At 53.7% G+C, this 243793-nt stretch overlaps 8 protein-coding genes and 1 long non-coding RNA gene across 15 annotated transcripts in view; 4 read left to right on the plus strand and 5 right to left on the minus strand.

Moving 5' to 3' along the window:
* Fgd2 (FYVE, RhoGEF and PH domain containing 2) overlaps positions 1 to 17932 on the minus strand; it is a 21246-nt gene extending 3314 nt beyond the window's left edge. Inside the window, exons 1-13 of one of the 2 annotated variants that reach the window (XM_070023863.1) lie at positions 17768 to 17932; positions 13601 to 13820; positions 12923 to 13003; positions 11992 to 12140; positions 8419 to 8575; positions 8141 to 8279; positions 7350 to 7408; positions 7111 to 7257; positions 6444 to 6536; positions 3155 to 3234; positions 2412 to 2442; positions 1962 to 2054; positions 1051 to 1176 (exon numbers count right to left, since the gene is read on the minus strand). In XM_070023863.1, the coding sequence (XP_069879964.1) occupies positions 1051 to 1176; positions 1962 to 2054; positions 2412 to 2442; positions 3155 to 3234; positions 6444 to 6536; positions 7111 to 7257; positions 7350 to 7408; positions 8141 to 8279; positions 8419 to 8575; positions 11992 to 12140; positions 12923 to 13003; positions 13601 to 13820; positions 17768 to 17838 (1446 nt within the window). In that variant the 5' untranslated portion in view covers positions 17839 to 17932. Of the gene's footprint in view, positions 1 to 1050; positions 1183 to 1961; positions 2055 to 2411; positions 2443 to 3154; positions 3235 to 6443; positions 6537 to 7110; positions 7258 to 7349; positions 7409 to 8140; positions 8280 to 8418; positions 8576 to 11991; positions 12141 to 12922; positions 13004 to 13600; positions 13821 to 17767 lie in introns of both variants that reach the window. The other variant, XM_070023861.1, reaches the window with a different exon arrangement.
* A 7159-nt stretch (positions 17933 to 25091) lies between these two features.
* On the plus strand, positions 25092 to 41574 carry Mtch1 (mitochondrial carrier 1). Of its 2 annotated transcripts, none has more exons than XM_070023864.1 (12): positions 25092 to 25463; positions 29255 to 29339; positions 31759 to 31865; positions 32069 to 32146; positions 32443 to 32500; positions 32784 to 32835; positions 34011 to 34070; positions 36528 to 36672; positions 38308 to 38355; positions 38474 to 38541; positions 38728 to 38803; positions 40704 to 41574. In XM_070023864.1, exons 1-12 carry the CDS (start codon positions 25143 to 25145, stop codon positions 40773 to 40775), a joined length of 1170 nt encoding a protein of 389 aa, XP_069879965.1. In that variant the 5' UTR covers positions 25092 to 25142; the 3' UTR covers positions 40776 to 41574. The 2 variants fall into 2 exon arrangements, with proteins under 2 accessions (XP_069879965.1, XP_069879966.1); XM_070023865.1 differs by having other exon boundaries at positions 36528 to 36621.
* Positions 41575 to 42234: 660 nt separating this feature from the next.
* Pi16 (peptidase inhibitor 16) lies at positions 42235 to 52701 on the minus strand. The gene is made up of 6 exons (XM_070023866.1): positions 52363 to 52701; positions 48916 to 49137; positions 45387 to 45496; positions 44991 to 45091; positions 43365 to 44009; positions 42235 to 43157 (listed from the first exon to the last, which is right to left on the minus strand). Exons 1-6 carry the CDS (start codon positions 52525 to 52527, stop codon positions 43045 to 43047), a joined length of 1356 nt encoding a protein of 451 aa, XP_069879967.1. The 5' UTR covers positions 52528 to 52701; the 3' UTR covers positions 42235 to 43044.
* A 9208-nt stretch (positions 52702 to 61909) lies between these two features.
* Positions 61910 to 92445, minus strand: CUNH6orf89 (chromosome unknown C6orf89 homolog). 3 transcript variants are annotated; one of them, XM_070023868.1, is made up of 8 exons: positions 92340 to 92445; positions 84652 to 84739; positions 78586 to 78799; positions 73619 to 73779; positions 73369 to 73508; positions 72000 to 72129; positions 67713 to 67836; positions 61910 to 63005 (listed from the first exon to the last, which is right to left on the minus strand). In XM_070023868.1, coding segments are annotated over exons 1-8 (954 nt in total). In that variant the 5' UTR covers positions 92342 to 92445; the 3' UTR covers positions 61910 to 62910. The 3 variants fall into 3 exon arrangements, with proteins under 3 accessions (XP_069879969.1, XP_069879968.1, XP_069879970.1); XM_070023867.1 differs by lacking the exon at positions 92340 to 92445 and adding an exon at positions 79985 to 80192; XM_070023869.1 differs by lacking the exons at positions 67713 to 67836; positions 92340 to 92445 and adding an exon at positions 79985 to 80192.
* Positions 92446 to 95602: 3157 nt separating this feature from the next.
* Ppil1 (peptidylprolyl isomerase like 1) lies at positions 95603 to 106439 on the plus strand. The gene is made up of 4 exons (XM_070023870.1): positions 95603 to 95711; positions 98182 to 98336; positions 104850 to 104918; positions 105405 to 106439. The coding sequence occupies exons 1-4, from the start codon at positions 95656 to 95658 to the stop codon at positions 105623 to 105625; spliced, it is 501 nt and encodes a 166-aa protein (XP_069879971.1). The 5' UTR covers positions 95603 to 95655; the 3' UTR covers positions 105626 to 106439.
* Positions 106440 to 116841: 10402 nt separating this feature from the next.
* On the plus strand, positions 116842 to 191418 carry Cpne5 (copine 5). Of its 3 annotated transcripts, XM_070023871.1 has the most exons (22): positions 116842 to 117398; positions 130023 to 130063; positions 131239 to 131285; positions 145560 to 145663; positions 147871 to 147910; positions 148100 to 148176; positions 154913 to 154972; positions 156803 to 156853; positions 157112 to 157175; positions 164430 to 164533; positions 169995 to 170099; positions 174157 to 174198; positions 177071 to 177146; positions 180353 to 180406; positions 181816 to 181877; positions 185247 to 185293; positions 186354 to 186535; positions 187191 to 187318; positions 187462 to 187564; positions 188100 to 188157; positions 188797 to 188870; positions 189937 to 191418. In XM_070023871.1, exons 1-22 carry the CDS (start codon positions 117304 to 117306, stop codon positions 190150 to 190152), a joined length of 1830 nt encoding a protein of 609 aa, XP_069879972.1. In that variant the 5' UTR covers positions 116842 to 117303; the 3' UTR covers positions 190153 to 191418. The 3 variants fall into 3 exon arrangements, with proteins under 3 accessions (XP_069879972.1, XP_069879973.1, XP_069879974.1); XM_070023872.1 differs by lacking the exon at positions 156803 to 156853; XM_070023873.1 differs by lacking the exons at positions 116842 to 117398; positions 130023 to 130063; positions 131239 to 131285 and adding an exon at positions 138561 to 138688.
* A 4404-nt stretch (positions 191419 to 195822) lies between these two features.
* On the minus strand, positions 195823 to 213981 carry Rab44 (RAB44, member RAS oncogene family). Its single transcript, XM_070023503.1, has 14 exons — positions 213932 to 213981; positions 212688 to 212900; positions 208791 to 208899; positions 207034 to 207205; positions 205432 to 205578; positions 205083 to 205173; positions 204681 to 204776; positions 203285 to 203472; positions 201072 to 202318; positions 198826 to 198907; positions 198589 to 198703; positions 197641 to 197742; positions 196531 to 196607; positions 195823 to 196211 (listed from the first exon to the last, which is right to left on the minus strand). The coding sequence occupies exons 2-14, from the start codon at positions 212886 to 212888 to the stop codon at positions 196121 to 196123; spliced, it is 2718 nt and encodes a 905-aa protein (XP_069879604.1). The 5' UTR covers positions 212889 to 212900; positions 213932 to 213981; the 3' UTR covers positions 195823 to 196120.
* A 9019-nt stretch (positions 213982 to 223000) lies between these two features.
* On the minus strand, positions 223001 to 229707 carry Cdkn1a (cyclin dependent kinase inhibitor 1A). The gene is made up of 3 exons (XM_070023874.1): positions 229628 to 229707; positions 224681 to 225121; positions 223001 to 224318 (listed from the first exon to the last, which is right to left on the minus strand). Exons 2-3 carry the CDS (start codon positions 225114 to 225116, stop codon positions 224269 to 224271), a joined length of 486 nt encoding a protein of 161 aa, XP_069879975.1. The 5' UTR covers positions 225117 to 225121; positions 229628 to 229707; the 3' UTR covers positions 223001 to 224268.
* Positions 229708 to 232406: 2699 nt separating this feature from the next.
* Positions 232407 to 243587, plus strand: LOC138827757 (uncharacterized). The gene is made up of 4 exons (XR_011372177.1): positions 232407 to 232591; positions 236595 to 236803; positions 241575 to 241765; positions 243009 to 243587. It is a non-coding gene; the product is annotated as an uncharacterized lncRNA (long non-coding RNA).
* Positions 243588 to 243793: the final 206 nt, after the last annotated feature.

Genomic DNA, 243793 nt, shown 5'->3' on the forward strand with positions numbered 1-243793 from the left:
CACACAGATGTCAGGGCGAGGCCCAACGGCCTTCCACTGCCTTCAGAGTGTTTTATTTTATATTTATATGTATACATATATATATATTTATATGTATGTGTGTGTGTGTGTGTCTCCTAGGGCTTGAACACAGAACCTGTATGCCACCCCTGAACTTTTATGCTCAAGGCTAGCCATAGCTCTACCTTGGCTTTTTTTTTTTTATTGTTGTTGTTAGTCGTGGGGCTTGAACTCTGGGCCTGGTCGCTGTCTCTGTGCTCTTCAGCACAGGGCCACTAGCATTCTACCACTTGAGCCACAGCGCCACTTCCGGTTTTTTCTGCTTATGTGGTGCTGAGGAATTGAACCCAGGGCCTCCTGCATGCAAGGCAAGCGCTCTACCACTGAGCCACCTTCCCAACCTGCTGCTGCTGCTGCTGCTTTTTTTTTTTTTTTTTTTTTTTTGTGGTTAATTGGGGATAAGAGTCTCACAGACTTTCCTGCCCTGGAAGGCTTTGAACTATCATCCTCAGATCTCAGCCTCCTAAGTAGCTAAGATTACAAGCATGAAGCTCCAGTACCTGGCTTTTTTATTTACTGTAACGTGTGTGTGTGTGTGTGTGTGTGTGTGTGTGTTTGGGGGTGGAGGGGCGCGTGTGGTGTGTACTAGTCCTGGGGCTTGAACTCAGGGACTTTCACTCTCACTTGGCTCTTTCTCTGAGGGCTGCAGGGGGCAGGGAATGTAAGGGGGAAGGGGGACACCCCCATATCTGGGGTGGTGGATTGGGGCTGCTGGGGAGTAGTTTGCCTGTACTCTGGGACCCAGCCTGTCTCCTGACCTTAGTCCTGGGGCCTAGGGCAGGCAGGGTCAGACAGCAGGGGGGGGAAGATTGATACTGGGGTGTCTAGAGAGAGTCTGTTGACCCCTCTGAGCCTCACCCCCTCCATTTGTAAATGGAACACGGCGGGGGGGGGGGGGGGGGGGGGGCGCCTGGGCCAGGAGCAGGATCTGCACAGGGAAGGTGGAGGCCTGGATGGGACCAGGGAGGCCAGGCTCCCCGGGGTACTCACATAGCCGCAGGCCCGGCAGTGGTGGCGCCGGCGGGTCAGCGCGTTGAAGGACTCCTGGCAGCGCATGCACATGGTGACCATCTTGTCCCGGATCCACTGCGGGGCGCGCAGGCCCAGCTGCTCGCTCTGCAGCTGGAGAAGGGGCGGGGTGGGCACAAGGCCTGGCCCCCAGGGCAGCCGAGGCGCTAATACTTTTTACTCCTTATCATAAAGGTGGTTTACACAATTCTTTTCTTTCTTTTCTTTTTGGTGGGTCATGGGGCTTGAACTCTGGGCCTGGGCGCTGTCCCTCAGCTCTTCAGCTCAAGGTGAGCGCTCTACCACTTGAGCTACAGCGCCACTTCCGGTTTTCTGGTGATTTATTGGAGATAAGAGTTTCACGGGCTGGGAAGTTGGCTCAGTGGTAGAAGCGCTTGCCTTGCAAGCCTGAGGCCCTGGGTTCGATTCCTCAGCACCACATAAGCAAAAGGAAAAAAGCCGGAAGTGGTGCTGTGGCTCAAGTGGTAGAGCACTAGCCTCGAGCTGAAGAGCTGAGGGACAGCGCCCAGGCCCAGAGTTCAGGCCCCACGACTGGACCCAAAAAAAAAAAAAAAAAAAAAAAAAAAGAGTTTCACGGACTTTTCTGCCCAGGCTTGCTTTGAACCTCGATCCTCAGAGCTCAGCCTCCTGAGAAGCTGGAATAGACTACAGGCGAGCCACACGCCCCCGGCTCATCTTGTTTTATGGATATGGAAGCAAGTTCAGGCCCAGAGAGGTCAAGAAACAGCTAGGTCACCCAGCACGCCAGGCTGCAGCTGACACCTGACCACCAGCCCCAGCTGTTCTGGGCCCCCTGTGCCCCCTGTGCCCCCTGTGCCCCCCTCCCCCCGCCGCCCCCCTCCGCCGCCCCCCTCCGCCCGTGGGGCTCTCACCTCCAGCTCCTGCGCCTCTCCCTCCGACCCCTGGGCCACTGCTTTGAAGGTTTCATTCCGCTTCTCGATCTGGTCAATGGCGACCTGGCAGGCCTGGGTCAGAGGTCAGGAAAGGTGCGTGTTGGGGAGGAGGGGGCTTCTTAGTGATGCTCTACGCATGTGCCACGCATGCGCACATGCGCACCACACACAGACGCACAGGCCCCCCCCAGGCTAAATGCGCACGCACACGCGCACGCGCACGCACGTGTCTCCCTCAGCCCCAGATCCCAGACGCCGGCCAAGAGGAGGCTCAGAGAGGCTGATGGCCGGCCGCAGGCCGCACAGGGACGGAGACTGATGTGAACCCAGGACGGATCCCGCGCCACCCGCGAGCAGGAGCAGCGGGGCACGGCCAGGCGCGGGGTGCCCACCCGGAACCCCCCCCCGCCCGGGTCCTGGCGCCCCTACCTCAATCCAGGAAACCATCTCCTCCTGGGACCTGCAGGAAGGAACGCGCACACGCGTGGGGCTGGGGGCTGCCTGTCCCAACGCCTGCCCACTTGGCCGGGGCCCTGGGCCTGCCCGCCCCGGCCCCCCCTCCCTCCCTCCCCGCCTGCCCCCCTCCCTCCCCGCCTGCCCCCCTCCCTCCCCGCCTGCCCCCCTCCCTCCCCGCCTGCCCCCCTCCCTCCCCGCCTGCCCCCCACCCTCCCTCCCCGCCTGCCCCCCACCCTCCCTCCCCGCCTGCCCCCCACCCTCCCTCCCCGCCTGCCCCCCACCCTCCCTCCCCGCCTGCCCCCCACCCTCCCTCCCCGCCTGCCCCCCACCCTCCCTCCCCGCCTGCCCCCCCTCCCTCCCCGCCTGCCCCCCACCCTCCCTCCCCGCCTGCCCCCCCTCCCTCCCCGCCTGCCCCCCACCCTCCCCGCCTGCCCCCCTCCCTCCCCGCCTGCCCCCCACCCTCCCTCCCCGCCTGCCCCCCACCCTCCCCGCCTGCCCCCCCACCCTCCCTCCCCGCCTGCCCCCCCTCCCTCCCCGCCTGCCCCCCACCCTCCCTCCCCGCCCGCCCCCCCTCCCTCCCCGCCTGCCCCCCACCCTCCCCGCCTGCCCCCCTACCCTCCCTCCCTCCCTGCCCACCCACCCTCCCTACCTGCCCCCCCCACCCTGCCTCCCAGGCTCCCCCCTCCACCCACCCCCACCCCAGGCCTTGGGCCCACCTGGCCTGCAGCTCCAGCGTGCGCTGCTTCCCGGACACCAGAAAGGAGTGAGGGAACTCCGTATCGCTCAGCTCCCGCACCTGACACAGGAGGAGAGAGGTCCTGGCTGAGCCCGCCCTGCCCTGCCCTGCCCCACCGTGGGGCCGGGCACATGGCGCCTACAGGGGCGACCCTCACTCCAGGGGCAGCGCGAAGCTTGCCCTCCACTTCCCAGTCCTGTAGCTGGGCCAGCCCAGGGTGAGTGGACAGCCGGCCCCTGGCAAAAGGGGTCACTGGAAAGCCCAGCGCCTCACGCCTGTAATCTTAGCCTCTTGGGAGATGGAGATCCTAGGATCGAGGTTCGAAGCCAGCCTAGGCTGGAAATTCCGTGAGACTCTCACCTCCAGTTAACCACCAAAACGCCAAAAATGGAGCTGTGGCTCAAGTGGTAGAACACTAGCCTTGAGCACAAAAGCTCAAGGAGACCACCCAGGCTCTAAGTTCAAGCCCTGGGACCGGTGCACAGAAAAAGCAAACGGGAAATTGGAAAACGTTGGAAGTAGATCTGTAAATTAGACTAAATTAGTGTATTCAGTTTGTTGTATTTTTTGGGGGGTGTCCGGTCGTGGGGCCTGAACTCTGGGCCTGGGCGTTGTCCCTCAGCTCTTCAGCTCAAGGCTAGCGCTCTACCACTTGAGCCAACGTGCCACTTCCGGCTTTTTTCTTTTTTGCTTATGTGGTGCTGAGGAATTGAACCCAGGGCCTCAGGCATGCAAGACAAGCGCTCTACCACTGAGCCACCTTCCCAGCCCCTGTTGTATTATTTTCTTGAGTTAAAAATGTCCATAAGAAGCCAGATACCGGTGGCTTATGCCTGTAGTCCTAGCTACTCAGGAGGCTGAGATATGAGGATCGCAGTTCAAACCAGCCTGGGCAGGAAAGTCCGTGAGACTCTTATTTCCAATAAACCACTAGAAAACTGGAAGTAGCACTATGGCTCAGTGGTAGAGCGCTAGCCTTGAGCTGAAGAGCTGAGGCACAGCACCCAGGCCCAGAGTTCAAGCTCCATGATCAACAACAACAACAACAACAACAAAAATGTCCATGAGGGGCTGGGAAGGTGGCTCATGCCTGTAATCCTAGCTACTCAGGAGCTGAGATCTGAGGATTAAAAGCCAGCTCAGGCAGGAAAGGCTGTGATACTCTTATCTCCAATAAACCACTAGAAAACTGGAGTGGTGCAGTGACTCAAGCAGTAGAGTGCTCGCCTTGAGCTGCAGAGCTGAGGGACAGCGCCCAAGCCCACAGTTCAAGCCCCACAACTGACCAAAATTTTTTGAGAAATGGGGCTGGGAAGGTGGCTCAGTGGTAGAGTGCTTGCCTTGCATGCATGAGGCCCTGGGTTCGATTCCTCAGCATCACATAAGCAAAAAGAAAAAGGCCGGAAGTGGCGCTGTGGCTCAAGTGGTAGAGCGCTAGCCTTGAGCTGAAGAGCCCAGGCCCAGAGTTCAGGCCCCACGACCGGATCCAAAAAAAAAATTTTTTTTTAATGTCCATAAGGGGCTGGGAAGGTGGCTCAGTGGTAGAGCGCTTGCCTTGCATGCCTGAGGCCTTGGGTTCGATTCCACATAAGCAGGAAAAAGTCTGTAACCCAGCACTGAGGAGGCTGAGCAGGAGAATCCCACATCTGAGACCAGCCTGTGCTATATAGCAAAAAACAAAACAAAAAAAAAAAAAACTGTCTCTAAAACAAACAACAACATAAAAGAAAAAGGCAGATGGGAACATCTTTAGGGGAAGGAGGCCGGGGAGCCTCACGGAAGGCTAGAGAGCGGTTGGAGGTCAGTCAGCACTTAAAAGGCAACAGAAAGATTCCCACAACAGGTTGTAGTCCCTTAGGCTAAGGCATTAGAACGCTCAGCGTGCAGTCCCCAGACTTGCCCAGCAGGAATGGCTGCACAGACACCAGCTGTGTCATGTCTGCGCTGTCCAGAAGAGGGCGCTGGGTGCCCGCTGGCTGAGGGGAGACCGCTCTGGGGCTGGGGGCAGTGCCCGCCTATGTGCTCAGGCGGCTGGGAGCCCTGTGTTGGGTGCCGAGGGTGGAGCCCATGCTCTAGCCCTGAGCGACAGCCAGCCTCTACTTTCTTCCTTTCTCTACATCTGTCCCTCTCTGCCTGATCTAGGCCTCCATCTCCGCCCTGCCTTGGTCTGACGATACCGGGATAGATGAGATGTATAGATGACAGACAGGCAAGACAGAGCGATGGCAGATGGGTGGGCTCACACCCAGACACCCCGAGCGCAGCCTGTGCGTGTCCCCCAGCGTCGCAGCCCCCCCACAGTGTGCTAGGCTGTGCTGTACCGAGCGGGACAAGCTCCAGGATGGGTGTTAAAAAGCAAAGCACACCTTCATTCACACCACGAATCATCCGAGTGTGTGAAGACCCACGGCCGGGTGCCTCACATGGAGAATGAGGTAACCAGCGTGGCTGGGCATGCCTGTAATCCCAGATCTCAGGAGGCTTCCGCAAGAGAATCTCAAAACCAGGTACTGGCGGCTCATGCCTGTCATCCTAGCAACTCAGGAGGCTGAGAGCTGAGGATCACAGCTCAGAGCCAGGCTGGGCAAGAAAGTCTGTGGGACTCTTTATTCTCAATCAACCACCGAAAAAGCCAGCAGTAGAGCTGTGTCTCAAGCGGTGGAGTGCTAGCCTTGAGCAGAAGGCTCAAGTGCCTAGAACTCAGTGCCTAGGCCCTGAGTTCAAGCCCCAAGACTGGCCAAAAAAAAAAAAAAAAACCAAAGAGGATCTTGAGTTCCAGGCCAGCCTGGGCCAAACAATCTCATTCTGTGGGATGAGAGCGGGCAGGCACTGGTGGTTCACACCTGTAGTCTTAGCTACTCAGGAGGCTGAGATCTAAGAATCAAGGTACAGTATCAGCCAGGGCAGATGAATCTGTAAGGTTCTCATTTTCCAATGAATGCAGCCAAAAGCCAGAGCTGGGGAGCGTGGCTCAGGTGGTGGAGCACTGGCCTGGTACACGTGAGGCCCTAACACAGCAAAAGAAACTCAAAGGCAGCTCTTGGCTCCATGGAGACCGGCAGGTCAAACCTGCCTCTGACCAGATCCCGGGCTGGAGCACAGCACGGACTATGGAGCACCGTGCAGGGCCCTCTGTCTCCCACAGAGCACGGAAGAGTGGCCCAGGGCCTTTCCATCACCACTGCCCGGCTCTCCCACAAAGAACCCATTTCCACCTCCTCTCCCCCGGGGTGGGCGTGGGGAGCCTTGCCGGGACTTGGAGCCCTTACCTTCATGCCAGCCACGTCGATGCGGGTCCGCACCTGGAAGTGTGCGCCCACTTGGATGACCCTGGGCACACAGTAGAGCAGCATGTTGTTGAACTGCAGGGGACACAGGCGTGAGCGCGGAGCAGTGGCAGCCGGGATGGTGGTTGGAGGCTCCAGGTCTGGGCTGGGGCTGGTCACCACCATCACCTTCTTCTCTACCCATATTCTGAACTTTTCTTTCAGAGCTTCCCAGGTGGTGGGAAAGAGATGGGAAGAGGCTGCCTAGCCCTCACCCCTGATAAGAGGGGCGCTGAAGGGTCCCCCCGCCTACGGGCATCCAAGGACCAAAGTGGACTTCAGAAAAGCACACAGCCACGTCAGAGGTGTAGACCTCCAGGCAGGACGGCCTTGCCAATCTCAGGAAGACCCCGGCTTCTTCAGGATCAACCTGGGCAGTTCTTCCTGATAGCTGACCTGATTCCCTCCTGCTGTGCGTGCTCTGAAGCACAGATTTAACCCCACACAGACTTTGGAGCTGAAGGGAACCAGGGTCAATCTCCCTGGGAAGCCCAGGGAGGGGGCATGGGCCAGTCCCCGATGCCTGAGGCCGCTCCCAAAGTGGTCCAAGCAAAGGAGCAAGAGGTCAAGAGCCCCCCCCCCCCCCCGCAGAGGCCCGGCCGGCCCCTACCAGGAAGAGGTAGCGCTCCATGGGGTCGCTGCGGCGGGAGGAGATCTTGAGCACGGGGCCCTCTCGGAGCAGCGTGTTGGAGGGGTCCACGAGGTTGGCCTCGAGGCCCAGGCGCTGGTACACGTCCCACAGGTCCTGCAGCCGCTCCTGGGGAGGGGACAGCTTCAGCACGGCCCAGCCCGGGCAGGTTGACAGAGGGCGGCCGTGTGGCCCCCCGGGGCCAGGAGGGCACCGCTCACCATCTCCGTGATGGCCGCGTTCGAGTGCTGGGCGGCCGAGAAGATCAGGTCCAGGGCTTCTGGCAAGCGGGCAGGGCCAGGGTTAGGCGAGGGGACTCGGGGACATGGCAGACGCTCGCTGCTGCCCCCGGGGGTGTCTGCATCCGACAGGCGTGGGTTCAAATCCCAGGTCTGCTGCTCCCGGGCTGGGTGACAGAGCCGCTGCCTGAGCTCTTGGGCACACTAGCCAGGGGCAGGAATGGCCGCCGGCCGCCACAGCCATTTGGGGAGGTGGTAAATTATTTTTTTAATTTTGTATTGGTCCTGGGGCCGGGGCGCTGTCCCTCAGCTCTTCAGCTCAAGGCGAGCGCTCTACCACTTGAGCCACAGCACCACTTCTGGTTTTCTGGTGGTTAGTTGGAGATAAAAGTCTCATCGACTTTCCTTCCTGGGCTGGCTTTGAACCTCAATCCTCAGATCTCAGCCTCCTGAGTAGCTAGGATTACAGGTATGAGCCACTGGTGCCTGGCTTTTAATTTTTGTCAGTCCCAGGGCTTGAACTTAGGGCCTGGGCACTGTCCCTGGGCTTCTTTTGCTCAAGGCTAGCACTCTACCACTTGAGCCACAGCACCACTTCTGGCTTGTTCTGTGTATGTGGTACAGAGGGAATTGAACCCAGAGCCCCATGCATGCGAGGCAAGCACTCTACCACTGAGCCACCTTCCCAGCCCCTAGGGGTGGTAAATTAAATCATGGTGTGGCTCAGCTTCCTAAGCAACTCCCCTCCCCTCCCCCACCAAGGGCATTCTCACTCTGGGCATCGGCCCGGTCTGGGGCCTGGGCTGGAAGCTTCTGGACGTATTCCTTGAGCAGCAGCTCGTAGCGGGGAATCCTCTGCACAGGCTCCAGCATGTGGTGCTGCAGCGTCAGACTGCCCGAGGCCTCGCTGCTCTGGGGGGCCGGGGGAGGGGGGACAAGGGGGAGGGGCAGGGGGCAGGGTGAAGGGTGGGCACTCGGAAGATGCCCCAGCTGGCTTGGGGAAACTGAGGCAGCATACACTGGGGCTCTACCCCCCCCCCCGGGGCCTCACCTGGATGCGGGCAATCACCTCCTGGAAGGGTGGACATTTGTCTGTCCAGGCGGCCAGCAGCTCTGCGGCCCGCCCGAAGTTCTTCACGTACTCGCTGTACATCTTCAGGAACGGGGCCAGTTTCTGGATCACGTCCCCGATGCGGGGCATGGCCGACCTGCACGGGACAGCCAGGGTGAGCTCCTCTGGGACCCCAGGCGAGACCAGCCCCCCCCCCCTTGCCTTTCCAGTGCACCATGGGAGCAGGCGCGGGGGATGTCCACCCTCAGACCACCAGCCCTGGGTGCTGCTCCGCTGCTCCGTCCACTGCCTGTCTCCCCCACAGGGAACCGCCCGGCTGGGGCCGGTGACAACCTGATGTGGGATTTTGTGGCAGTCAACAGAGCCACCTGCCCAGCACAAGGGTGTTAGGCCCAGGGCCGGAGCTGACCTGCTCGAGCCTTATTCTCAGCCAAACCAGGTACCTGAGCTGTGTGTCCTCCGCCAAGCCACTCAGCCTCTCTGGACTCATTCATTTGTTTGTTTATTCATTCATTTACTCATTTATTTACTCATTCTTTGTTTGTTGTTGTTGTTGGTTGTGGGGCTTGAACTTCGGGCCTGGGTACTACCCCTGAGTTCTTCAGATCAAGGCTAGTGCTCTACCACTTGAGCCAGAGCACCATTTCTGGTTTTCTAGTGGTTAATTGGAGATAAGAATCTCAAGGACTTAGCTGGGCACTGGTGGCTCACGCCTGTAATCCTAGCTACTCAGGAGGCTGAGATCTGAGGATCGCGGTTCAAAGCCAGCCCAGGCAGGAAAGACCGTGAGACTCCTATCTCCAATAAACCACCAGAAAACCGGAAGTGGCGCTGTAGCTCAAGTGGTAGAGCGCTTGCCTTGAGCTGAAGAGCTGAGGGACAGCGCCCAGGCCCAGAGTTCAAGCCCCAAGACCGACAAAAAAAAAAAAAAAAAGAATCTCAAGGACTCTCCTTGCCCAGGCTGGTTTTGAACCATGATCCTCCAATCTCAGCCTGCTGAGTAGCTGGGATTATAGGTGTGTGCCACCAGCACCTGGCTTCATTTTTTTTTTTTTTGCCAGTCCTGGGACTTGAACTCAGAGCCTGGGCTCTGTCCCTGAGCCTCTTTGTGCTCAAGGCCAGTGCTTTACCACTTGAGCCACAGCACCACTTCCTGCTTTTTCTGTTTATGTGGTACTGAGGAATCGAACCCAGCTTCATGCATGTTAGGCAAGCACTCTACCACTGAGCCACCTTCCCAGCTCATTCATTCATTCTTTTACAGAGTCACACGCTGTAGCTGGCCTTTAACTGGTGATCTTTCTGCTTCAGTACCATAAATGCTGGGATTGCAAGCATGTATGTACACCAGTTTTCTACTTTGAAAAAATGGGGATGACCGTAAAAGGTTCTTTCCTTTTTAAAAGTAATTATGAAAAGTTTTCAAGCCTTGTGCCAGTAGCTCACACCTGTCAGCCTAGCTACTCAGGAGGCTGAGATCTGAGGATCGCTGTTCAAAGCCAGCCGGGGCAGGAAAGTCCATGAGACTCTTTTTTTTTTTTTGTCAGTCGTGGGGCTTGAACTCTGGGCCTGGGTGCTGTCCCTCAGCTCTTCAGCTCAAGGCGAGTGCTCTACCACTTGAGCTACAGCGCCACTTCCGGTTTTCTGGTGGTTTATTGGAGATAGGAGTCTCACGGTCTCTCCTGCCGGGGCTGGCTTTGAACCACGATCCTCAGATCTCAGCCTCCTGAGTAGCTAGGATTACAGGCGTAAGCCACCAGCGCCCGGCATCCATGAGACTCTTATCTCCAATAAACCACCAGAAAACTGGAAGTGGTGCTGTGGCTCAGGTGGTAGAGCGCTCACCTTGAGCTGAAGAGCTGAGGGACAGCGCCCAGGCCCAGAGTTCAAGCCCCATGACCAAAAAGAAAAAAGAAAAAAAAATCGGTGGACCACTCTGTATCCATCACTAGTGTGTGTGTGTGTGTGTGTGTGTGTGTGTGTGTGTGTGTGTGTGTGTGTGTGTGTGTGTGTGTGTGTGTGTGTGTGTGTGTGTGTGTGTGTGTGTGTGTGTGTATACCAAGATATACACAGGGCCTTGCACTCTGACTGTGGTTGTACCTCAGCTTTACTTGCTCAAGGCTGGTGCTCTACCACTTGGACCATGCCTACAGTCCAACATTTTGCTGGCTAATTCGCGATCAGATCAGATTTGTCTGCCTGGTCTGGCTTCAACCCACAATCCTCAGATCCCAGCCTCCTGAGTAGCTAGGATGACATGCAGGAGCCATCGGAGCCCAGGTCCACCACCAGCTCTAACAAGGACTAACATTCTTCTTTGCCACAGATGGTCGAGAACGCCCTTGCCCAGCACGGAGACTCATGGCCAGATATATAAAGCAAATAATGTCATGGCTAACTGCTACAGTGGTCTCCCTCTGCAAACCTAGAGGGTGGCCTGTGGGACCATGGGTATAACTGTCACATGGCTGGCTGAGCTAAAGCTGCCTGCGTGGTAGGGGCAAAGGTCACGGTCCTGGAAGGTCAGCACTGGCAATTTCTGCTGCCTCTCAGATCACTTGGTCTAGTAAAGAACCTGGCTGGGTCTGAGAAGTTGGCTTAGTGGTAGAGTACTCGCCTTGCATGCCTGAGGCCCTGGGTTCGATTCCTCAGCACCACATAAGCCAAAAAAAAAATTGCACAAGAACCTGGCTGCCTCGTCTCCTGAGCAGCTTCTGGCTCTCTGCCTGTGTCTCTGTGTCTCTGTGTCTCTGTCTGTGGTCTCCTGTCCTCGCAAACCCCTAGAGAATCCATCTCAGAGGAGGAGCTTGTCCTAGCTGCAGGTTCCATCCAGCAGATACCAGAAGAAATGGCCAAGCCAGATGCCGGTGGCTCACGCCTGTCATCCTCGCTACTCAGGAGGCTGAGATCTGAGCATCACAGTTCTTAAGATAGCCCAGGCAGGAAAGTCCATGAGACTCTTATCTTCAATGAACCACCAGAAAACCAGAAGTGGCGCTGTGTCTCAAAGTGGTAGAGCACTGACCTTTGTAAAAGAGCTCAGGGACAGTGCCCAGGCTCTGAGTTCAAGCCCCATGACTGACACATGCTCTGAGTTCAAACTCCATGCCTCCCCCTTCCCCCGAAATAATATTCTGATACCACCATGGAATGAGGAATGAGTTTAACAGGATTAAAACGAAGATGCTTTTCCCCCCTCCACACTTTCATAGGGTCTGAATGTCCCGGGGTAGGGGGGGCAGGAGGGGCAGAGGGGAGGGTTAGCATAAGAAAATTCTGGGAACCAATCCAAAGGATGCTTCTAAGAGGCAGATAACAAGCTAGGGGGTAAGATAGGTACACAGGGCGCCCCAGGATTACTGCAAGCTTCGTATCACACAACCTCCCCAGGGTCTTCCTTTGGGATCAAGCATTCTCCAGGCGCTCAGTCATAGTTCCCATGGGGCCTAGGGTCCCCATGATGGTCACGCACCTAGCCAAGGTCTGGGCCATCAGGTGACCCCCAGCCCCCCGGGATGCCCCTCCCCCACCCTCAGCCAGGACAGGACTCACCAGTTGTCCAGGCGCCGCTGCAGCTCTGGGAGGAAGAACTGGGCGTGGAACTGGTGGATGGAGGAGATGTTGGAGAAGACCAGCCTGACCACGTCCTCCGGGAAGGCCTTGCTGCTGCGCGCCTCCCTCAGGAGCTCCTGGAAGAATACCTGTGGCCACCACCCCGGGTCACACGCTGGCGGGACACAGCCCCAGGGGCGGTGGGGCCTCTCCCCATCCCCCGCATCCTTGCAACCCCAGGGAGAGATGGGGCCAGGAAGATGGGGCTCAGGTAACAAGCCAGGCCCCGAGATACAGGGACTTGGCCAAAGGCTGGCAGCTGAGCAGGGTCAGATGTGGCCCATCTGGGTCTGTTGAGTTTGTGGTTGTTGTGGTCTATCATGGGGCTTGAACTCAGGGCCTGGCCTCTTTTTGCTCAAGGCTAGCTCTCTACCACTTTGCACCACAGCTCCACTTCTGGTTTGGGAATGGTTAATTAGAGATCGGAGTCTCATGGGCCTTCTTGCCTAGGCTGGCTTTGAACTGCGATCTTCAAATCTCAGCCCCCTGAGTAGCTAGGATTATAGTTGTGAGCCACCAGCGCCCAGCTCTACTGAGCTTTTAAACTTCCCCAAGCTGAAGGGCCCACAGCTGAAGGTTAATGCTGTAGCCCCTCCTCAGATGAGGGGTCTGGGTCAGGGAGGTGAGGCTATACAAAGCCCAAAGGCCTGTTCTTCTTGTGCCATAGCTGAGGCTAGATAGGCTCAAGAGAGCCAAGGGGCTAAAGCCTCATTCCACCCCAACTCCAGCCTTCAGGATGATGGACTGAGGCTCTAGAGTCCAACCCAGGGGTCCTGGGCACGGTAGCAGGAGGGCGGTAGAGCACGTGGTGGCAGGAGACTGGGGGCTGGGCTGGGAGGTGGTGGGGGGAGGGCAGGTCCTGGCCACTGGCCTGGTCCAGCAGGTGCAGACGTGCCACGTAGGCCTGCTCTGTTTCCAGCAGTTCCTGGACGATCCTCTTCTCCTCGGGCTCCTGCAGGGGTGGCAAGGGGAAGTGCTCTGGACACCCCTGAACCACACCCTCTGGGATTCCCATCCCTCCCCCAGGTTTCGTACCCAGGCTGGTTTTGAACCCCAATCCTCAGATTTCAGCCTCCTGAGTAGCTAGGATTACAGATGTGAGCCACTAGTGCCTGGCTCCACCTATGTAGCTTTGAATAAGTTCTGGAGGCTTCTGAAAGATTCCCATGGTGAGGGAAATGATAGGGCTGATGAGGGCAACAGAAAGTTCAGGAAAAAAACAAATCTCAAGTGAGCCAGTCACTGGTGGCTCACATCTGTAATCCTAGCTACTCAGGAGGCTGAACTCTGAGGATTGGGGTTCAAAGCCAGCCCGGCCAGGAAAATCCGTGAGACCTTATCTCCAATGAACCACCAGAAACCGGAAGTGGCACTGTGGCTCAAGCGGTAGAGCGCTCGCCTTGAGCTGAAGAGCTGACATTTTCCAAGGGAAAGACCTGCTTAGCTTCTGGCAGCTGTGTGGCCACACAGGATGCTGCGAGGGGCCCTGGGGGCGCTGGCTTGGGGAGAAGGCTGGGGAAGAGATGGATGGAGAGGGCCCAGTTCCCACCTGTGTCCCGGGCCCAGGACACACAGCAGGCTGGCAGGACTTCCTCCAGGTCCTGCTGGACAGCTTGTTCTTCAGCGAGCTCAGGTACTGCCTGCTGACCGTCCTGGGCCCAGGGCCCAAGGCCTCCCCCAGGTCGGGAGTCGCCCATGGCCCTGGGGCCAGCTCAGGGCTGTGATGTGTGTCCTCCAGTGCGTGAGCTCTGGCTGCAGCTCCTGGGGTCCTGAGAACAGAGTGGACCTGAAGCTCTCCCGCGGGCAGGAGGGAGGAGTGGTTGGGGGAAGAGACTCCCCAGCTGGGCCTGGCACCCCTCGATTTCCATCTCTCTCCTCCACACCTTCCTCAAAGGAGTGCCAGGTTTCAAAATGAGGCAGCGTGGACGGTGTTTCATCCACACTGAGGAACTACAGACTTCCCTGTTGAAAGTGTTTCTTCTTTTAATATTTCAAATGTCAAAATAGGAAAATGATCTATGGAACTTGTGGGCAGGGTTGGAAGGGGAAACTGGGGGAAAGCGAAGGAAGGGGTGACATTGTCCAAAAAAGAAATGTCCTCATTACCTGACTTATGCAGTGGCAAGTTCCCTGTACAACACCTTAGTAACAATCAAATTATACTTTTATTTTATTTATTTATTTTGCCAGTCCTGGGGCTTGACCTCAGAGCCTGAGCACTGTCTCTGAGCTTCTTTTGCTAAAGGCTAGCACTCTACCACTTGTGCCACAGCACCATTTCTGACATTTTCTGTTTATGTGGTGCTGAGGAATTGAACCCAGGGCTTCATACATGCTAGGCAAGCACTCTACCACTAAGCCACCTTCCCAGACTCTAAAATTATATTTTTAAAAAACAGAAAATGTTAAAATATCAAAAATTAAATGGAAGCCGGGTGTCAGTGGCTCATACCCGCAATCCTAGCTACTCATGAGGCTGAAATCTGAGATTCACAGTTCAAAGCCAACCCTGGCAGGAAAGTCCTGGAGACTTTTATCTCAATTGACTATCAAAAAGCCATAAGCGGAGCCATAGCTCTAGTGATAAAGGCCCAGCCTGAGGGAAAAAGCTCAGAGACAGCACCCAGGGCCTGAATCCAAGCCCCAGCACCAGCACACACAAACACACACACACACACAAACACACACACACACACATACCCTTAAAATGAAAGATATGCTGGCACCAGTGACTCATAACTAGATATCCAGGAGCCTGGAATCTAGAGAATCAGGAGTCAAAGCCAGACTGGGTAGTAAAGACTGCCAGATTCCATTTCCAAAATAACCAGCAAAAAGCTGGACTAGAGGTATGATTCAACTGGTAGAGCACCCACTGAGCAAACAAACCAAGCAAGAATGTGACACACTGCATTCAAACCATGGGACTATATTTTTTTCTGCCAGTCCTGGGGCTTGAACTCCAGGCCTGGGCACTGTCCTTGAGCCTCTTTGTGCTCAAGGCTAGCACAGTACCACTTGAGCCACAGCACCACTTCTGGTTTTTTTTCTGACTAGTTTATTAGAGACAAGAGTCTTACCGACTTCTCTGCCTGGACTGATTTCAAACCATAATCCTCTGATCTCAGCGAGGATTCGATCTCTAGCTAGGATAACGGGTGTGAGCCACTGGCGTCCAGATAGGACCCATCTTTTAAAAACTATGATTAAAAAAGAGGGCTGGACATGTGACTCAAGTGGTAAAACACCAGCTGGCAAGCAAGCCAGTCAAGCATGAGACCCTGACTTCAAACCCTCGCACCGGAAGAAAAAAAAAAAGATACAATGCAGTCAACACAGGGAACTCCTCATTCTGAAGACAGAGGTAAAGCCACTGCCCCAAGCCACACAGCTGGTCTGTGATGCACGCAGCACTGGGGTCCACTCAGGGCTTCTATCCTAGGACTGTCCCCACCCATGCCCGGTACCCAAACATGGTTCCTCAGACCATGCACCTGCACCTCCCGGAGGAGCTGAGTCTCCACTTTCTGTTCTACATTTGGCTTCAACTTCTGCAATTTCTCTCCCAGCTTCTGTTTCCAGCTTCAGTTTCGCATCAGCTGAGGTGCCCAAGCCTCCCAGAGCCCCAGCCCTACTCCATGCTGGGTGTGCTCAGTAACTAGGAAGGCCCCTCACCCACTAGGTGGGCCAGGCCGGGGGGGGGGGGGGGGGGGGGGGCTGAAGGAGCTGTCCGTGGTGCTGAATGGCATGAGGTTGGCCAAGGCCCTGGGAGAGGCAGGGTAACCACCTTCAGTTACCCTACTGGCTTAGCACACATGCTCATGCCTGTAATCCTAGCTACTCAGGAGGCTGAGATCTGAAGATGGTGGTTAGAAGCCAGCCGGGACAGGAAAATACATGAGACTCATGTCCAATGAACCGGCACAAAGCCGGAAGAGGAGTGGTGGTCTGCAGCCTGTATCCTGGAAGGGGCTGTGCTGCGCTCAGGCCCAGGGACTGTGTCTGTCCTTCCCCAGGTGCTGTCAGGCTACTGGCAGAGTCCCCCTCTGGGAACTGCTCTCTCTGGGAGAGCTGCCTTACCTAAATTTAATGATGGGTCCCTGGGGTGCAAAAACCAGCCCTGGGCGCCACCGGAAATAGTTAAACTGAACCCAGCCCAGCACCGCCAGGACACAAAGAGGCTCAGCTCCTCTGTCCCATCCGGCTTCCCTCTCCCACAGGTATTCCCCATAAACCACCCAGGGCGCAGGTCCACTTCAAAGGTGATTTTCAGAGCCTCCTCCCACCCCACCATAGCAGCCTTTAACATCCATCATACACCTGGTCTAGCCTTTTCCCTTCTTTGGAGGCCCCACCCCTTTCCATCCTCTACAGGAAAGGAGTAGGAGCCAAGAGCAATGGCTCACACCTGAAATCCTACCACTCGGGAGGCAGCTACGGGAGTATTGTGGTGTGAAGTCAGCCCAAACAAAAAGTTTGTGATGCCCTCATCTCAAACTAAACAAGCTGGGCTTGATGGTGCAAACTTGTCATCCTAGCTATGTGGGAAGCATAGGCAGGAAGTTCATGATCCAAGCCAGCCTGAAAAAACTTGAGATCCTTCTTGAAAAAAAAAATAGCTGAAGGCAAAAAGGGCTGAGCACCTGGAGAGAACTAAAACTAGCAGAACACCAGCCTAGCAAAGTACAAGATCCTGAGTTCAAACCTCAATACCACATGGAAGGGAGGGAGGGAGGGAGGGAGGGAAGAGAATCCAGGTCTTGGCCCCTCCATCGGTGACTACAATCCTGCTTTGCCCAACACAGACCCAGCTTTACCTATGCATCCCCATTTTATTTTCATTTATCCATTTATTTAGGTCCTGGGGCTTGAACTCAGGGCCTGGGCACTGTCCCTGAGTTTCTTTTGCTCAAGGCTTAGCACTCTATCATTTTGAGCCACAGTGTCATTTCCAGATTTCTGGTGGTTTATTGGAGATGAGGGTCTCCCTTTCCTGCCCCAGCTCTTCTGCGCTGTGATCCTCAGATCTCAGCCTCCTGAGTAAGATTACAGGCGTGAGCCACTGGCACCCCACTCCCATTTTATTTTCATGGCATCTGCTTTAGGATCTCACCCTGTCCCAGTTTGAGGGATAAAATAACACATTTCTCCTACTTAAGGTTTAGATGCTTACTGGGTGACATCTCGACTCCGTGTAGGGGAATTCCTGCACTGCACTCTGTTCTTCACTTCACCCCTGCCCAGCTGTCCCCAGCACCCCCTCCTCTCTCGCCCTGCCCAAGTCTGCACCTTAACACCCTGTGCTCCATAGAACCCACGGAGCAGGGACCTGCCCAGCAGAAGGTACCCATTAGGTCCACTGGGGGAAAATGGCCCCTTCCCAGCCATTCTTCCTCAGTAGACACATGGTTCCTTCCCTAGAAGCCTCCGCCCAGCGTCCATAACCCAGGCAACTGGTGCTCAGAAGGCAGTGGCAGATCCTCCAGGCTCTGAGATCTTCACCGCAGCCACACCTACCCCCCCATATCAGTCTCCACCATTAATTCCGCCCTTGTTTTGCCCCGCCCCCTACCCCCCAATAAAGTCTTTTCTGCCTGAACCTTACAGTACCCACTTCAGGACCTGGAGAAAGCAGTGCTCCAGGTGCAACCCTAGGTGTTCTGGGGAACAAGCGGCAGAGCGGCTGGGTGATCATTCCCGCCCAGATGCCCCATACCTCCTGCTGTTCTCAAACGCAGCCACCTGGTTGCCCACAGAGGGCGAGTGCTCCTCCCCGGTGGGCTCCATCCTGCAGGCCTGCCGCCTGGCTCTCAGCTACCCTGCAGCCGGCAGCCAGCCACCTGGGCTCTGCAGCCCACTCTCTGCTGCAGAGAGAGAAGAAAGAGGAAGCAGTTCCAAGGGCCAGGGAGGGAAAGGCCAGTTTCTCCCCCTGCCTTCCCCACTGTGGTGGGTGGAGCCCACGTGGCCACGCCTACCTGCCTGTGGCTGACCCTAGGTTCCTGGAGACCCCCAGTTCCGGAAGGACCTGCCAGGGCAGAAGGTTCTGGAGTTGGAACCTGGACTAGCAGAAAGCTAGAGATCTTCTCAGGGCCCAGGGAGCTTTTGAGGTCGGTCCTTTTTCTGGCATCTTCTTTTCTGGGTGTGGTCCTGCTCACTGCTGTAAGGAAATAACTTTTTTTATTATTATTAAAAATAGATCATGTGGGGCTGGGAAGTTGGCTCAGTGGTAGAGCGCTTGCCTTGCATGCATGAGGCCCTGGGTTCAATTCCTCAGCACCACATAAGCAAAAAGAAAAAAGCCGGAAGTGGCGCTGTGGCTCAAGTGGTAGAGCGCCTTGAGCTGAAGAGCTAAGGGACAGCTCCCAGGCCCAGAGTTCAGGCCCCACGACCGGACCCAAAAATAAAAAAAAAATAGATCATGTAAGCCAGGTGCTGGTGGCTCACACTTGCAATCTTAGCTACTCAGAAGGTTGAGATTGGAGGATTGTGGTTCAAAGGCAGCCAAGACAGGAACATCTGTGAGACTCTTATCTCCAGTTAACCACCAGAAAAATGCAAGTAGAGCTGTGGTTTAAAGTGGTAGAGTAGGGCTGGGAAGCTGGCTCAGTGGTAGAGTGCTTGCCTTGCATGCATGAGGCCCTGGGTTCAATTCCTCAGCACCACATAAACAGAAAAAGCCGGAAGTGGTGCTGTGACTCAAGTGGTAGAGCGCTAGCCTTCAGCTGAAGAGCTGAGGGACAGTGCCCAGGCCCTGAGTTCCAGCCCTACCACTGACAAATCAACCAATCAATCTTTGACCTGTGATTGGCCAGCAGGGGGAGGCACCACCTCATTGAGTGTCCTTATCTTAGCGGTTGATGCCTTTTCCCCACACCCCCACAGAGAGCCACTTCCTCCAGGAAGTGGAAGCAGTAACAGCCAAAGTATATACTCTGTCCTGCATCTAGGAGTTCCTTCTTGTTTCATGCCCATGTACCACAAGAGAAAACAGGATCAGAGAGGTTAAGTAACTTGTGCTGATACCCAGGCTTGAACTTAGGGCCTTGCACTCCTGCTGTGATTTACTGTTCACAGCTAGTGCTCTACCACCTGAGCCATGCCTTCAGCTCAATCCTTTCTGGTTTCTTTGTTTTGTTTTGTTTTTGTCCATCATGGGGCTTGAACTCTGGGCCAGGGTGCTATCCTTCAGCTCTACAGCTCAAGGCGAGCACTCTACCACTTGAGCCACAGTGCCACTTCTGGTTTTCTGGTGGTTAACTGGAGATAAGAGTCTCACAGACTTTCCTGCCCAGGTTGGCTTTGAACCGCAATCCTCATATCTCAGCCTCCTGAGTAGCTAGGATTACAGGCGTGAGCCGCCAGTGCCTGGCTACTCCAGACTTTCTGAGATGGTCTCACCTGTCCCCTCCCCCAAGCAGCTAGAGTTTTTCTCCTCTGTTCCTTGTCCAGAAACACCATCATTTTGGGGGGCTTTCCTCTGGGAGGGATTTGAGCTACTGGCCTGCCCCACTGCTGTGAGACCTTGCCTCGCCTCGTGTATGTGTGTGTGTGTGTGTGTGTGTGTGTGTGTGTGCGTGCGCGCGCGCACACACACACACACACACACGTGCGCACACGCGCATGCGTGCTAGTCCTAGGGCCTGGGCACTGTCTCTTAGCTTTTCATTCTCTTTTCATTTATGCGGTACCATTTGAGCCACAGCTTCATTTGGCTTGGTTAATAGGTGATTAAAAGTCGCATGGGGGGGCTGGGAAGTTGGCTCAGTGGTAGAGCTCTTGCCTTGCATGCATGAGGCCCTGGGTTTGATTCCTCAGCACCACATAAGCAAAAAGAAAAAAGCCGGAAGTGGCGCTGTGGCTCAAGTGGTAGGTCACTAGCCTTGAGCTGAAGAGCTGAGGGACAGCGCCCAGGCCCAGAGTTCAGCCCCTACAACTGGCAAAAAAAGAAAAAAAAGTCACATGGACTTTCCTGCTTGGGCTGGCTTTGAACTTCAAGCCTTAGCTCTCAGCCTCTGAGTAGCTAGGGTTACAGGTGTGAGCCACAGGCACTGGCTAAACCTGGTTCTTTGTGTCCTGCACTGTCCTATATTTTCTTTCTTTCTTTTTTTTTTTTTTTGCCGCTCATGGGGTCTGAACTCTGGGTCTGGGTGCTGTCCCTCAGCTCTTCAGCTCAAGGCTAGCGCTCTACCACTTGAGCCACAGTGCCACTTCCGGCTTTTTCTGTTTATGTGGTGCTGAGGAATCGAACCCAGGGCCTCATGTTTGCAAGGCATGCACTCTACCCCTGAGCCACCTTCCCAGCCTCAGTCCTATATTTTCTTATCAGTCAAAGAACGTCTTTATCCAGAGCCGCTTAGCGCTGTGAGGAATCCAGGGTACCCGTCCCCACTCAGGGCAGCCATTCTGCTGCCCAGGTGTGCTTGCTCTGAGGCCACAAAGATGGCACAAAGCCAGAAGGCATGCGTGTGGCTGGCCTGACGTGGGCGGCTAGATGATACCAGTGACAAACAGCTTTTCTCTGCAGCCTGTGAACTCTCTGGTTCCCCAGCTGGCACTTGTAGGGACTGGACCAGGCTGTGCCAGGCCCAGCAGCCCTCCCCTGGGTCAGGAAAGGCTCAAGGTCACCAGAGGCAGCAATTGGGAAGGGCACTGGGGAAGAAACAGCCCCAGGGCCAGGACTGGCACAATGCACAGCCCCATGAGCACTGCCCCCTCTTGGGCCTGAGACAGGCAAGGCCACGGGGGGGGGGGGGGAGAGGGGGGGAGAAGAGGGGTAGCAGGGCTAGGGCAGGATCTGGGCAGGAGGCACAAGAAGAGAGACCAGGAGGCCATGCCAAAGGCCAGGGAGGTGACAGGCTGTGCCTGGGAAGGCTCCAGAGCCAGTGTTCAGCTTCCAGGCTGGGCCAGGATCCTCTCATTTCCCAATGCCCACACCACAGCCCCAGCAGAAACTTGAGCAGCTCAAAGAGAAGCACCAGGCTTTTAAGTGGATGAAGGGAACAAACTGTTCCTGTTGCCTGAGCTGCCACCTGTCTTCCCACACAATGGCTCTGTCTCCACAGTTAGGCCAGTGCCGTACACCATAAGCATCCCCTTTTTATGGGGAAGGTGTTATTGGGATTTAAACTCAGGGCCTTTCATTTTCTACTTTTTTTTTGGGGGGGGGGTCCGGTCATGGGGCCTGAACTCTGGGCCTGGGCACTGTCCCTCAGCTCTTCAGCTCAAGGCTAGCGCTCTACTGCTTGAGCCACAGCGCCACTTCTGGCTTTTTTCTTCTTGCTTATGTGGTGCTGAGGAATCGAACCCAGGGCCTCATGCATGCAAGGCAAGGACTCTACCACTGAGCCACCTTCCCAGCCCTCTTTTTCTACTTTCTTATTCCTAGCACTCACTCTACCACTTGAATCTTGCCTCCAACCCTGCTTTCTTGCTGGTTTATTTGGAGATGAACTCTCATGGACTTCTCTGCCCAGGCTGGCCTCAAACCATCATCCTTTGGATCTCAGCCTCTTGAGTGGCTAGGATCACAGGTGTCAACGACTGGCACTGGGCTAAGGCCCCCTTTTTGTTCCCATGTTCCTCCTTCCTGGTCTTCAGGGACAGCTGTTTCATAAACAGGGCCATAGATCCTGCCAGGTGACCTGGCTGAAGAGGACAGGAAGTGGGTGAGGAAGGGGTGGGGTTCTCTTTTCCTCACTTCCTGCTCCAACCTTGTCCTTCATCTTCGAGGTCTCAGCCAGCCTCTTTCTTCTCCCCAGCCAGGTGGACCCTCCCTCAGGGCTTGCAAACAGTGGTTGGTGCTCCCCTGCCAGACTCACAGTCCCCTGTAGGACACCTGGGGACCAGAACTGCCTATCTATCCTCTATCTTGCCTCAGTTTCCCTTTCAAGAGTCTCAGCTCCAGATACATCAAGGCCATGCCATCGCCAATGGCCTACAGGGCTCAAATCCTTGACCTCGCTTGCCTACTTTCTCAGCGCTCTCTTCTTCTTTGCCCTCTTCCCTACCCAACTCCTATTTCAGGGCCTTTGCACTTATTACTCCAAGTCAGAACTTTCCTCCTCCAAATATCTGCGCGGCTTACCCTCATCCTATCCCTCCTTCATCACCGATGAAACCTCACCTTGTCACCAAAGCCTTTCTTTATGTCCCAGGCCTCCCAGTGGCCACAGCACCACCCACACGCAGGGCTCCCAGCACTGAAACAGAGCCCCGTGAGGGCTGCGCTTCTGCTTGCTTACCGCTATGTCCCCGGCACTGATGGGGGCGCCTGGTGCCCAAAGGTGCTTGGGAAACACTTATGAAAGACGTGGAGTTTTTTTGCTTCCCATCCCACCTGAGCTCCCCCTCGCCACCCCCAAGTTCCAAAAATTCAGCTTTATTGGAAGCTGAGACTTGCTCTGCTTCCAGCCCCTGCTGGGATCCCAGACCTGAGTCTCCTGGACAAGGTGTAGCTTCCAGTCACCTAGCACCAAGAAGGTTTGAGTTGCAGCTTGGCCTGAGGGAAGGAAGACAAATTTCAAACTGGCTCTTAGCTGGAGATGGTAGCTCATGCCTGTAATCTCAGCACTCAGGAAACAAAGGCAGGAAGTCTTGAGTTTCAGGCCAGCCGCGGGGAAGTTAGCGAGACCCTCTCTGAGAAATAAAATATAAATAAAGGGGCTAGAAGTATAGCTCAAATGGCACAGCATTTGTCTATATAAGCACAAGGTCCTGGGTTCAAGCCCCAGGACTGCTGGTCTCCCTTTGAAAGCAGTAAAATTCAGGCCAGTCTCTAGCTGTCTTCCTCTGAGCCCTACCTCTCCTGCTGGGCCAGGGTTCCCTAGCCATCACCTGCAGGGCTTCTCTAGAACATTCTGTCTCTAGGCTTCATCCTAGAGGTTCCCAGTCAACTCACTAGATAAAGGGTAGAGCTTTAAGTGTTTGTTTTTCTGTGTGTGTTGATCCTGGGGCTTGAACTCAGGGCCTTGAGCTGTTGATTACAACTGGTGCTCTACCATTTGAGCCATGTCTCCACTTCTGGCTTTTTGCCTGTTAACTGGATATCATGGTTTCCTGGATTTGTCTGTCTAGATTGTCTCCCAGCCATAATCCTCAGACCTCAGCCTTCTGAGTAGCTAGGATTGTACCTGCTACAGCTTTTTGTCCTGATTGACTGCCAGGCCTGATGTTCCCTAGAGGACACTGATTCTCTGCTGCCAGATGTTTCACTCTGTTTCCTTCCCCCCAAGAGAAGTTCATAAAACAACCATTTCCAGTGTTATGTACCATGCTGTCCATGGCTTGCTGAACCCAGTTACACAGCTAAGGACATCAAGGCTAAGTCTTCTCGCAGTGGGTCCAGTTCCCCAGCATCTCTGTAGGGTGGGGAGGGGGTGTCAGTTCATAGCCATATACTACCTAATAGCTGCTCCCCCAAAACCTCTGAAACCCAGTCCTTCCCACCCCAGGCTAGCAGGTGGGCAGCAAGCAGCAGAGAAAAAGATTTTCCCAGAGCTATGAACAGTAGCATGTGTGAGACCTCACAGATTCCCTTCTGATCTCTTAGTCCAATGGCAACTTAGTTACAATGGTGACCACTTATTATTTCTCTTCTTTTCTCCCTGCAACATTGCTCCCCAACAGGATCCCAGGGACCCAAGGTGCTCTAAACAGATGTGCAGTTCCCAAGGCCTTGCCAATTTTCCTGCTAATATTCTGCTCTTTGTTTTGTTTTGTTTTTAAACTGCTTCAAGCCTATGGGGAATTCCTAACATTTTAATTTAAGTGATGATACATAAGTAACTATATAAATTATATTATTATTATTTTGCTGGTACTAGGCTTTGAAGTCAGGGTTTCCTGCTTTGTAGACAGGTGCTCTATTGCTTGAGCTACACTGGTATAATTTTTCATGTGTATGTGCTGGTACTGGGGCTTGAACTTGGGCCTGGACATTGCCCCTGGGCTTTTTTTTCTTCAAGGCTAGCACTCTACCACTTGAGCTATAGCTCTATTTTTAGCTTTTTGATGGTTAATTGGAGGTATGAGTCTCACGGACTTTTTTTTTTTTGCCCCAGATGGCTTTGAATTGCAATCCTCAGATCTCAGGCTCCTGAGGAGCCAGAATAACAGGCATGAGCCACCGGCACCTGGCTTGAGACTGGCACGTTTTAAACATGGAAATGCATCGCGTCTGTTGTCAGGTGTGACTAGGAGAGACTAGCTTTTACCCTGGGCTAAGGAAGATGGGAGTCTCATGGCGCTGGATCCCCCAGTGCTGTCTTTGCAGACCCCACCCAGCGTCCATGTAACAGCAGTGCTTATTGTGTGCCTCCGTCTAGCCCGGCAGCTGTTGCCCGTGTTGGAGGGGTGCGCAGCACAGGATGAGGCGCCCGCAAACAGGCGCAGGACACCAGCTGGAACAAGCATTTCCAGGGTTCTTGTGAGGCTTCTCTCTTTCTGGCGTTAAGGAGGGCCTCTGGCAGGGCCTGCAGTTCTTCCGTGGAAGGATGATGAAAGCCTTCCCGTTCTAGAGGCAGATACACGACTTCACCTCAGATGCAGGGCTTGGGTGCCAAGGCTCCCCCCGGGGAGCGCGGGCTTTAGGGGCGCTGTCCGGCACGGAGGGAGCTCGAGGCAGGTACTTGGAAGGGAGGCCCGGGCTTTGCAGGCCCAGGATCCCGCGAAGGCCGGGGTGACCCGGATCTGGGCCGCAAAGGGGCGGTCCCAGGGCTGCGGAGAAAGCCGAAGCGCCGAGGGGCCCGAGAGCGCCCCGGACCATACGGGGAGCGTCGGGCTGCCCGGGCGGCCGAGCTCCGCCCCCGCCGCGCTCTCGGACTCCCGCGAGGGGGAGTCCGCGGGCCGGTGACGGCCCCCACGCTCGGGATCCGGCGACCCCGGCCGTCCACGACTACTGGCTGGTCCTGTCTGGGGTCCCGCATCCCGCCACGCTCCGTCTTCGCCCACAAGCCACATCGTGCGTACGAGCCTCCGCGCCGCGCTCCAGGGCTCCCCCGCGACGGTGAATGGTACAGTCCGACCACGCCCCCGGCGCGCATGGGGGCGTGGCCACGGGCATGTGACGGGGAGTGACCCCGCCGCCCGGCGCCATGGGGGCTTCGGACCCGGAAGTGGTGCCTTGGGCTCGCGGCGGTGCCGCGGGGATGGCGGGAGCCGGAGCAGGAGCCGGAGCTCGCGGCGGCGCGGCGGCGGGGGTCGAGGCCCGGGCTCGCGATCCGCCGCCCGCGCATCGCGCACACCCGCGCCACCCTCGGCCTGCGGCGCAGCCCTCGGCCCGCAGGATGGACGGCGGGTCCGGGGGCCTGGGCTCGGGGGACAACGCCCCGACCACCGAGGCGCTCTTCGTGGCGCTGGGCGCGGGCGTGACGGCGCTCAGCCACCCGCTGCTCTACGTGAAGCTGCTCATCCAGGTGCGGGCCCGGGGGCGCCGCGGGCGGACGCCAGGCGAAGGGGGGGGACGCCGGGGAGGGGACGGGCCCAGGCCGGGGCCTGCAGGAGGACTGGGGCGGCGGAGCCGGCGGGACGGATTCGGGGCGAGGGCAGGGAGGAAGGGGAAGGCGGTGAGCGGCGTGGCAGCGTCGGGGTCGGGTTTGGGGGTGCAGGAGAGCGCGCGAAGGGGCCTGAGTGACGGGTTGGCGAAAGGAGCTAGGGAATCTGGGGGGAGTGTATGCCGGGAATGGGGGTGGCAGGCTTGGGAGGGAAGGACATGGAGGCGGTGGGCTTGGGAAGTTTGGATGGAGTGGAGGGTGGGGGTCAGGGCAGAAGGCGGGGAGCACAGTTAGGGCGGAGGGCAGCGGGGCTTTGCATTTCCAGGGATGGACCTACAAGCAGCTTGTGGGGGACAAAGGAGTGGGCGCCGGAGACAAAAATTGGGGGGAGAAAGAAAGGGCATCCGAAGGGGGAGGGCAGAAGTTGGTATTGGGTTCAGCGCGAAGGCAGAGCGTTCATCCTGGGAGAGCTATCGGTTTACCGGAGATGGGGGTTCTGGAGTTCACGGTGACGGCAGACTTGGTGGGAAGAGGGGAGACGCGTCGGGGTGGGAGGGAACGGAGGGAGGGAAGCCTGGAGGCTTTAGGAGGAAGGCGGTGACGCACTTGGAGGAGAAAATGGAGTTGCAGCTCTTGTGTCTGGGGGTCTTGGAATCGGGCAGAAGGGGCACGCCGGGAGCCACGCAGGGTCGCCTGGATTCCAGGGGCGCTCGCTGGCTTGGGCAGCTCACCTATTTGAGGATGGCGGGTGGTGGAGTAAAGAGGAGATGCGGGGCTCGGGGAAGAGGCTCGTGTCGAGGTGAGCTGTTGGCGAACTAGGTGGGCGTGGCTGGGATGCGACCGGTTTTGATAGACACCTGAAGTGGAAGGCTAGAATTTTCCAGATCAGCAGAGTGGAGAGGGGGGTGTGCTCATTTGTGAGGGACCACCCAGTGGGTTTGAGGTTTGATCGGAGTGAAGGGAAGTGGGTGTTAGGTTTTTACTGTCTTTGTAAAAATGCCACATAGGTTTGGAACCAGGACTTTAACAACAGAAGTCATTCACACTGGGGGGATCTGAGGAATGGGGGTAATCTGACAGGGGATGAGAAGATGCCATGAGTTGTCTGGCTACAGTCTTACTTGTGGCTGAAATTTGGGAATGGTTGACCAGGGAAGACTAACACTTGGTTGGGATTTAGAGGTTTTGGGGGTGCTTGAGAAATAAGGGTGCTGGGAGCTGGTGGGGTGTGGCGGGATGAGGCTGGACTTGCAGAGTGACAGGTGGAGGGTTGAGCGTCTGCTAGGATGCCGGGTGGGCTCCACAGGAAGATGGGTGCATAAGTGGCCTCATCACTGTGTTTACAGGTCTGGGAAAAAAGAAAAGGAAGAAAAATGTTTTGGGAGCCAGATGCCGGTGGCTCCAGGGCTGAGATCTGAGGATGGCAGGTTGAAGTCAGCCCAGGCAGAAAAGGCCTCGTGAGACTTTTTTTTTTTGGCCAGTTCTGGAGCTTGAACACAGGGCCTGAGCGCTGTCCCTGAGCCTCTTTTGCTCAAGGCTAACACACTACCACTTGAATCACAGCGCTACTTCCGGCTTTTTCTGTTTATGTGGTACTGAGGAATCTAACCTAGGGCTTCATGCATGCTAGGCAAGCACTCTACCACTGAAGTCACTTCCCAGCCCCCAACCCTCCCCCACCTCATGTGAGACTCTTATCTCCAATAAACTACTCAAAAAAAGCCAGAAGTGGCACTGTAGTTTAATTATAGAGCACTAGTCTTGAGCACAGAGAGGCTTAGAGACAGCATCCTTTGTCCAAGTCTCAGGTCAGACAAAAAAGAAAAAAAGTTTTAGAAAAGGAACCTGGCAATGAGGGAGCCCCAAGATTTAGAGTCCCTGGATGTTGGGCAGGTAAGGATGAGCGCTCCAGGGTTGGGGCTGGGGGTCTGAGTACAGCCTTCTGCAGGGTGAAGTCTTAATGGGTACAGCTTGGGAGTCACAGTAACCCCTTTCAAGAAGGCAGATTACCATTTGGGAGAGCAGGAGTGGGTGCCAGGCAGAGGGTGCTCGACACTGAGTAAGTCCTAGAGCCTTAGAGCTGGGCCCAAAGGTGTTGGAATTGGGGAGTAAGTAGAGCTTCGAAGATGGTAGGTTGGCTTTGCCAGTATCTGGTTACCAGGCCACAGCAATGGCTGTGTCAGGATTGGGTTAACAGATTTAAGGATGCAATTAGTGAGCATGACTTGGAGACAAATAGTTAACACTGGGAGGTGAGAAAAATGGAGATCTGTGTTCCTCTGATGTTGATGGACCTCACAGATTTGGAAGCCCTGGGGATATGGGGTGGAGGGACTCCCAAACTGTAGTGGTTGGAGTGGTAAGGCCAGGGAAGAGCAAGAACCAAAGCCTAGAGGTGGGGCTTAGGAAGAATGCTACTTTTATCTAAGAGGAGACAAGTTCAGCTATAAACCCCAAAGGGGAAAGGCCTAGAAAGGGACTTGTCCCTGCTCAGCTGTCCTGGCTGGGAAGTGTTTTGTTTTTGCTTTTTTTAAAGACAGTACTAGTACTTCAGGGGGTAGGTAGTTAAATTTACAGTCAATAATTCATCGTGTATGAGAATCACATCCACAAAGGACAACTTGGTTTTCGAAAGGTAGCCACCTATACTAGGGTACAGAAAAAAAAAAATGAACTTGAGCCAGAAAAATGCTCAGAGACTACCTGATGCACTTTGTAAGGTGGGACTTCCTGACCTGTGGTTTGCAGGGTTTGTCCTCTGCCACCTCCAGGGGCTCCCCATTTGATCAGGGGCTGGCCTGCTGTGAGGGCACAGAGTTGGTACCTAGGCCCCCTGCCAAGGGAGGTGGGTCTTCTCACACCCCACCTGGGCACTGGTCTCCTACCTGGCATCAGAAAATCTCCCCATACAGGGCTGGGAAGGTGGCTCAGTGGTAGAGCGCTTGCCTTGCATGAGGCCCTGGGTTCGATTCCTCAGCACCACATAAGCAAAAAGAAAAAAGCCAGAAGTGGTGCTGTGGCTCAAGTGATAGAGTGCTAGCCTTGAGCTGAAGAGCTGAGGGATAGCGCCCAGGCCCAGAGTTCAGGCCCCACAACCGGACCCAAAAGAAAAAGAAAAAAAAAAAAGAAAATCTCCCCATACATTGGGACCCCTGGGTATGGCTGGCTTCGTCCTTCACCCACCTGTGGTTCTGATACGTTCTGTACACCCTATTGTGGGGTGATAAAGATTAGAGCACAGTTGGGGGTGTGTTTGAGGAGCAAGTAGACTTGTGGGAACAGTCAATAAGCCTGGGACTGGGAGGGCTGAGTGGCAGGTGTCTGCCGTAGGCTCAGCAAGACGTTACAGAGGACTGAGACCTGGCTGGTGTGCGTTGGCCTTGCTGCACTTGGAATTAGGTTGCAGTGAAATCTGTGCTGGGGATGAGAACACACAGATTTGGAGTCTGAAGAACTTCAGAGTGGGAATGCTGTCTAGGCCTCGGGGTGAGGATGCCGGAGAGGATGTGGCCAGGAGCTAGAGCTGGGCCTTGCTGTTCCTGGGCAAGCGGGCTGTGCTGGTGGCTGCCAACCCTGGGGATGATTCTGGGTGCTGGAAGCGAGAGATGAGCAGCATGCAGATCGGAGGGAGACGAATTGGAAGCCTGGGCGAGAGGGGAGTCAGTGACTGAATCACCCGTGGACCCTTCCTTTTGTCTCTGTTCATTCTGAAGGTGGGTCATGAGCCGATGCCCCCCACCCTTGGGACCAATGTACTGGGGAGGAAGGTCCTCTATCTGCCAAGCTTCTTCACCTACGGTGAGTGCGCTCCCCGCTGGAAAGCCCGCCCCCACCCAGCACAGGCCGGAAGCTGGAGCAGGCCAGCTGGCCCCTTCGAACCTGCTGTGAGCCTTGGCCCCCATCGTTGGAGCCAAGGAGGGGAAACAGATTGGCCAGAGGTGGCAGGTGAGAGTAGGTGAACATGATGGCTTTGGTCCGGTGTCTCTGCCTGCAAGCTGCCCGCCACCAACCCCGCCAGCAGGGGGCAGACAGGTATCAGAGAAGTCAGTCCAGGACAATGGTCCCCTTCAGCCCTGCCCACCCCCCCCCTTCTCCCTTCTCATCAGCTGGAGGCCTAGCAGGTCCCATGGGCAAGGATCTTCCTTTCATGCCCCTGGGCCATCCTGTTCCCCTGAGCTCCCCAGGCAGGCCGCCTTCAATACCCATCATGGCGTTGTGCAGAGTCCTAGCCTGGCCCCCTGCCTTGTCTGGAGGTGTGAGCTTGGGCGGCCACCCACCTGCTCTGAGCCTGCAGAGTAATGTCACCTGCCCTCTGCGTCCCCAGGCTTTCCCCAGGGGATGTCTTCCCTGTGCCTGCGGCCAGCTGGCCCATGCAGCTGCCCCTTTTCCTGTCTCCATACTCGTCAGGTGACCAAGATGGCGCCTTCTTTGAAAGTACTGTTTCTCTCCTTGTTCAAAGCTAGAGCTCCCTTGTGGATTGTTTTCCCACTCCAGCTCTTACTACCCATTTGGCCAGTCCCGAAGGTTCTCTGGAAGGCTTTTCTTCTGAGTGACATAGGGCCTGCCCTGCTTGTCACCTTTTCGCTGTCTGTTGGCAGAATCAGTCATTTATCCCTCTTTTGATTCCCCCCAATAGTTGAGGGCAAAGTTGGGCAGGCAAAAAGTGCCATTTTCTGGAGAAATCTGCCTTTGCTGGTTGTTATTTTAAGATTGTCAGTGTAGGGAGGGGGCTGCAGATGTAGGAGCCCCCGGCCTTGTAGAGTGAAGCTGTTATACAAAGATAAACACTAGGCGTGGCGCAGCGGGCCGGATGCCCCCTTGCATGGACTGTGTGTCGATGGAGACTTGGGGTTGGGCCCCTGACCACTGGTATTCGGGTCACAGCCCTTCAAAGGCCTCTGAATGGGGCTGTGGGGCTCTCTACCACAATGAGCCGGGTTTAAGTGCCGCCCCATAGGTTTATGTTAACGTCATTTCAGTCTGGATGTGGTGGGCAGATGTCCACGGGGCACTTCCGGACACCACACCTGCCCAGGGAGGAGGAAGGGCCGGGTGTCTGGCCAACTAGACAGTCTGGCTGTCTGGACTGTCTGCTCCTCCCCCGCATCCTGCTGACGCTCCACAGCTGTCGTGTCATTCTGTGGTGCGAACAAAACTTCCTTAGTGGGTGTCCAGGCTCTGCAGCACTGGGGAGCGATGGGGCCCTGCACCCTTCCCCGCTCCGCTGTCCGTAAACTATGAAACCGGAGAAGTAGGGGGTCCTTGCTCCGTTTTTATTGGTAGTTTATCCAAGAGCACAAAAACTTCTCCCGTGGCTTAGTGGTCATGTGGCCCAGGGTCCCCTCCCCTCTCACCCCTGCCTTTCCAACCCATCCGTTCTCAGAAAGCCACGCGTACAGGTAGCAGGTGCGCTTGGGCTGCCCCGGGGAAGCCCTGGCTGGCTGTGACATGGCCTTGCTGGGCTGGCCGACTTGTTGCCAAGGAGAAAGGGGTGCATATGCATGTGGCTGCCTCTGTGGGGTGCTAGAGAGCTAATGTCACCTGAAAAAAGGGGGTGGGGGCGGGGAGCGCAGGATAAAAGAATGTTCCGTTAGCTTCCAGATACGCATTTATAAATATCCATCGCCTTTTCCAGTGTGATGCAGTGTGCAGTAAAAGGTTATGAAGCTGGATGAAACATGGACCATGTTGCCTAGAGGGAGAGACCTAAGAGACCCTGGCTCACACAGGCCAGGCCGCTCTGGGCCTGCACACCCACCTGCCCTGGGCTTCCAGAAACTTCACTGCTGCGTCTCATTTCTCACAACCCCCTTTTTCTTTACTGGGGTCCTGGGTGTGGCTGCTCCAGCTGTGAACCCCATCCTTTATTCCCTCCCTAGATTGCCAAGGTCTTCATGCCTGGGACAGTCTCCCTTTTTCCTTTCCTGGGGGGAAAAACACTTCATAAGCAATGGAAACCGGTGTTTGGGTTCCAGCCCTTGAGTTTTTGGGTTGAGAAAGCACAGTTCAATTTGCTGGAAAAAGGGAAGGGAAAGATAGGACTGCATGTGTCGGGGAAATGTTTTGAAGCTTTTATGAAAGGCAGCCGGCTAGGTGACATTTGGGGCTGGAGATCGTTTCCAGGTGGCAGCAGATGTTTTCCTCTGAACTGCGGTCGGCAGCAGCAGGAGGGAAGAGCTGTGTCTGGGCTGACACGGTCCTGTCTGCTCTCTTACAGCCAAGTACATTGTGCAGGTGGATGGGAAGATAGGGCTCTTCCGGGGCCTGAGCCCCCGCCTGATGTCCAATGCCCTCTCCACTGTCACCCGGGGCAGCATGAAGAAGGTGAGCGCCCAGCCACTGCCCGGGGTGCCCTGGCCTCCCCTCCCCTTCCCCTGGTCTTGTGCCTGGGAGGAGCTCCGGGCTCTCACCGCGGGCTCCAGGCTGCAAGTCACATGAGGTTGCCGAGGTAACGGCCATTGCAGACTCTGGAGGTCTTCCCCGAAGCAGCGTCCTGACAGCTCCGTCCGTGCATGCTTGGTCCGCAGGTGTTCCCTCCCGATGAGATTGAGCAGGTGTCCAACAAGGATGACATGAAGACTTCGCTGAAGAAAGTTGTGAAGGAGGTGGGTGTGTCGTTCGCCAGGCCGCAGCCCTTGGGCAGGGGTCTGTTCAGTTCTCAGTAGGGTGGGCCCTGTGCTGGCCCATGCGGACCATGTGTGGAAGGAGCCCCAGAGGGCACTGGCGGATCAGCCTGGTGCCCTGGACCTGGGCCTGGCTGGGGGAAGGAGAGGGGGTGAGGGGCGGACTGCATCCTGGGCAGACTGGTTCCCCAGGTTTCTTCCATGGGGCTTGCTCTTCCCATGAGTGCCAGCTCCAAGTCAGGCCTGATGGCATGCCCCTCCCCTGTGCTCTCTTGCAGACGTCCTACGAGATGATGATGCAGTGTGTGTCCCGCATGCTGGCGCACCCACTGCATGGTGAGCCCCCCCCCCCAGTACACCACACCCAGTGTGGGCCGGGGGGAGGACCTTGGGACAACCCTCACAGACTGTAGAGAGACTGTGGTTGAACCACTGGTTGGTGGCTGGGGAGAAGTAGTAGAAGTAGTCTTTCTAAAAGCAGCTGGTGTTCTTCCCAGGAGAGGTGGGAGGCCGAGTCCCACCTCTGTCACACGGTAATACAGGCCACTCTGCATAGGACACCCACGGCCAGGGCCACGACTTGGTGTCCCCAAGTCACCTCTGTGTTTTTCTTCCGCAGTCATCTCAATGCGCTGCATGGTCCAGTTTGTGGGACGGGAGGCCAAGTACAGGTGGGTAATTCTTGGGACTGGCCAAGGACATGCTGCGATCTAACTTCTGTGACAGCTCATTCCGCACTTCAGAGGACCACATCCTCTTGCTGTTTCTTTTCGGGGCTGCCCTAGGTGGGCCCGATGTTTACAGAGGGATGCGTGGAGTCTCGATGCCAAGCACCAATTGGAGTGGAGTCTGTTGGATTAGATGTTCACGTTCTAGAGCTGACTCAGCCGTTTATGCCTAAGCTGGGGTCTAATGTCTTGATCGTTCTAAGCTCTCAGAACTTGGCTCTCAGTTCTTTTCCTATTCTTCTAACGAGTTATCCACCTCATGGGCTCTGCTGTGTGGCGTCTTCCTAGAGCTGCTCTGCCAGGCTCTGGGCAGGACAAGAGGCAGGTCCAGAGATCACGTGACACATCTAGGCCCACCCTCCTCTCTTTCATTTCCTGGGGTCAGTGTTTGGCACCTGTTTGGGGCTCATCACTCCGGGAAGCCTAGCAGCTACGGCTCCCTCATGATGGGAATTGGCCTAGTCTCTGAGCCTGAAGTTTGCGGCTGGTAAATGGCACCGGAGGGAATAATTTGGCTTGAGCCACTGTTGTGGTAGGAGCAGTGGCTCAGCCCCAGGACCTCACTCCCAGACTCCAGCAGCCTTCCCCCTGCCGCCTCACCAGTGTCCTTCCCAGCTGCAGGCCATGTTACTGAGTCTCCTTCTCCTTTTTGTGTCACTACCTCCTGTCCCCTCATGTCTCCTGGGCTGCAGTGGCAGGGTGGTACTTCCCAAACTCGAAGCTGGGGAGGCCCAGATGGCGTTTTCCAGCCCATCCAGGGCCTCCGCTGCAGGGCCCCTTCCCTGCCCCACGGGTACTCCTCACCCCTTCTCTGGTTGCCCAATCATAGATAAGCCCTAAGTCCTTAGGCAGCTGCATAGGTGTCCACACGGATGGACGTTGTTAACTTCCACGCCCTGCGGTCCACAGCAGCAGGAGACGGATGCCAGATTGTTGGGTTTCCAGTCTCTATGAACGATGTAAACTTCTCCCCAAATAAGAGCTCTTTTTTCCTCCCTTTGGGGTCTTCCTGACCATAGGATTACCCCCACACACAATGCAACTCCTGGCGGGGACTGTCTGGGTCTGGGGGCTGTAGTGACCGGGTGACCTGTATCTCTGCCTTGCCTTCCTCACAGCGGCGTGCTCAGCTCCATCGGGAAGATTTTCAAGGAGGAAGGGCTGTTGGGATTCTTCGTGTACGTGAGTTTATCCACCACCCCATAACCAGCCACAGCCGGCTCTCCTAACACACAAGGGGTTCCCAGATCCCAGGCCATAGCTGTTGCCCTCAGACAGGGCCTGAAGAGCTGTGCGGAGCCAGCCCCGTATTGCTTCATAGTATGTCTGCTTGTCAGGACCAAAGCTTCGGGCTCCACGCAAGCCGTGGCTCCTATAAAAATGGAAGTGAGCCGGGCGCTGGTGGCTCACGCCTGTAATCCTAGCTACTCAGGAGGCTGAGATCTGAGGATCGCGGTTCAAAGCCAGCCCGGGCAGGAGAGACGACCGTGAGACTCCTATCTCCAATAAACCACCAGAAAACCAGAAGTGGCGCTGTAGCTCAAGTGGTAGAGTGCTCGCCTTGAGCTGAAGAGCTGAGGGACAGCGCCCAGGCCCAGAGTTCAAGCCCCACGGCCGACCAAAAAAAAAAAAAAAAAATGGAAGTGAGCCAGGCATCGGTGGCTCACACTTATAATCCTAGGGAGGCTGAGATCTGAGGATCACGATTCAAAGCCAGCCTGCGCAGGAAAGTCCATGGACTCTTAGCTCCAATAAACCACCAGAAAACTGGAAGTGGCTCTGTGGCTCAAGTGGTAGAGCGCTCACCTTGAGCAGAAGAGCTCAGGGACAGCGCTCAGGCCCAGAGTTCAAGCCCCAGGACCGACCAAAAAAATAAAATGGAAGTGATCAGAGGGTGTAGCTCAGGAGAGAAGCACACTCAGCATGCCCAAGACCCTGGGTTCCACCCTCACACCAGCCGCCCATCCATGAACTGTCCTTCTCACTGAGGACACCCACCCAGCCCCCATCCATTGCTTCAGGGCTACAGGTGGGTGCGGGATCTGATCTTCAGGAATGGGTCACTGCCCCAAATCATAGCGTCTGGCTGGGTGCTAGTGGCTCACCCCGGTAACCCTAGCTACTCAAGAGGCTGGGATTTGCAGATTGCAATTTGAGCCAGGCAGGAAAGTTTGTGAGACTCTTACCTACCATTATTTACAATCAACTGAAAAAAAAACAACCATTATTTACCATCAAAAAAAAAAAAAAAAAAAGCCAAGCAAGAGCATGAGGCCCTGAGCTCAAGCTCCAGTCTTGGCATAAGCAAAAGCGCAGACATCTGTGACTGGCAACCTTGGCTGACTCCCTGTGGTTTCTGTTGTAACAAATCAGTTACCATTTAATTAACACTCATACAAAGATCCCTGTTTCTTGCTTCTTGTAAAATTTGGGCTTGCAGGGCAGCTGGCAGCTGAGTGCAGGGCGTGGTTGAGGCGGGGCCCTGGGGGTCCTGTGTCCCGATGGCCAAGGTCCCTGCCCTCTGCGTTCTGAGCTCTGTGTCCCTCAGCTATCAGGAGAGCTCATGCTGAAGACCACCCACAAAGAAGCAGCCACAAGCAGAATCTGGAATCCAGGCTTGACGATGCATTTTTTATTTTGCCTTTTAAAGATCTCTAGTTCAGTGTGGCTGGATGTGGTCTCTGTTGAAACATCTGTGTTGTGCCTTGCCAGTATGCCCAGTGGTGGGACTTACTATCCTGGTTTAACCAAAAGATGACCACGCAGGGGCTGGGAATGTGGTCAGTGGTGGAGTGCTTGCCTCACATGCACAAAGCCCTGGGTTCAATTTCTTAGCACCATATAAACAGAAAAGGCTGGACGTGGCACTATGGCTCAAGTAATAGAGTGCTAGCCATGAGCAAAAAAGCTCAGAGGGCTGGGAAGGTGGCTCAGTGGTAGAGTGCTTGCCTTGCATGCATGAGGCTCTGGGTTCAATTTCTCAGCACCATATAAGCAGAAAAAGCCAGAAGTGGCGCTGTGGCTCAAGCAGTAGAGCACTAGCATTGAGGTGAAGAGCTGAGGGACAGCGCCCAGGCCCTGAGTTCAAGCCCCAGCACTGAAGACCACGAGTGTGTGGTGGCATCTGGGTACTCCTCACTGCCGCATGCGCTGTGGCCCCAGCGCTGTTTCAGGGAACCTTCCCATCAGCCACAGCCGTCCATGCAAGGTGGCCCTCATTGCAGATACCATTCAAAGGCCAAAGAGAAGAGGTGTGCTGAGCAGTGCTTGGAGGCTTGGTTAGGCCAGAGGCAAAGCTGCTGACTCATAAACACTTTCTTAGGGTCTGCAGTTGAAAGTCCTAGCTAGGCAGTGTGTTGTGCACGGCCTGTAATCCTAGCCCCTGGGAAGCTGAGGCAGGACTGTGAATTTGGGGCCAACCTGGGCTACATAGTAAGTTCAAGACCCTGTCTCAAAGAAGAAAGTAAAAAGGCGAATACAGAAATTCCAGACGTGGCAGCATTCACGTTGTAATGTGGGACTTTGCTGTTCAAGGCTTCGACATCACTGACTAATCAGACATCCTCCCAAGGCTACGAGCGAGGAGCCGCCCTCCCGCTTCCCCTCCCCTCACCTCTGCTCACCTTGTTTTTTAGTGGCTTAATCCCTCACCTGCTGGGCGATGTGGTTTTCTTGTGGGGCTGTAACCTGCTGGCCCACTTCATCAATGCCTACCTGGTGGATGACAGCGTGAGTGACACCCCAGGGGGGCTGGGGAACGACCAGAATCCAGGTTCCCAGGTTGGTTGGAACAAGGACTTGTCCTTCTTTCCGTGTTCTCCCGATGCCCAGGGGATGGGACAGGCTCAGGGGTCTTCATTCCCCCCCCTCCCACCTTGTCCTACAAACGCCCCAGTTTACCTGGGCTGTCTTGAGGCAGAAGCCCAACTAAGACTCAAGAAATCACAAGATAGACAGGGAATAGCCATAATCCTTTAACTTGTACTTCTTATTTTATGCTTTCCACACCTTTATGTGGCCAGGTGTGGTGTTTCAGCACTTGGGGTGCCGAGGTACTGAGAACTCAAGGCAAGCCTGGGATACATAGCAAGACCCAGACTTGAAGAACTAAATGAAGCAGCGAGGCAGCTGAGCGCTGGGGATTCATGCCGTAATCCTAGCTACTCAGGAAGCTGAGATCTGAGGATCGTGGTTCAAAGCCAGCCCCGGTAGATAAGTCCATAAGACTCATATCTCCAATTAACCACTAGAAAACTGGAAGTGCTGCTGTGGCTCAAGGGGTGGAACGCTTGTCTTGAGCTAAAGATCTCAGGGACAGCGCCCAGACCCAGAGCTCAGAACGGCACATCCCTTGATCCTACCAGCACTGATGGTCAGGGGAACAGGACAGACAGAGCGTTCTGTTTGAGGATCATGGAAATCAGGGCCCAGAAGTTGAATGGGCCTTCATAGTCACTGCTGCCACCAGCAGGGCGGGGCCGAGGTTTTCCCTGTGTTGGGCTGAGGGCTCCCCCTTGTCTTTTTTCAGTGGGCTAGAGAGAGCACTGACCAGGCTCAGTGCATTTCAGCCACAGAGGTCTGCGCAGGGTGCAGTGCGCAGACCACGGCGTCTGTGCCCCTGAGGTGTTGATGGACTGTGCTGGGCCAAGCTAAAGGGGGTGGGGAGAGGGCCCTGGGGACCTGTGTGTCAGAATCACCTGGAGGCGGGGGCGGCCCCACGTGAGGCTCTGCATTGGAGATGGCTGCCCCTGGATTGGGTGGGCGTGTCTTGGTTGGACCTTCAGTGTCCGCAGATTAAGATGGCTTCCTAGCAGATCCCCTCCCACCTGCAGTTACGATGACCCGAGGCTGCAGCCTGCCCCTTGCCCCGGGCCCTTGTGAGTGAGCTTGTCACCATGGTGCATTGGCATGAGGGCGCACTGCAGGCCGATTGCTCGAGTCTGAGTGGGCAGCTCGGCAGAGGCTGTGCGGACAGTGCGTGTGTGCTGCAGCAGGGCAGGCTGCCCAGCTCTCTCGCCATCCCATGGGCGGAGCTGATCTCACCCCAGGGCTCGGTGCCATCCTGTTGCCAGCATGGCTGCTGCCCAGAACAGTGCTGTCACCTTGCCTTGTTAGGGGCCACTTACTGGCCACGGTGGGGGTTTGGTTTTGCCCGGAGCATTCCTCACTAAGGCACGGCGGCACTGAGCCTGGGTGGTCAGGTGGCCGCAGGCCACACCTTGGGCTTCCAGCCCTGCTACGAGGGGTCCTGCTTTCCTGGCTTCAGTCACGGCCAGCCTCCCGCCAGCTCTCTGGCTGTGACTGTGAGGCCAGGGGAGCAGGTGCTGGAGAAGGGAGGGGGAAGGGTGGAGGCGAGGCGGGGGCTGCGGAGCTGTGCTCCTGGGGTGCCCAGTCATGTTGCCTTTGTCTCCACAGTTCAGCCAGGCCCTGGCCATCCGGAGCTACACCAAGTTCGTGATGGGGGTGAGTCAGACCAGCTGCCCTGCCCTGCGGGCTGGGGTGGGCTAGGAGGCCGCCCCTCTTGGGGCTCGTTATTGGTGGGCCTGCACGGGGGCCCTGGCGCTCAGGCTGTGTCTTTTAGATCGCAGTGAGCATGCTGACCTACCCCTTCCTGCTCGTTGGAGACCTCATGGCTGTGAACAACTGCGGGTACGTGTGCGCCCCTCTATTTGGTTCTGCTCAGGCTGCTGGGGACGCCCGCTCTGCTGGGTACAGCTGGGAGTGATCTTAGCCTCCAGCCCCCAAGGGGGGTCTGGTTCGAGGATGTGGGCAGGCGGCAGCCGGGAGCCAGCACATGAGCCCCTGCCTGTTGGTCACACACACTTTCCCCCGCAGGCTGCAGGCTGGCCTTCCCCCATACTCTCCGGTGTTCAAATCCTGGATTCACTGCTGGAAGTACCTGAGCACACAGGTGAGCGAGCGCCAGCAGAAGAGGCTCTGGCTGTTCTTGGTCACATGAGTCGAATGACGATTGGGAGGGGGGAATGAGGGGAATGACATTGGGGTGGGTAAGGGATGCAGGGCCCTGAGAAACGAATGCTGCAAATCAGGCGGATAAAGAGAGTGCACGTACTTGGTTTAAAGCATTTTAAGTTTCCACTTGCCACATTTCTTTTTTTCTTTTTGTCAGTCATGGGACTTGAACTCAGGGCTTGGGTCCTGACCCTGAGCTGTTCTGGGCTACAGCACAACTTCCAGTTTTCTAGTTGTTAATTGCAAATAAGTCTCACGAACTTTCCTGCCCAGGCTGGTTTTGAACTGCAATCCTCTGATCTCAGCCTCCTGAGTAGCTAGAATGACAGTCACCAGTGCCCAGCTACTTGCCATATTTCCGAAGAATTTGAGGTGGCCCAGTCTGGACTTCCTTAAAAATTACCCATCAGACCCAATTCCTGGCACTGAAAAATATACATGTCAGAGGTGCAGTGGTACACACCTGTAGTCCCAGCAACTCCAGGGGCTAAGGCAGGAGGATCCCATGAGCCCGGTGCAGGGCCAGCCTGTGCAATGCAGTGAGATCCACGCATTTAATATTAATAAAGTGAGTAGGTAAAATTATTCACAAGACTAAGGCTCAGCTGGGCGTTGGTGGCTCACACCTGTAATCCTAGCTTCTCAGGAGGCTGAGATCTGAGGATCTCAGTTCAAAGCCAGCCTGGGCAGGAAAGTCTGTGAGACTCTTATCTCCAATAAACCACTAGAAAACCAGAAGTAGCGCTGTGGCTGCGTAGTAGAGTGCTCCGGAGGAGCTGAGAGACAGTGCCCAGGCCCAGAGTTCAAGCCCTATGACCGACAAAAGAAAAACTAAGGCTCCGTTTCCTAAGGTGGGCTTTGACGCCGTCCCACTGAGGTCCTGACTTGTCAGGAAGACCATCGGGCCATTCTGTAGGGTCCCCTGAGCTCAGCAGACCTGGTTCTGCCAGGCCAGGTGGGGTGTCTGGAATGGAGCAGCCTCAAGTTCTAGGGTCTGCTGGCTCTGCTCTCTTTTTTTTGTTGTTGTTGGTCTTGGAGCTTGAACTCGGCCTGGGAGCTGTTGCTGAGCTCCTCAGCTCAAGGCGAGTGCTCTACCACTTGAGCCACAGCGCCACTTCCAGTTTTCTGGTGGTTTATTGGAGATAATCTCACGGATATTCCTGTCTGGGCTGTCTTTGAACCACAATCTTCAGACAGATCTCAGCCTCCTGAGTAGCTAGGATTACAGGTGTGTGGCTCTGCTGTTTTTGGTGTCACTACTTGGGCTTGAACTCAGGGCCAAAGCCTTCTCCCTTATCTTTTTCCACTCAAAGGTGGTGCTTTATCACTGGAGTCACAGCTCCACTTCAAGCTTTTTGCTGATTAATTGGAGATAAGTGTCTCACAGACTTTTCTCCCCTGGCTGGCTTTGAACCTCCATCCTCAGATCTTGGCTTCTGAATAGCTAGGATTACAGGTCTGAGCCACCAGTGCCTAGTTTGGCCTGAAGCTGTGGGGCCCGTTGGTCAGGGACCAGGCTTCTGGTCCTTCATCTGTTCCTTGCTTTGCTTTATGCTGAGTGGCCTCTGGGTTAGGAGGAGGCCAGATGGACGAAGGGACTAAGGAAGACACAGACAAAGCTCTTCCCAGCATCTGGTCGGGTGACTTGCATCTTGTCTTCTCCCAGGACCCCGAAGCCAGCAAGCCTCCTGGGTAGCCCACACATGTGTGCTCACTTTGCTTCACCTTGCCCTTCCTTGTTCCTCTCCTGATCCTGGTCTCTGAGCGCCTGCCACTTGTCCTGTGGGAGGGACGAGGAAGCATGGTTTCCTCACCGACATCTGTCCCTTCCTATCCAGGGTCAGCTCTTCCGGGGCTCCAGCCTGCTTTTCCGCCGGGTGTCATCAGGATCGTGCTTCGCCCTGGAGTAACCTGAATCAAATCGCTTGCCCCAGTCTTAGCGGGCTCTGGGGAAGTCCACTCATCTCGGGCACCTGCAGGGACACTCCAGCCCAGCAACACCTTCATGTGCTCCAGCCCGGCTGGGCTTCAGTTTCCATATTGCCATGTGTCTGTCCAGGTGTGGGGCTGGGGGGGGCGGGGGGGGAGTTGCGTGCAGTGGAGGGGTCACCAGTTAGCCCTGAGAAGGTAGAGAGGGACTGGTTTATATTTGCAGCGCTGGGATAGACTGATAGCAGAACCCAGGGCCTTGCACGTGCCAGGAAAGTGCTCTGCCATTGACTCCTCTAGCCCTAGGGGTGAAGAATTGGGGTGCACTCCTCTTCCCAGGTTTGCTGAGTCTCATATAAGGGCTCAGGGGTGAGGAATAGCAGTTGGGGTCAGGTCTCACCCCACCCCCCAGGCTGCCCAGCCCTCACCTGTGGCTTGGCTGGGAGCCCCTCCTCCTGCTTTGTAAATAGGGCTCGCTCCCCCGTCAGAGGCCGCCATCCCGTCTAGAAAGCCCACTCCGGGTTCTGCCTGGTTTTCGCAACACTACTTCCTGACACGGGGGCACTACCTCCCAATGGAAATCATGTGACTCCTCTGAATGTGACCCCCTTCCGCCCGTCTGTTTAATGGTGACGCCGCACATGCAGGATCTGGTTTCCTGAGCACTTGTGAATCGCAGAAGTTAGGCAGATCGGTGTCTCTAACTCCTGCCCCTTCTAAAGCCCATGGTAAGATCTGACCCCCATCTCCCTCGAATAAATGTACTGGTGGTGATTTGGAGTCTTGTGGGGACTCTCATCCTTGTAGGCGGGGTCTTAGTCACACACACACCCCTCACGTGGGTGTGGCACTGGGTTGGAAGGCCGCTGGGCTTTGAGCTGAGAGGTGGGGGTGGGGGAGGACCCGTGGGGCCAAAGCCCCCTCTCACGGAGCCATGCCAGTGCTTGGGGTCACGGACCCTTCAGAATATCCAGGCAGACCAGCGTCCGGCCTGGCCTGACCCCGCTGTCCCTCCCCCAACACACTGGGCCTTTCCTGGCGCACAGCTCTGCTCTGCAATCCCGCTCTGTACCTGGGGCCCAAGGCCTTCCTTGGGACTCCTCGGGGCACAGGCGCCGGCATGGCCTCGCAAGGCACATTCCTCATCTGTGTCCTAGATGGCCCTGGGCAGCGGCACCCCCGGCGCCCCTGCGCAAGGCCCGGAGTCCTGCCTTGATCTTGAACCCGGAGCCCACCTAGGCCGCGCTGCCGGCTCCTGAGCCTGAGCAGGGCAGCGGCGCCTGGGCCTTGCTGTGTCTCCCCTGCTCACACAGCCCCGCGCGGCCCGGGTGGAGGGGACAGCCCAGGAAGACATGGAGTGCTTGGGGAGAGGGATGTGGGGAGGGGTGGAGTTGGGCCTCCTTGGCCTCTACAAGCATGGAGACCCGGCTCTCACACAGACTTTATTCAGGAGTTTATTCAGGGAACCCTACCCCCCATCTCTGCCCTCCACTTTCATAGAACCCCATTGGGTGAGGCTGGTTCCTCATCCGATCCTTGTGCCTCCGCACTGGCCCCCACCCCCCGGCTGTGTGGGCGCGTGGAGAGCTCAGGCTCTGGACACTGCCCAAGCAGAGCGCCCAGAACGGGCCTTGTGCAGGACTGGGCTGGGAGGGGTGGGAGGGGCAGGGAGGCGCGGCCATGGCTGGCAGCCAGCGGGTGTCACGAAGGAGACCCAGCCTGGAAGTCTTGCCCTTCAGGAGGCTGTTGGCCAGGAAATGTCTTGTTTGGGGGCCAGAAGCAAGGTGGGGGACAGGGCAGTTGGGCAGCTGCTCTCTTCTCTTCACCGTGGGAAGGCAGGAGGCCCTCTGGGGACAGCCCTTCTGGGCTCAGGTAGCTCACAGAAGAGGCCGGGACACTGGAAGGGGACCCGGAGCTCTTGGAGAGACCAAGATTGCCTGGCCCCGGGAGAGCAGGCTGGGACCACAGGCCGCTGGAGGTGACAACGGGTGACCACTGGAACACCCCTCAGAACCATCTGTGGCCCCTGAGGAAGAGGAACCCCTGGAGCCGTACTTGAGGGGCCCCGGTGGAAGCTCCCAGGGGGACAGGAGTCCTGGCCTGGAATCTGTCCAGAAGATGGGGTGATGGGGGCTGTTGGGCCACAGAGCAGGACCTGCCTAGAAAGCTGTGGCCTGTCATTCGGAGGAACACGATCCAGAGTGGGGAGAGGCCCTGCTCCTGGGCCGGGCTTTGCCTTTGGTGTCCCGTTCAGAATATGGAAGCCAACAGCAGGGGAAGCAGCAGCAGTGCCAGGAGAGGGGCACAGGTGTGACTGGAGTTCAGCCTTAGGTCCTTCCCGGGCTCTTCAGCCCCCTCTGTCCCTGTGGGAAGAAAGGAGTCAGGCCTTAGCCTGGAGACAGCTGTGCCCGATCTCCTCCACCTCACCATGCAGGGGGGTGGGCAGCAGCCAGGGAGGAAGCGTCTTCTCAGGGAGCATGCGCCGCCATGCCCCTACCGCCCATGCTGGGGCAGGATGCTGCCACGGTGGAGCCAAGAGGGAACATGGGGGGGGAGGGCACAGGCCTTACCTGGCAAGGATGACTGCAGGGCCAGGGTCAGCCCGCCCATGGCATTAGCCGAGGCTGAGGCGATGGGGGAATTGGGCAGGGACTTGGAGGAAGTGTGGCCTGTGTGGTCCGCTGTGACCTGCAGTTCACCTGGATTATCCTCCGCTGGAAAAACTGCGGTCAAGACCTCACTGGGAGAAGGCGGCTCGGCCTCGGCCTCCTCGGGGGAATGGGGTAGGGGCTCTCCTGCCCCTTTAGGGACCATCTTGGGGTACAGAGATATCTCTGGGCCGATGGAGGGTATGCTTGTCTTGCTGGCTCCTTTGTCCACAGGCTTGGGGACAGAATCACGGGTTGACTGGGGGAAGATAACTAGTCCTTCCTCTGAGGAATGTGGTCTCTGAGTTGCAAGAGCAGAAGGGACCTCAGAGGCTAGGGAGGGCTGAGCCTCTGTTGCCATGGAGAAGGGCTTCTTTGTTGCTAAGGAAGTTGGGACCTTGGTTGCTGGGGAGCCAGAGGCCTCTGTTATAGAGAAGGATGGCATCTCTGTGGCTACTGTTGGACTATCGGTTTCCTTAGAGCCTGAGACTTCAGTTGCCAGAGTGGTCCGGGCCTCAGTTTCCAGATGAGGCAAATCCTGCGTTTCTTCTGGGCCCCTCCTGGGTTCTGATAGGCAAAGACTGGCATTTGTGGTGCAAACGGAACCCCCGCATTCTTCATTCCACCCAACTACACAAGGCAACCTAACGTTTTCATGTGGCTCTCCAGCATGCAAGTCTCTGGATGGCAACTGTTACTTTTTTTTTGTCAGTCCTGGGTCTTGAACTCAGGGCCTGGGAACTGTCCCTGAGCTTCTTTTGCTCAAGGCTAGCGCTCTACCACTTGAGCCACAGCTCCACTTCTGGCCTTTTCTGTGTATATAGTACTGAGGAATTGAACCTTTTTCTGTTTATGTGGTAGTGAGAAATAAGAGAAATAGTGAGAAATACTGAGGCTTCATGAATGCTAGGTAAGCCCTCCACCGCTAAGCTACATTCCCAGCAACTGTTACTTTTTTTTTTTTTTTTTGTCGATCGTGGGTCCTGAACTTGGCCTGGACACTGCCCCTCAGCTCTTCAGCTCAAGGCTAGTGCTCTGCCACAGCACCACTTCCGGTTTTCTAGTGGTTTTATTGGAGATAAGAGTCTCAAGGACTTTCCTGTCTCGGCTGGCTTTGAACTGCGATCCTCAGATCTCAGCCTCCTGAGTAGCTAGGATTATAGGTGCAACACCTTGCAGCAACTGTTACTTCTTAAAGGATACAATTACTCCTCAATCCAACTTCTCAGGAGCTTCTCTGCGCTAGCTCCTCTAGACCTTTTCTGTTTCAACGCATGCACGACACGCCCACTGAACACAGACACTGCACACTCGAAGCACAGACCATGCCCTTTCATGTGGCCCCCTTGGTGCTCCTGAGCCTGGCAACTGCTCCAACTGCTCCATATTGGCAAAAGGTCAAAATCTGGGAGCTTGCGATGATAGGACGCCAAAGTGGCCACGTAGGGAGGGCGGAGCGAGCCTCTGCGGGCTCCCTTCTACATGCACAGTCAACAGAACCCCAGACCACCCAGTTGCACCCCCAACCCCAGCGCCCCGTGATCTCACCGGCCAAGTTCACGCAGAGCGAGTTCTTGCAGTCATAGCCAGCGGGGCATTGGGAGCACGGAGTCCCCTCCTGGTAGGGCCTCTGCCCCTTCACGTTCCCCCTGCATGGATGAGGCCGATGCTGGAGGGGGGACTGCCAGTCCCTTTCCACCAGGTCCCCATTCCCATGCACCTGCCGGCATGCCCCTGAGTCTGCTCCCTCCCACTGGCAACTTGTTAGGCAGCCCGTGCCTCCCCTGGCCCCCTGGTTAGCGAACTCAGACACCCCACCCCCAGTCAGTGTCCTCACAGCTCATTGGAGGGTACAGGCCCCAGAGCCCCAGTCACACAGACACACGATTCCTTCAACTGTCCAGTCCTGCCTCCCCCTCCCTCCCCCGGCCCCCCAGCACTTACGGGGGCTCATAGTTGCACACCAGTAAATGGATGTTAGTCTCCTCAACTCCCTGGAGCGTCTCACAGAAGTGGGAACCACAGCCGATCCTCTCTGTCTTACTCCAGACTACCTGAGGGAGGGCACACCCCACCGGTGAGGCCAGAGCTGGGGGTTCCACCCTTTCCCCATTCCCCTGATGCCAGCTATCTGTGAGGTGGAGTGAGCCAGCTATCTCTGGGGTGGAGTGAGGAGGATCGGACCGCCTGTGAGACCCAAGTTCCTGAAGACAAGGTGCAGCTTCAGGACAAAACTGAGCAGGGCGGTGGGGAGTCTGGCCCTGAACTCACTTCCCGTTTCACTGGGCCTTCCCTCCCAGGCCTGAGACAAACCTCCGGGAGTTTTCCTTTGGGCTCTTCCTCTAGGCCCTTGCATTTTCAACAGGGGCAGATGCAAAGCAATGAATCTTACAGCATGGAATCTGAGACACAGGCTGGGAAGGTGGCTCAGTGGTAGAGTGCTTGCCTTGCAAGCATGAGGCCTGGGTTCGATTCCTCAGCACCACATAAGCAGAAAAAGCCAGAAGTGGCGCTGTGGTTCAAGTGGTAGAGCACTAGCCTTGAGCTGAAGAGCTGAGGGACAGCACCCAGACCCAGAGTTCAGCCCCACGACTGACAAAAATAAATAAGAATCTGAGACATAAACCAGAAGAAAAGTCCAAGAAGAAAGCAAAGGAAGGGGCTGGGAAGGTGGCTCAGTGGTAGAGCGCTTGCCTTGCATGCCTGAGGCCCTGGATTCGATTCCTCAGCACCACATAAGCAAAAAGAAACAAGCCGGAAGTGGCGCTGTGGCTCAAGTGGTAGAGCACTAGCCTTGAGCTGAAGAGCTGAGGGACAGCGCCCAGGCCCAGAGTTCAGGCCCCACGACCGGACCTCCCCCCCCCCCTGCAAAAAAAAGAAGAAAGCAAAGGAAGTTATTTTAAAAACAAAATCTGCTCTATAGCACAAGTCTGCCTGTTTCTAGGTGCAAGCTGCTGGAATGAACTCGTGTCTTAAGAATCAAACTCAACCTTTGTGTACTGCCATCCTCTCTCAATGTTTCCAGGCAGAGTGTGCCCAGGAGTCGGGCTATTTAAATCAGCTGACTATATCTGACCTTACAGAACACAATGGACTAACCCTCTGTCCAGAGAAATGAGTGGATGGGGACAAGCCCTTCTGATGGGGGGGGGGAGTCCCCAGAGGGAAGTGGGTAGGGATGGTGCTGTAAATAGCACTAAAAATACCAACCAGAGAGGCTCTGAGAAGTGGAATAGGAGTGTGGGTGGCAAAGTGATTGCTTTCTGTCATATTAATCTTTGTGCAACAATTACTTGGGAAGAGAAAAAATTCAATTAGCACATGAATCTACACACACCCATACAATTTCAAAATACAGCAAGAACCCAGCCAGCGACAAGCAAAAAGGGACTGAGACAGGAAATGCTGTCAGAAGACCCCCAAGCATTAATTCAGTGACAAATTATTACTCACTTATACATAACTCCCCCCCACACATCCCCCATCCCTGCTTTGGTCAGCCAGGAGGCATGAATTCTGGGCCTGTGCACTGTCCCTGAGCTCTTCAGCTCAAGGCTAGCGCTTTACCACTTTGAGCCACAGCTCCACTTCTAGTTTTCTGGTGGTTAATTGGAGGTAAGAGTCTCACAGACTTCCCTGCCCTGGCTGGCTTTGAACCTTTTTTTTGGGGGGGGGGGGTTCAGTCCTGGGCCTGAACTTAGCCTGGACGCTGTCCCTCAGGTCTTCAGCTCAAGGCTAGCTCTCTACCACTTGAGCCACAGCGCTACTTCCTGCTTTTTTTCCCTGCTTATGTGGTGCTGAGGAATCGAACCCAGGGCCTCATGCATGCAAGGCAAGCGCTCTACCACTGAGCCACCTTCCCAGTCCTGGCTTTGAACCTTGATCCTCAGATCTCAGCCTCCTGAGTAGCTAGGATTACAGCCACCAACAACTGGACCATAACTTTTATTAAGCCACTAAATGAGTATGGGTAGCTTGTGCCTGTGATCTTAGCTACTCAGGAGGCTGAGATCTGAGGGTTGAAGTTTAAAGCCAGTGCAGGCAGGAAAGTCTGTAAGATTCTTTTTTTTTTTTTTTTTTTTTGTCGTTCGTGGGGCTTGAACTCTGGGCCTGGGCGCTGTCCCTCAGCTCTTCAGCTCAAGGCGAGCACTCTACCACTTGAGCTACAGCGCCACTTCCAGTTTTCTGGTGGTTTATTGGAGATAGGAGTCTCATGGTCTCTCCTGCCCGGGCTGGCTTTGAACCGCTATCCTCAGATCTCAGCCTCCTGAGTAGCTAGGATTACAGGCCTGAGCCACCAGTGCCCAGCAGTCTGTAAGATTCTTATCTCTAATGAACCTATCAAAAAGCCAGAATTAGAGCTGTGACTCAAGTGGTAGATTACCAGCCTTAAGTGAAAAAGCTGAGCTCAAGCCCCAGTACAAACACAAAATAAAACAAAAACTCTATCACAAGATTGACTTGCTTTATCAGTCCCAGATGAGAAGCAATAAATTAGGCTGGGCATGGTGGTTCACACCTGTAGTCCCAGCAATGTGGGAAGCTGAGGTACTAGGATCTGGTTTGAGACCAGCCAGGCAAAAATGCAAGACTCTACCTAAAAAACGGCTGGGGACGTGGCTCGAGTGACAGAATACCTGCCTAGCATGACAAGAATTGCTTTAGAATTGGAGTGAACCTCCCCCAAACCCCAAAGCAGCAAATTAGACATCATGATAAACATTGAAAGAGCAACAGTACGTGAACAGACAAATCACAGGCACCTGCTGGTGGGCCATTAGCCCTGGAAAATAGATGTGGGACGGGGTGGGGGGCAGGATTGCATAGCACCTCCTATAGTGTGGCTAGGACAGTGACTATGAAACTACAGGCTCTCAGAATCCTGCTTTCTCCTCAACAGCAGAAGGCCGGGAGGGTGGGTTAGGTTTTCAAAAGCTTTGGTTGGTTGTTTTGTTTCTTGCTAAGCCTAGCTAGTTTCATGCTGGCACTGGTGTGTACGCCTGTAACCCTAGCTGGTCCAGAGGCTGAGATCTGAGGTTCAAAGGCAGCCTGGGCAGCAAAGTCCATGAAACGCATCTCCATTTAACCACCAAAAAGCCAGACGTGGAGCTGGGGCTCAAGTGGCAGAGCACTAGAGCCTTGAGCAGTTCAAGGACAGCATCCAGGCCCTAGGACTGAAGCATGTGTGCATGCATGTGTGTGTGCAAACACACACACAGAGTTTCATAAAGGATATAAGCAGGCTGAAGATGCAGACCCAGAAGGTCTTGAGGACCTCACTCAGAAGCTCGTTCTCTTCCCGGCCCCGCCCCGCCGAGGCCCCGCCCCGCCGAGGCCCCGCCCCGCCGAGGCCCCGCCCCGCCGAGGCCCCGCCCCGCCGAGGCCCCGCCCCGCCGAGGCCCCGCCCCGCCGAGGCCCCGCCCCGCCGAGGCCCCGCCCCGCCGAGGCCCCGCCCCCGCGCCCCTCTCCGCACCTGCGTGTAGTGGCCGCACACCTGGCCCGGGTCGCAGGCAGCTGCGCTGAGGTTGTAGTGCTGGCGCTCCTGGTGCCACTCCTCCACGGCCAGCGGCACGTCCATGCCCTCGTCCGTGATGGCGAACAGGTTCTCCCCGCGCCGCCCGCGCTCCGTGTTGTGGCCCCAGACGCACTTCTGCGCGTAGGCCTTGGCGAAGGCCGCCAGCTCCTCGTCCCATTTCTGCGGGGGGGGGGGAGGGGGGGAAAGAGGGGGTGGGCTGAGTGAAGGGGGAGGCCTCGGGCTGAGTGATGGGGCCCACCGTCTCTGGGGGTCAGAGAGGAAGGACCTGCCTACCAGCAGTCCTGAAGGAGGGGACTCCTGACCACACCTGTCTCTGTGCCCCGAGGGCTTCAGTGGGGAAGGAGGGCACAGCCCAGGCCAAGGCGTCTGTCACCCTGGGTGTGGTATTATTGCCTACCCTTTGTGAAGCTGGCAGGGCATTGGGAAGGCTGAGTGACTCGCTGTTTGTCTGCGTTATTAACACTCTATGGAAACCGGGGTGATAATGCACTTCAGACTCTCCAGTGAGATGTTGAAGGCCAGGTGGTTTATTCAGTCCACTTCCCTCCTTCCATCAGTCTAACTTGGGAGCTTGTACCCCCCCCCCCCCCACCGCGCTTCCTAAGTGCTCTGAGGCTCTCTGTCCCACAACCCCTTTCCAAAAAAACTGATTGGCCAAGTGCTGGTGGGCTGGTGACTCCTGCCAGTAATCCTAGCTACTTAAGACTGAGATCTGGCCAGGTGCCGGTGGCTCACACCTATAATCCTAGCTACTCAGGAGGCTGAGATCTGAGGATCACGGTTCAAAACCAGCCCAGGCAGGAAAGTCTGTGAGACTCTTATCCACAATGAATCACCAGAAAACCAGAAGTGGCACAGCGGCTCAAATGGTAGAGCACTTGCCTTGAGCTGAAGAGCTCAGGGACAGTACCCAGGCCCAGAGTTCAAGCCCCACCACCAACAAAAACAACAACAACAAAAAAGACTGAGATCTGAATATCTATGAGCCTGGGCAGAAAAGTTTCTAAGACTCTTACCACACAGCCAGAAGTGGAGGTGTGGCTCAATTGGTAGAGGGGCAACCTTGAGAGAAAATACCAAGTGAGAGTATGGGAGACCCTGAGTTCAAGTCCCAGTACCAGCACCAAAAAGAAAACAAGAAAGCATTTGGTAAGAATAGAAATGACAGCAGAGGAAACCCAGGAAAGGAAGGATCTGAGTGTGACTTTTAACTTGCTGCCTGTTATTGAGAGTCTTGGTAACCCAAGGCTGTCAAGGTGCCAATAGTGATTTCCTTCCGGGGGGCCTCAGATGGGACCCTGGGAGGGAGCATTTTGGGGTTAGAGGGTCTCTGAGGCTTTGTGTCCCCGTTGGGGCAGGCAGACAGACCACGTGTGGGTGGGAAGACAATTAATGAGGCATCTGACCCAAAGGATTGAGGAGAGAGGCCTGGATCCCATTAAACCTAGTCTTTGGCCTCTCCTGGAATGGCTGGCCTGCAGCAACCATGGCCCCACCCTGCGGCTTCGACAGCCAGACAGGCCATAAAGCAGGGTTTTGATGACCCTGGGGGAGAGGCGGGGCATGCAGCCGCACCCTCGTACTCGCCACCCCCTCACAGCTTTCAGGGAGCACTTGCAAGGAGGCAGGATGGGAGCACTGGGCTCCATGGCCTCACGTGAGTCCCTTTCCCTCTGGGCATTCACGTCCCAAATCCCCGGGTGATGGGGAGGTCCAAGCTAGACTGAATTCCTTGGAGAAGGGCAATAATGCACCCTAGTATCTGCCATGGGTGCCTAACATATTTGCCTCATCACCAGTGACTATGATGAGTCCCTGCTTAAAGCCGTCTTCCTGCTGCAATTCTTCTCCCCAGATGCTTGGAGTCTGCCATTACTCATGGCTTGTTAAGGCTTCTCAGTGAGTGGTCCAGGGCCCGCTGTGAGGTGGTAAGAGTCACAACACAAGCCTACATTGGCCCCACAGTTACCATCAGAAAGGAAGTCCATCCATCCTTTCATTCGTTCAGGCTGGGATGGTAGCAAGAACTGCATGGTCATAGTTACCAGCCCACCTGGGCTCCATGGCATATGCTGTACTGAGGGGCACAGGGGCGGGGGGGGGGGGGAGAGAGGACAGAGGAGCCCTTAAGTAATGTTAGAGGCAAGGCATTAGCCAGGCAGAGGTAGGATCAGCATCCTGAGCAGAAGTCACCATGGCCAAAGGCATGGGCTGGAGGGCATCAGGGACTAGCAGATAGGGAAACTGAGGCCCCACCATCTGTCCCAGGCCTCCATGATAGAGATGTTGGCAGAGCTCATGATAGCATTTGGGTCTCCTGATTTGTCATCGGCAGTTTCTGGTTGCCAGGACCCATGGGGCTGTGAATGCTGCGTGCGTATGTGTCCCACACGTCATTCTGTTTGACCCACGGGGCAGGAGTGGTTGGACTCAACTTTCAGTCTAGAAACAGAAGTCTTTGGAGGGCAAGCGGCCTAATCAGAGTCACAAAACCACAGAGCTGAGCTTAGAACTGGGGGCTTGGGTCCAGGGTTCATGCTGTGTCTCCCAAGTGGGACTCTATCGTCAGGCACACATGACAGGTTCCTGGCTCTGGCCCACCAGCCTGCCAGGCCACAGGAGCAGTGGCTGGGGCCATGGGCCATTCAAACCAGTGGGAGGACAGGCAGGGCAGGAATTCTCACTTTATCTCCTTTACTTCTGAGCTCAGACATCCTGCCCCAACCCTGTCCTCAAATAGCACTCCCTTCCTGACAGTTGTCCCCTCCCTCCAGCATCTGTCTGCATGAACATGGATGCCTGCCACCTCTGGATGCTTCTCTCTCGCTTAGAATTAGTTAGCACTTTGGTATTTTTTGAGATCTTAGCGGCCCTGCACAATATTACACTCGATGTACGTGAAGCCCTCCTTATGATCCCATTTTACAGATGAGCAACTGAGTCTACGAAGTAACAGGACATGCCCCCGGAGCGCAGGCCTCACGGGTAATGCAGACAGAAGTTGAACTGTGGGAGTGCACAGCCCTCTCTGCTTCTGCTTCATGCCCTCAGCCACCCATCCAGCTCCCTTCTTCCTCTCCTCATCTCCTTGAGGAAGCCCCTGAAAGACCTTCCCAGGGCCACCTGTGTTTCAGGAAGAGCTGGGCCGGTGTCATTAGAATGAGAATCCCGTGCTAGCTCTTGAAGTTGAGTGAGTCCACCTGGGCCTCAGTTTCCTCATCTGGATTATGGGGCTGCTTATGGGTCCCTGTGAATGATCGAATGTCACTGGCCAGAGAGAGGAAGCTGAAGTAGCTTTGGCGTGGGGGAGTGGGGAGAAGGGCTGGGGGCCGGCCCTGCCCAGCAGCCCCAGCGACCCCAGCAGACGAGCGCCAGCCCACTCACCATCAGCAGCATGTTGGAGGCGGGAGGGGACACCTGGGCGCGGTAGAGATTGTGCAGCTTCACCATGGCCAGCTTCTCCTCCTCCTTGAGGGCTGCAGTGGCCCCCAGCAGCAGCAGCAGCAGCAGGGGCGGCAGCAGGGCCTGGAGGCTGCAGGAGGTGTGCATGGCGGTCAGCCCTCTCTGCCTCTCCTGTCCGGGGGTCTGGCAGCAGGATTTAAGCTCCTTCCCACACAAGCACCACCCTGGCTGGGGAGGGGCGCAGGGGCTGTGTCTGGAGGCCCTGCCCGGTTCATACAATGTCTCAGGGCGGGCTGGGTGCCTTGGGTCCTGACCAAAGCTGAATCCACTTGCCTAGAGCCCTTGGCAACAGCCTCCTTTCTCTCAGTAAGGCGGGGTGGGGGGTGGGGTGGGGGGCTGCAGGCCAAGAGCTGTGCACGCTCCCCAGTCCCTCTGGGCTGTGCACAGAGACTTAGGGAGCAAAATGACAGGAGCATCTGGAAAGCCGTGGCCGTGACACCCAGGAGCTGCTGAGCAATGAGGACAGGAAAGGGGAAGTGGCAAAGCCCGAAGCTCACAAGGCTCTTGGTAGTTTTGAAATGACAGGAAGACCAGATACATTTGGTTAAAAGTGGAACCAGGTCTGAAGCCTGGTCCTGCCCACAGCTTTCTGGGTTGCGGAAGGAACTGAGTCAGTGATGGTGACAGACCACGCCTACTCATGGGGAAGCAGAGAGGTCATACGAATGTGTGCGCTTGTGGGACCCAGCACACCCCAGGTCTCCAGTGGACAGCACCCCTCCACCTTGTGGACGCACTTGCTCTAAGTGTGCATGGGAAATGGGTGCTCTGAATATGCTATCCTTTCTCCCCCCCCCCCCCCGGCCTCTCCTCTTATCCCAATCAGGTCTCCCTACCTAGACCAGGTCAGCTTGGAACTTGGAATCCTCCTGCCTCCAGCTTCCCCAGGGCCAGGATTACAAGTATGTACCAAAATACCACCCCCAGGGGTTTTGAAAACTTTGTCTTGATGTGTGGATTTGAAGGCCCTGACTGTCCCACAGATATGTGTTTTTCTTTTTTTTTTTTTTCTTTTTTTTGGGGGGGTCCAGTTGTGGGGCCTGAATTCTGGGCCTGGGCGCTGTCCCTCAGCTCTTCAGCTCAAGGCTAGCGCTCCACCACTTGAGCCACAGCGCCACTTCCGGCTTTTTTCTTTTTGCTTATGTGGTGCTGAGGAATAGAACCCAGGGCCTCGAGCATGCAAGGCAAGCACTCTACCACTGAGCCACCTTCCCAGCCCACAGATCTGTGCTTTTCTTGAAGGCCATAAGCTTAGGGACAAATCTAAGTTTAGGACTCACCTGTGTTTAGGAGGGTATCGAATTGAGAGCCAGGCAGATCCCTGAAAGCAAATTAATATTTGAAGAACTGGGTGTCCCACAGTGCTTGGCTGGGACGCATTACTCCGGTTCATGGAGTTGCTTCCTGCCTTCTGCCTTTGGCTTCTGTGCCCTTGAGCTACAACCCCTCACCTGCTCCAGCGCTTCCAGTCAGGCGCATGTCAGCCTGCCGCACACTGAAGGAGACAGGTGTTCTGGGAAACCTTTTCTGGCTTCAGCACTGATCTCCCTCCAGTCTCCCCTGCGATGGCGCTGAGATGGCACTGTGGGGGAGGGGGGCATTTCTGGCAGGGTTGCCATGGTGATGGACTGCAAAAGACTAAAACAGGGTGGGAAGGTGGCTCAGTGGTAAAGTGCTGGCCTCGCATGCATGAGGCCCTGGGCTCAATTCCTCAGCACCACATCCACAAAAAAATGAAAGAAATAATTCCTCAGCACCACATAAGCAAAATGAAAAAAGCCGGAAATGGCGCTGTGGCTCAAGTGGTAGAGCGCTAGCCTTGAGCTGAAGAGCTGAGGGACAGCGCCCAGGCCCAGAGTTCAGGCCCCACGACCGGAACCCCCCCCAAAATGAAAGAAATAAAACACAAAAACACCAAAAATGACAAAAAAATACTAAAAAATTATACTTCCTGGCTGGGCAGGTCATTTGCCCCGTGTAAAATCTGCGAGTTATTGGGGTGGGCCAGTACGGCAGTGTCACAGTGGCTGTTTTGAACAGGCAGGGGTGCCTGGCACATCAGAGAAGGTAGAATGGAGTCTGCTGCCTTCAGGTTTGGGGTCCATGGCTCCTGAAGAAGATGACTGATGGGATGGGCTCTGGGGACAGAGCCTCAGGCATGCCTGATGCCCCCAGGAACCATCCCTCCTCCCCTCCCCCAGGAGAGCTGGCTGCCTTGCCAGCCTGAGTCCTAAGGAGACCCTGGCTCTTCACAGCTAGGGTGTGCCTACGGGCAGAGGGTCCTCCCTCCCAGAGGCCAAATCCAGCCAACATCCGCAGCGTGGCTGGCAGGAGGCCACCCTGGGCAGGTGTTTGTGACTGACCTGGCGTCACAGTCGCCAGGTAACCATGCCGTGGGGCTCAGTGTCTACCAGGGAACAGCCAAGTGGCAGGAAGGATGCAGAGGGTCACATGTTCCCAGCGAGTTCTCTTCTTGTCTCCCAGACAAGAGGGATGCAGGCCTTCTGTGTTGCTTCTCCTGGTTGTGGTTGGGAGCATGAGTATTATCTGTCCTAATTTTGTGGGTGTGTTTTTATTTTTTTTTAATTTTAATTTTTTTTGCCAGTCCTGGGGCTTGAAATCAGGGCCTGGGCACTATCCCTGAGCTTCTTTTGCTCAAGACTAGCACTCTACCACTTGAGCCACAGTGCCACTTCCAGCCTTTTCTGTGTATGTGGTGTTGAAGAATCGAACCCAGGGCTTCATGCATGCTAGGCAAGAACTCTATCACTAAGCCACATTCCCAGCCCATCTGTACTGTTTTTATTTTATTTTTATTTTTTGTCAGTCATGGGGCTTGAACTCAGGGCCTGGGCACTCACTATCCCTGAGCTCTTCAACTCAAAACTAGTGTTCCACCACTTTGAGCCACAGTGCCACTTCCGGTTTTCTGGTGATTAATTGAAAAGTCTCACAGCTTTCCTGCTTGGGCTGGCTTTGAACTGCAATCCTCGGATCTCAGCCTCCTGAGAAGCTAGAATTACAGGTGTGAGCCACCAGCACCTAGCTAGTATTTTTTTTAAGAAGATAAAATAAAATAAAAGAAGATAAGATTAAAAAAAATAGGAGGCAGTTAGGAAAACACTGGTTCCTGAGTAGGACAGAGTGAAGGGCATGAGAACTCAAGGTCAGATGGAGGAGGGACTTTGTTGTTGACCAGATAGTGGACTCCATGGCAGTATAAGAAAAATGATGTGATGGGCTGGGAAGGTGGCTCAGTGGTAGATCGCTTGCCTTGCGTGCATGAGGCCCTGGGTTCGATTCCTCAGCACCACATAAGCAAAAAAGAAAAAAAAAACAGAAGTAGCGCTGTGGCTCAAGTGGTAGAGTGCTAGCCTTGACCTGAAGAGCAGAGGGACAGTGTCCAGGCCCACAGCCGACCAAAAGAGAGAGAGAGAGAGAGAGAGAGAGAGAGAGAGAAGAAAAACGATATGAGAGAGCAGAACACCAGTGGCTCACATCTGTAATCCTAGCTACTCAGGAGGCTGAGATCTGAGGATCGAGGTTCAAAGCCAGCCTGGGCAGGAAAGTCTGTGAGACTCTTATCTCCAATTAACTACCAGAAAATCGGAAGTGGTGCTGTGGTTCAAGGGCTAGAGCACTAGCCTTGAGCTGAAGAGCTGAGGGACAGCGCCCAGGCCCAGAGTTCAGACCACGACTGGCCAAAAAGAGAGAGAGGAAGGAAGGAAGGAAGGAAGGAAGGAAGGAAGGAAGGAAGGAAGGAAGGAAGGAAGGAAGGAAGGAAGGAAGGAAGGAAAGATGATAGATGATATGAGCCGAGCACTGGTGACTCAGGTCTGTAGTCCTAGCTACTCCGGATGCTGAGATCTGAAGGTCATGGTTCAAAGCCAGCCCAGGCAGGAAAGTCTGTGAGTCTCACAGACTCAGCTCCAGCACTGGAAGTGGTGCTGTGGCTCAAAGTGGTAGAGCTTAATAGAGCTCAGGACAGCACCCAGGCCTTGAGTTCAAGCTCTAGGATGGTAAAAAAGAAAGCCAATAGGAAGTAATCCCACTGATGTATTTGTATAAAACTATGTCAAAGAAACTGTCAAAATAACTATGAACATACAAAAAATAACCCAGCTCAAGCCCACATTGGTAACTGGCCTGTGATCTGGTGGCAGCTGGAGGGGAGCCCACAGGGGCCTGCAATCCTCCACTGAGCCTGGGGGGGCGGGGCGCCACTATGAGGCTATCTGGACACAGGCCTGTGTGGCCAGCTGGTAAGAAGGACAAAGGAATCTAGGGTCTCATTTGATTTCTGGGCACAGTGTATGGATGGGGTGGGTGTTAGCAAAAAGACTGAGATTTGAGAGCTGGTAGGAAGAGGAGGTCAGAAGCTACCATGGATGAAGGCAGAGTGAGGGTGGAGGCTGAGAATGCACCAGGGCAGAACATTAGAAAATGCAGTGCCTGTCGGAGGCAGGTTATCTCTGGTGAGAGGCACATCGGGAGCCTGGGCTCTTCAGGAGCCTGGGCTCGTGAGCAGCATGTGTTAGAAGAGGAAAAGAGAGGGTGCTGGGGCTGGGAAGGTGGCTCAGTGGTAGAGTGCTTGCCTCGCATGCACAAAGCCCTCGGTTCAACTCCTCAGTACCATGTACACAGAAAAAGCCAAAGTGGCACTGTAGTTCAAGTGGTAGAGTGCTAGTCTTGAGCAAAAGAAGCTCAAAGACAGTGCCCAGGCCCTGAGTTCAAGCCCCAGGACTGGGGAAAAAAAGGCAGGGGGGGGGGAAAGGGGGGTGAGAGGGAGGGGGAGGCTGCTGGCTGCTGGTGGCTCACACCTGTAATCCTAGCTACTCAAGAGTCTGAGATCTGAGGATCACAGTTCAAAGTCAGCCCAGGCAGGAAAGTCCATGAGACTCTTACTCCAATTAAACACCAGAAAACCAGAAGTGGTGCTGTGGCTCAGAGTGGTAGACTTAGCCTCGAGTGCAAAAGCTCAGACTGAGTTCAAACCCTATATACCCCCCCCCCACACACACACACATACGGAAAGGAGAAAATGGAAGATCAAATGACACCCAGAACACGGAAGCTCTTACCAACCAACATGAGTACTTCTAATTGCAACAAGTAAAAACTTTCAGCTGACATTGTCCAAAATAGAAATGAACTCTTTTCTTGCCTGTGTGACTATAATCCTTCTGTACATCACCTTTATAATACATTTTTTTGGGGGGGTCCGGTCGTGGGGCCTGAATTCTGGGCCTGGGTGCTGTCCCTCAGCTCTTCAGCTCAAGGCTAGCGCTCTACCACTTGAGCCACAGCGCCACTTCCGGCTTTTTTCTTTTTGCTTATGTGGTGCTGAGGAATTGAACCCAGGGCCTCAGGCATGCAAGGCAAGCGCTCTACCACTGAGCCACCTTCCCAGCCCTGTAATACATTTTTTTAAAAAGTAAAAACTCACGTGGTGTAAACCATGAACACACATTCTCTGCCTGGCAAACGCCTTGCACGTTTGCAGCACACCGAGTTACTGTGGTCATTCTGTACAGCTGGGCAAGAGGCTGCTTCCCCTGCTCACCCAGACCTTGTGGTCCTTCCACTCAGGACATGACCCAGCCTGCTTCCTCTGCCCTGGCCCAGGCTCCGGCTCATTAATGGCAGGGAGGAGCTGAGCCCCTGCCTTGCCCGTATCTCTCTCTCTAGTCTTTCCTTCCCCTACTGTGGGCTTCTGTGGCTGTTCCACAGGAGAGAAGGAGGGAGGGAGGACCACAGGCAGAACTATGGAAAGAAGTGGGGAGGAGAGCTGCCCGTGATGAGACGGGTCGTCTGGAGCTCAGCGATCCGTGGGTCCTGCCACCAATCCTCATGGAGATCCAGCGTTTGTCTCTAGTGTTCACAGCGCTGTAGCTGGCTGCACTGTGAGTAAACACGCCCGCCTAGTCCGGCACATGTGCAGCTCCCCAAGTTCTGCTTGAAACTCAAGCGCATCTTAGCGGGCTTCCATCCTCTATCTGGTGCTGGCAGCTGTGGACGCACTGACAGGCACTGCTGAAGGTAGGAGGGTCTCCGCCCAGCCCCACCGCAGACCCAGGCCTCTGCTGGTTATGTAACAGTCCTTTGTCTGGAAAAAAAAAAAAAAAGGCTGGACATTTCCCAGTCTCCAGAGAGGGGGAAATGACAGATGGAGTTCGTTCTAATGCTTAAATTATGCAGGGCAGGGAATCCAGACACAGAGGGGCCTGGACAGCACACAAGCTGGCCAGAGGGTTTTCCCCCGCAGGCCAGCACCTACGCCACACAGCGCCCGGGAGAGCGTCTGTCCATCATGCTAATGTGCTTTGGTGGAAGAAGCTGCGGCGGGCTGGAGACTGGAGTGAGGAGGACAGGAATGCAAGGCTGCTGGGAACTAGACACGTTCTGGTTCCCAGAGTTCGCCTTTGTTGTTGGCTTCAGGGTTGTGTCCAAGGGCGCCCTCCCCTTCCTCATCTCCCCACCTGACCCACACTGGCTGAAGTCCCAAACCCAGGCACCATCTTGGCCTGAAGGACATTGTGGAAACACATCTCAGCCTGTCTCTTCCCTCTCCCAGTTTTTGTGCAACGTGTGCTCCACCACCACCACAGGAGCTTACATCTAAAACACAGCCAGGTGCCCGTGGCTTCCGCCTGTCATCCTAGCTACTCAGGAGGCTGAGATCTGAGGATCACGGTTCAAAGTCTCCAATGAACCACCACAAAACTGGAAGTGGAGCTGTGGCTCAAAGTGGTGGAGCACTAGCCTTGCATGAAAGAGCTCAGGGACAGCGCCCAGGCCCTGAGTTCAAGCCCCACAACACACACACACACACACAGAGTCTAACATCCCCCTTGGCCCCCAGGGGCCTCCCCACAGGGAGACAAAACCAACCATCCACGCACACAGAATTGCAGCAGTCCCTCCCCAGATCCTACAGCCCAGCTGCCCCTCTGGCCAAGAAGCTTTTAGGATTTGCACATTCATCATGGAAGTGACTGGGGAATGAGCTAACTCATTCCAGACGGTATTAAAATGACTGAGGTCAGCACCTGTGGTTGAAGGAATTTGTGATTTGATTTTAAAATAATTGCCCCTACACGGAGAAGCCTCTGCTAGATTTTTGGAAGAAGGGAACAGAAAACTTGAGAAGTGAAAAACAAGTGATGTAACTCCAAGGGGACCCACCACTGGAATTGGGCAGAGCCCCTCCCTGGCCCACATCTGGAACCGTGGTGACGGGAAAGTGGTGGGACACAGTGGTGCGCAGTTCCACTCACACTCATCGCGCCTTCCGATGGGGAGGGGACAGTGGGAGGACTTGGATGAAAATCAGATGGCTAAGATTCCTCTCCATTTCTGTCCAGAGTCTTGAAAACAAGCCCTGCAAAGTCCCCGGCTTGTGGACCCTCATGCCTGGTTCTCCCACCCCATTGGGGTGCTACCCCCCCCATGCTATTGCATGGATGCAATGGCATCCATGGTGCTGCTCCTGGACCAGGTACCACGGCCTGCTTACCTCCCAGCTCTAGTTTCTTGCTCTACACCTCAGCTTCCTAGTGATACATATCTACTGGGGGAACGTGGGGGAAGGGGAACCACCTATGGGGGCCCTCTGGAAGCTAAAGCGGTCTGGGGTGAACTTACCATTCATTTCTCTGAGACAGCCTGAACATGCCCATTGCACTGATGGCTTTGTATTGCACGGAAAGGTGCATGTCTGTTCTCATAAAGCCGTACTACCATGGGCCTTCCTTTCCTACTGAAATTGAGTGTGGGGTGAGGACGAACTCTGCTTTCCACACCGCAGGACAGCTGTGTCACACATCTGACACTTGCACACACCTGCTCCAGCGGACGCCGGGGCAGCCTGCCTCCCCAGGAGCACATCTGAAGACGCGATTGTCTGCCGGTGGCCTCAAGGTGGGCCCAAGCCACATGTGGTCCACCACCATGCCACCTCCTGGTCACCTGTGGCTTGCTGGCATTGGTTGGGGTGGTGGCGCTGGTTAGGTGGTCCTGCCATACCTCTATCACTGTGTCCTCAGCACCACCACCTCTTTCCTTTCCCGGGTGTTCAGGCCTTTGGCTCCTTCTGTCTACTGATCAAGTGCTAGCTCTCTCCTGACACAAAGGCCACGTACAACAAGGAAAGTTGCTGGCAGGCCTTGGCCATTGCTACAAGACTGATAGCTAGGAGATTCTGCCCATCAGAACTGCCATGAGAAAAGACTGCGTTACTTCTAGACTTCAGTAATTAAGAGCAGAAAACCCTCTCCAGTGAGAATCTTTTTTTTTTTTTTTTTTTTTTTTTAAATTGGTCAGTCATGGGGCTTGAACTCTGGCCTGGGCGCTGTCCCTCAGCTCTTCAGCTCAAGGCTAGTGCTCTACCACTTGAGCCACAGTGCCACTTCCGTTTCCTGGTAGTTTTCTGGAGATAAGAGTCTCACTGACTCTCCTGCCCAGGCTGGATTTTAACGGTGATCCTCAGATCTCCGCTTCCTGAGTAGCTGGGATTACAGGCATGAGCCACCAATGCCCAGCTGAGAATCTCTCTTTCAACACAAGTCTGCATTCATGAGTAGAATTTATACAAAGCCTCAGCTAGACCCTCCCAAGGCTGATATATGTGAAGGTCCCCTCATGTTCATGACTATTATGTGGATATGTAAAATGTCCAAGGCAGAAGTAAAATGGGAGGACACAAGGTAATTCACCAAAACCCAAGCAGAGCTCGGTCCTCAGAACAGCAGCCTTGCCCCCGCGCAGTCCTCTTCTGTTCCTGCATGTGATGTATGGGAAGCCAGCTCTGCAGGCCTCTGGAATCTGATTGCTGACCTGCCTGTGTGCCAGGGGAACGCTACAGATGTTCTGAGCCTTTGCACAAGGCTGGCCTCGAAGTGATCCTCTGACTTAAGACCTCAAAGCAGGACTGCTTAGCGGCATGACTTTTATATGTACAAAGGTTTTATTTTTCCCTACTCGGCCACACAAGGGGCTGGTTCTTTTAAGGAAAAATTCCCTCAGGTACAATCATCTGAGTTTCATTTAAGCCCACAGAGGAGGCTCTGAGTATTTCTGCTCGGAGCAGTGACCTCTGCTGTCCTTTACAAACCCACACACAGGCCATTTAGGGCCCAATGGCCCCCACGAGATACCTAGGGAAAGAGGGCTGGGAAGAGGGACACACAAGGACACACAAGGGTCACAGCTCCCTCTGTCACCAGTGGCTTCACACACACACACATGCACACGCACACACGCACTCTCTCTCCTTGTGATTTCTGCTGCAGAGGCCAGAGTGGCTTGTTTTCTCTTTTGGAGACATGACCAGTGGCCACGGATGGCCACTAGCAGTTAGGGTGGGACTAGTAAGACTAGTAAGGGTGGGAGACTTGAATAGTTAGCATGTGGATTCATTACACATGCCCACCGCACTGGGGGCAAACAATGAGCACAGAGAGCCAGCCAATCGGAGCACAGCTTTATGTCACTACAAAAATAACAACTCACTCTGTCCCCCAGGACAAAGGGGAAGCCTTTTTAGGACGGAGGATCACCAATCACAGTGAGTGACACAGCCCAGCTGGGTCTGGAGCTCTTCCACCAGCCATATTACGACAGCAGCTTGCACACACCTGCGAGACAGCCTCCCGTACGGTCAGGCCCTGTGAGCCAACCCAGGCAGGGCCCTCTCCCGCAGCCAGCACCAGCTCGCCTCCCTCTGAAGACAAAGTAGGTGAGGGGCGGACAAGGGCCGCTGCCTGAGCAGTGGGGGCTCCGGCCCAGCCAAGGGAGGGGACCAGGAGCCCAGGTTCTGGGAACACATATAATGGGGGCAGAGCTGGGGTGTTATAAACCTAGAGAGAAGTGTGTGCTTCGGAATTATATTAAAATTATACTCACACTCCAGCCTGGCATCACTGACTCCAAGAGCCAGGGATGCTAGGAAGGAGGGTTTGGTAAAACTTTTGTTTTGTACTTTGCAGTGCTGGGACCCAGGGCCTCACACATCTAACTGCAATTCAAGTTATTTGATCTTTTGTTCTCAATTCCACTCTGCTTGGCAAAGTGCTGTGACTTCCTTGGCCATGGATTTCCATCGGGGTACGGGGCAGACAGCGAAGATCAGGTCCATTTGCTAAGGGGCAGCTGTATGCCAGGATCCACCGGCCGCCACCTCCACAGCCTTCCGAGTGGAGGAGGGCACCGCGTAGATATCCTGCCAGTGGGGCGAACTCAGGCCACAGCATCCAGAGGCTAGATGAGCCCCAGACAGCTGCTGGCAGAGCCCCAGTGATGCAGCCAGGCTGGAATCCTTCTTGAGCCATCTGGGGGAGGAGCAGCTGGCGGGCACATGCATGCCAAGGGCGGGAGCTGAGGAACCAGCCCCTGGAACGTGGCTCGTCCTTTTCATTTCTTCCCTTTCAACCTGGTGGTCAGCACGCTAAGCTGCTCCTACAGTTCTGTTTCCTATGGTGCTGAGAGAGTGGTTCCATCACAGATGACCAAAGGCTGCGTCCCTCTGGCTACAATGTAGGCCTTCCAGTGTGGGGCGCTGGCGTAGCCTTGAGAGGAAACAGCAATGGGAAACAGGTGAGGAGCAGGGCAGGGCAGGGCAGACAGAGCCCTGGGACACCACAGACCCGTAGGCAAATCTTGCTGTGGGGATGTCCCCGCTCTTCACAGTGTAAGAATCCCTCCTTATGACAGTGCTGTCTAACCAGACATCCAACAGGTCCAGCAGGCTCCACTCTGAACCCAAATGCCCCCCACCCCCCAGCAGCTCCATCACATGCTACAGATCTCAAAGGCCAGATACCCAGGAAGGCACTGCTGGCTACCAGTTCTCAGACTGATCTCCAGCTCTGTGTGTGTGTGTGTGTGTGTGTGTGTGTGTGTGTGTGTGTGTGTGTGTGTGTGTGTGTGTGTGTGTGTGTGTGTGTGTGTGTGTGTGTGTGTGTGTGTGTGTGTGTGTGTGTGTGTGTGTGTGTGTGTGTGTGTGTGTGTGTGTGTGTGTGTGTACACGTGCACGCGTGCATGCTCGCACATGTCTTTCAAAATAGGGTCTACGTAGCCCAGACGGGCCTCAAACTTGGGATCCTCTTGCCTCTGCCACCTTGAGTGTTGGAATTACAGCTGTGCACTGCCATGCCTGGTTTGATCTCATGACCTCAAGCTTTTTTTGTTGTTGTTGAACTCTGGCCTTGGGCACTGTCCCTGAGCTCTTCAGCTCAAGGCTAGTGCTCTACCACTTAAGCCACAGCACCACTTCTGGTTTTCTGGTGGTTCATTGGAGATAAGGGTCTCATGGATGTTCCTGCCCGGGCTGGCTTTGAACCAGGATCCTCAGATCTGAGTCCTCTTAGTATCTGGGATGACAGGCGTGAGCCACCGACGCCCGGCGAGGCTTTCTTTTAACCACAACACAGCCATAGTTGTTTAAAAAAAAAAACAAAAAACCTCAGCCGGGCACCGGTGGCTCAGGTCTGTCATTCTAGATACTCAGGAGACTGAGATCTGAGGATCAGAGTTCAAAGCCAGCTCAGGAAGGAAAGTCTGTGAGACTCTTATCTCTAATAAACTACTCAGAAAAAGCCATGGTACCATGGCTCAAGTGATAGTGCTAGCCATAAGCACAGAGAGGCTCAGGGCCCGAGTTTAAGTCTCAAGACTGGAAAAAAAAAAAATCTCTTAGTGAAAAATTGCTAGAGTTGGCCCCATCCACTTTTTTTTTTTTTAATTTGTAATACTGAGATTGAACTCAGGTGGGATTGAACTCAGGGCCTAGATATTACTAGAGCCACATCTCCAGCCTCTTTTTTTTGCCAGTCCTGGGGCTTGAACTTGGCCTGGGCACTGTCCTTTAGCCTCTTTTTGCTCAAGGCTAGCACTCTACCACTTGAGCCATAATACCAATTCCGGTGGTTTCTGTTTATGTGGTCCTGAGAAATCAAACCCGGAGCATCATGCATGCAAGGCAAGCACTCTACCACTGAGCCACCTTCCCAGCCCCATCCAACCTCTTTTAATGCCAGTTGTTTTCAAGGTAGGGTCTTGCTTTTATCTCAATCAATCTAGATTACCATCCTCCTATTGGGCTTTCCTGGGGTCTTTGGGATGACAGGCACATGAAACATTGCGTTTCCTTGTGGCTGGAACAACAGGCATACACCACTGTGCCCTGCCTTTGGTTGAGATGGAGCCTTGCAAATCACCCACTCCCAACTGGCTTCAAACCTCCCAAGTAGTTAGGATCACAGGCTCAGGCCACCATGCCTGGCTTCCTCATCCATCTTTACACCAAGAGCAGCAAACAGCATTCAACCTTTACTTGGTGGTTCAAGGTCACCAAAAGCAGGTCCCTGTTAAGTATAGTGACAGCAGATGCTGTAATGGACCTGTGTCATCCTTAAAAACATGGCAGTCTAGGGGCTGGGAAGGTGGCTCAGCGGTAGAGCGCTTGCCTTGCATGCCTGAGGCCCTGGGTTCGATTCCTCAGCACCACATAAGCAAAAAGAAAAAAGCCAGAAGTGGCACTGTGGCTCAAGTGGTAGAGTGCTAGCCTTGAGCTGAAGAGCTGAGGGACAGCGCCCAGGCCCAGAGTTCAGGCCCCATGACCGGACTGCCCCCCCCAAAACAAAAAAACAAAAAAACATGGCAGTCTAAGTTTTTCTGGTGATCTGTAATCCCTCCCTCCCCCCTCGACTGGACCTGAGTACCTTGTCACAGAACTGGCTTGCTACAGTGCCTTCTAAGGACCCGGAAGGACTGGCACTGTCACTACCTGAGCCACTGAGCTATTCTTCACTGTCAGGGTCTAAGTCTAATCCCTCTCTTCTTCTTGAATTACCTTTTTTTGGGTCCGGTAGTGGGGCCTGAACTCTGGGCCTTGGTGCTATCCCTCAGCTCTTCAGCTGAAGGCTAGCGCTATACCACTTGAGCCACAGTGCCACTTCCAGCTCTTTCTGCTTATGTGGTGCTGAGGAATTGAACCCAGGGCCTCATGCATGCAAGGCAAGCGCTCTACCACTGAGCCAACTTCCCAGCCCCCTTGAATTACTTTTGATCCTGTGAGGGCTTTGGATGCCCACTGCTCTCTCCTCCATCTTCCCAGGCCTGTGCTCCTCTTCGACCCTCCATCCCTTTTCTATGCCTGTCATGGCTGGCCCGTTTAAGATGCCACCAACCATAGGACTCCTTTCTTTCTGGTCAATACACCAGCCAATCACATTTGAGGGTACTGAGGTCTATGCAGTTTGATACTCAAGAGTTTCTCCAATCACTGCCCGACAGCTTTGAATTCTTTTTAAATCTACAGATGCCATTCTGAATGTGTGTGGGAGTGGGGAATCTGGAATGTGAATAAGTCATGTGTGTTTCTACAGTTGTCTAAACTACTAGGCAGCTCAACCATAAGCTCTAAACCCCAACACATAGAGGCATAGACTTCTGCAGTGCTCATCCTTAGAGTAAGGGCCACTCCATTGCAGGCAAGCAGTTCAGCACGATTTTGACTCAAGAATTTTCTTTTTTATAGGAGTTTCCTAAGGGCCAGCCAGCTGTGCTCCATTATTAGTTAATACTTAATTGTTACATTGTTTTTATTTTCCATTTCTGAATTGAAATCAAGGTTATATAACTTGGATTAATATTTAGCACAGCTGGGCGCCAGTGGCTCATGCCTGTAATCCTAGCTACTCAGGAGGCTGAAATCTGAAGATCGCAGTTTGAAGCCAGCCAGGGCAGCAAGTCCCCATGAGATTCTTATCTCCAGTTAATGGCTCAGAAACCAGAAGTGGTGGTATGGCTCAAGTGGTAAGAGTGCTAGCCTTGAATACAAAGAGGCTCAGGGCCTGGATGCTGTTCAAGCCCCACAACTGACAAAAAACAAAAACACAAACAAAACAAAACAAAACTTAGCACAGTTTGCAGTCTGCTCCATACCCCTAAATGAGGTGAGAAGATTGGAGGAATCTGGGGTCTTCTGAATGGGCCCCATGGAGGCCTTACCTGGGTGGTGGAGCAGAAAACAGAGTGGCCAGTGGTGACGCTGCAGGTATGCTTGCTTCTGCCAGGAGCATGCTGTCCAAGTGATTGCAACTGACAGTGTTAATGCAAATCTGCTGCCCTCTGGGGTCATCTTTTGAGAAATGAGGGCCAGGCTGATTTTCAGCCGGAAAAACATGGAGCTCGAGTCAGGGGTGAGTCATCTGTGTGAGGCTGTGACTTGGTTGTGGGAGCCCCACGGGAGGGAACCCTTCCCTGTGCAACCCTTCCCCTGACATAAGGCTTTGTACTCTTTTATCTGCAAAACCCTTTTGTTGTTGTTGCAGTAACTGGGGCTTGAACTCGGGGCCTTGAGCTCTTACATGGCTTTTCACTCAAGGCTGGTGCTCTACCATTTGAGCCATACCTCACATTTCTGGCATTTTGCTGGCTAGCTAAAGATGGTGTCTCACAGAATTTTTTTGCCAGGGTTGGCTTTGAACTATAGTCCTCTGGATCTCAGCTTCTAGAGTAGCTAGAATTACCAGCACTTAGCTTCTAACTTGAATTTTCTATGATCAATAAAATAAGGGTTGTAAATGCTGTTTGTAGGAGACATTGCTCTCTGCCTCATTAGTTGTTTTGTTCCTAGGCATAAATATATTGTCCCCATTAATAAAAGAATTTTTTTATTCAACTTAAATTGTGGTGAAAGTAGATTTGATACTGAAGAATATTTCCTGCAGGGCGCCAGTGGCTCACACCTGTAATCCTAGCTACTCAGGAGGCTGAGATCTGAGGATCACGGTTCAAAGCCAACCAGGGCAGGAAAGTCTGTGAGACTCTTATCTCCAATAAAAACCACTAGAAAACTGGAAGTGGTGCTGTGGCTCAAGCAGTAGAGTGCTTGCCTTGAGCTGAAGAGCTGAGGGACAGCGCCCAGGCCCAGAGTTCAAGCCCCACCACCGACAAAAAAAAAAAAAAAAAGAATATTTCCCTAGTTAAAGGCTGGGAAGGTATCTCAGTGGTAGAGTGCTTGCCAAGCATGCATGAAGCCCTGAGTTTGATTTCTCAGCACCACATAAACAGAAAAAGCCAGAAGGGGCGCTGTGGCTCAAGTGGTAGAGTGCTAGCTTTGAGCAAAAGAAACTCAGGGACAGTGCCCAGGCCCTGAGTTCAAGCCCCAGGACCAGCACCCATACACACACACACACAAAAGAATATTTCCCAAGTTAAAAACAAGAGGGAGACCTCAGCTGACCCTGCCCTCCAGGGAGCCTACATACCAATGTCCCCGGACTCTATGGGCATGGCCATGGTCTGACAGTGTCTTCGACACTGGAAGGGAGGGATGAGCTGCAACATGGCCTCTCCGCTGCCAAGAGTAAATAAGTCATGCACCTTATGCATCTGGAAGAAAGAACGAGGGGAAGGAAGGAAAAGCAAACAGAAATAAAACTTGGGCCATTAGTATACAACAATCCTCACACAGCGCCAATTTCCTCTCAGTCTCAACAAAGAAAAACTGAACCAATAACAAAATTCATAAGGCCCAAAAGACATAACAAACAAGTTTCTCCTAAACATGGCATCTCCCAATACTGACTAGGGTAAAAAAAAGCTCTTTCTTCCATGTATTCCTCTAAAGAGATAGTCATTTACTGGGCAGTTTCATCAGTGAAAATCCAAGAGCAGATACTGGTGAACTTCGTCATCCGCAACTATTTCAAGCCGGCCAACAGGAATTCCACTGCAACTTCCTCATCTTCTGGGGAATACACCTGTTCTACCCTCAGCTATCCCTCTCACCGAATTTCACCAAGTGCTAAGTCTTAGTAGAGGCCAACACCTGTGATTTAAGTATATAATCTTCCCAGGATCTGGTTTGACCCAGAATTTAGATAAACAGATGGTTGCATACCTGTTGAGCACTCTCCCTGGACTATCATTTGTTACATGGCAGCAAGCTCAAGTTTACACCCTGGCATATCTATACCATCTTACTAATGCAAACCAGTCACAGTAGGCTTGGCCTCTGATGCTGAGGTCAAAAAGGACAAGCAGGGGCTGGGAGGGTGGCTCAGTGGTAGAGCGCTTGCCTTGCATGCATGAGGCCCTGGGTTCGATTCCTCAGCACCACATAAACAAAAAGAAAAAAGCTGGAAGTGGCGCTGTGGCTCAAGTGGTAGAGTGCTAGCCTTGAGCTGAAGAGCTGAGGGACAGCGCCCAGGCCCAGGCCCTAAGACCGGACCCAAAAAAAAAAAAAAAAAAGGACAAGCAGAATGTGCACACAAGCAAATGCTGTCAGGAGCAGGGAGCAGGGACAAAGGGAGAGAGGGGCCTTGCTCAGGCCTTCTTCCCAGCTCCACCATGCAAGAAAACCCCTAGGGCCTCCTTCCCCTCCACTCCTCTCTCCTCCATCACCTCCTGGCTCTTGACTCAAGAGGCCCTGGCGCTACAAAGCAGAGGTCCCACAACTTGACTACCTGGGCTGAGTTCATCTTTTTTTCCCCACTCTAGGTCTTTCAAGACTTAGGTTTTGGCTTCATCTTCCCCCGTGCTGAACACTGGCCATGATTCTGGCAATACCAAGAGTCATTTCACTGGTTACCATGGTAAAAGGAGGTGGCCTAGTCCATGGAGCCAGCCTGCAGCTGACTGATACTAATACTGGCAGAAGCCTTGATGGCAGCAGTCCTGAAAAAAATCCCAGAAGACCAAGACCAAGTGCTCTGTCCCCTTTTTTAGGCTAGAGGGGAACAGGGTCATGCTTTCCCACCCAAGGGGCAAAGACAGAGACAATTTGAGGGCAGCCCTTGGCAACACTGGGCCTCTTCCCCAGTGCCGTTTAATGATAGAAGCCCCACTGCTTGTCTTCTGCCACTAGGCCGCCTCGTGGTGCTGGGCCCACACACTTGATGCTAAGGCCTAACGATGGGGCGGTGGATAGACAGCAGGGTGGAGAAAGGAGAGCATGGGCCAGGGTGGGGAGACAGCTGCTCTCAGAAACCAGACGCTCAGGATTGTGTCTTTGGGGCCACTCCCCTTCTCCAAACATCCTTCAGAACCATAACAAGATGACTTTGATAAGCACTTCAGTAACTGCCTTCACTCCTTTGGCTTGGTTCCTCGGTGTTAAGTAGGCTGGGGACATTAACTTCAATATTCATGTGGGAAAACTAAGATAAAGATGAAGGCCCTCGCCCAGAATTATATCATAATTATGAAGATGAAATCCTATCGGGGCCCTGAGTTCTAGCCAGAGACAGCCAGAGCCCAGCACCTCCCGACTGCTGGCAGACAGGAGATCTTACTCCTAGACAAAGTGATTGTTTTTATAAGCTTTTGAATTCCTACAACACGATTCAGCAAATTTGGAGCCAAATAACAGCATCAGGAGGTTGAAGACACAACCCAGAGTTGGTAGAGGATCACAGATTGGGAAATTCAATTTTTTTTTTTGTACAAAAGAAATTCATCCAATTCTTTCAAACCAGTCAAGGTTCAAAAATCTTCCTCAAAAATGAGAACCAGGGCTGGGAAGTTGGCTCAGTGGTAGAGCACTTGCCTTGCATGCTTGAGGCCCTGGGTTCGATTCCTCAGCAACACATAAGCAAAAGAAAAAAGCCGGAAGTGGCGCTGTGGCTCAAGTGGTAGAGCGCTAGCCTTGAGCTGAAGAGCTGAGGGACAGCGCCCAGGCCCAGAGTTCAGGCCCCACGACTGGACTCCCCCCCCCAAAAAAAAATTACAGAAATGAGAACCAGCAAAAGAACAATGAGAGAAAAGAAAACAAACAATAAAAAAGCAAATACAGAACAGCTTCTCCAAGTCAACTGGCCTGCAACCAGTGACAGGGACCAGTGGGTCTTTGCACCTCAGCCAGGCTGCATGCCTCCTCTGTGCCCAGCAAGTCTTCTACGCCTGCAAACCTTGACTTGCAAGCCCTGCACCTGAAGGGGGGCTGGAGATTCCTATTAGCCCTACTCTGTATCCTTGGGGAAATAATTTCATCTCTCTAGGGTTATATTTCCCTACCTACAAAATGAGGAAGTTGGAGTCAATCTGGAGGAAAGCGAAGGAAGGGGTGACATTGTTCATCATTACCTGACTTATGAAATGGTAACCCCTCTGTACACCTTAATAATATAAACATTTAATATATATATATATATATATATATTTTTTTTTGTTGTTGTTGTTGTTATTGGTTGTGGGGCTTGAACTCAGGGCCCAGGGGGCTGTCCCTGAGCTTTTTTGCTCAAATCTAGCACTACTAGTTAGAGCCATAGAGAGTTCCACTTCCATTTTTCTCATGGTTAATTGGAGATAGGAGGCTCACAGACTTTCCTGCTTGGCTGGCTTTGAACTGTGATTCTCAGATCTCAGCTTCCTGAGTAGCTAGGATTACAGGTATGAGCCACCAGCGCCCGGCTAAAATTGTATTTTAAAGAATGAAAAAGTTAGCCGGGCGCTGGTGGCTCAGGCCTGTAATCCTAGCTACTCAGGAGGCTGAGATCTGAGGATAGCGGTTCAAAGCCAGCCCGGGCAGGAGAGACCGTGAGACTCCTATCTCCAATAAACCACCAGAAAACCGGAAGTGGCACTGTAGCTCAAGTGGTAGAGCGCTCGCCTTGAGCTGAAGAGCTGAGGGACAGCGCCCAGGCCCAGAGTTCAAGCCCCATGACCGACAAAAAAAAAAAAAGAATGAAAAAGTTAGGCTAGGAATGTGGCTTAGTGGCTTAGAGTGCTTGCCTACCATGTATGAAGCCCTGACCCTGAGTTTGATTCAATACCATATAAACTCAATACCATATAAACGCATAAAGCTGGAAGTGTCACTGTGGCTCAATAGGTAGGGTGCTAGCCTTGAGTACAGGGGGACTCAGGGAAAGTGCTCAGGCCTGGAGGTCAAGCCCCAGGACTGGCCAAAAAAAAGAATGAAGAAGTTGGACTATTCAGTTATGTACTATTTATTAGGGCTCATCTACTTTTTATTTTATTTATTTATTTATTTATTTATTTATTTATTTTGGGTACGGTCATGGGACCTGAACTCTAGGCCTGGGTGCTGTCCTTCAGCTCTTCAGCTCAAGGCTAACGCTCTACCACTTGAGCCACAGCGCCACTTCCGGCTTTTTTCTTTTGCTTATGTGGTGCTGAGGAATTGAACCCAGGGCCTCATGCATGTAAGGCAAGCACTCTACTACTGAGCCACCTTCCCAGCCCCCTCATCTACTTTTTAATTTGAGATGGAGAAGTCAGGCTAACTGCCCATTCAAGTCCCTTCACCTTTTAAGATTCCACTCCCTTGAATACAGAAAAGTAGCTTGCCCCAGGTGTTACGGACAGGACAGGACACAGATCTGGTATGGTAAGGAGACTTTCTGGGAAACTGCTTCCGTAACCTGGCACCAAGTCTCTTGGTTACCAGCAGGAGGGGAGAACTTCAGACTGTGGGCACTCCTCTGCCCACTTTCTAAATTGATGTGCAGGGAAGGATTTGACTATAACATCAGTCCAGGTCCCAAATGAGGAAAATCCTAGATCCAGGTCCTCTTAAAAAAATGTCCTACCTTACTTCCCACAACAGGCTCTGGGTGGAGACGGAAACACTTTTTTAAGGAGGCATCTTTTAGAAACGGCAGATGGTTAAAAACAGGAAAAAGTTCGTGTAAAATTTGTGATCTGTTCAGAGGTCTTCTCCTGTAAAGTTTGAGCAGAGAAAAAGACACTATTTGGGGTCAGCCAGCCTTTCTGCAGGACAAACAGAGCCAAGCAGGGTGGGGAACACAGAGGAGCGAAAAGAGAGCAAAACAGCAGTATAATGTCCTAAGTATTAGGTCCACAAAGAACAGTGTGTGCAGTCAACGGGTGATAAATGTGCACACATACACAGATACAGATGTACTCTACTGCCACCATTTGTATGCGCGGGTGGATTGTTTATAAAATCCAGCTGAAACAACATATAAGGGCAAGAAACAATCTACTTGATCTGTCTTGGAAAAGAGGCTAAAGGACAAGGAAAGGGAAGGGAGGAGAGAAGAAAGGTGGAGGGGATAAAAAGCATAATCCTCTGTTGGGAGCAGATGGGGCAAGGGAGCCCACTTAACTTATTAAACTAAGCATTCTATCACAGAAATAAATGGCAAGTTCTAAGAAAGGTAGAGGAGCCCAGGTGCCAGCGGCTCATGCCCATAATTGTAGCTACTCAAGGAGGCTGAGATCTTAGGATGATAGTTGGAAGCCAGCCTAGGAAGGAAAGTCTGTGAGACTCTTATCTCCAATTAACCAAAAAGCCAGAAGTGGAACTCAAGTGACAGAACACTAGCGGTGAGCAAAAAAGCTCAGGGACAGCACCTAGGCCCCGAGTTCAAGCCCCAGGACCAGCACAAAAGAATGAACAAACGAACAAATGAAAGGTGAAAGCCTTAAAAAAAAAAAAAATCCAACAAGCCAGGCGCCGGTGGCTCACGCCTGTAATCCTAGCTATTCAGGAGGCTGAGATCTGAGGATCGCGGTTCAAGGCCAGCCCAGGCAGGAAAGACCGTGAGACTCCTATCTCCAATAAACCACCAGAAAAACTGGAAGTGGCGCTGTAGCTCAAGTGGTAGAGCGCTCGCCTTGAGCTGAGACAGCGCTCAGGCCCAGAATTCAAGCCCCACAACCGACCAAAAAAAAAAAAAAAAAAAAAAAAAAAATCCAACAAAATATCTGAAAAAGCAATTTTAGTCCTCTGAAAGGATTCTGCATGGAAGCGGGCCTTCCTTGTCTTGCTGGAGGGCAGCTGCTTCATCTGTGAGCTCTTCTCTCATGACTGGAAGCTAGGAGATGCCTACTGGGTGCTGGTAGGTGCCTCACCCAAGGGAATTGGTGGCTCCTGCTGCTTGGACACGTGGCCTACGCCTTTCCTACACACAAGCTTAGCACGTTCACACTCACCATGGGTAAGGGAATGGGAACCACCGCTCAGGAAAACAACGCCACCATTTGGCGAAAACCCCTTCTGTGAAGCCTTCTGTGGCCTCGGGGTACTGGCACAGGAAGTGCTGCATCTCCTCAGACATCACAGGCTGGCCCGTCTTGGCAAGGAGGAAGGGAAACAAGAACAAGTTTATGACAGTAAATTTTGGGGGTCTTGATCCAGCCCTGGAATGGGAGCCAGCCTGGAGAGAAGCAGGCCTCTGCTCACCTTGATAACCAGAGGATGGAGGCCATCAAAGTTCTTTGGGGCATCTTCCACAAGTACCACCTTGAGGGGCAACTGGTGAGCACAGCCGGTGCAGTCGGCAGGGACCGTCTCCGACAGATTCTGCTCACAGTTGTTGGTCCAAATCTGAGAGAAGTCAAAATCTAAATGGGGGTGGGGAAGTAAATACAGGTATTTAGCTTGGGATAAAGGTAGACAGTTACATGTAACTTTTCACATGTAAGCAGCGAGGAACACTGGACGGCTCTGCAAAGGTACAGGAAAAACAGAAAAACAAGCACCCACTGACAAGAGAGGGCCCAGAGGCCAGGGCTGGGAGAGCATTTGCTTCTGCAGCTTTTCTATGCTCTGTGTCCATGTTAGCATGCATGTGCATTTCCTTCCTCAGATGAGTAGATTGAGGAGTGACAGCTGGAGGAAGCATTCAGCAATTCAGTCCAAATGTTTTCCAAGCCGGGGCCAGGCGTCTGGAATGTCTAGGGCACAACAGGAGTGGCATTCCTGGTGGTTCTACATCACCAACACATCCTGATGCTTGTCACCTTGCACACTCTGATGTACAAACGCACTAGTGGGAACCAAGACAATTCTCAGAAGGTGTGAGGAAAGGGCAGGAAGAGGGCAGGGTTGGGGAAGCTACAGTGAGTTGTTGAGGGTATCTTTGGTATACAGTGAATTGCCTATGCCTATATGACAATGTCCAGAATGGGTGACACTACTAATAATCATTGACCTGAACTCCATAATTGATCAATTAATCAGCAGGTTGATTAGAAGGAAGACCCCCGCCACCAATTCTGATGTAGTACTAGTCAACTGGCTGCCTGATACCCTCTCTGGGTACCTCTGAAGGTCTTGCTTTCATAGTTTTTCTCTGTTCCTCTCCCCTGTCAGTATCCTGTCCAGAAAGCTACTCATTATTTCTTGTTTACTTTCCGATCCGTTTAGAGTTTCATCTGTGTTCTTGAAGAGCTGTGTTTGTTTTAAACTCTAAGTTGAATCCAAAATGTTTCACAAGATGGTTCTGATTAAAACCTAATAGAACCAATCAGGGGAGCGCCTAAAACAAAGGGCAACAGACAACCCAATTGGGCCAAAACACTATCGATTTTTTTAACATCAATAAAGACACTTGGGAATTATCTGTTAATCACAAAACATTCCAGTAATCAGCAGTGAACATTTTGTTTTCTCCCCCCGCCCCCATTTTTTATTTTGCATCAATTAGTTACCCAGGATATTTTTTTTTTTTGTGGGTCATGGGACTTGAACTCTGGGCTTGGGTGCTATCCCTGTGCTCTTCAGCTCAAGACAAGCGCTCTAACACTTGAGCTACAGCACCATTTCCGGTTTCCTAAGTGGTTAACTGGAGATAAGAGTCTCACAGACTTTCCTTCCCCGGGCTGGCTTTGAACCATGATCCTCAGATCTCAGCCTCCTGAGTAGTTAGGATTACAGGCGTGAGCCACTGGCGCCTGGCTTGCCAGGATCTTTTATTTTACCCTTTCTATATATGTATGCAATGACACATGATTAGACTCACCCTCTCTAGCTCTTCCTTTACCTGCTTCCTGCTTCCTACACCAATCTCAACAGGCTTCACTGTGTCAGTGTACACAGCAGCGGCCCTGCCTCTCTCAGCCAGTCCAGGTTTGCGGGCAGATTTCAACCTCTGTGGCACCCCTCTAATACAAGGGGGACTCTCTCCCAATGGGCTCTCCAGGGGCATCCAGGGCCAACGAAAACTCTTCATGCCACTTCTTTCAATAGTAAACTGGGACTGTGATTTTATTTTTCTTTCTGTAATATTTTCAAATGGTCCTTATGAGGGGTCAAGCATAAATCCTTTCAAAATAAAGAACTCTGGGTAATGGACACACAATGTGATTGAAAAGGAGAAAAACTGCATGCGAGAGCCATGGCTATCTTCCCAATTCTCACACTGATTTGGAATCATTTCAATTTGAAATGTCACAAAACAGCTCTTCAGACCAAACCCAGCTTTGCCTGGAAGTCCTGGTGGTGTAATCTCCCACCCTTCCCGGGGAGTTGGGTACAATGAAAAGGAGTGGGTGGGCAGAGAGCTGATCTTCAGGAGGCTTCCTGGTAACCGACAGTTGTTTACAAAAAAAAGTTACTCCAAGGGCTCACCATGCACAGCATAGCACACCCTGAAATTTTCAGTGGTGAGGACCTGTTCACAGATTACTAACCTGGAAAAAAGAATTTTTTTAAAAAGATTTCTTTCTAGGACAAAAGCTTCTGTCTGTAAAAATAACAGGGAAGAAAGAATGGGGGTGGAGGGAAGTAGAGGTGTGGTTCAAGTGATAGAGCTCCAGCCTGGAACAAAAATGCCAATCTGAGTATGCATGAGGCCCTAAGTTCAAGCCCCAGTACCAGCACAAAAGGAAGGAAAGAAGGGGAAGAGAGGGAGGAGAGAGTGTGAAGATGCTCGTTCACCGAGAATAAAGGGCTGTCTGTGTTGGTCAATGCTCTGTTAAGAACAGAGCCTGGCACACAGTAGGGTCTCTCCAAGAAGAAATTATGTAGAATCTCCCTCAACCCTTTTTTTTGAATCTTTAACAATAGGACTAAATGAATGGGAAGAAAAACTAGATGAGCAGCATGAATTCACAGGAATCTCAAAATAAAGCTGAAGTGAATGATCTTAGGTTAGAGGTCCCCATAAAAACCTGCAAAACTCATGACAAAGGCCCCTGGCTCTCACTGGTATGTGCTATTTAATCAGGCTATTCTGCCACGCTTGTGTTGCACAGCGCTTCCTCTAACACCCTGGCTTTTGCCAGGTCCCCTGCATGGAGGGCAGCATGCCAGGAACCCTTTCACACACACAGGAACAGAGGAGACCAAGAGCACATAGTCCTTCTGTCTTCCTGAATCCTCACTTGTAAAACTGTCTCCAGAGGTGAGTCTACTTTCTTTCCAAATGCCATGCAAAGCAGAGTCCCACAGTGGAAAATGGTGCACCCATACCCACATTTACAATAAAACAGCACTTCGTTGCACTGACAACATTAAAGAGCTAAAACCACACTCTCCAATGTTCCCCTTAAGACTGAACACCAGGACTCACTGGATTTCCATCTGAAGGCAAAATACTAATTTGAAGCAGAGTTATCCAGATCGCTGGTGAGACACTGGAGTTTCTTCAACTTTAAAACATGATTTAAAGTAGGAGTAATCAGTCCCTTTATGATCCGAATTTTTTCACCACAGAGCTCATGGAACAAAGAAAGTAAATGCCATCAGCTGGCTCCTGCTGGCTTTATCCCTGGGACAAAGAGCGGAAGCTGCTGAAAGGCAGGGGAGACAGCCAGGAAGGGCTGGAAGAGACAGCATGGCTGGCCTCACTGATAAGGCTCTCTGGCTTTTTCTTCCAGATGCCCCAAACTTTGCTGCCAGAAATGCCACTGTTTTTGATGGTACAGGGATGTGAACTTAGGGCCTTACACTTGCTTGCCTTATTTGCTCTGCTGGTGCTCTACCATTTGAACCATGTCTGTCTCCAACTTTGCTGTTTGCTGGTTATTTTGGAAATGGAATCTAGTGGAATTTTCTGCCTGAGGTGGCTTCAAACTGTGATCCTCGGGCTGGGAAGGTAGCTCAGCGGTAGAATACTTGCCTTGCATGCATGAGGCTCTGGGTTCAATTCCTCAGCACCACATAAGCAGAAAAAGCCGGAAGTGGTGCTGTGGCTCAAGTGGTAGAACACTAGCCTTGAGCTGAAAAGCTGAGGGACAGCACCCAGGCCCAGAGTTCAGGCCCCACGACCAACCAAAAAAAAAAAAAAAAAAGACATTATGATTACAAGAGCTTAGATGAAAGTAACCATTTTTTTTTCCCTGAAAATATACTTTCTCAAAGTTATCATGGCTCCAAAAGGTTCCAGAATAGAGTTATGCAAAACAATTCTATAATCCATTTGTGGTATGAATGTATATGACCCTCCATACGAATAAGCCACCTCAGGGGCTGGTGGGCACTTCCCTAGGATACATAGGCTCAGGGCTCAATCCTCATCATCAAAAAAAGAAAAAAGAAGAACTTTCTTTCAAGTTCCCCAAACAATGTCTCTATTCTTTCTCAAAACGTAAATCTCAAGTCTTATCATGTTATATTATTCTCAAAAGGAAAGGGACTGTCAGATTAGGAATTCCCTGCTATTGATGCACTGTTACTAAATTTAAATGTTCCTTAAATTCAGCTTCCTGGTAAAACTGATACACTTCAGAGAACTAAATTAAGTGAACTGTGGCAGAAAGAGCAGGCTAAAAATGTGGGACACACCTAAAAAACTAGCACAATAGGCTCAGGATTGGTAGAGGATCTAGCTAAAAGTAGCTGCTTTCAGTGCACTGTTAGCTCTACTAACTACCCACCGTGCATAGGGATCAAGGAGAGGAGACAGAAAGAGAGGCAAATCTATGCAAAGGACTTTATCTCCAATGTGTTCTAGAACTAACAGGATTGTATTTGGCTCTATCAGATGGGTTTTTCTGGCAAATGTCTTTATTTTCCTGAGCCTCGATTGCCCTATTTATAAAATATGGATAGTAAAACTCAATCCTAAAGAGTTTTATTTATTTATTTATTTATTTATTGGGTCTGGTCGTGGGGCCTGAACTCTGGGCCTGGGTGCTGTCCCTCAGCCCTTCAGCTGAAGGCTAGCGCTCTACCACTTGAGCCACAGTGCCACTTCCGGCTTTTTTCTTTTTGCTTATGTGGTGCTGAGGAATCGAACCCAGGGCCTCGAGCATGCAAGGCAAGTGCTCTACCACTGAGTCACCTTCCCAGCCCCCTAAAGAGTTTTAATAGGAACTGAATTAAATAAAAAAAATACCAAGAATATGTAGCAATAAATGTTATTCCCTTTCCCACCAAACACTGTGAAGGAAATGATCTCACAGGAAGCAAACACAGCACATTACCTGGAAAGGGTCTGTCTTGATCAATGACTTGTGGAGGAGCCCCTTTATTTTCTGGGATATACTTCTTGGTAATGGGCAAGGACATCAGCCGAATGTGATGGATGAGTGAGCGCCAGGTATGAGCTCCAGAAAGCCCAGGTTCAGGTGTTAATGGGCTGAAAGGCTGAATCACAAGGTAGGCAGAGAGCAAAATGAAGCCCAGAGTTACAAGGACCTACCAGGAAAGATGGTGAATGGATTAGTAAGTGTACTAGCAAACAAAATACCTTAATGACAAGAAAAACAAAACCAGCCCTCTTCCATTCCCAGTGCCTTAAGAACTAATCTGTTTTCAAAATTAAGCCATTTATTTTCACTTCTAAAGGCATTCAAAGTTGAACTTCAAGGTTCACCAAACTTCTGTTACTCAATTGGGGGTTATGGCACCACTTAAAACACACACAGCTGGGCACTGGTGCCTCACGCCTGTAATCCTTGCTACTCAGGAGGCTGAGATATGAGGATCATGGTTCAAAGCCAGACCAGGCAGGAAAGGTTAATCTCCAATTAACCACCAGAAAACTGGAAGTGGCGCTGTGGCTCAACTGGTAAAGTGCTAGTCTTGAGCACAAGGAGGTCAGGGACAATGCAGGCCCAGAGTTCAAACTTCAGGTGTTAGTGGCTCATGTCTGTAATCCTAGCTACTTAGGAGGCTGAGATCTGAGGATTGCCGTTTGAAGCTAGTCATGAGTCTGTGAGACTCATCTCCAATTAACCACCAGAAACTGAAGTAGCGCTGAGGCTAGAGCACTAACTATGAACAAAAGAGCTCAGGAACAGTGCCCTGGCCCTGAATTCAAGTCCTAGCACCAATAAAACACACACTCAGATTAATTCTAAGCACACAGCTTTTACTTATGCTCTGCCTATTAACAACAGTCAGATTTCCTAGTAGTACATGGTAGTAGAGCAAAGGCTGATTTTTTTTTGACTGGGGGTGGGGATGGGGATGGGGATGGGGGGGAGAGGGGGTCATGGGGCTTGAACTCAATGCCTGGGTGATGTCCCTGAGCTCTTCAGCTCAAGGCTAGCGCTCTACCACTTGAGCCACAGTGCCACTTCTGGCTTTTTTTTTTCTGCTTATGTGGTGCTGAGGAATCGAACCCAGGGCCTCAGGCATGCAAGGCAAGCGCTCTACCACTGAGCCATCTTCCCAGCCCTCTTCTGGATTTTTCTGTTTATGTGGTACTGAGAAATCAAATGCAGGGCTTTATGCATGCTTGGCAAGCACGCTACCACTAATCCACATTCCCAGTCCCGCAAAGGCCGATTCATGCACAGAAACCCCAAGGTTCTGTGGTGGGATGTGTCAATAGAAACATTTGGGACGTTACTAGAGTTTGTGCTATAAGTGCTTTACCTTATACACAGCAATCAAAAGAGGATACTGGGGTGGCCCCCGCTGAGGTTCATTCTTTTCCAGCAGCTGTCTGATAAATTTTTCAATGGCTTTCTCAGACATACCACATTGATGGCCTGTCTGTCTCACCAAATCAACAGTCTCTGAAAGTTTGTCATAAATGCTGATTTCATTAGAAGCAAGATCCATGTCTTCCAACACAAAATCCCTGAGAGAGAATACAAATGAAAAGAGAAAGCTGACTTTTTTTTTTTTTTTTGTTCAGTCATGGGGCCTGAACTCTGGGCCTGGGTGCTGTCCCTCAGCTCTTCAGCTCAAGGCTAGTGCTCTACCACTTGAGCCACAGCACCACTTCTGGCTTTTTTCTTTTTTCTTATGTGGTGCTGAGGAATTGAACCCAGGGCCTCTGGCATGCAAGGCAAGCGCTCTACCACTGAGCCACCTTCCCAGCCCAAAAGCTGACTTCTTTAGAGTACTTCCTCTCCAAAGCTACTTCCTTTACAGCAAGGTCTCTCCACCTCCTCAGGGAGAATCAGTTTTGTGTTTTCCCCAGTCGATTGCAAACACAGTGGGTATGTTGCGAGAATATAAAACGGTTTCATGTACAGATTTTGGTCGATCGTGGGGTTTGAACTCTGGGCTTGGGCACTGTCCCTGCACTCTTCAGCTCAAGGCGAGCACTCTACCGCTTGAGCCACAACGCCACTTCCACATGTACAGATTTATTACTATTTATTGTGTGTGTGTTTGAGGTAGTGTTTCACTATGTTGTACAGACTGCTCTCAAACTGAAGAGCTTAAACAATCCTCCTGCCTCAGCCTCCAGAGCAGGTGGGACTACAGCAATGCACCACCATGCCTAACTTATGTGTAAGTTTTTAAATGTCACTTATCTGTGTAACTGTGTACTAGAAACAGTTTATCCACGGGCACTGGCCTCCTGAACACTTTGAGGAGCACTGGTCTGGTTCATAATAAATCCTTGAAGCCGGGCGCTGGTGGCTCACGCCTGTAATCCTAGCTACTCAGGAGGCTGAGATCTGAGGATCTCGGTTCAAAGCCAGCCCGGGCAGGAGAGACCGTGAGACTCCTATCTCCAATAAAACCACCAGAAAACCGGAAGTGGCGCTGTAGCTCAAGTGGTAGAGCGCTCGCCTTGAGCTGAAGAGCTGAGGGACAGCGCCCAGGCCCAGAGTTCAAGCCTAATGACCGACAAAAAAAAAAAAAAAAAAATCCTTGAGATTCTGAAGCACTAATGGCATCCAAAAAGATTTCTAAGGCCAATTAGAGATCTGCTACTGGTCATTTACTCAAAAAAAAAAAAAAAGAGTGGAATGTAGATAATGATACTGACCACTTATTTCCTTGCAATTACACCAGATATCTTTCAACAACCAAAAGGAAAAATTGATCTGGGAAGGTAAGATTTACTGTGAGGAACATGCTGAGAAGCTTTGCTTCTGGCAGAGCAAGAACTTCAGACAATACCAAGCTCTTCACGTGGCCCTTGCAGCCTGTAGGCCCAGAGCCTTCCCACAATTTTAGACAATAAAGGGCATTTTATTTGTATTGTGTATTTAAAGGACCCAAGATCAACATTAATCTTATTATTCAATTTGTGAACTGTAATACTTTTTAGTTAATGAAGATTGACTCACAGTGGCTTCAGATAAAAGATTAAACTTAAGCAGCAGAGTTCTCTCAGCATAATTTGTACAATGAAATTAGATAGGGGCTGGGAAGGTGGCTCAGTGGTAGAGGGTTTGCCTTGCATGCATGAGGCCCTGGGTTCAATTCCTCAGCACCACATAAGCAGAAAGAGCTGGAAGTGGCACTGTGGCTCAAGTGGTATAGCGCTAGCCTTCAGCTGAAGAGCTGAGGGATAGCACCAAGGCCCAGAGTTCAGGCACAAAGACCAACAACAACCAAAAAGAAAAGAAAAGAAAAGAAATTAGATAATAGTTCTTTTCATGAGGAAGAAAAAAGCCTCCTGGGCACTGATGGCTCAGGCCTGTAACCCTAGTGTCTCTGGAGGCTGAGATCTGAGGACTGCAGTTTGAAACCAGTTGAGACAGGAAAGTCCAGGAAACTTTATCTCCAATTGACTACCAAAAAGCTGGAAGTGGATCTGTGGCTCAAGTGGTAGAACACTAGCCTTGAGCAAAAAAAATCTCAGGAACAGTGCCAAGGCCCTGAGTGCAAGCCCGGGCCCCGCACAAGAAAAGAAGACAAAATGTAAGGTTGATATTGTCTTCTACTGGGCTGTTTTGTTTATTTGCTTTGGTAGTACTGGGAGTTGTCCAGCCCTTGTCTCTTTCTTCCCTCCTTCCTGAAGGTCTTTTTATATATTTCATTCTCAAAGTGTTTCTAAACCTTGCTAAGCACTAAGTGGTAGCTGTGTTCAGTAGGAAGATGCTGCCACCTGTAGGGTAGAGATGACAGTCATGTGTCTAGGGCAGAGGCCCTGAACTGTCACACACACACACACACACACACACACACACACACACACACACACACACACACACACACACACACACACACACACACACACACACACACACACACACACACACACACGCACACGAGAATGCCTCCTATCCCAGCAGATCACTCCCCAGAACTCCTTTTGCTCTTACTCAGTGTTTTATTTTGTTTTTAAAGACTGCATGGTCCTCACTTCAGGGTTCAAATAAAATTTAGAACCTTCATTTCAGGTTCAGAATTTGATGAAAATTCTCTTAAAAAAATATGTATCCTTGGTAAAGGGTGTATGTAGTTCAGTGGTAGAGCCCTTCTTACAGATGTCCTGGGTTCAATACCTAGTACAAAGAAAATAAGAAAGGAAGGAAGGAAGGAAGAGAGGGAGGGAGGGAGGGAGGAAGGGAAGAAGGCAGAGAGGGAGGGAAGGTAAAAAAAGAAAAGGAAGGAAAGAAAAAGGAAGGAAGGAAGTGGGGAGGGAGGGAGAGAAAGGAAAGGAAAAGGAAAGGGAAAGGAGCTGGGAAGGTGGCTCAGTAGTAGAGTGCTTGTCTTGCATGTATGAGGCACTGGGTTGGATTCCTCAGCACCACATAAGCAGAAAAAGTCAGAAGTGGCACTGTGGCTCTAGTGGTAGAGCGCTAGCCTTGAGCTGAAGTGCTGAGGGACAGCACCCAGACCCAGAGTTCAGGCCCCACGACCGAAAAAAAAAATAATAATAATAAAAAGAAAAGAAAGGAGGGAGGGAGGGAAGAAGGGAGGGAGGGAGGGAGGGAAAGAAAGAGGAAAGGAAAAAAGAAAAATGACAGCTATACAATGGGAGAAAAAATTTGTAAATCATGGGCTGGGAAGGTGGCTCAGTGGTAGAGCTCTTGCCTGCATGCATGAGGCCCTGGGTTCGATTCCTCAGCACCACATAAGCAAAAAGAAAAAAGCTGGAAGTGGCGCTGTGGCTCAAGTGGTAGAGCGCTAGCCTTGAGCTGAAAAGAGCTGAGGGACAGCGCCCAAGCCCAGAGTTCAGGCCCCAGGACCGGACCCCTCCACACACACACAAAAATTGCAAATCATATATCTGATAAGGGCAAGATATTCAGAATACATGAATAATTCTTAAAAATCAGTAAGAAGACAACCCAACCCCACGCAATACTGCCTGTCATTCCACCATTAAACATAGTGCTTCTGTCTAGTGAGAGCAGGTGTAAACATTTATTAAAGGCTCTCTAGGTAAATCTACTGTACAGCAGAGCCAAAAACCAGTGACCTATTTATAGAGATATAAAGAGGAGCAAAAATCTCACAACCTTTCTTCTTTCTTTCTTTCTTTCCTTCCTTCCTTCCTTCCTTCTTTCCTTCCTTCCTTCCTTCCTTCCTTCCTTCCTTCTCTCTCTCTCTCTCTCTCTCTCTCTCTCTCTCTCTCTCTCTCTCTCTCTCTCTCTCTCTCTCTCTCTCCCCCATACTGGGGATTAAACTCAGGGTCTCATGCACTCAACTAGGCACTACTTGTTCACAGCTGGCACTCCAATACTTGAGCTTTCCGATGGTTAGTTGGAGATTAGTTTCATGGACTTTTCTGCTTTGAACTTCAGGCATGAGCCACCTGTGCCCAGTCTGTGGCCTGAAGGAACATCACTGTGTGCAAGTGCAGTCAGAGATGTGCAACAATGCATATTCTTGTTACCCCTAAGTGATTCCTGCAAGAAGGGCAGAATGATAACTCATTATAATATTTCTCACAAAGCAGGGCACAGTGGCTCATGCTTCTAATCCTAGCTACTCAGCAGGCTAAGATCTGAAGATCACGGTTCAAAGCCAGCTTGGACAGGAAAGTCTGTGAGACTCTTATCTCCAGTGTGCTGTGGCTCAAAGTAGTAGAGCATTAGCCTTGAGCACAAAAGCTCAGGGAAAGCACCCAGGCCATGAGTTCAAGCCCCGTGACTGACTGCTCCCCTCCCCACAAAATCTCACAAATTGCTTTTGCAACCAGAGACATCATTTTCCTGTGGAAACTGGAGAACTTTTAGGGATAGAGATAATCTTTTGGCATACTACAAATTGAATGTAATGTTAATTATATAACAACAACAACAAAAAGCTTGCCCCCTTTAAAAAAAATCAACCATAAAGTCATGGCTAAGCATCAAGCATGAAGGGTACTAAGGGGGACGTCTTGAGGGTGAACCATTTACCTCCAGAAAGAAGGTCCAACTCGGGCAGAAGTAAGCTTGGTCACAGGAAATTCGGAAGAGTGAGCACGATTCTAACAGTAGTTTAAACCTGCAAAAACACAGGCAGGATTACCAGTGGGATTATTAAATTCAAGGCACCACACACAGCCTGGACATCCAGGATAACATGGGGCATACGTTTCAAGATACCCAGTAGATGCCGAAACCACAAGACAGTACTGAACGTAGGTGTAACATGCTTTCCCCATAACACCCATAATTATGATAAAATGGAATTCCTAAATTAAGCACAGTAACAGCATACTAATCAATAATAAAACTGTTGAATATAGTCCGTGTGTTCTTTTCCCTGTGATGGTGAGATGGTAAATGCCCACGAGACACTGTGGGGTGAATGATGGAGGGACATTACACCATTAGCCACGAGTCTGGGATGGGATGCTGCTTGAACATGAGCATCGAAGTGTTGTGACAATCATTAATATAGATAGCTATTAAGTGTCTAAAGGGTTAGTAGTGTTACTAATACACTCCCAGAACCACTGGAGTCACAATGATAGACACAAAGATAAAGAATTGTCTCAGCAAGGCATCAGACAAAACTCTGGCAAGCAGGCACACACAGCAGGCAGACTGCTCCATTATGTATCCCTAACACAGCAGGCCCTGCCCCTCTGCTCAGATTGGTTGAGCTCTGGCTTATAACCTGCTGATTGGCTAGTTTGAATAAAATAAACTGTATTTACATAAGATGTCTTTGAAATAAAATTATCAGTACACAAATAATCTCAACATATACCTGCACCCCCTTCTATTTCTTAAACAATCTGAGATGTGTTCTTAAGTCCATTTTGAAAGGAAATCAGTTTAAGACAAATCTTACATTTCAAAAGATCCTCCTTTATCCCAAAGGTTTTCCTCTTTTCCCTACCAAGAACTAAGCAACCAGGCACAAGAAAAAACTTTCAGGAAACACATTTTGGTTTAAAAAAAAAAAAAAGAGGGCTGGGAAGTTGGCTCAGTGGTAGAGCGCTTGCCCTGCATGCCTGAGGTCCTGGGTTCGATTCCTCAGCACTACATAAGCAAAAAGAAAAAAGTCGGAAGTGGCACTGTGGCTCAAGTGGTAGAGCGCTAGCCTTGAGCTGAAGAGCTGAGGGACAGCGCCCAGGCCCAGAGTTCAGGCCCCAGGACTGGACCCAAAAAAAAAAAAAAAAAAAAAAAAAAAAGATAGTTTTTCTCACAATAGCCAGAGATATACACAGCTGGACACACTGAACAAGGATGGTAGGTGTCAGGTCAGCATGAGATTTCATCATACTACTCAGAATGGCACATGACACACACTGCTGATGAAAAGCATGCTCCAGCCAGGTGCTAATGGCTCATGCCTATAATCCTAGCCACTCAGGAGGCTGAGATCTAAAGATCACAGTTCAAAGTCAGCAGGGGCAGGAAAGTCCATGAGACTCTGATCTCCAATTAACCACCAGAGAACCGGAAGTGGTGCTGTGGCTCAAGTGGCAGAACACTTGCCTTGAACTGAATTGCTGAGGGACAGCACCCAGGCTTAGAGTTCAAGCCCCACAACCAACAAAATAAATAAATAAATAAATAAATAAAAATAAATAAAAACCATGCTCTACTGATGAGACACTGCTTTAGAATACTTCTTCCCAACGATGTGTTACTTTGCTTTTCACAAGCATTTGGTGATGTCTAAAGATATGTTTGACTTGCAACTGGAGGGGTCCTGGCATCTAATGGGCAAAGACTAAACATGTGCAGGGCAGCTCTCACAACAAACCTGTCTTGTTCAAAATGTTTAAAGAGCTGAAGTGGAGAAAGTCAGCTTTTTAGGAGAGGTCTATGGGAGGTGAGCCAGGGAGCTGCTTCACCTCTGAAAGAGCACTTCAGGAATGGGGACTGGCAGCTCCCCAAGTCTTTAGTCTGTCTACAAGGGAACAGCTCAAGACAGTGCTAATACAATGAACCCTGACAGAAATGTTTGTCTAAAGGTAGACACTGGTGGCTCACATCTGTAATTCTAGATACTCAGAAAGCTGAGATGTGAGGATCATGGTTCAAAGTCAGATAGGAAAGTCTGTAAGATTGTTATTGCCAATTTACCACTAAAAAGCCAAAGTGGACCTGTAGTTCAAAAGTGTTAGAGCACTAGCCTTGAGCATAAAAACCCAGGAACACTGCCCAGGCTTTGAGTTCAAACTCAGAACTAGCACCAAAAATCAAAAAGTACAATCAAGGGAATTTTTTTTACTTAACCATCATTTGAATCAAAGGGTCCTCTTTCTAGACATCTTTGCCATAAGACTTCTTCACTGTCTGAAAATATGCCCCTTCCTAATTCAGAGAGAAAACAGCCATCAAATGGATGCGTTCTCAAGTCTGTATTTTCTCTAAAAATTTCAAACTTCTAGGGCTGGGAAGGTGGCTCAGTGGTAAAGTGTTTGCCTTGCATACATGAGGCCCTGGGTTCAATTCCTTAGCACCACATAAGCAGAAAAAGCTGGAAGTGTAGAGCGCTAGTCTTGAGCTGAAGAGCTGAGCGACAGCGCCCAGGCCCAGAGTTCAGGCCCCATGACTGACCAAAAAAAAAAAAAATTCAAACTTCTAGAAAAAGTAAGTATGATGGACATTTATGTATCTTTCACTTAGATTCATCAAATGTTAACATTTGTCCATACCTACTTTCTCAGTTTTTAGGAGAACTCAAAAGTTAGTTGCAACACATCATGAAATCACTTTTAAATATTTCAGCATACATCTCCAAATAAGGACATTTTCTATTAATTATGAGCATTATCATTACCATTAAAATTAAGAACTCTATTGCCTAATACTCAGCCCATAGTCAAATTTCCCATTATAAATGTGAGTGCACACACATGTACAGACATATACAAAATATACATTTTAAAATATCCAAGCTCCACAAAAGTGGGAACTCCAAGATTTAACTAAAGACCATATACTGCATTTGGCTATTGTCCTTTTTTTTTTTTTTTTTTGGTCTGGCCTCGGCCCTGTCCCTCAGCTCTTCAGCTCAAGGGGAAAGCTCTACCACTTAAGCCACAGCACCACTTCTGACTTTTTCTGCTTATGTGGTGCTGAGGGCCTCAAGGCATGCAAGGCAAGCACTCAACCACTGAGCCACCTTCCCCGCCCTGGCTATTCTCTTTTGTCTACTCAATATAGCTGTCCCAGCTTTATGTACTTGTTTACCTTGGCCTTTTATAATTTGACATATTTGAAGCAGATGTCTCCACATTTCCAAACTTGCCTCTATCTGCTCCCATTGCCACTTTTCCCATTGCCACTTTTCTCATATGAGGAACTAGTCATCCTTCCCCTTTAGGTTTCCAGCGCTCTGCCCCCTCTAGCTCTCATCAGACAAGGTGAGGCAAGCACCTCACTTGCTGCCTGACCCGTCTGCCCTCCCAAAGGTCACCAATGGCTTTCCCAATGCCAGGTGCACAGGACACTTCACTTTTTACCCTATCTGATTCCTCGGCAGCAGCTGCCCATCTTCCCAAGTGTTCTCAAACCCTGGCAGGTCTGTCCTGTTCTCCTGCCAGAGACTAGCTTTCAGCATAGTTGTCCTTGACCTTCTCATTTCCTCCATGGTTTTAACCACAGGCTGTTAATGATTCCCAAATCTCTTCAGTCTAGAGTTCTCTCAAGGGTTTGAAATCCATCTATTATATAACTACTTAACAGACACTTAGACCCAAAGTTCCCATAGTTTCATTCCTATTTATAATAATTAAACTTTTCCCCCTTCAATCCATTTTTCTTATTATGCTCCTTAAAAGGAGAAAAGGGGTCAGATGCTGGTGGCAAATGCCTGTAATCCTAGTTACTTAGGAGGCTGAGATCTGAGGATCATGGTTGGAAGCCAGCCCTAGCAGGAAAGTACATGAGACTATCTCAAATTAACCACCAAAAATGCTGGAAGTAGAGCTGTGACTCAAGTGGTAGAGTACTAGCCTTGAGCAAAAAAACCTCAGAGAGAGTGCCCAGACCCCAAGCTCAAGCCCCAATAGGGCAAGGGAGAGAGGGGGTATTTATCAACCATCATGTACATCTAGTTCTAAAATATCTGTCACTTTAAGTCTCTAATTCCTTTTTTAAATTTTTATTAGCATACATTAGTTGTACAAGGCATTTATGTTCTTTTTTTTTTTTTTTTTTTTTTGGGTCCAGTCGTGGGGCCTGGACTCTTGGCTTGGGCGCTGTCACTCAGCTCTTCAGCTCAAGGCTAGCGCTCTACCACTTGAGCCACAGCGCCACTTCCGGCTTTTTTCTTATGTGGTGCTGAGGAATTGAACCCAGGGCCTCAGGCATGCAAGGCAAGCACTTGACCACTGAGCCAACTTCCCAGCCCTATTTATGTTCTTTTAAATAGAAGCACTAGTCTTCCAAATTACAAAGCTCTCTTTTTTAGAAAATCCTTCTGGAAGTGGAGCTGTGGTTCAAGTGGTAGAGCATCAGCCTTAAAAAGCAAAAGGACACCACCAATGCCCTGAGTTCAAGCTCCAGTTATGACGTGTGCACACACATACATGCGTACATGTGAACACACACACACACACACACACACACACACACACACACACACACAGGAAAAAGAAAATTCTCAACATCTTAACAAATAATGGACTAATATCCAGAATATGCAAAGAGCTAAAATATTAAACAGTAAAGGAATAACCCAGTGAATAAATGGGCAAATAAACTGGACAGTTCTCAGACAGACAAATAGCTGATACATGAAAAAATGTTCAAAATCCTTAGCCAAAAAGGAAATGCAAACCAAAACTTCACTAAGATTCCACCTTACCCAGTAAGAAGGAAACAAACAAGGGCTGGGAAGGTGGCTCAGTGGTAGAGTGCTTGCCTTGCATGCATGAGGCCCTGGGTTCAATTCCTCAGCACCACATAAGCAGAAAAAAAAAGCCAGAAGTTGTGGTTCAAGTGGTAGAGTGCTAGCCTTGAGCTGAAGAGCTGAGGGACAGCGCCCAGGCCGAGAGTTCAGGCCCCATGACCGGACCCCCCCCCCCCAAAAAAAGAAAACAAACAACAAATTATAGAAAATAAAAGCTTAAAAAATGCTGAAAAAGGAATCCTCATACACTGCTGGTGGGAATGTAAACTAGTCTGACTACTGTGGAAATCAGTATGGAGTTTCCTCAAAAAACTAAAAATAGATCTACCTTGTAACCCCTCCTCACAACTCTTGGGCATATATCCAAAGTACATAACACCCACACACAATATTGTTGTTTTTTTCTGCCAGTCCTGGGGCTTGGACTCAGGATCTGGGCCCTGTCCTTCAGCTTCTTTTGTTCAAGGCTAGCCCTCTGTCACTTGAGCCACAGCCACTTCCGATGCACACAAAGATACACACATATAGGTTCCTTTACACACATACGTATGGTCACTGCCCACCTATTCAGTCTCATCCTCTTTCATTCCTGCCTCATCTTCTACATGTTTGTTCATCATTCTGCCTACAACGCCAAACCTCCCATGCTTTGTCTAACAAGTGAGCTTTGGTAAAAGTTTGGATTTTGCCCTTGGACCTTATACAACTCTACCACTTTGTATTATTTTTGTTCTTTCTCTTCCTCCCCCCCCCTTCCTTCTCCTCTTTCATCCTTTTATCTCTCCCTCCCTCCCTGCTTTGTTGTTTTTTAAGATGGGATGTTTTTATGTAGCCTAGGTGAGTCCTAGGATTACTAGGGTGTCCCACCAAGCCCAGTAAAATGATGCATTCCTTGAAAGCAAACATATATTGAGAAAATAACACAAAAAACTTAACAATGATGCCAGGCACTGGTGGCTCACACCTGTAATCCTAGCTACTCAGGAGACTGAGATCTGAAGGTCACAATTCAAAGCTAGCTAGGGTAGAAAAGTCTGTGAGACTCTTATCTCTAATAAACCACCAGAAAACTGCAAGTGATGCTGTGGCTCAAGTGGTACAGTGCTCACCTTGAGCTCAAGCCCAGAGTTCAAGCCCCCCCCCACACACACACAAAAAAAACAACCACCAAAAACCCAACTAACAGTTGGGCGCCAGTAGCTCATGCCTGTAATCCTAGATCTGAGGATCCCAGTTCAAAGCCAGCCCAGGCTAGGAAAGTCCGTGAGACTCTTATCTCCAATAAACTTCTAGAAAACTGCAACTGGCGCTATGGCTCAAGCGGTAGAGCGCTCTTGAGCTGAAGAGCTCAGGGACAGCGCCCACGCCCAGAGTTCAAGCCCCATGACCGACCAAAAAACAAACCAACCAACTAACAGTTGGCATAGAAATTCACCTCACATATGTAACCTGTTCTATGAACAATTTTATGGAAAAGACCTAATTTTTGTCATTTTGCTACCTAGCAATTGGTCCACATTCAGCATTGCCCAAGGCTCCTTATTCTGCCCAGGATACATCAGCCTGATGACAATTTAGGTGAGCAGGTTAGAAACCAAGTTTTTTTTTTGTTGTTTGTTTTTGTTTTGGTACAGTAGGTGTGGAAGAACAAACACTCAAACTATATCTTGAAAACTCAGTACAAGGCAGAAAAAAATCTGATAGGGCAAGTTATGCATTTTTGTCAAAATTGCAGACTGGCAAAGGTGAACTTAGTATTTGTTCTCTTAGAAGGAAGCTTCAAGGAATTCATGTGTTTCCTAGAGGAAATTGTGATAACTCAAATTCAAGTACACAAATCTATCACAGGAGAACTGCCTTATTAAGGGAGAAATTTATTAAGGGAGAGTTCAACATGGAAATTACCAAATGAGCAATCAGAAAGGTTAGAATAGTAAGTAAATAGGAGTCTCTAAGGTGATTGGTGACTACTTTAAAAAGATACTACTCTTTGGCCAAGGGATGGTGACTCATGCCTGTAATCCTAGCTACTCAGATAGGAAGGACTGACGTTTCAAAGTCAGCCTAGGCAGAAATGTCCATGATATTTCACCTCCAATTAGCCAGCAAACTGCTGGTCAAGTCAGTAGGTACCAGCTCTGAATGAAAAGTTGAGTGACAGCTCGTGGTCCTGAGTTCAAGCCCCAATACTGACACACATGCACACTACGAACAAATCTATGCAGATTCAGACCAGAAGTCTGCGGGGCTAAATCTTAGAAGTACTACAGAACAACCAGGCGGGAGGAAATTCCTGGTACTGAGACGTTCCTTTCCGAAATCGGAATTCAGGCTGATCACGCTTTGCTTTAGCGATGCTGAGCTGAGCTTCGAACTCGGGCCCTGGCGCTGTAAGGCAGGTGCTCTGAACGCTTGAGCCAAGCTTCCAGTCAAGCACAAGTCCATCACTTTGTAAATAAATCGTTTCTGCTTTAGTAATTAACTAGGAAAGGAAAAAAAAAAAAGCTGTTTCTGCCGGGGCGGGGAGTGGACTCGATATCCCGGGTCTACCGAAAGGGTCTGGGGGGTCCTGCGACCGCGTCCTCCCCTCCTCGGCCCGAGCCCGGGAGAGAGAGAGGGCGCGGAGGAGGGGGGCAGAGGGGAGGGTCAGCCCCAGCTCCAGAAAAGCTCGGCTGCGGCCAAGGTGCGGCGACGGCGGGGCGGCGATGGCGTCCCGGGGCCCGCACGGCGGCGCGGCCATCCGGCCGCCTCCCCCCACCTCCCGGCTCGGGCCCCACTCACTCACATGCAGGCCCGCGCCCCCCCGGGCTCCTCCCGCCTCGGCGACCCCAGCCGCCCACTTAAGAGGGCTGGGCTGACAACTTCCGGCTTCCGGAAGAGCAACCCCGGAAGTAGCTTCCTGGCCGCAGCTCAGGCCTGGCGCCTCGTGGTAGCTCCGCCTTCCCGTCTTGCGCTTCCGCCCAAAACAGAACGCGCGCGAGGTCGCGTTGTGTGCGGAGGCGGGGAAGGGGGGGTGGAACGGGAAAAGGGGGAAGGAACTCTCGCGATATCTGAAGAGAGTGAGTTTCTGGCTCCCCCTGGTGTCCGAACAGGGGAGGCCTTTTTCTTTTTTTTTTTTTAATTTTATTTTATTTTATTTGAGAACATACTGTACAGAGGGGTTACAATTACATTGGCAGGATAATGCATACATTTCTTACCAAGCATTGCAGCCTCCTCCTTTGTTTACCCTTCACCTCCCTTCCCAGCCTCCCCCCTGGGGAGGCCTTTTTCTTTTTCTTTACTTTTTTTTTTTTTTTTTGTCGGTCGTGGGGCCTGAACTCTGGGCCTGGGCACTGTCCCTCAGCTCTTCAGCTCGAGGCTAGCGCTCTACCACCTGAGCCACAGCGCCACTTCCAGCTTTTTCTGTTTATGTGATGCTGAGGAATCGAACCCAGGGCCTCATGCATGTAAGGCAAGTGCTCTACCGCTGAGCCACCTTCCCAGCCCACTTTTTCTTTTTTAATTCTGCGAAATTCTCCGTTGTTCTTCCAAAGTCCTACCTCTTCTACCGACACTGATGTAGATTATGTAGCCTGAGCACACACCGCTGGAAGCAGCAAAGTAAGCCTTTCAACCTGTCTTCAGGACGGAGGCGTGAACTTTAGGTTTAAATACAGGAAAACTGAGGTGGGGAGGGGTATACATATTTAAACAGTCTCTCGCAGAACGTGGCCTAGTTCTGGTTCTGAGCTCTGAGGGAGGTTAACACTTTATCATCCTTGTCTTGAGTCTTGGCAGGAGCTGATTTCTCTTGTTCCAGGGTGCAGCCTCACCAACATGATAGATAGATAGATAGATAGATAGATAGATAGATAGATAGATAGATAGATAGATAGATGTCTACATATGTAATTGTGCTTATTTACAAGGCTCTACTGATCTCTTCTTTGGGGATGATTTCATTTCTCATGCAGATATTATTGACCAATCCTGTCCTATCTGAAACCCAAAGGGATTTCAGGGGAGAGACTCAGAGTGCTGGAGTACTTGCAAAATGGAGGCAGGAATGCCAAGCTTTTATCCTGCTCAGTACCTGTTATAGTGATGCATATCTATAATCTTAGCACTCAGGATGCTAAGGCAGGGGGACCACAAGTTCCAGGACAGCTTGAGTTTCATAGTGAGAATTTGACTAAAACAAAAACAAAAGCATACATGAAGTACACTTGCTAGAGGCACAATTTAAAAACATCCCAAAAGTCCATTAATAGAATATATGAACACATTTCAGTGTTTTCAAGCAATAGGGCACTATACTGCACAGAAAGATTAAAAATACACATTAGCTACAGCAGCTATGGGTATATTTAATAAGTGTAATGTTAAGTAAAAGAAGATGCAAAATACCTTATGACTTTATATAAAATTCAACTGGGGAAATCAACCTATGATATTAGAAGGTAGAAAGTTTGGGAAGGCTGGTGCAAGGCTTTAAGGGCTTGGAAATTTTACTTATCTTTGTACCAATCCTAGGGCTTGACTTCAGGACCTTAAGCTCTTGCTTAGCTTTTATTTTCACTCAGAGTTGATGCTTTACCACTTGAACCACATCTCCAACCGCCACCACTGGCTTTTTGGTGGTTAAAGATTTTTTTTTTTTAAAGTCTCTCCAGTTTACCTTGACTGGCTTTGGACTGAGATTACAGTATGAGTCACCTACACCTGGCTCAACATTTTGTTTTGATTTGATGCCTGCTATACAGCTGGGTTTACTGTGCAGGAGTTCATTGAACCAGTACACTTAGGACCTGTCCACTTTTCTAAATGTCCATCATACTTCAATTTAATTGTTTTATTACAGAGGATCCAGATGAAGAACAGGGCTAGGTCAGTTAGACAAGCACTCTACCACTACCTCCTCATACTCTTTTTAGGGGTGGGGGAAGTTGTGGAGGATTAATTATCTAGACATGATTGACTAAATAATTGACCACTGTGGATCAGTTTCACTGTTGGAAAACCCAATCCACTTTCACACTTGGGTTGTTTTAGTTACCAGTCCTCAGCCTGAAGCTACCCCAGGTCTGCAAGCCATCCATCATTAATATAATTAGTATAGCTGGTGGCCAAAGCCTGTAACTGTAGCCACAAGGGAGGCTGAGATTTGAGGATCAAGGTTCCAAGCCCAAATCAGGCAGAAAAGTCCTTGAGACTCATCTCCAATCACCAGAAAAAAAAAGATGAAAGTGGAAGTAGTACTACCAAGGTAGCAGAGTGCCAGTCTTGAATGAAAAAGCAAAGCGGGGGGGGGGGGGGGGGGGGGAGGATACAGTGCCTAGGCCCTGAATTCAAGTCCCAGGATCAGCACCAAGCACGCGCGCACACGCATCATTACTGCCCCAGACAGCCCATACTTTAAGAGTTGTATGCAGTAGGGGGCTGGGAAAGTGGCTCAGCAGTAGAGTGCTTGCCTTGCATGCATGAGGCCCTGGGTTCAATTCCTCAACACCACATACACAGCAAAAGCTGGAAGTGGCGCTGTGGCTCAAGTGGTAGAGTTCTATCCTTGAGCTGGACAGCGCCCAGGCCTAGATAGAGTTCAAGCCCCATGACCAACCAAAAAAAAAAAAAAAAAGAGTTGTATGCAGGAGATGGAGGGTGCAGAGTTGAGAAGAGGTTTTTCCAAAGAAACTCTGATAAAGAAAAGGCCTTTCTTGGGTTTCTAACGCTTCCATTCCTACACAAATTGTGGGGCTGATTTTTTTAATTTGAATTGAGGCCCTCCCTCCAATCAGAATGAAGATCTGGTGGCTGTTCCCGCCTCCCTGACTAAACAAACCAATCGTATCGTCTGGGACATGGCGCCAAAACACCTCTCCTCGATCTTGCGCTTTTCACCGCCCAAGAGCCCAGACAGTTTTCGTCTCGCGCCTCACTTCCCGGCCCTAGCAGAAAGGTCCTTCCACTTCCGGTCCTGGTGCCCGCCCCCCCCCCCAAATCCTGAAGTCGCCAAGATTGAAAGTCGGACGGCGGCGGGGACCGGAAGTGCGCGCGGCGGAGGCGGGTCCCCAGCGAACGGCGCCGGAAGTGGCGGTTGCTGACTGAGCTCGGGCCCGGTCATGGCGGCAGTTCCCCCCGACACCTGGCAGCCGCCCACCGTGTACTTGGAGACCAGGTGAGCGTGGGGGCCGGGCCTCGGGCTGAGCCGGCGGGGCGGTGAGGAGCCGCGGGCCGGGCTCCCCGCGCGCCGCTCCAGTGCCGGGCCTGCGCGTGGCGGAGCGCGGGCGGCGGCCGAGGGAACCGCGCGGCCGGCGCGCGTCCTTCCTCCGCTCATTCATTCACTCACCCAGCGGGCGGATTCGGGGTTCGTAGGTGGCCCGCCCGTGTCAACCAACTACTGTGCCCATAGGAGGAGGAGCCGGGCGCCGGTGGCTCCCGCCTGTCATCCTAGCTACTCCGGAGACGGAGATGGGAGGATCGCGGTTCGAAGCCAGCCTGGGCAGGAGAGACCGTGAGACGCTTATCTCCAATTAGCCAATAATAATTAAAAAAAGAAACACAGCAGCGCTCTCGGGTGTTAGCAGCAGTGTCACACTGTAAGGATTAAATGCCTGATGAACGCCACCTGCTGTGTGTTTATCCCCAGCCGGTCCCATGCTCCTTCGGAAGAAGCTCACGGTGATCTTTCTCGAAGAAACGCAAAGGGAGCCTTTTTTTTTTTTTTTTTGAAGTTTTAATTTCTTGCTGCTGTATACAGAATAAAGTTAATAGGTGAACGTGGCCCCCTTCCCCATCCAGCCCTTGCTGTTAGCTCATCCGCCGCCAGGGGCCGGCCAAGGTCTCTGCCTGGCTTTCTGTTCTTGCGCTCCATGCTTTTAACCCGAGGCCGAGTTCCCCCCGTCCTGTCTATAGCTGCTCCCGTTGTTCTTTGCTCCTAGACTCCTGTGGCAAAAGTCTACCCTTTAGCCTCCCGACTTTGAGTTCCCTCCTATTTTCTTTTCTTTTTCTTATTTGTTTTTGCTAGTCCTGGGGCTTGAACTCAGGGCCTGGGCACTGTCCCTGAGCTTCTTTTGCTCAAGGTTAGCGCTCTACCACTTGAGCCACAACGCCACTTCTGGCTTGTTCTGTGTATGTGGTACTGAGGAATTGAACCCAGGGCTTCATGCATGCTAAAGCACTCTACCACAAAGCCACATTTCCAGCCTTGTATTTTCTTAAATTCCAAAATAAGTTGGAAGTTAAATCTAGGCCTAAGTACGTAGAGCAGGAAAGCCCCCTCCCTGAAAACACTCAAATGGCTTATTGAGAGGACTGGCTACATTTTGTTCTCTGTACATGTAAATATCTCTTAATTTCTTGAGTTTTATCTCTTAACTAAATGGAGATCACAGGATATGTACTTTTCTGTGATTTGTCTCCACACAAGTATTTTGTTGCATCTTGTACAGTTTGTATCCTAATTTCAGTTTGTATTCTAATTTCTTTTTTTTTTTCTTGGTCCAAGACCAGAACTTGAACTCGGGACCTGCAGCTGCTTTTGCTCATTGACTAGCCTTCTACTAACTGAGCCACACCTTTTTTCTTTTTCAAGGACACATAAATTGCTTCTGTTTTTTTATTTTGACAAATACTAGAATGAACACCCTGTCATAGATGTATTATGTCTTCAAGCAGTGTGTGTGTGTGTGTGTGTGTGTGTGTGTGTATGTATGTATGTGTGTATGTGTGCAGGCACGGGCAAGCTTGGGCCAGCCCTAGGGCGTGAACTCAGGACTTGGGTGTTGTCCCTTAGCTTGTTTGCTCAGTTAGTGCTCTGTCACTTGAGGAGAGCTCCACTTCTGGCTTTTTGGTACTTAATTGGAGATGATTGTTAGGACTTTGTTGCCCCGGTTGACTTCAATGTGATCTTCAAATCTCAGCCTCCCGGGCACTGGTGGCTCACGCCTGTAATCCTAGCTACTCAAAAGGCTGAGATCTGAGGATCGTGGTTCAAAGCCAGCCCGGGCAGGCAAGACCGTGAGACTCCTATCTCCAGTAAACCACCAGAAAACCAGAAGTGGCACTGTAGCTCAAGTGGTAGAGCGCTAGCCTTGAGCTGAAGAGCTGAGGGACAGCACCCAGACCCAGAATTCAAGCCCCACAACAGACAAAGAACAAAAACTATACTACCAAGAAAAATACATTAACAAGTAAAATCAAGTGTAGGAACTTTTTTCCTAGAGACTGGTTTCAGTGATTTATGTATAAGGTATTAGAATTTTGGGCTGTCTGCAGTTACTCTGATTTAGAAGTACCAGAACCTCTGTATAGTTTTTCTCAAAGGGGATCATCTGTTTGTTGCATTGTTTTGTGGGGTTGGCTTTTCTTTTTTTTCTGATCATGAAATATGGTGTTTCTCACAATTTCATGACTTCTAAGGTCAAAAGTCGTAAGTCCTAGAGCAGTCCCCAGTATTCCTGTTCATCATGATGTTTTTTTGTTTATTCTTTTGTATACATTTTTTGTTGTAAAAATACTGTACAGAGGGGTCTCAGTTACATGAGTAAGGTACATTTCCTATTGAGCATTGTTACGTCCTCTTTTGTTTTTCCCCGTACCATCCCTTCCCTCCGCAATGTTTTTGACTGCTGTCCTGTCCCCTGCAGCATGGGGATCATCGTGCTGGAACTCTACTGGAAACATGCCCCGAAGACCTGTAAGAACTTTGCTGAGCTGGCTCGTCGAGGTTACTACAATGGCACCAAGTTCCACAGAATCATCAAAGACTTTATGATCCAAGGAGGGGACCCAACAGGGACAGGTACAGTTGAACAAAACAGGTTTCTGAAGTCTCAATCGTTACTGATAGGTGACTGGGCAGCCAGAGCTTCCTTGCCACTTAACTGAGTATAGTTGGGGGATTCTGTGACGTTCCCACCTGCCTTCACCTTCCTCAAACACATCGAGTTCACCAGTTGCTAATCTTCCCTTCCTTGAGTTTCCTATGGTATTCATGCTCCTCAGCATGGGCAAACTATTTGCCAGACCTGTAGTGATGCAGAGTGGTTCAAACAACCAGAAATAAAAAGGTATCTTGAGAAGAATAAATAATTGGGTCCCTTTATTGACTTGCTTAATTAGCTGTGTTGAGCACCAGCTTTGGGTCAGCTGTTTTTCTAATTGGTAGGGCTTTAGCTGTGAACAAGGAAACAATTCCTGCTCGACAAAGCAAGGAAACTGTGGGATGTGGAACAGAGATATGAATGAGGAAAGAAAATGAACCTTGAGGGCTGGGAAGGTGGCTCAGTGGTAGAGGATTTGCCTTGTGTGCATGAGGCCCTGGGTTCGATTCCTCAGCACCACATAAGCAGAAAAAAAATAAAGCCGGAAGTGGTGCGGTGGCTCAAGTGGTAGAGCACTTGCCTTGAGCTGAAAAGCTGAGGGGCAGCACCCAGGCCAGTTCAGGCTGCACAACCAACAAAAAAAGAAGAAGATAAGAAGAAAATGAGCCTTGAAACTAGGGGAAGCATTCAAGATGGGCTGGAGAACAAACACAAGGCCTGGAGGCTGGAGCATGCACTGGCCACACGGCGTGCAGTAGAGAAGGATGTGTTTATTCTTAGTTGATGACAGTCACTGGAGGGTTTTGGTAAAGGAGTGAGTGGTGTGTTTATCTAGGCTTCAGAGCAAGCACTGGCAGTTTGGAAAGTAGATGTGTGGGCCGGTATGCTCAGGCAGGGCTACTGTAGAGAAGGTGCTACAGGTGACTGAATGCAGGTTGTTGTTGGGACTTGCTGGCAGATTGGAGGGGTGGTTCAGGAGATGGGCAAGGATGCTTCTCGGTTCCTGATGGGCAGATCTGGAATTTGATGGTTGGGCATGTTATATTTGAAATACTTGATCTTTAAATAGATATATGGGGTAGTTGGATGGGAGTCTGGAATCAAAGGAAGATCTGGTGTGGTGACATGAATTGGGAGGGACTGGCAGTTAGTGAAACTATTAGAACGTTGCTTGTTCTAAGAACCCTCACCTTTCAGTTTGCCTTTCTCTGCTAATTCCTGTTCTTTTGCCTTTAAAATAAGCTGAATTTTTATCTGTGATAGAACCTTACTGTTCTTTCACATTCTCAGTTGTTCTTTTTTTTTTGTTTGTTTGTTTGTTTGTTTTTTGTTCTTTTTGTTGTTGTTGTTGTTGTTGTTGGTTGTTGGTTGTGGGGCCTGAACTCTGGGCCTGGGCGCTGTCCCTCAGCTCTTCAGCTCAAGGCTAGCACTCCAGCACTTGAGCCACAGCACCACTTCCAGCTTTTTCTGCTTATGTGGTGCTGAGGAATCGAACCCAGGGCCTCATGCATGCAAGGCAAGCACTCTACCCCTGAGCCACCTTCCCAGTCCCTCTCAATTGTTCTTTATGACCAGAAGCATTCAGGTTTGTTCTTCTAATACAGAAATATTTTAGAACACTATACAGTAAAGTATGTGAAGGAGGTTGTAAAGATATCCAGCCTCTGTCCCCTATTTCCTACCTCTCAGAAGTGAGCATCAGTAACTTTTTGGTGGCCATCATGCCACATGTTCTTCTTTCCACAATCTAGTTGAAAGGATGGATAGCTAGCTAAATAGAAGTGTTTTCAAAAGAATGATGTAAGATGTATGTGCTCCTTTTCAAAAACAAAAAGTATTATATTTGTATTTTTAACAGAAAAACTGACTGCTATGAAGCCAGTCAGTACTTCTTTTCTACCCATTCTTATTCCCCAACCCTTACTTTTGTTAATTTCATTGCTTTAAAAGCATTTTTATTGTCTTTAAGTAGTTATACTGAGGAGTTTCCATTCAACAAAGTAGTTTTATTGCTTTCTGCTCTACACCCAGAGCCCAGCCCCACATGGTGTCTGCTTCCAGAGGGTTCATTGCACACCACGTGCTGACCTTGTTCACAAAGCGGGACTTCTCACCTGTTGGTTTTATTGCAAAGGCTGGAGGGTGTTTTATCTCCCTATTTGTTTTATCTCCCTATTTGTTCCCGTTGCTTTCACGTTGGAAAGAGCCTGGCAGGCCATCACTGTTCTTGGCCACCTTCGTTCCCTCAGATCCGTCGCCGTCTGGCTTTGAATGTGATTCAAAGCATTTGTAAGCTGCTGAGGCCAGGTTGACTGGATCCTTCAATTCAGGGAAGTTTTTGAAAAACTCTTTCTGGGTATTTTGTCCAGTGATACTTATTGAGTTTCTATTTCAGGAAGATAGAGAATGCTATTTGGCGACCCATGCTGTCCATACCTATCATATTTCCTTTGATGAGGTGATTTTCCTTTCCCTGCCTCCACTGAGAGTCTCTTCCCTCAGCCTTATTCAATTTTCAGTCTTGTTTCCTGTTCTTTTCTGCCTTAATTTCTTCATTGCCTCTTTATTGCTGTCATTTGGATTTCAATTTGTGTCCTTAGCTCTGTGATCCTCTCACCTTATTCTTTGATTTCTTAGCTGGTTTTTGAGCCTTGTTTTATGCGATTCTCACTCCTGCTGAGCCATCTCTGTCTTGACAGCCCCAGGAAGCTCTGTCCTGGCTTGTGCCAGGCAGGCCCTCTACCACTTGAGCCAGGTGTCCAGCTATTCCCTGTTGTTTGTAGCTGGTTTGCAATCCTTCCTAATGTTACTTTTCCATGGTAAACTGTAATGAAAATGAGGCACCCAGAAGATTCGCTCTTCAGTGAGTGCTTGGGCAGCTGGCTGGCAGGACTGTGGCAAAGGCAAACAAGGGGCAGTTTCCCCTGGTCTCTAGCTGATGCCTTTCTCAGACCTGGTGGCCTGGTTTTTTTCTGAAAAGCTGAGGTGGGCAGGTATAGGTCCTGGGCTCTAAGTTGGTGAACTGTTCTCCGGTTGGTCCTCTGATGCGTCTGCCGGATGTTTTCTAACCACTTAGGTTCCTTCCACTTCCTCCCTCCCTACACGTGGCCATTTTCTGTCTGCAGTCTCCCCTGTGAAAGCCCTTTGGTGTCTGTTTTCCCTCACCTTCCATGTGTCTTTTCTCTGCTCCTCCTGGCCTCTTCCTCCTTCTCTATTCCCCGTACCTAGGGAGTCCTTCCTGCAGGTCTCCCGAACGTTCTGCCCTTGGCCCCACACCCCAGGGCTCCCCAGCTGCTGGGATCTGATGATTAATTAAGGCTGATTATTCCACTTGTCACTCTTGCTCTGATTTCATTTCTCTTCTTGGTAGCCCCAGGAACACCTAAAATTTGTCCTGATGAACACAATCTCGTTGTTAATTGTATTCATTTGATGCCTCTTTGCCACGGGTCTGCTGTGTATCTGCCTCATTCAAGGCCCACAAGGGGAATTTGGCAGTAGAAGTCAAGGCGGTGTTTTCCTTTGCAGCACTCCCAGCCTTGCAGGAAGCAAGCTGTTCATTAGAAGAGAGAACAGAGAGTGGCAGTTTAAGTACAGTATGCAGGTGTCTGCTGGCATGATACGGATTGTGTGTGGGACGGGTTGTGGTATTCATAATCAGGGAACAGTACAGAGGAGAGGCTGGAATGGCAAGGAGGCATACTGTGAAGTGGGCCTTGGAGGACCTGAAGAGTTCTGACTCTTGGGAAGTGGAAGGAAGGGCATTTGGGACTTAGAAAGATGAGTGAGTGCAGGGTGCCATTGCTTATGTCTGTAATCCTAGCTACTCAGGAGGCTGGATCTGATGATCATAGTTTGAAGCCAGCCTAGGCAGGAAAGATTGTGAGACACCTATCTCCCTTTTTGTGTGTGTGTCTGTCGTGGGGCTTGAATTCTGGGCCTGGGTGCTGTTCCTGAGGCTAGCACTACCACTTGAGCCACAGCGCCACTAATGGTTTTCTGAGTGGTTTATTGGAGATAAGAGTCTCACGGCCTTTCCTGCCCAGGCTGGCTTTGAACTGTGATCCTCAGATCTCAGCCTCCTGAGTAGCTAGGATTACAGGAGTGAGCTACCAGTGCCTAGCGACACCCATCTCCTTAATGACATTTGGAAGATCTAGTGGTGCTGAAGACCCCCCCACCCACCCACCCACCCATGGAGCCCTGATTAGCTTTGGTCTCCCAAGAGCTCTCGTGCTCCTGTCAGGAGGTAGCACAGAGTAGTTGTTCAGCACCTTGACAGTCGCAGGCAGGAGTATTACCCAGCACTTGTGTCCAGCACAAGAAAAGATGGCCATCCTGTGGAATGAGTACTGCCCAGGCCAGCCAGGGACAGACTAGACAGAGCTCACTAACAGGAAGCTAGAAAACTAACAGCGTGAGAACATGTGAAGTACAATATTGTTATATAAAGTTAAAGCATTCACAAGAGCAATGCAGGTAGTTTAGGATCAAGCAAGCATATGCAGGGAAATGGTGACCCTCCTACTGAGAATAGCTGTGGGCTTCTGGGCAGGCTCTCAGAAGGGACCGAGAAAGGTACATTGGATGTGGGTGTGGTCTTAACTGCATTTGCCATACTTTATTTCTTAGTGGAGATGCTATTCTTTGTATATTTGTGTTTTATGCCCAAAATGTATATATTGGAGAAATGTGGGAGTTTTGTTATTACCTTTTGTGCCTGTCTGGTGCTCGAACTCGGCTTGAGCACTGTCCTTAATTAAGTTCTTTGTTGTTGTTGTTGTTATTTTGTTTGTTTGTTTTGTCAGTCCTGGGGCTTGAACTCTAGGCCTGGGCACTGTCCCTGAGCTCTTCAGCTCAAGGCTAGCACACTACCACTTGAGCCACAGTGCCACTTCCGGCCTTTTTTTACTGTTTATATGGTGCTGAGGAATCGAACCCAGGGTCTCATGTGTGCGAGGCAAGCACTCTACCGCTGAGCCACCTTCCCAGCTGTCCCTAAGTTTTTGTGCTCAAAGCTAGTGTTCACCACTTGAGCCATAGCTCTACTTCTGGCTTTTTTTGGTGGTTAATTGGAGATAATAACCTCATGGACTTTTCTGCCCAGGCTAACTTTGAACCATGATCCTCAGATCTCAGCCTCCTAGGTAGTGATTACAGGTTTGAGTCACTGGTTCCTAGCTAGATAAATGAGGACTGAAGAGAGAGGAATGTGGAAGTTAGTAGCTAAGAAGGCAGGTGTGTGCCAGGGTCAGATGTCTGCACTGGTCTGACACCCAGATGCCCAGCCGCAAAGCTGCAGGCCGTTGGATTTCGGCTCACCATTGGCGTCTATGCCCCAGGCCCTGTGTATTCCTGACCACCCCTGCCACCTTTGCCTTGTAACGCATGGCCAAAGGCGTGTCTGCCATGGAATTGTTTGTCTTTCTGAGATTTTGCTGCTGGGCTGTGTTGACTTTTGGGAAAAGAACATATCCCTATAGAAGGCGCTGTAGAAGCGTAAGCTGGCTGCAGGCCGCACTGGGCCTAGGGATTAAAGAGGCCTTTGGTCTACTGGTGGCTTGAAGTCCCCAGCCTCATGTGGCTCCCCTTAATGCCTACCCATTTGTGGGGACGTTTATGTGATGCTTTTCAGGTCCTAGAGGGCAGATCCTGGATGTGCATGCCCGCAGCTTGCTCACTACAGACTACTGCAGGCCTCAGCCCTCTTGCTGTGGTCTTTTGTAGCACTGATAAAGCTGTGACCTGAGGCCGGTGCCTTCTCTGCACCTTTCATATTGATGCCTAGAGGGTTGGGCTGGGAATGTGGCTTAGTGGTAGAGTGCTTGCCTAGCATGCATGAAGCCCTGGGTTCCATTCCTGAGTACCACATAAGCAGAAAAAGTCAGAAGTGGTACGTGGCTCGAGTGGTAAACTGCTCGCCTTGAGCACAGAGAGGCTCAGGAACAGAGCCCAAGCCCTGAGTTCAAAGCCCAGGACCTGCAGGAAAAAAATATTAATACATCATATTAATGCCTAGAGCTCGGGACTGATGGGGTTGGGGCAGATATGAACCCAGCAGGGCAGCACGCAGGTGGGCAGCTGTGCCTGTGGTGGGCGTAGGGCAACGGCTGTGGCACTCCTGCTCCAATACACAAACTGGAAAAGTCAAACATCTCTTAACATGTCAGAGTATGAATGGGTTTTCGCAAGATGGTTAGATTGCAGGGGACTTGTGTGTCTTTTGATAATGTTCTGTGTTTCCTGCACTTTTGACAGTGCACACGCATTGGCTTAATAAGCAGGGAAGCACTGTTATTTCAGAAAGACAGGTTACCTGAATGAAAGCAGTGATTTGCTTGTTTCAGTAGCTGTAGTGTCTCCAGCAGGGCCACACATGCTCACTGCTCGCTCTTTGCTGTGTTCAGAAATTAGACCCGGCCTGTGGACCTGGCTCTCAGCACACTGTGGGGCTGGTCATGCCATTTCACACGTGTCTTCTTCTTGGACAGGTCGAGGAGGTGCATCTATTTATGGCAAACAGTTTGAGGATGAGCTCCATCCAGACCTGAAGTTCACCGGTAAGTGTGATCCGGCTGGCCTGGGCGGCAGGGAGGGTGGATTTGAAAGCTTGCTCTTCTGGCTGTGAGTCAAGGCGAGTGCCTGACACCGTGGCATGGTGCCAGGTAGCCGCCCCGCCATGGCGCCACAGAGAGCCCTGGCAGATAAGGATGCGGAGCCTCAAGAGTGCTCAGCAACTCCCAAGGGCTGGTGTGAGTGCTCTACACCACTGCTTTTGAGTGTCATAAACTGAAGAGCATGGAAAGCTCATAACAACCCCCAAGGCCCTGCCAGGGTGCCTGCGGGAATGGGTAAAGGCCAGCAGGACTGTGCGTGTGGCCTTTGTGCAGGACAAGGGTCTGCCCTGAGGAAGAAGGGGTGTGGGGCCACAGAGCCTTAGCAGCAGCCAGAACCAAGCCCTGGCCTCTTGCACCCTGGGACTGCCTAGCGTCCTGGGCTGGCGCCCTGGAGTCATTCATCTTCTTCCTCATTGTCTTTTCTCCCAGGGGCTGGAATTCTCGCCATGGCCAACGCAGGCCCAGACACCAATGGCAGCCAGTTCTTTGTGACCCTTGCCCCCACCCAGTGGCTCGATGGCAAACACACCATCTTTGGCCGAGTGTGCCAGGGTATAGGAATGGTGAATCGAGTGGGCATGGTGGAGACAAACTCCCAGGACCGGCCTGTGGACGACGTGAAGATCATTAAGGCCTACCCCTCTGGATAGCCCGCTGCCCCTCACAGGCACTGCCAGAGCCGCAGGCAGCCCCAGCGACAGCTTCCAGGGGCCCAGAGGGCTTGTAACTCTGAACTCCATTTTGGCCAGGCATCTGGAGCTAAGCAAGCCCTGGGAGTTGGGGTGAGTTAGAGAAGGCGCTGTCGTTAGTTGCGCACTTCTCCCCTCCTGGTGCTCTGGTTGGCAGGACATTTGCAGAAACACCCGTAAGTGTTTATCCACCACCTCCTGCTCACCACCGGGGCCCCGCAGCTCTCCATCTTCATCTTCCTGTCACGTCTGCGCTGACACACTTGGAACAAAATGAAGCCGACTCGGTCATATTACAGTTCTCAGCAAACTTGTTCCTGGGAGATTTATATTCCGGCCCACACTGCAGTCTGGTGGGCTGACAGCCACCGAATTCCAAAGCAAGTTGTGTGTCCGGCGTCTTAATTCTGTGCCACCCCTGTTTCAGGCCCTTGTTGCTCTTTCCAGGGACCGTGTGTCCATTTATTTCTCCTCAAGGCCACACCAGCACTGCTGCTCTGTACACTTAAGCAGCCCACCCAAAGCCACCCTGGAAAATGCATCCTGCAGTCAAGTTTCCCAGAAGGTGTGATAGGGACATGGACATACCGAGAGGAAGTCTCTGTGTTCCCAAGGGAAGCACTGCTTAGGCGTTTTAACCAAGACTAGAGAAATTGGAGTGTTTTGTACATTTTTATTTTTTATTTCTGGATTCGGGGACTGTAGGAGTGAAAGGAAGTTAATGTCTGTGTAATACATAGAATCTTCAGAAGTAAAATGCCATTGATGATTGAAATTACTGCTGTCTCTAAATACTGTGCAGTGCTCTCTCTCTTCTCCTTTCTCTTCTCTCTTTCTCTGGCAGTCCTGGGGTTTGAATTTGTCTTTGCTAGGCAAGTGCTCTACCATTTGAGCCACTCTCCTGTGCCTGTCTGAGGCTCTAATGGCCATTTTCTGCAAGTAAAATGACAGCTCCTGTCTTCGAGATTTCACATTGCTTAGTAAGTCTCCGGCAGACTCCTCCACTCAAAATCAAAGAAATTCCCTGATGCCCCTGAGTGTGAGGGAGAGATGAGCTGTGGGCACAGGTGGTGTGCTAAGACCTAAGGCAGACATGCTGTGGCCTTTGCTTGCTTCCTGTTCACTGTCAGTTTTGGAAAGGCTTATTTGCTTTTTGAAATGGCCCAACAGTGGCTCAATGCTACTGTACTCTCCTCAACTTTGAAATTGATAATGGTCCTGACCACATAATGCTGTTGTCCCATCCCCTGCCTCTTTATCCCAAAGGTGAGTATAGCTGACCTTAGCTCACCTCCCTTCCGCTGCTCTGACCTCGGCCATATCTTCTGTGAGTCTTTCCTGCACCTGCGTGGTGCTTTGAACTCATTGCCAGATAGATCAAGTACAATGCTCTATCTGTTGGCAGAATGAGCTTTATCCCAGGCCCAGGCCCAGGCTTTGGCTTTTCCACTCAGCCCTCTGGAAGGCCTCAGCTTCTTTATTTTTAGACTGTGTCTCCAGAATATGTCAAAATAGCTTTTCCAACACAAGGCACCCAGATCTTCCAGCCAGTCTGGCCCTCACCAGGACCCAGTTTGGCATCACACAGTGTGTGGGGGAGAAGGCACTGAAAGCTGCAGAATGTTTTTTATTTTTGTTTTTGTTGGTCATGGGGCTTGAACTCTGGGCCTGGGCGCTGTCCCTCAGCTCTTCAGCTCAAGGTGAGTACTCTACCCCTTGAGCCACAGAGCCACTTCCATTTTCCTGGTGGTTAGTTGGAGAGAAGAGTCTTATGGACTTTCCTGCTTGGGCTGGCTTTGAACTGCAATCCTCAGATCTCAGCCTCCTGAGTAGCTAGGATGACTGGTGTGAGCCACCGGCGCCTGGCAGAATGGGTTATTACTTTTAGGTAAATAGGATAGAATGTTCCAGAAACTAGATTTAAGAGAATGCATGGGAAGAAAATAGGGCAAGGTCTCCCTCTTAGGTTCGGCCTGGTCTTGAGGAATCGGGTTTCTGTTCTAAACTGCTTGGTAATTCAAAATCCCTGCCTGAAACCGGTGGCTAGTTGTTGGCAAAGTTTGTGCGCTCATCGTGAGGCCTTCGTGTGACCCTAGAGAGTCACCCAATTGCTGATGTGTGTCATTCATCAAGTGAAGACTTCAGCCAAACCCTTTTAGCTCTAAGTCTGAATCTAGGTCAATCTGAGAAGGTTCCATTAGCTGCCAATTCCCATTTAGCATGCTGTTTTGGATATTTGCCACTAGAGGCCACTGTGGATACAGTTTAGCCTTGCCATATCTTCAAAAGGCACAAGCCTGCCAACACCTTGCATCATTTTACTAAACCTTGCCTGCCCGCCCCTTCGAACACAGAAAGCCAGCAACTGACTGCTCAGATGGCAAGAGACTAGAATTGGGATGTCAGCCTAGCACAGAAGGAGCCTATGGAAACTGACGGCCCAGCTGAGCATCCCTGTTCTCTGTCTAGCGGTCCAGGTTGGGGTGAAACCCATGTGGTAAAGTTGGCAGAGCCCTGAGCCCAGGGCCTAGTTCCACATCATGCCTTGTCCCAAAGAGCCAGCTGCTTCTTGACCACCTAATGTTCCTCTCTACAGTTGGGCTCATTTGTTCAATGGTAATTTGGAGCCCCTCTCACATCCAGCACCAAGAAAACCAGAAGAACCTTTAGAAGAAAGCAGTCATGGTCCCTTTTACATGGTCTAAGGATGCTCTCTGATTTCCTTTTTAATCGATTGTGGGGCTTGAACTCTGGGCACTGTCCCTGAGGTCTTGCTCAAGGCTAGCACTCTACCACTTTGAGCCACAACTCTTATTTCCAGTTTTTAGGTGGTTAATTGGAGATATGAGTCTCATAGCTTTGGGCCTTTCTGCCTGTACTGGCTTCCAACTGAAATCTTCGGATCTCTGCCTCCTGAGCAGGATTACAGGCCTGAGCCACCAACTCATATTTTTCTCATAATCCTCCTAACCAACTTCTGAGAACCAAACCTTGAGAGAATGAAGGGAGGGAGTTACATGTAGGCCCATAGCCTGCATGACCAGGACTTGATTTCTGATCTTACACTGAGCTCTTTCTCTGCTACCTCCACCTTTGATACACAGGAGGAAGACACAAAGGAAAGGAAGAATCGCGTAGGGCAGGGTTACCACTGCTGTATGCCTGGCAGGCTGGAGTGTCTACCCTGGCTGTGTCATTTCCTTGCAACAGAGCCAGAGTAGAGCCTGGGAGCCACTCCCCCCCCCCCCCAATCAGTGTGTTTATTGAGTCCTAACTCTATTAGCCTCACCACCCAGCCCTGCCTAGAGCAATCACTCATTCTTCTCTGCCAGGAATGGCCTCTATTCCATTAAAAGCTGCAGCCCATGGACCCTGTTTCTCCTCAGCCGAAACATCAGGGGCAGAATAGAACCACACTTCCCTGCCTCCTTCCTCTGACTAGACACATGGCCATCTGACATTGACTTAGAAAGGCCCCCAAAGGAAGGGAACCCACAGTTGACCGGCAGGGACAGGAAGTGTTCCCAGCTGCCTCTCTCCGTGCTGGTGATGGAGACCCAGCCAGAGCAGGGTGGGGACTTGGGTTTGGGGACTTAAGTGGGAGGACAGCAGGTTTGTGTCCAGCTCCGCAGCCCTGGGTGGAGTGCTGGTGAGGAAGGTTTCCTTGCCTTTCTCTGCACTTCTAGTCACTACATGCCCTTGATGATGTCTGCCTCAGTTCTGTAAAATGAGAGCCGCCCTCTCTCTGCCCAATGTGGGGCACAGCCCTGACTTGGTGGCATGCTCCCAGCTACGGTGGAGGAAGTAGTGGGGGGTTTTACCCTCTGTACTGGGCAAGCATTCCACCACTCCACTGCCCCTCAGCCCTGTTGTCCTCCTATGTTGAGCCAGGGGGGCCTGCGGGGAGAGCCAGCAGAGCACCCCTCCTCTGTCCCAGGCAGACAAGTGGCTGGCAGCAGTAACCCCCCACCCCCCACCTCAGAAAGCCAACACTCAAGCTTGGCCAGAAGGCTGATAGAATTATCTGAGAACTTGGAACAAACACTTCCCACAATCAGGCCAGCTGTTCATAGCCAGAGGTGGAGGAGGCAGGGCTGGAAGTGTGATGAGCTCCCCTCCCAGGCAGGGCCAGAGCTAATAAACCCAGGGAAATCACGGCCAGCTCAGAGCAGCACGCATGCGCCCCGAAGGCCTCGGGGACCTCGGGGACCTCAGCTTCCACACACAGCGGCCTCGTGGCATTTTGCGCACGTTTCCGTTACCTCCGCAGCCAGGCAAGCAAATACAGGCAGCTTGGCATGAAAATCAATTTAGAGTTTGAAAAGAAAAAAAAAAAGAATTTCATCCTTAGGGAATACAGCCAGGGGAGATGCCAAGGAGAAGTGGTGGCTGGGATCAGGGCTGGGGTGAATCAGTGCCCCCCCTTCCTACACCCCTATCTGCTGGGGGGGGGCACAGGCCTTTACAGCAACTAGGTCAGGGGAGAGGGAAGTGTTCCAGGAGTGGACTGTGAAGGGGTCCCTGGGTGATAAGCTAGCTGCTCTCCCTGTCTCAGCCCAACAGGAAGGCATGAGGTGGGGGTGAGGGGCAGTTTCCTGCAGGGCTGGCTTTCCTCTTAACTGATGAAATGTGAAGACTCATTGTCTGTTTCTGAAGATGCTCAAACCAGGGGAAATGGGCTTGTATGGAGTATAGCGGGCAGGAGGCTTTGGAGCCGCCTGGCTGCTCTCAGGGAAGCGGGGGGAAGCGGTGGGGGGAGGGGGGGGACATGTTAAATGAACTCAGCTGCAGAGCACTTGCCTAGCAGGTACAAACGTTCCATCTCCAACACTGCAATTGTGGGGAGAGGACCCCTGAAAAAAATCCAGCCACAACAATGGGAGGCTGAGGCTGGAGATACACCCAAGAGTGTAGTGTGGATGTTCAGTGGAGGAGAAACTGGCAAACTGGGGAAATCCAGGCTAGCTTCTTAGAAGTGGTGACATGTAAAAGATGAAGACAGGGCTCGAAGTGTGGCTCATGTGGTACAGTGCCTGCCTAGCAAGTACAAGACCCTGAGTCCAAACCTCCGTACCACCATCACCACAGCAACAACAAAAAAGGTAGGATTGGGGCCAAGCAGAGAGGAAAGAAAGGCCCAGGGCAAGCAAGCTGGTTGGTTTGAGGCTGGCAAGGTGAGATGAAAGATCTCCTAGGCCCTGGTTGTGGGAGGCCCGGAGATGCCATGTTAACGCTAATCTGCCAGTAGAAAGTCCGGACCCCACCCCTCCTCCAGGGAGCCTGAGGAGCAAGAGCACAGCATTCAGGAGCTCTTGTGAGCTTTTAAAATCACCAATTCCTGCCAGCTGCCCGTGGCTCACACCTGTAATCCTAAATATTCAGGACGCTGAGATCTGAAGATCACAGTTCAAAGCCAGCCTGGGCAGGAAAGTCCTTGAGACTCATTTCCAATAAACCACTAGAAAACCGGAAGTGGTGCTGTGGCTCAAGCAGTAGAGCGCTTGCCTTGAGCTGAAGAGCTGAGGGACAGCACCCAGGCCCAAGTTCAAGCCCCACAACTGACAAAGAAAAAAAAATCACCAATTCCTGGCTGGGAAGGTGGCTTAGTGGTAGAGTGCTTGCTTAGCATACATGACATCCTGGGTTTGATTCCACAGCACCATATAAGCAGAAAAAGCCAGAAGTGAGGCTGTGGCTCAAGTGGTAGAGTGCTAGCCTTGAGCACAGAGAGGCTCAGGGACAGGCCCTGAGTTCAACCCTGGGGCTGTCAGAAAACAACAACAAAAAACCCACACACACAAAAATCACTAATTCCTTATTGGTAAGCAAGCTTGAAGCAATTTCTTCCCATGTGTAGGACTTAGTTTCCACATCTGGAAGACAGACTACCTTTAAAGTCATTTGTACAGCCATGCTAGATATTGGATTGAGTCTGGGAGGGAAGGGGCGTGAAGGAGCTTTTTAGGCTGTGATGTCCACACTTAGGCTCAGTGAAGCTGGGGGCAGAGGCCTTGCCCTGAGGTGTGGAGGCAGCTGTAGTGCTGAAAAGCTAGGCCTTTGTACCCTCAGTGTGAACTTGGACCAGAGAAGTTACTACTCCGCTCAGGATCTTCACTTCTATTATCTGAAGAAATGCAGCCAATACCACCCATAAAGGTTCAGCTCTCCCAGGCCAGAACCTCAGCATGGGCACCCCACTCCATGGAAGGATTGCCTAAAGAGGCTCACGCCTGTAATCCTAGCTACTCTGGAGGCTGAGATCTGAGGATAGCAGGGCAGGTAAATCCATGAGACTCTTATCTTAAATTAACTAGCAAAAAAAAAAGCCAGAAGGGGAGCTGTGGCTCAAGTGGTAGAATGCCAGCCTTGAACAGAAAAAGCCAAGAAACAATGTGAGGCTCTGAATTTAAGCTTCAGTATCTGCGTACAAAAGAGAAGAAAGGAAAAGGAAGGGGAGGGGAGGGAAGGGAAGGGCATGAGGTACCCCACATAGTCATGCTCCAAGAGAAGAATACATTTAGACAGAGAGGTGAGGGACCCATGGACTCCAGGCTTCAGGAATAGCAAGCACAAAGGCCCAGTAGAACAGTAAAAGGGAGAGAAAGAGTCTGGAGCCAGGTCACAGAGTAGGCTGGGGATACACGTGTAACAAGATGTCTTCTTAGCACAGAGGGAGAGGAGAACCAGGGAGAGTTAGGCCCTGGGAAGGACCCACCCTGATTGGCTGCAAGCAGATCCTAGGTCATTCTGAAGCGCCCAGCTGTGGGGTGGGAGGCCTCCCTCTCCTGGAGCCCTTGACTGACTGGAAGGAAGCAGGCAGGAGGGAGGAGAGAGAGCCTGGGCCCTTGGGCTGGAGAAGACTGGCAGGGTAGATTGTAGGGGGCAGGAAAAGCTGCTGAGCTGCCAGGAGGGTTCTGGCTCCCCTCTGTCCTGACACACCTAGACCAACAGCTAGCACTGTGGGCTGGCAGGGGCAGTGAGCAGAGAATGTGGACCTTAGTCATCCCCCTCCCAGAAGAAGGAGCCCTGCAAGTCGGTGTGTGTGTGTGTGTGTGTGTGTGTGTGTGTGTGCGCGCGCGCGCGTGCACGAGTGCGTGAGTGCGCGCGCGCACATCAGCACTGCGGCTTGAACGCAAAGCCTCATGCTTTTGCTTGACTCTTTCGCTTACTGCTCATGCTCTACCACTTTCCGACATCTCTACTTTCCAGAGAGGTCGTGGCTAGCTTCTTGCCTCTTCCTGTACCCCAGCATAGCTTCTCCTCTTGAGACGGGGTCTCAGTGCCCCTGGGCATCTGCCCTGGCTGTTATTAATGCAGCTTCTCATTGAGGGAATATTCAGATGTCCCGAGTCCTTCGTTTCTGGCCCCCTCTTTCCAGTAAACAAAGAGCTTCCGCCTAGACGGTCTCTAGTCAAGCCCCTTCTAGTATTTCTGCTAATGGGTAGAATCAGACACTGCCATCGCCCCTCCTTCTTTACTGCTATAATGGTTTCAAGTTCCTGTCCCGCCCTCTGGCCTTAGTGCTGCCGTCCACGTACAGTGGTGCAGGGTGTTGACTGCATAAGAACCCACAGATAGGGGCTGGGAAGGTGGCTCAGTGGTAGCGCGCTTGCCTTGCATCCATGAGGCCCTGGGTTCGATTCCCCAGCACCACATAAGCAAAAAGAAAAAAAGCGGAAATGGCGCTGTGGCTCAAGTGGTAGAGCGGTAGCCTTGAGCTGAAGAGCTGAGGGACAGCGCCCAGGCCCAGAGTTCAGGTCCCATGACCGGACCCAAAAAAGAAAGAAGAACCCACAGGTAGCCAGGCACCAGTGGCTCACGCCTATAATGCTAGCTACTCAGGAGGCTGAGATCTGAAGATCATGGTTGAAAGCCAGCCCAGGCAGGAAAGGCCGTGAGACTCTTATCTCCAATAATGCACTCAGAAAACCAGAAGTGGCGCTGTGGCTCAAGTGGTAGAGCACTGGCATTGAGCTGAAGAGCTGAAGGACAGTGCCCAGGACCAGAGCTCAAGCCCCACAACCGACCAAAAAAGAAAAAAGAAAAGAACTTCCAGGTAAGGGGAAAAGTGGGGATGCAAATCCGGGCCACACTGCTCAATATATCCACACGCCCGGCCCTACTGCAGGGAAGTCAGATAGTGTGTTCTAGCATGCAGCATGGGCAGCCCGTGCGCCTCTCCTGCTTCAACTCCCTTCAGCACATCCTTTTTCTCTCCACCGTGGAGAGGAAACAGGGCAGATGAGAGGGCAGTGTTTACTCTGAAGAGAGAGGAAGAGGAGGAAGGGGCGGGGCGGGGAGAGCAGCTGCTGCTTCTGTGAGGATCTGCCCCTGAGCCCCTGCACTCTTCCTCTCCTTATCAATGCTGGGAGTCGCTTCTGGAAATTGCTCTGCTATCATTAACACCAAGGATTAGGTCAGATGGGAGCATGTTTGCAGTCTTGGACGGCGGAGACAGAGTGCTGACGCTGGTTATTTCAGATCTTCCGGGCATGGCCCACTCCGTGCTTGCAGTTCCTAATCAGAGGAACGAGTGGCAGTTACGTGGTGGGTGGGCCAAGGTGAAGGTTGGCTCTTATCTGGTTACCAGGCCCCGACAGCCTGTCTGCAGCCTCTGCTGGGCTGCCTGTCGGCCTGCCTGCGGCCAGGTGAGCCTCCAGTGCGGACACTCTCCTATATGTCAGATAACTGATCTAATGGCAGTGACCAAGAGGCTGTGTGTGTGTGTGTGTGTGTGTGTGTGTGTGAGTGTGTTGGTACTGGGGCTTGAACTCAGGGCCTGGGCACTGTCCCTCAGCTTTTTTGCTCAAGGCTGGTGCTTTACCACTTGAGCCACATCTCCAATTCCAGCTCTTTGGTAAGTAATTGGAGATAACAGTTTCATGGACTTTCTTTCCCAGACTGGCTTTGAAATGATGATCCTCATATTTCAGCCTCCTGAGTAGCTAGGATTACATGTGTGAGCCACCAGTGCCTGGCTGAATTACAAACTTTTAGGGAACATGAATAATACCTTTTAAAACCACAACTAAGAGTAGTATCTTTCAGCTCTTTGAAAACAAAATAGTGGTGATTGTTAATAAAGTAGCCAGAGCACCTTGTAAGACACATAGCAAGTGCTCAGCAAGCATGGACTGAATGCAGAACTCCTACAAGTACATTTTGAACAGTGTGGGTCAGGTATAGGGGGGAAGGGTAGAGGCCATGGAGACTCTGATCCAGCTTTGCATCTCTCAAGAGAAGCAACCAGTAGGAGGGCCTAGCATGGTACTGCATGCTTGTAATCCCAGCTACCCTGTTTGTAATCCCTGCTTCAAGGTGGGGCAGAAGAATTATGGCCTAATCCCTCCCTGTCAATAAGCTCCATACCCTGTGAAAAATAAAGCAAGAAAGGCTGGGGTATAGCTAAAGTGGAGAGTGCCTGTGTAAGCCATACAAGGTCCTAACGTCAAACTTCAATGCTTCCTTCCCACCAAATAAATTTTTGTACGCTTCTGCTGTCATTAACAATTCATTTCATCCTAAGGAAACACACAAACCACTGGAATGAAAAGTTCACATCGTGCGTTATTGTTAGTTCTGTTTATTACTACACAGAATAATCACCTTAGAAATACATTGAAAACATTGTTTTCCAACTTGTGGTTCAAGCTGAATCTTGTGCTTTAGACTGGACTTCATTTTGAATTTAAAAATAAGGGCTCGGAAGGTGACTCAGTGGTAGAGCGCTTGCCTTGCATGCATGAGGCCATGGGTTCGATTCCTCAGCACCACATAAACAAAAAGAAAAAAAGCCAGAAGTGGCGCTGTGGCTCAAGTGGTAGAGCGCGAGCCTGGAGCTGAAGAGCTGAGGGACAGCGCCCAGGCCCAGAGTTCAGGCCCCACGACCGGACCCAGCCAATCCTGAGCCATAGGTAAACAGAAAACACTTGATCAGTCCCAGGAATGTGGTGTGTGTGTGTGTGTGTGTGTGTGTGTGTGTGTGTGTGTGTGTGTGTGTGCCCGATATACTGGGACTTGAACTCAGGGCCTAGCACATGTTTGTTTTCTTTCTGCTCAAGGCTAGTGTCCTACCACTTGAGCCTCAGCTCCACCTCTGGCTTGGATGGTTAACTGGAGTGATCACAGTCTCAAAGACTTTCCTGTCCAGGTTGGTTTCCAATGGCCATCCTCAGATCTCAGCCTCCTGAGTGTGCTAGGGTGACAGGTGTGACCACCTGTGCCCCGCAGAAACGTGTCTTCGGGTTTGTTTTCCACTCTAGCTGTGTCTGATGTATTGCAAATTGACTTCAAACAGAATCTGGGAGCGACCGCGTGGCTGGGCTGTCAAAGACAAGGGCGGGAGCCACCCACCCGCTGCCCTGCGTGGAGTGCATCCGAGACCTGAGGCCTCGCCTTCACATCAGGCTTCGCCCCGTGTGCAGGCAATGGGCACACTGGGCACTGGGAGGCCGGTTCCAGCTCAGCACAGCTTAGCCCGAGGCTGTGGAGTGGAATCTACCTGCGCAGCCACCCCTGACCCCACGCTGCATCCCCAGGCCCAGGGGCGCGGGCTGGGCCTCGGGAGGGTGCTCGGCTCCCAGGCCGGGCCTACAGCCCCGAGCGCCACGGGCATCTATTTGGATTGGGTTGTGGAGAAGCTGCGTGGGGTCGCCCAGCCTGGAGGGGGGGGGACAAGGAGGGGAGCTTGCAGCCCCGGGGGTGGGGGCGGGAGGAGGAGGAGGCCGAGGAGGCGCGTGTTTCAGGGTGGCCTGTGACCCCGCGACCCGGACCAGCGCCCAGCGACCCATGCTCCCTGGGCCCCAAAGCCCTGGGTGGGAGACCCGGCGCCCCCTCCCCCGTTCCGCCCCTGGGGTCGCCCACACACACCTCGGGGAGGAGACGCAGAGCGAGCACCCGTTCGCGGGCGGGGGGTCCTCTCCGCCCACACCGCCGGCGCGATCGGGGACGGGGCGCAGGCTCGGAGGAGGGCGCGAGCCACCCGGAGCATCCGTGGCTGGCACGGGCACCGGAGCCGCGTCCCCACGCCCGCCACGCACGGGCACGGGCGCCCCGCCCGCCCGCACACCCTCGCCCCGCGCGCAGCCCCCGCCCGCGGCCCCGCCCCGGCCCCTGCGGGCGGCCCCGGCGCGCGGCCGCCCGGGAGGCGGGAGGCGGCGGCTTCGGGCACATTTGATTTTCCCGCAGTCGGGGCGCCCCGGAGCCCGAGCCCCGAGCCGAGGAGGGCGCTCGCCGCCGCGTCCCAGCCCCGCCACCGACCGCCGGCGCCGAGACCCAGCCCGAGGCGGCGCAGACCCGGCGCCCCGGGAACCCGCGCCCCGCCGCGCCCCGCCGCCGCCCGCGCCCCCTCGCCATCGCCTCCCCCTGCGCCCCCCCGGCCGCGCGCCCCTCTCCCCCCCGCGCCGTGGCCACGCCGCCGCGCGCCACCCCCGTGCCCTCTCCCCGCGGCGCCCCAGATCTCCTCCCCGCGGAACCCGGGCCCCCAGCCCCCCGCACACCTCCCCCGCGCCCCGCCGCGCCCCGCCCGCCCGCCGCCCCCGCCCCTCCCACTGCCCACGCCCCCTCTTCGCGCCCGCCCGCCCGGAGGAGGCGCGAACCGCGGCGGGATTGACTGATTTGGGGTGGGGGCGCGGTGGGTGATGGAGCAGCCCGAGGACATGGCGTCGCTGAGCGAGTTCGACTCCTTGGCGGGCAGCATCCCGGCCACCAAGGTGGAGATCACCGTGTCCTGCAGGTGAGCTGCCCGCTGCCTGGGGTCCCCCCCCCCCGCCGCCGCCGCGCCCCCTTCCCGGGGGGCACGCCTTCCCCGGGACGCACCCCCTGCCCCTGCCCGAAGCCCCTGGCCCGCTGCGGGGTGGCCACGGCAGAAAGGGGGGGGCGGGCTGGGGTCAGAGCCTGGAAAGTTTGTGCTCCGGGTTGTTGCTTCAGAGATAGCATAAAGACCAGAGAACGGGGTGTGGGGGGGCAGGCCTGGAAAGAGAGGGGAAAGGGGGGGTCTTTGCCCCAGGGTCTCCCCACAAGGCTCTCTCTAGTCAGATCCTCCCCAAATGGAGACCTAATGCTGTGCCCCGGGATCCCTCACGAGCTGCCCACCCTCTCCCGCAGCACCCTCCTTTTCCCTCCCTCTCCTTCCTGGTGGTCTCTGTCCCTGCAATACCCCCCAGCACCCCACGGGATTCCCGAGGAGAAGCGTCAGAGGGAGGAGAACCCCCAACTTAAAAACAAACAAACAAAAAAGCGCTAACTTGGGTCAAAAATCTCCAGCCAAAGCAGGGGGAATGCTGTGAAATTTTAGAACAAGGTAGGAGGAATACGTTTGTGGGGCGCATGCCTCTCTGTGAACGCTGCTCTCTCAGGTTCACCTAGCTGAAGAGGGGCCTCCCCCGCAGCAGCAGGGGAGGCGTGGAGAAATGGGGTGCTCCGATGCAGCCTGTCTCGGTCGCTGGCCTTGGGGGTCCCTGCAAGGCAGGGACGTAGCCCATCCTGGACGCCCATCCTCCCCCATAGCCAACGACGTTGCTGGAGCCCTGGCTGCACCCTGGGTCCCAGTCGCCCACCCCCCACCTGTCTCTGTCCGGGTCTCCCCGCCGTCAGGCTTTGTGTCCACCCTGTCTTTATGACATCGCTGTATTGATTACCAAGTTGTGACATTGTGGAGGTTTAGGCAGACCCCTGCGTGCAGGGCTGTTGTGTAAAAGAGGCTGGCTTCGAGATTCCGGGGTGGGGGGCTTTCTCCTGACAACTTGGGAGTGAGGGCTGGTGAGGTGCAATCATGGAGTCCCCCCCCCAGGCAGGTCCCCCAGGGATCCCGTGACAGCTCCCCACAGCCCCCCTAGGGTCCCGCTCCAGTGCTTGCTGCCTTCACGCTCCCAGGAGACCCCTGATGGCCCATTAGCTCCAGTCTTCACCACCCTCCTGCCCTCCTCCTGCCCTCCTCCTGCCCGCACAGCCGCCCCTGGCATTCCATCACGCCTGTCGCATGCCTGTCATCTTCAGTCTTCAGAGTCGCTGTCACCTGGGCTTCCCGCCTCCGGGCCTGGGAAGAGCCTGTTCCCCAGGCAGGCTGTACGTTTGCTTCCAGGCCCTGTGCACACCACTGCTCACCCACGAGACTCCAGCTCCAGTCACTGGCTGCTGGGGAAACTCTATGGGTCACAGGTCACTGCCTTGTTGAGGATGAACCCCCTTAGGACAGCTCAGGTATAGACACCTCCTCCTCAAGAGCAGCCATTTAAGCTGCTCAGGCAGCGCAGACAGGGCCTCGCACCCTCGAACCCCTGCTCCAGCGGGGAGGAAGGGAGGCAGAGGACCCCGTGGCTCACAGAGCAGCCAGGCTTCAGTAGCACAATCTCTGAGTTGCCACCTGTGGTAAGTTTTGAGCCCACTGGCCAAGTAGGTATCTTCCAGACAAAGGCTCCTTCACTAGGGGTAGCTCGTATGCACAGAGCAGTGCCCAGCAAACAGGGGCCACCCAGTGGGCCAAAAAAGAACTGGCAGGAGCGTGGTACACGGAGCACCTCCTATACACTGACGTGGCCCATAGTAGGTGCTCAATAAATAACTGATGATTACAGAAAGGCAGCAATGCTTGGCACCTCCTGGGTGCAATCTCCCGCTTCAGAGGTGCATCGGTTCTGGGGTTGATGCTGTATCTGCACTCTGAGGGCCTTCTCTCCCTCAGAGAGCCTGATGGAGGCGGGGGGGGGGTATTCCCACCCTCTAGAGGACGGAGGTGGGTGGGTTTGGGCATGGGGCGGGGAGGCTGGAAGTGCCCCTTGGAATGGAGGGAAGGTGGGCCCAAAGTTTCACATCTACCCCTGCTTCCACCAGGCCACCTCTCCAGGTTCTAGAACAGAGAGGGAGGGGAGGAGAGGGAGAGGGGAAGGGAGAGAAGACTCAAACTGTGCTTTTGCTCTAGTTTATTCCTTATGCCATGGTGAATCTGCCCCCCATCCCGCCCCGGCCCCGCACCTGTTACATAGACACCCCAGGAGAGGAACCCGTGTGGTTCGCTGGCAAAGAATTCCTGTGACCCAGCCCCGGCAGCGGGCAGTGGGACAGGCAGAGGGGGAGCTGGGTGAGAAGTCAGCAGGCATCAAGATGGGCATCAGGAAAGATGGGGGTGCTGTCGTCCCTCCCCCCTGGCCCCCCACCCCCGCTCCTCCTGGAGATACTACAGCAGCCATAGCAGAACCCGGAGCTCTCCACCCTGTACTGGGGAGGGGGGTGGGGGAGGGGGGATCGAGGCCACCTGCCCTGCCTGTCCTGGGCACTCCCAGCTGAGCGCAGAGCCACAGGACGCCCGGCTCAGTCTCTACAGAAGGCCGAGCAGGTGTTCAGACCATGCTTCAGGTACAGCACATCCTGGCTAACCCATAGCTCCGTCCCGGTCAGAGCTCACCTGTCCCTGTGCGTTTCCCCAAATGTCCTGTCAGTTTTCAGGACTCCGTGGGGGGTGCTGAGGTTTGCACTGCTGCGCTTTGCATCCCGTCCTGGGGCTTGAACTCAGGGCAGAGCGCTGTCCCTGAGCTGCTTTTGCACAAGGCTAGCACTCTACCACTTGAGCCACAGTGCCACCTCTGGCTTTTTCTGTGTCTATGGAACTGAGGAATGGAACCCAGGGCTTCATGCATGCTAGGCAAGCACTCTACCACTGAGCCACCTTCCCAGCCCCTCCCTGAGGTTTTTGTTTGTTTGTTTTGCTCAAGACTAGTGCTCTACCCCTTGCTTTTATAGTTTCTTGGAGATTAAAGTCTCATGGACTTTCCTGCCCAGGCTGGCTTTGAACTGCGATCCTCATTCCTCAGCTTTTACTCTCATTAAAAAAAAAAAATTAAGTAGTTATACAAAGGGGTTTCAACATGCCAGCGTGCCAGTGCAGTGTGCCTGGCTCAGGGCTGTCCCTTCCGTGTGCTTTGCATTCGGTACTTGGCAGTCTGGCAGAGTCCAGCCCAGTGCCACAGACTGAGCTGGAGGCGGGGGGGGGGGGGGGAGCAGGGGGGAGTGCGCTGCTGCTGTGGCGGGGCCCCGCTGTGGCCTCTGTCTCAGAGGTGTGGATTTCTGCTGTCTGTTCGGGTTGGCACTGGGCTGGAGCTGTGTGCGTGCCCCTGGGAACGCTTTCCGACAGCAGGGGGCAGGTGGCATTGGGGGCAGAGGGGCCTGAGGGCATGGTGGCCGCAGCCACAGCCAGCACTAGGAGAAAGAGGTCCAGTTCATGGACACACACCAAGGCGCTGGGTTGGCAGAGTCAGGAGAGCACATAACGAGGAGTAAGCCCAGGCCATGGCATCGGGACTCCTAGGCAGAGTTTACCTTCTTGCTGCTGAGGTTAAAGCACTGGATCCTGGCGACTTTCAGCTCCGTGGGGTGGTGCTGGCCTGCCATGCGGCTCTTTCCAATGATGGCCCCTCAGCAGGGAGCGGGGGTGGGGGGAAAGCAAGCATCCCACATACATTCACTGTGACCTTTAAAAAAAATTTTTTTTTTTTTGGGTCCGGTTGTGGGGCCTGAACTCTGGGCCTGGGCACTGTCCCTCAGCTCTTCAGCTCAAGGCTAGCGCTCTACCACTTGAGCTTCAGCGCCACTTCCGGCTTTTTGCTTATGTGGTGCTGAGGAATCGAACCCAGGGCCTCATGCATGCAAGGCAAGCACTCTACCACTGGGCCACCTTCCCAGCCCCTAAAAATTTTTTTTGTCAGTCACGGGGCTTGAACTCTGGGCCTGGGCACTGTCCTTCAGCTCTTCAGCTCAAAGCAAGCGCTCTACCACTTGAGATACAGCACCACTTCTGGTTTTCTAGTGTTTTATTGGAGATAAGAGTCTCACGGCCTTTTCTGCCTGGGCTGGCTTTGAACTGCAATCCTCAGATCTCAGCCTCCTGAGTAGTAGCTAGGATTACAGGTGTGAGCCACCGGTGCCTGGCTCTGTGATCCCTTTTAAATATCACCCGGCACCCACAGAACCCATGGGTTCAGGTCCTGACACTACGTATTTGTCAGGGCAGGACTTCTAGGTTCTTAACATCTGTCCAGCATAATTTACTGTGTGTGTGTGTGTGTGCGTGCGTGCGTGCGTGCGTGTGTGTGTGTGTGTGTGTTGGGGCTTGAACTCAGAGCCTGGGTGCTACTGCCCCTTCACTTTTTCACTCAAGGCTGGTGCTCTACCACTTGAACCACAGCTCCACCCATACAGCTTTTTGGCAGTTCATTGAAGATAAAAGTCATGGATTTTACTGGCCAAGCCGATTTCCCAAACCACAAGCTTCAGCCCTCAGCCTCCCGAGTAGCTCGGATTACAGCTGTGAGCCACTTGGGGCCTGAGTGACTATTTTGAATATTCCTACAAGACAGAAAGTAGTGTTTAGTCTTAAGAAATCAAGGCTGGCAGAGGCTGAAGGGCCTGCCAAGTCACACAGCTAGCGCAGTCCTGGGGAAGGAAGATCCAATCCAGTCCCTCAGACTCAGACCAGACTCAGACCCAAGGGCGTCGGCGGGTGCTGCTGCTCCCTCCCCTTCCTCCTCCTCCTCCTTCTCCTCCTTTTTCCTCCCCACCCCCCCACCTCTCTTTCTCTCTCTCTCTTTCTTTCTTTCCGGTCCTGGGGCTTGAACTCAGGGCCTGGGCACTGTCCCTGAGCCTCTTTGTGCTCAAGGCTAGCACTCTATCACTTGAACTACAGCACCACTTCCTGTTTTTTCTGAGTAGTTTATTGGAGATAAGAAAGTCCATGGACTTTCCTGCCTAACCTGGCTTTGAACCATGGTCCTCAGATCTCAGCCTCCTGAGTAGCTAGGATTACAGGCGTGAGCCACTGGCCCCCAGTCCCTGAGGGGTTCTTGATGTTGGGACTCAGTCTCCATGAAGTCCATGGTGGGGCTTGGGGACCATCAAGATGGGCATGACCAAGGAGCGTCCCCAGGGAAGAGAGAGGCCTTGCTTGCTGAGGGAGGCCTGTGTTTCCAAGAGTCAAACTCATAACTGGGCAGGGAAGCCTAGGGAACTGAAGCCATAGAATAGAAGCCAGCCTTGGCTGGTACTACATGGTATGGTAGTAGCTACCATTACCCCTCAGGGAAACGAAGCTGGAAAGTTCCATGGCAGAGGGAGGAGTCAGGTTTGGTTAGGAATGCTTCCACTATAAGAAAAGATGACTGTTGGTGGCTTAAACTCGAGATGCGTTTGTTTTTCTCAGGTCACAGTGAGTCTGGAGGCAACATATCTTAGGGCTAGCTTGTCATGTCACTTCTCTTTGAAGAACTCAACCATCCTTAGTGAGCTGCATTGTTACAGAATGGCTGCCTCTGCACCAGACATCCCCGTCACATCCAATGACAGTAAAAGACCTCTCTGAAAATTTGCTTTTATCTGAAAAAGCACAGTTCCTCCCTAAATTTCTCAGCATTGTTTCAGGGCTTACAGCTAGGTCCTATTTCTACCCTTAAAGACAGGAGTCTGTCTATCTTTTTTTTTCAGAGCTGAGGACTGAATTCAGGGCCTTGCCCTTGCTAGGCTGTCTTCCACTGAGCTAGTTGTTCTTGGGTGTTAGGAGAGCCCTATCAGAACTGAACCATGTGGACATTGCTTGTGGGTACAGAGTGGCTAGCAGGGGCCTAGAGGTGGCATCCCAGAGAGCTGGCTTCAGTGGACTGTCACTGTTGGGGGTCAGGGACAGTCCCCTGACTGCCTGTCTTGCTGCTTGCTTGCCAGGCGGAAAAGGGCTTGGTGCCATTGCAAAGCGCCGTACGGTCCCTCTGTCTCCCCTCGCCCCCCCCTTCTCCTGGACCATCAGGCCTCTGCAGGGCCTGAGGGGGGTCCTCGATTCTCACTGAGCTGGCCGCCGAGAGGCAGGGCGGGGCCTGGCTTCCTCGGAGACCCTGGCCGGCCTCTGCTTCTTCCGCGTGGCATGGCGGGAAGTGGTGGTGCTGCTGGGCGGCTCTGCAGAGGGGAGCGGGCCTGGGGGCTTTTCTCTGCCCTGCAATGCGCCAAGTGGAGCAGCCGCAGGCATTGCCGGGGACGGTGGCACTTCAGTCACTCCATGAGGTGATGGGGATCTTCACGTGTGACGGGATCCGGGCCGGATGCTGGGGTGAACTGCAGGGGATGTAGCCATGAACAAGGCCGTTGCGCTCCCTGTGGAGCTCCCGGAGCTGGGATAGAAGACAAATAAACTTAGTTTTATTTCGTGTGTGTGTGTGTGTGTGTGTGTGTGTGTGTGTGTGTGTGTGTGTGTGTGTGTGTACATGCACTAATATTAGGGCTTGAACTCAGGGTCTGGGTGCTGTCTTTTGTTGTTGTTGGTCGTGGGGCTTGAACTCTGGGCCTGGGCACTGTCCCTCAGAAATTCAGCTCAAGGCTAGTGCTCTACCACTTGAGCCACAGCGCCACTTCCGGTTTTCTGGTGGTTAGTTAGAGATAAGAGTCTCCCTGACTTTCCTGCCTGGTCTGGCTTTGAACCGTGATCCTCAGATCTCTGCCTCCTGAGGAGCTAGGATTACAGGTGTGACCCACTAGTGCCTGGTGGTATCAGGTTATGCTTTTATTTTTAGTCTCTGTAATACTAGGAATGGAACCCAGGGTTTCGTGAATGCTAAGCAAGCTCTCTACACAGAAAAAGCCAGAAGTGGCGCTGTGGCTCAAGTGGTAAGAGTGCTAGCCTTGAGTACCAGAAGTTCAGGGACAGCGTCCAGGCCCTGAGTTCAAGCCCCAGGACTGGCAGGGAAAAAATACTTAAAAAACAAAGCTCTGAGCCCAGTGCCAGTGGCTTACTCCAATAATCCTAGCTACTGTAGGAGGCTGAGATCTGGAGGATGGCAGTTCAAAGCCAGCCTGGCCAGAGAAGTCCATGAGACTCCATCTCCAATTAACCAGCAAAAAGCTGAGCTAGAGGCATGGCTCAAACGTTAGAGTACCAGCATTGCCCAAGAAAGCCGAGCAAAAGCACAAGGCCCTGAGTTCCAGCCCTGATATCAGCATAACTCCTATAAAACAAACACAGAAAACAACAATGCTCTGAGAATGGCAGAGAATGGGCTGGGGAGGACAGGGGAGGGGAGGGGAGGGGAGGGGAGGGAAGACTCAATCAGGGCCAGGAAGTAAGAAAGGCCATGTCAGCCTGGAAGAGTGGGCAGATGCGAGGAGGAGGGGAAGAGTGGGGATCCTGAAGGGAGGGAGGAGGCAGCAGCTGGGCCTGGGCCCACATCAAGCCGGTGGCTCCCCATTCCCTCTACAAGGCGGTCAGCCACCTGGTGCTCCAGTGAGGACCCAGGGCCGGGGCCCGTTACCCATGGGAATTGCACACAGCCCTCCTCCCTTGGCCATACAGCTCAGGAGAGACAATGGTACAATAATTATAATAAATATTATATGTGTCCTATGTTATATATGTTATATATAATATATAACATATATTACATATTTTAATACTTTTGAAAGCTGCTGAAGGGAAATTGCTTTTTTCTTTTCTTTTCTTCCTGGTCCTGGGGCTCGAACTCTGGGCCTGGGCACTGTCCCTGAGCAACTTTTTGCTCGAGGCTAGCGCTCTACCACTTGGGCCACGGTGCCACTTAATGTTTTTTTCTGAGTAGTTTATTGGAGAGAAGAGTCTCAAGGGGACTTTCCTGCCCAGGCTGGCTTTGAACCGTGATCCTCAGATCTCAGCCTCCTGAATAGTTAGGATTACAGGTGTGTGCCACTGGGGCTCAGTTGTTTTCAGAGCTCAGTGTGGGATGAGCGGGACCTGAGAGGAGGGGGCGATGGGTGAGAGACGAGGCAGGTGCACCTGGCCTGCGTCCCTCATTGTTTCTGGGGAGCAGGTAGTGGCCACAGGAAGCCCTCTGACTCTGCTTCCCCAGTTGTCCATGGGACTGAGGGCAGAAACAGGGTGGCAAGATCGGTGGGGGTCCAGTGGGCCACATGGGCGTGGCACACTTGGTGACACAGATGTCCCCTGGGCATCTCCAAAAGAAGGCCCTGTTCTCTCGTGGAGGCCCCAAGACTCCGCCTTGCATTCTCCACCCACCAGTAGGTGGCTGGAAAGTAGACAGACTGTCTCCATGCCCACGCTCTGCAGAGCTGGGATTTGAACTCAAGGCTTTGTGCTTGCTAGGCAGGTGCTCGGCTGCTGAGCCCTACTTTCAGCCCTTTTTGGGGCTGGTTATTTTTTGAGATAGGTTCTTGCTTCCTGCCCAGGCCTGTGGCTGGATTAGGATCTATCTGCTTTATTCTTCCCTCGGAGCTGGGATGATCGGCTTAGACCCCCGCAGTTTCTTCCATTGAGCTTGGCCTCACAATTCCAGCTTCCTACATAGCACTGCGGGTGTGAATCATCAGCACTCAACTTTTTTAGGGGGGGGAAGGGGGGAGACAGGGTCTTGCTATGTAGCCCAAGTGCTGGGATTACAAGTGTACACTACTACACCTGATTCCAAGAAAGCATCTTTTCTTTTTTCTCTTTTGGTCAGTTGTGGGGCTTGGACTCAGGGCCTGGGAGCTGATCCTGAGCCTCTTTGTGCTTAAGGCTAGCACTCTACCACTTGACCTATAGCTCCACTTCCAGTTATTGGAGATAAGAGTCTCACGGGGACTTTTCTGTCCTGGATGGCTTCAAACCGTGATCCTTAGATCTCAGTCTCAGGTGGTGCCTGGCTAAGAAACCATCTTTTCCTAACTCGAGCAGTCTGTCTAGGAATCTGATGGAAATCCTCCAACACAAAGCACACCTCTGAGAACCACTGTGCGCGGCTGACAGGTTCAGCGGGGAAGAGCAGGAGGTAGGGACCCCGTAGCGTTTAGCACACCTCCAGCCTTGGTAGCGCCTCTCTGGGGCTCTCTTTTGACCTTTCCAGTGCTTTCTTCCTTAGATCGGGCTCCGGGGATTTCTGACTTTCCACTCTGTGGATGCCATTTTCCCACAGCCTCTGAAATAAAAAACGGTTCTTCCTTGGTGGAGAGCGGAAAATGGGCAGCGGACCCCCCCCCCCCCCCCGCCCTGTGCTCTGTTTTCCTGGGCCTTGATTTAAGGAACAAAAGAAGCCGAGCTCCACACTGCCGGGTAGACAGCTGAAGGGTTTTATGCTCTTTAGGGAAAAAATATATTTTGTCTGTTGGAAAAAAAAAATATTTCCCTTTGAGCTCTCCAAAAACAGAAAGTGGAGGCAAGGGCATTGGGGCGCTGGTCTTTCCCCTGGGCTGGGGCCCTTTTTGGGGACAAAAGACATGGTTTCCTCCCTGCCCAGGCTGCTTGCTGGCTGTGTGCCTGGAGGAAGTCAGTCTCTGAGCTTGGGATGCTCAGGGATGAGGTGAATGGGGATCCAGGGCAGGTGCTTGGCTGTGGGGGAGCTTCTAAGCACCACGCAGGCCTGTGCTGGGGTCCTTGACCAAACAGTAGTAAAGCTGAAGCCCTGAGACACTAGGCCCAAGAAGGTGGTGTTTGGAAATGCACAGGGGAGCTGGGCATGGTGGTGCATTGCCTGTAATCCCAGCACATAGGAGGAGGCATGAGGACAAGGCAGGAAGATAGTGAGTTTGAAGCCAGCCTGGGGCACCTAGTAAGACCCTGTTTCAAAAATATAAAGAAGAGCTGGGGCACTGGTGGCTCACGCCTGTACTCCTAGCTACTCAGGAGGCTGAGATCTGAGGGTTGAAGTTTGAAGCCAGCCTGGGCAGAAAACTCCATGAGATTCCTATCTCCAATTAACCAGCAAAAAGCTGGAAGTGCAGGTGTAGCTCAAGTCGTAATGTGATAGTGTTGAGTGGAAAAAACTGAGGGCAGGAGGCTCTGAGTTCAAGTCCCAGTACTGTTTCACGGGCACGCACGCGCGCGCACACACACACACACCAGTACATACAAAAACAAGAGAGGGCTGACAAAAAGACCCCTATTTAAGCGTGACATCCCGGCCCTGCTCCAGACCTACAAAACGAGACTCTGGGCACAGCCCCAAGGATCTGCCTCTTTTTTTTTTTCTTCAATGGAAAAACAGACAAACAACTCTCATTTTTCATTTCCTGGAGTTAGGATCTGCCCTTTTAAACCTGGGTGCAGGGTGAGTAAGCCCGGGGAAGTTCTAATGGAGGACGCCACATTTCCAGGCCCACGTGGCTGGGGTCCACAGGCCTTGGTTTCTGTCAGGACAGGAGCTGGTGACAGGTGGAGGAGGTAAAGGGATCCAGTGTGGGGGTCCTCAGGGCTGGAGAGAGGGATAGGATGGAGGCAGGAGAGGAGGGGCTGAAGCTGGGGCCTGGCCAGTGCTCAGCCAATGGAAACAGCGCGCTCCAGGGGCTGCTGGGATGTGGGACTGGCTGGGCTTCCCTGGACCAGCGAGGCTGCGGGTAGTTGCGCCTCCCTTGTCACCTGCCCCGTGAGCCTGCGCATCGCGCAGAACAAACAAGGCTTTTCTGGCTCCCAGGAGCTCCACGTTCCTCTCTGAGTAGCTTTGAACTAGACTGGGCCCCATTTTACAGAGAGGGAAAGGGGGGGCACAGGAGGATGGGGCATCTGACCACGCCCCACTCACTGCAGACAGAGGAGGCAGGTGAGGAGACCAGGCCTGCTCCCCTCCCTGGCCCCCTCCTCCTCCTGGGTCCTCCTCCATCCAACCTACCAGGCCTCTGGCACTGGGCCGGCATGTGGCAAAATGGGGGACCTGCTCTGGAGAAGCACAGAGGTTGTGGGGACCACAACCCAGGAATGGAAGAGGAGCACCCTTCAGGCCAGCGAGAGCTCAGGGGAGGGGAGTGTGGTTTGGGGCAGTAGCCAGGAAAGGCACGTTGAGGAAGAGGGGTAGGAAGGCTCTGGAAAGGTGGTAAGAATAATTGTAGCCAGGTGTGGTGGCGCACACCTGTAATCCCAGTGCTGGAAAGGCTGAAGTAGGGGTATCTAAGGAAGACTCTTGCTTCCAAAAAAAACAAGGATTGGAGGTAGAGCTCAGTGGTAAAGCACGTTCCTAGCATGTTACAAGGTCCTGGGTTCAAGCCTCAGGGTCAGCAGTCTATAATAAAGAATAACAAAAACAGTTATTAGCTTTCTTTCTTTCTTGCCAGTCCTGGGTCTTGAACTCAGGGCCTGGGCACTGTCCCTGAGCTTCTTTTGCTCAAAGCTACCACAGCACCACTTCTGGCTTTTTCTGTGTATGTGCTACCGGGAAATTGAACCCAGAGCTCCATGCATGCTAGGCAAGCACTCTACCACTGGGCCACATTGCAAGCCCAGCTATTAGTATTCTTATTTCAGCAGTGCAGTAGACAGAAGGTCTGTGGTCTGGGGCCAGGGCTCACAGAGTCCTGAGGTCCCTGGGCGGGGCCACACAAACCAGGTGATTCTGTTTCTTAGTTGTGGGCCTCTGGCCCAGTGGAAAAGCAGCCCCCATTGACTTGTCGTTGAAGATAAGACACTATGTCTTCTTCCCCTATCTTTCTTACACACACACACACCCTAGACAGAAATCCTGGGCCTCACTCTCCGGCTGGCCTGCACATGACTAACCTGTCCCCTGTCCCCTGTCCCCACCCAAGCCTGAAGGAGACAGAGATCCGGCCCTGGGAGGAGCCCGTAGTTGTCCCTGAGTGTCACACTCCTGATTCATTGGAGGAGTTAGGAAAGGTGACTGGGCGGGCCTCCCAGCTTGAGCACTCTAGAATTTTCTGCAGCTAGAGTTTCATGGAGATCTGGAGGATAAACCTGCCTCTTCAGTAGAGCCACATCTCCCCATAATTTCCCTGCTCGTTGGGCTGGAGATCCCTCCTCAGCAGCCTTAAGAGAAGATAGGCACCCCCAAAATTTGCGCCCCCAGAGCATGGGTCTAGGTCAGCTTGGCCTTTCATCTGTGTCCCATGTTCTGCAGTGGGCTGGGAGGTTTATCAGACCGTTTCCTGGGGACCAGCAGAGGGGTGGGGTGCCAGCAGGGCCGGGAGGGCAGGCTGCGGGTGGCTGTCTTTGGGGAGAGGAGAGGAGAGGAGAGGACCCCATGTGTCAGCTCCCGGCTGCTGCGGGGTAGAGGGACGCTGGGGGGTGTGGCCTACAGTGGTGTCCGGTTGCTCTGTAAGCTGTCACTGCAGATGGCTTTGGAGATGGTGAAGAAACTTCTAGAAAGGGCTGGTGGAATGGGCCGATTGGGATTTGGTCAGTGAGAAACAGCCAGGGCACAGAAATCTCAGGGCGAGGGCAGCTTTGGGGGTGCGGAGTTCCAGGCATCTTGGGAAGGGGGGGAATCTGGGGGCCACCGAGCACCTTGACAATTAAGAACACATAATCAAGGTTGGCTAAAGTGACTCTGTTCCCCTGAGGCCAGGCCAGTGGCAGCCTCTGCCCAGGGTTCAGGGCCTCTCCCCTCCGCCTTGCTGACTCCCCTGTGTTTTCTTTCAGGAACCTCTTGGACAAAGACATGTTTTCCAAGTCAGACCCACGTAAGTCCTGCTGAAGTAATGGTCACAATGACAGCAGCGACTGTGACTAATGACTGTGCCGAGTGTGGCGGGGCTGCTCAGGCATCACTGCCGGCCACGGGCTGGAGAAGGAGCACTGGGGTTTCCCTGCCCAGCCCCCGTGCTTGGGAAGCCTCCTGGGGACCCAGCAGGTCGGGAGGGGCTGGGGGGGCCAGGGGCAAGTTGGCTGCTGTCCCAGGGAGAACAGTATAATTGGTGTGTGTGTGTGTGTGTGTGTGTGTGTGTGTGTGTGTGTGTGTGTGTGTGTGTGTGTGTGTGTGTGTGTGTGTGTGTGTGTGTGTGTTGGTCCTGGGGCCTGAACTCAGTGCCTGGGCTCTGCCCCAGAGTTTTGTTTTTTGTTGTTTTTTATTTATTTATTTTTTTCTTCAAGGCTAGTGCTCTACTACTTGAGCCACAGTTCCACTTCCTGGGCTTTCTGGGTTTGGGGTGGTTAATTGGAAATAAAAGTGTCCTGGACTTTCCTGCCCAGGCTGGCTTCAAACCACCGTGGTCAGATCTCAGCCTTCTGAGGAGCTGGGATTACAGGCGTGAGCCGCCCATGCCTGGCTGAAACCAGATAAATTCTGAGCCTCAATTGGCTGTGGTCTGGTGGGACAGTTGTTGGGTTTGGGTAGGCCTTTGGGCTCCTCTGAGCCTCAGTTCCCTCATCAGTAAAAGGGGATTGGTGAGACTAATAGGTCTGTGGGTATAAAGGGCCCCTGTGCCTTCAGATGCGCTCCAATGTACTCTGCCACCCTGTCCTCCGTCACCTGTCCACCTGTCTATGAATGAATGGTGTCCTCCCCTCCTCTAAAGCGTGCAGAAGGAGAGGCGTGGCCCCCTTTGGCCCCCTTTGCCAAGCTGACTCCTGTGAATTGATGCTAGACACGAGCTGTGGGGCCCAGGGGCTGTCCCTTGGGGGTAGTGTGCATGCCTAGCATGGGCAAAGCCTTGGGTTTGATCCCTGGCACTGCAAACAACAACAACAACAGAAACATAAATCAAGATCCTGATGCCTGCGGTAACCACTCTGCCCACTTCCCAGAGCCATCCAGGCTCTAGGTCGCCATGGTGTACACGCAGCCAAGGTCCCTTCCCCATCCGGGAACTCCCTTGGCCTGCAGTATTAATTAGTTTTTTTCTCTTCTCTCTTCCAGTGTGTGTCATGTATACTCAAGGCATGGAGAACAAGCAGTGGCGAGAGGTAGGTTGAGCCCTGCCTACCAGGGCACCAGCCAGTCCCTGATCGTGTCGGTCTGTTGTCTCCAGCTCTTGAGCCATCCCACCAGGGGGGTTCACTTGCAGCTCCAAGCCCTCATGAAGGCGGGAAGGCAGGCAGAGGGCTGTCCTAGTCTATGGCAGAGCAAGCACTGAAAATGGGGCCGATGGTGCCCATCCATCCTCAGAGAGCCCCAGTCTGAGGGAGACATGGTGATATCAGTTGCTTTTTGCACAACAACTTACAGGAGGAGCGATCGATCTGGGCTTCTGGTTTCAGGGAGCTCAGCCCTGGGTCAGTTGGCCCCTTGGCTCTTGGGTTTGGAACATCCTGGTGGCAGAATATTTCACCTCATGGCAGACAGGAAGTAGGGTGGATCAGCAGCTGGGAGGGGCGAGGTGAGATCCAGCCCCCAGCCACACATTCCCCAGTGACCTACTTTCTCCCACCACCTCCCCAGTTTTCTATTGGAGCGGGGGAGCCTTTTATCTGCCAAGGGCCATTTGGATATTTATAACATCATTAGGAGCCACGCGGAATTATCAATACAAGCAGATGGGCCGTGGGCAGCCGACAAGAAGCATACGTGGCTTTCCCGTCGCCCACCAAAAGATTTCAGGGGCTGAATCCCTGATAGGTCAGCACCCCTCTGCAGCTCCCAGAAGTGGGCCTTGCTCACCTTCCTAGGGGGTCTCCATCCGGTCAGGTTGATGGTCCAGGACTGTATCCTGGGGGAGCCCCGGTGTGGCTCATCATGGCCCCTGGGTATTACTCCTCCTGCCCCCCCCGCCCCCCACCCCCGCCTTCGCCCCCTCCCTCCCCCCGTGTTTCTGGTAATGTGGGGATGGATTCAGCCAGGTGATTCCTGCACAGAAGGCTTCAGTGTCGCCCATTTGTGGTGGTCTAAGATCAACACCTCCCCCGGCCCCGCCCACCCCACCATGCCCATTTGACTTCCAGGCCCCACCACAGCCAAGGGTGATCCACAGTGTATCTTTGTTATTTCTGCGGTTCCATTTCCCTTTGTCCCTTGTCATCGGCGCTTTGAGGAGAGGGCAGACTTGAAGAACCAGAGACGTAGCTAGGCACGGGTAGCTCACACCTGTCATCCTAGCTACTCAGGAGGCTGAGATCTGAGGATCATGGTTCAAAACCAGCGTGGGCAGGAAAGTCTGTGACACTCTTATCTCTAATTAACACCAGAAAACTGGAAGTGGTGCTGTGGCTCAAGTGGTAGAGCACTTGCCTTGAGCTGAAGAGCTCAGGGACAGCGCCCAGGCCCAGAGTTCAAGCCCCACAACTGACCAAAAAACAAACAAACAAAAACCCCAGAGAATTTAGAAGATGCTTTTAGGCTCTTCCACCTGGGTACTAACGGGTCCCGCTAAAACGGGGTGCTGTCCCTCCACTGCTCCCATCTTGTAAAACCACTCCCTTCAATGGCCACCAGTGCCAGCTGGTCAGACTTCCTTCACCTGGCTGACCTTGTCTCCCAGGGCTCCTCCCCTCCATGTTGGCCACAGGGCCTTTGCACCTGCTGTTGAAGGCTGTACCCTACATGTCCCTGTGGCCCCTCCCATGCTTCCCTCAGATCTTGTCTGCATCCTTACAGTGTGGCGGCCCTCCCTGACCCTGTGGTCCAGCATCTCAGCCTCTCCCCTGGTTGTTACTTCCACTTATCCCTTGTCATGGCTTCCAGGCTCTGGCTCAGTATTTATCTTGTCATCTGTCAGCCTCACGGGGCAGAGCCTTTCATCTTCCAGGCACCGCTCTACTTTGAGCATCTCAAGCAGGGCCCAGCACACAGCAGGTGTTTCATAAATGGTTGTGAAAGGAAGGGCCGGGGTACAGCGGCAGCTGAGCTACCGAGGCTGACTCCGGAGGTGCTGGCTGATGTGTCCTCTGGCTGGGCCTCAGTCCCCCTCACGGGGATCCCGTGGGAGATAAGGCTCTGGATGTAGGGAGGAATGGGGGGACCTGGGAAGCGGGGAAGTGAGGGGCTCCTGTGGGAACAGCAGACAGAGCTGAGGTTTCTTTTCCTGGGATTCAAGGCCTGGTCAAGCTGAGAGGGGAGGGGAGAGAGGGGAAAGGGGGGAAGCTTGTTTTTCCCTTCCCAGTTGGTGCTCCTCTGGGAGATCCCCGGTCTTGCTGCACGCGGCTGAAAGGGGTGAATTGGATGTGGAGTCGTGCGGGAATTTCATCCACGGGCAGGGCTGTGAGACGGACGGAAGCCCATTGAAGCGTCGGCCAGATTGCTAGGGAAACCTTTAGCCTACTTAAGTGAACTAATTCCTTGCGAGGCCTTTGGCTGTGCTTCCTAGACATGAGCGCCAGGAATGTGCTGCTGTCCCGGTGACTCCTGAGGCCGAGTCTGGAAGCGCCTCTTCAGGAGAGCGCTGCTTGGCAAACCGTTCATGGCATTCTAGAATGCTGACTTCTTTCCATTTAGATCAGGGTCCCCCCAGATTATCCAAGCCCTGTTGTCATGCCTGACAACAGAGAGGTGAGAGGGCAGAGAAGATCAGAGGCCTGGGCCTCCGTACATCCTCGCTGCCACCCCTGAAGGATGTGGGACCTGGGGCAAGTTGCTTAGAGTCGGTGCCTCAGTTTCCCCCGATGTAAGATGGCGATACACCTACCTTAAGGCTTGGGGGTAAAGGGAAACAAGATGATAGAGGTACTGTGGATATCTGTGAGACGCTGCCAGTGCTCTGGAAACATTCTGGAAGCATCGGCCAGCGGGTTTGGGGCTTTGCTAAGGGCTCTGCCACCTGCTCATGATTGCAGGAGAAAGCAGCGTTGTGAGGTGCTGGAGCAACGCGGGAAGGGAGGGGAGGTGTGTGTGAGAGAGAGAGGGAGGGACAGGAGGGGACTAGGAGGTGGCATCCCATGGGGTTTGAGGGGACCCGGGAGGCGCAGCACAAGGTGGCAGAAAGGAGGCGTCGGTGAGCGGTCCCCTCAGGTGCTGTGGAGTTGGAGAATGACAGGGTTGTTAGTTTCCAGGGACTATAATTAAATACACCTGAGGGAATTCACTTACAAAGAGAAAAGGTTCAGCGGGGCGCTGGTGGCTCACGCCTGTAATCCTAGCTACCCAGGAGGCTGAGATCTGAGGGTGGAAGTTCGAAGCCAGCCCAGGCAGGAATGTGCGTGAGATTCTTCTCTCCAATTAACCACCAGAAATTTGGAAATGACGCTGTGGCTCTAAGTGCCAGAGTGTTATCCTTGAGCAAGATGAACTCAGGGACAGCATCCAGGCCCTGAGTTCAAGCCCCACAACTGATATGAGACAGAGAGAGAAAAGGTTCATTGTTCTAAAGGTTCAAATCCATGATCTTTACCCCATTGCTGCGGGCCTCTGGTGAGAACGTGATAGTAGAAAATTACTCATATCAGGAGCAGAGAGGAGGAAGAAACAGGGGTCCCACAACCTGTGTTGAAGACACCCCCCCAATGACCTAGGGTCCTCCCATTAGGCCCCTCCCCCAAAGGTGCCCCCCCACAACCCCAGGAGCACAGCCCACCCTGCCAGCCCAGCCTTTAACACTTGGGCCTTGGGGGAGTCATTCAGGATCTGAAGTACAGCAGTAGGATTTAAGGGGACAGTAAGAAGTGGTGGGTGGGCTACAGGGCTTCAGTAGGAAGCCGTGCCTGATTCAGCCCTGGGGCCCCATGACGAGGTGGTTTCTGAGTCTAGGGTCCGAATGTCAGAGCAGCAGAGTCCCTGGAGTTCAGGGGGTTGGCCATGTTTAAAAGAGGGGGTCAGGACCTGTGCTCGGAGCCTGTGTGTCAGGGTGGCAAAGCGTAGCCACAGGGTCCACCCCAAGGGCACAGACTTCTCTGGCTATTTCTGAAGAAGTAATGAAGCACACATGTGTGTGGAGGGGGTGGTGAGAGGGCGCTGCTTGTCTGGTTCTCTGTGTGGTGTTAGAGATGAAGCGCTCACGGCAGAGTCCAGTGTCTGGGGTGGTCGCTGTCCTTGCCAGTCTCCAGTTTCTGCCCTGGCCAGTTCATTGCCCGGGCACAGCAGATCATTCTTTACGAGCATCTTGGCTCAGAGTTCCTCCTCTGGGAGCAGATGGCCAGCCCGGGGAGGCAGGGCGGCGGGCGAGGCTGGGCGCAGGACCGGCCAATGCTGGGAACCAGGAGTTTGCTCTTGCGGCCGCTGACGGCTGGCCTTTGGCTGATTTTAACCATTTGGGTCATTTTTATGCCTTGTGAGAAAATTCCATCTTCCCGGCACCTAAATCTGTCACCACATTTTTATGAAAACTGACTCTTAAGAGGTAATTTTAGCCTAGGAACTCGCGCAGTATTTGCATCAAGCCGGGCCGGGGCATTGTGCGGGGCCTGAGGCCGCCAGAGTGCCTGGGAGGACCAGTCCCAGAAGCACTCTGATTGGGTAGAGGGAAAAGCACAGGGAAAGATGGGGTGTGATCCCTGATTCTTCCTAGGACAGGCAGCTGTCCTAGCTGTTAGAAAGGAGCGGGGGGGGGGGCGGGGGGTGTGTGGAATCGTGGACTCTTGGGGTGCCCAGTGGGTCTCCTCAGATCACGTGCAGTGTGTGTGGCCCCAGCCACCACACCCTCATCCCAGCCCAGTGCTCAGCCTGCTTTTTTGAGCCACGCTGTGAACATGTACAATGCTCTTTCCCTGCGACCAAAGGCCTTGTTCCAGTGAGGGCCGAATTTACAGACTGTCGGGTGAGGCCCATGGTTGCTTGGTTGCCCTTCTAGGTAGAAGGGACTGGGAACCCCTTTGTACTTCGGTGCTGCGGATCACATCTAGGCAACTGCACTACTGCTGAGCTAACCCCCTGCCCTCTGCCCCCCCTTTTTTTGTTGGTGGTGGGCCTGGGCGCTGTCCCTCAACTCTTCAGCTCAAGGCTAGCGCTCTACCATTTGATCCATAGCACCACTTCTGGCTTTTTCTGTTTATGTGGTGCTGAGGAATCGAACCCAGGGCCTCATGCATGAGAGGCAAGCACTCTACCACTGAGCCACCTTCCCCTCTGGTCTCTTTTATTAAAAAGCCACTGGTTCCCCTCACCCACGAGTACTCCACCCTCATGACCTCGGCACCAGCCCAGAGCTCCTAGTACCCCCCCTGTCAGTGGTACTAGGGCTTCCACACACCCCCACTTGTGGAGGCCTGCTGTATGCTGTATCACAAAGGGAGCAGTTCAGAGCGAGAGAGACAGAGACAGAGAGAGACAGAGGGAGAGAGGGAGAAAGAGAGAAAGAGAAGGGGAGAAAGGGAGAGAGAGAGGGCAGAGAGAGGGGGAGAGAGAGAGGGAGAGAGAGAAAGAGGGAGAAAGAGAGAGAAAGAGGGAGAGAGAGAGAGAAAAGCAACCACAAACAGCAGCAACAAACCGTGAATATCAACAGCAAACATACAACCATGGTGCACAGAGCCGTTCTAAGCCCTTCTGATTTCATTCATTCAGCCTGCTCAGCAGCCCCAGGTGGGCTGGGTAGAACTTGCCTACCATGCACGAGGCTCTGGGCTGGACTCACAGCACAACGAAGGAGGGGAGGAAGGATCCCCAGGTCTGTGGAGGTGCTATTATTATTAATTATTATTATTAGCCCCTTCCACCAAGGAGGAAACCATCGCTTCCCATCTCAGGGCGTTCTGCCCGGAGCGCAAGTCTGTCAGTGTTGCTTACAGAGTGCGTTGTGGGCTTCTGTTTACCACAGGCGGGCCCCTCCTCACCGGGGCGCGCACAGGTCCACGTCAGATCTGTGTGGTCCTGGTGGCTGCTTCTAGACTTACCACACAGTCACATCCCAATGAACCGGTGGGAACAGGCGTGTAATCCTTTGAGCGTGTCAAGCGTCAGGCTTAGCAGTGCAGTGCACTGTGGTGTCTCGCTTGCTTCATATGGCCTCCTGAGAGGGGACTGAGCCAATGGCGCTCGCCCCAGAAACAAGCAAAGCTGAACAACCAGAGGATGCTTCCTGCTTTATCTCTCTCACCCCATCACAAAGGAGAAAAAAATCTTAAGTGGAATCATTGTTGGGTGGGAGGGCTGGGTGAACACATGCGGCTTCTATTCCACTGTGTCCTTTTTGCTGTAAGAAAAGGGTTCCTGCTGGGCGCTGGTGGCTCACGCCTGTCATCCTAGCTACTCAGGAGGCTGAGATCTGAGGATCTCAGTTCAAAGTCAGCCTGGGCAGGAAAGTCCGTGAGACTCTGATCTCCAATAAATCACCAGGAAACCAGAAGTGGCGCTGTGGCTCAAGTGGTAGAGCACTGGCCTTGAGCTGAAGAGCTAAGGGACAGCGCCCAGGCCCAGAGTTCAAGCCCACAACCGACAAAAAAAAGAAAAAAAGTGGTAGAGCTGAGACTGTATTGAAGTCTGAGTCCAGATCCCCAGCTGGGCCACTCATTTCCAAAGCAGGCTTCTCTGGTCACCTGGGACTGTGCAGTGCATTCCACTTCCTGTGTCATTCAGTGGACATGTGTCCAAGTTGTCATCTGCAGAAAGGCGTTTGCTTGAGGCAGAAGATCAAAAATTCCAGGCCAGCCTGAGCTACAGAGAGAGACCCTGTCTTCAAAAACCAACAACAACAGAAAAAAAACCCAGCAGCCCCAGGCTCTAGAGCAGGTCCCCTGCGGCACAGAGCCTGCGGCGGGCTGACCAGCTACACTTTGAAGCTGTCCTGAGAGCAAGGCTGCCACCTGCCCAGTGGGGACAGGGCCAGGGCAGCAAGTAGAGAGACCTCACGTGAGCCCATACTGACCAGCCACCGTACAAAGCCCCTGCTCAATAATGACTTTTTCTTTGTGTGTGTGTATGTGTGAGTGCGCATGCACATTGTGCATGGGCCAGATCCTAGGGCTTGAACTTGGAGCCTTGAGCTCTTGCTTAGCTTTTTCTGCTCAAGGCTGGTGCTTTACCCATGGAGCTATACCTGCACATTCCTTGGCTTTTTGTTGGATAATTGAACCTAAGCGTCTGTCTCAGATCTGTCTGACAAGTTTGGGCTTTGAACAGTGATCTTCAGATCGCAGCCTCCTGAGTAGCTAGGATTACAGGAGTGAGCCACTACTACCTGGCTAATAATGACTCTTCTTACAAGGAGGCCTGAGTGAGAAACCAGGGCTTTCCCAGGAGGGAGGGAGGATTTATGATGTCATAGAATAGGAGCAGGGTATCTTGTCAGGAGGGCAGCACCTCCACGGAGAATGGGGTGTGTTGAGGGCAGTGCTGGCTCGCCCCTCTTCCTAGAAGTCGGGGAGGCCCGGAAGGCAGTTTTGTGGGCACTTGGCAGCCAGGTTCCTTGGCAAAAGGACCATGCCCTCAGGAGCTGGGACGTTTAACAGCTTATCTGGAACAATGGCTCATTTAGGAACCAAGCTGGTTTGGGCCAACGCCTTTGATGGTAAGCTAAGTCTTCACAGGCCTGTTGCTGGTGTCTGGGGTGCAGCCAGGGAAGCTTCTCTGCTTAGCCACCCACCCTCCCCAAACCAGGCAGGCCTTGGGAGCCTGGGGACCCTGGTTCACTTGGGTTCCCCAACTCTTGTTCTTGCACACAAAGCAGGAAGGTAACAAGGCCCAAAGACCTGGCACCAGGGGAGCGGAGCCCCGCCCCTTCCACTCGCCGCAGCCAGCGCTCCTCACTGGGCAACGGGGAATTCTGGACTCCTCCAGTAAGAGAACCAGAGAGCACTTTCTAAGACCTTCCAAAATGGTGGTAGGCCTGGCCCGGAACCCACCCTTCTGGCCCCCTCCTACCCGCCAGGTCTCAGGGAGCTTTCTACCCGGCCACACCAGGCAGCGCAGCCCCTGTCCCCAGGCCAGCCCCAAGGGAAACACCATCCCCTTTCCTCCTGGGCCCCTCTGAGTCACAGTCAGCACAGTGGCCTCTAATTTTAGTTGTGCCCAATGTGATTCATGAGGGCCGGGGCCGGGCGCTTTTAGCATCTCTAATGAAGGAGCCATCAATAATATATAAAAATTACAGGGGGCGCTTGGGCTGGGGAGAGTGAGCAGCTTGGAGGTAGGTCTGTCAGCCCGGGGGGGGGGGCGGGGGGGACACTGCAGCTGGGGTGATGTCTCCATCATGCTGTCATTTTCAGGAGACAAGAGCTGCGGACCTGGGCAGCCATTGGGAGAGGCACCCACTCATTACTGAGGCAGGGGGCCGAGGGGACACGGCAGGGTGCCATGCTTCCCTTGCTCCGCTCTGGGGTGCTCTAGTCTGCCTCCCCCACCCCTCCCCACCATCCCGTTCGCCACGTGGCTCTGGGAGGGCCCTGGTGGCTTCCTGGGAACTCCTTCGCTCCTTAGCTGTAAAATGGGGACTTGAGTAATGGCATGTGGGCAAGGTCAGCGGGGAAAACACGAGATCAGGGCTGTGTGGATGAGAAGTGACGACAGAAAGCGGAGGAGGAGGGTTTGATGGAGGAGGAAAGCCTGAACGGGGCGGGCTGCTTGGAGAGCTAGGGCTCGGCTGCTCAGGCAGCCCTGCGCTCCTGTTATGGCCCATTTCCTTAAGAGCTGGGTGGCCTCCAGGAGAACGCCCCGCCTCCTTTCCCTGCCTCTGTTCTCTCTCTCTCTCATTGGCTAATTCAGAGGACTAGAATTCTAATTCTTCACTCTTCAGATCCTGGGTCTACTTGTCAATCAACATTGTGTGTGTGTGTGTGTGTGTGTGTGTGTGTGTGTGTGTGTGTGTGTGTGTGTGTGTGTGTGTGCAAACCCCTATTCTGGTTTGAATTCAGGGCTTTGTGCTCTCTCTTGGCTTTCTCCCTAACAGCTAGTGCTCTACCCCTTGAACCATGCCTCCATCCTGGCTTTTTCTGGCTAACAGAGATGGAGTCTTGAGGACTTTTCTGCCCAGGCTAGTTCTCAGCCTGATGAGTAGCTAGGATTAGACATAAGCTACCCAGTGCTTGTCTGTCTATCAACATTTTTTTTTGTCAGTCCTGGGGCTTGAACTAGAGCCTGGGCACTGTCCCTGAGCTTCTTTTTGCTCAAGGCTAGCACTCTACCACTTGAGCCACAGCACCACTTCCACCTTTTTCTGTTTCTATGGTACTAAGGAATCGAACCCAGGGCTTTATGCATGCTAGGCAAACACTCTACAACTGAGCCACCTTCCCAGCCCTATCAACATTTTTTGTTTATTTATTTTATTTACTTAATTATTTTTTTTGCCGGTCGTGGGGCCTGAACTCTGGCCCTGGGCGCTGTCCCTCAGCTCTTCAGCTCAAGGCTAGAGCTCTACCACTTGAGCCACAGCACCACTTCCAACTTTTTCTGCTTATGTGGTGCTGAGGAATGGAACCCAGGGCCTCATGCATGCGAGGCAAGCACTCTACCACTGAGCCACCTTCCCAGCCCGATCAACATGTTTTTGACTGGAACCACAGGAGGGCCTAGGAGATAGAGGTAATGGGGAGGGAGGGAGGGAGAGAAATGGAACCTCCTAGCCCTACAACAGTGTTTATAAGGAGAGAGGGACGGTGCTGGCCGGGCTGGAGCAGGAATGAGGACATCCATGGACCACAACCCACCATTAAAATATCTTTCAAGCTGGGCGCCGTTGCTCACACCTGTAATCCTAGCTACGGCTCCCAGTGGTAGTGCCCAGGCACTGACTTTACACCCTACAATCCAAAAAAGAGAACTGGTTGATTTAGATTCCATCAGCTGTTTGTGACCCTGGAGCTCCGCCGCCTGTGTTCTTCCTGCCGCTCACTTGGCTGTGTGACTCCATCCACCTCTCTGAGCCTTTTCTGTTTTCTTATGTACAAATGGGACCTGTAGCGGTATTAACTTCCTAAGGTGGTCGTGGGAAACACTGAGGGCTGCACACACAGTGGGGGGCTTCAGGAGGACTGATATTTACATCAAAGACCCCAACTTAGTGTGGGACATCATGGCCCCATCCTGAGGGTGTGTGTGTGTGTGTGTGTGTGTGTGTGTGGTGTGGTTTGGAGCAGCAAGGCTGCGGCTCAGCCAGCCAGGACCACCTCTGGGTGACGCACCTGGCACCACAGTGGGGTACAGAGCAGATAGTGGGGCGCACTGCCCCTCATACCTCTGTATGTGCCAACTCTATGTACAGCAGAGCCCTGGGAGCCATGATGTTCAGTCCCCAAGGAAGTTTCCGGCCAGCCCCCGTGGGGGGGGGGTCCTCGCTGGAGCTGGCGCCCTGCCACTTCCCCTGCTTCACTGACACTCTGGGACTCTGTCTCAGGGGTCTCTGGGTCTCAGGGTGGCTCTTGTGGCCCAACCGAGGCCTTTCCCGCGGGGGTTTTGCTGCCGGGGCCGTGAGCAGGCCTCCCTCCGGCTCCCTTCCCCTCCCAGCCCCCCCTCAGCCGCCTCCTCCATCTCCACCGCCCGCAGCCCACCCGTCTGCACCCTGGTAGCTTCTTGGATTGTTCAAATCCAAGGTTCAAATCCCTATGGGTCTTAGCTCACAAAATGAAGCCAAAGGCATCCTTCATCCCTCCCCAGACCGTGCGTTTACCGCCATAGCTGGAGACGCGCGTGCGTGTTAATTACCTGCCCTTCCACCAGCCTGGCCGCTCCTGCCCCCTCCACTCCCCCATGGGGGCACCCCGCCCTGGTCCTGAGAACCCCCTTTGTTTTACAGGCACCATCAGCCTCTAGGGAACCCCCTTTTAGAAGCTTCTAGCACCATGTCCTCATCAGTGATGGGGTTCTATATTCCTTGGGGTCAGGCAGGGCTCGGAGAGGAAGTGGAGGTCTTGTCTTTCTGGAGGATTCTGGAAGCTTCCACAGGAATGCCATGAGGAGAAATTTCTCTTTTGTTTGAAGACAAAAGTCTTCAGCAACAGCAGGGATCTCCCAGAACCCCTGAGTGCCCCTTTGTAAGGAGTGTTGTGGAATTTCCAGGGTGAGACAGGACCCCAGTCTCCTTCAACCCCACGTCCTCCCAATGCTTGGGGAGCGGACTCCTCCTTGGTTGATTTTCATGGTGTGGGATGGCCCCCTGCAGTTGGATGAAGGAAAAGAGAATGAACTTTGTGGTATCTGCCTGTGTGACCCCAGACAAAGTACTTAACCTCTCTGTTCCTTTCCTCTTCACTGAATAAGAAAGTGATCCACTTGATCTCCTGAGCCATTTGGTAACTCAGGAAATATTAGATTCCTGCTTGCTCAATAGTAAATTGCTCCCAACCCTATCTGCTTGCGAGAACCTGAAAGAAGCATTTGTCTGGTTCCTACCTGCTGTACCCATTTAATTGGTCTAGCTGGGGGAGGAGGACTTAAGCCATGGTAGATTCTAAATGTACCTGCTACTTATTCTTATTTTTGGTTGGTTATGGGGCTTGAACTCAGGGCCTGGGCACTGTCCCTGAGCTCTTTCACTCAAGGCTAGTGTGCTCTACCACTTAAGCCACTTTTGAGTGGTTAGAGTTTTTGTTTGTTTGTTTTTTGGGTCCGTTCATGGGGCCTGAACTCTGGGCCTGGGCGCTGTCCCTCAGCTCTTCAGCTCAACGCTAGCACTCTACCACTTGAGCCATAGCGCCACTTCTGGCTTATTTCTTTTTGCTTATGTGGTGCTGGGGAATCAAATCCAGGGCCTCATGCATGCAAGGCAAGCGCTCTACCACTGAGCCACGTTCCCAGCCCCTTTTGAGTGGTTAGAGATAAAAGCCTCACAGGGGCTTTTCTGCCCGGGCTGGCTTCGAACCTCAATCCTCAGATCTCAGCGTCCTGAGTAGCTAGGATGACAGGCGTGAGCCACCGGCGCCCCGTGAGCAACTGTGATCTAAGGTATATTCTACAAGTGCCTGTTGCCTGATGGATTTTTTTTTTTGAAAAAAGGTAAATGTGACATCTGTATACACATAAGATAAGCACATGATAAAGGCTCACTTCACTTCACTCTAATGAACCAAGCAGGAAGACGCTTCTCGGCAATCAGGAATAAATTTACCAACAGTGTGCGTGCTGCTGGTACCTACAGGGTGGGGACCAACTGCATTTCCACGTATGCAGCTCGCCTGCATTTCTGCACCCCAAGAGCCACTCTACATTTTTCGGAGTCATAGCTCAAAGACAAAGGCGGGGTGGGGGGCCCTCCGGCGGCAATGCCTGCACCAGCAGGTGACACAGGACACCTGGTCCCCGATTCGATTTCCTGCAGGTCCAAGGTCTTTCTTCCCAGCAGACCTGCCATGCAGTCAGGGGTGGGGAGCAGCCTGCTCCTTTGGAGGGCCTGGTGTCCACTCCCTCCTCCCCAAGCACCAAAAGACATGTGCAAGAATGGAATTGAACTGGATGCTAACCCTAGCAAGGAAGTAGGGCAAGTAGCCGGGTGAGGTGACACACGCCTGTAATCCCTGCGGGGGGGGGGGGGGGAGAGTTAGACGCCCATCTCCTGATGAAGCGTGGTTCTGATCAAACCACATAGTTAGCTTGTGGCAAAAGCTAAAACTCAAACTCATTCATTCATCTCCTTCTTCCGCCTTAATTCATTTCACCGACCTGTGGGTGCCCACTGTGTGCGGGTCCTGGTTGGCAGTGAGCAGCAATCACAAGTATTTCTCCCCTCCCTGCTGTATCTGGTTTGGAGAGCCCAGGCCATGGCTGGGAGGTGTCCTGAGCCTGGGGTGAGGGGTGGGGAATCTTAGCTGTGTGGCTCCTGACAAGTTAGGTAATGTCTGTGTGCTTTTGTCTTACGAGATGGGGAAGCTTGTCCCCCAAGGGATCAGCTGGCCCTGGCGTTCTACAGGGGCTCAGTGCTGTAGGGGTTCAGCATTGTAGGGGCCCGGTGGGCATTGGCAGTTCCACCTGCCCCTGGGAGCCTAGAGAAGGCTATGGCTGCAAAGATGACAAGAGGTCGGCGCTGGGGAGAGGAGAGCCACCTTGAGGCTGGGATTGGCTGGGACGTGGTTGGCTTCATGAGGGACAGGGGACAAAAAGGCATTAAGTCAAGGGCTCCTGATTCCCTCCGCAGGGAGCTGAATTCCAGACACCCCAGCTGCGCCAGCCATTGGGGGAGGGCCTGGGCAGGAGGGCAGCGAGGGCCCCCAACCAGGAAGATTGTTTGTTTACTTTAGTCATTACTTTCCATGCTAATATATTTAGAACGATTAGCGTTCTATTTAAAATATGTTGTCTTGCACCTATCTGTCTTACTCATGGTAAGACTCCGGGAAAGATCATCAACAAGACCCTGCCTGCGCAGATCTAGAATGAATGGTGTGAAGGGGCTTATGTGTTTGAATTATGTGATTAAATGCACATGCATGCACATGCATGTGCACACACACACGCGCACGCACATCTAGCCAGGTGAATGTCTATAGCTCATACCTGTAATCGCAGCTACTCAGAAAGCTGAGATCTGAGGATCATGGTATGAAATCAACCTGGGCCAGAAAGTCTGTGAGACTCTTATCTCTAATTCACCAGCAAAAAGCTGGAAATGGAGCTGTGGCTCAAGTGGTAGAGTGCCAGCCTTAAGCAATAATGCTAAGGGACAGTGTTCAGGCCCTGAGTTCAAGCTCCACTCCTGGTGCATGCACACATGCACGCACACACACACACACACACACACACACACACGTGTGCACGCACACACGCGCACACACACACAGAGCTAGAGTCATGGCTTAAGTGATAGAGCCCTAGCCTAAGAGATAGAACCATAGCCTATCAAGCACAAGGCTCTTAGTTCAAGCCCCAGTAATACTAAAAATAACAATAATTAATAATAATAATGAAAATGTTGTTATAACTGTTTTAAGTATATGGTTCTCTAAGTATGGAAAGCAGGTCTCTAGGAACTCTGTGTGTGTGTGTGTGTGTGTGTGCGCACATGTGTGCATGTATGCTGGTCCTGGGCTTGAACGCAGGCCACAGCTTCACTTCTAGCTTTTTGGTAGTTAATTGGAGCTTTTTCACCATGCAAAACGATCACTCTATACCCATTAAGTGCCCCTTCCCCTCCACCCCGCCCTGGCGGCTGCCCTTCTGCGCTGCTTGTGTGGCTGTTCCTGGGCGTGGAGTCACACAGCCCTCTGGCTTTTGTGACTTAGAACAATGTCCTCAAAGTTCATCCATGTTGTGGTGTCTGGTTTAGGGACTGTCGTCTGGTTTAGGGCTGAATAATACTCCACTAAGTGCAGCGGCTTGGTGCTTCACCTTTTAGAGTCATACTTCCTTCTTTTAATTGTTTTGGTTTTTTTTTCAAGGCCCTGTAAGCCCCAGCGCTGGGTGCGGGGCTCACTCCTGCACTGGGGGCTCCCCTCCCCCGTTTTCTCTTCCAGTTTGGCCGCACAGAGGTCATCGACAACACGCTGAACCCCGACTTCGTGCGCAAGTTTATCGTGGATTACTTCTTCGAGGAGAAGCAGAACCTCCGTTTTGACCTGTGAGTGGCGGGGGGCGGGGGGGGGGGAGGGGACAGCCGTTTCCTTCCCCCGGTGGGTGGGGGAGCTGTGACACTCCTGGAGCCCAGCGTCGGCAGGGATGAAGTGACATTTAGCTAAGGCCACCCCATCCCTATCAGGACATGGGGAGCGGGTGACAATTGGGGACAAAGGTGCCCACCAGCAGGTCCAGGGGCACTGGGTGCAGGGAGGAGGGGGGAAGGGAGGGGAGGGGAAGGGAGGGAAGGGACAGATCTAGGCTCCATCTCACCCTCCTTGCTCCCCAGGTAACCGAGAGGTGCGGCTGACTGGCCCTCAGTCAGAGTGTGGGGTTGTGCGTGTATATGTGTGTGTATAAGTGTGAGTGTGTGTGGTTGTTGTTGTTATTGTTGTTTTCATACCCAGTATAGGGGGGAGGTTCTGTCCCTGAGCTTTTTTGCTCAAGTGGAGCTTTACCACTTGAGCCACAGCTCCCTTTCCAGCTCTTTTGGTAGCTAATTGGAGATGAGTCTCACAGACTTTCCTGCCCAGACTACCTTCAAACTTCGATCCTCAGCTCTCAGCCTCCTGAGTAGCTGGGATTACAGGCGTGAGCCACCAGCGCCAGGCCGGTGTGCTTTGTGACAGGGCTTCCTCCATCCCCCCTACCCCAGAGTTAACATGGCTACTGGGGTTCAAGAGCATCTACAGGAACATCGGAAGAGGGGGAGACCCTCGTCCAGGTGTTATAGGTCAGCGTAGGGCTTGGGTCTGGTGAGCAGGCGGAGTTCTGAGTCTCTGTTGTTTCAGGAGATGTGTGGTGGGAGCTGTTACTAAGATTTGTGTCCTAGAATCAGCAGACAGCATGGGAAAGGACCAGGGGTCGGTGGCTGGCGCCCGGCAGCCTAGCTGCATGGGGTAGAGCTGGGAGGATCTCAGTTCCCGGTCAGCCTGGCCAGAGAAGTCCAGGAGACTTCATCTCAACAGAAGAAGTTGGGCTTGGTGGCCCATGCCTGGCATCTCAGCTACCATAGGAAGTACAAAATAGGAGGATCACAGTCCAGGCGCATGCCCCATGCAAAATGACCGTGCAAAAAAAAAAAGGGCTGAAGGCATGGCTCAGCGTAAAGCAAATGGGAGACCCTGAGTTCAAACCCTGGAACCACAGAGAGAAAAAGAGAGAGGGAGAGGAGGGAGGGGAAGGGAGGGAGGAGAGCAGTGAAGGGAGTGAAGGAGGAGCACCCTGGAGGAGTGGGGAGGAGCTGCGGTGGAGGGCAGGGCAAGCCTGGGGGGAGGAATCGGCTGGTGACACTTTGGTGAGGTGAGCGCTCGGGGTGGCAGCTGGGGCAGCACCTGTTCCCTGAGGAGGGACTCTGGGCCTAGAGCCGCTGGCGGAAGGGGCGGTGGCGGCTGGGGTGAAGGCGGGATGAGGAGCCGAGTAGAGGCCGCGCGGCTCAGCCACCTGAGGCGTAGCCAGTGTCCATTTGGGTTTCAATCTTTAACAATGTGTGATGTGTACATCTTTGTGTGCGTGTGTGTGTGTGTTGCTTTCCTGTGTGGGGCTTGAACTCAGAGCCTCATGTTCTCACTCAGCCTTTTCACCCAAGGCTGGCATTCTACCACTTGAGCCACAAATCCACCATGGCCTTTTGCTGCTTCACTGGAGATAAGAGTCTCATGGACACTTTTCTGCCCAAGCGAGCTTTGGACCCTGATCCTCCAGATCTCAGCCACTTGAGTAGCTGAGATTACAGGTGTGAGCCATTGGTGCCTGGATTAAATATTTTCTTTCTACCAGTCTTGGGGCTTGAACTCAAGGCCTAGGTGCTGTCCCTGAGCCTCTCTGTGCTCAAGGCTAGCACTCTACCACTTGAGCCACAACGCCACTTCTGGCTTTTTCTGAGTAGTTTATTGGAGATAAGAACCTCAGGGATATTCCTGCCCAGGCTGGCTTTGAACCCTGATCCTCAGATCTCAGCCTCCTGAGTAGCTAGGATTACAGGCGTGAGCCATCAGTGCCCGGTTCGCTTGGACTAATTCTTAACAATGAATATCATCTACACAGTGAAGGACACAGACCTTAAGTGTCTCCTGGGATATACTTCTGCACCCGTTTACACCTAGATCCACACAGAACATCAGCCATGACACCTATAATTCTTCCATGTCAGCCCTAGGGCCTGGGCAAGGCATCGTTACCTGCCTTCACCATGTCTCTCTGTTCCTGTAGATACGACGTTGACTCCAAAAGCCCTGATTTATCCAAACACGTGAGTTCTGCCTGTGCCTGCCCATGAGTGTGAATTCCTTCCATGTAGTGGCGTGCGTGCGTGCATGCGTGCGTGCGTGCGTGCGGTGCTGTGTCACGTCCTGGCACCCCCCTCACAGTGAGGGCCAGGTGATGGGACAGGAGGCAGAGCGGGAACAGAGCGTGTGATACCCATCTTTCGTGCCTGCAGGATTTCCTGGGCCAGGCCTTCTGTACCCTCGGAGAGATCGTGGGGTCCTCTGGCAGCCGTCTGGAGAAGCCACTCACGTGAGTGAAGATGGGGTCCAGTTTGTCTTGCTGGCTGCTGCCCAACCACTGTCCGCTTTGCTAAGAGCCAGCTGGTGGGGCAGTGCATGGAGCTCACAGTGAAGTCCACTGGTGACCTCCGCCAAGCTGGCCAGGTGCTAGAAGTGACCGCTCTTCTATCCCCCCCACCCGCCACCAGGCGTAGACCCCCCCAAGGAAGCTCAGCCTACAGACTGGAACAAGCCTCTGGGTGGCACTGGGGTTTGAACTAAGGGCCTGGCACTGTCTCTGAGCTTTTCCACACAAGGCTAGCACTCTATCACTTTGAGCCACAGTGCCATTTCCAGCTTTTTGGTGGTTAAGTGGTGATGAGTCTCATGGATGGGCTGGGAAGGTGGCTCAGTGGTAGAGCACTTACCTCCCATGCATGAGGCCCTGAGTTCAATTCCTCAGCACCACAAAAACAGAAAAAGAAAAATCCAGAAGGAGCACTGTGGCTCAAGTGGGAGAGCACTAGCCTTGAGCTGAAGAGCTGAAGGACAGCGCCCAGGCCCAGAGTTCAAGTCCTACAACTGACCATGGACAGGACTTCCTGCCCAGACTCGCTCTGAATGTCTGTCCTCAGATCTCAGCCTCCTGAGAAGCTAGGTGCCGCGGACCGGGTTCTGTCGGGACGACGGAGGATACCTAGGGGAGGAACCTGGAATAGGATGGGGAGATGGCAAACAGACAACTCACACACATTAGGAGTGGATGCTGAGTGCTGAGTGTGATTTAATGCAGAGGATAGCAAACTTTTATAACAGAAGTCTCATGAGAAAGGGCAAAAGGTTACACAAACTTGCTGCATGGCTTCTTTCTTGGGTGGTCTGATAGGCATTTGTCTCCGGCTTATCTCTAAGGAATACAATGGGTTTGGGTTTCGATGTTTGTCACCAATTAACCATTACCTATTTTTATAGAGGTCTTAGCTTTCCCATAAGATCTTTCCTGTCTCTTCTTTAATAGTAAACTTTAAGGAGACCTAGCAATTCTCTTAGTAAATAGCAGGAAATTCTCTCTCCTAAATAATTATCTCAGCAATTGCCATACATTCTTTCTGTTTTAGCTGAGCCTACTGCTTCTTGTAAGTCCCTTACAAACAATTCCTTCTGCTGAAGTGACTTTGTGAAACCCCCAATACTTTTATATTTACTTATAACTTGTCTACTAGCCTCCATAAGAGGGGTTTCAGGTTAGCACTTAACTCTGGTGAGTTAGTCATATTTTTTAAGACACTCATCAGATATTGGAGTCGTCAACACTCTTAAGAAAGAGCTTTGAATAAGGGAACGTTGACAATGAGCAAGTACAATGAGCAGTAGAAACAGTAAAAGATCAATAGGCACTCTTATGAGGGAAAGAAAGACAGAAACACATCTTTCCCAGGGTTTTTTCCAGCCTTTTCCCAGGAGTAGGCCTCTTAGAAGCCCTATTCTCCGAGGTAGACTTCGGTGAAGTCCCAAAACTTGGAGATAGGTTTCTGTAAAGCCCCATTCTCTGAGGTAGACTTCAGTGAAGTCCCAAAACTCAGAGATAGGTCTGGAAGCCCCTATCATGGTCTGATAGATGGTTTCCCATGCTAAGCAGACTCTACTGGGGTCGGCGTGGCAGCTAGGATTACCACTGCACTTGCTTATGCTAGGTGCCCAGCTCCCCTCACCGTGTCCCACAGCTACAGTGAGTGTGTACCTAATCCTGGCAATGGTGTGTGTGTTAACTTCAGGACCTCCAGAAAAGTCTTTTTTTTTTTTTTTTTTTTTTGGCCAATCCTGGGGTTTGAACTCAGGGCCTGGGCGCTGTCCCTGAGCTTCTTTTGCTAGCACTCAACCACTTGAGCCACAGCGCCACTTCCATCCTTTTCTGTGTATGTGGTACTGAGGAATTGAACCCCGGGCTTCATGCATGCTAGGCAAGCACTCTACCACCAAGCTACATTCCCAGCCCCAAGGAAGGCCTTTTTGTCTTCCAGAAGTTCTCATCTCTGGGCTCTCAGAAAAATAATGATAATCTCTGTCTGTTACTATTGAAGAACAGAGAGAATTCTGAAGCTTAAAGAATTTGAGATCTAAGCCGGGCACTGGTGGCTCACGCCTGTAATCCTAGCTACTCAGGAGGCTGAGATCTGAGGATTACGGTTCAAAGCCAGCCCGGGCAGGAGAGACCATGAGATTCCTATCTCCAATAAACCACCAGAAAACCTGAAGTGGTGCTGTAGCTCAAGTGGTAGAGCGCTCGCCTTGAGCTGAAGAGCTGAGGGACAGCGCCCAGGCCCAGAGTTCAAGCCCCACAACCGACAAAAAAAAAAAAAAAAAAAAAGAATTTGAGATCTAAGCTGGGAAAAATGTAAGTGAGGCCTCCTTTCCATCAAGAAACTAGGTCAGGGGCTGGGAAGGTGGCTCAGTGGTAGAGTGCTTGCCTTGCATGCCTGAGGCCCTGGGTTCAATTCCTCAGCACCACGTAAGCAAAAAGAAAAAGAAAAAAGCTGGAAGTGGTGCTGTGGCTCAAGTGGTAGAGCTCTAGCCTTGAGCTGAAGAGCTGAGGGACAGCGCCCAGGCCGAGTTCAGGCTCCACAACCGGACCCCCCCCCCAAAAAAAAAAAAAAAAAGAAACTGGGTCAGCCTGATGCCGATGGTTCACACCTGTAATCCTAGCTACTCAGGAGGCTGAGATCTGAGAAATATGGTTCAAGGCCAGCCAAGGCAGGAAAGTCTGTGAGACTCTTATCTCCAGTAAACTACTCAGAAAAAAACAGAGGTGGCACTATAGCTTAAATGGTAAAGTGCTAGCCTTGAACACAGAGAGGCTCAGGGACATTGCCTAGGCACTTAATTCAAGCCCCAAGACTGGGAGAAAAAAGAAGCAGCAGCTGGTGGCCTGTTACCCTCGCTGCTCAAGAGGATGAGATCTGAGGCTTAAGGTTCAAAGCCAGCGTATGTAAGAACGTCTGGAAAACTTTTATTTCCAATCTACCACCAAAAAACCTCGACGTGAGCAAAAAGCTAAGGGACAGCACTGAGACACTTCAAGCCCAGTATTGGCACCAAAAAAGAAGGAAAATAAAAAAGGGAAGTAATCCCATTTTATTTACTTAACCTAACCCATCTATGATTTTCACAAAAAACAACCAAGATTTAACTTAGAATTACAGGTGGAAGGGGACCCTAAGAATTAACCCAGCTCAACCTTTAGCTCGGGCTGAAAGTACTCCATTGTTTGCAAATGAGAATCGCTTCCACCTGTAGGTAAATGCCAGCAAAGCACTGTTATAAAGAACCAGCTTTAGAAAAACCGGTCAGGAAATCCAGCTGGTCTACAGTAAAACACACAGCCAGCAAGCACGGACCAAAGATTTCCTTGCAATCATGGAAAAGTGGGGGGAAATGCAATTTTTACAAATTTTACAGGGAAATCATGATTGTCAATAACCAGTGTCTACTTGTTTTTATTTTTGCCAGTCATGGGGCTTGAACTTAAAGCCTAGGCACTGTCCCTGAACTCTTTTGCTCAGATAGTGCTCTACCACTTTGAACCACAGCTTCACTTCTAGTTTTTGAGTGGTTGATTGGAGATAAGAATCTCATGGGGACTTTTATGACCCGGCTGGCTGGCTAGCTTTGAACGAACTTTGATCCTCAGATCTCAGCCTCCGAAGTAGTTAGGATTACAGGTGTGAGCACTGGTGCTTTTATTATTTTGTCTTTTGTTTGAGACAGGGTCTGACTATGCAGTTCAGACTGGCCTCAGACTCTTGATACCTGTGCCTCAGCCTTGATTACAAGCATGCACTACCATGCCCAGCTATACTTACATTCTCATAAGACTCAGTTATAACAAAGATATTCATAACTAGGATTACCTTAACCAATTTCAATTGCATTTTTTTCGGTGACACTGGGATTTGAACTCAGGGCCTTACAGTTGCGAGGCAAGCCTTCTCTAGCTGAGCCATGCCATCAGCTATGCTTTTCACTGGTTATTTTTTTTTAATTTTTTTATTGTAAAGATACTATACAGAGGGTTACAGTTACATGAATGAGGTAATGAGTACACTTCCTCTTGAGCATTGTTACCCCCTCCATTGTTTTCCCCCTACCATCCCCTCCCTCCCTCCCTTCCCCAAGGTTCTTTTTTTTTTTTTTTGATTGTGATTAAGTGATTGCTTAATTTCCAGTAATTCACAGTATTGTGGAATAATGATGCTCGTTTAAAGTCACAAGTTCATTCTAACTTTCCTGGAGCAAATTGTCTATCACAGTCTGTAATATATAACGGTGCTCACATGTTATATACCATATATGTGATCAGCAGCATGGGGATATTTGGTAGTGGTTCAACCAGATGAGTGGGAGTTCTTTGTTTCTTAAGTCCTGTTAGTTTTGTCATATCACCTAAAATTTTGGATTTATCATCCACTTATCAGGGAGACCATGTACTGTTTGTCTCTTCGTTCTTGGCTTACCTCGCTCAACTCACTGGTTATTTTTGAGATAGAGTCTTACTTCCTGTCCAGGCACACACTTGGACCACAATCTGCCTATTTTAGGCTTCTTGTCATTGCTGGAAGTCCAGGCACTCACCAATGCGTCCAGCTTCTCTCTAATATGAAGGGGTCTTGTGGACTTCCCTGCCCAGGCTGACCTGGAATCGTGATCCTCCTGCTTTCAGCCTCCCCAGATAGCTTAGCATGACAGGCATATGCCACTGTACCAACCTATGAGTCAAGAAGGGGGAGGAGGGGTCTCAAGGATTTTTCTGCCCGGGCTGGCCTTGAACTCTAATCCTTCCATTCTCAGCCTCCCAAGTAACTAAGATTGTGATGAGAGCCATCCATACCTGACTTAATTGTAATTTTAGATTTTTTTTATCTACCTCAGAAGAACTCAGGACCACCTGCCCATTGGCCTGTCCTCATGTTAACCATCGTCTAAGTATAGCCCACTGACCCTTGACTTTTGACCTTTACCAAAGTGCTTGGTCCCATCCATACCATAGTTCTGGCTATACCTGGATGGAATGACTGTCGAGAGAAGCCCAGGACTAGCACTAGCCCATTTCCTGCCTGCTGTGTCCACTTCCTATGTCCATCTTCGGTAGAGGGCACATCTGGGCGAGGCTGGGAGGTTGAGGGAGACTTCGTGCAGCAGACGGCTTTCAAGCTGAGCCTACAGCACACGCCAGATGCAAAACATGACAGTGGCGGGGAATGCCCGTGAGAGAGGGATCCCTGAGCCACTGAGGCTCCGCGTGACTAAGCTTAGAGGCCCTCATGACTAACCCATCTTGGCAGCTCCTGTCGACCGGGCATCTATTCTAGACCAGCCACGAGGGCCAGCGCTTTGCTGGGGAGATCTGTGTAGTCAGCCCTCGGTATATGTGTGAGTTTTTCCCTCCCAGCCCCAGGTGGAAAACCTGGAGGGGGACGGGCACTGTATCTGTGTGTAGCACATGCAGACCTCATTCTTGTCATCACTTTCGACTTTGCAGCACGGTACAACCAGCAGTTGCACAGAGGGCACCCTGTGTCTGTGACTTCGGGAGGGCGCCTGCAAACGCTGCCCCACCTTATATAGGAGCCCAGAGCAGCCTAAGACTGGCTTATCCAAGGGAGGGACTGCAAGCAATCTTTTGTAGCTATTAAACAGATGCAGCCAGTGGTTCATGCCTGTAATCCTAGCTACTCAGGTGGCTGAGATCTGAAGAGCGGGGTTCAAAGCTAGCTTGCGTAGAAAAGTCTGTGAGACTCTGATCTCCAATTAACCACCAAAAAGCTAGAAGTGGAGCTGTGGTTCAAGTGGTAGAGTATTAGCCTTGAGCACAAAAGCTCAGGGATAGCGCTCAGGCCCTGAATTCAAGCCCCAAATCTGGGACCCAAAATCAAACAGAAAAAGATGAAGCCAATGGCTCACATCTGTAATCCTAGCTACTCAGGAGGTTGAGATCTGAGGATTGCAATTCAAAGCCAGCCTGGGCAGGAAAGCCTGTGAGACTCTATCTCCAACTAAATCACAGAAAAAGTTGGAAGTGGCGCCGTGGCTCAAGTGATGGAGTGCTGGTCTTGAGCAAAAGGAACTCAGGGACAGCGCCCAGGCCCAGAGTTCAACCTCAGGATTGGGGGTGGGGGATGGGAAGCTCGAAGTGAAGCTGTGGCTCAAGTGGTAGAGCACCAGCCTTGTGCAAAAAAAACCCTCAGGGATAGCATCAAGGCCCTGAGTTCAAAACCCAGTACCAGCGTGCACACACACATATACATTTACACGAAGCCCTGTTTCCCAATTCATCACATTGTGGGGTACTGGGAGACCAACATATGCATTTGAGGGGAACACAGTTCTTCCTAGAACATAATGTCCCATGTAACAGTCTCCTTTCCATGGGCTGGACCCCGAGGCCCAGTGGGGTGCAAGCTCGTTCTCTACCTCTAGGGGGCATCAGAGTCACCTGGGCACAGATTGCTTCCCCCCCCCCCCCAACAATTTTTGACGCTGTGGTCTGAGTGGACCTGAGAAGGTGCATTCAGAACACCTTCCCAGGGGCGCTGGGACCCCACTTTGAGAAGCTCAGCCTAACTTGTCCTGGACGCCACCACGCATGTGGGACGATGTCTCCTTTGGCCGGTGGCTCTGCGCCTCATTTCACGACCTCAGCCCACAAACCTGTGTCCAAGCAGCCCTGGCGGCAGGCAGGCTCATGGCAGGCTCTCTTCCTCTCTCTGCAGGATAGGGGCGTTCAGCCTGAACTCCAGGACGGGCAAACCCATGCCAGCTGTGTCCAACGGGTAAGTCACCCAGCAGCTCCAGGCCTGGCATCTGCCACCTCCCACCAGTTCTACCAAGGGCACCTGCAAGCGGGCCCTGCTTGGAAGGCCACGGTCCTGAGTCCTCTCCACAAGGCCTTAGGCCGCGTAGGACCCGGATGGAGAACCCCTCAGGTCGTACCGGGCCCCTCCATCGGGGCCAGCGGGCAGTGCTGGAGCTCAGCGCCCAGGCTCTGGGGACTTCAGAGATCAGGGTAGGGCTCAGAGGTAGGAGGCTTTTGCAGGGATGAGCTAGCCTGGGCACTGCCCACCCTTCTCTCCCCCACTCCCCCTCCTACTACCCCTTCCCTGCCTCGTCTTTCTCCCCCTCCTCTTCCTCTTCTTCCTCCTCCCTCATGGCTCCCCACTTCCGTTTGCTCTCTGCTCCTCGACTCTCTGATGCCAGCCTCCTCCTCCTCGCACACACGGTGGATGCAGCTCTCTTCCGCTGTGCAGAGCCGCCCCCTTGCTTTAGACCAACTGCGTGCAATGCGTGCTTCGCAGGCCCTCCCTGCCGCCTTCCCTCTCCTCTTCTGGCTGGAAAGGCCCACCTGGCTGCTTCCCACACCTCATTGGAGGAAGGAGGGTCTGGAAGGCAGCTTTCTGCCTGTTGGAATGAGGGCTCCAGGCCACTCTCAACCCTGGCAGAGTGTGGCTGGTTTAGAAGTAGAGAAGATTCCAGCAGAATCAGAGAGGGGGGTGGGGAGAGGAGAGAGAGAGAGAGGGACGGAGGCTGGAGCAGGAGGGAGGAAGAGGAAGGAAGGCCAAGCTGGTGGGAGCAGTTGGGGCTGGAGAGGAGGGAGAGAAAGAGCAGAAATAGAAGCCGGCCTCCAAGGCAGAGAGAACAGATGGAGAAGCAAGGGCTGAGGAGGCTGGTGTTGAGGATTCTCTCCGCCTGGTCACACACATCAAGTCCTTCTCACCATGGAGGCCCAGACCAGCAGGTGGAGAAGGACTTGGGCCCCTCAGCTCAGCTACCCACCTCTAGGGGACAGACAAGCTGGCATCCCTGCCACCTGCCCAGGGCTGGGCGAGGCTCTGGTAGCAGCCGCTGCTCTGTCTGCTTAGTTTAGAGGGAGACCTGGGCTGTCCACCTTCCTCCCGGGCCTCCTTGGTTGGGAGTCATTTCTTCCAAAAGCCGGTGCAATAAGAAGGTACTCCAGCAGTGGTTCGCAAAGCCTCTTCCACAGACAGCATCTGGGGCTCTGGGCGTGGCTGGAGAGGGGGCTGCATTTGACTGGCTCTCTGCTCGGTGATGAAGGAAGGGAAGGGAGCCTGGAGGAAAAGATCACGCGTGTCCCCTGTGCCTGGTGCTGGGTGCTGTGTGAATCTCAGTACAACCCAGGCGTGGAAAGGGGTGCAGTAATGACTTGAACCTCTCCCTCCCAGCAGCCCCTGGGGGCTCATGCTAGGCGGGGGTTTTGGGGGGAGATCCTTCTAGCTGAGTCTCTAATATCAGAGTGAAATGGGTTGATCTTGGGGGTCCCATTTGATGAAAGGAATAGCGGGGTCCCCTGGCCAAAGGACCCGCTTCAAATGTGGGAAGAAGTCTTCAAGATGGGCCCCACTTGTGGCTGGCCGGCCACATGCTTGGGGGGATCTCTTGCTCCCAGGGAGACCCCGGCCAAGGGACTCAAGAAGAACCTGGGCCAGGCCCACCAAGAGGACCCCAGCCCCCCGCCCCCCCCCCCCGCACCTTACCCCTCCTTGCTAGTCTCTATCCCATACCCAGGGGCTCAGAGCTGGCACACGGAGCACGCTGGCCAGCTGTGCAGGGTAGGGTGGCCAGCCCATCAGGTCTTTTGCCCACAGAAGTGGTGTTTGGATGGAAAGTTTGAGAACCACTGGTCCGGAAGCCTCCGGGTGAGTCTGGATGCAGTTGTGATTCTAGAACCTCCACAGCAGACACAGCCTTCCCTGGTGGGCACAGACAAGAGGGGGTGGGCAGTCCCGGGGGGCCGGACTCCTGGCCCCAGATCCCAGCACCCTAGGCCACACTGTCACAAGCATTCCTGGAGACCGGGGTCTTCTCAGGGATTAGGGGGTGGGGTGGGTAGATCCCCAGACTGTCTGCACTGGTTCCCTCTGTCTGGCTTTCCATTCTGCTCTCTTCTCCCCCAGAGGCGTCCCAGGAAAGAAGTGTGGCTCCATCATCCTGTCAGCAGAAGAACTCAGCAACTGCAGGGTGAGTGGAGAGGGCGGAGCTGAGTGAAGTGGGTGTGGTGGGGGCGGGGCCGGGGGCGGGGCCGGTCGGTCCAGCATATCGGTATCCCTGCAGGGATCCCCAGGTAGGCAGGGCTCCTGGGGCCCTAGAAGGTCCCCTCTTTACCACTCAGCGTTCTGAGGCGCAGAGCAGGAAGCAAACCCAGAGTTTTTAGACCCCAGGTCCAGGGGTTCCACGTGTGAAGATGGCCGCGCATCCGCAGCTGTCTTGGGGCACAGACCTGAGCGAGGCTTGGACAGACAGGGGACTGGAGGTGGCAGGAGGGACACGTGCGGAATGATGGCTTTTCAGTCCTGGGCGCTTGACATTTGGTTCCATTTTTATCTCGGGGTGGAGAGTTGTAAGAAGAGTGTGCATGGGTGTGTGCATGTGAGTGCATGGGTGTGTGTGAGTGCAGGGGTGTGTGTGTGAGAGCAAGCAGGGTGTTGGGTGCTGGGGAGTGCAGGCTGTATCTCCAGGCAGCTCTGTTAGTTGCCAGTACCTTGGGACCGTGGACAGAAGCAGGGGGTGGCCCAGCCACTCAGGAGGGAGGGGCTCGGGGTTCCGATGGCTCACTGCCATGGTGAAATGTCACAGGGGTGCGGTCACGTGTCAGTCACGTGTCAGTGACTTGTCAGTCGCATCAGCCCATCATTTGTCACCACCCCGGGGAGCCAGGCAACCAGACAGGATTCTCATTGTATCAAAGACTGCGTTACCTCCCCCTCACACACACACAGGGAGTGCAGTCATAGTTCAAATCTGGATCAGGCTGATTCTAAAATCTGGGCTCATCTCCCAAACCTCCCAGGTTGAACCTTCAGATCATTTAGGTGCCTGGTGTGGGGAGTCTGGGGTCCTGGGGAAGAGAAGAAGGGATGGACCTGTGGCAGAAGGCACCAAGCCCAGATACCGGGGACCCCGGTGCTGTGGGACCGAGTGGGTGAGGAGAAAAAACAAAAAACAAGACTTTCTGACCTTTCCTGGGCCTTTCAGCTATTTGATAGAAATTCTTTTGTGGGTGTGCACCAGTACTGGGCCTTGAACTCAGGGCCTTGTGCTCTGGATGGGCTTTCTTGCTTAAGGCTGGTGCTCTACCACTTGAGCCACAGCTCCTTTGGTAGCTTTTTTCTGTTCAATTGGAGATCAGAGTGAGAGTTTTCTGCCTGCACCAACTTCAAACCAAGGTCCTTAGGTTTCAACCTCCTGAGTAGCTAGGATTATAGGTGTGAGTGACCAGCACCTAGCTGCATAGAAATTCTTTTTTTTTTTTGGTCGGTCATGGGGCTTGAACTCTGGGCTTGGGCGCTGTCCTTGCACTCTTCAGCTCAAGGCAAGCACTCTACCGCCACAGCACCACTTCTGGTTTGCTAGTGGTTTATTGGAGATAAGAGTTTCACGGATTTTCCTACCCAGGCTGCTTTGAACCAGGATCCTCAGATCTCAGCCTCCTGAGTAGCTAGGATTACAGGCGTGAGCCACCAGCACCTAACTGTATAGAAATTCTTTAATCAGAAGAGTGGCCTTGCTTTACAAGACAGCCAGAGAGGTTCGGGGTGAAGCTCAGGGTGGCATGCTCTAGCGTGTGTGGTGCCCTGGGTTCTGTTCCGAATGACATGTAAAAGTCCCGCTTCTACAGCCAATCTGTGATGTTCCTGGCAGGAAAGCTCTGTCTTGCATTACTAGGATCACAGTTTTGACTTTATAGACCCTCCCTGCCCCCCGCCCCCCGCAGCATTCCTGTGGTAGAGAAGGTTAACTGGGTCAGCCAACACCCTTAGAACACAGGGTGATAAGCTACAACATGGACCAGGAAGCTTTATATATCTGGTGGATGGTGGGTCTTGGTGTCCATGAACGGAAGCACCGAGAGGTTCAGTGGTCTCTCCAAGGTCACACAGCCGCTGAATAGAAGAGAGTTGAAGGCCGGCAGCGCAGTTGGAGAGTCGGGAAGTTTTTAATCATTAGGCTGCTTTTCAGAGCTTGCAGTTAAGAGCCCAGGACAGACTTGACCCTGGGAGACTGGGAGGATCATTGTCAGCTGTTTGTCTTGGTGGCCATTCACCCTCCCTGTGCATTTACTTCCTGGATCTGGAAAGGTAAACCCTTTCCCCAGTGTGCCTGTCCATGGCTGGCTGCTCTGTCGGTGCTCGGTGCGGCCTCATTTCTTATGAATTAGGTGACTGGAGGAACCCAAGTTTGTTAGGGTCCATTAGCATCCACAGCAGACCTGGTGCCTCGGACCCCAGAGGGAACTGGGGCCCCCGGGGAAGGCCAGAGCTGCCCAGGGCCTTGGGCTCGCGCCTCCACTGGCTTTAGAGGCGGAGGGATTACTGTGAGGATGAAGGTGATCTATTCATCAATCGATCGATCTATATCCACGTATTGATCCATCCATTCATGGGTGGATCCATTGATCCATCTATTGGGAAGGCGGCCACCTTGCTGCTGTGGTCTGAATTTCCTGAAGACTAATTTCCTGAATTTCCTGACTGACGGCTTCCTCCTGATTTGTAATTAAATCAGGTAATCCCAAGAAAGGCTTCTGGAAATTCCAGCACTCTAGAGCATGCTGGTGCTGTTGGCTGGGTCCTCCAGCGGTCCTGCAGAACCTCACAGCACCTCCCTCTCCTCTCCATCCCTCTCCTCCCCCCCCCCTCCGTCCTCCGTCCTCCGTCCTCCCTCCTCCCTCCTCCAGGGATGGTGGGAAGCGGTTCTCTGGGTGGGGGGAGCTTCCTGTTTCCCAGGCTGTCAGCTCCTTTTCTCCTGGCACCTCCTAGGCTGAACTCGGTTGTCCCCCCCACTCCCCCCCCCCGCCCCCTCCACGAGCCTTGCGAGGCAAAGAGACTAATCCCCAGCATCTGGCTGAATTAAAATAATTACATCTGAACTGCTGCTTGGCTGAGGCTTGCGCGCCAGCAGTTCAGTTCAGTGGGAGGATCAAAGGGAGAGGGCGGAGCCTGGGCGGCGGCTTCCTGCATGAATGAATGCTGCTCTGCCTCGGTTGGAGGGACCGGGGGCCGGCCGGGGGTGGCAGAGGATTGGGGTGGACTCCAGTGTGTCACCCCCTCCCCCCCGTACTTTGATAGGCGAGAGGAAAGACTTGCTCGTCTAGAGCCAAAATACAAAGTGGGTTCCAGCCATCGTCTGGATACCGTGGGGTGATGGTTGATGGCAGGGTGAGGCTGAGCCGGGCAGCTGCGGGCAGCTCCATTCTGCAGATGCAGCCGTGCTAAGTGGACTCCCACTGCACCTGCGCGGTTTCCATGCTGAGCCCGCAGCTCCTCCTCTGCCTTAGGCCCTGGAGTCCAGACCCCCCCCCCCCCAGCTGGGCTGGCCCACGGGAGGCCTCCACAGGGCAGGGCCGGGCCCTGCTCTCCAGTCCAGGCCACTGACCGGTCACACTGCAGCCGCCCTGGGGCTCCACATCCTTTAAGCCTATGGGGTTCGTTCATACTGGGTCATACATTTCATTCATTCTCTCCTGAGGACCTCACACTTTGCTAGGCAGGTGCTCTACCACTTGAGACATACCTCCAACCCGTTTCTGAAGGAGTTGTTCTGAGATAGTGTTCCACTTTTTGCCTAGGCCTGGACCGCGATCCTCCTGTTGGCGCTTCCTGTCATAGCTGGGATGACAGGCGTGTGCCACCACACCCAGCTTTTCCCATTGAGATGGGGTCTCAGGAATTGGTTTTCGTTGGGCTGGCCTAGAACCTGGACCCTCTTCATCTCGGCCTCTCGATGTGAGTGGCCAGGGTACAGGGTGGTGATGAGATCTGCATGGAGCGTTTTAGTCTGAGAAATAATCTCCCTGACACGGGAACAAAAAATAACACATTTGTTCTAGACAAGTTGAGAAATGTAGAAAAATACAAAGACGAGAACCACCACCCAGAGATAATCATTGTTGACATTTTGATGTGTTTCCTCTAGGGCGGTTTTCTGAGTGTTCACACACATATACATACTTTTTCTTTTAATCTAGTTTTACAGCCTGCATTTTTCTTGGCTAAGTATTCTTAGAAAACATGTATCTAATAATTGCACCTTATTCTGCTTCCTTCCTTCTTTCATTGCACCTTATTCTGCTTCCTTCCTTCTTTCTTTCCTTCCTTCCTTATTTCCTTCCTTCCTTCCTTCCTTCCTTCTACTTTCCAGGCAGGTGCTCTACCACTCAAACCACAGCCCAGTATTATTGTTTTTTAGATAAATCTCTTGATTTTGCCCAGGTTGACCTGAGCCTTGGACCTCTGCCTCCTAAGATTACAGGTGTGTTACCACACTTGGCATTTTATTATTCTTCTCATAGATATAGATATATTATATATATATATGGATATATATTTTTATATATGTGGGAAACCACTTATTGGCACTGATTCTTTTTTTCTTGGAAGTATTGGGGTTTGAACTCAGGACCTTGCTTGCTAAGCTGGCACTCTACCACTTGAACCACACCTGCAATGTAGTTCTCTCTCTCCATCTCTCCCTGCCTCCCTCCCCGTCTTCCCCCCCCCCGATTTTTTTCTCTCCTGCAGGCCCTGAGGCTTGAACTCAGGGCCTGGGCAATGCCCCTGAGCTCTTTCACTCAAGACTAGTGCTCTACCACTTGAGCCACAGCTCTACCTCTAGTTTTCTGGTGGTCCATTGGAGATAAGAGTCTCACAGACTTTTCTATGAGGCTGGCTTCAAACCATAGTCCTCAGATCTCATCTTCCTGAGTAGCTAGGATTCCAGCCCCTGCCAGAACCTGATCTCTGAAGGGAAACAACAGAAGCCATTCTGCAGTGAACACGTCCCTGTCCTAATTGTTTCATTGTCCTTTGAGCCGGGCGGGTAGACTCGGTTGATTTTAGTTAGGTGTCATTAAGAGCTAGGGATCTAGATCCAGACCAAGTGCCATTGCTGGCCTGCTGTGTGACCCTGGCCCAGTCACTTGCCTTCTCAGTGCTTCCCAGTTGATTCAATTGTAGACGTGTGTCTTCATTTAAAAATGAGTTGTTTTGTTTCTCATGGATCTTAGCATTGATTTCTATTGTTTTAAGTATCATTTTAAACTATGGATTCAGAGAGCCAGGCATGAGGGTGCATGTGTGTCCTTCCATTTTCTCACTCGGTGGAGGGAGGGTTGCGGTCCAAGGCAGGGGGCTGGGATAGGTGGGGGCTGGAAGGAGCCAAACCAGAGGAACAAACAAAACCCTAAAAAACAAAAGACAAGGAACTTACAGGGTTGAGCAAGCCCTGGGCTCAATCGCCAAAAGTCTTTCTTTAGGTTCCTGGGATTTGGACCTAACTTTCGAGTTCATCCCCTGCTTGCTTTGCCCGCAAGCCCCCAAACAGCCGAGTCTGAGTCTTCTTTTCTCCCCTCCTGACCCGGGCCTCCCATCCGCCTGGCCGGTGGCCCTAACCTCTGCCCTCTGCCCTCCAGAGACTTGCCCAGGCAGGGAAGGCTGGCAGCCGGACCCCTGCGCTGGGCCTGGGCCGGGCTGGCTGGAGAGGAGAGAGGAAGGCGTTCACAGTGTTCTCCCCAGCAGCTCAATTAGCATGCGGAGAGATGTAAATGGAAGCAATCCTGCTGTTTTAGAAGAACTTAATATGTTTTTTAAAAAGATAGGGTGAAAGGCAGAAATTGCAGGAAATTACACACTGCAGAAGCTGCTCCATCCTCCCGGGACGGGCTCCCAGCGTGCTGGGTGAGGAACAGCATCACTCAGAGTCCCCACCCCAGCCTGGGAGACGCCCCAGCCTCAGCCCCCCAGCCTCAGCCCCCCAGACTCAGAGTTCCCCTCAGGCTGTTGCTGCAGAAGCCAAGCCTGACCTGGAACCTTAGACATCTCCCCGCCATTTCGTTCCCAGCCGCCTGCCACGCTCTGGCTGCTTTCCTCCATCTCCTTGGCTTCCCACTCAGTCAAGGGGTGAACCATGTAGCACCCACATTTGGGGCCCCTGCGTTTGTTCAGATGGCTGTTTGTGTGCGCCAGTCCTGGGGCTTGAACTCAGGACCTAGGAACGTCCCAGGATCCTGGGCGCACTGGGCTTTCTCTTTTTGGGTAAATTAGGAAGACAGGACACCCCCTCCCACCCCCACTGGCAACTCCTCAGAGCCCCCTGCCACCGGGAATACTGTTCTGGGGTCCCCAGCACTCAGTTCTTCTCATCAACCACAAACTCAGGGTCCCCAGAACTCAGCAATTCCGTGGAACCAGGGAAGCCAGTTCCAGTGGCCTATGCCTGTACCCTAACTAGTCAGGAGGCTGAGATCTGGAGGATTGTAGCTAGAGGCCAGCCCAGGCAGAAAAATCCATGAGACCCTATCTCCAAAATAACCAGTAAAAAGCAGGACTGGAGGTGTGACTCATGTGGTAGAGTGCCAACTCTGAGCAAGAAAGAGTAAGGATGAGGCCTTAGGTTCAAATGCCAGTACTGGCAAAACCCACCAACAAAAAACCCAGATGGCGTCTGGGGACATGCGATGTGCGCTCTCTGTCCAGGCAGAGGGGTTTGAAGGGACCAGCAGGCAGGTTAAATGGCAGTGGCTGTGGGGAAGGATGCTCAGCGTGTGCCTGTCCAGTGGGGAGGAACAGAGACAGGCCCCCCACACAAACATAGCCGGCCCCGCCCAGCCTCATGCCCTCATGATAGCCTCACAAGCCCGTGAGGTAGGCGCTGCCATGACCTCTGCTTTACAGATGAGGACACTGAGCACAGAGTGGGTGAGTAATTTGCCCTAGGTCACACAGCCTGACCCCAGCAACCAGGGTTTGCTCCTAACCCTTATACCACCACATTCGCTGCTCAGCCTGCACGCTGAGGTGGTCGTTCCCCAAGACACAGCTCTCAAGAGAGAAAGGGGGCCGTGGGAGGGAGCAGCCTGGGCTATGGGATGTTGGGGTGCCGTGGTGGAATGTTGGGGTGCAGTGTTCACCTTGGGGTGCTGTGCCCGGGGCCCGGCTGGGCCTCATAGGAAGCGGATCTGAGGACACACCCGGCTCAGCCCGAGGGGCTTCCCGGTGGCAAAGCCAGGACGGGGCCGCGGTCCCGCAGCAGAGTGGCCTCCCGCTGCCGTAGCAGCTCTCTGAGCCGGCAGGCAGGCTGCTGGCCACGCGCCCTCCCTCTCAGAGAGCGGAAGCCCACGCTCAGTTTTCCCCCTCACGGCTAGAAGCGGGCAGAGGCGGGACTGAGAACCCACAGCGTGCCCACCGCTCCCCTGCCTGACCTGCCTCCCTCCCCCAGGACGTGGTCACCATGCAGTTCTGTGCCAACAAGCTGGACAAGAAAGACTTCTTCGGGAAGTCTGACCCCTTCCTGGTGTTTTACCGGAGCAATGAAGATGGCACGTGAGTCCAAGTCCACGCCCCCTCCCTCTCCTCCCCCTCCCCTCCCCCTCCCCCCCAATGAGGATGGCAGGTGAGTCCAAGTCCACGCCCCCTCCCTCTCTTCCCCCTCCCCTCCCCCTCCCCCCCAATGAGGATGGCACGTGAGTCCAAGTCCACGCCCCCCCTCCCTCTCTTCCCCCTCCTCCCCCCCCCAACGCCCTTGGGGCCGCTTGGGCCCCTACGCCCTGCAGAGCTACCATCCTGACATGTAGACGGGATCCATGCAGGCAGCTGGCTGTGCCTTCCAAAGGATCTCAGTGCTGGGTGCTAGGTACGCACGCGCGCGTGCCTGTGCTGGTCCTGTGGCTTGAACTCCAGGCCTGGGTGCTGTTCCTGAGCTGAGCTGCTTTTGCTTAAGGCTCCTGTTCTACCTACCCCTTGAGCCACATCTCCATTTCCTGCTTTCTTGGGTGGTTCATTGGAGATGAGAGTCTCATGGATTTTCCTGCCCGGGCTGGCTTCGAACCTCAGTCCTCAGATTCAGCCTCCTGAGTAGCTAGGATTGCAGGCGTGGGTACTGGCACCAGCCAGCTTGCTCATTTTCTGTACAAGTCTGCCCTATCTCCCTGGAACATGGGAGCTGCCCCCCTCTGCATGCTGCCTTCCCCCCCCCCCCCCGCCATGGCTCATTTAGAACCCTAGAGTCTCTACAGCCCTCCTCCATCCTCCCCTCCCCTGTCCTACCTTCCCCTCCCCTCCTTCCCTAACCTCTGGGACACCTGCGTGAGGAAGGTGGAAGGTGAGTCCAAGGCAGGGTTGAGGGTCTGGGGCCCAGCCCCCCCCTTCCCCATGCCAGCCTGCTTGCTGGGTGACTCCAGGAAACTTAGGGCCCTCTCTGGGCCTGTCTTCTCAGCCATAAAATGAAGCCGGTGGATGAGGGGGCCTCAGGAGACCGCTAGGATTCTGCAGGAGGAAGAGATGGAGCCAGGGAGGTTAGATGGAGAAGCTGCTAGAAGGGTGCTGGGAAGATAATGGGTCCACAGGGCCAGCTGGGGAGCAGTGAAGTGAGTGCGAAGAACGGGTCCAGGGCATCACCTTGGGGAGCCCTGAAATGCTGCCCCGTGTGTGCATGTGTGTGTGTGTGTACGTCTGGGTGTGTGTGTGCACATGTGTGGGCACATCGGTGGGCATTTGTGTTGCATGAGCACGTCTAAGCGTGTGTGTGCGTGTGTGTGTGCGCGCGCGCGCGCGTGTGTGCGTGTGTGTGTGTGTGTGTGTGTGTGTGTGTGTGTGTGTGTGTGTGCTGGGAAGAGGGCAGCAGGAGGAGGTGTTTCAGCTGCAGGAAACTGATTTTCAAACGTCAACTACAAATGGGGAAATGAGGTGCGGGCATTTGCATGACAAAAGAATTCTTTGTCTCCGGGAGACTCCAGCAGGGCTTCTTTAAATAATTCCCACAGGCTTGATGTGCTGGGGGGCGGATACAGAGCCCCCTACTTGAGGGAGCGCTGGGGGGGGGCTGGGCTGGGGGGGGAGGGGAGGCAGAGGCTCCTGACTGGCAGGGTGGGCTCGGTGGGTGGAAGGGGATGGTGACCGGGCTGGAAGACAGCGTGGTGAGCGGGGACTGGGGAAGGGGGAAGTGGGGAACGGAGGCCAGGCCGCTGCCCCTCCTCGCAGGGGAGCTGGGAGCCGGGATTGCTGGCCTGCTGGGCCAGAGGTTGTTTGGAAGCAAGTTTCATTTCAGCCGAGCTGCTGGCTGCTTTCTTGGGCAACCCCCCCCCCCCGCCCTCCCCACACACACCACGGACACAGAGACAGCTGTGGGGTACAGTGCAGATGGGCTGAGGTGTGGTAGAGCATGCCTGTAACCCCAGCACTTGGAGGGTCAAGGCGAGAGGATTGACACTTGAGGCCAGCCTGGGCTACATCTGGAGACAGGGCTGGGGCCTTCGGAGGCCTGGTCAAGGGGAAGGGGCCAGAGCACAGTTTTCAAAGGATGGGGAGAGTGAGGAGGCCCCGCCCCCCGCCGCGTGAGTGACAGCTCCGCGAGGCTTCTGCATAGTGAGATCCTCCCTCCCTCACCCTGTCGCTCCTCCTTGTCGCCAGCCCCAGTCTCCGCCACCTCCCTGCCCCCAGCCACGGGCACGGGGCCCCCCAAGCTCACCCGGCCCACCTCGGGTGTGCAGCGAGGTCTCTCTCCCACACACACAGCTCCACTCCCGCGGGTGGGTGAGGAGCGGAGGAGAGAGAAGTCACAGTGACAAGAATGACATTTTGACTTGCAGATTGCCCGAGAAGCATGACAAGGCGGTGTGTGCTGGGGCAGAGCTCCACGGGGCGGGCCACTTCCAGGACAGGGCTGGACGTGGCGTGGGCAGTGGGCACCCATCCACGTCCACGGGGCGGGCTGCTTCTGGGACAGGCGCTGGACTGGGCCCGGGCCAGGCTACCGCTGAGCAGAGCTCCAGTTTGCTAAGCAGCTTCACAGATTTGCACCAAGGACACTAAAGAGGTTATACCAAGGACCATCCAAGGCAGGGACTTTAACCTTCTCAACTGCGATTAGTCATTGGTTCCTTCCTTGAAATAGAAAAAATGATGGAATGCATTCTAAATGTCAGACTTCATTCTCAGTGCTAGAGATTCCCAGGTGATCAAGAACGACAAAACTGGTCTGGGAAGGTGGCTCAGTGGTACAGTGCTTGCCTTGCATGCATGAGGCCCTGGGTTCGATTCCTCAGCACCACATAAGCAGAAAAAACCAGAAGTGGTGCTGTGGTTCAAGTGGTAGAGCACTAGCCTTGAGCTGAAGAGCTGAGGGACAGCGCCCAGGCCCAGAGTTCAGGCCCCAGGACTGACCAAAAAAAAAAAAAAAAAGGACAAAACTAGACAGGGTACAGTGGTTCATACCTGTAATCCCAGCTACAGAGATTGAGAGGGTGAAGGTTCAAATCCAGTGAGGACAAAAAAGAAAACTGACACCCCATCTCAACCAATAAAAAGCTGGGCATGGTGGTGTGTACCTATCATTCCAGTTATGTAGGAAGGGTAAATAAGAAGATTGAAGTCCAGGCCAGCTAGGAATAAATGTAAGACCCTGTTAGAAAATTAACTGAAGCCAAAAGGACTGGTGTGGCTCAAGTAGTAGAGAGCCTGCCTAGCAATCACAACGCTATGAAATCAAACTCCTATACCACCAAGAGAAGAAGAAGAAAAGGAAGGTAAACAGCCCTAAATTCCTTGTTACATGGAGATTAAATGTTAGTGACAGCCAGGCCTGTAATCCTAGCTACTCAGGAGGCTGAGATCTGATGATCACAATTAGAAGCTAGCCTGGGCAGGAAAGTCTGTGGCATTTTTTTGGGGTGGTGGTGGTGGTTGTGTATACAGCTTGAACTCAGGACCTGGGCACTGTCCCTGAGGTCTCTTGCTCAAGACTAGCATTTAACCACTTTGAGCCACAGTGCCACTTCCAGTTTTCTGCTAGTTAATTGGAGATGAGAGTCTCAAGGACTTTTCTTCCTGAGTTGGCTTTGAACTGCAATCCTCAGATCTCAGCCTCCTAAATAGCTAGGATGACAGGTGTGAGCCACTAGTGCCCCACTCCATGACCTTCTTATCTAGGAAAACCAGAAGTGGCGCTGTGGCTCAAAATGGTGGAACACTATCCTTAAGCAAAAGAGATCAGGGACAGCATCCAAGACCAGAGTTCAAGCCCCACAACCGATCAAAAAAAAAAAATCAAAACAATGTTAGTGACAGATCATAAATAGGATAATGAAGAAAAATAAAATAGATCATGTCAAACTGTTAAACAGTAAGAAATGAAATGGGGAGAAGAGAACGGGAGGAGGGAGGAGGGGGGAGGAGGGGGGAGTGCCGCGGACCGGGTTCTGTCGGGACAACGGAGGATACCTAGGGGAGGAACCTGGAATAGGACGGGGAGATGGCAAACAGACAACTCACACACATTAGGAGTGGATGCTGAGTGCTGAGTGCTGAGTGCGATTTAATGCAGAGGATAACAAACTTTTATAGCAAAAGTCTCCATAAGAAAGGGCAAAAGGTTACATAATCTTGCTGCAGGGCTTCATTCTTGGGCGGTCACCAACTGGTCGCCTGAAAGGGCAAAAGGTTACACAACCTTGCTGCAGGGCTTCGTCCTTGGGTGGTCACCAACTGGTCGCCTGATAGGCACTTGTTTCCAGCTTTACCTCTATTTTTAAGAAATACAATGGGTTTCGATGATTGTCACCAATTAACCACTACTTTTTTCTATAGAGGCCTTAACTGTCCCATTAAGATCTTTCCTGTTCCTTCTTTAATAGTAAGCACCAAGGAGACTTAGATTTAGCATGTCTCTTAGTAAATGAGGAAGTTCTTTCTCCTAAGTAGTTATCTCAGCAATTGCCATACATTCTTTCTGTTCTAGCCGCGCCTACAACTTTTTGTAAATCTCTTACAATTCCTTCTGGAGTGACTTTGAAACCCCCAATACTTTTATATTTACTTATAACTTGTCTACTAGCCTCCATAAGAGGGGTTTCAGGGTAGCACTTAACTCTGGTGAGTTAGTCATATTTTTAAGACACTCATCAGATATTGGAGTCGTCAACACTCTTAAGAAAGAGCTTTGAATAAGGGAACGTTGACAATGAGTAAGTACAATGAGCAGTAGAAACAGTAAAAGATTAATAGGCACTCTTATGAGGAAAAGATAGGCAGAAACACATCTTTTCCAGGGGTTTTTGCCAGCCTTTTCCCAGGAGTAGGCCTCTTAGAAGCCCTATTCTCCGAGGTAGACTTCGGTGAAGTCCCAAAACTTGGAGATAGGTTTCTGTAAAGCCCCATTCTCTGAGGTAGACTTCGGTGAAGTCCCAAAACTCAGAGATAGGTCTCGAGGCCCCTATCATGGTCTGATAGATGGTTTCCCATGCTAAGCAGACTCTACTGGGGTCGGCGTGGCAGGGGAGGAGGGGAGAGGAGGGGGGAGGAGAATGGGAGGGGGAGGGGGGAGGAGGGGGAGGAGGGGGAGGGGGGAGGGGGAGGGGGGAGGAAGGGGGAAGAGGGGGGAGGGGGAGGAGGGGGGAGTCCGTTAGTGTTCCTGCAATCAGGACAGGCTTCCTGGAGGTGACCCCCAGCTGGTGTTAGTGAGAAGCTGAGGCAGAGGGAGACAGAACACACCCGGCCCAGAGCCAGGGCACAGGAATGACAGGGGGCATACAACCAGGACCCCCAGTTCACTTACAGTTTGAGGGGCTCAGGAGCCCTGAAGTCTGAAACCCCAGCTTTTCCCACGGCTCTCAGGGCGCATCTGGGTGGTGGGTTTACAGGTCCAAGGTGGGGGGGGTGTTGTCAAGGGCACACAGCGCGCCAGGTCCAGAGCAGGGCCTAGAACCCAGGTCCCTGACACTTAGCCAGGACTTGCCTCCCTCCAGTCCAGTCTCCATCTGCCCCAGGAACTTCTCTCCCCTTGGCCCAGGTTCACCATTTGCCACAAGACGGAGGTCATGAAGAACACCTTGAACCCAGTGTGGCAAACCTTCTCCATCCCCGTGAGAGCGCTCTGCAATGGCGATTACGACCGGTGAGATGGGGGGGGGCGGGGGGAACCCCAGCCAGCATGCCTGTCTCCCCACTCCATTCCCCCCCCCCGTGTGCCAGCCCCCTCGGTGGGGGTCCTGGGCTTCCCAGTACCGGCCCAGAGTTCAGCCTTGACTTTCATTGTTCCACAGGGGGAGGAGAATGGTGGCAGGGATGAGGGGTGAGGGGCTGAGGGGCTGGGGCCCGGCAGGGACATCAGGGTCCCCTCCAGCCTGACTGGTGGGGAGGGGACCCCAGGGGCCCTCCCTGAGTGAAGGGTGACGGTCGGGGGACGAGAGCTGGTGGGGTTTTTTGATTGGATGGAACCCGCTCCTAACTTCAGCATCTTTTCCTGTGCTTGAACTCAGGGCCCTGCACTCTCACTTGGCTCTTTTGTTTGTTTGTTTGTTTGTTTTGGTCCATCATGGGATTTGAACTCAGCTTGGGCACTGTCCCTGAGCTCTTCTACCACTTGAAGCCACAGTGCCACTTTTGGTTTTTGAGTGTTTCATTGGAGATCAGAGTCTCATGGACTTTCCTGCCCTGGCTGGCTTCAAAGCACAATCCTCAGATCTCAGCCTCCTGAGTAGCTAGGATGACAGGCATGAGCCACCAGCACCTGGCTATAGTGTAGCCTTTTGTCCTGGCATCCTTGAGCGGGTGGCAGGAAGCCCGGCAGAGTTTCACTCCTTGTGATGGGTCCACTAATCACGCAGACAAATCTTCACCACACAGGAAGGCAGAGGTGGGGGCTGGGGGACATCGCAAGAACCCTCAGGGTTCCTGGTGATGGCTGTGGCCAGGTGGGCCCAGGGCCTTGAAGCTAGGCCTCTGCTGGCTGCTTACACAGGGAGCCTGGGACATCTTCAGCCACCTTGGGGCCACCTGGAACTGTTTACAGTGGCTACATCTTATGGGGGAGCCGATGAAGGACAGTTTCTCCAGATGATCACTCAGCACCTACCATGTGCTGCCTTTCAGCTACCAGGCACTCAAAGGCAGGGAGCTGTGATTCTATCTTCAGGGATCCGCTGCTCTGACCATCAGGAGCTCAAACATGCACATGTATTTCATTTCATTTCTTTGTAGGAGCAGCAGCATTTGCAGTATTAGACTTTGAACTTAGGACCTCCTACTTACTAGGTTGGTGCTCTGCCACTTGAGCCATATCCTGGCCCTACCTTTTTTGCTGTTTATTTTGGAGATGGAGTCTAGCAAAGTTTGCCAACTTAGGCTGTCCTCTAACCTCGATCCTCTAGATCTCAGCCTCCTGAAGGGCTAGGATTACAGGTATGAGCCACCAGTACCTGGCCACACACATGGCCTTTAAATAGCTATAAGTCATGCAAAATGAGACGAGGTGGGAAGATAGATAGTGGGGTCTAACACAGGCTGTGGAAAGCTGGAAGTTAGGATCATAGGAAGTCTAGTTGGATGGACATGGGGAGATGGACAGGATCTGAGGCAGGGGACAGGAAGTAGCCAGCCATGGCCTTCTAGGTAGAAGGAACTGGAGGTTCTGGGATAGCTGCTCTGAGTTAGGTGGGGCCCCGCTCACCCTCACAGCCCTGTGTCCCTAGAGAAGGGATCCCAGTGACCTCAGAACCCCCTATCTTGTTGGGACAGGGAAAGGCAGGGGGCGGGGCCTGAGGGCTGGCTTATAGCTGTGTTCATCGCAGCCAGGCTTGTTGCCTGGCGTTGCCCTGGCTCTGGCGGCCACTCCGGTTGTGCTGCACCTGAGGCTTTCAGGACAGGAGGCCTTGGGGAGGACATCGGGCCGCTGTCCCCTCCGAGAGGCTCACGGAAGGGCTCTGAGGTGTGCTGTGCCGAGGCCAGGGCTGGGTAGGGGCTCTGGTCCCAACGCTGCTCATTAGATCTAGCTTGTAGCCAGGTTGGAAACCCAGGGCTCCAGTCTGCAGAGGAGACGCGCCCCACACGGGGACGACTCATCAGGCTCTCTGGCTGTGGCACTGGTGATTTGTGGTTGGCATTGCCCCCCACAGCTTCTGAGCCTGTTGCTGTCACCTGTCATCACCTGCGCGGCTGCTGGGTGACGAGAGCTCCCCCTGCTGGGCTCTGTGAGGATCCCTGCAGAGCCGGGGGCTCTGGGGAAGGAAGGGAGGCCGTGCCTGGGCTGTGGGCTGGGAACAGGGACTAGATCTTGTCCCGACTCAGGCATCACCAGCTGTGGGTCTCTGGCTATGTCGCTGGGGAACCCCTTGCGCTCAGTGCCACCATTTGAAAATGAGGGGAGGGAAGCTGTTATTTTCACTGTGTGACACACATGGCCCCATATCTGGCCCACACCCAGAAGCCACCAAAGACACATCTGTCAGCCTTGGCCTATAGGGAACCAGAAATCACAAACCCCAGGTACCCAGGTTCGAGTCTCCTGACTGAAGTAGATGTCATGAAAATTATTCTTTAAAATGAGAGGTTGGGGGCTGGGAAGGTGGCTCAGTGGTAGAGCGCTAGCTTTGCATGCCTGAGGCCCTGGGCCCAGAGTTCAGGCCCCACAACCTGACCGAAAAAAAAAAAAAAATGACAGGTTGGCCAGGTACTGGTGGCTCACACCTGTAATCCTAGCTACTCAGGAGGCTGAGATCTGAGGAGCATGGTTCAAAGCCAGCCCAGACAGGAAAGTCTCTGAGACTTTTATCTCCAATTAATCACAAAAAAAGCTGTGGTTCAAGTGGTACAGTGCTAGCCTTGAGCTAAAAAAAAAAGCCCAGGGACAATGCTGAGGCCCAGAGTTCAAACCCCAGGACCTGCAACAAAAAAACAAAACGAAATGAGGGATTGGGGCTCAGGGAGATTGAGTGACAGGTGCAGGTCCCACCTCTGAGGCTTTTCTTCCAAGCCTAGAGCCGTCCAGCACCACATCTAAGCCTCTGTCCACTCTTTCTGCTTCCACCCCACCTTGGAGACATAGAAGTGTGTGTGTGTGTGTGTGTGTGTGTGTGTGTGTGTGTGTGTGTGTGTGTGTGTGTGTGCATACACTGCTCGTGTGTGCTATTGATAATCATTCACTTCATTTGGGTATTTGACAAGAATTGAAAGATTCCTGTAAATAGTAAGCTTGCACATCTACGTTACAAAAAAATCAACTCTGGATGCAGCCTTCCTGGCATCCCTCCATTCTGGAAGTTTCTACCTCATGCTGTGAACCCATATCCTGCGCTCACCCCCACCCATGTACGTTATCTAAAGGGAAATAGCGCCTCCTTCTGGGGGGCCACAGAGCCCCATGACCAATGCCTGGAAGGCTGGGGAAGACAGGCTGCCACTGTGGGGATCTGTGAGCTCATTAAAGCTGCCTTGCCCGCCCCACTTGGAGCTGGAGGCTGGACACCCCTGCTTCCCAGCCCCCTCCAATTCCCCAGACCCTTCGCAAGGGTCCTGGCAGCTCCTGTGCCCCTAGGCATCCCCGAGGGCAGAGCAGCCAGCACCAAGGGTTAACCTGCAACCCTCTCCCTCCTTCCTCCCACCTCTGGACCACTAGCTGTTGCCATGGGAACGGGGCTAAAAATAAAACTGGTTCTCGGAGCCCAGCCCCAAGCATAGGAGTCAAAACAAACTAATTAAAGCAGCCAGGCTCAAATGTGAAGATAATTACACCCTCACTCAGGAGCCAGTCTTGGGATGGGGAATCTCAGCAGGGCTCTTCCCTGACATGGAGGCTAGGGCTGCCTCCCCCTCCACCCCCCACCCCAGCAGCCATCCTGCTTAGGCCTGAGATCTGGTCATGGTCCCACCGTCAGAGCCCCATTCGTGTGAGCGCATACTGTCTTCCCCCTGGGCTCAGGCTCCCTCTGGAGTGGCCAAGAGGAGAGGTGAGGCTGCTTTGCCCACATCCAGGAAATTCTGGGAAGTCCCTGCACAGGTCTGCGGCCACCTCTGTCCCTAATTCCTTTGCTGCACCCCAAAGGACCACAAAGGCTGAGAAGCCAGAGGGAGGCTGGCGTCCTTTCCGATCCAGGGGCTGGGGAGACCCTGTCCTGGGTCCCCCCCCAGGGGCGGGGGCAGGTGGGCCCAGCCCATCAAAGTCTCTTGTCTTCCAGGACCATCAAGGTGGAAGTGTACGACTGGGATCGAGACGGCAGGTAAGCGGCTGACAGGTCAGGGGGGTGAAGGTGAGTGGGGAGGGGACCCCGGGAGCCATGCCCGGGCCCGCCCTGGCCGAGGGGATGGCTGTCCTTTGGCCTCCTTTCCCCAGTAGCTGCCCTGTGACAGGGCAATGCCCACAGTGCTCATGTGTGGTGGAACTGGGGCTTTGGGGAAGTAGGGTACAAATACCAGTAGCCGCGAGTGTCCAGGCCATGCGCTCTGCGCGCGTGGGGGCGGCCTGGGCCGGCCTTGGAGGCCCGCAGTCTGTCAGGGGGCCTGCTGCAGTGGACTCCAGCGCCAGGGCCGCAGGGCTGCGCCTGGCAGCTGGTCGGCGGTGCCCCCTGGGCTGCCCGGGAGGCCGCGGCCTTTCCCTCCTGCAGACCCAATTCATCATCAGGACTACAGCAGGCCACACGAAGCTCCAGCCCAGGATCTGCGCTGGCTCCTACTTTTCCACTGAGCCAGAGCCAAACTGGTCATCCTGGCGGGGGGACCTCTCACTGCCGGGCTAGCCAACCGGGCCACCTAGGGGATGACAGAGTCCGGAAGTCATAGCCGCTTCCTGCAAGTCCGCTGTGGACACGAGCGACTGTCTCCTCTCAGATCAAGGACTCTGTGCATGTGGCTCTTAAGTCAGGTCAAGCTCATCCAGCAAGAAACGCCCAGCTCAGACAGGTTCCCACATTAGTTCCTCCCCGCCCCTTCCCTTCTCTCCTCTCCTTTTCCCTCCCTTCCCCTTCCCTCCCAGTCCCTGCCTCTCCTTCCCTCTTCTCCCCTCCACCTCACAGCCAGATGAGACAGCTCCACACGTCCATTCATGATATACCTCATCTTAACCTGCCATCTGCCCTATATTTCCTTTATCTAGAACATTCTCTTCCAGGGCTCTAGGAGACAAACACCAAGTCCAGTACCCTCAAGTTGCCATTTAGCAGGTTGAGGACTGCAAATAGGAGGAGGGCATGAATCCAATGTGGGCTGGGCACTGATGGCTCATGCCTGAAATCCTAGCTACTCAGAAGGTTTGAGATGTGAGGATCACAGTTCAAAGCCAGCCCTAGGCAGACAAACCTGCCAATTAGTTATCTCCAATTAAGCAGCAAAAAGTTGGAAGTGGAGGTGTGACTCAAGTAGTAGGATGCCAGCCTGGAACAACAACAACAAAAAGCCAAGCAAAAGCACAAAACATCCGGGCACCAGTGGCTCACGCCTGTAATCCTAGCTACTCAGGAGGCTGAGATCTGAGGATCGAGGTTCAAAGCCAGTCCAGGCAGGAATGTCCATGAGACTCTTATCTCCAATAAACCACCAGAAAAATGGAAGTGGCGCTGTGGCTCAAGTGGTAGAGCGATCGCCTTGAGCCGATAGAGCTCAGGGACAGCGCCTAGGCCCAGAGTTCAAGCCTCAAGACCCACCAAAAAACAAAACAAACCTGAGTTCAGGCCCAGTACCAGTGCGCATGCTCACACATATACACTATAAGTTCCTGAGAGCACAAGATTCCAGGACACCCGGTGGGCCTCACTCTGCAGGCCGCCCAAATTAACTACTGTCTTCTCCCACAGAATAATGAAGCCAACAGGGCAGCCACAAGGCCAGTAGGAGGTCTGTTTTGAGCAAGTTTTTACTGCACTAAACAAGTATGCACAAAAATGGACACTGTGGGAAGCCTCTCCCGCTGCAAACATGGGGAGGAGGCTGATGGCGCGTTTAGTGAGGCGTGCCTCTACTCCCAGCCGCTTAGGAACCTCCTAAGCGGTAGGAGAGTTGTGGATGGTGACCAGCCCAAGCAGAAGCAGGAAATCTTGTCTGATAAACTCAGCTGAACGACTGGAGGCATAGGATTTCTAGGCACGTGAGATGTCCTGAGTTCAAACCCCAGCATCGCCCAGAGCACAAAACAAGACAAGCAGTGGAGGGCTGGGAGTGTCGCTGTGCGGTGGTAGCATGCTGGAGGCGTGGTTTTGATGCCTAGCACCGTAGGCGTTAAGAGGGAGAGGCTGAGAGGGACATCACTTGAGCTCAGGGGTCGGAGGTCAATCTGGCAATTGCATGAGATGCCTAGCACCTGTCCTTGGGCTTGAGCTTGAGTTCAGGACCTGGGTGTTTTCCTGGAGCTTTTTTGGCTCAAGAATACTGCTCTGCCACTTGGGCCATAGCTCCACTTCCAGCTCTGTGTGTGTGTGTGTGTTTAACTGGTAACAAGAATCTCAGATTTTCCTGTCCAGGTGGGCTTTGAACCTTGATCTTCAGATCTCAGCTTCCTGAATAGGTAGGATTATAGGCGGGAGCTGCCAGTGCCTGGCTAGAAAAGCTTTAACTGGGGGAGAAAATGTTCAATATACAGAAGAGAAATGAGTATTTTAATAACTATCCCTCAGCCCCTTGCTTGAATTTGACAATTTTTGGATATTTGTCCTAACCAGGTTTTTTTTTTACCCAGGTGGTTTAAAATTAATTTCGTCATAGCGTTTTACCTCTTACCATTTCACTGGGAATGTGTAAAAAGTGAGGGCGTCTGGTCAGTACAAATGCCACGATCACCTCTGATCAGTGAATGTGATTTCCTGACTGTACCCAGCAGTGACGCATTCATCCCTGCATTCACTCCCAGTTCCCCACAGCGCTGCCCAAATGCCTTCCACTGCTGGCTTAGCCAGGAGCTCAGTTGAAGGGGGCTCTGTTCCTCTAGGAACCTTCCTCTTTGCTAGGTGACTGTTGGTTTCTTGCTCCATGAGTGACACCAGGCATGAGGCCGCTGCTCGGAGGCCCAGGCAGAGTTCGGAGCCAGGGGAGGGGCGCAGAGGCCAGGCTGGGCTGAAACCGTGCATCCTGGGCCCCCGGCTCAGCAGCCATCTTCCCTTGCAGCCATGACTTCATCGGGGAGTTCACCACCAGCTACCGGGAGCTGGCGCGCGGGCAAAGCCAGTTCAACATCTATGAGGTGAGACCAGCCCCTGGGCATGGTGCTTCTCGTGGTAAGTGGCTCTGGGCCATTTTGGTGACGGCTGTCGTGAACTTGGTGCCAGCTAGGCTGTGGGCTTCCTGTTTGCCTTTGACGTGGGTCTTGTGGTCCCATCTTATAACCAAGGAGACCGAGACTCGGAGAAGGGTGAGAGTGTACCCAGTCTCAGGATTCTGACTCCAAATAATGAGTGACAGCGCCCCCCAAGGGGGTGGGGACAGGGCAGGGGGAGGGAAGGAAGGAAGGAAGTCCTGAGTTGGGAGTAGAGCAGACTCTGGGGCTGCTTTTTCCAGAAGAGTCAGGAGAACCAAGGCTGGGAGCTTTGGAGATGATGTGTCAGATCGCTGGAAATAGCACATTTGCCCTCAAAGGACATTTCTGACTTTATTTCCTACTGGGGTACCCTCCCAATCTTGAAGAAGAGGAAATATACTCACAGCTGGAGTGAAGCTATGGCTCAAGTGGTAGAGCACTAGCCTTGAACAAAAAACTCAGGGACAGCACCCAGTCCCTGAGTTCAAACCCCACAACCAACAAAACAAAACAAGGCAAAAAATCCAAACTTCTGACCAGAAAAATTTGGCTGGGGACGTGGCTTAGTTGTAGAGTGTTTGCTTAGCATGCATGAAGCCCTGGGTTCGGTTCCTCAGTACGACATACACAGAAAAAGTCAGAAGTGGTGCTGTGGCTCAAGTGACAGAGTGCTAGCCTTGAGCAAAAGAAGCTCAGGGACAGAGCCCAGGCCCTGAGTTCAAGGCCCAAGACTGGCAGTGGCAAACAAACAAACAAATAAAGCCAGGCATAGAGGCTCATGTATCCAGCTTATGCAGGAGGCATAGACAGGAGGACGATCATTCTAGGGAAGAAAAAACACAAGACCTTATCTGAGAAAATAAGCACAGAGGACCGGGGCAGTGGCTCAAGTGGTAAAACAGTTGCTTAGCAAGTGCAGGAACCTGAATTGAGACCATAGTATGGCAAAAACACCAACAAAAACCCCTGTCCCATGCCGAGCCAGCAGCCCATGCATGGGCTGAGCCTCTGTAGCACAGCACTGCCCTCCTCCTGCCAGCCGGAGCTGAGCCTTCACTCGTAGGCCAGTGTCCCCCAACAGCTCCCCCTTGCCCCCAGACTCCGCCCTTACCTCCTCAGTTTCCCCACATCTGTTCCTTTCATCTCAGCCAGCCTCAACCATCCTAGCCTCCCACCCCCTCCCCCGCCAGGGGCTTTCTCCCCCCCCCCCCCCTGCCCCCCAGCCTCCCACAAAGGACCAAAGTGCTCAGCGTGTGGCCCACAGGCCCGGCCACACGCATGTGGCTTTGAAGCCTGCCGGGCCATCTGGATTGCACATGTCCCCTCTGTAGCGTGGCCGCTGGACCTTCACGGCCAGTGGGCGGCACTCCCATGGAAATCTGCCCCTCCCCTCCGAGGCTCACGCGGGGGACAGGGAAAGATCTTGGCAGATGTGTGACCCGGCCTGCGGCTCACTGCCCTACGGGGTGACAGGGTGAAGGGCCAGCCCCTGCTCCGGCTTGGCTTGGGCCATCTGGGCTTAGAGATACACAGTGCATGCCACCAGGGTGCACGGCAGGAGCTGCCAGGCCCCTGCTCCGTGCCCATCCCTCACCTTCTACCCCATCCCGCCCTTCACTCCTGCAGGCGTCTCCCCCTGATTTCCTCTGTCTTCTAATAGCAAGGGTCTGTGTTCCCCCTCCGGAAAGCCCCGCCCTTCTATCCCAGACTGTGCCAGGGCCCCTGTGCCTGTTGCCTGTTTATAACAATGCCCAAAGGTGGATGGGGGCGGTGGGTGGGGACAGCAGCTTAGAGTGGAGTAGGGCACTTCCTAGGATGGCCCCTAGGGGGCACTGCAGCACCGCGGAGCTTCATGTCCTGTCAGCTAGCGCTGGAAGTTTGGGGGGCGCACTCCACGGCAAGCAGGGTCCCCCCGACCTGCCACGGCCCAGGGTGTTGGGTCACCCCTTGCCAGAGCTGAACACCTGGGGGCTCACTGGGCAAGGAGTCGCCCCAGGTTTTGTCCTGGGGCTCTCCGTGTGGGCGCTCTGGCAGCCCAGACTGACTCTAGACACATGGGGGGCGGGGAGGGAAGGCTGCAAAGTAGCCCCGTTGGGGAGCACTGAGCCCATCCACCCAGTCTTCTTTTTTTTTTTTTTTTTTTTTGTCGGTCATGGGGCTTGAACTCTGGGCCTGGGCGCTGTCCCTCAGCTCTTCAGCTCAAGGTGAGCGCTCTACCTCTTGAGCCACAGCGCCACTTCCGGTTTTCTAGTGGTTTATTGGATATCAGAGTCTCACCGACTTTTCTGCCCGGGCTGACTTTGAACTGTGAGCCTCAGATCTGACTCTTCTGAGTAGCTAGGATTACAGGCGTGAGCCACCGGCTCCCAGCTCCACCCAGTCTTTAGGAAGCATCTACTATGTGGTTTTAAGCTGACAGCAGGTCGGATTTGAAAGTGAACACAGCAAAGGAGTTCTGTGTGTGTGTGTGTGTGTTATTAATCCTAGGATTGGAACTCAGTGCCTTATGCTCATTTGGCTTCCCCCCCTACTTCAGATGGGTGCTCTACCACTTCAACCACAGTTCTATTTCCAGCTTTTTGCTGGTTAACGAGATAAAAGCCTCCTGAACTTTCCTGCCCTGGCTGGCTTTGAACTTTGATCCTCAAATCTCAGCCTCCTGCAGAGCTAGGATGACAGGCATGAGCCACCAGCACCCAGCTAGGAGTAGGGTGGCAAATTCTAAAAAGAGTTTGTCCCCAGGGGAGGTGGCTGTGGGGGAGAAGGGGGCACTGGAGGGGGAAGGCGCAGAGGCCAGCTGGGGAGACAGGCACAGGCAGGGCTGCTTTGCGACAGGCCGCCTTCTTGGCTGCGCAGACCAGAGGGCGTGTTGGAGGAGCCTGAGAAAGAACTTTAAATAAACAGTCCCGGGGTGTTTGATCATGGGACACTGGGTTAATCGGGGACCCTGGTTGTGTAACCAGATGCCAGTCTCCCACAAGGCGTCCCGAAGCGCCGTGGGGCCCCTCCCCACTCCCTGTGGTCTCAGCTCCCCACACTCACCAGGTGGGCCGGGCGGGGCAGGGCCACATCTGGGCACTGACAGACGCCCTGAGTAGCTGAGGGGAAAAAAGACAAAAAACAAAAAAACAGCTAACTGGCTTTTCCTACAGGTGATCAACCCGAAGAAGAAAATGAAAAAAAAGAAGTATGTGAACTCTGGAACCGTACGTAGCCGTCTCTGTTCTACAGCAGGGAGAAGGTTGAGCCCTAAGCAAGGCTAGTGTTGAGGAGTCAAGGCATGCGTGCAGCCTGCACACACACACACACACACACACACACACACACACACACACACACACACACACACACACACACACACTCTGTGGGAAATGGAAAAGTACAATAAGGAATGGGGATTAAAAAAAAACAAAAGCAAAAAAAAGCAAGCCCGGCACCAGGGGCTCACAGCTGTAATCCTAGCTACTCAGGAAGCTGACATCTGAGGATCACGGTTCAAAGCCAGCCAGGGCAGGAAAGTCTGTGAGACTCTTATCTTTAATAAACCACTAGAAAACCGGAAGTGGCACTGTGGCTCAAGTGGAAAGAGTGCTTACCTTAAGATGAAGAGCTGAGGGACAGTGCCCAAGCCCAGAGTTCAAGCCACAAAAACGAAAAAACAAAAAAACAGAGCCAGAGGTCTGAGAATGTGGCTTAGTGGTAGAGTGCTTACCTAGCATGCATGAAGCTCTGGGCTCAATTCCTCAGTACCACATACACAGAAAAAGCTGGAAGTGGCGCTGTGGCTCAAGTGGTAGAGTGCTAGCCTTGAGCAAAAGCAGCTCAGGGACAGTGTCCAGGCTCTAAATTCAAGCCCCAGGACTAGAAAAAAAAATTAAGAATACCAGGACCCAAGCATGTTGGCTCAGGCACATAATCCTAGCTATTCAGTAGGCTGAGGTCAGGAGGATGACAGTTCAAGGCCAGCCAAGCAAAATTGTTCACAAGAGCTATGCTCAACCTGTAGCTGGGTGTGGTGGCCCACCTGGGCTGGTCTCACTCAGCCCTCTGAGCCTAGAGATGAACAAACTCCAGCCCAGAGAGCTGTGATTCGCCTTCCCTTGTGACTTACATGAATTAGAGACAGGGCAGCCCCAGGCATCTTGGCTGATCTTTATTCCCAGCCAAGCAGTGTGACAGATGTCTGTAATTCCAGCCAAACCCAAAATCGTCCAGGCACGGAAAGTAGAGACCTCTGCTTAGGAGAGGGGTCCTGGGTGGCCAGCTGCCCCCGGGGACGGGAGAGGCTGCTCATGAGGGTCTCAGACCTGAGAGGGCTGAGCTGAGGACCCACTAGGAAGACACGGGACAGGCCGGGTGTGAGCCGTACCTGTGTGCAGGCACACGCAGCCGCCTCTGGCACCTCGGGTCTGGCAGCGTGTCAGTTCGTGGATCCTCAGTTTCCCTGGCTGTAAAGTGTGGATAATATAATAGCCCCTGTGAGGGTGTTATGGATACCACGTGGCTAATGTGAGCACATAGTGAATGGTGTGGGCACTCTGGTGCAATGCCAGGGGGTGGGGGGCAGGATCCCCGTTCTCCGCTCCCACTGACTGGGCCCCCTGTGGCTCTCCAGGTCACGCTGCTGTCCTTTGCTGTGGAGTCCGAGTGCACCTTCCTGGACTACATCAAAGGAGGGTGAGGAAGACCCACCCCCTCTCTCGTTGGCCTGGAAGGGGAGGGCCGTGGGACCCCACACCAGTTGGGGCTCCACCCCAGCCTCTGGGAGGCCATGGCTGAAGGAAACCTCTGGTGTGGGCTGTGAGCACCCCACCAGGGTTGGAGCTGAGGCCACCAGTGAAGACCCCCGCTCCTGAGGATTGTGAGCCAGGGAGGCTCGTGCCAGGTCCCCAAGCAGAGTTGGGGTCAAGGTAGGGGCTGGGGGGTGGGGAGAGTTCCATGACAGAGCCATGGAGGAGGAAGAGGAGCAGGCTTAGGGCTACCTGGGCCGCACTTGTGCCGGATTCCTTCCCAGGAGTCCAGGGGACTCAGGGCAGGGCGGGACTGCTCCCAGTACTGAGCTGTGTGGTAGGCCCACTGATTAACAGACGCAGCTGCCAGGGGCCTGTAGGGGGCAGTAGGGTTCAAGGCCAGCAGGTGGCCAACCTTTAAATTTAAGAAGTAGGAAGGCCAGGCACTGATGGCTCACACCTGTAATCCTAGCTACTCAGGAAGCTGAGATCTGAGGGTCATGGTTTGAAGCCCAGGTAGAAAAGTCTCCATGAGACTCTTTTTTTTTTTTTTTTAATTTAAAATTTTATTTTATTTTATTTGAGAACATACTGTACAGAGGGGTTACAATTACATGGGCAGGATAATGCATACATTTCTTACCAAGCATTGCAGCCTCCTCCTTTGTTTACCCTTCACCTCCCTTCCCAGCCTCCCCCCTCCCCCCCCCAGACTCTTATCTCCAGTGAACCACTCAAAAAGTGGAAGTAGCACTGTGGCTCAAAGTGGTAGAGTGCTAACCTTGAGCACAAAGAGGCTTAGGGACAGTGCTCAGGCCCTGAGTTCAAGCCCCACAACTGACCAAAAAAAGGAGGAGGGGAGGTGGCAGGCACTGGTGGCTTGTAATCCTAGCTACTCAGGGGGCTGAGATCTGAGGATCCGAGGTTCAAAGCTAGCCTGGGCAGGAAAGTCTGTGAGACTCTTATCTCCAATTAACCACGAAAAAGCCAGAAGTAGCACTGTGGCTCAAATGGTAGAGTGCTAGCCTTGAACGAAACGAGCTCGGATAACACCCAGGCCCAGAGTTCAAGCCCAGGACTGGCCAAAAAAGAAGAACCAGGGGCAGAAGGAATGGCATCTAGGCCCCGGTGGCAAAGCCATGCACCAGCCGCTCACGGGGAGAAAGAGCCTGCCCAAGGAGGGGCCTCCCTGGCATGCTCCCTGTCAGGACAGGTGCCAGGACAGGGCGTGGGTAGCGCAGAGCCCACAGGTGCAGGCAGGTGAGGAGCGCACCTGCCTGGAAAGGAGACAGACAGCAGCTGCCAAGGTTCCTGCCTGCCAAGAGGCCACTTGGCTGCCCGGCTCTCCAGGGCAGAGGGAGAAGCCGGCCTGGGAAGCCAAGCTTTCCCATGGCTCCATTGCCTGCTCTTTTGAATTCAAGATTGGCGCCATCCCCATCCGCACCCCAGGCCCCCGTGGTCGTCTGCGCCACTCCCTGCCCAGGCTCTCTTCCACCGTTAAAACTGTTCCATGTTTCTCCCATTGAGCAGCCAACCAGCTGTGGCTTTCTGCAGCCTGGTCATTTCCAAGCATCCCTAGCCTTCGGAGCCTTTCATTTGCATGCTGCCCCCAGAGGGACAGAACAGAACGGAATGGGAGGTCCTTATCTCTGTGTCACACCTGCTTGTGTGGTGGCCTGGGCCATGGCTGTCATGCTGGGCTGCCTTTTGTTCCTGAGTAATTAATAATCCTGGTGCTGCCTTTTGTGGCTTCCGGGCATAGCCTGCTGCAGATGGACAGGACTTAGGAGAAAGGAACCCTTAGAGGCCAGGGCACAGCAGCATCCCGCTGGACCAGGCAGATTAGGGCACCCCCCCCACTCCCCGCCAGCCTCCCAACCCCCTCTATGCTCCCTGGAGGACCAAAGGAAACAGCTGCTCCAGAGTGCCCATCATGCATGTCCAGGAAGGAGGCCAATAGAGTCTAAGGATTCTCTTTCAACACCCCCCCCCCAGAATCCCAGAGGAAAAACAGGCATCTCTGTCCCCCAGGGCAGAGGAGGAGCAGGGTACTCTGCAGCCTGCACTCTGCCCACAGGCAGGAATAACTAGACAGCCGGGAGTCATTTTCCTGTTGCCATAGTAGCTTTCCAGTTGCTTCCTTCCCCAAGGTTTGCAGGACCCAGAGCAGCGGAGAGCTAGTTAAGGAGTAGGGCCACCCTCAGCCTCTCCCCTCACTTGTTTTTGAAAGAGCCAGCTCATCAGTGTCCCCTCAGTTCTTCTCCTCCAAATGCCACGCCTTCTTCTAAAAAAGACAGTGTCCCTTGATGACAGATGACAACTGTCAACTGACCCAACAAGGAACCCACCAATCATAAGGCTTGATACAAACACTTGGGGGAACCAAGAGATGAAGAGAGAATTAAGAGGTAAATCTGGAGTTGGGGATTTCACTCAGGGGAAGAGCTGGCAAATGCCAGCTTTTGCCTAGCAAGTGCCAGGCCCTGAGTTCAGTCCTCAGCTCTAGAGAGAGGGAGAGAGAGAGAAATATCTACTAATAAATATGTAGCTCTTGCCTGGATTTCAGACTCAAAGCAATGTTAAAACTTTGTAAGGCCAGGTGTCAGTGGCTCACACCTGTAACCCCTGCCTACTCAGAATGCTGAGATCTGAAGATCACAGTTCAAAGCCAGCCTCAAGCAGGAAAGGCCATGAGACTCTTCTCTCCAATTATCCAGCAGAACACCAGAAGTGGAGCTGTGGCTCAATGTGGTAGAGTGCTAGTCTTGCACAAAAGAACTCAGGGACAGGGCCTGAGTTCAAGCTCTACTACCACCAAAAACAAACAAAAAAACTCAGGGACATCTGAACACTGTTGCCAGTTAAGAACTGGGGCGGGGAGGGGTTCGCCACACATGTGCGCATGCATTCCTGGAGTTGCAAAGTTTGGGTGGGGAGCTGGTCCTGGCAGTCACTCAGGGGCCCAGGCTCTTGCACTCTTGTAGCTCCCTCCTCCTGGAGACTGGAAGCCACAGGAGCTCCTGACCCCAGCCAGCAGCAGAGGGGAGGGGCCCAGTCTCTGGCCAGCAGACCTCAGCCTGGGTTTCTTGCTTGCCATCATGCTAGCCTTTCACATCCTGTTACCACCTCTGGGGCTCAGAGCCATCCTGTAAGGGCCATGGCTGGGCCTGCTGTCCTAGTCTCAGAGTTGAGGGGATGAGTGGCTTAATCAGGACCACATACCTGGCAGGCAGTGACACTTGAGTGACAGCCCAGCCTGACCACTCCACAGCTCTGCTCTCTCCAGGTGACTCCCTGGATCTCCTTCCTCTTCTAGGACCCAGATCAACTTCACTGTGGCCATTGACTTTACTGCCTCCAATGGTGAGTGGGGGATGGGCAGGGAGGTGGGAGGGGGCTTTTCAGGACAGTGGTACTTGGCCTGCAGGGAGCCTCTTTAGTGAGCCTCTTTAGAGGGCCAGGGATACAGCCAGGATGGTACAGGTCCCCCCAAGTCAATCCATGAACACTAACATCTGGCTACACAGGCTGCACCAGAGTCTCGCCTTTTGGGGACTGTGTGAGCTCTGAGTCCACCAAACACGCGGAGAGGCCGTTTCTTCAAGGATCAAATCCCACCAGAGCCCGGGCACTCTATGGCTCTCAGTAAGACCAGGCCCGGCCCAGGGACCCCAGCCCTTACTTACTTGGTGCCCACCTCTGCTCCTGCTCCTGTTCTGATCATCTCCAGTGTCTGGCTGTGGCCACATCGCCAGAAGTACTTTAACCCTAGCCTGCCCTCGCTGCTCTGGGCTCATTTTTGTTTTTTCCATTTTCCTTGTTTGTTGGCACTCATTTAAAATCACAGAAGGGTTGAGAAGCAGGCAAGGGCTCTCTTGCACCTGGTTTGTGGGAGGTGGGAGGGGACTCTGTGGGGGGGGGGCAGATAGACAGACAGTCGGACAGACAGACAGGGAGGGAGGGAGGGACCAGAGGCTCCTGAGGTTGCATGAGGCCTTGTGGGCTCTGGGTTTATCTGGGTGGGCTGTGGTGCTGGAAGCTAGAAGGTGGCAGGTGGATCCTCTATGGCAGGTTTGGCAGCCATGGTTTGCACAAAGATTAAACATAGGGTCTGAGGGAGAGAGGTTTCAAGACAAAAGAGGCTGGGAAGGTGGCTCAGTGGCAGAGTGCTTGCCTCGCGTGCATGAGGCCCTGGGTTCGATTCCTCAGCACCACATACACAGAAAAAGCTGGAAGTGGTGCTGTGGCTCAAGTGGTAGAGCACTCGCCTTGAGCTGAGGAGCTGAGGGACAGTGCAGTGCCCAGGCCCAGAGTTCAAGCCCCAGGACCGACAAAAAAAAAAGAAGAGTTAGCGGTGTGGGTGGGCGCGCGCGCTCCTGCCTTCTGCGCCGGGGCTGGAGCAAGCCCGTGTCCTGCATCGCAGGCAATCCCTCGCAGTCCACATCTCTGCACTACATGAGTCCTTACCAGCTGAATGCCTACGCGCTGGCGCTGACCGCTGTCGGAGAAATCATCCAACACTACGACAGCGACAAGATGTTCCCCGCGCTGGGCTTTGGGGCCAAGCTGCCCCCCGACGGCAGGGTGTCCCACGAGTTCCCGCTGGTAGGCTGGCACAGGAAGTCTGGGCAAACCAGGCCAAAGGATTGGGTGACCCCCCCCCCCCGAGCCAGCTTGTCCTCCATCCTCCTGGACACCAAGGACCCTGGCACAAACTCTGGGGTGGCAGCTGCCCTTGTAGAGCAGGGCTGCTATAGAGGCTTCTAGAAACCCACTTCCTACCTGCTAAGGGGGGGTGGGGGAGGGAAGCAGCTGAGCCTGACCTGTTCCCCAGGACCCCTGAAAAAAGAAGAGGATGAGGGGTGTGGGTGGGGTGCTAGGGATTGCGGGACTCCCCGAGTCAATGCAGGAAAGGGAAGGGGTGGGCTTCTCCCACCCAAACATGGCAACATCTGGGGGCCCTGGTCCCCAGAGAGGTGAAGCCTGAGCCTCTGGCCCTCCCTCCTTCCCTCCCATGAGCTGATGGCCCTCAGTAACACAAGTCCCCTCCTGAACCAGGAGTGTCTGGGGCCAGGCCAGGCCCAGCGCCGCCGGGGGCTTTCCTGGGATGGGCTCCGAGAAAAGAGCCACCCTCTCGGGGTCTCTCAGGATCCAAACCTGCTGGCCCAGGCAATCCTCTGCCCTTCAGGGTGGGCCCCAGGGGCTCCCCTTGGGCCCTGGCTCTGCCTGCTCAGCCCCTTGACCCCATCCTCTGCCCCAGAATGGCAACCAGGAGAACCCCTCCTGCTGCGGCATCGACGGCATCCTGGAGGCCTACCACCGCAGCCTGCGCACCGTGCAGCTCTACGGCCCCACCAACTTCGCCCCCGTGGTCACCCACGTGGCCAGGTGAGTGCCCCCCGCCAGCACCCCATGGGTCCCTTCCCCACTGTCTGCCTGGCCTTTCATGGGGTCCTGGCCCCGAGCAGACCGCTCCCCACCGAAGCCCCCAGAGGCCCCCAGGCTGGCCTCAGCCCACGTGTGCCCCCCAGGGCGGCGGCAGCTGTGCAGGACGGCTCGCAGTACTCCGTGCTGCTCATCATCACTGACGGGGTCATCTCAGACATGGCGCAGACCAAGGAGGCCATCGTCAATGTGAGGGGCCGGGACGCGGGGAGGGGGACACAGGGAGGAAAGCTGAGGGTGGAGGAATCTGGGCTCATCCAGCCGCTAAGCTGGTGGGATTTGGGGAGAGGTGGGGGGGCACTGAGCCATGACAGATCTGACTTCCTGGTCACCCCCAAATGACCAGGCCCCCCCAGAGGCCTATGGCTTGCTTATTCACACATTCCCTAGGACCAGGGTGTCAGACCCTGACCTGTGTGGCCACGTAGAGGAAGTGAGGGCCTATCTTACAATGGTCTCTCTGCAAAAGGGGCCCCATGGCTCTCCCCCCCAAACCATGCAACAGTGGGGCCCTGCCTGGTGGCAGGCAGCATCACGGGGACCAGGGGGTCACAGAAGCAGATCTGTGACACTGCCCTCTGCCTCCCTGCCTCTCTATCTCCTGGTGCCTCTCCCTTCCGTCCTATGTGCTCCCCCACCTCTCCTTCACCCTATCCCTTCCCTGTGCCCCAACTCTCTGTCCTCACCCCATACCCTTGCTGCCCACCGCCCCCCCTCCTTCCAGGCTGCCAAACTGCCTATGTCCATCATCATCGTGGGTGTGGGCCAGGCGGAGTTCGATGGTGAGTCCAGCCCCCCCCTTTCCTGTTATACATCCCCACCACACAGTGTTCCTCAGAGGCTGTACGCCCCCCCTAAGAGCAAGTAAGTGCACACGCCTGGGCATGTGGGACCGACTGGTGTGTGCAATTGTTTGCACGGGGCGGGAGTGCCAGGGTGTGCCCCGGGCTCACTCCAGGGCTGTGGAGAAGAGGCCTGAGTCACTCCTCTCCCTCAACCAGGGAAGCCTGGACACAATGGGGAAGCAGGGACCCCAGGCTGCCACAGAGGCTCCCGTTTGGGCTCTTCCCCTGTCCCCATCTCAGCTTCATTTTTTTTTTTTTTTTTTGCCAGCCCCTGGGGCTTGAACTCAGGGCCTGGGCACCGTCCCTGAGCTTCTTTTGCTCAAGGCTAGGGCTCTACCCCTTGAACCACAGCTCCACTTCTGGCTTTTTCTCTGTATGTGGTACTGAGGAACCGAACCCAGGGCTTCATGCACGCTAGGCAAGATGCTACCACTAAGCCACATTCCCAGCCCCCCTCCCCCCTCCAGTTCATCTTTAACGTGAGGTGGGAGGCGTAGATTGGCTGGAGCTTGGAGGCCAAGTCCATGATCACACAGATCCCACACGTTGTCCATTATCTCCCTCCCCTCCCCACAGCCATGGTGGAGCTGGACGGGGATGACGTGCGGATCTCCTCCCGGGGGAAGCTGGCGGAGCGGGACATCGTCCAGGTGAAGCCCCAGACCCTGCCTGCTGCACAGGAAGTGTGCAGGGCCCTCCAGCCAGGCCGGCCTCACCACCCATCCTGCAGGCTCCCCGGGGAGGGGGGCCCCAAGGGGAGCCCAGGAGCCCCACGAGGCCCCCACGGGAGGAAGCAGGAGCTAGACCTTGGCCACACTTCTTTCTAGACCGTTTCCTGCCACCCCTAAGGTTGTTGGTACCCCAGGACTCTGAGGGGGCACACTGGTGCTCTCTCTGCCCTCCCTAGGGAGATGAGTCCTCGTGCAGGTAGGCAGCAGCCTTACTGATCGGCATCAGAGTCTACATGTCCACCAGGTCACAGAGGCCATGAGCACAAAGGGCTCAGTCTTTGGGGACAAGGTCTCTCAACCAGGCCAGGAGTGCTCCCCACCTGGGCAAGCCTGTCCCCCACTGTCCTTCAGCCTGAATCCCTATGGCTTATGAGATTCCGAACAAAAAAACACAGCCGAGCTGAGTACTGGTGGCTCACACCTGTAATCCTAGCTACTTCAGGAGGCTGAGATCTGAGGATCATGGTTTGAAGCCAGTCAGGGCAAAAACGTCTGGGAGACTCTTACCTCCGATTAACCAACCACTCTGAAAACGCTGGAAGTGGTGCTGTGGCTCAAGTGGTGGAGCACTAGCTGTGGGCACAATGAGGTGCAGGGGCAGCACCCAAAAGCCCCAGGACAGGCAAGCAAAAAGAAAAAGAGGTTTAGAGAGCCAAATTAGGAGGCTAGACCCCAGAACCAGGGCATTGCAGGGGGAGAGGCCAGCATGTCCCCTTCTCCCAGGAGGAAGCCGGAGGGGCCCGGATTTGGGTGCAGGTCCTAATTCATCCCAAAGAGAAGAGAAGGGGGCCTAGGGGAGGGGTGGGAGGAGACGGGGAGTCAGGTGCCATGTGCGGGGTTCCACGGTGAGTGTGGGCAAGGAAGTGCTTCTGCGCGGTGCTCACCCACTGAGTGAATCGGGGCGCCCCGGTTCCCCGGGGCGGTGGGGGGGGGTCAGGGTCCAGCCGGGGGTGCCGCGGACCTGACCCTGCCTCCCGCCCGCCAGTTCGTGCCCTTCCGGGACTACGTGGACCGCACCGGCAACCACGTGCTGAGCATGGCGCGCCTGGCCCGCGACGTCCTGGCCGAGATCCCGGACCAGCTGGTGTCCTACATGAAGGCGCAGGGCATCCGCCCTCGGCCCCCGCCCGCGCCCGCAAGCTCGGCCCCGCAGACCCCGGCCCGCACGCCCCCCGACTCCCCCCTGCACACGCACATCTGAGCCCCCGCGCCCGCACGGGGCTGGGGGGCGCGGGCCGGAGCGCGGAGAGCGCCCCCAGAACCTCCCGCGCCCGCCGCTCCGCCCCGAGTGCGCCTGGGCCGCTGGGCGTGGCCTCTGACGCGCGGTGGGCGTGGCCCTGGTGGGCGTGGCCCGGAGGCCCCTCCCCGGTCCGTCCCGGAGGGCGGGTGTAGGGGACCCGGTGGGTGGACTAGGGACCGGGATGTGGGCTCCGCCTCTTTTCTATCCCTGGCTCTTGGCTCCAGCCGGCCCAAGGGGGCGTTAAGGGGATGATTGGGCTCCCTCACCCCACCTGGAGCGATCCCCATCCTCACCTGTCTCCTGTCTCCACCTACGGCGCCCACTCCTGTACCCCACCCCCTTTCGCTATCCCATGCCCCATTCCCAGCGGCTCCCCACCCCCCCCCCCAGGAGGCTACTAGGTTTGCGGGGGACCCGTATGAGGGACCCCCTCCGAGGGACACCATGTCAACTGAAGCGGTTCTGGCCAGGGAGGGCTGTGCTGGGCCCCAGGCTGTGGGCTGGGAAGGAGACTGGTCAGCAGCGGCCTCTGTGCCCCATGGTGAACCCCTCTCTAGACAGATGTGCAGGCCTCGCCCTGGCGCGGGCCACCGGCCCTGCCACGGGTGACTCCCGACATCCCCTGGAACCCTGGGTGCCCACACTGCTGCTGCCCCGGGGCAGCCCAGCCCCGTACCCCACACTGCTCCTGCTCTTTGACCTCTGTCACAGGGGGTCAGGAAACGGGTCCAGTCCTGGCCCTGCCCCTGTCTCCTGCCTGCTGGGCCTCAGTTTCCAGTGTGCGATGAGATAGTGATTCTGTAGTCCAGGTTTTCCTTCAGCTGTGATGTCCTGGGGGTCCATCCATCCCATACCAACCTGTCCACCCCATGTCTCCCTAGTGCCACCCCACCCTTGACTCGGGTCACCCTGTTCCACCCTGTCACCTGAAACACACCCCATTCCTGCAGCTCTGGGCTCCTGAACCCAGGCTTGAGCTCCTGCCCCTGCTGTGGCAAAGGCTGCCCCGTGCCAGCCTGTGCCCACCTGGGGAACAGGTCCCGCATGCCACACTGTCCCTCCTGCCGCATGGGACCCCCACTAGCGAGCCCGCCCCGCCCGCCTCCCTCCCTGTCCTGCATGGTGACAGTGGTGGTGTTGGTGTTTCTACTGTGGTCCTGTGCCTGTCTCGCAGACGGTCTCTGTGGATTTGCCTTAAACGGAAGTAAACTTGGTTCTTTTCCTACATTTCCTGGGTTTTCTTCTGTGAACAGTAGCACGGGAACAGCTGGGGAACAGGTCCTCTCTTTCTGGGTTCTCCATCATTCTACCCAGCCTGGGTTTTCTCAGCAAGAACCCCGTGCCAGACTCTGTGCTAGGTACAGAGCAAGGGGCTGCAGCGGCGGACTAAACACTCTGGGTCTCAAATGGAGCTTCCAGAAAACACAAGTAAGACAGGGAGAGACACGGGAAGCTCCCACTCAGGAAGGCTGAATCGTATGGCTGTAGCTGGAGACAAGAGACAGGGAAGGAGCGGTGTTCTGGAGGAGGTGAGCCTTGTGCAAAGGCCTAGGCGCAGAGTCCTAAAGGACCGTGAGGAGGCCGTGTGCTGGGAGCTGAGCTGGGGTAGAGGTGAGGAGGCTGGTGTGCATGGGCCCTGTGGTCCCTGGGGGACCTCTGGTCCTTATGCTGGGGACACGGGGAGCTGCTGGGGAGGTGGGAAGTGAAATCTGAAGACATTCTCCACAGTGTCTGTGTTGCGTTTGATCGTGTAGCGCCTCTCCACAAGTACGTAAGGAACATCAGTGTTCTGGCTCTCAGTGGTACCTGCAGGACCCAGGGCTGTGGGCCAGGGAGGAAGGAATCAGTCACCATCAGGTTCAGGAGGGGCAGGGTCTGTGGGTACCAAAGGGTGCTTCTAACCTGATGTAGCTGGATGATTCAGGGCCACTTGCCCCAGACATCTTACACCGCCCCACCCCCCTTCTGTGCCTCCAGACACCAATGCCCAACCCGCAAGACTTTGCACCAAGATGAAAAGTCCCGGACCTGCCAGGAACTTTTTCTTTCTTTCATTTTTCCCCTCCTCCTCCTTCTTCTTCGCCAATCCTGGGGCTGGAACTCAGGGCCTGGGCACTGTCCCTAAGCCTCTCTGTGCTCAAGGCTAGCACTCCACCACTTGAGCCACAGCGCCACTTGAGGCTTTTCTGTGTATGTGGTACTGAGGAATGAAACCCAGGGCTTCATGCATGCTTAGGCAAGCACTAGCATTCTACCACTTTGAGCCAAAGCACCACTTCTGGGTTTGGGGGGTTTTTTGTTTTGTCAGTCATGGGGCTTGAACTCTGGGCCTGTGCACTGTCCCTCAGCTCTTCAGTTCAAGGCTAGCACTTTACAGCACCACTTCCAGACTTCTAGTGGGTTATTGGAGATAAAAGTCTCATGAACTTTCCTGCCAGGCTGGATTTGACGCCAATCCTCAGATGTCAGCCTCCTGAGTAGCTAGACCAGCGCCCAGGCACTTCTGGTTTTATGGTGGTTCATTGAAGATAAGTGTCACAGACTTTCCTGCCTAGGCTGGCTTTGAACCATAATCCTCAGATCTTAGCCTCCTGAGTAGCTAGGATTACAGGCATTAGCTACCAGCAACCATCCATTTTTCCTTTCCTTTCCTCCTTTCCTTTCCTCCTTTCCTTTCTTTCTTTCTCTCTCTCTCTCCCTCTCCCTCTCCCTCTCCCTCTCCCTCTCCCTCTCCCTCTCTCTCTCTCTCTCTCTCTCTCTTTTGTGCCAGTACTGGGGCTAGGGTTCTGTCCCTGAATTTTTTTGCTTAAGGTTGATGCTCTGTCCCTTGAGCCACAGCCCCACTTCTGGCTTTTTGATGATTAATTGAAGATAATAGTTTCATAGACTTTCCTGTATGGGCTGGCTTTGAACTGCAATCCTCAGATCTAGCCTCCTGAGTAGCTAGGATTACAGGCGTAGCCACCAGCACCTGGCTCTGCAGTGCATGGTGGACACCATTGTTCCCACTGGAGTCACAGGGACAGGAGATTTCTGTCTCCTCCAGCAAGTTGACCCTGCAGTCCGCCCTGCTCTCCTCCAGCAGGCAGCCGAGGAGCTGGAGGAGCCGCCCCTGTGATGATTACTCCAGAGCTGAGGACTTGTTTACTTCTTAGGAGTGGAGTACAGCTGATTCACAGATGTCCCTATAATTAGATGCCCCTGGGACTCCATTACTCTTTGAGTGAGAACAGGGTGGGGTCACAGCTTGGGAGAAGGGAAGTTCCCATAACCAGTGGCTCATTTTCCATCACCTTGGGCGCCGTGGGAAAGTGTCTGGGGTGATGTTTGCCTCGTAGGTGAATCCAGGCTCAGAGAACCTGTCCCAGAGACCAGACAACAGCAGCCTCTTTCTTGTGTACTTCACAGTCTCTGCTTTCCTGGGTTCCTTGCCAGGGCGTGGCCCCCACAACGCTGGTTCCCTGGCAGTTAATTTAAGAAACTGCTTGTTTTGACTCCTTCGTGGAGAGCCTCAGTGGCTTTCAGGGTGTTCAAGGCTCTGACAAGTCCTGTGAGCCATTGTTTGGAGTCAGTTTCAACCCAAAAGCTTGTTTCTCCTAAGTTTTTGATCTCATATATGCATTTGCAAAGCACGGATTTAAGCAGTGATCATAACCCTGGTTCTGGGTCAATATAAGTGCCCGAGGCCCACTGTAAGGAGACCAGAGGGAGAGGGATGGAGGGAAGAGCCACTTAGATGGGGCAGGAGAGATGGAGACCCTGAATTGGGGTCTGAAGAGCCCTTCCTAGCCATCTTGGGGAGAAAGCCACACAGCATCCAGAAATTCACAAGCCCAGACTCATGGCAAAGATGGACTTTATTTCCATCTCCTTAATGGACTAAAGGCACGAGGGACAGAGCTGGCAGGGTGGGTTCATGGCAGAAGGGTCCTCCTGGGCCCGGGGGCCCCAGCTGGCTGCAGCTGCCCTCCCCCTCCCCCACGGAATCCCTGATCTCCAGGACTGGAGACGCCAGGCTGTCAGCCCCCAGATCATCCCGTTCTCACTCCCGTCCTACACAGGAACAAAGACAAAAAGCAAGAGCGCTATCACCCCTCCCGATGCTCCCACCCTAGCCCACCAAAGCCCAGGCTCTCTGCCCTGTGCCTGAAGATTCTTCTTTGTCACTTCCCGTGGAGAAAGGACTATTACCCTACTCCTCGGATGAGAACAGAGAAGCAGGGCCCACCCAGAGTTTTGCTTCAGATCCTACAAACCAGCAGCCAGAAGGCCCAACAGAGGGCAGATCTGAGTGGCTGAGCCAGGTAGTGAACAGCCCTGATTGGCTGGGCCACCTGCCTGTGGGGGTAAGGGCGGGGTTAGTTTATTCCCCTCCCCTTAGGTAAAACAGAGATTCAAGTCCCTGAGGTTCCTTCCTCCACCCTTTTCACCTCAGCCCTCCCCCCCCCCCCAGGCCTCCAGCCAGAGTCTGTCCATCACTGTGACAGGCCCCTCCTCCGGGATGCCCGGCTGTCCAGGGCAGGCAGAAAAGGGCCCTGAGCCCTGCCAGGGAGGGAGGAGAGGCAGAAGCAGAGGACAGGGCTGAGGGCACAGTTGAAGTAAGCCAGTATGGTACACAGGCGACTGTCCAGCGGGCCTCATATCCCAGCTCAGAGCAGGGCCCCAGCAGCACAAAGCTCACCAGCACCACTGGGATGAGGGCTGTGTTCTCCCAGTGCTCCCGCTCCCTGGAGCTGGAGCTTGTCCACAGGAGTCAGCTCATGTGGCTGAAGGAGCCCGCGAGGCCTGGAACTCAGGGCAGGGAGGCCTGGACCCAGAGACAGGAACTAGCCAGAGACATGAGCTGGCCAGGACTCAGGGAGCCCGGCTGCCTCCTCTGCCATCCCCCGCTGGAACAGCCAATCAGGCAGAGACCACGGTGAGGCCCAAGATCCATATGGCCACAGAGGCCTGTCCAGCCCAGACCCCAGCAAGTAACACAACACTTACTTTGTAACTGACAAGCTATGTGAATTAAGCCTGATACCAGCGGCTCACACCTGTCATCCCAGCTACTCAGGCGGCTGAGATCTGAGGATCGAGAGGTTCAAAGCCAGCTTGGGCAGGAAAGTCTGTGTGACTCTTATCTCCAGTGAACCACCAGAAAACCGGAAGTGGCACTGTAGCTCAAAGTGGTAGAGTGCTAGCCTTGAACAACAAAAAAAGCTCAGAGACAGTGCTCAGGCCCTGAATTCAAGCCCTACCACCAACCAAAAAAAGGGGATGGGGATGGGTTAAGAGTCTGGCATCAGAGTAAAGTTTATTCCTTTCCTCAAGGCCCATTCTCCTGATTATGTAAGAATACACAGTGCAGGGGCTGGGAAGGTGGCTCAGTGGTAGAGCGCTTGCCTTGCATACCTGAGGCCCTGGGTTTGATTCCTCAGCACCACATAAGCAAAAAGAAGAAAGCCGGAAGTGGCGCTGTGGCTCAAGTGGTAGAGCGCTAGCCTTGAGCTGAAGAGCTGAGGGACAGCGCCCAGGCCCAGAGTTCAGGCCCCACGACCGGACCCAGAAAAAAAAAAAAGAAAGAAATACACAGTGTGGAAAAGCAGAACATTTTTTTAATAAGCACAAAGGAAGAGATCACCCACCTTCACCCGATAATTGTACCACCCGGAGATGTGCGGCAGTCATTTGGTTTATTTCCCTTCTGTTGTTTTTCTAGGCTTTTCCTTTCCTGGAGAATTTACCACCCACGCCTCCCCAAGCCCATCCTCACTCCCAGCCTTATTTGCTCGGTGAAGTCCTTCCTGGCTGGCACAAGGCCGCAGCCACGCACCCCTGCCCGAGATCTCGGCCGGGATTCCAGGGGGCCTGTCCTGCCTGCCCTCGCTGGACTCAGAAGGGCAGCAGAGCTGAGATCAGGGAGCCCCAAGGTGTGATGGGGGGGTCAGAAGCAGCAGCGGCCTTTCTTGGGGGGCCCCCCGGGGGCCACCTTCACCAGCGAGCCCCTCAGCCGGTCCTCCTGCACCTTCAGCAACCTGCAGGACAATGCGCACGTGACTCCAGCCATTGCCCAGAAGGACCCTGGGAGTAGCCTGGGGGGCGGGGCGAGCAGGCTGTACCCCACGCTCCCTCTCCCTCCAGCTCCTCCCATGACACTGGGAAAATGGAGTCAGGGAAAGCGTGACTTCTGTTTCTCTTCTGGGTGCCAAGCAGCTGGTGTTCCTGCCTTGGGCAGTGAGGGACAGATGGGAGACGGGCGGTGTGGGGCTGGGGGTGCGGGAGCGTGGCCTGGCAGAGGGAGTCCCAGCTGCGGGGGGGGGGGGGGGATGGGGGGGGCGGGGGGGGGGCACTCACCGGGCCAGGCTCACCATGGGTTCCAGGATGTTGTGTCCCAGTGCGGCGCTGCACTCCCCAAAGGAGACCCCCAGCTCCTGCGGGCCAGATGGAGAGGCTGAGGGGCCAGGTGGCCTCCAAATCCTGCTCCCAAACAGCCTCTGCCCAGTGCCTCCACAGGGGAGGGGCCGGCTGTGGGGTGAAGGGCTCCACCCTCCAGACACCCCACTTCTGAGTGGTAGCAAAAGCCTGCACCCCAACTTGGAGAAATGAGAAAGGCGCTTGGAAGGTCTGTTGGTGGTACTGGGGTTTGAACTCATGCTTGCTCAGCTTTCTGGCTGGGCTGAAGCTCCACAATTTGAACCACGCTTTCAGCTCTGCTTCTTTTTGCCTGTGTGTATGAACTTGAACTGGGCTTGAACTCAGGGCCTGAGCACTGTCCCTTGGCTTTTTTTTTGCTCAAGGCTGGTGCTTTACCACTTGAGCCACAGTAGCTCTCCTTTTGGCTTTTTGCTGGTTAATTAGAGATAAGTCTCATGGACTTTTCCTGCCCAGGCTATCTTTGGACCTTGATACTTGGGTCTGATGTGCTGAGTAGCTAGGATTACAGGCGTGAGCCACTGGTAGCCGGCTTTTTGCTTGCTTTTAAATGGGGTCATGTACTTTCACGTGGGCTGACCTCTGACCACCATCCTTCCTAAATCCACTTCCTAAGCCGACGGGATGACAGGCACACCCTACACCCAGTTACTGGTTGAGACAGATCTGGAGAACTTTTTGCTCAGGCTGGCCTTCAGCCATGATCCTCCTGACCTCAGCCTCCTGAGTAGGTAGCAGTCTAAGTAAGAGCCCCTGGCCCCTGGCTTGGCTGGGAATCTTCAGTGAAGCATTTAGAAGCTTTTCCATCCTGTAGATACTTCTGCTGTAGGTCGGGAGTATGTGAGGGTTTGCAAATTGAACCCGAGGCTCCGTGTCATGACCACCACTGCAGCCAGTGTTTGGGTCTCAGGCTGGCCTGCAGTGGCCAGGATGGGCGGGGGGAGGGGTGCTCAGGTCTTTTGAGGGGACAGTTGTGGGTGAGGTGACCCCATCCCCCTCCTGCCACAGAAAGAAATGGAAGCAGGGACTCACCTGGGCCAGCTGACGCCCGGCCTCAGTAGACACTTGGCGCCCATCCTCGCAGTCCATCTTGTTTCCCAGCAGAAGGATGACGGCACCGTCCGCCCCTGCCTCCTGCACACAGAAATGGAACCTCAGCCCCCTTAGTGATGCCTAGAAACTTCTAGAAGTTTCTAGAAGCTGACAAGGAGCCTCCATATTCTCCCTCTCCATATTCCACACCCACCCTGCATCCTTACCTGGACCCTACCACCCATCTGCCGCGAGCCTCCCCTTCCCTCCTCTTCCCGGTCCCCCTCTCTGAAGCAGCCCTGGCCCATTCTCTACTTGTCTCCTGAGTCACAGCAATAAAAGGACGCCCCTGACAGCTGACGGGCACCCTGCACTCATTCACAGGGCGCAAGGAGCTGTCTGTCCATCTTCTCAACTTCTCCATGGGAGAAGTCACAGAAATCAGACCCCAGAGAGGTTCAGTCACTTGTCCAAAGTCACACAGTCGGAGGAGGAGGAGTTGGGATTCAGGGTGTGGTCAGATACCAGCCCCCAGCCCGCCTTCTCCTATGCCACCTGAGTATCCCGATTCCAACTAGACTAGAAACTTCTGAAGTCCCAAGTGCCCATCTTCCTGCCAACACAGCTTCGTGTCATACCCTGTGCTTTAAAAAACCCAATGCTGTTTTAAGGACATGCTACAGGCAGAGACCGTGACCTGAGGCGTCTTCACCCAGGCCAGGACGAGGCCTGCATGGCCCTTGGGTGTTAGGAAGCAGGCTCCGTAAGCAGAGCTACTGTGTGTGGAGAAAAGAAGTGCATGGAGGATGAAGGAAGTAGTTGGTGTGTGTGTGCTGTGTGGTTGTGGTTTCTTTGTACTGCTGAGCTCCCAGCTCATCCTGAAGTGGTGTCACGCATGTGTCCCTTGTAGCGGTGGGGGGGGGGGACAGGGACGGGAAGGACGCTGACCTGCAGACAGTCCAGCCAGTAGCGCACGTGGGCGAAGCTCTGGCGGCAGGTGACGTCGTACATGAGCACCACGCCCTCGGCCTTGCGGAGCAGCTGCCGAGTCACGCTGTGGTACCTGCGGGAGAGCCCGTGAGACCACCGCACCCCACATCCTGAGTACCTCCCCAGCTCTCCCTGCGCCCCACACACCAGGGAGGCAGCCAGTGTCAGCGCGCAGCCGGGCCAGGCCCGCCATACCTCTCCTGACCAGCCGTGTCCCAGAGCTGCAGGGCAAAGAGCTGGTTGTCCACCTGCAGGTTCTTCACCCGAAAATCCACTCCTAGGACGCAGACAGGGGTCAGCCCCATCTCCACCCAGGTCCCCCAGCCCTGGCTGCACCTGCTGCAGCCCCAGAGCCCCGCCCCCTGCTGTCCTGCTCCCCCCCTCCAATCCCACCTCCACCCACCCCTGCCTCCTCGCCACCAGCCACATGCTGCCCCTCTTCCAGCCGCCTGCCCTTCCTCCCCTCCCTTCCCTTCCCTGTTCCTTTTCCTCTTCTTTTTTCACTGGTGCCAGTACTGGGGCTTGCACTCAGGGCTTGGGAGCTGTCCTTGAACTTGTTTGCTCAAGGCTAGTCCTCTACCACTTGAGCCAAAGCACCTCTTCTGGCTTTTTGCTGGTTAATTGGAGATCAGAATTTCATGGACCTGGATGGGAAGGTGGCTCAGTGGTAGCGTGCTTGCCTAAGCATGCATGAAGCCCTGGGTTCCATTCCTCAGTGCCACATACACGGAAAAAGCTGGAAGTGGTGCTGTGGCTCAAGCGGTAGAGAGCCAGCCTTGAGCAAAAGGAACTCACGGACAGTGCTCAGGCCCTGAGTTCAAACCCCAGGACTAGCAAAAAAAAAAAAAAAAATCTCATGAACTTTCCTGCCCTGGCTGGCCTTGTTTTTGTTTGTTTTTTTGGGTCCGGTCATGGGGCCTGAACTCTAGGCCTGGGCGCTGTCCCTCAGCTCTTCAGCTCAAGGCTAGCGCTCTACCACTTGAGCCACAGCGCCACTTCTGGCTTTTTTCTTTTTGCTTATGTGGTGCTGAGGAATCGAACCCAGGGCCTCTGGCATGCAAGGCATGCGCTCTACCACTGAGCCACCTTCCCCGCCCCCTGGCTGGCTTTGAACTTCCATCCTCAGATCTCAGCTTCCTGAGTAGCTGGGATTACAGGGTGAATCACCAGCACCAGGCTTCAGCCATCTCTACAACCATTTAGAACACTACAGTGCTCCCACTGAGCAGATGAAGATTTGGAATTCATAGAGTGCTACGATTGGGATTTGAAATAGTTCCAAAGACCCCACCCTGGCACGGGTGGGAAGAGCTGGGGCCTGGTAGGAGGAGACAAGGCCTGGTGGGAGGAGACAAGGCCTGGTGGGAGGAGCTAGGGCCTGGTGGGAGGAGACAAGGCCTGGTGGGAGGAGCTGGGGCCTTGTGGGAGGAGCTAGGGCCTGGTGGGAGGAGACAAGGCCTGGTGGGAGGAGCTGGGGCCTTGTGGGAGGAGCTAGGGCCTGGTGGGAGGAGACAAGGCCTGGTAGGAGGAGACAAGGCCTGGTGGGAGGAGCTAGGGCCTGGTGGGAGGAGATAAGGCCTTGTGGGAGGAGCTGGGGTCTGGCAGGAGGAGACAAGGCCTGGTGGGAGGAGCTAGGGCCTGGTGGGAGGAGACAAGGCCTCCTGAGAGGAGTTGGGGTCTGGTGGGAGGAGCTGGGGCCTGATGGGAGGTCCTCTGATCATGGGGGTGTGTCCTAGAAGGAAACTCAGTCCCTCCTCTCTCTCCCTCTTGCTTCCTCACTACAAGGTGAGCAGTTTTGCTCTGCTGCATGCTCCCTCACCGTGAGACTGTTTGGCCACAGGCCCAATGGCCAGGGGGCCAGCCACAGACGGCGACCTCCTAAACGGAGCCCAAAGAAACCTTTGTTCTCCGTAAGTTGACAGGCTCAAGTATTTTGTGACAGTCACAGAAAGCTTTCCGATAATTTGCCCAAGGGAAGGGGTAAGCTAGGATTTGAACTCAAGCACCTGGTACCCTAATTTACCACCCGCAGTACATGCATCCTGTGTCAGACACCCCAGTGAGCCACATGGAAACTTCCTGTCCCAGCAGGCAGGACAGCCCGGGGCGTGTCAGGAGCCGGTCCAGCCAGGCCCACCCCACCGTGGGTGGAGACGCCTGTTTTCACTGACAACTAACATGGTCCCTAAATTGCAGGGTGCTTTGTTGATGTGGCACATTATAAGCTAATCAGATCAATGCAGAAAAAGCAAATTACCTGTAATTAGAGACAATTAGTGAAATAGTAAGATTATGCCCATATAAAATGAGGCTTCATGCAAGCCGGTGGCCAGGGCAGAGCCTGCCATGTCCTTCGGCATTCGGGCAAGGCTTGCTCCAGGCCTGCTCCGGCTTGCAAGCCCCAGCTGGGGCCTCCCCTGCACGTCCCCCGCAGCCCTTACCCACGGTGGCCGACAGCCCGGCCGCGAACGAGTTCTCGTGCAGCAGGTGCAGGAAGGAGGTCTTGCCTACGTTGGAGTCCCCCACGAAGATGACGTGGAAGAGGTGGTCAGGGTCAGCCTGAGGACCAGCCGGGTGGTCCCCCGGGAAGGTGGTCAGCCCGTCCTCCCCCAAGTCCATCCTGGGGTCTTCCGGCCTGCCCTGCGCCCCTGGCTCCCTGGGTTCTCTGTCTGACTGAGCAGGCAGGGGTGGGGGTCCCGGGTGGGATTGCAGCTCGGCCGGGGTGGAGGGGCTTTGCGCAAGCTCCTGGGGTCCTGCTTCTGCCTCTCCTGGAGCCTGTGGCGCATCAGCTGAAGAAGGCCCAGGCGGAGCGGCTTTCTGGGGGGATTCTGGAGACCCCATTTCCAGGGATTGGGCGGCCTGCTCTGAGGCCACGCCCGGCCTGCCTGGGTCCCCTGGCTTTCCTTCCTCCCCACGGGGCTCCTCTTCCAGGCCCTGGATGGGGAGGACCCCGCTGCCGGCTTCTCCCAGGGCCCCAGCACCGCCTTCCTGCCCCACCAGGCTGGGCTCACTCGGCACCTGCCCCTCTCTAGGAGTCTGACCCACAGACCCCAGGCCCTTTGAAGGCTCAGCTGGTCCCTCTGGGAGGCCCATGAGCCCTTGCGCTCCTGGGGCTGGCAGGTCTTGATGGAAGGCCTCCTCCTGCCTGGCCGCAGCCAGAGCCTGGGGAGAGAGCGGGGTAGGGGACCCATCCCCCCAGGGAGTGAGAACCTTGAATACAGCTGCCACCAAGCTCCCTGGCTTCCCAGCTGGGGCTTCTAGGAGGCCCCCGGGGAGGTGGGGTTCGGGCCTGGGGCCTGGCTCCTCCTCGTTGGGTCCCAGGCCATGGGGCTGAGCTGGGCTGGCCTTCCCTGCAAGGTCCACTCCTTCCCCATCCTGGGTGCCAGGCGGCACCCCCAGGGGGTTCCTCAGATCCGCGTCTGGCTCTGAAGCTAACTCCTGACCAGACGGCAGAGCACCCAGCTCCGAGATGGAGATCTGCCTGACCACACGGGGCGTCTGGGGGCCAGAGGTGGCTCTCGGGGTGGGGGACGGGCTCCAGGAGAGTTGGGGGGCCCTGTGTGGGGTGCTGCTGAAGGTGCTCAGGAGCTGGTTCCAATCATCGTTGTCCCCAAATAGCCCAGGCAGGGGGGCCTCCTCAGGGAAGGCCGCCTGAGGGACTGAGGGCTGCTCGTGGGGCCTGGGGAGGCTGGAGAGGAAGTGGGGAAGTGAAGGTTGGTGCGGGACAGGAAGCTGATCCATGCTCCCCTCAGCCCACCCTGCCCCACTGTAGACGCCGCTGCAGATAGCCGAAGAGCGAGTGTCTGCCCAGCATGTACTAGGTCTGTGTGTGTGTGTGTGTATGGGTGTGTCTGTCTGTGTGTATGTGTCTGTGTGTGCATGTCTGTGCATGTCTTAGTTGCAGCCTGGCAATCAGGAGCCACAAGTCTTTCCACTTTTTTTTCTTTCTTTTTTTTTTTTTTTTTTTTTTTTTGTCAGTCGTGGGGCTTGAACTCTGGGCCTGGGCGCTGTCCCTCAGCTCTTCAGCTCAAGGCTGGTGCTCTACCACTTGAGTCAGTGCTACTTCTGGTTTTCTGGTGGTTAATTAAAGAGTCTCACAGACCTTCCTGCCTGGGCTGGCTTTGAACTGCAAGCCTCAGATCTCAGCCTCCTGAGTAGCTTGGATTACAGGCATGAGCCACTGGCGCCTAGCTTTCTTTTTTCTGTTTTTTCTTTTTTTTTTTTTTTTTTTTTTGCCAATCCTGGGGCTTGAACTCAGGGCCTGGGCACTGTCCCTGAGCTTCTTTTTGCTCAAGGCTAGCACTCTACCACTTGAGCCACAGTGCCACTTCTGGCTTTTTCTGTGTATGTGGTACTGAGGAACTGAACCCAGGGCTTCATGTGTGCTAGGCCAGCACTCTACCACTGAGCCACATTCCCAGCCCCTTCTTTCCACTTTTCTATGCTTCAGTTTCCTCATCTGAGCCCTGGGCACAACACAGCCAGCTTGGCAGGATCCCTGTGAGGTTTGGAGACCCTGCGTGTCTGTGTTCAAATCAAGCCGGGGAAAGCGGGGCCCAGCCTGGCCCTGTTCCGGGAAGCCCCTGATCTCCCCTGATCTCCCCTGACTTCCCCGACCGCTCCTGACCTCCCCTGTGGCCCAGCAGCCGCTTACCTGGGTTCCTCCTCCTCCTGCCAAGACGCGCGGCCTCTGGCTGCGTCCAGCTGTCCCCTGGTCACCAGCAGCTGTCCCCGCACTGCCTCCAACTGCCCAGCCAGGTCCTGCTCAGCCTCCTGAAGCTGCAGTTTCTCCAACATGGCCTCCTGCTGGGTGTCGCTGAGGTGTTGGACCTGGGCCTCCAGCTGGGACAGGTGGAGAGGGAAGAGGAAAGATTCAAACTTGTTCTCTAGAGCAGCAACAACAACAAAAAACCCCTCCAAGGGCTGGGAAGGTGGCTTAGTGGTGGAGAGCTTGCTTTGCATGCATGAAGCCCTGGGTTCCATTCCTCAGTATCACATAACACAGAAAAAGCGGTAGTGGCGCTGTGGCTTAGGCTCATGTGGTAGAGGGCTAGCTTTGAGCAACAGAGGCTCAGGGACAGTGCCCAGGCCCTGAGTTCAAGCCCCAGGACTGGCAAAAAAACAAAAACAAAAAACCTCTGAAGGTCATTGTGGCATACACACCCTCCCCCTCAATGTCCCAGAGAACCAGCTGAAAATATAGGATTGGTAGCTGAGCACTGATAGCTCAGAACCTATAATCCTAGCTACTCAGGAGGCTGAGAGCTGAGGATCGTGGTTCAAAGCCAGCCAGAGCAGGAAAGTCCATGAGACTCTTTTTTTTTTTTTTCATGTTTAACAATCTTTAATTCAAATGCAAAAGTTCAGTACAAGCCATTTTGTAGGGCTTGGGAATTTGTTCTTTTAAAAACAAGAATAGGGGAAATGCAACAAAATGATATTTCTACTTTTCAAAAACTTTCAAAGAAAGGGTAGATCACAGGGCCATGAAAGATCCATTTAACCAAACCCACTTTCGTCCATGAGACTCTTATCTCCCATGAGCCACCAGAAAACAGGAAGTGGCACTGTGGCTCAAGTGGTAGAGTGCTAGCCTTGAGCAAAAAGAAGCTCAGGCCTAGAGTTCAAGCCCTGTGACAAAAAAAAAGTGGTGGAGAAGCCGGGCGCTGGTGGCTCACGCCTGTAATCCTAGCTACTCAGGAGGCTGAGATCTGAGGATCGCGGTTCAAAGCCAGCCTGGGCAGGAAAGACCGTGAGACTCCTATCTCCAATAAACCACCAGAAAACCGGAAGTGGCGCTGTAGCTTAAGTGGTAGAGTGCTCGCCTTGAGCTGAAGAGCTGAGGGACAGTGCCCAGGCTCAGAGTTTAAGCCCCACGACCGACAAAAAAAAAAAAAAAAAAAAAAAAAAAGTGGTGGAGAGTCTTCTGCGAGCAAGCAAGCAGCATGAGAGCTAGAAGGCCTGAGTTCAAGTCCTGGTACCAGCCCCAAAACAAACCCAGATCAGAGCGCGCTGACAAAGGCCTGGGGTCTGAATCTGGGCGCGCTCACCTCCCTCTGGCCTTCTGCCAGCCGCTGCACCTCTCGCTCCTTGGCCTCCAGCACGGCCTGCATGTGGGCGCTGAGATCCAGGCCCCGGGAGTCGCTCTGAGGAGGAAACAGGGTCAGCCCTGCCCTGCACACTACAGAGCCAGCAGGCGGGGCCCACCCTCTCCCCTGGCTGGAACCCAGGGCCCCAGGATCACCAGACTTGGCCTAGATTCGAACCAGGAACCTGAGAGAACCACATAGTGGAAGCCAGCCCTGAGGGGCAGAGAGACCTGGCTTAGCTGGGAAGTGAACCCAGGCTGGGGGAGCCCCACCTGTCTCTCTGGGGACCCCCAGAGCTCAGGGCAGGGAGACCAAGGGCTCCCCGCAGCCTCTGCTTCCCCGCTATTACCCGCTGGCGCCCACCTGTGCCTGGAGCTGCTGCTTCTCCCTGGCAATCTGCTGCTCCATCTCCTGGTACAGCTGCTGGACCTCTCGATGGTGGTCAGAGCCCCGCCTAGGAGGGGGGGAGGCCAGGCAGCCTCAGCAACCAGTGGCAGGGTGACACCCCCCCCCACTTCCTGCTTACATCACTGCCAGCCACCATGGACCCCTGATAACCTACAGGCACCGGGGTCCATGGCACGGACATTTCCCCAAGCATCAGCCAGATGCTGGTCCCCCAGCATCACTGACTCCTGCCCCTCAGGCGGCGCCAGGCCCTGCCACCAACTCCGACCTTTAACCCAGGGCCCAGGCAGCCAGCTCCACTCACGTCCTCAGTGACCGCTCCAGGGCCTCCCTGTCCGCCCGGGCCTCCTGCAGGTGGAGGCTCATCTTGGCCAGCAGGCCCTCCAGGGTGTGGGCCAGCTGGGGCTCCCCCCGCCGCAGTTCCCCCCACAGTGGCCAGATCTCGACCTGCCTGTGACAAGAGGCCTCCAGAGATTAGAACAAAACAGCTCGGTTAAGGGACGCGTGGAGGGAGGGGATGGAGGGACTCACTCCTTGCTGGTCTTTTCTGGTTTTGTGCTAGTATTGGGACTTGAACTCAGGGCCTTGTGTTCTTACTTGGCCTTTTTTTTTTTCCCCACTCAGGGCTGGTGTTCTACCACTTGAGCCACATCTCCACTTACAGCATTTGATCATTCATTGGAGATAAGAGTCTTACAGACTCTACTTTTTTTGGTTGGTCCTGGGGCTTGAACTCTGGGCCTGGGCGCTGTCCCTCAGCTCTTCAGCTCAAAGCAAGCGCTCTACCACTTGAGCCACAGCACCGCTTCCTATTTTCTGGTGGTTTATGGAGATAAGAGTTTCACAGACTTTCCTGCCCAGGCTGGCTTTGAACCATGATCCTCAGATCTCAGCTAAGATTACAGGCATGAGCCGCGGACACCCAGCACACTCCTCAGCTTTAATGGAGATGTTCCAAGACAGTTGGACACCAGGGACACAACACTCCACTGACTACCGGGCACAACTCAAACGCTGTCTCTCCCAGGAACCCTTCCCAGATGAGACCTCTCCCTTCTTCTCGAACCCCTGGGAGAGCCCGCCAGTCCTGCCTCCATCAGCCTCCTCTCTCGCTTTTCACTGTGTGACCTACAGCCAGTCCCATGCCTCCCTGTGTTTGTGTGTAAAGCGAGGAGACAACACTTCCCTGGCAAAGTGGTTGAGGAACGAGAGTCATGCCCAGTGGAAGAGCCAGCCAGGGGCATGGTACCCGGCTGGCACACAGTAAATGTTGCTTTCACATGGATTTAATTGAGACATGAAGACGGAGCCTGGGCCAGGCTGCCAAGTGGGTAAATGGTTGCCCGCTCCACCTGCCCTGCCAGCCCACGCCCCGGGGGCCACCCTCCCGCCCCCCTGAGCCCAGCCCCGCCCTTGAGAGCAGAGGGGAGGGAGAGGGCAGGGAGCGGTGCGGACCCCTTGCTGGCGATCTCTTGGATCCCCAGGGTGCCAGGGAGATGTGCACCCACTTTTTCAGGTGGGACCCCCTTCTCCAAGCATGAGAGACCACCCCCCAATAAGCACAGAGCCCAGGACACATCAGAGGAAATGCCTCTTGTCCTCACACCTGCCCAGATCAGGGCACTGCCACGCTGGAAGTCACCCCATTGCGGGACCCTCTTTGTGAGCTAGGAAGGAGGTCCCTGGGGAGGCCCCCAGTGCCCTGGAGGGAATCCTCCTCCCCCCCGGGGTGCTTGTGCCCCTCTGCAGCCATGAGCGGGGGTCAGAGGTCACGGTCACGCACCAGCCAGTGGCCAGGCTGGCTTACCCCAGCTTCTCTTTGCAGCCAGGCCCCGGGCACCGCGCCCAGGAGGGGGCCCCGCCCCTCGGGCTGGCAGCACCTCCCCCGCCCCACGCACGGCCTTACTCAGGAAGGAAGTGGTCAGCGCCCAGCTGCCCCACGAGGCCCAGGAACGCCTCCTTGTCCTGGGGCTCAGCCTCCTCCAGCTCTGGGAGGCCAGGGGATCCAGCCCCCCGCTGAGAGGGCGGGGGTCTTCTTTGGAGCTTGCGGGGGCTCAGGTCCGAGCCAAAGATGTTTCCTAGGGGAGACAGGGGAGCCGAATGGGCGCTGTGGCCCTGACTTCTGCTACAGCCCTTGAGGAAGGAGTCCTGGCTGACGCTGGACATACACAAGCCACCTCCAATGCTCAGACAGATCTTGGGGGTCACTCAGGTAGACACTGTGTTCCTTATACATCATCTAGGGTCCAGAGATGCGCCAACATTCATCTGAAGTCACACAGCAGCTCCACAGCTCTTCATCTAGTCCATCAAGGGGTGTTTACTGAGCATCTACTCTGTGCCAGTGACATAATTGGCCCAAATCCATGTTGTTCTGGGAGAACTGACATTCTGGGATGAGTTGAAAAGGCTCTCTTTCTTTCTTTCTTTCTTTCTTTCTTTCTTTTGTCGGTCATGAGGCTTGAACTCTGGCCTGGGCGCTGTCCCTGAACTCTTCAGCTCAAGATGAGCACTCTACCACTTGATCCACAGCACCACTTCCGGTTTTCTGGTGGTTTATTGGAGATAAGAGTCTCATGGACATTCCTACCTGGGCTGGCTTTGAACTACAATCCTCAGATCTCAGCTTCCTGAGTAGCTAGGATTACAGGTGTGAGCCTCCAGCATCCAGCTCCTTCCTTCCTTCCTTCCTTCCTTCCTTCCTTCCTTCCTTCCTTCCTTCCTTCCTTCCTTTCTTCCTTCCTTTCCTTCTTTGTCATGGGGCTTGAACTTAGGGCCTGGGTGCTGTCCCTGAACTCTTTTGCTCAAGGCTAGCACTCTACCAGTTGAGCCACAGCGCCACTTCCAGTTTTCTGGTGCTTCATTGGAGATAAGAGTTTCATGGACTTTCCTCCCCCGGATGGCTTCAAATTGCAATCCTCAGATCTCAGCCTCCTGAGTAGCTAGGATTACAGCTGTGAGCCACTGGTGCCTGCTTTACCTCCTGCTTTACCTCCTTCTCAAGGCAAATTTACTAAGTGAGCTCAAGGGATACGTTGGATCATTCCCACTGGGAGACAGGGAGAGGAGGGAGACTGCTTGAGATGAAGAGGCTAACCACGCCACCTCTGGGAGGTGAGAAGAAGGAATGACCATGTGATTTGCAGAGAAGGGCAGTCCAGGCAGGGAGCAGCATATGCAAAGGCCCTGGGGGAGAAGCTGGGCTAGCCAGACAGGAAGGCAAGGGGCTGCTGCGTGGGGCCGCAGGGTACAGATGGCGCCGGCCCGGGGCCTCGCAGAAGAGCCAGCCTTTGTTCCCTCACAGGTGCTGGGAAGCCCGTGGGTGGCACGGGTGACTGAAGATGGTCCCTTGGGGCTGCAGGGACAAAGGTTCCTCTCTGCCCTGCCCGCTATGCCCAGCTGACCGGCCTCTCAGTTACCTGGGCGTTCCCAGCTTGTGGGTGTAGACCCCTGGCCTCCCCCTCCACAGTGCCTCAGGACCCCCGTTCTGAGGGGACACGGCCCTCACGTGGCCTGTGGTCTCAGGAGGACAGGGAGGACAGGCTGGGGAGTCTCAGGGGAGAGCCCCAAGTGCTCCCCATGTGAAGGCCTCCGGGCCTGGCCAATGACCCCGGCCCTACGCCGTGCTGGGCCACCCCGGGGCCTCTCCCAGGACAGACTTACGGAGCCCAGAGCCGAATTCTTCCAGGGAGAGGCGGCCTTTCCCCTCCGTGTCCACCCAGTCGAAAATCATCCGGGGCTCCTCGCCACCCAGGAAGCTGAACTTGGCCTCCTGGAAGGAAGGGGGGGGGGTTGGTGCCAGGACTGGGCTGGCTTCAAAGGGGTGGGGGGGGCTCTGATCACAACCAAGAAAAGGGAGGAGATGCCTTCAGTCTCCCCCAACCCCACTTCCCTTCTCCTGGGGGGCTCAGACCTCCCCCAAGGCCTGACCCTGGGCCTTACCCTTCAGGTCCCCAACCTCAGCCAAGACAGACCCCCCCCAGGGGAGCCCTGAGCTGGGCCAAGGCCGCTTCCTCCACATCCCCACCCCAAATCCCGAAACCCAGCCCCTGGGGACCAAGAAAGGACCACAGAGAGTCCTCCCCAACGCGGTCCATCAGCAACTGCCAAAATGGTGCGGGACGGGGGGGGGGGGGGAAGGAGAGGGAACTGGAGGGGGAGGAAGACGCCCTAAGTTCATGAAAATGAAAATGGTGGGGGAGGGGGAGAGGCTGGGAGAGAGGAGTGACTGCTCCAAGTACCCAGCAGCCATCTCTGAAATGATCGCAGTCATTAGTATGGTGCTGTTGATGTATGCTAATTAATAGTAATAATAATAAACCAGCAGGAACAAGTCATCTGGAAGCTGTCAGTAAGTCCCACAATGTCCAGTGCATCCTCTCTGTTTTATTATATAGAGGTAGGAAGCAGCAGCAGGTACTAGATGCCGCCATGTCCCCAGCTTGTGCCCTGGAATCACTAAAGCCAGGTGCTGGTGGCTCATGACTGTCAGCCTGGCTACTGAGGAGGCTGAGATCTGAGGGCTGCAGTTCAAAGCTAGCATGGGCAGGAAAGTCTGTGAGACTTTCATCCGCAATGAACCACAAAAGAGTTGGGAAGTAGCCAGGCACCAGTGGCTCACGCCTGTGACCCTAGCTCTTCAGGAGGCTGAGATCTGAGGGTCACAGTTCAAAACCAACCTGGACAAGAACATCCGTGAGACTCTTACCTCCTACTAACCACCCCCACCAAAAAAAAAGCCAAAAGCAGAGCTGTGGTTCAAGTGGTAGAGCGCTAGCCTTGAGTAAAGAAGCTCAGGGACAGCGCCCAGATCCTGAGGTCAAGCCCCAGGACAGCCCCTTCCTCTCCCCCACACACAAAAGGCAACTAATGCCCAGGCATCTGTAGCCCACCCCTGTAATCCTCGCTGCTTAAGAAGCTGACCAGGCAGCAAAGTCTGTGAGACTCTTACCTCCAATTAACCAGCCAGGAAAAAAGCCAGAAGTAGGGCGTCCGCCAAGGAAAAGTCCCAGGCCCTGAGTTCAAGGAGCTGGTTCCCCCGCACTTGCCTTATCTCCCGTGTTTCCTTCACAGTGTGTCATCGCCTCGCACTTCTATTTTAAGTGGGTGAATACCCACTATTCCTTCAGCTTCCAGAACAAGTAGAACCCAGATTTTTTTCTTCTCTTTCTATCTCTGTCTATAGGGATTGAGCCTAGGAGTTTGGGGTTTTGGGGTTTCTGGGGTTTCTCAGGGCCTGGGCACTGTCCCAGAGCTTCTTTTTGCTCAAGGCTAGTGCTCTACCACTTGAGCCACAGCGCCACTTCCAGCTTTTTCTGTGTATGTGGTACTGAGGAATGGAATCCAGGGCTTCATGTTTGCTAGGCAAGCATTCTACCACTAAGCTACACTCCCTGTCCCAATGTTTGTTTGCTTTTGAAACACTCTTCCTAAATTGCCCTGACCTGTCTCTAGAAGCTGGTATTCCAGGCCTGTGCCACCATACCTGGTTCTACCAGCTCATTTCTTCCTTCCTTCCTTCCTTCCTTCCTTCCTATCTTTCTTTCTTTTCTCTCTTTCTTTCACCTTTCTTCCTTCCTTCCATCCATCCATCTTTCTTTTTTGGTTGGTTGTAGGACTTGAACTCGGGGCCTAGTCACTGTCCTTGAGCTCTACAGCTTTGAGCCACTTCCTGTTTCTGGTGGTTGACTGAAGAATCTCCTGAGCATTCCTGCCCTGGCTGGCTTTGAACCAGGATCCTCAGCTCTCAGCCTCCTGAGTAGCTAGGATCACAGGTGTGGGGCATCAGTACCCAGTCTTTCCAGCTCATTTATTCATTTATTTACTTAGCTAGTCCTAGGGCTTGAACTCAGGGCCCGCGCACTGTCCCTGAGCTGCTTTTTGCTCAAGGCTGGCACTCCACCACCTGAGCCACAGAACCACAGCTGGCTTTTCCTGAGTAGTTCATTGGAGATAAAAGGGTCTCACAGACGTTCCTGCCCAGTCTTCTGCTAGCTCTCTGCCTCCCCCACGATCAGATCCTAAATATATGAAAGAAGTTTTAAAAATTCAGCAGCTGTTTCTCCAGATTCATGAAATGCCTCCAGGCTCCTGTGGCAGCAACTAGCGAGCGAGAACAGCGCACCTCCCCCAGACTGCGCCGGCGGGGAAACACCGCGGGGTGAACTGGCAGCCCTGGCCTGCTTTATAGAAAAGCCCGGGAGATTTCTCAGGGCCTTTCCTGACGTCAGGGGAGACCCTGGTGGAGCCCTCAGAAAGCGGGATGCCTGGGACCCCGCGGGGAATTCTGCCGGCCTCACTGGGCGGCATGATTTGTTCCCATAATCCATACCCAGCAGCCCTCCATCTGCTCCCTGGACACTTCTGCTTTTCGGCGCTGCAGGCCCCGCCTGCGTCCACCACCAGCCCAGACACGGCGAGCTCTGGCCCACGGGCCACCAATCGCGTATGCTTCCATGGGGCCTGGGCTTCTGGGGGGACTTTAGGTGACCTCCAGGTTGGCCTGGGGGGGGCTTGGGGGTTCGCTGGCCCCTGAGTGTACCTGCGGGCCACACACCTGACTGCCAGGGGAACCGGAAGTCCTTGCTGGATTCTGGGAAGCTGATTGGGCATATTGGTGGCAATATGGCAATATGGCGCTCTTTCTCTCTCGCTTTCTCTCTCTCTCCATATATATGCATATGTGTATACACACACACACACACACACACACACACTTTTTTTTCCTTTTTCTTTTTCTTTTTTTTTTTTTTTTTGTTGGTCATGGGGCTTGAACTCTGGGCCTGGGCGCTGTCCCTCAGCTCTTCAGCTCAAGGCTGGTGCTCTACCACTCTTCCTCGCGTGTGTGTGTGTGTGTGTGTGTGTGTGTGTGTGTGTGTGTGTGTGTGTGTGTGTGTGTGTGTGTGTACATGCCCTGAGGTTTGAACGATGACATATGTAGTCATCCACCTGGTTTGACAAGCAGCTCTGACTACACCCCAGGATGAACCTGCCTGCTCCAGAGGCCTAAATTCCCACCACCTGCAAGCTACTTCTTTGGTTTAAAATTCTCTCTCTTGTTAAAATGTGATTATTGGGTCAGGCGCTGGTGGCTCTCGCCTATACATTAATCCTAGCTACTCCGGAGGCGGAGATCTGAGGACTTCAAAGCCAGCCTGGGTAGGAAAGTCCATGAGACTCTTATCTCCAATAAACCACTCAGAAAGCCAGAAGTGGCGCTGTGGCTCAAGTGGTAGAGTGCTCACCTTGAGCTGAAGAGCTGAGGGACAGTGTCCATTCAAGCCCCATGATTGACAAAAAAGAAAAAAGGAAAAAGAATACTGGGCTGGTGGCATGGCTCCCAAAAGAATGCCGGCCTGCCTCGCAAGTTGGAGACTGTGAGTTCAAACCCCAGTACTACCAAAAAAAAGGAAAGATCGAATGTGGAAAAACAGTAAGATACAAAGCCTTGGGTGTCATTTACATGTTAGTATAAACAAGCCTCTAGTTGTTCCCCCTCCCCAGGACGTGTTCAGGAGGGGCGGGGAAGGACAGGGAGCCTCGGTGGGACAGTGAGCTCACCGCCAGGTCCTCCCGGGTGACAAAGCCCCTCTGCTGGGCACCGCAGTGCTGGAAGAAGGCCTGCAGCTCCGCCGTGGCCCGCGGCGACCAGAGCTCGGGGGTCCCGGGGGCCTCCTGGCCTTCCGCTGGCTCTCTCATCTGCCACCGGCGGCTGGAGCCCAGCTTCCGGCCCCTTCGGGCTGATCTCCGTCCACTCTCCATGGGGCCTTGGACCTGGGGGTGAGGGAGGAGGAGGAGGAGGAGTGTTGGGTGGCTATGTCCTTAGAACGCAGCATGGCCACAGCCCCCGCCCAGCTGCGTGGCCTGGCTGCGCTCTTGGGGGGGGGGGCTTGTGCTGTCCCCAAGCCCTCCCCAAGGCCTGGCCTGGCCTTCTTTTCCCAGGGAGCAGTGCGCCCCCAGCAGCTCTCAGAGCTCAGCATGGCCGCGCCCTGCCCTGCTTCCTCCTGCCCTCTCCACTCATCCCCCCTCCCCTGCTGGTCTATGGGGACCTTGTGGAGGGCCTTCCAATGCCAGATGGTCCCAGCCTGGCTCCCAAGAGCTCCCAGCTCTCATCTACCTGACATCTTCCTTCCTTCCTTCCTTCCTTCCTTCCTCCTCCTTCCTCCTCCAGGAAGGCCCCTCATTCCCCACACTGCTGGATGAATCTGCGGCACCCAAGACCATGTGGAAAGAAAAGCCCTGGCTATCTGGACAGTCAGGGTGGCTCCCACCGGCAGAGACTGTGTTCTAAAGGAATCCAGTGAGATGGGAGGCCACACACCGCATGTGCAAAGGGCCTGAGGCAGGCCCTGCACCTTTTGTTCCCATCAAAGGCCACAGATAGGCTGAACGGAGGGAGCAGAGGCTCTGCAGAGAAGGTGACAGAGGGAGCCCCGGGCCAGCGTCCTCACAGCTGCCTCAGGAAGCCAAACCTCAAAGTGAAATATGGAAGTAGTCTGTCAGTCTGTCTGTCTCTCCTATACATGCGCTCTTTCAGAAGCAGCGTGAAGACACTGGATTGCTGGGAGGTCGGACAAGATGGATTGGAAGCATTTATCCTTTGTGTTGTGTGTGCTGTGCCTGAGCATCTTTTGCTCAAGGCTAGTGCTCCGAGATTCTCCTGGGCTTTGGTCCCTAGGCTGGAGAAGCCGGGCTCGGTACCTGGCATCCACCCAGCCACAGAGCAGGGCGCCAGGTGACAACTGTAGTTCTAACTGCAGCAAGGCTGCAGCACCCCACAAACCCGGCCCGTGTGTGGGGCTCACCGCCAAGCTAGACCTTTAGCTTGTGCAGGAAAGGAGGGTGGAGGGCGGCTCGAAAAGTCTGGCCAGGCCTGGGATGGAGGCAGCACCAGACGCCGTGGGACTCCTGCCGCAGCAGCCAATACAGACGCCGGCCATCAGCGGGGCCGCCAGTGGCTGCCCCGCCTCCCCTCCCCCCCCCAGCCCTCCCAGCTGACAATGGTAATGAGCCTCAGCACTGCACAGCTCTCTCCTTCCTATTAAGAATGATTAACGAAGCCAGGCACAGGTGGCTCACGCCTGTCATCCTAGCTACTCAGGAAGCTTAGATCTGAGGGTCACGGTACAAAGCCAGCCCAGCAGGAAAGTCTGTGAGGCGTTTAATCCCAATGAATTTACCACCAAATAGATGGAGGTGTGGCCCAAATGGTAGAGTACTAGCTTTGAATAAAAACAAAACCTGAGGGCTGGGAAGGTGGCTCAGTGGTAGATCGCTTGCCTTGCATGCCTGAGGCCCTGGGTTCGATTCCTCAGCACCACATAAGCAAAAAGAAAAAAGCCGGAAGTGGCGCTATGGCTCAAGTGGTAGAGCACTAGCCTTGAGCTGAAGAGCTGAGGGACAGTGCCCAGGCCCAGAGTTCAGGCCCCACGACCGGACCCAAAAAAAAAAACCTGAGTGACAGCACCCAGGCTCTGAGTTCAAGCTCCAAGACTGGCAAAAAAATAAAATGAACAAGCCAGGCACTGGTGGCTCACGCCTGTCATCCTAGGTACTCAAGAGGCTGAGATCTGGGGATCACAGTTCAAAGCCAGCCCAGAAAACTGGAAGTGGCACTGTAGATCCAAGTGGTAGAGTATTAGCCTTGAGCAAAGGAGCGCAAAGGAGCTCAGGGACAGCGCCAGGCCCTGAGTTCAAGCCCCACAACTGATAAATGAAGAAATAAAGAAATAGGGGGTGGAGAGCCAAGAATAAGCCTATCATCCTCGAGACTTGGGAAATGGAGCAGGAGGATCTCAGGTTCTAGGTTAGCCTGGATTACATAGCAAGAGCCTTTTCTTCCTCCAAAAAGAAAAATACAAAGGCAATGGCTGGGTGTGTGGCTCAAGTGGTGGAGTCCTGGCCTGACAGGTGGGAGGCCCTAGGTTCAATCCAGTATCAAAGATAAGTAGGAGGGCTGGGAAGGTGGCTCAGTGGTAGAGTGCATGCATGAGGTCCTGGGTTCGATTCCTCAGCACCATATAAACAGAAAATGCCAGAAGTGGCGCTGTGGCTCAAGTGGTAGAGTGCTAGCCTTGAGCTGAAGAGCTGAGGGACAGCGCCTGGGCCCAGAGTTCAAGCCCCACAACCGACAAAAGAAAAAACAAAGCAAAAACTAAGTAAACGAAGAGAGGCAAGAATGAGATTCAGGGCTGGCACGGAGAAGTCCCCATGCTCCTCTGTCTTTCTGTCACCAGTGTTCCCCACCCCGGATGCTCCATGGAGATTATGATGTGGGGGCTCCTCCCTGGGCCACTCAGAAAGCCACTGTCCATTCTCGGCCACCCTCCCCCTGAGGGGACCCCCGCCCACCCCAGCCCATGACCCTCCAGTGGCCTCTGGGGCAGCTCCAGCCTGGCGAGCTATAATCAGACAGAAAGACCAGCTTAGTGTCAGCAGGAGAGGGGCGGGCTACGCCCATCACAGCCAGGGAGGGCGTGGCCTCTTTCCCACACAGCCTGAAAAGTGAGACTAATACCGATCACTCAGTGTTACCTTGAGGATTGGATGAGCTAATTAAAAACTGAAAACTAGCCGGGCGCTGGTGGCTCACGCCTGTAATCCTAGCTACTCAGGAGGCTGAGATCTGAGGATCTCGGTTCAAAGCCAGCCCGGGCAGGAGAGACCATGAGACTCCTATCTCCAATAAACCACCAGAAAACTGGAAGTGGTGCTGTAGCTCAAATGGTAGAGCGCTCGCCTTGAGCTGAAGAGCTGAGGGACAGCGCCCAGGCCCAGAGTTCAAGCCCCACGACCGACAAAAAAAAAAAAAAAAAAGAAAACTAAAAACCTAAAAACCACTCCCGTTGCCTGGGTGAGCCTCCCTTTCTGGCTTTACTTTCTCTTAGCACTTGTCATCTTCTAGAGCAATCTTTTATCCCCTGATTTTCTACATCTCCACCTCCTTTTACTGAGATTGCAACCCCTCCATGTTTGATGTTCTGCTCACTGCTATAGGCCAAAGGGCCAGGACAGCTTAAAAATACTTGTGGAGCCGGGCGGCGGGGGCTCACGCCTGTAATCCTAGCTACTCAGGAGGCTGAGATCTGAGGATCACGGTTCAAAGCCAGCCCAGGCAGCAAAGTCCCTGAGACTCTTATCTCCAATAAACTACTTGGAATAGCTGGAAGTGGAGCTGTGGCTCAAATGGTAGAGTGCTAGCCTTATGCGCAGAGAGGCTCAGGGGTAGCGCCCAGGCCCGGAGTTCAAGCCCCAAGACTGGCAAGACAAAAGACAAACAAAGAACCCAAAAAAAACTTGTGGAACATATGATCCACGTCAGATGTGAGGATAGGACAGGCCCTCGGTGTCTACTGGGAGGAGCAGCGGGAATAGCATTGGAGACCTCATTGGTGAGGGGCCTCACAGACAACCTTTATCTCCAGTGACAGCTGGGGAAACTGAGGAAAGCTCTGAGGGCCAGGGACCCAGCCACCATGACAGGAAACTGATGCTGTGGTTTTTTGTTTGGTTTGGTTTGGGTGGTTAATTGAAGATCAGAATCTCACAGACTTCTCTGTCGGGGCTGGCCTTGAATCACCATCCTCAGATCTCAGCCTCCTGAGTAGCTAGAATTACAGGCGTGAGCCACCAGCCACCCATGTCCAGCATGGTGCCTTGTTCCTTTCCCCTGAGATGAGCCTCCCCTGGCACTTCCTGGGACAGAGGTACTTTCCGGATAGCAGAGTTCCCTGCATTGGGGGTGGGGAGTGGAGATGCCCCATGAAGCAAGCCCCCGGGGTGGGCAGGGCTTTGGGGGCGTCTGCTCTCATCATGTGATGGCAAGCCAGGCCTGTGCCTGATGTGTCACTTCCGGTGGCAGTGACAACACACTGATAAGATGCCCGGGACAGAGGCCTCCGGGACTGGGCGTAGGAGGGGGGGGCTGAGGTGGATGGCTGAGCCCACCAGCTTCTCACAGTCCTACAATCAAGTCCCAGGCCTCACCTCAGCAGCCTGGGCACCCCCCTCACAGCCCCTCCCAGCGCTCACAGGGAAATGTCCCTCCCCAAGGAAGCCACGCCTCTCCCCTCCTTCTGGCCTGCCAGGAACCTGCAGCCAAAGCCAGCGCGGGCTCCGGATCAGGTGACACCTGTCACCAGCACCCCCCCCACGCTCCTGGGGCCACTCAGAGACAGAGGGACATCTTCTAGTCAATCAACAATCGCGTATGCATGTCCCTGCTCAGCTGCCATCCCTGTCCCTCAGCGCTCCGGGAAACAGACAATGCCCCTCCGCACCAGAGTACCACCGTGGGGGCTGCCTGCACCCCCTCTCCACTGCAGCCCCCCGGGGGTGTCACAGGCCAGGAACACAGCTCCGCCACTCGGCCTTGGCCTCACCCAACCTAACACCCCACTCAGGGCCTAAACATCTTTGTTCTCGCCCACCCGCCCTTCTTCCCTCACTGATAGAGACATGGGGGCGCTAAGAAGCCAGTGGACTCACCCAGGGTCATCTCCCCTTAGGGGAGATCATCTACCCATCTTCCCAGGGCCCTCCACGGGATCTCAGCACATCACAGCCCACGCGTGGGGATGCACGCCTGTCATCCCAGCGCTCGGGAGGCTGAGGCAGGAGGATGGAGAGTGGAGGCCAGCCTGGGCTGCGTGGTGAAATTCTGTCTCCAAAATAGAAAGACACAAACAGTGGGATGGGGGCCCAGCCGCCCTCCCAGCCCTCCCCCGTCACAGCAGGAGACACACGGCCCGCTGGAGTGGTCCTCACCGCTCTGGGGGTCCCGGGCGCAGCCCTGCGCTGTGCTCCTGGTCTCAGGGAGGCGGACTCCGCACGCTGGGCTGTTAACAGTCGTCTCTCTTGCTAAATCTCCCTTTCCGTTCCCCAGCCAGCCAATCTCCTGTGCTCATCTGTGGCACTTCCTCTTGGAAGGACCCCTGGCCTGGCACCACCACCCCCCACCCCCTCTCCTAGAGTCTTGGCAGTGGAGGAGAAAGCTCAGAGGGGGCTGGGAGGAGGCTGAAGGAGGGGGAGACTTTTAAGGAGAGGCTCAAAGGGTGAGGTGGACGACTCAAGCGTTCTCCCAGCCTGCCCAAGCAGAGGGAGAAGCTGCGCTCCAGTCTCTGTACCCCGGTTTCCTGCCAGGATGTCCTCACCCAGGCAGAGGCTGGAGGGGGACAGTGGTGGCTACCGCTGGTGTACGAAATGCCTCTGGGTACCCTCCCCTCCACACCTCCTTATCTTAGGTTCTCATCCTCAGATAAAGCAAGGCTTCTATCTAACTTGATCTTTAGCAAATAATCTAACTGGACGTCCAGATAGATTACAGATCGGAGATGGTGAGAACCCGAGAGTTCGAGAGCTCCAGGCCTGGCTGGGAAGGTGGCTTAGTGGTAGAGTGCTTGCCACGCTAGCACACACGAAGCCCTGGGTTCCATTCCTTAGTAGCACATAAGCAGAAAAAGACAGAAGTGGCTCAAGTGGTAGAGTGTTAGCCTGGAGCAAAAAAGAAACTCAGGGACAGGTTCAAGCCCTGAGTTCAAGCCCCAGGACTGGCCAAAAAAACACCAAAATCAAAAACAAAAAGAAAAAACAGCCTGGCGCTGGTGGCTCACGCCTGTCATCCTGGCTACCCCGGAGGCTGAGATCTGAAGATCGCAGTTCAAAGCCAGCCCGGGCAGGAGAGACAGTGAGACTCCTATCTCCAATAAACCATCAGAAAACCGGAAGTGGCGCTGTAGCTCAAGTGGTAGAGCGCTTGCCTTGAGCTGAAGAGCTGAGGGACAGCACCCAGGCCCAGAGTTCAAGCCCCACGACCGACAAAAAGAAAAAAAAAGAAAGAAAAAACAAACACAAGCCCTGGAGTTCAATCCCTGCTTGACTCTCTCAAACTCATGAGAAAGACTATCTGGAAAAAGAATGCTCATGGATGGGGAGGGAACGGTGTGTGTAAAGGTCCTGAGGCAGGAATGTGCTTTGGGAGAGCAGGAGGCTGGAGCGCTTTGAGGAGGGAAGAGTAGAAGATGGATGGGGAGGCAACGGTGTGTGTAAAGGTCCTGAGGCAGGAATGTGCTTTGGGAGAGCAGGAGGCTGGAGCGCTTTGAGGAGGGAAGAGTAGAAGATAGGGCAGAAGTAACGCGCGAGACCGATGGGCCACGAGAGGCCTGTTTTTGTCGTGAGTGGGATGGAGGCCTCGTCTCTCCACTTCTCTGGGAAGAGAGTGGGGCTGGACTTTTCAAGTCCAACCCCAGGTTCTCAAAGCATCATTGGCCTGCCTCCCCCCACCCCCGCCCCAGGCTTAGCTCCCTCCCTGGAGATAGAAGGGGTGTAGAACAGGCAAGGTGTCCCCACATCCTGAGTCCTGGAGGTGAGGGCACAGCTGACCTGGCCCGCCCTGGTCACCTGCTCCAGGGGAGAAAGCTGGCCTGGCTGGACACCCAGCTGCTAGGAGCAGGTTGGATGCCGAGTTTCGGAAACAGCAGAACTCTTAGAAGCACAGTATTGCTGGACTGCAATACACTTAGCTCAAGAATGAAGATTTTTCTAGGCTGGGCGCCAGTAGCTCACTCCTGCAATCCTAGCTACTCAGGAGGCTGAGATCTGAGGATCACGGTTCAAAGCCAGCCCAGGCAGGAAAGTCCATGAGACTCTTCAATGAACCAGCAGGAAACTGGAAGTGGTGCTGTGGCTCAAGTGGTAGAGCGCTAGCCTTGAGCTGAAGAGCTCAGGGACAATGCCCAGGCCCAGAGTTCAAGCCCCACGACTGACCAAAAAAAAAAAAAGATTTTCTAAAAATAAAATGGATAAGCAAGCAAGCCACGGACAAGTGGAAACGTTCTCATACTCACTAATTTTCAGCTCCCTATAGCTGCTTGAATTTACAAGTTTGGGTCAACCATGAGGCAAGAAATCATCAGTTGGGCCGGGGGGGGGGGGGGGGGGGGGGGCGGGGCCGGCATGGAGTAGGGAGGAGGCAGAGAAAAATGGGTTCCTTGGAGCTCAGCTTAGAGGCTCCCTGGGTGGCGCTATTTCCAGATCATTGAGAAAACTCATCATGGAGGACCAGGGACTGTGGAGCATGAGGCTGGGCCCTACAGCCTCTGCTTAGAACCTGCCGCCCAGCTGCGAAGCTTCTGCTTTCTGGTTTATCCGGAGCAGCATGACCTACAGCCCTGTGTGGATCGGTCCAGTCATGAAGGGCAGGGCCAGTGCCCGGGGCACCAGGATGGGGTGAGGTAGGTAGGAATGGAGCAGACACAGAGAGCAATTTGGTCAGCTCAGGAGATTCAAGCCATGACAAATGATCACTGGACCTCCAGAAGGCACTAGCACTTTCTATCTAGATGCTGGAATCTAGCAGTGAAGGAAGGAGAGGGGCCAAGCCCTGCCCTCCGGAAGCCCCCATTGCTGGGCACTGGGCGGGAGAAAAAGAGCCAACGCCAGGAAGTTCTTCTGGAGATCAGATCCTGACTGCTGCCACTGTGGACGCCTCATCCCCATCCACCTTCCCACCTTCCCTCCCTCCCTGGCTCCCGGCAAGCACAGACAGTGTTAGGGAGCCTGCAGCAGGCCCTTGGGGCACCCCCACAGCTGCAGGGTTCAGGGTCCCATAGACACGCCCCCCCCCAGGGACACCTGGTTAAGTGTCCTAAACAGACAATACCAGGAGGCCCGCTCCATGTGCTTTCCCAGAAGCCACTGCAGGTGTGAGCTTCAGTTGCACCCCACGGAAGTTGCTCCCTGGCCCCTGTGTTGGCTTTCCCTTTCCTTTCCCATGCTCTCTACACTCCTGCCTGAGCTTCCACGAAATACACCCTAAAGATCTCCTGCACACCAAGTCCTTGTCTTGGAGAGGAAAACAACCACCACTAAGAGAGTTGGCACCGGGAATGGCAGGAAGTCAGGGATTGCTCACCAGTGACTGGACAATTAGAACACAAATGTTGGTGGTGAGCATGGCAGCAGCATCTGATCCAAGCCTTAACCAGGCAGGTATTGGGGACAGAGACAAGATACAAATGCAGTGGAGGAACAATGCTAGGTGCAAGAGATGTGAAGGCTTGAAGGATACAATGGTAATGATAAAGCTGTGGTGTTGGTGACCTTTGCTAGAAGCCTCCAAGAGGATTGGCCCCATTTGAAGCATGATGTACAAGATAGAATTCCACAACAGCGGTTTAACAGACCCTCATTACTTCAGGGCCCAAAGGCAGGACATACCAAAAATCAGCTTCAGGATCTGATTATAAAGATGGGGACCTGCAAGAGAGACAGAAAGCACAGGCCCAAGCCCCTCCCCCTTGCCTTAGGACTTTGCTGGGGAAGTGTCCTACTGAGACTTGCGTGGCTATCCCTGGGAACCTTGTGTTGTGAAATTGGGTTTCCCTGCCCTTTATTTTGTGAAAAAAATCTGCCTCCTCAAAAATAAGGTAAAAATGGAGCTGGAAAGGTGGCTCAGTGGTAGCGCTTGCCTTGTATGCATGAGGCCCTGGGTTCCATTCCTCAGCACCACATAAGCAGAGAAAGCCAGAAGTGGTCCTGTGGCTCAATTGTAGAGCGCTAGCCTTGAGCTGAAGAGCTGAGGGACAGCACCCAGGCCCAGAGCTCAGGCCCCATGACTGACAAAAACAAAACAAAAGGTAAAAACTGATGTGCTCAATTTAAATGATGGAGTAAAAATTCTTGCATTGTTGCAAGTTTTAAGTGGGGAAAATCAGACACCACAGAATGATTGACAGCTCCATCACAACTGAGCTGAGGAATGCAAGCACAGTGACATAAACTTTTGTTTTTGAAATTGCTTTGTATTTACTTATCTACCACGTTAGGTTAGAACCACAAGTACGGCTGGCCGGGTGCTGGTGGCTAATGCCTGTAATCTTAGCTACCTAGGAGGCTGAGATCTGATGATCTCAGTTCAAAGCAGCCCAGGCAGGAAAGTCAATGAGACTCTCATCTCTGATAAACTACCAAAAAGCTAGAAGTGAAGCTGTGGCTCAAGTGGTAAAGTGCCAGCCTTGAGGGAAAAAAATGGTCAGGGGCAGTGCCCAGGCCCTGAGTTCAAAACACTTGAACTCAGCATTGAGCTACCAGTGCTGAGCCCTTCACATTTATTTTTTTTTTGTCGGTCGTGGGGCTTGAACTCTGGGCCTGGGCGCTGTCCCTCAGCTCTTCAGCTCAAGGCGAGCGCTCTACCACTTGAGCTACAGCGTCACTTCCGGTTTTCTGGTGATTTATTGGAGATAGGAGTCTCACGGTCTCTCCTGCCCGGGCTGGCTTTGAACCACGATCCTCAGATCTCAGCCTCCTGAGTAGCTAGGATTACAGGCGTGAGCCACCAGCGCCCGGCTTCACATTTATTTTTTAAATGAGCACAACAAACACAGCCAGGTACTCAGTGGACACTGTGTAACAAAATGAAACTATGTAACTTGTGGGCAGAGATGGGAGGGGGGAAACTGGGGGAAAACCAAGGATTGTCTAAAATGAAAGGTACTCATGACCTGACTTATGGACTGGTAACCCCTCTCTGTATAACACCTTAATAATAAAAATAAATTTACACCTGGGCGCTGGTGGCTCACGCCTGTAATCCTAGCTTTTCAGGAGGCTGAGATCTGACAATGGAGGTTCAAAGCCAGCCCGGGCAGGAAAGTCCTTGAGACACTTATCTCCAATAAACCACCAGAAAACCAAAAGTGGCGCTGTGGCTCAAGTGGCAGAGGGCTTGTCTTGAGCTGAAGAGTTGAGGGACAGCGCCCAGGCCCAGAGTTCAAGTCCCACAACCGACAAAAATAAAAGGATCACAACCCACTCCCAAGAGCACACCTTCTATCTGTTTTCATAACTGTGGGGATAGAAAGACCACAGCAGTGATATGGCAAGTCAAAAAGAAACGTTTATTAAGCACCTGCTGGATGGGAGGTACAGCCAGCACCGTGGGTGGGGCTGGGAGGGAGCAGCCGTGGAGGGCGCGGGCCAGGCCAGCACCTCAGGAGCTGGAGGGGGCTGGGGGTCAGACCCACTAAGTGCTTTGGTGCCTCTGGGGGTGGGAGGGTCAGTGTTCAGTGCTGGGAATGACAGCGCCACCCCGCAGCTCCTGTGGGCCTGCTGCGCACATCTTCCCCGGGCCTCCGAGCCGTGTTCCACTGCTACTCAAAGTGCCATGGCGCGGGGTAGAGCAGGAGATCACAGGCTGACTTCAGGACGCTGGGGCTCCTTCCCAGGAGGCCCGCTCCCCCACCACCCAGGGCTCGAACCCCAGAGCTTAAAAGAGGAGGTGGCCATGGCTGCTCCAGATGCCTGAGGTACAAGTGGGGAGCCCTACTTTCTGGGTGACCTTTCCCCTCCAGTCCATTGGGGGATGGGGGGAGAGACAGTGCTCGCTCAGAGATGCCATCCACAGCTGAGAGGGGCCTGGAGGGGAGGGGAGAGGGATGGGGGGGGAGCGGGATGGGGGGGGAGGAGAGACGGGGTGGGGGGGAGGAAAGACCGGGGTGGGGGGGAGCAGCAGGGGGCCTTGAGAGCCAGCCGTGCAAGGGGGACAGCTGGGGGCCCCCCAAAAAAGGAGGCTTTGAGCCCACAGGGAGGACGGCTCAAACACTGGGGCAGAAGGGGCTTGAGGTGGGCATGGGGGTTTGCTCCAGGCCCTGGCAGTTCCCTGCCTTCGAAGGCCGCAGGGGGTGTGGCGGCTAGGCCAGGCCCATGTCCCTTGTCCCCAGCCTGTGTCACTGCGCTCCACCTATGGGAGGTGAGGGGGCGCGAGGGGGCGCCAGGGACTCGGACACCATCCCTACTCTGGCTGGGTCTTTTCAAAGTGCTACCTAGTTACTTCTCAAATGCAAAGGAATTCAGGTCTGAGCACCCAGGAGGTGGGGGGGGGGGAGCATCTGGGAAGAGAGGGATTTAAATAATATATCATTGAATAAAAAAAAAATGTCCAGCCCTCTGAACAATCTATTCTACGACCTAATGCTTTTCTCTTTAAATAACAAATGCCAGAGGGAGGGGCCGGGCCGGGTATATACATGAGGGAGTTTAAATTAAAACACAAATAATAATTAAGACGCACAAAGTGAGGAAGAAGGCAGGAGGTCCGAAGGGGCGGGGCCGGCGGGAGTGGAGCGAGAAGCTTCCAGAGGGCGGCTCAGGGCTTCCTCTTGGAGAAGATCAGCCGGCGTTTGGAGTGGTAGAAATCTGTGGAGACAGAAGCGGGTCAGCCAGGCTGGGGACCACCCCTCCCCAGGGACAAATGGACGCGTGGCTAAGTGCGGGCAGGAACCTGCGGAGCGAGGCGCTCTCTCAGGGGGGAATTGGTTTTGTGTGATAATAATAAAAGGGTGGCAAAAATGATGTGGGACACGGGACTGCTCTAAGGACAAAATAAACTCACTTAAGTGTTAGCTGGTTGGTCTTGCTGTGGGACCTCAGGACAGTTGCTTCCCTGCCCTGGGCCCCATTTCCCTCTATCCAAGGTACAAGCTGGACCTGATAGGTCATCCCCGAGGCCAGGGATCCTGGGAGTCCCTCGCCCGGCCCTTCCCGGTACCTGTCCTCACCTGTCATGCTGGTCTGCCGTCGTTTTCGGCCCTGAGAGGTTCCAGGCCCGGCCGGGGTACCGTCGAGCAGCTCGGCAGAGCGAGGCACGAGGGCGCAGGACAGCGACAGGGCCACGTGGTCCTCCTGATCGGTGGCCGGCAGCAGGGCGGTGGAGGTGCTGGGCCGCTTGCTGCCTCCCAGGTCGCCCGGGGTCCCGGGGCTCAGGTAGATCTTGGGCAGGCCCAGGCCCCGCACGGGCTCCCAGGCGAAGTCGCCCTCCAGGGGGGTCTCGGTGACGAAGTCAAAGTTCCACCGCTCTCGGGCCTCCTGGAGACAGCTGGCCATGAGGGCGTCGCAGTCTCGCTGCAGCTGCTCGCTGTCCACGGGCCCGAAGAGGCAGCGACAGGCCTTGCTGCGGTGCGGGACGGGGCGGGGGTCCCTGGAATGCTGGGACATGGCGCCTGTGGTGGAGACAAGGAGGGCCGGGTCATGGGGGGAACGGAGCTGGGTGCTTGCTGCCTGGGTCAGACTCTGGGGGTGGGGCAGGGGCCTGCCTGGCCAGCCCAGCTCCCCAAGGTCACAGCTGAAGGGCACAGACGCCTGAACCAGGCAAGCCCAACAGGTGTTGTCAGCCAAAGTCCGTTTCTCCCGGAGGTAGCCATTTACATGTCAATGCTCCGAACACGTGGGAATGGCCAGCTTCCTGGACAAGAGGTCAACAACTTTCCAAAGAGCCCAGTGATGAACCACAGCTGCTCCTCCTCCAGTCCTCCCAACACAGCTCGCCCAGCTGCCCACACGCGGGGCCCTGGCCTGCCCTGCAAAATCAAAAGCTCCCCCAAATCCCCAGCTGGGCTCTGTACTCCCCAAACTTAGCCAAGACGCTTCAGGTCTCTGGCTTCAGTGGCCTCATCTATAAATGGGCCTATGGGAGTTTAAAGGGCACAGCTGTAGCCAGGCGTAGTAATACACGTCTGTAATTCTAGCTACTCAAGGAGCAGAGGTGGAAGAGATCCCAGCAAAAAGAACAGCAGGAGGCCCTATCTGAAAAACAAAGGAGGCAAATCAAAGAGTATCTTCCAGCTCCACACCCTACTAAATTGAAATCTCAATACTACCAAAAAATAGAGTAAGAAACAAGGCTGATGCAGGCCAACGGGGCAAGGCGGACTGGCATGGCGGACCCGGAAGGCAGTAGAGAGGAAGCAGGGTCCTGGTGGATTCAGAGCCAGACTGCCTGGATTGAATCCAGGCTCTGCTGGGTGACCCTGGTGGCTTAACATCTCTGGGCTTTATTTGCCTCCTCTGTAAAATGGGTGCCGAGGTGAGGCTGCGCAGGGTGACCGTTGGAGAGGGGATGGGGGCAGGAGAAGAGCTTGGAAAGTAGAAGCGTTATTTCTGTTTTCCCAGACCATCTCTTTCCCCAGACAGCAGCTGACAGGTGCTGAGGGTGAGGGCCTTTCCCAAGGGTGTGTGGGGGGAGGGGAGGAGAGGGGCTGGGCAGGGCAGGGCAATGATCTGCTCACCAGCTGAGCCACATCCTGCCACCCATATCAGGTGATCAGAAGTCTAGACACCTCCCAGGCCCTGCCCTCCCCCCATGTGCCCAAGGAGCCAGTTTCACAGACACGGAAAATGAGAAGTGACTGGGCTTCCACTCCACGAAAGGGAAAAAAGTGAGGGATGAGGGAACGTGGCCAGGAGGAGCTGGTGTCTGCAGGCCCTGCCCTGGCCCAAGGCTGAGCGCTGGATGACCTCAGATGGGACAGGACTGCGCTGGGGACAGGGCCCTGGGACAGGCTGACAAGTGAAAGCTGAGTAGACACACACACACACACACACACACACACACACACACACACACAGGACTGCGCTGGGGACAGGGCCCTGGGACAGGCTGACAAGTGAAAGCTGAGTAGACACACACACACACACACACACACACAGGACTGCGCTGGGGACAGGGCCCTGGGACAGGCTGACAAGTGAAAGCTGAGTAGACACACACACACACACAGGACTGCGCTGGGGACAGGGCCCTGGGACAGGCTGACAAGTGAAAGCTGAGTAGACACACACACACACGATTAAAGGGCAGGCCCAGGAAAAGATAGGAGACTGGCCCTAAATCACAGGACCAAAAGGGATAAGTCCACTACCATGGACAAGGCCCCCAAGTCACCTCCGCCCAGCACCCTCACCCATGCTGGGACATTTCTATGCTTCAGTGCAGGAGCCACTGCTGTTTGAAGCAATTAGGAATTCCCGTTCCAGGCCAGCCAGAGCAGAATCAGCAAAAGCCTCTCTCAAAAATAAAATATAAAACAAAAAGGAGGAAGCCCAGCCAGGCAGCAGTGGCTCACGCCTGTAATCCTAGCTACTCAGGAGGCTGAGATCTGAGGATCGAGGTTCAAAGCCAGCCCGGGGAAGGAAAGTCCACGAGACTCTTATCTCCAATTAATCACCTAAAATACAGGTGGTGCTGTGGCTCAAGTTGTAGAGTGCTAGCCTTGGGCTGAAGAGCTGAGGGACAGTGCCCAGACCCAGAGTTCAAGCCCCACGACAAAAAGTAAAAGAAAAGAAAGAATGCGGGTCCATCGTTCCAGTGGCTCGTGACTGGACAGGGCGCTGGGTCCGATCCCAGCACCACAGGGAATAAATCAAATGGGTAGTCTGGTTGCCCCCACGCCCCTCCCCCCGCCCGCCAGTGGAACCCTATGGGAAGGGGATTTTGTGCACTTCCCCAGTGGGCTTTTCTGGGGTGCTGGAGGGGGGCACACGGAGGGGGGGTCTCCATGCCCCCCAGGCAAGAGGAGGAGGCGTCAGGGAGGGCTTGATCCAGGAGCTGGATACTCTCTTCCCTGGCTTCTAGGCGCGGAGGGGACCCGCACGGGGCAGGAATCCTCAGGTCTCCTCCACAGGGTGCTCCCCGCCCTCACGGGGAGCCCTCCCGCACCCCTCCGCACCAGCCCGGCACCGGGACGGAGCTGCTCGGGCCCCTCTGCTGGCTTCAGCCACACTGTAGTCCCCAATACCGGAGACTGGCAAGCGCAAAGCCCGGAACCGGGGCCCCCAGCACCCAAGGCGGCGCGGGGGGCGGGGAGCCGGCTGCGCCGCGCTCGGGGCGGGGCCTCCCCGGAGGCGCAGGCGGGCTGCAGCTCCCGCCGAGGCCGGGAGGGGGCGCCGGGCTCCAGGAAATCGCGCGGGTGGGAGGTGCGTGGGCAGCGCCTGACACCGCGCGACGCGGGATGAGTCAGTTTCCTGCGGGGCGCTGCCGCCCGCCAAAACCGTGCTTCCACTCGGGCGGGCGGCGCGTCACGCTGGGGTGGGGCCAGCCGGGAGGGGAGGGGGCGCGGGCGGGAGGGGCCGGGCCTGGAACACGTCACGCTGAGCCAGCGCGGCTTCCGAAACTCCCGCCGGGTTGGGAAACCGCGCGCGCTCACGCTCGCTCACACACGCGCGCGCCTTCGGGTGCATACATACACGCGCGCGCCCGCGGGCGAACACGTACACACCGCGCGCGCGCGCGCGCGCTCCCGGGAGCAGAGCGCCCTCCCGGGCACGCCCAGGCGCGCGGAGCCCGGGCCCCCACCAATCTCCCGCCCGAAAGCCCGGGATGATGACTCAGATCCCTGGAAAATAAAAATAGACGGGAGCAACGAAAACAGAACCGCTCGAGGGTCCGTCCTCCCAGAAACCCGACGTGGGGGGGAGGGGGTGGCGCCAAGACAGGAAGCGGCCCGGGCGCCCCCAAAATGCCAAATCCAGTCCTGAGGTTCTTTTGAGTAACAATGCTGTCAATCAGAAGGCGCGAGTGTCCCCGGGGGGGCTCCCGACGGGGCGGGTGCGCCCCGATCTGCGCGGGGCGCCGGCACCCAAGGAGCGACTCGTCGTCCGGCTCCGCTCAGCCTGCCGACAGGCGGGGCGCGCTAGGTCGGGGCGCCCCGAATCCCCCCCCCACCCCGCACGGACCCCAGCCGCCGCCGCCACCCCACCCCCGCTCCGGTGCCGCTCGGCCGGGTGATCGCCGCCGCAGCCCTGGACCCCCGCGCCCCGCCGGACCCGGGGCGGGGTGGGCGGGACCCCTGCGCACCCCGAGGGCAGGCCGGCGGGGACCCGCCCCGCTCCCGCCGCGGAGTAGCGTCGTCCCCGAGGGCGCGCCGAGGGGGACCGGACACCGGCCCGGGACCTCCCAGCGTCCCGACTTCCCTGGGAACGCGCTGTGCCAGCCAAATAGGTCACTGTGCTGACGGGGAGGGAGGGGCCGCCGAGACCCAGGCGGGGCAGGGAGGGGGACTTCGGGGGTGCCTTGGCGCCCCGAACGCGGCGGGGGTCCGATCCCGGGGTCTCCTGGTCACAGTGAGTCACCCCTTCGCGTGCCCTTCGGGGACGTGTCCTGGCACGTTCCCGAGGGCCGGGACACAGCCCGCGCTGACCTCAGCGCCCAGCGGGGTGGAGGACACCGCTGTCCAGGGCACCTGGACATCAGGGGCCGGGGCCCGGGCGGCGCCGATTGGATCCGAGGGCCGATCCGGGTCGGACCCCCGATGAACTTGCTCTGCTCCGCGTCCCCCATCACTCCGGGTCCCCCCCGGGTCCCCACGCCTCGACAGAGCGGCGCCCCCCTCGGATCTCCCGGCCGGCCCGCTCCGCGCCGCCCCTCGCCCTCCGGGGTCTCAAGAGCCGCAGAGTAGAACTGGAGATCCCGCCGACTCCTGAGCCCTCGGTCGCCGCCGAATCCCCCAGGGTGCGGGGGCTCGGTGACCGTCGCCGAGCCCACGCCCGCGGGCGCACACCCAGCGCGCCGGACCCACGCCCGTCGTTCACCTGCCGCGGGAACACCTGTGACACCGCGCGGACGCGGCATCCCAGGAACCCCCCCCCCCCGCCCCGTACGCGGACACACAGGGGACCCGCTGGGCACCGCCCGGAGCCGCGGCCCTGGCTGCTGCGTCCCGTGCCCTCACCTGCTCCAAGGTCTCAGTTGTTCGGGTGAATCCGGGGCGCGCGCGACTACGGCCACTCCAAGCCCCAGCTCGCCAGCTGCTCACTCACCGGCTGCGCCCAGCGCACCGCGCACTTAAAGCCTCGGCCACGCCCCTGGAGGCGGGACCTGGTGTCTCGTATGCACAGGCCACGCCCCCGGGGAGATCCGAAGCCTCAAACACATCGGCCACACCCAGGAGGCGGGACCAGGCACCTCGCTTATAAACAGGCCACGCCCCCCGGGTAGGACGGGCCTCTCCCCACCGCACCCGGTGCCGGGGGAGCCGCTCCCGCGGGTCGGGAACCTCCCTCCCTCCCCCTTCCCCTCTCCCCTCCCTCCTCCCCCCCCCCCCCCCCGCGATGTGCTGGCCCTGATCTCCACACCTGCAACCCCAAACCCCAAATCTGCCTTTCTGCCTTTTCCTTCTTGGGAATTGACTTGTCCCCTCAGACTCCCGGGACCACCAGACGCCACTGAAAAGAGAGAGAGGGAAGGCATGAATAAGTAAAAGTGCTCCTGACTGAGCAATTTCCAGAATAGCCATTGGTGCTTCACGAGGCATCTGGGGTTCACAGACACCCTCACAAAGCACCTTTGGGGCTGATTCAACCCCCGATCTCACGGGAGGGGGAAACTGAGGCCCACGCAGCTAGCACAAGTGAAGGGGTTGCTTGTCAAGGAAGCGAAGGAGGAGTTGGGGCCCAGTGCTCAGAGCCACCACGGTGATCCTCCAGGGAAAATGAGGAGCAGACCTGGAACCAGTCGCCCCGTCCCCCCTCCCCAACCCCACCTCCCTCACCTCAGCCGGGACAAAGCCAGCAGGCCTGAGAGAAAGGGAAGTGAGACCAATTTGGGGACCCAGTTCTCTCCAGGGTACCCTCACATAGGAGGAGGCTCAGAGAACTCCTGTGATCTGACTGAGCTAGCACAGCAAGTGAAAGTTGGGGCCGGTCCTTTGCATCCTGCCTAGAGCTCTCTGCTTGTTCTCCATTCCTCTGCCTTTCAGAAGGAGAAAAAAGCCCAGCCCCCACCCCCTCCTTTCCAGGCAGTTTAGAGGGGTGACATTGACAAAGGGCAGTTCCAGAAGTGTCCCCTGATGCTCCTGACAGGCAGAAGTGGAGGACCATACACCTCCACTGTCTCTGCTCACCTTTGCCTCCTCCCTCCTCTTCAAATGGACAGTTTTGCTTTTCAAATGGTGCAGAAGCTGGGTGCCGGTGGCTCACACCTGTAATCCTAGCTACTCCAGAGGCTGAGATCTGAGGTTCGTGGTTCAAAGCCAGCCTGGGCAGGAAAGTCCATGAGACTCTTATCTCCAATGAACCACCAGAAAACTGGAAGTGGTGCTGTGGCTCAAGTGGTAGAGCACTCGCCTTGAGCTGAAGAGCTGAGGAACAGCGCCCAGGCCCAGAGTTCAAGCTCCACAACCAGAAAAAAAAAAAAAAAGTGGCAGGAGCCCATGGAGGCTGAGGCAGGAAGATGGTGAGTTCAAGGACAGCCTGGACTAAATAGTGAGACCTTGTCCCAGGGGGAAACAAAGTTAATTAAAAAAAAGAACATTGTAGTCAATGATGTGTTTGTCTGAAAGATATGTCACAAAATAGAATAGAATCTGGCTTTGGGGTGGCTACAGTTTCTGACAGCTGAGGTTCAAGCTGTCTGGAAATCTCTGCCCAGACATGCCCAGCGTTCTTCCTCTAATGCAGCTGACCTCGGGGAGGACCGGCCTGATCTGCGGAGCACAGAGCCTGGGGGGGAGGGGGGAGGTGGCTGGGAGGAACCTGTCTCCCATCCTTGGCCCTCCTGGCTCTGAGCTGGGCCTGGATCTGGGCTGGGACCCTGCCCACCCCAGCTCCTGCCGCCCGGCCCCAGGCAAGCCCTCCTGCGGTGCCAGTCCTCTCTTGGCCTGCAGGCATTTCAAATAGGCTTGACATTGTTTGACTGCTTACTTTGCGGGGAAAACATTTTTTTTTTACATTTTTTATTGGAAAACACATTTTTAATGAAGGCTTGTGGTGAGTTATTTGACATTTTATGGTCCTGAGCTTCACAGTGAAGTAATTCTTTTGTTGTTGCTAAGGTTGGGAAGTCCATTTTTAAAATAACTTCTGGGTCCCCACTACACCACAAAAGTATTCAAGCAAATATTTATGAAGCACTTACTAACTCTTCTTTACTGTGTTGTGTTTTTTTTTTTTAATGTTTGCAGCCGTGCACATGCACACGCACTGACCATGGTCTAGGCACACGCTCCAGACAGGACATCAGCCCTGAGGGGGCAAGGGAGCCGAAGGCCAAGGGAGCCGAAGGCCCTTCTGACTTCAAGTGCGCACACATGCGCACAAGCACACACACACACACACACACAGATACACATGTAGACAGACAGACACACAGACACAGACAAGTGCATACACACGTAGGCATACATATATACATATACAGAGATGCACACACTGACATAAAAACACACACATAGAGACACACAGCCACACATACAGACATACACAGAGACATACTTATACATGCACATCCATACACACACATTCAGACACAGACACATGACACACATACTCGTCACATACCCCAGGTCCCTAGCCTGCCCCAAACAACCTGAAAATCACCCATTTTGTGTCCACAGAAACATGGGCCAAGGCCTCCCAGGACTGGGGGGGTGGGGTCCCCTGGGTGAAGTAGCTTCCGGCCTCCCTGCTCCTCAGCTAGGCATGTTAGGACTTGTTCCCAAGGACCAGAGGGCAAGTCCTGGCCGCAGCCTGCTGCCTGGGCATGCTCCCAGAAAGGAGGTATCTAAGGATGGACAGAGACTGAGCCTGGGGTGGAGGGCAGCAGGAGGGTCCCGGCAGTTCCCGCTACCTGGGCGACGGAGATGAAGAGGACTGAGGAGACAGGTGACAGGAGCTGAGGCCAGAAGGCAGCGCTGATGGTGAGTGCTCTGTGTGCAAGCTACTCAGGAAGGGAGAGGAAGTGGGGACAATGGCAGCAGTTCTGAGAAAGGCTCTGGGGACTCCACACAAGGCAAGCCGGCCTTCAGAGAAATCACCTCACAGGCGCTCCCAACAAGGGAGCCTTCACAGAAAAAGCAGAACAATCCTATTCATGACCACTTGCTTTTTATAGAAGGTGATTGGGAGCCCCCACCCTGGCCCGCGAGAGCGGGGGCTTTTCCCACCGGCGCCAGGACCAGGACTGACCAGAGGGTATCACAGAAAAATTGGTGAGGGGCTGGGAAGGTGGCTTAGTGGTAGAGTGCTTGCCTAGCATGCATGAAGCCCTGGGTTCGGTTCCTCAGTACCACATACACAGAAAAAGCTGGAAGTGGGGCTGTGGCTCAAAGTGGTAGAATGCTAGCCTTGAGCAAAAGAAGCTCAGGGATAGTACCCAGGCCCTGAGTTCAAGCCTCAGGACTGGCAAAAGAAAAAGAAAAAAAGAAAAATTGGTGACCAAATTTGCAGCCCCTCCCCCACCAAACCTCCCACCTAAAGCTGAGACGTCATCCTTAGAAGCCCATTCCTTTGGCATGAAGTTCTGATCTTCATGAAGTAAGATCACGTAAGCAAAGGGCTTAGCCTGGCACCCAGAAGTCACTGTGCCTAGGAAAAGGATTCCTCAGGACTCCACGAAATCACTTAACCTTCGTGAGTTCCTCAGTCAGGCTTCCCAGAAAATGCAGGGAAGTACAGATTTCATTTGAAGGATGGCTATTGTGGGGAGAGGGTGCATCTGTCATCCACGCACATCCGGGTATAAAGGAAACAGTGTGGCAGAAAGAAGAATGGCGCTGAAAGGGACCAGAGGCCTTACAGATGTCTCAGCTTATGTGGAGCTGGACAGGGAGCTCAGGCATGGATGGATCTAGATGACTGACAGAGGACCACTTCATAGTCAGTCATCTGATGTGGCTTCCCCTACTGCAGGGGGAATGGGCCCTTAGGCAGAGAGTGCCTTTACCCAAGGTTGAGTCCCAAAGAAGAACTCCACTACATACATCACCAGAAGGACTTAGCTATGAGCACCAGCAGCAGAGGAACTCAGCTGTAAGCATCACTATCAGGACTCAGCTGTAAGCACTACCAGCCAGTTGCTCCTCACACACACCCCTATGCCCCAACTTCTACAGAGAACAAATGGCTGGGACTGGAGAGGGAGTCTGTAGCCAAACCTGAGCCTGATGACCAGCAATTTCAGCTCGGGCTGGGAGAAATCATCCAAAGCGGCCGGCAGCATCTAGGCCACCATGTGGAGACCATCTTGGAAGCTGATCTGGTACAATCAAATTTCCCTGGCTAATGCCGCATGGAGAGCAGATAAGTCCCCACAATATAAAACTGAGAGCAAATGAATGGTTTTGATTACAGCTGAGCTGTTTGTTTCCTTTTTTCTTTCGGTACTGGGGCTAGAACCCATGCCACTATGATTTCTGTTTTTGCTTGCCAGTACTGGGGCCTGAACTCACCCTTGAGCTTTTTCTGCTCAAGGCTGATGCTCTACCATTTGAGCCACGCCTCTACTTGAAGATTTTTACTAGTTAATTGGAGATAAGAGTCTCTTGTATTTGTCTTCCCAGGCTGGCTTCGAACTGCTTTCCTCTGATCTCAGCCTCCTGAGTAGCTAGGATTACAGGCATGAGCCACTGGCACCTGGTGCCACTGTGTATTTTGATATGGTTTGTTAGGCACCAACATGTGATTACAAGTTCATGCAGCCATTTCTGGGTACCGGTTACACCGTCTATGCATGGACATCTGGGTGACGGCCATGTTTCCAGTGACCCTGTAGGGTGTTGTTATGCGTACTGGACCCCGTGTTTCTGGGGTTCTCCTGGAATCTATAGCCAGAGGAAGACTTTGGGTTTGATCCTGCTAGCTGTGTGTTTCTTTCGTAATTATCAAGCCTTGAACACATTATGGGGGTTGTCTTTTTGCAGAAGAGCCACAAGCAACCCAAAGGTTGCAGATACCATCATACCTGAAAATAGTCCTAAGAGCTGGCCTTGAAAGTTTCCCAGGACAGCCAATCCCAATCACACATACCTGCAATCCTAGCTACCCAGAAGGCTGAAATCTAAAGATTGCAATTTGAAGTCAGCCTTAGCAAGAAAGTCCGTGAGACTTTTCTCTCCAATTTTGAGCACAAAAGTTCAGACACAGTGTTCAGGCCCGAGTTCAAGGCCCAGGACATACTCTCTCTCTCTCTCTCTCTCTCTCTCTCTCTCTCTCTCTCTCTCTCTCTCTCTCTCTCTCTCTCTCTCTCTCTCTCTCACACACACACACACACACACACACACACACACACACACACACACACACACACACACACACACACACACACACACACACACACCTCTCAAGAGGCTTCTCCCCACAGGCTCCCCAGCTAGACCAGCCTTCTGATGACCCCCAAAGTGGTGGAGGGATTACACACATCATGCCTAGGGCCTGGAGATCTCTGCCTTCAGTGAGAGGTTCAGAAAGGGCCTAAAGATGAGCTCCTCTGCTCACACCTGGAATCACCCCATCCCTGCCCTCCCTCCCGATGCACCGGGGCTGAGATGGGCATGCATCTGCAGTGGCGCTTGCTAGCCATGCAGAACAGCAGGGAGCAAGGCAGATTCGACCACTTCCTGTCCACCATCTTTTTTTTTTTAATTGGTCATAGGGCTTGAACTCTAGGCCTGGGTGCTGTCCCTCAGCTCTTCAGCTCAAGGTGAGCCCTCTACCACTTGAGCCACAGTGCCACTTCCAGTTTTGTGAGTGGTTAGTTGGAGATAAGAGTCTCACGGACCTTCCTGCCCTGGCTGGCTTTGAACTGTGATCCTCAGATCTCAGCCTCCTGAGTAGCTAGAATTACAGGCGTGAGCCCCCAGCACCCGGCCCTGTTCCCCATCTTTTTTTTTTTTTTTTTTTTTTGGTCGGTCGTGGGGATTGAACTCTGGGCCTGGACGCTGTCCCTCAGCTCTTCAGCTCAAGGCGAGCGCTCTACCACTTGAGCTACAGCGCCACTTCCGGTTTTCTGGTGGTTTATTGGAGATAGGAGTCTCACGGTCTCTCCTGCCCGGGCTGGCTTTGAACCGCGATCCTCAGATCTCAGCCTCCTGAGTAGCTAGGATTACAGGCGTGAGCCACCGGCGCCCGGCTCTGTTCCCCATCTTTAACCAGATCTCTTCCTGCTAAGTCTGCAGTTACCACTGTACATTGCACTTAGGGCTCTGTGCCTACAAAATGAATCCTTTGGGCTGGGTGCTGGTTGCTCAGCCTGTAACCCTAGCTACTCAGGAGGCTGAGGTATGAGGATCATGGTTGGAACCCAGCCTAGACAGGAAAAATCTGTGAAACTTTAATCTCCAATTTGACCAGCAAAAACCTGGAAGTGAAGGCGTGGCTTTAAGGCTAGAGCAGAGCCTTGAATGATAAAGCTAAGGGACCAGCTAATCCCAATATTGGCATCAAAAATAATAATAAATGCATACAGTCCTGGCATCTATGACCTCCAGGCTCCTTTAGAGACAGCGAATAGTGAGGTAGACCCAGGTCCTTCTCAGTTCCCAAAGCGGAAACTGGACACAAAGAACAGTGTGGGCCCCACCCCCACCCCCCCCAGTCCCGCAGCAGGGCCCAACTTCCTCCTCTGAACACAGCTTGATTTTTTTTTTTTTTTAACTAACTAGTCAACATCAAAGCCTGGGAGTCACTGGCCGGCACGCAGAAAAATCCCTTGCTCAGCAAATCCATCTGAAAGTCCCCTGGGGCCCTGGAGCAGGCTGACTAAGAAAAGACCTTTCATTACCAAAGGTGCAGCCCCAGCCCGAGGGCTGCTGGGTGGGGGTGGCGTGGGGATGGGGCTCAGCCTCCATCTGAGGGAGGGGAGCAGGACTCCCCCAGCTGTGCTGAGACGGAGGGGAAAAGCCAATTCTTTCTGAATTTCCACAGGCCAGAAACAAACCATCTTCTCTCCAGCCCAGCGATTCTCAATGTGAGGAAGGGGAGGAACCTCTTTGATTAACCCCCCCACACACACACTCAGAGATGCTACGAGAAGACACAAGCAGTGAAGCTGTCCGCTGCCTGGAGTAGCAGGTCTCACCCACCTCCTTTGTCCCCTAAGCCCCGTTCTGGTGCACAGCGCCTCCTGATGTTGTGTGAGTATACAGCCTGTTTGCCTTGGGGCATGAGGTCAGCCTATTCCTCATAATACAGCTTTCAATAGTTAACACAATTCATTTATTGTATTTTATTTATTTTTGTGCCATTCCTGGGCCTGGGTGCTGTTCCTGAGCTATTCTGGCTTTTTTGGTGGTTAATTGGAGACAAATGTCTCATAGACTTTTCTGCCTGGGCTAGCTTCGAACCTCCATCCTCAGATCTCAGCCTCCTGAGGAGCAAGGATTACAGGGGTGACAGATAATACCTTTAATTTTTTTGGGGGGGAGGAGTATTGTGAGGCATGAACTCTGGGTCTGGGCACTGTCCCTGCGCTCTTTTACTAAAGGCTACCACTTCGAGCCACAGTGCCACTTCTGGGTTTCTGGTGGTTAATTGGAGATAAGAGTCTCACAGACTTTCCTGCCCAGAATTGGCTTTGAACTTCCATCCTCAGATCTCAACCTCGAGTGGCTGGGATTACAGGTATGAGCCTCCAGCACCCAGCTAATACCATTTTAGATCATAACAACAACAACAAAAATGTGGCTTAGTGGTAGAGTGCTTGCCTAACATGCATAAAGCCCTGGGTTCGATTCCTCAGTACTACATACACAGAAAAAGCCAGAAGTGGCACTGTGGCTCAAATGGTAGAGTGCTCGCCTTGAGCCAAAGAAGCTCAGGGACAGAGCCCAGGACCTGCGAAACAAAACAAGAAAACAATCCAGCATTCCAACCCTCCCAGAACCTACCAAATGATAATTGGGAGTGGGGGGCTTCACACCCAGCCCTGTGTCACAGGTGATATGAAAAAAAGTCTGTTTCTTTGCAGACACCCACCAACATCCTCAAGTTCTGGGGGTCAGCTTGAGTCTCCAGGAGCTCTGGCAGCCCCCACCTCCTGGGGAAGGGAGTGAGGGGCACGGCACAGGGGTGAGGGAGGAGAGTGGGGAGCCTGATGTCCCGGGAGCAGGATGGAGGGGCCCTCCCTGCACCCTGGCCTTCGCCCGGTAGTCCCAGCATCTCCAGCCGAGGCCGGCGGCCTTGCCCGGGCTTGCCTGTCATTGCATCATCATCGCTGTCCCCACCCGGAGCCTGAGGAGTGAGCCGCCCACTCACCACTGGAAAAAACAGCTAATTAGATCACGGAGACCCCGAGCCAAAGCATTCGGGCGTTTTCAGCTGGTCCAGCCTGTTTCCACCTGGCTTTGCGTGAATGTTTCAGACTTTTAAAAAACTAATAATAATAACAACTCCTAACCAGGAAAAACAATTTTTTTTTTTGCTTGGGGGTATGGGGTGCTGTGGAAGTATGAGTTCTGTTTCCCGGACCCTACTGTTCCAGGGGTTACCTCCCCAGCCCTCTTTCCTGAGAAACCCCAAACCAAGACATTTGATACCCCTCCCCCTGTTCCCTCTTCCCTCCCCCCCCCCCCCCCAGCCACATTAGACAGGCCACTCCGAAGACAGGCTATGCTGGAGGCTGCAGATACGGAAGACAAATATTGCTTTTGAGATCATCGATAACAGCCATTTGTTTTATCCAAAAAATAAATAAATAAATGCGTCTCTAAAATTCCATTTGTAGTATAGTCCAAAGTGCAGAGAAGTTTGTTTTGCATAATTTCCTGTATTTATTTTCTGAAGAGATAATTCTCTCACATGGCTCACTGTCTCAAAACAAGAAGGAGGTTAGTTGGGCACCAGCGCTTATGCTTGTAATCCTAGCTACTCAGGAGGCTGAGATCTGAGGATCAGGGTTTGAAGCCAGCCCTGACAGGAAAGTCCTTGTGACACATCACCAATAAACAACTCAGAAAAAGCCGAGTGGTGCTGTGGCTCAAGTAGTAGAGCACTAGCCCCGAGCAAAACAAGCTCAGAGACAGTGCCCAGGCCAAGGACCAAGAGAGAGAGAGAGAGAGAGAAGGAGGGAGGGAGGGAGAGAGAGGAGAGAGAGAGCTTGATTTATTTTAAGAATAGCCTTGTGGTTGTGGGATTGGCAAGTCCATAATTTGCCAGACAACCTGGCAGGCTGGAACTTTCAGCAGGAATAAATGTCTGCAGAAGATCTAGAGACACAATTCCTTCCTCTTCAGGAGACCTTGTCCCCCCTTGCCCCTTTTAAGGTTGTCAGCTGATTAGATGAGGCTCAATCACATGATAGAACTAATCAAAGTTTAGTGATTTAGCTGGGCGCCAGTGGCTCATGCCTATAATCCTAGCTACTCAAGAGGCTGAGCTCTGGAGGATCATAGTTAGAAGCTAGCTTGGACAAGAAAGTCTATGAGATTCTTATCTCCAATTAACCAGCAAAAAGCCAAAAGTGGAACTGTGACTCAAGTAGCAGAGTCCGAGCCTTAAGTAGAAAAAGTTAAGGAACAATGACCCTGAGTTCAAGCCCCAGGACCAGCACAAAAATAAATAAGTTTCATAATGCCTTCCAACTCTGTGTGCCAAGGCATTGCTCCACCGCAGCCCACTGACCTTCCTCAAGAACAAAGCAAAGGCAGGGCATGTGCATTCATTCACTCTTTGCAGAGCTAACGAACCCAAATAATGATGGAGGCAGCGGCTGCAGAAGAGGCTTAAAATACTGTGAACAGTGGGAGGTGCTTCTTTTTCTTTCTTTCTTTCTTTCTTTCTTTCTTTCTTTCTTTCTTTCTTTCTTTCTTTCTTTCTTCCTTCCTTCCTTCCTTTCTTTCTTTTTTTCTTTTTCAGTACTGAAGCTTTGAACCCAGGGTCTTGTGTTCACTGTGTCTGATACCAGATACCATGGAGCCACACCTCCAGCCCTGGTTTTCACTTGTTATTTTTAGAATAGGGTCTCTCTTCCTCCTGAGTTAGTGCATGAGCTGTAATCCACCTATTTTAGGCTTCCCATAATTGCTAGGATCATAGACACACCCAGCTAGCCCAGCTTCTGTTTTCATCCAGACAAGAGTCTCAAAGAGGTGCCTGGATGGTGGCTCAGCGGTAGAGTGCTTGCCTCCCATGCATGAGGCCCTGGGTTCAATTCCTCAGCACCGCATAAACAGAAAAGGCCAGAAGTGGCACTTGAGCTGAAGAGCTTGGGGACAGTACCCAGGCAAGAGTCTCAAAGAATTTTGGTGCTAGGCTGGCCTAGCCTGGCACCTAAATCTCTCTAATCTCAGCCTCTGCCATAGCTTGGGATGAGAGCCATGCGGTGCTGTGACCAGCAGTGGGTTGGGAATGGAGCACTCAACCTTTTCTACCTGGGCTGGCCTTAAACTGCAATCCTCCCCCAAGTACTCAGTCTCCGAAGTAATATCTGCATGAGCCACCAGTGCCGGGCATGTAAGCGGTGCTTCAAAACTGCTTTTGCTGAAAAAGCTTTGGCTCCTTCCTTGGGCCCACGAATGAACTAAAAGCAGGAGAAATGCTTGGCATCCCAGCCTCTACTTTGTATCTCTATTATCTGTTCACAGCCATTCTCTCCGTTAGTCACTTGGTAGCCATCTTGGAATCCAGGAAGGACCAATCAGGAGATAGGAGCACATGCCAGGCATCAGTGACTCCTTTTGTGTGGGTTTTTGTTTTGTTTTGGTTTGGTTTGGGGTTTTGTGTGTGTGTGTGTGTGTGTGTGTGTGTGTGTGTGTGTTTCTTTTTTTGGCCGTGGGACTTGAAATCAGGACCTGAGCGCTGTCCCTGAGTCCTTTTTGCTCAAGGCTAGTGCCCTACCACTTTGAACTACAGCACCACTTCCAGTTTTCTGGTGGTTAATTAATTGGAGATAAGAGTCTCAAGGACTTTCCTGGCCAGGCTGGTTTGGAGCTGGGATCACAACCTCCTGAGTAGTTAGGATTACAGGTGTGAGCCACCAGCACATGGTGGGGGGCCTTTGTTTTAAAACTTAAAGGAACAGGACAGTGTAGACTGGAAGACAGGGGAGAAGAGAAGAGAGGAGGGGAAGAAGAAAAGAAGGAGAGAGGAGGAGGAAAGAGGAGAGGAGGAGGTGGAGGGAAGGAGGGGGAGAGAGAGAGAGAGAGAGAGATTAGGGCCATCCTGGAGCCTCCTACATCATACCCTCCCCCCATGACCCTCCCCAGTTTATCCTGCTGCTCTTCACTCCCATTTTGTTTTCTCCAACAGTAATGATAATAAGAATAAGAATTAGTGTTAACTAACGAGTCCTGAGCACTTTGTCTATGTCAGGTTCTTTTCTAAGCATTTCAACCCACAGTTACTTGGGTAAACCATAGTTATTTCCCCCTTAATCATCTCATGAAAAAGGCACGATAGCTTTCATCCCCATTTTACAGATTAGAAAAGTGAGGTAGAGACAGAGATGAAATTAATTCCCAAGGCTGAGCAAAGATTTGAACCCAGACAGGCTGGCTCCAGAGGCCAAGCCCTTAACCACTAATAACCATAGCAGCTGATACTCAGGTTCCTTTGCCTTGTGCCAGTGACGTTTGGCAGTGTCCTCATAGATCAGCTCCACCAGTCCATGCAGGTGCCATTGTCACCCTGTTCCACAAATGACTCAACCTAGAATCAGAGAGATCAAGTCACTTGCTCTGGTCACACAGCTTCAGGAAGCAGACTTGAATCCAATCAGTCTGCTGGGTTCCAGAGTTCCTGATCTTTGCACCTAGGCACAGTCCTGCACCATAACTCAAGGATAACCAGAGTGGCCGGGGTGGCCCCCACCTCTTTGCATTCTTTGTGGCCCCAACACCACTGAATTTAATAAGGACTCAATAAATGGCCGATGAGTCACCTTCTGAAATGTTTTTGTGATATTTATAGAAATCGGATTCCAGAAGAGGCAGGGATGTAGCTCCGTGACAGACACTGAAGTGCGAAAGACCCTGGATTCCATCCTCGGCTCTGGAAAACAAAATCTCAATCCCAGATTCACTGCGGGAAGTCTGGAGATAGAAACAAAAAGAACTGCTGGGGACTGTGCACTGGGCAGGGAGAACAGCAGCAGAGTTTGGGTATGTTTCCAATCAGTGTTACAAAACCAGATTCCCACTCTGAGTCCTGTTTCCCTAACCTTTCTTCCCCCTTATCAACAGATCACATTTTCACATGGCTTTAGGTTTTCTTCTACAATTTCTATGCAGAAACGCTCAGATTGCCTACAAACCAGCATCCTCCCAAACCGACCCCCTCTCCACATCCCTAAACTGTCCACCCTCTGCTTCCTTTTATTTATGTATGTATGTATTTATTTATTTATTCATTCATTTTGGTGCCAGTCCTGAGGCTTGAACACAGAGCCTAGACATTATTCCTGAACTTTTTTTTTTTTTTTCCAGTTAAGGCTACTGCTCTGTCACTTGACCCACAGCTTCACTTCTGACCTTTGGCTTCTTTTTTTTTTTTTTTAAAGATTTCCTGAAGTCCAATGAAGAGTCAGAAGTGACTAGAAGTGACTTTTATTTATTTATTTATTTATTTATTTATTTGTTTATTTTTTGGGTCCGGTTGTAGGGCTTAAAGTCCAGTGAAGAGTCAGAAGTGACTAGAAGTGACTTTTATTTATTTATTTTTTTATTTATTTGTTTATTTTTTGGGTCCGGTTGTAGGGCTTAAAGTCCAGTGAAGAGTCAGAAGTGACTAGAAGTGACTTTTATTTATTTTTTAGGTCCGGTTGTAGGGCTTAAACTCTGGGCCTGGGTGCTATCCCTCAGCATTTCAGCTCAAGGATAGCACTCTACCACTTGAGCCACAGCCCCACCTCCAGCTTTTTTCTGCTTATGTGGTACTGAGGAATCGAACCCAGGGCCTCATGCATGCTAGGCAAGCACTCTACCACTGAGCCAACTTCCCAGCCCCTGACCTTTTGCTTCTTAATTAGGAAAAGAGTCTCACAGACTTTTCTGCTTGGGCTGACTTTGAACCATGATCCTCTGGTCTCGGCCTCCTGATTAGCTAGCAGTGAACTACCAGCACCTGTTCCCCCCTTCCACCCCCTCTTTCCACCTTCTTCTATTTTAGGGCATTTCTGGGGAGTTCCCATCATTCCCTCTAACCTTCCTTCCTAAACCCTGGGTCTCTACCACTGTGTCCGGTCCTGCTAAGGGTATGTTTGTCTGTCTTATCCTTCTCAACCCCCAACCCTCACCCTGTAACTGCCCCAGCTGTCTCCCTGTCTTCAGGTCACTCTGTGCCCTTCCTACCCCCCCTCCATCACCCACGATCAAATCTCCGCCATCCCACGCCCTATTCCCACAGGCCTCCATAGAGACAATCCAATCCCCTCAGCCAGCTGGCACTAGACAAGAATCTGTTGCAACCCACGGAAGACAATGGCAGGGAAGGATGGAGCGCTCGTCCCTCCCAGAGACACACAGGTGCATTTGGAGCAAGAGCCTTTGAAGCACCATGCCCTCACCTAAAAGAAAACTCTCTTGGTATAATTTCAGGCTGCCCCAGCAAGGCCTGCGAGAGCTATTTTGGTACAGAGAGCTCTTTTGATGTGAGTTAAGCTCCACAGAGGAGGCGGATGCCTGCTCCGCCCTGAGGGTGGGGCAGCCTGGGCGCCTCGGCCCATTAGGACGGAATGAGAGGCTTTTGAAGGTAGTGGCTCAAGGCAGGTGGTTTCTTGATTCCAGCCACAGTGTCTCAGGCAGGATGGGGGAGGAGTGGGCGTGGGGGACAGGCCGACAGCCTGGCAGAGGGGGAGGTCTGGATCTCGCAGCCGCAGCCCTGAGGGAGAGGCTACTCCTTCCAGACCTGCTCTGCCTGATCCCGGCTTCTTTGACACCGCTGGCCTAGCAAGCATCTCAGGTGAACTAAAGGGCTTTGCCAAGAATAAAACCCCGAAGCCAGAGTCCTCAGGTCTCTCTATCTTTTTTCTGGAAAGTATTGACAGATCTTCACTAGTTGTTGTTGTTGTACTTGTTATTGTTTTCCCACCATGCCACTTGCAGTTTTCTGGCTGTTAAGGATTTGAATCTCATGGCTTTTCCTGCCAGGGCTGGCTTTGAATCCAGATCCTCAGATCTCAGCCTCCTGAG

The sequence above is a fragment of the Dipodomys merriami genome, unplaced genomic scaffold, assembly GCF_024711535.1.
Source record: "Dipodomys merriami isolate MVZ:Mamm:240054 unplaced genomic scaffold, mDipMer1.0.p SCAF_16, whole genome shotgun sequence".
Taxonomy (NCBI): domain Eukaryota; kingdom Metazoa; phylum Chordata; class Mammalia; order Rodentia; family Heteromyidae; genus Dipodomys; species Dipodomys merriami.

What these genes read in the sequence shown, in the direction of transcription:
- Mtch1 (XM_070023864.1), top strand. Translation starts at nt 25,143, where the DNA reads ATGGGGGCTTCGGACCCGGAAGTGGTGCCTTGGGCTCGCGGCGGTGCC. An exon ending in ACCAGAATCCAGGTTCCCAG is followed by an intron (nt 36,673 to 38,307) that starts GTTGGTTGGAAC and finishes TTGTCTCCACAG; the next exon opens with TTCAGCCAGGCCCTGGCCAT. An exon ending in ATGGCTGTGAACAACTGCGG is followed by an intron (nt 38,542 to 38,727) that starts GTACGTGTGCGC and finishes TTTCCCCCGCAG; the next exon opens with GCTGCAGGCTGGCCTTCCCC.
- Pi16 (XM_070023866.1), bottom strand. Translation starts at nt 52,527, where the DNA reads ATGCACACCTCCTGCAGCCTCCAGGCCCTGCTGCCGCCCCTGCTGCTG. An exon ending in CCTCCAACATGCTGCTGATG is followed by an intron (nt 49,138 to 52,362) that starts GTGAGTGGGCTG and finishes CCCCCCCCGCAG; the next exon opens with AAATGGGACGAGGAGCTGGC. An exon ending in CCTGCAGTCATCCTTGCCAG is followed by an intron (nt 43,158 to 43,364) that starts GTAAGGCCTGTG and finishes TTCTTCCCACAG; the next exon opens with GGACAGAGGGGGCTGAAGAG.
- CUNH6orf89 (XM_070023867.1), bottom strand. Translation starts at nt 80,173, where the DNA reads ATGGATCTTGCTTCTAATGAAATCAGCATTTATGACAAACTTTCAGAG. An exon ending in AGCCTGTTGTGGGAAGTAAG is followed by an intron (nt 67,837 to 71,999) that starts GTAGGACATTTT and finishes TCTTTCTTCCAG; the next exon opens with ATGCATAAGGTGCATGACTT. An exon ending in CATAGAGTCCGGGGACATTG is followed by an intron (nt 63,006 to 67,712) that starts GTATGTAGGCTC and finishes TTTCCTCTCAAG; the next exon opens with GCTACGCCAGCGCCCCACAC.
- Ppil1 (XM_070023870.1), top strand. Translation starts at nt 95,656, where the DNA reads ATGGCGGCAGTTCCCCCCGACACCTGGCAGCCGCCCACCGTGTACTTG. An exon ending in AGGGGACCCAACAGGGACAG is followed by an intron (nt 98,337 to 104,849) that starts GTACAGTTGAAC and finishes CTTCTTGGACAG; the next exon opens with GTCGAGGAGGTGCATCTATT. An exon ending in TCCAGACCTGAAGTTCACCG is followed by an intron (nt 104,919 to 105,404) that starts GTAAGTGTGATC and finishes CTTTTCTCCCAG; the next exon opens with GGGCTGGAATTCTCGCCATG.
- Cpne5 (XM_070023871.1), top strand. Translation starts at nt 117,304, where the DNA reads ATGGAGCAGCCCGAGGACATGGCGTCGCTGAGCGAGTTCGACTCCTTG. An exon ending in ACTGGTCCGGAAGCCTCCGG is followed by an intron (nt 156,854 to 157,111) that starts GTGAGTCTGGAT and finishes CTTCTCCCCCAG; the next exon opens with AGGCGTCCCAGGAAAGAAGT. An exon ending in CTGGACTACATCAAAGGAGG is followed by an intron (nt 181,878 to 185,246) that starts GTGAGGAAGACC and finishes TTCCTCTTCTAG; the next exon opens with GACCCAGATCAACTTCACTG.
- Rab44 (XM_070023503.1), bottom strand. Translation starts at nt 212,888, where the DNA reads ATGGAGAGTGGACGGAGATCAGCCCGAAGGGGCCGGAAGCTGGGCTCC. An exon ending in CTGGAGCGGTCACTGAGGAC is followed by an intron (nt 205,174 to 205,431) that starts GTGAGTGGAGCT and finishes CCCCCCTCCTAG; the next exon opens with GCGGGGCTCTGACCACCATC. An exon ending in CCCATGGTGAGCCTGGCCCG is followed by an intron (nt 196,212 to 196,530) that starts GTGAGTGCCCCC and finishes ATTGTCCTGCAG; the next exon opens with GTTGCTGAAGGTGCAGGAGG.
- Cdkn1a (XM_070023874.1), bottom strand. Translation starts at nt 225,116, where the DNA reads ATGTCCCAGCATTCCAGGGACCCCCGCCCCGTCCCGCACCGCAGCAAG. An exon ending in ACGGCAGACCAGCATGACAG is followed by an intron (nt 224,319 to 224,680) that starts GTGAGGACAGGT and finishes CTGTCTCCACAG; the next exon opens with ATTTCTACCACTCCAAACGC.